Source organism: Sebastes umbrosus, chromosome 7 (genome assembly GCF_015220745.1).
Source record: "Sebastes umbrosus isolate fSebUmb1 chromosome 7, fSebUmb1.pri, whole genome shotgun sequence".
Taxonomy (NCBI): Eukaryota; Metazoa; Chordata; class Actinopteri; order Perciformes; family Sebastidae; genus Sebastes; species Sebastes umbrosus.
Window position 1 is genome coordinate 14,792,842 of NC_051275.1, and position 238,237 is coordinate 15,031,078.

General features: G+C 40.9%; 11 protein-coding genes, 1 long non-coding RNA gene and 1 pseudogene across 16 annotated transcripts; 10 read left to right on the top strand and 3 right to left on the bottom strand.

The window, feature by feature from the left end:
- Positions 1-4,500: 4,500 nt before the first annotated feature.
- On the top strand, positions 4,501-9,443 carry LOC119491676 (extracellular calcium-sensing receptor-like). The gene is made up of 6 exons (XM_037775856.1): positions 4,501-4,547; positions 4,721-5,018; positions 5,158-5,952; positions 6,105-6,332; positions 7,022-7,145; positions 8,517-9,443. Exons 1-6 carry the CDS (start codon positions 4,516-4,518, stop codon positions 9,422-9,424), a joined length of 2,385 nt encoding a protein of 794 aa, XP_037631784.1. The 5' UTR covers positions 4,501-4,515; the 3' UTR covers positions 9,425-9,443.
- Positions 9,444-11,427: 1,984 nt separating this feature from the next.
- On the top strand, positions 11,428-16,161 carry LOC119490852 (extracellular calcium-sensing receptor-like). The gene is made up of 6 exons (XM_037774363.1): positions 11,428-11,627; positions 11,720-12,008; positions 12,256-13,059; positions 13,147-13,374; positions 13,581-13,704; positions 15,254-16,161. The coding sequence occupies exons 1-6, from the start codon at positions 11,428-11,430 to the stop codon at positions 16,159-16,161; spliced, it is 2,553 nt and encodes an 850-aa protein (XP_037630291.1).
- Positions 16,162-18,233: 2,072 nt separating this feature from the next.
- Positions 18,234-22,996, top strand: LOC119491600 (extracellular calcium-sensing receptor-like). Its single transcript, XM_037775744.1, has 6 exons — positions 18,234-18,454; positions 18,549-18,837; positions 19,084-19,887; positions 19,975-20,202; positions 20,412-20,535; positions 22,089-22,996. Exons 1-6 carry the CDS (start codon positions 18,234-18,236, stop codon positions 22,994-22,996), a joined length of 2,574 nt encoding a protein of 857 aa, XP_037631672.1.
- A 2,108-nt stretch (positions 22,997-25,104) lies between these two features.
- On the top strand, positions 25,105-29,890 carry LOC119490851 (extracellular calcium-sensing receptor-like). The gene is made up of 6 exons (XM_037774362.1): positions 25,105-25,350; positions 25,443-25,731; positions 25,978-26,781; positions 26,869-27,096; positions 27,306-27,429; positions 28,983-29,890. The coding sequence occupies exons 1-6, from the start codon at positions 25,130-25,132 to the stop codon at positions 29,888-29,890; spliced, it is 2,574 nt and encodes an 857-aa protein (XP_037630290.1). The 5' UTR covers positions 25,105-25,129.
- A 1,650-nt stretch (positions 29,891-31,540) lies between these two features.
- LOC119491756 (extracellular calcium-sensing receptor-like) lies at positions 31,541-36,375 on the top strand. Its single transcript, XM_037775965.1, has 6 exons — positions 31,541-31,707; positions 31,800-32,088; positions 32,342-33,145; positions 33,233-33,460; positions 33,663-33,786; positions 35,162-36,375. The coding sequence occupies exons 1-6, from the start codon at positions 31,556-31,558 to the stop codon at positions 36,082-36,084; spliced, it is 2,520 nt and encodes an 839-aa protein (XP_037631893.1). The 5' UTR covers positions 31,541-31,555; the 3' UTR covers positions 36,085-36,375.
- A 1,156-nt stretch (positions 36,376-37,531) lies between these two features.
- Positions 37,532-40,716, top strand: LOC119491601 (extracellular calcium-sensing receptor-like). The gene is made up of 6 exons (XM_037775746.1): positions 37,532-37,740; positions 37,867-38,152; positions 38,300-39,115; positions 39,202-39,432; positions 39,547-39,670; positions 39,803-40,716. Exons 1-6 carry the CDS (start codon positions 37,532-37,534, stop codon positions 40,714-40,716), a joined length of 2,580 nt encoding a protein of 859 aa, XP_037631674.1.
- An 11,354-nt stretch (positions 40,717-52,070) lies between these two features.
- On the top strand, positions 52,071-60,269 carry LOC119491602 (extracellular calcium-sensing receptor-like). Its single transcript, XM_037775747.1, has 12 exons — positions 52,071-52,096; positions 52,412-52,488; positions 55,169-55,328; positions 55,519-55,825; positions 56,001-56,087; positions 56,205-56,312; positions 56,446-56,612; positions 56,777-57,254; positions 57,370-57,600; positions 57,708-57,831; positions 57,922-58,394; positions 58,486-60,269. The coding sequence occupies exons 1-12, from the start codon at positions 52,071-52,073 to the stop codon at positions 58,924-58,926; spliced, it is 2,679 nt and encodes an 892-aa protein (XP_037631675.1). The 3' UTR covers positions 58,927-60,269.
- Positions 60,270-62,454: 2,185 nt separating this feature from the next.
- LOC119491973 lies at positions 62,455-64,699 on the bottom strand. Its single transcript, XR_005207693.1, has 3 exons — positions 64,545-64,699; positions 63,969-64,219; positions 62,455-63,289 (listed from the first exon to the last, which is right to left on the bottom strand). It is a non-coding gene; the product is annotated as an uncharacterized LOC119491973 (long non-coding RNA).
- A 14,439-nt stretch (positions 64,700-79,138) lies between these two features.
- LOC119491243 (neprilysin-like) lies at positions 79,139-132,606 on the bottom strand. Of its 3 annotated transcripts, none has more exons than XM_037775042.1 (23): positions 132,534-132,606; positions 112,129-112,305; positions 110,109-110,144; positions 108,257-108,418; positions 96,708-96,788; positions 96,180-96,275; positions 95,965-96,083; positions 95,136-95,204; positions 94,494-94,628; positions 93,033-93,134; positions 92,803-92,939; positions 92,546-92,639; positions 90,556-90,684; positions 86,443-86,541; positions 86,256-86,333; positions 85,937-86,040; positions 85,544-85,602; positions 85,329-85,448; positions 83,930-84,063; positions 83,448-83,513; positions 82,434-82,529; positions 81,748-81,824; positions 79,139-81,584 (listed from the first exon to the last, which is right to left on the bottom strand). In XM_037775042.1, exons 2-23 carry the CDS (start codon positions 112,262-112,264, stop codon positions 81,485-81,487), a joined length of 2,229 nt encoding a protein of 742 aa, XP_037630970.1. In that variant the 5' UTR covers positions 112,265-112,305; positions 132,534-132,606; the 3' UTR covers positions 79,139-81,484. The 3 variants fall into 3 exon arrangements, with proteins under 3 accessions (XP_037630970.1, XP_037630968.1, XP_037630969.1); XM_037775040.1 differs by lacking the exon at positions 132,534-132,606 and adding an exon at positions 123,424-123,596; XM_037775041.1 differs by lacking the exon at positions 132,534-132,606 and adding an exon at positions 117,246-117,775.
- An 8,501-nt stretch (positions 132,607-141,107) lies between these two features.
- LOC119491242 (probable G-protein coupled receptor 149) lies at positions 141,108-155,538 on the top strand. Of its 2 annotated transcripts, XR_005207567.1 has the most exons (6): positions 141,108-142,573; positions 144,270-144,450; positions 144,563-145,062; positions 150,949-151,092; positions 152,294-153,926; positions 153,957-155,538. XR_005207567.1 is itself a non-coding variant. In XM_037775039.1 (5 exons), exons 1-5 carry the CDS (start codon positions 141,554-141,556, stop codon positions 152,795-152,797), a joined length of 2,349 nt encoding a protein of 782 aa, XP_037630967.1. In that variant the 5' UTR covers positions 141,108-141,553; the 3' UTR covers positions 152,798-155,538. The 2 variants fall into 2 exon arrangements, 1 of the variants encoding a protein (XP_037630967.1); XM_037775039.1 differs by having other exon boundaries at positions 152,294-155,538.
- Positions 155,539-159,816: 4,278 nt separating this feature from the next.
- LOC119491603 lies at positions 159,817-162,579 on the top strand (annotated as a pseudogene).
- A 901-nt stretch (positions 162,580-163,480) lies between these two features.
- On the top strand, positions 163,481-192,675 carry dhx36 (DEAH (Asp-Glu-Ala-His) box polypeptide 36). The gene is made up of 26 exons (XM_037774916.1): positions 163,481-164,099; positions 165,927-166,084; positions 166,200-166,313; positions 166,458-166,692; positions 167,165-167,203; positions 167,353-167,523; positions 167,706-167,785; positions 172,919-172,993; positions 174,131-174,297; positions 174,391-174,472; positions 174,576-174,716; positions 176,023-176,128; positions 180,609-180,696; positions 181,774-181,829; positions 181,968-182,032; positions 182,581-182,724; positions 183,123-183,240; positions 184,498-184,596; positions 185,819-185,992; positions 186,122-186,208; positions 186,298-186,381; positions 187,822-187,921; positions 188,080-188,170; positions 189,394-189,514; positions 190,906-191,058; positions 192,101-192,675. The coding sequence occupies exons 1-26, from the start codon at positions 163,824-163,826 to the stop codon at positions 192,323-192,325; spliced, it is 3,249 nt and encodes a 1,082-aa protein (XP_037630844.1). The 5' UTR covers positions 163,481-163,823; the 3' UTR covers positions 192,326-192,675.
- Positions 192,676-193,047: 372 nt separating this feature from the next.
- Positions 193,048-222,362, bottom strand: LOC119491189 (rho guanine nucleotide exchange factor 26-like). 2 transcript variants are annotated; one of them, XM_037774918.1, is made up of 16 exons: positions 222,092-222,362; positions 220,109-221,646; positions 219,968-220,060; positions 218,729-218,780; positions 218,442-218,584; positions 216,495-216,551; positions 215,812-215,972; positions 213,025-213,177; positions 212,757-212,886; positions 212,147-212,221; positions 211,731-211,820; positions 210,230-210,384; positions 203,886-204,095; positions 195,439-195,509; positions 195,134-195,238; positions 193,048-194,760 (listed from the first exon to the last, which is right to left on the bottom strand). In XM_037774918.1, the coding sequence occupies exons 2-16, from the start codon at positions 221,543-221,545 to the stop codon at positions 194,618-194,620; spliced, it is 3,075 nt and encodes a 1,024-aa protein (XP_037630846.1). In that variant the 5' UTR covers positions 221,546-221,646; positions 222,092-222,362; the 3' UTR covers positions 193,048-194,617. The 2 variants fall into 2 exon arrangements, with proteins under 2 accessions (XP_037630846.1, XP_037630845.1); XM_037774917.1 differs by having other exon boundaries at positions 219,968-221,646.
- Between the last annotated feature and the right edge of the window lie 15,875 nt (positions 222,363-238,237).

The following is a 238,237-nucleotide window of genomic DNA, read 5'->3' on the forward strand; positions in this document are numbered from 1 at the left end:
ATAATACAGGACATGATTTTTAAACATTTTTTTTATATATATGAAATGCAAATTAACATGTGGGGACGCAAACAAAGGCTTTGTGGAGGTATGCCCAAACCCAAAAGGATGTCAGCCATTTTTAATTCAATGTACCATTTTCGCCAATTTTTAGCATTTTATATGCCCTGTAACAAACTCCTCCTACAGATGAATTAATTTATTAATTAATCAGATTTGAAATTTGGTCAGGACCATCTAAAGACCTTAAGGATGAAAAGTTATTAAAACCCTGAGTTTTCATTGAACGACCCGCCTTGGTGTGGCGGCCATTTTGGTCCATTCACCATGAAACAGGAAGTTGCTCTAACTCCACTGTCCAATCTGCTCCAAATGTCTCAGCCATAATAACGGTCCTCTCCTGACCTCATTCACATGCCAATACAAACTCAGAGCCCCGCCCCTACACGTAAGTTCCGCCCTATTCCATAACTCATAAACTGTCATAGACTCTTGTGGGAGGTATTATTGCTCGCAGCAGATAGTTCCTGTTTCATTGATATGGTTATTCCTGCCCCCTACACATCGATGTCCCGCCAGTAATCCAGACGCGCAAGCTGGTGCGAGGGCCCAGTCATCATTGCTTGCGGCTTTAATTATTATTATTTTAACGCAAGTATTTTTTAACTGTCTATTGAAGCACCCAACAGGCAGGATTCCCTATATCATGGAATTATCTAAAATCATAATGTGAGTTTAACTGCCAGTCAACAATGTTGAGTTGACTTTGAAAAGAATATATAGTTGCTTTGTAGCTTTTATTTAGATTTTGATACAGAGAAAAAAGAAAGATATATATTATGCATTTTTAAGTGAATAATATTCTGGGGTCACTTCCGTGAGACGTATTTTCATTTCGATTTCAGGTATGAGAACAATTATAAAGCACTTTGGTGCAGATACAGTATACAGAGAAATAACCCATAACTGGAGGCCAGAATGGGAAATATCTCCACAGCCAAAGTGAACTTCCTAGGAGAGCTGACATACGTTGGGATGAATGTGATCCAGACTGCACAGAAGTGTGGCCCTGAAGGCCATTAACACCACTATCTTTATCCACAGACCACAAGAGATGCAGAGGACAAAGGTGATGCTGAACGCTGTGTGTCGCAGCATGCAGGACCACTCAGAGGGCCTGCCGATGAAGGTCAGAGAACACAGGAAACACAGAGTCAAGGAGAAGAGCAGCAGGAAGCTCAGCTCAGACTTCAGTGAAGTAGAGGAACTCAACATGTTTCAGTACACATACATCTCTGTTATGATTGGACCAATACTCTTCAGGACACCTTTTGCAGTCATAAGAATCTGTAATAGAAATATTGTCACGGTTATTGTAATTTTATCAGTTTACAACCTAAAAACGTAAATAAGAGACTGTACCATAGCGAGCTTTAACATATAACACAGAGTGTGTAAAGTAAACAATGTATGCAAATTGGCTCATCTCAGGTCTGTGGAGCATATACCTCTGCATATGGTATAGAGTCATAGCAGCAGGCCGGCTTTCCTTTCTGCAGGACTTTATAAGTTCCTGGACGACAGCTCTCACTGCACATTGACACAGGTGACTTTGAATCAAAGAAAATGTTTTTCATTGTCAAATTGTATGTCAAACCCTTGAATTACATAAATGTACATGTTACTGTCAATTATGATATTTGCCTCTATCATTCCTCCAGGCCTCATTATGGCTTCAGTTTTGAGGACAAACATTCATAATAGCCAACAGGTTTAAACTGGACTGAGTCATCTGATCCGCGCTGCCAGTTCACTACTTCGTAACGAGCCACAGCTGCTCCGGTGCTGTTTCTATTATTTTACCCTACATGTCACATCATTTTTAGGGAATTCTGCATTTGGATGATGGAATTAAAGTTACACTTTTGGCAACTGATCAAAATAAACAATTTAACACACACCTGATTTTGCGAGGCATTGGGCCATGTGATATTTAATTTGGTGTTATTGTTATTTTCCAGTCAAAGGGATGTTTAATAGTTAGCTGATATGCCTCATAGGCCTTCTTTAATTAAAATGAAATTGTTGTTTGTGTGTTTGCAGAGATGCCTGTTAGTTTATGGAACACTTTGGACCTCTCCAGAGGTTATGTCCTTTGGGGGTTGATTGGAGCACATGTGGTGAAGTGCATGTGCCTCAGGCCTGACCATGACTTACACCTCAGGCTCTTCCAGCTCACAAGCATTCTAACGAACTAACAATCTCCCTCAAGAGTTCAAAGTGTCTCCAGCCTACATCCACTCCATACCTGTCCTCAAGGCTTACACTGGAAACTTCCCGTCAGGGCTGTTTCATCATGATCCCCTTAAGATTGCTACTGGAGAACTTTTGAGGCCTTTGTACAAGACAGTGCCCTTTGACCATGATATTGCCTGTTGAACTCACCAAACTTCAATAATGAATAAAATTAATAAAGACATACATTTAAGTTTATATGCTTTTTTTAAAATATTGAAAGGGTATTCAAAACTTATTGTGGTGTGCTAAATGGTTTACAGAAAACATCCAGATGTCAATTCCTAAAGTAAACAGTTTAGATTTGACAGTAACTTCACAACGAAAAGCACATGACAAAGATATGTTATTAAATATTTTACAATATTTTTATTGTGAGAAAATGTGACTATTGATATGTAATAAGATATATTTCCTGGATCTACAAAATTATATTTCCATTCTGAAAGAAAAAACATTTTATTCCATTTTGGGGCAAAAAGATGTGCAAACAGGAATGACTAGTTCTACTGAATACTTACAATTTAAAAGCACTATTATCACGTCGATTGGCATAATGGCTGAGTGGTTAGCTCACATTAAGACAATCAAAACAAGAACAAATTGAAGAAAGGACCCAACCATGCATTGACTGTTCGCCACATGTTCCTGTTTTACATATAACATTGTATTAGCACATTATAACTGTTGAACATATTGCACTAAAATTATGGGTATTAATATGCAGCTCTACGACACTCTTCTTTGAAGACTGTCCACAGCATTTCTAAACTTGGCTGCTGAAATTTCCTCCCACTCAACCACAAGTGTCTTAGAATTAGGAATAAATTAAGTTAGGCACTGATGTCGGGTGATAAAGCCTGGATCACAGTCTGTGTTTCAGTTTAACCCAAAGGATTTTTGATGGGGTTAAGACCAGGGCTCTGTGGAGGCCAGTCCGATTCTTCCATACCAAACTCCCATTTTCATGGACCTGGCCGTATGCAGGACAACATTGTCATGTTGAAGGGCACGGAAGAGCTAACTAGTGCCACAAAGTTGGAAGTATACTATTGTCTAAAACAGTGATTCCCAGTACCTCGTGGTTAACTACTGCAGTTGCCAGGGGGTAGGCTACATGGAGAGATTGTGGCTTAGGTCCATGGAGATAGCATTGTCCATACCTTCTTTTAGGGACCCCCGAAAATGGCAAGGTGAGACCCAATGAGAGATGGCTGCCGTAAAACAGGGTGGCTCCTCAACAGGTCCATTAATGGCTCATAGTGTTCAGGACATTCAGGATCAGGACATACAGGATCAGGGCAGACAGGCTGTTTTTCTTTGCTGCGCAGCTACTTGGTGCCTCGGTTGCCCAGCACCACAGAGCCTGCGCTGCCCTGTGCCATAGACCACCTGCCACGAATCTCTGTCATCCAATTGGCCATCACCACTGACGCCGAGCCAGATCTTCAGTTCGCTGTCTCCGCCGATGCCCTGCCAGATCTTCAGGCAGGCCAGATTGCAGGCTGGAGGTTAGCTAAGTGAGTTGCAGAAGAGGCTGGAGTGATGGGTTCAGGAGAAACCGGATCTGAAATTGTGCTTGCAAAAAAATGGCACCTGAAGAATGTTACTTCATGGATAAATTCAGGGTCCCATTTCCAGAAGCAGGGGGGGATTTCAAGAAGCCTTTGTATTCATTTGGTAAGGGTTCGTTGGTAATTCCATAATCATACCAAGAAAATGGCAGGCAAGGCTGGTGACTGCTTGGTGTCAATCATAGAGAGCACACAAGGACCAACAGAGCCCATGACATTTGGTGGTGGAAGCTTTCATACTTGCCATTCTTGCTAAGGCCCCAGACCCTTTTTCTGTTTGGGCACCTCCCTCCTCTTGCCCAACCTTGTAACTCCACAGACATAAAACCTTACTTTCTATTATTATTGTCCATGCTGCTCCAACATGTATAAATACCAGTGCAAGCTTTGAATTTGAATTAAGGTACATGTGATGCCACCCAGTGGTTTAGCTCTCTCAGACGGTATGCCATCCACACAGAGGTGGCCAGAGCAGGGATGGGCACTCTTACAGCTGTTGCTGGTGGCATCTTTCTCTCAGGCCGAGGAGCCTGTGTGCAGGCAGAGAGGGAATCCTGAGAACCCCCAGCTATCTAAGGATGGGGATATTATGTTGGGGGGAATCTTCTCTTTACACAGCAGCTGGAAAAACAGAGAGGATACCTACATGCACAAACCACAGCCACTGCAATGCACCAGGTAAATTATAAATCTGTTTAGATTCAAAATATTTAAGAGGAAGTCAAACTGAGTATATAAAATGATAAATATTCCCTGTTGTGTGTATTAATACCATCAAATATTTCCATTTACTATGCTATTGTTTCTATTTCACAAACAGATACCAAATATTTATAACTGTATGCATCTAGTTTGAATTTCAGAGAATTCCAGTTTACCCAGGCGATGCTCTTTTCCATAGAGGAGATTAATAACAGCACAGACCTACTGCCTGGCATCTCTCTGGGCTATAAGATCTACGATACCTGTGGCTCCGTGGCCAAAAGTGTGAGGGTAGCACTGGCCTTGGCTAATGGTAATGAAGTGGCATCTGCACCCTCCGAGGCACCATGTACAAAACTTGCCCAAGTGCAGGCCATTATGGGAGAGACCTCTTCCTCTCCTTGCATGGCTATAGCTACTGTCATCGGACCTTTTCATATCCCAATGGTGGGTATTATTAATCTTTACTTCTTCCAGCTGGTCATAGCAAAATGGGTTTTAAATAATTGGAGTTGGCTGTATGAATGTTTTATATTTCACATCTTTATCTTGAAATTTAGGTTATTTTTTTTTTTTTTTCTTTTAGATCAGCCACTTTGCTACGTGTGCTTGTCTCAGTGATGAAACCAAGTACCCATCCTTCCTCAGAACAATACCCAGTGACTACTACCAGAGCAGAGCCCTGGCCCAGTTGGTCAAGCACTTTGGTTGGACTTGGGTTGGAGCTATTAGATCAAATGCTGATTACGGCAATAATGGCATGGCCACATTCATAGAAACCGCCCATCAGCTGGGCATCTGTCTGGAGTACTCAGTATCTTTCTTTAGAACAGATCCACCAGACAAAATACAAAAGATAATTGATATTATCAAGGCTTCCACTGCCAAGGTGATTTTCACTTTCCTCTCCCACATGGATATGGATGTGTTACTACATGAGTTGTCTCACCACAACTTGACTGGGTACCAGTGGGTAGGCAGTGAGGCCTGGATCTTTGATCCCCAAATTGCAGCCATGGATAGGCATCACATTTTGGATGGTGCCATAGGCCTGTCCATCCCCAAAGCACATGTCAGTGGCATGAGAGAGTTCATGTTGGATGTGAAGCCACTCAGTTCATCTAGTAATGACATGTTCACAGAGTTTTGGGAGACATTGTTCAGCTGTAAATTCAACCAGTCAAAGTCTTCAGAAGGGAATCAGAGAAAATGTACTGGCGATGAAGATCTGACTGGAGTGCAAAACAGCTTCACAGATATGTCGTTCATGCCTATCTTTAACAATATCTATAAAGGAGTGTATGCTGTGGCCCACGCACTTCATAACATTCTGAGCTGTAACAAAACATGTGACAACAAGGTGCAGCTAGATCCATTTACGGTGAGTTTTTTGAGTCACATTAACAAGGAAAATTGTTTGAATTTTGAAAAATAAACTGTTGCAGTCTGTTGAACCAATAGGCCTATAAAATGTTTGTTTGATAATGATTTACATTGATTTACAATGTATTAATTCAATTTATATTGACTTAGATTTTACAGCACATAAAAAAGATTCAGTTCAAAACAAAGGAAGGAGACGAGGTCTACTTTAATGAGAATGGAGACCCAGCAGCAAAGTATGAAATTATAAACTGGCAGCCAACAGAAAATGGCATTGTGGACTTTGTCACAGTTGGTCTTTATGATGCATCTTTACCTGCAGACAAACAGCTAAATCTGCAAAATAAGTCTTTCATTTGGGCACAGAACTCAAAACAGGTAAGATGCAATGTGGTCACTTTAACTGATAATTAGCATCTATGTTATAATAAGAAGTGGAAGAAGTACTGCAGTAAAAAAAAAAAATAATAACATAGTGTGGAAATATTCTATAAGTCCAGAATCTTACCTCAGTAAAAGTAGAAATATATTAGCATTAAAATATAAAGTACCAAAGGTAAAAGTAATCATAATGCTGAATAATATATACTATTATATTATATATAAGCTCACCTTTAATTACTTTAATTATATACTGCTGGGTAATTTGTGAATTTACCTCAGAGATCAATAAAGATTTATCTTGATCTATTATTACAACATAATTTATATGTTGATTATATTTAATATTATCAATCTGCAAAGTAACTAATATTGTCAAATAAATGTAGTGGAGTAAAAAGTACAATACTTTCCTCTGAGATGTAGTGGAGTAGAAGTATAAAGTAGCAGAAAATGGTATACTCAAGTAAAGTACAAATACCTAAAAATTGTACTTAAGTACAGTACTTGAGTAAATGTGCTTAGTTACTTTCCATCACTGGTTATAAGCATATATGTGATTAGTTAATGTGACATAATACTGTTTGGTTTTGTTGCATCAAATGTACGATAGAGGCTTGCAAAGACAAGGCCTTGTCAAAGTGAATGCCCATACATTTCTTCTCATAGTTGTTTTGTTCATGCAGGTGCCTTTGTCAGTTTGCAGCAAGAAGTGTCCTCCAGGAACTCGCAAGGTTCTCCAGAAAGGAAAGCCTGTCTGCTGCTATGACTGTTTAAGATGTGCAGAGGGAGAAATAAGCAACATTACAGGTGTAGCAATATTATATTGGTAAAAAAGTTAATTTAAAAAAGTGGTCATTAAAGGGTCAGCTCGCTCATATTACAAACAAGTCTACAGTATTTTCTCAACTCCTAGTGGTATCTGAGCATGCAGATAGTTTTGGTCTCATGTGACATCTCTCTCTCTCTCTCTCTCTGAAATGAATGCATTAAGTGTGAATTTTGTGGTGTTTGTACAGCAGCATTGAAAATTGACATTTAAAATTGTATATAACCCTTCAATGTCATCACTTAGAAAAAAATAATGGGACAAAATATATCTTTGCATTTTTTATGTCCTTGGAGCAACAATAAAAATAATCAACGTTTTTTTTTTTTTTTAAATGTAGGCCCTTACCAAATGATTCAGATGTTGCTTCATGGTAAAATAAAAATACAAACTATGTGCTGTTATTATGCTAGTAATAGGTTAGTATAGCAACATATGTCTGTTTGTTGCCATATAATTAGTTGTATTACCATTACTAATATTATTCCATATATTTATTCTAGATATTTAACACAGGCCTTTTTACAGTAAGCTACTTAGAGAACATGTCAGAAATGATGAAAAAACATGCAGATATAATTATAATAAAAATAATAATAATAATAATTATTATTATTATTAGTAGTAGTAGTAGTATTATTAATAATAATAATAATAATCATAATAATACAATATTTCAGAATACAAAATAATGGAATAGCCTTAAAAGTATCATATTATTTAGCAATGATCACCTGTTTTTTTTTTATTTTGTAGAAAATGGTAAATTTGAATTACATCATCAGCTTTACTACCTTTACCATGAAAGGACAACTGAACTGTTTGTTAAAGCATGTTCTTATAGTTTTTTTTGCACCTTTTTTGTATCAAGTTATATGATTCTGTTCATTAAGGCCTCTGAAACTATGATATGTTGAAGAAAATATGCCTGCCTTTGGCAATTAGACCAAACAGAGTCCTCATGTCTGGCATGACTTTTTTTGTTGCTAACTTCCTGTAAGAATGCGGACTGAAAAGGCATGCTATTTAAAGACACAGTGACAAATAGTGCATTTTTCTTAGCATAACATACCTAAACTGAATGGTGTAGATGGCTTAGAGTTAATTGAGTTAAGTTCAACCCATTAAACTTGAAATGTTCTCTACCAGTCGAGAAGAACATTAAAGAAATTAAACAAGACAAAGAAAAATGTGTAAATAATAGCTCTTTATACTGTATCTTGTACTTACATACTATACGTTTACCATACAACTGTCATAAGGCTGTCAATTTATTATCTGGTACTCATGTAGTGTGTATGTATTGAAATGTACTGAACAAGAATATAACCTGCTTTAATATTATTTTTCAGATTCTATCACCTGTGTGCGATGCCACCCTGAGTTCTGGTCAAATGAGAGAAGAGATGCCTGTGTGAAGAAAGAGGCAGAGTTTCTATCATATGAAGAGATCATGGGAGCGCTGCTCACTGCAGCGTCCTTATTTGGAACATGCCTCACAGCTGTTGTGGCATTCATTTTCTTCAGATACAGAAAAACTCCTATTGTCAGGGCCAACAACTCTGAACTGAGCTTCCTGCTGCTCTTCTCTTTGACTCTGTGTTTCCTGTGCTCTCTGACCTTCATCGGCCGGCCCTCTGAGTGGTCCTGCATGCTGCGACACACAGCGTTCGGCATCACCTTTGTCCTTTGCATCTCTTGTGTTCTTGGGAAAACTATAGTGGTGTTAATGGCCTTTAGGTCCACATTTCCAGGTAGTAATATGATGAAATGGTTTGGGCCTGTACAGCAGAGGCTCAGTGTTCTGGCTTTCACTCTTATACAAGTTATCATATGTATCCTCTGGTTAACAATTTCTCCTCCTTTTCCCTTTAAGAATTTTAAGGAATTCAAGGACAAAATAATCTTAGAGTGTGCTCTGGGCTCAGCTGTAGGCTTCTGGGCTGTACTTGGATACATAGGACTTCTGGCCATGTTATGTTTCATTCTTGCTTTTCTAGCCCGGAAACTGCCTGATAATTTCAATGAAGCCAAATTTATCACTTTCAGCATGTTGATATTCTCTGCAGTCTGGATCACTTTCATCCCAGCGTATGTCAGCTCTCCTGGGAAGTTCAGTGTTGCTGTGGAGATATTTGCTATTCTGGCCTCCAGTTTTGGACTGCTCATTTGTATTTTTATTCCAAAATGTTATATTATTCTACTGAAACCTGAGAAGAATACAAAAAAGAATATGATGGGGAAGGGGGCACCAAAATAATTCTGTGAAAGGCATTTTAGTACCATAATAATGGTTACATAATCATTTGTTAATCAGACTGTCAATTAGTCTATCGTCATTTATTATTGCCATTATTTTATACATATATATATTTATATATATACTGTATATTCATTCAGCCACTAGATGTTGCATTCTCATATTATCCCTCCTTCATCCCATTGCATTCACTTCACAACAAATGGTTGCCAGTTTGTTGCACAACCTGCATATTGTATGGATGTGTCTAAAAGGTAACTCACAAATTGCTAAATCTGATCTGAAATCTGCAAAAAATTGCAAAAACTCTCGCAAGACTCGCAGCCAGATGACCTTTACTAACCATAAGCATTCAAGATCAGTGCCTAACCTTAACCAACTTGCAAGAGTTTCCCAACGCGTGTGTTACCTTCCAGACATGACCATATTTATGGTTGAGTGGAATGACTCAGACAGACAGACATGTAACTTGATGAATCTTTCGTGGTAGAGAAGTCATTTTTCAACATGTAGCTATAGGCCTACATCAGGTGTCTGTGTGTGTGTGTGTGTGTGTGTGTGTGTGTGTGTGCGTGTGTGCGTGCGTGTGCGTGTGTGTGTGTGTGTGTGTGTGTGTGTGTGTGTGTGTGTGTGTGTGTGTGTGTGTGTGTGTGTGTTTGTGTGTGTGTGTGTGTGTGCGTGTGTATGCGTGTGTGTGTGTGTGTGTGTGTGTGTGTGTGTGTGTGTGTGTGTGTGTGTGTGTGTGTGTGTGTGTGTGCGTGTGTCTGCGTGTGTGTGCGTGTGTGTGTGTGTGTGTGCATGTGCGTGTGTTTGTGTGTGTGAGTGAGTGTGTGTGCTTGTACAGCTATCTTTGTGGGGACCAATATGAGTTTTAGACCTTCAGAGTGAGGACATTTTTGAAAAATGAGGATATTTTGCCAGGTCCTCACCTTCAAGCAGACCTTCAAAGGCCTGTTTGAGGGTTAAGACTTGGTTTTAAGGTTTAGGTTAGAGTTTCTAAATCCCCCTGATATGTACCTTCATTTTATATTGTTTGAGGGAATTACTGTGCAAACTGCTGGGGCTCCTTGCTTACCCAGTGGCATGGATTTAGACAGGCACCGATCTGCATGTTCTGCCAGCACTATGATGCAGAGGAGCCGGTTGGCCAAGTTTCCCTTTGGGAGCATTACATGACCAGGCATTCCCTTACCAAAAAGAAGTTTATTCAAGTGTGCTATTAGTATACTTCATTCAAACTTAAAATAAGAGAGTTAACTTTAAGTTTACTTGTTATATACTTATCAGAAATATACTTTACAAAAGTATACATAAGTATACTTGGCTCATCCTGACAAATATATATATGCTTGGCTTAAAGGCCTAATTGTACTTAATCTTTTGACCGGGATATTGTTTAGAAAAGTATAGTTAAGCATTCTTACCTTATAGGCCTACAGAAAGGTTTACTTGTCTTGTATTTGTGCTTACTTTCTGATAGAGTAGCTTATTCAAGCGTGTCGGTTGTAACTAAAGAATTATTTTAAAAATGATTCAAATATTTGTTCACCATATTTGTCTGAATAACAATTATTCTATAGTGATTCTCAAAATCCTCTCCTGATTATTGAGTTTGATTCCCAGCTTTTATTTATTTATTTTTTTCCCTTTTCATTGTTGTAGATTTGACAAATAAAAAAAATCTTCAGCTTCAAAACAAAGTTCTTGATATCCTCAGTTTGCAGCTAAAATATGTTTAAATGCTGCGTTCCCATCATCACTCCCCCCTACAATTTAACTTACAGTAATAATGACAAAATGGTCTTAAAACAGAATCATCTGAAAGAACAACAAAGCAATATGACATCATTATACAGTGATTCGATAAGAGGACCATCTGCAGAAGTATAAAGCTCTGCCCATGACAGGAGGCGCACCTGTTGGTCAGCAGTAGACCAACTCATCACAGCGTATACAGGTTAGTGTGTGCCTGTTTGTACCAGATGTGTGACTGTGCCTATGTCATGTTACTGTTTGTGCTTTTTGTGGGAGCCTTTGGAGCAGAGGAAGACACGGCGCTCTGTGAGATGCTGGGTAGCCCAGAGTTTCCTCTGTTATCTAAGGAAGGAGATATCACTATTGGAGGAGTTTTCACCATCCACGATCCAATACTGCAGCCTCCGTCCTCCTTCACAGATGCTCCAGAACCTCTAATATGCTCCGGGTACTGTTTGTTGTCTCCTTCTCATTTGTTTTGTTACTTCACAGAAGAAAAGTCGAAAAGATGTTAGTTAAAACTGTTCTCACTCTTTTCAGGATAAGTATGGAATCATTTCAATATGCCCAAACAATGATTTTTGCCATCCAGGAGATCAATAATAGCAGCTCTCTGCTGCCTAATATCTCAATTGGTTATAAGGTATTTGACAAATGTGGTTCAACACAGTCTTCAACGAGTGTGGTGATGGGTCTAATAAATGGGCAGGAAAGGACTTTAGGTCAAAGCTGCTCCGGCCAGTCATCTGTTCATACCATAATCGGACCCTCTGATTCCTCCTCAACCATTGCGATGCTACGAATTGCAGGGCTTTTCCAAATACCAATGGTAAATATTTGTCTGTATGTGTTTCTGTTCATTTTTTTGACTGATTTCACCATGTTCCTTTTTATAACTTAGCATGAAGGGACCACCAACAAAGACTTAATTCTGGTAGTAGTATGGTTCATTTCAGGGCTATAAGGTCAGGATTAAGGTTTCCAGGGTTTGCACAGATAGAGCAAATTGAGTCAAAAGTCTATACTCTAATGTTATAAATGTGTTTTTTTGTATTCCTCCTTTTCTTTTTCATTAGATCAGTCACTTTGCCACTTGTGCTTGTTTGAGTAACAGAAAGGAGTACCCCTCCTTCTTCAGAACCATCCCTAGTGACTACTATCAGAGCAGAGCCTTGGCAAAACTGGTAAAACACTTTGGATGGACATGGGTTGGGGCAATTAGAAGTGACAATGACTATGGTAACAACGGCATGGAAACATTTATCATTGCTGCAAGGCAGGAGGGGGTCTGCATCGAGTACTCAGAGGCTATCTCAAGCACTGACTCCAGTGGGCATATTGCCAGGGTGGTCAGAGTGATCCAAAGCGGCAGTGCAAAGGTTTTAGTTGCCTTCCTCTCCCAGGGGCCGGAAATGCTGCTGGAGGAAGCTCTGAAGAAGAACTTAACTGGGCTGCAGTGGGTGGGCAGCGAGTCCTGGATTACGGCAAGTTATCTGGCCAACAAGAGGTACTCTGGAATCCTGACAGGATCTCTGGGCTTCACCATCAGAAAAGCAAAGATCCCGGGCCTGAGAAAGTTTCTTTTGCAGGTTAACCCAAATCAAGACCCTCAAAATAATCTGCTGAGGAAGTTCTGGGAAGCCACGTTTGGTTGCAGTTTCCAACCCAGCCTGCATGGTCAGACCCAGTGCTCTGGTTCTGAGAGACTAGAGGACATCAACAATCCTTTCACAGATGTGTCAGAGCTAAGGATATCCAACAATGTGTATAAGGCTGTGTATTCTGCGGCTCACGCCATACATAACATGTTGAAATGTGGACCAAGTGGTGAAGCGGTGAATCAGTCCTGCATCTGGAAAGATTTTTTAGAGCCAAAACAGGTTAAAGGTCGCCTTCAAGAATTAAGTAAATAATTTGAACTCATAACCCTGTACTTTAAGTTATTCACCATTGTTCTCCTTTGGTAGGTTGTGAAACACCTCCAAGATGTGAATTTCACCCTTCAGTCAGGAGAAACTGTGGGTTTTGATGAAAACGGAGACCCTGCAGCAACTTATGAGCTAGTGAACTGGCAGAGAAACCAAGCAGGAGATACTGTGTTAGTGGCTGTAGGGAGCTACGATGCCTCACTACCAAATGGAAAGCAGTTTATTATGAACAGAATAAACACAACATGGGCTGCCGGATCCCCAAAGGTATCAAACAAAAATTAAATACTTATATAATACTTATATAATTCAATAACAATTGTGAGGGTTGATTTTAAAAGTGATAACTGTTCCCTGAGCCATTTCCATCATTAAAAATTGGTCAATTCCGCATTGTTTTGGAGGTAAATTAAATTTTTGGATTACAGGGGCAACAAACTATGAACAACTGATGAGTTGTGGTGTTGTTACAGAGGCCACAGTCTGTCTGCAGTGAGAATTGTCTGCCAGGTTTCCGGCAGGCTGTGATTAAAGGCAAACCCATCTGCTGTTTCTCCTGCATCGCCTGTGCAGATGGAGAGATCAGCAACTCCAGCAGTGAGTAGAAACTTTACTGTCAGTAATTTATCATGTCATATTTGTACAAAATATATTCTATCCAGTATCTCTATCAGTCTCTAAATACAGGTCAACACTGACTGCCCATTTTTTGAACAGCTCCGTTTCGGGAAGTGAATTTCCCGTTCATTCACTCCATTGACATTTCAGAAAGAGTTTTAAGAGTTTTAAGAATAGAACCAATGCAACCAGCTACAAGATGAATCGCAACCATAAAATATTTGATTCAGAACAAAAATAATATTTGAAAATTGAAAAAAGGCATAGGTACAAGACTGTGTACTAGGGCTGTCATAGTTAACGTGCTAATAATGCTTTCACGCAAATTCATTTCAATGCAACTAATTTCTTTAATGCATTAACACAACTTGCAATTTTCAGGTTGTAGCAGACTCAGTTTTAAAGCTAGACTGAAGATACTGGTATCATATGAAACTAGAAAATTGTAATGCCATCCTAGCTTGTCGTGAAGGAGGCTTATTAATGCTCCAAACTTCCGCAAAATTTTGGCGAGAAAAAACTGTTATGGCCATTTTCAAAGGGGTCCCTTGTCTCTGACCTCAAGATATGTGAATCAAAATGGCTTCTATGGGTACCCAGGAGTCTCTCCTTTATAGAAATGCCCACTTTATGATAATCACATGCAGTTTTTGGCAAGTCATAGTCAAGTCAGCACACTGACTCATAGTTAACCTATTTGTTATGTTAAATGCAGTACCTGTGAGGGTTTCTGGATTATATTTGTCATCGTTTTGTGTTGTTATTTGATTTCCAAAAATAAATATTCACATACATTTGCATAAAGGAAGTGTAACTGCCCACTGACCATGTTGATAAGAGTATTAAATACTTGACAAATCTCTCTTTAATGTACATTTTTGAACAAATAAAAATGTGCGATTAATTTGCGATTAATCGCGATTAACTACGGACAATCATGCGATTAATCATGATTAAATGTTTTAATTGATTCACAGCCCTAGTTTGTCATATGGACTTGTAGCTTCTACAGGAGCATATAGCCTACCATCATTCACAATCTCTTATTACACAGCTTGATTCTGATTGGTCAATCATTCTATGGTCTGTTATTTCTTTATAGCAGAGCGTTGCTATGTTTAACAGACCATTGTTATGGACGCAGTTCTGATGTCGGACTCCGGCGGACTGTTTTTGTGTCAAATTATTAATTTCTTAATTAAGTAGCTGTGAAATAAACAGGATAATGTACAGCTAGCAGGTCATTGTTGTGAAATAAACCCCAATGCCAAGCAGGGCGATGCAAGACCCCTCTGCTTCGCCCTGTCGGAGTTATACCGGCTCCCTGTACATTATCCGTTACGTAGCTCGTGGTAAGTCTACCTTGGATGATTACAACATTGTGGTTAATAATAAAATCCTTGATTTAGAATATGAATGGGATTTTCACTTCTGGAAACCTTATGTTGAGCTCTGTACAGCCATGGCTTATTTTAATATGATCTCTGCTCTCATAGCACATTTCAGCGTTCCATATTTTTCCATTCAGATTCTGCCGAGTGTTTGCGGTGTCCACTGGAGTACTGGTCAAATGAAGATCACAGCCAGTGTGTTCCAAAGGTGATTGAGTTCCTATCTTATGGAGAAACCATGAGCGCCCTCCTCGCTGCTTTCTCATTGTTCGGAGCAGGTTTAACACTGGTGGTGTCATGTGTCTTCTTTCACTTTCGTCACACACCTCTCGTCAAAGCCAGCAACTCTGAGCTGAGCTTTCTGCTGCTCTTCTCCTTGACTCTGTGTTTCCTGTGCTCTCTGACCTTCATCGGTCAGCCCTCTGAGTGGTCCTGCATGCTGCGACACACAGCTTTTGGCATCACCTTTGTCCTTTGCATCTCTTGTGTTCTGGGGAAAACTATAGTGGTGTTAATGGCCTTTAGGTCCACACTTCCAGGTAGTAATATGATGAAATGGTTTGGGCCTGCACAGCAGAGGCTCAGTGTTCTGGCTTTCACTCTCATACAAGTTATCATATGTATCCTCTGGTTAACAATTTCTCCTCCTTTTCCATTTAAGAATTTTAAGCAATTCAAGGACAAAATAATCTTAGAGTGTGCTCTGGGCTCAGTTGTAGGCTTTTGGGCTGTACTTGGATACATAGGACTTCTGGCCATGTTATGTTTCATTCTTGCTTTTCTGGCCCGGAAACTGCCTGATAATTTCAATGAAGCCAAATTCATCACCTTCAGCATGTTGATATTCTCTGCAGTCTGGATCACTTTCATCCCAGCATATGTCAGCTCTCCTGGGAAGTTCAGTGTTGCTGTGGAAATATTTGCTATTCTGGCCTCTAGTTTTGGACTGCTCATTTGTATTTTTATTCCAAAATGTTATATTATTTTACTGAAACCTGAGAAGAATACAAAAATTAATATAATGGGGAAGGGGGCACCAAAATAATTCTACAAAAGGCATTCTAGTACCATAATAATTTTTACATAATCATTTGTTAATCAGTCTATGAATTAGTCTATCGTCATTTATTATTGCCATTATTATATATATATATATATATATATATATATATATACTGAATATATATAAATAGTATATTCTTTTGGCCACTATATGTTGCATTCTCCCTCCCCCATCCCATTGCATTCACTTCGCACAGGTTGCCAGTTTGTTGCACAACATGCATATTGTATGGTTGTGTCTAGAAGGTAACTCACAAATTGCTAAATCTGATCTGAAATCCGCAAAAATTTGCAAAAACTCAAGCAAGACTCACAGCCAGACGACCTATACTAACCATAAGCATTCAAGATCAGTGCCTAACCTTAACCAACTTGCAAGAGTTTCCCAACGCGTTTGTTACCTTCTAGACATGACCATATTTATGGTTGAGTGGAATGACTCAGACAGACAGACATGTAACGTGATGAATCTTTCGTGGTAGAGAAGTCATTTTGCAACATGTAGCTATAGACATACATCAGGTGTGTCTGTGTGTGTCTGTGTGTGTGTGTGTGTGTGTGTGTGTGTGTGTGCTTGTACAGCTATCTTTGTGGGGACCAATTTGAGTTTTAGACCTTCAGAGTGAGGACATTTTTGAAAAATGAGGACATTTTGCCAGGTCCTCACCTTAAAACAGACCATCAAAGACCTGTTTGAGGGTTCAGACTTGGTTTTAAGGTTTAGGTTAGAGTTATGTTTAGGTTAGGGTAAGAGTAAAGGTTGGGGTCAGGCATTTACTTGTGATGGTTAAGGTCAGGGTAAGTTGCTTGGGAATGCATTATGTCCATCAGTGTCCTCAAAAAGATAGAAGTACACAACTGTGTGTGTGTGTATGTTTGTGTGTGTGTGTTTGTGTGTGTGTCTATGGTGCGGCGCACACACCCCGTCTCCCGCTGCCGTAGTTTCAGCTGGTGGATAAGCTGTTCCAAACTCAACAGAAACAAATAAAAGTCACTAAAACCGTCTTGGTTAGTCTTTTCAACAATTGCCAACTCTGTTTCAGTCTGCCACCCATTTCTAAATCCCCTCTGATATGTACCTTCATTTTATATTGTTTGAGGGAATTACTGTGCAAACTGCTGGGGCTCCTTCCTTACCCGGAGGCATGGATTCAGACAGGCACCGATCTGCATGTTCTGCCAGCACTATGATGCTGAAGAGCCGGTTGGCCAAGTTTCCCTTTGGGAGCATTACATGACCAGGCATTCCCTTACCAAAAAGAAGTTTATTCAAGTGTGCTATTAGTATACTTCATTCAAACTTAAAATAAGAGAGTTAACTTTAAGTTTACCTGTTATATACTTATCAGAAATATACTTTACAAAAGTATACATAAGTATACTTGGTTCATCCTGACAAATATACAGAAAAGTCTAAGTATGCTTGGCTTAAAGGCCTAATTGTACTTAATCTTTTGATCGGGATATTGTTTAGAAAAGTATAGTTAAGTATTCTTGCCTTATAGGCCTACAGAAAGGTTTACTTGTCTTGTATTTGTGCTTACTTTCTGATAGAGTAGCTTATTCAAGTGTGTCGGTTGTAACTAAAGAATTATTTTAAAAATGATTCAAATATTTGTTCACCATATTTGTCTGAATAACAATTATTCTATAGTGATTCTCAAAATCCTCTCCTGATTATTGAGTTTGATTCCCAGCTTTTATTTTTTTATTTCTTTCCCTTTTCATTGTTGTAGATTTGGCAAATAAAAAAAATCTTCAGCTTCAAAACAAACTTCTTGATATCCTCAGTTTGCAGCTAAAATATGTTTAAATGCTGCGTTCCCATCATCACTCCCCCCTACAATTTAACACAGTAATAATGACAAAATGGTCTTAGAAACAGAATCATCTGAAAGAATAACAAAGCAATATTACATCATTATACAGTGATTCGATAAGAGGACCATCTGCAGAAGTATAAAGCTCTGCCCATGACAGGAGGCGGACCTGTTGGTCAGCGGTAGAAGAGCTCATCACAGCGTACAGGTTAGTGTGTGTGCCTGTTTGTACCAGATGTGTGACTGTGCCTATGTCATGTTACTGTTTGTGCTTTTTGTGGGAGCCTTTGGAGCAGAGGAAGACACGGTGCTCTGTGAGATGCTGGGAAGCCCAGAGTTTCCTCTGTTATCTAAGGAAGGAGATATCACTATTGGAGGAGTTTTCACCATCCGCAATCCAATACTGCAGCCTCCGTCCTCCTTTACAGATACTCCAGAACCTCTCATATGCTCTGGGTACTATTTGTTGTCTCCTTTCTCATTTGTTTTTTTTTTTTAACAGAAGAAAAGTCGAAAAGCTGTTAGTTAAAACTGTTCTCACTCTTTTCAGGATGAGTATGGAATCATTTAGATATGCCCAAACAATGATTTTTGCCATCCAGGAGATCAATAATAGCAGCTCTCTGCTGCCTAATATCTCAATTGGTTATAAAGTATTTGACAACTGTGAATCAACACAGTCTTCAACGAGTGTGGTAATGGGTCTAATAAATGGGCAGGAAAGGACTTTAGGTCAAAGCTGCTCCGGCCAGTCATCTGTTCATACCATAATCGGACCCGCTGATTCCTCCTCAACCATTGCGATGCTACGAATTGCAGGGCTTTTCCAAATACCAATGGTAAATATTTGTCTGTATGTGTTTCTGTTCATTTTTTGACTGATTTCACCATGTTCCTTTTTATAACTTAGCATGAAGGGACCACCAACAAAGACTTAATTCTGGTAGTAGTATGTTTCATTTCAGGGCTATAAGGTCAGGATTAAGGTTGCCAGGGTTTGCACAGATAGAGCAAATTGAGTCAAAAGTCTATACTCTAATGTTATAAATGTGTTTTTTTGTATCGCACCTTTTCTTTTCTATTAGATCAGTCACTTTGCCACTTGTGCTTGTTTGAGTAACAGAAAGGAGTACCCCTCCTTCTTCAGAACCATCCCTAGTGACTATTATCAGAGCAGAGCCTTGGCAAAACTGGTAAAGCACTTTGGCTGGACATGGGTTGGGGCAGTTAGAAGTGACAATGACTATGGTAACAACGGCATGGAAACATTTATCATTGCTGCAAGGCAGGAGGGGGTCTGCATCGAGTACTCAGAGGTCATCTCAAGCACTGACTCCAGTGGGAATATTGCCAGGGTGGTCAGAGTGATCCAAAGCGGCAGTGCAAAGGTTTTAGTTGCCTTCCTCTCCCGGGGGCCGGAAATGCTGCTTAAGGAAGCTCTGAAGCAGAACTTAACTGGGCTGCAGTGGGTGGGCAGCGAGTCCTGGATTACATCAAGCTATCTGGCCACCAAGGGGTACTCTGGAATCCTCACAGGGTCTCTGGGCTTCACCATCAGAAAAGCAAAGATCCCGGGCCTGAGAAAGTTTCTTTTGCAGGTTAACCCAAATCAAGACCCTCATAGTAATCTGCTGAGGAAGTTCTGGGAAGCCACATTTGGTTGCAGTTTCCAACCCAGCCTGCATGGTCAGACCCAGTGCTCTGGTTCTGAGAGACTAGAGGACATCAACAATCCTTTCACAGATGTGTCAGAGCTAAGGATTTCCAACAATGTGTATAAGGCTGTGTATTCTGCGGCTCACGCCATACATAACATGTTGAAATGTGGACAAAGTGGTGAAGCGGTGAATCAGTCCTGTATCTGGAAAGATTTTTTAGAGCCAAAGCAGGTTAAAGGTCGCCTTCAAGAATTAAGTAAATCATTTGAACTCATAACCCTGTACTTTAAGTTATTCACCATTGATCTCCTTTGGTAGGTTGTGAAACACCTCCAAGATGTGAATTTCACCCTTCAGTCAGGAGAAACTGTGGGTTTTGATGAAAACGGAGACCCTGCAGCAACTTATGAGCTGGTGAACTGGCAGAGAAACCAAGCAGGAGATACTGTGTTAGTGGCTGTAGGGAGCTACGATGCCTCACTACCGAATGGAAAGCAGTTTATTATGAACGGAATAAACACAACATGGGCTGCCGGATCCCCAAAGGTATCAAACAAAAATTAAATACTTATATAATAATACTTATGTAATTCAATAACAATTGTGAGGGTTGATTTTAAAAGTGATAACTGTTCCCTGAGTCATTTCCATCATTAAAAATTGGTCAATTCCGTATTGTTTTGGAGGTAAATTAAATTTTTGGATTACAGGGGCAACAAACTATGAACAACTGATGAGTTGTGGTGTTGTTACAGAGGCCACAGTCTGTCTGCAGTGAGAATTGTCTGCCAGGTTTCCGGCAGGCTGTGATTAAAGGCAAACCCATCTGCTGTTTCTCCTGCATCGCCTGTGCAGATGGAGAGATCAGCAACTCCAGCAGTGAGTAGAAACTTTCCTGTCTGTAATTTATCATGTCATATTTGTACAAAATATATTCTGTGCAGTATTTCTATCAGTCACTAAATACAGGTCAACACTGACTGCCCATTTTTTGAACAGCTCCGTTTCGGGAAGTGAATTTCCCGTTCATTCACTCCATTGACATTTCAGAAATTCCTCATATAAAGAGTTTTAAGAATGGAACCAATGCAACCAGCTACGAGATGAATCGCGACCATAAAATATTTGATTCAGAACAAAAATAATATTTGAAAATTGAAAAAAGGCATAGGTACAAGACTGTGTACTAGGGCTGTCATAGTTAACGTGCTAATAATGCTTTCACGCAAATTCATTTCAACGCAACTAATTTCTTTAATGCATTAACACAACTTGCAATTTTCAGGTTGTAGCGGACTCAGTTTTAAAGCTAGACTGAAGATACTGGTATCATATGAAACTAGAAAATCGTAATGCCATCCTAGCTTGTCGTGAAGGAGGCTTATTAATGCTCCAAACTTCTGCAAAATTTTGGCGAGAAAATATTGTCATGGCCATTTTCAAAGGGGTCCCTTGTCTCTGACCTCAAGATATGTGAATCAAAATGGCTTCTATGGTTACCCACGAGTCTCTCCTTTATAGAAATGCCCACTTTATGATAATCACATGCAGTTTTGGGCAAGTCATAGTCAAGTCAGCACACTGACTCATAGTTAACCTATTTGTTATGTTAGATACAGTACCTGTGAGGGTTTCTGGATTATATTTGTCATCGTTTTGTGTTGTTATTTGATTTTCAATAATAAATATTCACATACATTTACATAAAGTAAGTGTATCTGCCCACTGACCATGTTGATAAGAATATTAAATACTTGACAAATCTCCCTTTAATGTACATTTTTGAACAAATAAAAATGTGCGATTAATTTGCGATTAATTGCGATTAACTACGGACAATCATGCGATTAATCATGATTAAATGTTTTAATCGATTCACAGCCCTAGTTTGTCATATGGACTTGTAGCTTCTACAGGAGCATATAGCCTACCATCATTCACAATCTCTTATTACACAGCTCGATTCTGATTGGTCAATCATTCTATGGTCTGTTATTTCTTTATAGCAGTGCGTTGCTATGTTTAACAGACCATTGTTATGGACGCAGTTCTGATGTCGGACTCCGGCGGACTGTTTTTGTGTCAAATTATTAATTTCTTAATTAAGTAGCTGTGTAATAAACAGGATAATGTACAGCTAGCAGGTCATTGTTGTGAAATAAACCCCAATGCCAAGCAGGGCGATGCAAGACCCCTCTGCTTCGCCCTGTCGGAGTCATACCGGCTCCCTGTACATTATCCGTTACGTAGCTCGTGGTAAGTCTACATTGGATGATTACAACATTGTGGTTAATAATAAAATCCTTGATTCAGAATATGAATGGGATTTTCACTTCTGGAAATCTCATGTTGAGCTCTGTACAGCCATGGCTTATTTTAATATGATCTCTGCTCTCATAGCACATTTCAGCGTTCCATATTTTTCCATTCAGATTCTGCCGAGTGTTTGCGGTGTCCACTGGAGTACTGGTCAAATGAAGATCACAGCCAGTGTGTTCCAAAGGTGATTGAGTTCCTATCTTATGGAGAAACCATGGGCGCCCTCCTCGCTGCTTTCTCATTGTTCGGAGCAAGTTTAACACTGGTGGTGTCATGTGTCTTCTTTCGCTTTCGTCACACACCTCTCGTCAAAGCCAGCAACTCTGAGCTGAGCTTTCTGCTGCTCTTCTCCTTGACTCTGTGTTTCCTGTGCTCTCTGACCTTCATCGGTCAGCCCTCTAAGTGGTCCTGCATGCTGCGACACACAGCGTTCGGCATCACCTTTGTCCTTTGCATCTCTTGTGTTCTGGGGAAAACTATAGTGGTGTTAATGGCCTTCAGGGCCACACTTCCAGGTAGTAATATGATGAAATGGTTTGGGCCTGTACAGCAGAGGCTCAGTGTTCTGGCTTTCACTCTCATACAAGTTATCATATGTATCCTCTGGTTAACAATTTCTCCTCCTTTTCCATTTAAGAATTTTAAGCAATTCAAGGACAAAATAATCTTAGAGTGTGCTCTGGGCTCAGATGTAGGCTTTTGGGCTGTACTTGGATACATAGGACTTCTGGCCATGTTATGTTTCATTCTTGCTTTTCTGGCCCGGAAACTGCCTGATAATTTCAATGAAGCCAAATTCATCACCTTCAGCATGTTGATATTCTCTGCAGTCTGGATCACTTTCATCCCAGCATATGTCAGCTCTCCTGGGAAGTTCAGTGTTGCTGTGGAAATATTTGCTATTCTGGCCTCCAGTTTTGGACTGCTCATTTGTATTTTTATTCCAAAATGTTATATTATTTTACTGAAACCTGAGAAGAATACAAAAACTAATATAATGGGGAAGGGGGCACCAAAATAATTCTACAAAAAGCATTCTAGTACCATAATAATTTTTACATAATCATTTGTTAATCAGTCTATGAATTAGTCTATCGTCATTTATTATTTCCATTATTATATATATATATATGTATATATATATATATATACTGAATATATATAAATAGTATATTCTTTCAGCCACTAGATGTTGCATTCTCACATTCTCCCTCCCCCATCCCATTGCATTCACTTCGCACTGGTTGCCAGTTTGTTGCACAACATGCATATTGTATGGTTGTGTCTAGAAGGTAACTCACAAATTGCTAAATCTGATCTGAAATCCGCAAAAATTTGCAAAACCTCTCCCAAGACTCGCAGCCAGATGACCTATACTAACCATAAGCATTCAAGATCAGTGCCTAACCTTAACCAACTCGCAAGAGTTTCCCAACGCGTTTGTTACCTTCTAGACATGACCATATTTATGGTTGAGTGGAATGACTCAGACAGACAGACATGTAACGTGATGAATCTTTCGTGGTAGAGAAGTCATTTTGCAACATGTAGCTATCGACATACATCAGGTGTGTCTGTGTGTGTGTGTGTGTGTGTGTGTGTGTGTGTGTGTGTGTGCTTGTACAGCTATCTTTGTGGGGACCAATTTGAGTTTTAGACCTTCAGAGTGAGGACATTTTTGAAAAATGAGGACATTTTGCCAGGTCCTCACCTTCAAACAGACCTTCAAAGACCTGTTTGAGGGTTCAGACTTGGTTTTAAGGTTTAGGTTAGAGTTATGTTTAGGTTAGGGTAAGAGTAAAGGTTGGGGTCAGGCATTTACTTGTGATGGTTAAGGTCAGGGTAAGTGGCTTGGGAATGCATTATGTCCATCAGTGTCCTCAAAAAGATAGAAGTACACAACTGTGTGTGTGTATGTTTGTGTGTGTGTATTTGTGTGTGTGTGTTTGTGTGTGTGTCTATGGTGCGGCGCACACACCCCGTCTCCCGCTGCCATAGTTTCAGCTGGTGGATAAGCTGTTCCAAACTCAACAGAAACAAATAAAAGTCACTAAAACCGTCTTGGTTAGTCTTTTCAACAATTGCCAACTCTGTTTCAGTCTGCTACCCATTTCTAAATCCCCTCTGATATGTACCTTCATTTTATATTGTTTGAGGGAATTACTGTTCAAACTGCTGGGGCTCCTTCCTTACCCGGAGGCATGGATTCAGACAGGCACCGATCTGCATGTTCTGCCAGCACTATGATGCTGAGGAGCCGGTTGGCCAAGTTTCCCTTTGGGAGCATTACATGACCAGGCATTCCCTTACCAAAAAGAAGTTTATTCAAGTGTGCTATTAGTATACTTCATTCAAACTTAAAATAAGAGAGTTAACTTTAAGTTTACTTGTTATATACTTATCGGAAATATACTTTACAAAAGTATACATAAGTATACTTGGCTCATTCTGACAAGTATACAGAAAAGTCTAAGTATACTTGGCTCATACTGACAAGTATATAGAAAAGACTAAGTATGCTTGGCTTAAAGGCCTAATTGTACTTAATCTTTTTGATCGGGATATTGTTTAGAAAAGTATAGTTAAGCATTCTTGCCTTATAGGCCTACAGAAAGGTTTACTTGGCTTGTATTTGTTCTTACTTTCTGATAGAGTAGCTTATTCAAGCGTGTCGGTTGTAACTAAAGAATTATTTTAAAAATGATTCAAATATTTGTTTACCATATTTGTCTGAATAACAATTATTCTATAGTGATTCTCAAAATCCTCTCCTGATTATTGAGTTTGATTCCCAGCTTTTATTTTTTATTTTTTTCCCTTTTCATTGTTGTAGATTTGGCAAATAAAAAAAATCTTCAGCTTCAAAACAAAGTTCTTGATATCCTCAGTTTGCAGCTAAAATATGTTTAAATGCTGCGTTCCCATCATCACTCCCCCCTACAATTTAACTTACAGTAATAATGACAAAATGGTCTTAGAAACAGAATCATCTGAAAGAACAACAAAGCAATATGACATCATTATACAGTGATTCGATAAGAGGACCATCTGCAGAAGTATAAAGCTCTGCCCATGACAGGAGGCGCACCTGTTGGTCAGCGGTAGAAGAACTCATCACAGCGTATACAGGTTAGTGTGTGCCTGTTTGTACCAGATGTGTGACTGTGCCTATGTCATGTTACTGTTTGTGCTTTTTGTGGGAGCCTTTGGAGCAGAGGAAGACACGGCGCTCTGTGAGATGCTGGGAAGCCCAGAGTTTCCTCTGTTATCTAAGGAAGGAGATATCACTATTGGAGGAGTTTTCACCATCCACGATTCAATACTGCAGCCTCCGCCCTCCTTCACAAATGCTCCAGAACCTCTAATATGCTCCGGGTACTGTTTGTTGTCTCCTTCTCATTTGTTTTCTTACTTCACAGAAGAAAAGTCGAAAAGATGTTAGTTAAAACTGTTCTCACTCTTTTCAGGATAAGTATGGAATCATTTCAAGATGCCCAAACAATGATTTTTGCCATCCAGGAGATCAATAATAGCAGCTCTCTGCTGCCTAATATCTCAATTGGTTATAAGGTATTTGACAAATGTGGTTCAACACAGTCTTCAACGAGTGTGGTGATGGGTCTAATAAATGGGCAGGAAAGGACTTTAGGTCAAAGCTGCTCCGGCCAGTCATCTGTTCATACCATAATCGGACCCTCTGATTCCTCCTCAACCATTGCGATGCTACGAATTGCAGGGCTTTTCCAAATACCAATGGTAAATATTTGTCTGTATGTGTTTCTGTTCATTTTTTGACTGATTTCACCATGTTCCTTTTTATAACTTAGCATGAAGGGACCACCAACAAAGACTTAATTCTGGTAGTAGTATGGTTCATTTCAGGGCTATAAGGTCAGGATTAAGGTTGCCAGGGTTTGCACAGATAGAGCAAATTGAGTCAAAAGTCTATACTCTAATGTTATAAATGTGTTTTTTTGTATTCCTCCTTTTCTTTTTCATTAGATCAGTCACTTTGCCACTTGTGCTTGTTTGAGTAACAGAAAGGAGTACCCCTCCTTCTTCAGAACCATCCCTAGTGACTACTATCAGAGCAGAGCCTTGGCAAAACTGGTAAAACACTTTGGATGGACATGGGTTGGGGCAATTAGAAGTGACAATGACTATGGTAACAACGGCATGGAAACATTTATCATTGCTGCAAGGCAGGAGGGGGTCTGCATCGAGTACTCAGAGGCTATCTCAAGCACTGACTCCAGTGGGCATATTGCCAGGGTGGTCAGAGTGATCCAAAGCGGCAGTGCAAAGGTTTTAGTTGCCTTCCTCTCCCAGGGGCCGGAAATGCTGCTAGAGGAAGCTCTGAAGAAGAACTTAACTGGGCTGCAGTGGGTGGGCAGCGAGTCCTGGATTACGGCAAGTTATCTGGCCAACAAGAGGTACTCTGGAATCCTGACAGGGTCTCTGGGCTTCACCATCAGAAAAGCAAAGATCCCGGGCTTGAGAAAGTTTCTTTTGCAGGTTAACCCAAATCAAGACCCTCAAAATAATCTGCTGAGAGAGTTCTGGGAAGCCATATTTGGTTGCAGTTTCCAACCCAGCCCGCATGGTCAGACCCAGTGCTCTGGTTCTGAGAGACTAGAGGACATCAACAATCCTTTCACAGATGTGTCAGAGCTAAGGATTTCCAACAATGTGTATAAGGCTGTGTATTCTGTGGCTCACGCCATACATAACATGTTGAAATGTGGACAAAGTGGTGAAGCGGTGAATCAGTCCTGTATCTGGAAAGATTTTTTAGAGCAAAAGCAGGTTAAAGGTCGCCTTCAAGAATTAAGTAAATCATTTGAACTCATAACCCTGTACTTTAAGTTATTCACCATTGTTCTCCTTTGGTAGGTTGTGAAACACCTCCAAGATGTGAATTTCACCCTTCAGTCAGGAGAAACTGTGGGTTTTGATGAAAACGGAGACCCTGCAGCAACTTATGAGCTGGTGAACTGGCAGAGAAACCAAGCAGGAGATACTGTGTTAGTGGCTGTAGGGAGCTACGATGCCTCACTACCAAATGGAAAGCAGTTTATTATGAACGGAATAAACACAACATGGGCTGCCGGATCCCCAAAGGTATCAAACAAAAATTAAATACTTATATAATAATACTTATATAATTCAATAACAATTGTGAGGGTTGATTTTAAAAGTGATAACTGTTCCCTTAGCCATTTCCATCATTAAAAATTGGTCAATTCCGCATTGTTTTGGAGGTAAATTAAATTTTTGGATTACAGGGGCAACAAACTATTACCAACTGATGAGTTGTGGTGTTGTTACAGAGGCCACAGTCTGTCTGCAGTGAGAGTTGTCTGCCAGGTTTCCGGCAGGCTGTGATTAAAGCCAAACCCATCTGCTGTTTCTCCTGCATCGCCTGTGCAGATGGAGAGATCAGCAACTCCAGCAGTGAGTAGAAACTTTCCTGTCTGTAATTTATCATGTCATATTTGTACAAAATATATTCTATCCAGTATCTCTATCAGTCTCTAAATACAGGTCAACACTGACTGCCCATTTTTTGAACAGCTCCGTTTCGGGAAGTGAATTTCCCGTTCATTCACTCCATTGACATTTCAGAAATTCCTCATATAAAGAGTTTTAAGAATGGAACCAATGCAACCAGCTACGAGATGAATCGCAACCATAAAATATTTGATTCAGAACAAAAATAATATTTGAAAATTGAAAAAAGGCATAGGTACAAGACTGTGTACTAGGGCTGTCATAGTTAACGTGCTAATAATGCTTTCACGCAAATTCATTTCAACGCAACTAATTTCTTTAATGCATTAACACAACTTGCAATTTTCAGGTTGTAGCGGACTCAGTTTTAAAGCTAGAGTGAATATACTGGTATCATATGAAACTAGAAAATTGTAATGCCATCCTAGCTTGTCGTGAAGGAGGCTTATTAATGCTCCAAACTTCCGCAAAATTTTGGCGAGAAAAAACTGTTATGGCCATTTTCAAAGGGGTCCCTTGTCTCTGACCTCAAGATATGTGAATCAAAATGGCTTCTATGGGTACCCAGGAGTCTCTCCTTTATAGAAATGCCCACTTTATGATAATCACATGCAGTTTTGGGCAAGTCATAATCAAGTCAGCACACTGACTCATAGTTAACCTATTTGTTATGTTAAATACAGTACCTGTGAGGGTTTCTGGATTATATTGGTCATTGTTTTGTGTTGTTATTTAATTTCCAATAATAAATATTCACATACATTTACATAAAGTAAGTGTATCTGCCCACTGACCATGTTGATAAGAGTATTAAATACTTGACAAATCTCCCTTTAATGTACATTTTTGAACAAATAAAAATGTGCGATTAATTTGCGATTAATCGCGATTAACTACGGACAATCATGCGATTAATCATGATTAAATGTTTTAATTGATTCACAGCCCTAGTTTGTCATATGGACTTGTGGCTTCTACAGGAGCATATAGCCTACCATCATTCACAATCTCTTATTACACAGCTTGATTCTGATTGGTCAATCATTCTATGGTCTGTTATTTCTTTATAGCAGAGCGTTGCTATGTTTAACAGACCATTGTTATGGACGCAGTTCTGATGTCGGACTCCGGCGGACTGTTTTTGTGTCAGATTATTAATTTCTTAATTAAGTAGCTGTGTAATAAACAGGATAATGTACAGCTAGCAGGTCATTGTTGTGAAATAAACCCCAATGCCAAGCAGGGCGATGCAAGACCCCTCTGCTTCGCCTTGTAGGAGTCATACCGGCTCCCTGTACATTATCCGTTACGTAGCTCATGGTAAGTCTACATTGGATGATTACAACATTGTGGTTAATAATAAAATCCTTGATTCAGAATATGAATGGGATTTTCACTTCTGGAAATCTCATGTTGAGCTCTGTACAGCCATGGCTTATTTTAATATGATCTCTGCTCTCATAGCACATTTCAGCGTTCCATATTTTTCCATTCAGATTCTGCCGAGTGTTTGCGGTGTCCACTGGAGTACTGGTCAAATGAAGATCACAGCCAGTGTGTTCCAAAGGTGATTGAGTTCCTATCTTATGGAGAAACCATGGGCGCCCTCCTCGCTGCTTTCTCATTGTTCGGAGCAAGTTTAACACTGGTGGTGTCATGTGTCTTCTTTCACTTTCGTCACACACCTCTCGTCAAAGCCAGCAACTCTGAGCTGAGCTTTCTGCTGCTCTTCTCCTTGACTCTGTGTTTCCTGTGCTCTCTGACCTTCATCGGTCAGCCCTCTGAGTGGTCCTGCATGCTGCGACACACAGCTTTTGGCATCACCTTTGTCCTTTGCATCTCTTGTGTTCTGGGGAAAACTATAGTGGTGTTAATGGCCTTTAGGTCCACACTTCCAGGTAGTAATATGATGAAATGGTTTGGGCCTGTACAGCAGAGGCTCAGTGTTCTGGCTTTCACTCTCATACAAGTTATCATATGTATCCTCTGGTTAACAATTTCTCCTCCTTTTCCATTTAAGAATTTTAAGCAATTCAAGGACAAAATAATCTTAGAGTGTGCTCTGGGCTCAGATGTAGGCTTTTGGGCTGTACTTGGGTACATAGGACTTCTGGCCATGTTATGTTTCATTCTTGCTTTTCTGGCCCGGAATCTGCCTGATAATTTCAATGAAGCCAAATTCATCACCTTCAGCATGTTGATATTCTCTGCAGTCTGGATCACTTTCATCCCAGCATATGTCAGCTCTCCTGGGAAGTTCAGTGTTGCTGTGGAAATATTTGCTATTCTGGCCTCCAGTTTTGGACTGCTCATTTGTATTTTTATTCCAAAATGTTATATTATTTTACTGAAACCTGAGAAGAATACAAAAACGAATATAATGGGGAAGGGGGCACCAAAATAATTCTACAAAAGGCATTCTAGTACCATAATAATATTTACATAATCATTTGTTAATCAGTCTATGAATTAGTCTATCGTCATTTATTATTGCCATTATTTTATATATATATATATATATATATATATATACTGAATATATATAAATAGTATATTCTTTCGGCCACTATATGTTGCATTCTCCCTCCCCCATCCCGTTGCATTCACTTCGCACTGGTTGCCAGTTTGTTGCACAACATGCATATTGTATGGTTGTGTCTAGAAGGTAACTCACAAATTGCTAAATCTGATCTGAAATCTGCAAAAATTTGCAAAAACTCAAGCAAGACTCACAGCCAGATGACCTTTACTAACCATAAGCATTCAAGATCAGTGCCTAACCTTAACCAACTTGCAAGAGTTTCCCAACGCGTTTGTTACCTTCTAGACATGACCATATTTATGGTTGAGTGGAATGACTCAGACAGACAGACATGTAACGTGATGAATCTTTCGTGGTAGAGAAGTCATTTTGCAACATGTAGCTATCGACATACATCAGGTGTGTCTGTGTGTGTGTGTGTGTGTGTTTGTACAGCTATCTTTGTGGGGACCAATATGAGTTTTAGACCTTCAGAGTGAGGACATTTTTGAAAAATGAGGACATTTTGCCAGGTCCTCACCTTCAAACAGACCATCAAAGACCTGTTTGAGGGTTCAGACTTGGTTTTAAGATTTAGGTTACAGTTAGGTTTAGGTTAGGGTAAGAGTAAAGGTTGGGGTCAGGCATTTACTTGTGATAGTTAAGGTCAGGGTTTAGTGGCTTGGGAATGCATTATGTCCATCAGTGTCCTCAAAAAGATAGAAGTACACAACTTTGTTTGTGTGTGTGTGTGTGTGTGTGTGTGTGTGTGTGTGTCTACGGTGCAGTGCACACACCCCATCCCCCGCTGCCGTAGTTTCTGCTGGAGGATAAGCTGTTCAAAACTCAACAGAAACAAATAAAAGTCACTAAAACCGTCTTGGTTAGTCTTTTCAACAATCACCAACTCTGTTTCAGTCTGCCACCCATCTCTAAATCTGCTCTGCTTACCCGGTGGCATGGATTCAGATGGGCACCGATCTGCATGTGCTGCCGGCATTACGGTGCCGAGGAGCCGGCTGGACAAGTTTCAAATTTTTGTTCACCATATTTGTCTGAATAACAATTATTCTATAGTGATTCTCCAAATACTCTCCTGATTATTGAGTTTGATTCCCAGCTTTTCTTTTTTCTATTTTTCCCTTTTCATTGTTGAAGATTTGTCAAATAAAAAAAATCTTTAGCTTCAAAACAAACTTCTTGATATCCTCAGTTTGCAGCTAAAATATGTTTAAATTCTGTGTTTCCATCATCACTCCCCCCTACATTTTAACTTAGAGTAATAATGACATAATGGTCTTAGAAACAGAATCATCTAAAAGAACAACAAAGCGATATGACATCATTATACAATGATTCGATAAGAGGACCATCTGCAGAAGTATAAAGCTCTGCCCATGACAAGAGGCGCACCTGTTGGTCAGCGGTAGAAGAACTCATCACAGCGTATACAGGTTAGTGTGTGCCTGTTTGTACCAGATGTGTGACTGTGCCTATGTCATGTTACTGTTTGTGCTTTTTGTGGGAGCCTTTGGAGCAGAGGAAGACATGGTGCTCTGTGAGATGCTGGGGAGGCCAGAGTTTCCTCTGTTATCTAAGGAAGGAGATATCACTATTGGAGGAGTTTTCTACATCCACAATTCAATACTGCAGCCTCCGCCCTCCTTCACAAATGCTCCAGAACCTATAGTATGCTCCGGGTACTGTTTGTTGTCTCCTTCTCATTTGTTTTCTTACTTCACAGAAGAAAAGTCGAAAAGATGTTAGTTAAAACTGTTCTCACTCTTTTCAGGATAAGTATGGGATCATTTCAATTCGCCCAAACAATGATTTTTGCCATCCAGGAGATCAATAATAGCAGCTCTCTGCTGCCTAATATCTCAATTGGTTATAAGGTGTTTGACAAATGTGGTTCAACACAGTCTTCAACGAGTGTGATGATGGGTCTAATGAATGGGCAGGAAAGGACTTTGGGTCAAAGCTGCTCTGGCCAGTCATCTGTTCATGCCATCATCGGACCATCTGACTCCTCTTCAACCATTGCAATGCTACGAATTGCAGGGCTTTTCCAAATACCAATGGTAAATATGTGTCATATTTCTATTTATTTTTTGACTGATTTTACCATATTCCTTTTTATAACTTAGCATGAAGGGACCACCAACAAAGACTGAATTCTGGTAGTATTATGGTTCATTTCAGGGCTTTAAGGTCAGGATTAAGGTTGACAGGGTTTGCACAGATGCAGCAGATTAAGTCAAAAGTCTACCTTTTGTCAGTTATTACTTATCCTCCAATGTTATACATTTTTTCCCTCCTTTTCTTTTCTATTAGATCAGTCACTTTGCCACTTGTGCTTGTCTGAGTAACAGAAAGGAGTACCCCTCCTTCTTCAGAACCATCCCTAGTGACTACTATCAGAGCAGAGCCTTGGCAAAACTGGTAAAGCACTTTGGCTGGACATGGGTTGGGGCAGTTAGAAGTGACAATGACTATGGTAACAATGGCATGGAAACATTTATCACAGCTGCAAGGCAGGAGGGGGTCTGTATTGAGTACTCAGAGGCCATCTCAAGCACTGACCCCAGTGGGCATATTGCCAGGGTGGTCAGAGTGATCCAAAGCGGCAGTGCAAAGGTTTTAGTTGCCTTCATCTCCCAGGGGCTGGAAATGCTGCTTAAGGAAGCTCTGAAGCAGAACTTAACTGGGCTGCAGTGGGTGGGCAGCGAGTCCTGGATTACATCAAGCTATCTGGCCACCAAGGGGTACTCTGGAATCCTCACAGGGTCTCTGGGCTTCACCATCAGAAAAGCAAAGATCCCGGGCCTGCGAGAGTTTCTTTTGCAGGTTAACCCAAGTCAAGACCCTCGTAATAATCTGCTGAGAGAGTTCTGGGAAGCCACATTTGGTTGCAGTTTCCAACCCAGTCTGCATGGTCAGGCCCAGTGCTCTGGTTCTGAGAGACTAGAGGACATCAACAATCTTTTCACAGATGTGTCAGAGCTAAGGATTTCCAACAACGTGTATAAGGCTGTGTATGCTGTGGCTCATGCCATGCACAACATGTTGAAATGTGGACAAAGTGGTGAAGCGGTGAATCAGTCCTGTATCTGGAAAGATTTTTTAGAGCCAAAACAGGTTAAAGGTCGCCTTCAAGAATTAAGTAAATAATTTGAACTCATAACCCTGTACTTTAAGTTATTCACCATTTTTCTCTGTTGGTAGATTGTGAAACACCTCCAAGATGTGAATTTTACTCTTCAGTCAGGAGAAACTGTGGGTTTTGATGAAAACGGAGACCCTGCAGCAACTTATGAGCTGGTGAACTGGCAGAGAAACCAAGCAGGAGATATTGTGTTTGTGGCTGTAGGGAGCTACGATGCCTCACTACCGAATGGAAAGCAGTTTATTATGAACGGAATAAACACAACATGGGCTGCCGGATCCCCAAAGGTACCAAACAAACATGAAATACTTATATAATAATACTTATATAATTCAATAACAATTGTGATTTTAAAAGTGATAACTGCTCCCTGAGTCATTTCCTTCATTAAAAATTGATAAATTCCGCATTGTTTTGGAGGTAAATTAAATTTTTGGATTACAGGGGCAACAAACTATGAACAACTGATGAGTTGTGGTGTTATTACAGAGGCCACAGTCTGTCTGCAGTGAGAGTTGTCTGCCAGGTTTCCGGCAGGCTGTGATTAAAGGCAAACCCATCTGCTGTTTCTCCTGCATCGCCTGTGCAGATGGAGAGATCAGCAACTCCAGCAGTGAGTAGAAACTTTCCTGTCTGTAATTTATCATGTGATATTTGTACAAAATATATTCTGTCCAGTATCTCTATCGGTCTCTAAATACAGTTCAACACTGACTGCCCATTTTTTGAACAGCTCCGTTTCGGGAAGTGAATTTCCCGTTCATTCACTCCATTGACATTTCAGAAATTCCTCATATAAAGAGTTTTAAGAATGGAACCAATGCAACCAGCTACGAAATGAATCGCGACCATAAAATATTTGATTCAGAACAAAAATAATATTTGAAAATTGAAAAAAGGCATAGGTACAAGACTGTGTACTAGGGCTGTCATAGTTAACGTGCTAATAATGCTTTCACGCAAATTCATTTCAACGCCACTAATTTCTTTAATGCATTAACACAGCTTGCAATTTTCAGGTTGTAGCGGACTCAGTTTTAAAGCTAGAGTGAAGATACTGGTATCATATGAAACTAGAAAATCATTTTGCCATCCTAGCTTGTCGTGAAGGAGGCTTATTAATGCTCCAAACTTCCGCAAAATTTTGGCGAGAAAATATTGTCTTGGCCATTTTCAAAGGGTTCCCTTGACCTTTGACCTCAAGATATGTGAATCAAAATGGCTTCTATGGTTACCCACGAGTCTCTCCTTTGCAGAAATGCCCATTTTATGATAATAACATGCAGTTTTGGGCAAGTCATAGTCAAGTCAGCGCACTGAGACAAAGTTAAACACTTGACAAATCTCCCTTTAAGGTACATTTATGAACAAATAAAAAATTGGGATTAATCACGATTAAATATTTTAATCAATTCACATCCCTATTTTTACATATGGACTTGTGGCTTCTACAGGAGGATATAGCCTACCATCATTGACAATCTCTTATTACACAGCTTTGTTGAATACTCAATTCTGATTGGTCAATCATGGCTTTCTACGGTCTGTTATTTCTTTATAGCAGAGCGTTGCAATGTTTAACAGACCATTGTTATGGACGCAGTTCTGATGTCGGACTCCAGTGGACTGTTTTTGTTTCAAATTATTGATTTTCTTAATTAAGTAGCTGTGTAATAAACAGGATAATGTACAGCTAGCAGGTCATTGTAGTGAAATTAACCAAAACGCGAAGCAGGGCGATGCAAGACCCCTCTGCTTCGCCCTGTCGGAGTTATACCGGCTCCCTGTACATTATCCGTTACGTAGCTCGTGGTAAGTCTACATTGGATGATTACAACATTGTGGTTAATAATAAAATCCTTGATTCAGAATATGAATGGGATTTTCACTTCTGGAAACCTCATGTTGAGCTCTGTACAGCCATGGCTTATTTTAATATGATCTCTGCTCTCATAGCACATTTCAGCGTTCCATATTTTTCCATTCAGATTCTGCCGAGTGTTTGCGGTGTCCACTGGAGTACTGGTCAAATGAAGATCACAGCCAGTGTGTTCCAAAGGTGATCGAGTTCCTATCTTATGGAGAAACCATGGGCGTCCTCCTCGCTGCTTTCTCGTTGTTCGGAGCAGGTTTAACACTGGTGGTGTCATGTGTATTCTTTCGCTTTCGTCACACACCTCTCGTCAAAGCCAGCAACTCTGAGCTGAGCTTTTTGCTGCTCTTCTCCTTGACTCTGTGTTTCCTGTGCTCTCTGACCTTCATCGGCCGGCCCTCTGAGTGGTCCTGCATGCTGCGACACACAGCTTTTGGCATCACCTTTGCCCTGTGCATGTCTTGTATCTTGGCTAAAACCATGGCGGTGGTGAACGCCTTTAAGGCCAAAAGGCCAGCGAACACAGTTCCTCGATGCTCTGCTCCACTTCAGAGAACAAGCGTTCTTAGCTGTACTTTACTGCAGGTGTTAGTTTGTGTTCTGTGGTTAACTCTTGCCCCGCCATTCCCCTACAAAAATACAGCTCATGCCACTGAAAGGATTATTCTAGAGTGTGATTTAGGTTCACCTATCGGGTTCTGGGCTGTGCTGGGGTATATAGGATTCCTGGCTGTGCTCTGCTTCGTCTTCGCTTTTCTGGCTCGAAAGCTGCCTGATAATTTCAATGAGGCTAAATTCATCACCTTCAGCATGCTGATATTCTGTGCTGTCTGGATCACATTTATCCCAGCGTATGTCAGCTCTCCTGGGAAGTTCACTGTGGCTGTGGAGATATTTGCTATTCTTGCCTCTAGCTTTGGGTTGCTCTTCTGTATATTTGCTCCAAAATGTTATATTTTACTGTTAAAACCGGAGAGAAACACTAAAAAACAAATGATGGGGAGAATCAGATTCACTTTTAGTGAGTATGCAGAATAGTAACACTAAAATGTATGAATGCTGTTTTAAGCTTAATTTATTAAAGACTATAGATCATGACCTTGCAGGCCATGAGCAGAGCACTTAGACTGGCCATATTTGCAGTTTTATTTTTTTAAATGCGATAAACAATTTCAGTGCATTTCCGTTCCTGAAGCTGAATTCTAAATTGAAAAATCTCAGCCATACTGAACTAAATACCTGAATAAATGCATACATTTATAATACGGGAAAGGGAAACACAGCAGCATGCATTAAAGCGGCAGAAGGCATAATATTTTTGGCATCATTGGGCAAAAATTCCATAATAATCTTTCAGCATTTTGTAATTCAAGTGTTTTGAGAGAAAAATAGACTTCTGCACCTCCTCATGGCTCTGTTTTCAGGTGACGATCCCGTGACAGGAGACTTTGGCAAAGAGAGAGCGTTCCTATTGGCTGTTCATTCAATGGAGGCAGCTGTCAATCACTCGCAAACTCCGATCAAACAGTCGATCTAGGCAGCGCTGATCAAATATAGCTGTAAAATGTTTAGCTGTAAAATGAGAAAGTTTGCTCCGGCTAGTGGGCGGTGCTTGTTATTTCCTCAACTGATCTTAACATGGCTGCCGGGTCACAAACTCTCTAATTTTACAGCTAAACAGTACACTACAAGATGTTTCTGAAAACATGAGGCAAGAAATAGGCATTACAGTAACAGAATATTGATTCATATTTTAATCAGCGCTGCCTAGTTTGACAGTTCGATCAGATTTTGCGAGTGATTGGCAGCTGCTCAGAGACGGCAAGTCTCCAGCTCGGCTCTGATTGGTCGTTTTCCTCCGGTCTGTGAAATCTTGCAGATGCCATTAGGAGCAGCGGAGGACACAGAGGCCCATGATTTATTTCAGATTACCTGACTCATGAACTAGTGTCAGGATATATTGACCGTTTTATAAAAATAATTTGTTTTAATATTTGCTCCAATTCTACCCACTCCAGCTTTAAAATGCACCGTTTCAGATTTGGTTTAACTTTGGCCATTTTACGCAGAATGATTTCTCAATGACAAATTGTATGTGTTGAATAGAGTTCAGCTCTTTAAAACCTAAAGTGTTATATTAATTAACACCTAGCTCAAAATAAAAAATAAAAAAAGGAAATATAATATCCAATACACAACAACAGCTCAGATATCCCCATGGACGCAGGTTTCTAAAAATTATTATTGCAAGGAATTAGTTATGCCAAAAACAAAGATGACATACATGTAGTAGGCCCTCTAATAGGCCCATTTACCTCTCCGTCACACCACAAGCGCTGCCATTGGTGGACAGAAACACAGTATTCACATAGGTTGCCCCTAGGTTCCTGTGGCTCTGTGATAGCTAGAAGAAAAAAGCCTATAAAATGGTCAGAGTTGAGGGGTTTTATCTTTGGGCCTTGGGTAGTAAATATTGAGGTGAGCTATGATGCTGCTGATAGCAGATCTGCTGCTTCTTTCTCTTCTGGCTGTCAGAGGAGGGAAGCCCATGTGTCAAACATATGGCACAAAAGAACGGTCTCAGTTTTCTAAGGAGGGAGACATCAACATTGGAGGCATTTTCTCCTTCCATCAGAACCCAGTCAGTGTCAATCCAGCTCACCAAGTCAACCCGGGAACAATCCAGTGTGAAGGGTAAGAGAGGGATGAAAAAATGAAAATCTTTTGACAATATGTATTGTTTAGTCATGTTTTACCGTACGTATAAATCCTGTATTTTTCACAAATTGTACAATTTGATCCCTCTCTTTTATTTGTAAGACTGGACCCAGGAGAGCTTCAGTACGCGTACACTATGATATTTGCCATAGAGGAGATCAACAACAGCTCAGAGATGCTGCCGGGAGTGACGCTGGGTTACAGGATCTTCGACTCCTGCCCCAGCATCCCTCTGTCCATCAGGGCGTCGCTAAACCTGATGAATAGGTATGACAGTGGGGAAGGCAGATGTAGCAAACTCACAAATGTGCACGCTGTCATAGGGGAAACCACATCTACCTCTACAATAGGTATTGCACGCACCATGGGACCCTTCCATATACCTGTGGTGAGTGTCGGGGGGCATGCACGCTCTCAGCACACAAACTGTCAAGTGAATTTGTGTTGTTGAATGAGTGAAAATGTTTTATTACATGTGTGGGCATTGAAGGCATCTACGAAAAATAGCAATTTCTCTGTTTTACTTGTATTTCAGATCAGTCATTCAGCCACTTGTGCATGTCTTAGCAACAGAAGAGACTATCCATCTTTCTTCAGAACCATACCTAGTGACATTTACCAGAGCAAAGCCCTAGCAAAGCTTGTGAAACACTTTGGCTGGACCTGGGTAGGCGCTATTAGAACTAATAGTGACTATGGGAACGGCGGCATGGCCACTTTCCTGGAAGCAGCAGAAAGGGAAGGCGTGTGTGTCGAGTACTCGGTGGCTATTTACAGAACTGATCCCAGGAAGTGGTTCCTAGAGGTGGTGGACATTATAAAGAAATCCACCTCTAAGGTGATAGTGGCGTTTGCTGACGGCACAGACCTCGACATACTTATTAAGGAGCTTCACGCTCAGAATGTGACAGGCCTGCAGTGGGTGGGCAGCGAGGGCTGGATCACCTATCGCTACATTGCCTCTCCGGTGAACTACGCCGTGGTGCAGGGGGCGGTGGGCTTTGCGGCGCTAAATGCTCACATCCCCGGGCTGCAGGAGTTCCTGGCTAACAGCCGGCCCTCCACCACGCCGGGGGACCAGGGACTGGTGGAGTTGTGGGAGACGGTGTTCGGCTGCACCCTGACTCCCCAAGCAGAGGGTTCAGTCGCAGCCCCGTGCACTGGGAAAGAGTCTTTGTGGGACACGAACACACGCTTCACAGATGTTTCAGATGCCAGTTTGCTGAATAATGTTTACAAGGCCACGTATGCTGTCGCTCAAGCGTTGCACATGTTGTTTACCTGCAAAGATGGAAAGGGGCCTTTTGAGAACAATACTTGTGCTGATAGGGAAAATGTTCAACCATGGCAGGTAAACATGAAAACAAAATTCTGAGCCTAAATCAAAACTACTGTAGGATTATGTAGTTAAATAACAGCATCTCTGTTTCCCTGCAGGTGCTGCACTACCTAACGCAGGTCAATTTCACCACTAAGATTGGTGAAAATGTGTTCTTTGATGAGTTCGGCGACCCTGTGGCACGTTACGCACTGGTAAACTGGCAGATGGATGAGACGGATTACATAGTCTTTGAAACCATTGGTTTCTACGATGCCTCCCAGCCTGAGGGTCAGCAGTTTGAGATGAAACTAGATGTGAGAGCTATCTGGGCAGGCGAGAATCTGGAAGTAAGTAACTCTAGACAGCCATGAGCTTTTTTAACGTAACATTCTTCCTTTTATCATGAGCGATAAACAATTCTTTGACAAAACACATTTTTTAATGCTGTCACTGTGATGCAGGTACCGAGGTCTGTTTGCAGTGAGAGCTGCTTGCCAGGGACCCGCCGGGCTTTCGTCAAGGGCAAGCCTATCTGCTGTTTCGATTGCATCGCCTGTGCTGATGGGGAGTTCAGCAACAGCACAAGTGAGACAGCGGGATTCCTAGCCTTTACTCTAGCGCTCGTAGGCTTTCTGTTGGGTAAAATCACCGCCAACACTTTACTGGTCTACCTGAAGATGTGCGCGCTGTACAGCCTAAACATATTTATGCTTTCAGATGCAGTGAAATGTGACAAATGCCTCCCCGAGTACAAGTCCAACGAAGAGAGGAATCACTGTGACTTGAAAGCTATTGAGTTCCTCACCTTCAGGGAACTGATGGGTATACTGTTGGTCACCTTTTCTGTCTTCGGCGCCTGCCTGGCGATGACTATAGCCCTGATATTTTTCCACTACAGGCACACTCCTATCGTAAGGGCCAACAATTCTGAGCTGAGCTTCCTGCTGCTCTTCTCCTTGACTCTATGTTTCCTGTGTTCTCTGACCTTCATCGGCCGGCCCTCTGAGTGGTCCTGCATGCTGCGACACACAGCGTTCGGCATTACCTTTGTCCTCTGCATCTCTTGTGTTCTAGGGAAAACTATAGTGGTGTTAATGGCCTTTAAAGCGACATTTCCAGGTAGTAATATGATGAAATGGTTTGGGCCTGCACAGCAGAGGCTCAGCGTCCTGGGTTTCACTCTCATACAGGTTTTAATTTGCATACTTTGGCTGACAATCAACCCTCCTTTTCCATTCAAAAATATGAACCACTATAACGAGAAGATTATACTAGAGTGTGCCCTGGGATCACCTGTAGGGTTCTGGGCTGTGTTAGGATACATAGGGCTCCTAGCTGTGTTGTGTTTTGTAATCGCTTTTTTGGCTCGAAAGCTGCCTGATAATTTCAATGAAGCTAAATTCATCACTTTCAGCATGCTGATATTCTGTGCAGTCTGGATCACATTTATCCCAGCTTATGCCAGCTCTCCTGGGAAGTTCACTGTGGCTGTGGAGATATTTGCTATTTTAGCCTCCAGTTATGGAATGCTGTTTTGTATTTTTTTGCCCAAGTGCTACATCATTTTATTAAAGCCTGAGAACAATACAAAGAAACATCTGTTGGGTAAAGTGACCCCAAGAGCCCTTTGATTTATTTGTTAAATCGCAGCACTATATTTGTTTGTATTTTTTTTTCTATGTCTGTAATTAGTTTATACATACATACTTAAAATATAGTAATTTCTGAGGAAATTCCAATTTTCAAGTCATACTGTAAGTACACAAAATAATTTAAAAAAAGGGTTGATTCACTAGCTTAAATGAAAAACAAGTTTTAGCTCTGCACTAAAATGTCCTTATGATGTCTGTATATCAACAACTCAGCTGACTTGAAAATAAATGTTGTTGTATTTAACTTATCACTGTAGATGTGTCCTTAAATCAAGAATGAACTTCAATGTTCAACTTGAACATAACAAAAATTATTTTATTTTATTTTATTTTATTTTATTTTATTTTATTTTATTTTATTTTATTTTATTTTATTTTATTTTAATTTTGTTTTATTTAATTAAACACACACATTGATTTGTTGAAATCTAATTGTTTTACTGTATGTATATCATTCATATATAAAACTTTTAATGTTGTGTTAATATTGATATAAATATTATTGTATACTTGTGTATTTTGATATTTTGGCAATATTGTTTTTTTAAACTTTCATGCCAATAAAAGCACTTTCAATTGAATTGAATTGAATTGAAAAACACATGTTTGCATTTAAACAATATGTATAAAGAAAACAGAAATAAAATTTAAATATTGCATGAAATGTGCAGTCTTTTTTGTGTTGTTATTCACAGCCATGAAAAAATATTCACCATAGTAGTTCACATCACAGTACAAAACTGCACATCCACAGTAAACTCTATTACACACAATTGCTGTGCAGTACACATTACAGAGACGTAATCATTTCAAAATGAATCATTGAGTCAGTGTATGAATCAACGTATCAGGAAGTCGTTCATTCTTAATTAAACATAATTAAAACACTTGGTGCCTAGTCTGTCACTCTCATTTATCTAGAACCTTAAACTGTATGTAAAATAAAGACAGCTTGTAATATTTTAACACAAGAGAGAGACTCATTCAGAAACTCTCAGTGAGCTAAACAAGTTTCTATATTCTGTTGACTCGTGCACAGCAGTCTTGCAGATACCAGTGCTAGTTAGAATCAGGCCAGTTGGGCCTCTGCGTATCAGTTATAGTATAAACTGTTTGTGTACGTACACACAGACTTGCATATCTCAAATTATAAATGAACTATCATTCAAACCTCCCTGCTATGAATATTCTCCACCAGAGAGTGTTTATAGAACTGTTCCATCTTACTTATGAACACTTTGATTCAGGCAATACGATGGTAAATAAATAATACATTTTTGTGGATTTTAATAGTGTCTACAACACCAGGCAACCACATCTGATGGTTGGAAAGCCTCTTGACCTTAGGTAAAAACATATTTAAACCACAGAGCCTAAGAAATCCAACTGAATACTCATCTGTCTACTGTAACCACACTGAAGCCTAACAACAGGGTGTAATGTAAGTTATCTTTAACCTGTATACAAATAACTAAAGGTTGATTAGTTAGGCCAGTCACACATTAAATATAGTATAGTGAGAAGTCTCTTTGAGGAGGAAAAAAGTATAAATTTCACGTCCATAATGTTAAAATGTGAATGTAAAAAACGGAAACTATTTGTACAGCACAACTGAATATTCTTATCGGTAACACTTAATTTTACAGATCCGCAAATGTAATGGTAATTAGGTGATAATTAGCAAGTAACCTATTTGAAATTTACCCCAATATTTACCTCAAAATCTATCGAAAATTACTTTATTATAAACAATATTTAATAAGCATATCTGCTATTTCCAAATAGCTTGTTATTTATTTAATACATTTCCAGAAAAAGAATACAAAGTTAATTGATATGCCTTATGTCCATGTCTGCTGATAAATAAATAAATATTTGCAAATAACTTATTTGAAATTTCTTAAAAAACTCCCTGAATCATTACATTAGCTACCAGGTTACATGTGTGTAGACAATAAGTCGCACAATGGTGAGATGTGTGCCTGATCAGAAGTGTCTTCTATTAATTTTGGTTTTCCACCTCCGATGAAAAGCAGCACACAGCCGCTTCTCAAGCCTATAGGGCCCTGTTTTAACGATTATATGCTAATTTAGCATATTATTATTAGATAATGTTTATAATAAATATCAAGGTAAATATGGGGGTAATTTGGCAGTAATTCCAAAGAAATTTCAAATAGGTTACTTGCTAATTATCACCTAATTACCATGAAATTTGTGGCCATATAAAATGAAGTGTTACCAAAAGAAGCATGAAGGCACTTTATTAATCCCCTGAGGGGAAACTACATTTTTTCACTCTGTTATTTTTTACACACAGTACACAGGCCTGAAATACACACGTGCACAAACAGGACCTATAGACATGTATTAATGGAGAGATGTCAGAGCTTGGTGCCTTGCTCAAGGGCAAAAGGCAAACTGGCATCTCTCCAGCTACCAGTTCACGCTCAATACTTGGTCCATGCGGGGACTTGAACCGGCGACCCTCCCCAAGCCAAGTCCCTGTGGACTGAGCTACTGCCGCCCCAAAAGTTATTTAAAAAAAAAAAGGATAATTCAAGAGCCAGGCCTACAGTATTTTCTCACTTCCTGTCAGTGGTGTCTGAGCATGCAGATAGTTTTGGTCTCATGTGACATTTCGCTCTCTGAAACTGCAATGAATGCATTGAGAGTGACTGAGATTGTGTTTGTGCTACAGCACTGAAAATTGATGTGCAAAAGATGCAACATCATTATACCTTTTCACAAACAATTTATATAATGCTTAGCTATTGAGACATAGAATACAACAAATGAGAACAAAATAATGAATAATACCCCTTTATACTGTATGTTTAAGATCCAAATCATTCATGATGACACTATTTAGTTGTCATATAGGATATCCAATTATTACTTGGTAATCATGCTGTCTGCATAGAAAAGATGCAACAAAGAGACAAAACAAGACAAATGTACTGAACAAGTCAAACCTTCTTTAATCTTTTTTCAGATTGTATCACCTGTGTGTGATGCCTGAGTACTGGGTTCTATAGTGCTGTTAATGGCCTTTAGGGCCTCAATTCCTGTTTGTAAAGTGATTAACGTGTTTGAGCCTCTACAGCAGAAATTCAGTGTCCTGGGTTTCACTCTCATACAAGTTATCATATGTATCCTCTAGTTAATTTCTCCTCCTTTTCCATCCATGAATCACTTTTGTCCCAGTGTATGTCTCCTAAGTTCAGTGTTGCAAAGAATATAATGGGGAAGGGGGCACTGCTGTCAGGATATAATTAACCGTTTTATGAAAATAACTTTTTGAATTATATTTGCTCCATTTCTACCTACAGCAGCATTAAAGAAGTAGTTCAATTTGAATACATTATCACAATTACAATATATTAAATGTCCAACAGGTGTCACTGAAGAACAGCCGAGATTTAACATGCAAAATGTAACAGCAGTGTGGTAGGGATCAATTGTTGTAAGTGTAAGCATGCTAACATAATGATAAAATAATAAAAGCTCAAAAGTACATCTAAGTCTAATGACGTACTCCTGCGGCTCATTGAAATACAGCTTAAACTACTGTAATTTTTAGGATAATTGACATTTGAAATAATGCAATCACAAAGACAAACAGTGATCAGACATCTTAATACTAATGTGGGCTGTTTTTGATTATTTGACCAAATAGACATGTCTAGATTTAACTGTTTATATAATATAATCCATCCATAATTTGTTTTAAATGATTTTGGCACATTTAAATTTAATTTTCTTTACCATGCATGTTACATCATTTTTAGGGAACTCTGCATTCAGATAAGGGAATTAAAGTTACACTTTTGACAACTGATCAAAATAAACAAATTAACACACCTGATTTAGCAAGGCATTGGGCCATGTGATATTTAATTTGGTGTTATTGTTATTTTTCAGTCAAAGGGATGTTTAATAGACAGCTGATATGCCTCTTATGCCCTCTTTAATTAAAAAAGAAATTGTTGTTTGTGTGTTTGTAGAGATGCCTGTTAGTTTATGAAACACTTTGGACCTCTCCAGAGGTTATGTCCTTTGGGGGCTGATTGGAGCATGTGGTGAAGTGCATGTGCCTCAGGCCTGACCATGACTTGCACCTCAGGCTCTTCCCGCTCACAAGCGCTCTAACGAACTAACAAACTCCCTCTGGAGTTCACAGTGTCTCCAGCCTACATCCACACACCGCACCTATCCTCTCAGCTTACACTGGAAACTCCCCGTCATGGCTGTTTCATCATGATCCCCTTACCCCAATGAGACCCGCGGGATTGCTGGCGATCCCGGCTGAGATTAGAGGCTGTAGCGGGCTCGGTTTCATCATATGAAACTAAAAGGCATCTATTGGAACCAACCATAGCATGCTAGGGTCCCCTTGACCTCTGACCTCAGGTTATGTGAATGAAAATGGGTTCTATGGGTAACCACGAGTCTCCCCTTTACAGACATAAATTGGGTATCACTGTTAAGCTGATACTCTTGTGGATCCAATGAGCCCAACTGTATTCATGTTTGATGATGTTAGTATCTATAGTGGCCATTTCATTGTAGTGAGACCATTTTTGAAACTTGACCTCACTGTATGAAATGACCTCTTGTGACCTCTAGGATAATCACAGCCTCATGAAACTTTACAACCACAAACTACAGACCTAGAATATTCAGAGGATGGATGGGGAGTTTCTGAGCAGTTTCCAGAACAGAAGTGCTCGCCATCCAATCACCGAAATATGCAATTCTTAAAGAAATCTCCAAATATCAAAAGTTTGATACCAAATCACAGCATGGCTTTTTCTATGGTGTTCCTCAAGGTCTAAGTGTCTTAATGTGGTATTGTAGAGGGATTATTGATCATTTTTATCAATTCTCGAATGGTACAAATGGTTAAATTTAGCACCAAAGCTGTATAACAAATGGTATCAAACCAAAAAAATTGCTGTTCAACTTATGAGACATAAGTGAGCATGGCGATGGCCATCATATACTTCCATCATAATGTTCTAAACCCTTGTACACTTTCACAATTCATCTTAATTCATTCATTCCTATATTCTGTCATTTATATATGAATAAATCTAATGGTCAACCTTGTGAAAACATTTTTGTCACCACAATGTCATAATACAAGTATGCACACACCATCACACATTAGTCTTTGCTTTGTAAACTATGAAGCATAGCCATAACATGGACAATGTTGCCATCTCCTGGAAATATTGTGCAACTGCAATAATGTTTGAAATGATGCTGCTATTGATGATGATGATGTTTATTACTAATAGTAGTGTTATATTTTCTTTATATTAATAATAATAATAAAATAATAATAATTGTTATTATTATTATTATTATTATTATTATTATTATTATTATTATTATTATTATCAAGAAGAAGAAAGTGTTTACAAAGTGCTCTTTTCAATACAATGAAAGCACAATACTCAAAAGTATAAAGTAAGGTAATAAAACAAACACACATTAAGAGACAAATATAAATGTAAATACAAATTAATACATAAATGCAAAATAAGAGATACAAGTATAAAGGTTGAAATGGACCAACATATAAGATAAGATATAAGAAACATCAAGAAATGTAAAATGATAAAAAGAAAAATATAAATCAAAATATAAAAAGATACGATTTTGGTAGACCAGAAAGAAAGCTTTTCCGTCAAAACACTTCAAATCAGCCAGAGATTTTTGTGCGCCTAGGTGGTGACACTTGGTGGTCCTTGACCAGCCTCCAACAAGCTCCAGGGTACTTATGTGTCTTAAAATAGGGTATAATTACTGTGGGACTCCAGGAATAACTGACCCCAATAAAGACATTGTGCTGTTAGCAAAACCTGCTCAAACTAGTTTTGTCGGTTCATGGTGGGTCATTATAGGAACTTTTCATTTAAGGTCTTTCATGGAGTTTTGTGAACGTTTTCTAAAACACTATTTCCTGATTTGTCAAAAATCTTGACTTTTTTTTAATAAGGTATAACTTTAATAAAGACAAATACAGGGATAATGTATTTAAATCCAGTAAAGCTGTGTCTAAATTCGGGGGCTGGATGCAGCCTACAAAGGCAGGTCATCCAGAGGACTTCTGAAATTCCTCTCCCGATGAGATGGTCAAGCCTTTAGATACCCAAACTACCCAACTATACAAGTGTGCCTCATTAACTTGCAAAATGAAAAAAGTGTATTAACAGGCAGTCAATATATATATAGAATACCCCTGACCTAGAGCATCTAAAATGTTAAACAATATTTTAACGGTGCTGTGCTGTTGGTGCAGGGGGCTTTCTGTGGAAAATACCACATAAAGGCCCCAAACAGTGGGCACAGCGTAGGCCAACTCTCAGGGGCCCACATGGGATTAGTATGGGTTTGCCTCTGCCCACGCTGCCCACGCTGCCCACTGTAAACCCACACCTACCCACAGTGGGCATGTTTGCTGGGACCTGGCTGTCTGATAATCATTTTGACACCTAGAGAGGCCCACAAGCCTGAGTGTCTCTTGACCAATATCACAATTGGCAGACGATTTCTAATGGTTTGGGGGTGCTGGTGCTGTTACCAGGTTGAATCCCCTCTCTGAAGGATATATGAATACAAAAACATGTGAAAGTGCTTGTGGAGAAAAACCTGTTCAGATCATGCCTCCCAATCCGGATGACCAGGTGTTACAGCAGGACAATATTAATTAAATAACATCCAAAGATGAAAAGTTGTTTGAATTATGTGCCAATGAGCCTAAGCCAATGAATTACAAGTTATATCATTTATTTTCTGGATATAGGCTTATACGTTACTACTTTGTGTTGACAATTAAGACATGCAGTACAAATTGAACATGTTTTTTTCAGTTATATTTATTTGGCTTCAAATAAAAATAGATGAATCAGATTCCGTTTTATTGCTATGTAGGTTGTCACATACAAGGAATTTGCTTTGGTGTATTGGTGCATAACATAAACATAAGAGAAACATAAATTGAAAATAAAAGGGAGTACAAAGATCAAGAAACATAAACTTAGAATAAAAGAAATGTACAAGTAAAATACAAACAAACAATACTGTAAAAACTATGTACAATATATCTGAATTAAAATTAAAATTTTAAAATGTGGAAAAAATGAGTGTGTTGTTTTAAAGCTACATGATAACTCTGGAGTGTTTTTAATTATCACTTAGGAAAACCATTTGTGTTTTCAATAAGCACCTTGTGATTGCACTGAGAATCATAGTGTTAGATTGTGTTGATTATAGACATTGAGAGATTTGTCACATTTAACCTAAAGATTTTATTCTATTCAATATCAAACTTCATAGTGTTGATGATATTGAATAATAACTCTAGAACTTTAGAAGTCTTGCTAATTAATGTGAGTGGCTTGTTTTGAAAGAGGTGAGATCGTCTTCCATTAAAATCTGAAAATTAATTAATTTCCAACACAACACCTGGTGAGCTCTCATTTCGTAGCCTCAGGCCCAGATGTCATCAGTCTTGTTGGAGACACTTGCTTGTCTTTGCTTGCCCAGCCGGCCCCTTGTTCCCTCTCAACCCCCCTGGGTAAAAGGTAAATTGGCAGGTTTAGGATGATGCCATGATGCCACCTCCGGAAAATACACAATAACAAGCTTAAGTGTTTCCCAAGTGTGTGTTACGCTTCAGTGAATGTTATCAACCCCCCCAACACACCACACAAACACACTCATGCATACCTCCTCTCCATATGGTGCACGTCCCAAACATTTAATCATGTCTTCTGTTGTTTTTGTTTCGTAGCTTGTCAAATAAAATATGGAAATCTAAAGGAAGGCCTAGATTATAACCAGCAGTTAATTTCTGGCAGATATCTATTTTATAATAAATCTGATCCTGAGTGATTGTTAGACTACCTGCCAGATTAGCCATGGAAGTCCACTTTTGCCATAGGGTTTTATGAACTGATATTTGTCGAAATTAGGACAGATTCCCTCTGGTTTCTCCTCTATTTTTTATATTTTTCCTCTTTGATTTCTCTACCTAAAACTAATTTCATACCGTTTTTTATAAATGCCAAGAGAAAAAAGTTTGAAATTCAAAACACACTGTTTTCAAATAACTACACATGGTCACATAATTCAAAACTAAAACCCTTTGTGTGTTGCCTGCTAAACACTGCCATTGAAATACCTACACTCAATTATCAATCACATGCACCTAGAATGCACCTGTGAAAACACCTGTAACAAATTAGATCATTTAGAAATAGGATTCAGGTTTGCTCTTTTTGTTGTGCACAACAATGGAGGCCAATTTTGAAGAGAGAGTTAGAGGACTCTAGGTGCAATATACTGTATTTTGTACAATACAGTAACTATGTTCACGTCACCTTCAGTTGAAGTCACTGTGTATGATACTGTTACGAGTATATGAGTATTGAGAATAAACAATTTGTTTGTTTCCCCATTGCATTTGTGTCCATAGCCTATATTTACAGCATGCTCCACATGAAAATGTCAAATACTCTAGATCAGAGGTCTTCAACAGGGGGTCCGTGACCCCTAGGGGGTCCGCAGAGGTACTGCATGGGGCTCACGAAATTTTCTTCTTATTTTTTTTTTTTAAAGGGACTGTTTGTAACTTTTTAAGCGTATAAATGTGCCGGGTCGGGACACATGCGCGCTCGCATATGCGCGTTCGCGTGTAGCCGCTGTCTCTCCTCCTCTGCCTGCTCGCCTTCACTCAGACAGCACGCGTTCTCGCTCAGCTCGCTCCACCTCTAGACGTGAACACGCGCTCAGTTAGTTAGTTTAGCTCTGAGAATATCTAGTGAATGTACAGTGGACGTTTGGGCAGAAATAAATGCTGCAGCTCCTCCAGACCAACAGAGGTTTCCCGTGTCTTGTGAAGTGACGGCGCTCTGCAACGATGCAGGAAAAGCCAACACTAGGATCAGATCTAAATCATGTTCATGGAGAGACCTTCGTCTGGTCAGCTAACATTACTGCCAAGCAGCTGAAATATAGAGTGATATTGTGGTTTTAGCTGACGTGTGTCGCCTCACTGTTTTGAGCGATGCTCGTTCAGGTATATGTAGAGCGAGCAAGCGCGAGCCCGATGCTGACTTTCGTTGATTTCACGGCCACAGGTGTCGCTGTTAACAAGCATTTCTGAAAGTTACAAATAGTCCCTTTAATTATTAGTATCCATTATTATTATTTTATATAGATTTTCGGTTGATTAGACAATTTTTTTATCCCCCCCCATTTTTTCTATCGATTCATACTACATGTATGTTTAAAATAACATGAATCTGTCAATTATTTTAATAGCTCAGTATTGTATGCAAGATAACAGGTATGTTTATGCATGGCAGTGGCACTAATAGGCCATCACTCATTTTCGATTCCGACATTTGTTTAAAAAAAAAATTTCAATTTGAATAGCTAAATATTTGACAGTGACAATAAGCTCAATTTGATAAAAGTTCTAAACTCTCAAATATAAAACATCTGTGGAAGTCCTGCAACTGCATTGGGAACGGTCACAGACATAAACACCTGGCAAAGTACTCAAAACTGATTATGTGGTAGTTCCTGCTACAGTAGGTATCTCCAGGACCACATTTTGCCATGATGACACACACACAGACTCACTAGGTGAAAACAATACCAGCCTCATGCTGTTGGGGTTGGCAAAAAAAAATCAACATTGTGAAACTCACACAATGCTGAAATGTGATGTAGGTTGTTTAAACCTGCTGTTTTAAAAACGTAATGTATTTTGAAATATTTGCATAAAAAATCCAGGTTTAGATTTAGGATTGCAACTTGAGTCCCCGAAGAAACTTGTGCCAAAGCGTTTTTGGGAACTGCTTTGTTCCATGGAGCACACAAACCATGAATGAATGCATAATTGAATTAATGAATGAAGCTAAATGTGCAACCCTTAAAGGTGCAATGTGTAATGCCTAGCCACCTGCTCCAAGAAATAGGGTGTAGCATTTCACCTCTACTTGGTCTGTACAATCTAAATTCACAGACATCTGTTATTTAAAAAGGCAACAACTAACTAACAGCAGGGCACGAATATGCAAAATTCAACCAAACTGCTGAAACTCTGAGCCTGTCAAAATAACACTGTTATCATATAATCTTCACAGGTGGTGTCAGCCTATTTACATTAGCCATCTGTGTGTTTGTGCCACTAACTGGGGTCTGTGTAAGCTTTGATAGTTTGTTTATTCGACCAGGAGACCACCCCTATCAGGAGGAGAGTTTTTGTCACTTGGCATTGAAGTATTTGGCATAACATCAAAACTGTTACATCTCTACACAGTGTTGATAATGTTAGTTCATGTTTTGAATGTTTTAAACTAAAATTATGGCCAGATCTTACATGTTACACCTTTAAGTGGCCAGAGAAGCTTTTTTTTTTTTTTTTCTAGATCACTTGATATGGTATGTAAGGTTCAGCATGTGCCATCTAGTCAACAGAGGAGGATAAAAGAAATCAAAGCTTCAACCTTTCATTTTTCAGTCAAATCTCCTCTCAGAAATCCTATTCAATTCTCAATTTCCATGGACTTCCCAAGCACTCCTTCAGTTGTGTGATAAAGAATGGCCTTTATGATTGAAGCACCAACATCTCCTTAAGGTATTTTAAGGCTATTGGCCATGCATGGAATAGCTCCACTGGGAGGAGGCATCGGAAATAGATGCCTGAACTGCCTCAACTGAGCAGTGGTTCCACTCAGAGTTCCTTCCAGATATCTAACTTCTGACCCTATCTCTAAGGGTGAGTCCAGATACCCCGCAACGGAAACTAATTTTGTGTCCATGATCTCGTTCTTTTGGTCATCACCTAATACTCATGGCGATACCTGAGGATTGGAATGTAGATCGACTGGTAAATCGAGAGCTTCAACTTCAGGTTTAGCATCTGCATCACTGCTGACAAAGCAATTATCCATCTGTAGATCTCACAGTCCATTTTACCCACACTTGTGAAAAAGACCCCAACATATTTGAACTCCTTCACTTGGGGTGGTGACTCACTCCCAACCCCAAGGGAGTATATAAATTTCACCATGGATTACCATCGAGTCAGATCGACCAGGCTGGAATCCATACTGTTCTTCCTGAATCTGATGTTCAACATTAAGGAGGAGTCTTCTTGTCCAGCACTCTGGCATGATTTTTTCCTGGGAAGGCTGAGCAATGTGATATCCTAGTTGAAGCCAATCACCAACCTGGGCTGCCAGTCTACAGGGACTGTTCCTAACCTCCAGTTGACAACGAAGTGGCAAGTCAACCAAAACAGCTCTACAATGTCCAGAGCCTTCAGCATCTCAGGGTGAATCTCCTCCATCCCCAGTGTCTTGCCACTGTGGAGCTTTTTGACCTCCTCAGTGAACTCTACCAAACAAAATAGACAAGGTTTTTCCTGTGCCTTCTCCATGTAGGACGCGTCATTCAGGCTTAGAAGTTCCTCAAAGTGTTCCTTCCACCATCCAACAATATCTGTTGTCTGATCATGATTTGCTAGAATCTCTTTGAGGGCAACTGAAAGTCCTTCTCCATAGCCTCCTCCCATACCCAAGTTTTGACATCAGCAACCACAGAAGCTGCAGCCCTTCTGGCCTCCTGATATACTCATCTTCTGCTTCAGGAGTCACCCGAGCCCACCAAGCCCTAAAGGTTTCGACCACAGGTGTGCACTAGTGGGTTCTTTGGTGGCCACAACAAGTACAGACGACCTTCTGTCCATAACTCCAAGAACTCAACTTTAAACAACGCTTCCATTTGTCCAGCCTCCCCCTGAGTGCAAGTGTGAAAATGTTTCATATTCAAAACACTGTTATAATTTCTTTATTGGGGACATTTTGGAATTTTTTTTTTTTTCATCAAAGCAGAACATGTGGGTTTTGACATTTGGTTCTGGCAGAAAAATCTTGTTACCTTTTGGGTTGTATACATTTTCCAAAACACTGACAACTAGAATGGCACTCGGAGAGCGCAGACTTCCGCCAAGGTGCCTGACTTTAAAAACAGATCACAGCTCACAGCTGGCGGTACCGTGAGGTGGTCGGCTTATTATTAACATAGTGTGTTTCATGCGTCATCAATGCGTCATCAGTTACACTGCGCATGTGTTAGACCCAGTGGTCTTAATGTTCTGGCTGATCGGAATCCTTAAAAAAATCCCTGAATTCGGATCAGTATCCGGATCGCCACCAAAATCTAATCGATTGTTAATTATGCCACAACCCACCCCTCCAAAAAAGTTCATTCAAATCCATCACGAACCTTTGGAGAAATCCTGCTAACAGACAGACAGACAAACAAACAAACAAACAAACAAACAAACAAACCAACGCTGGTGAAAACATAACCTGCCTTGGCCTTAGCGGAAGTAATGAGGAATCAAATTTATGCAGACTTGACAATCTTTCAAATATAACCCTTAGATATTTTAATACACAAAAATTACTCCTGATTGTTTCTTTGATCCCCTATATTTGTTTGCACCCATCCCCATTTCTCTTTCTCTTGTTCTTTCCTGCTCTAGTCTGTCTGTCCGACTGTCCGTCTTTATTTTCTCCACATCATTGTCTATCTCCCTGTGTATAGCTAATTAGCCTATGCTTTAACTCAGCATACTCGCCATATTTCGCTTCTTGACTGGCTCTCAACTGTTTGTATCTCTCTGTTAGAATCATTCTCACGGCTCTATCAATATGACTGTGTGTCAGCCTGGTTTTCTTTTTCTCTGTCTGTCTTTCTGTCTTTTTGAAATAACTAATACTCAGGGGCTTTAATTATCTTGAATCGCCCTGTGAGGACAACTGCGATACAATTGCAAAATCATTTTTGTTCACTTCTAATCAGCTTGTTTTCAGAAAAAAATAAGGCTGATCCTTTTCCCCTGAGTGCCTAGAACCCCTTGAGTAAGATCCAGTTAAAGGCATTCTTACAAGAACAGGAAACAACTGTATCATAATACTGAGCTTTCGCTCTTAGGGCACCTCTGTCCTTCCTCTTCTGAGCGTCACACAGGGACATATTAAATGAATAAGGAAACCTACACATGACCTGAGGCAGTACAACATACAGCACTTTGTTACACACGCTGTGGTGCTCTGTTTTGTAGCCTGCAGGGTTTGTTCTGATAATGATATGCACAACACCCTAATGACTCATTGATTTCACCTTATTAAACCTGTTCAACCCCCCTGAAGGATTTGTTACACAAGAATAAGAAAAAAGCCGTAAAAAGGACAGAATTTCTGAAAAATCGTTAAACAGTAAGTTAAAAAAAATATATTCTGATGAAGTTACCGTGATTTTGAAAGCAAACACTGTAACTACTTAAAAGTCACACTGTATGTCAGGTAATGTAATATGCTCACATTAAATGTACATTGAAAACAATACAATGGTGCATCGTACACTATGTAACTCTTTCTATCTGTCACAGTGAACAATCGATGGTTTTGATAAAACTTTGAAGTTTTCCTCTAACTCAGTTCGCTGTGTATCAAGTATGTGTTTATGTGTGTGTTTTGAAGGCCTTGTGACATGCAATTAACGCCTGCTCCGCATGCAATTAATGTAATTGGACTGTTGGATGGTACACTACATTTCTGAGGTGTTTATGGTCCACTTGACTTTCCATAGTTTAGCAGCCCCTTGTGACATGGGTCTGCTACCTGCCTCTTCACATCACTGAAGGATGAGTTCGGCCTAGCCAGGCATGACAGTGTGACATGACACAGCTCTTGTCTTTCTCCATTATGGTCAAGTGCTCGTTCTAGTTCCTTGTTGTTGTTTTACTTCCTTTGAAACTAGGGGCTCTTTTTCCATTGATTTGGGGCCCCGGGGAAATTAGGTCAATTTATTTGACAGTTGTGATAAGAGGCAGGTAGCATACAGTATATATATATATATGTAGGCCACAGGGCAGCATCACCCACTTGACACTTAAGACTGGATAGCTTGTCTGTGCAGTGATGTAGCACTGGAAGTATTTGCTGAAAGCCTTCAGATAAGATTTTTTTTTTACTACATGGTTTGAGTTAAAGATGATTTTCCTATCTGACTTTACTAGACATTTAACACCTCTAAATTTCTGTAGATAGTGTGTTGGTCTGAATGGGGTCGGAATGAATTATTTTCTGTGCACTAGCTCTCTCTTTTTACTGACCACTGACAAATTGTTTGGTGCTTTGTCAGCTTACAGGGTGTTCCACTGTTTGCATGGGTTATCCAAACATCTTGAACTGATATAGACATGGCTATCAAGGTTATATGGTGACTTGGCTTAAAGAAGGGATGAATACTTTTTTGATGAGATCATGGAGAAGGACAGAGTTTGTGATTTTGAGTCTCCTATGGTGTGTGTTTTTTCCCTACAACTCCCACCAAGACCAGAGCCAACAATGCAAACTAATCCCAGGGTCCATGTCCCTAACTGTGCTGGAGAAGAAGGGGGACATCATGTTGGGTGGACTCTTCTCCCTTCATGACATGGTGGTGGAGCCCAGACTGTCCTTCACCTCTATGCCTCCTCCTGCACAGTGCACCAGGTAAGCTGTTTTATTATCTAGACTTCATATTGCTGTAGCAGCATTTTTTTGTAGTCTCTGCTCACATGGCTACATATGGCAATCTTGCTTCCATAGTTCTGTGCGGCAAAGTTTTGTGAACTATGTTGAGTGAAATAAAGTTGAATTTAATTAATTGTGTTGAAAATGAACTTCTTCTCTTTTCTTCCAGATTTAACTTCCGGACGTTCCGTTGGATGCAAACTATGATTTTTGCCATCGAGGAGATCAACAGAGATGGCAAACTCCTTCCCAACATCACACTGGGCTATAAGATCTATGATTCATGCAGCACACCCCATCAGGCTCTGAAGGCTGCGACGGAATTAGTGGGGAGTGAGAAGGGTTCAGTTATTGAAGGAGAGACACAGGAGGGTAAAGGCACCTGTCGTGGGACCGTACCAGCAGTGATAGGAGACGGAGGTTCAACTCAGTCTCTCGTCGTGGCCCGTTTCCTGGGAGTCTTCCATGTGCCGCAAGTAAGTTAGTCATAGCTACTCAACAACTGTGTTTGCCAGATTAGTTTTTTTTTGGAGTTACTACTTCAGGGGATGGTCAACATCAACAGTCTAAATTCATAGTAGCTTTGAGTAATAATGTTTTAATGTTGGACATTGTAAAATTAAATTACCACGCGTGTTTTCTTACATTCAGGTTAGTTATTTCTCTAGCTGTGCCTGTCTCAGTGACAAAAAGGAGTTTCCTGCCTTTTTAAGGACCATGCCCAGTGACTTCTTCCAGGTTAGAGGCACTCAGATCACTCACAATGTGACATAACCTCCATACACAAACAAAATTGTGTCCACATTTATATTTTTGGAACTCTCTCTGTTTGTGTCTCTCTTCTTCTATCTCAAGGTAGATGCATTACTACAACTTGTAAAGCATTTTGGCTGGACTTGGGTGGGTGTGATTGCAGGGGATGATGCTTATGGCCGCAGCGGGGCAAACATCTTTGCCAATGAGGTGGGTCACACATCCATAAATAAAGAATTGAATAAGAATAAATTGCCATTTTGTTATTTTCAATGTTACTGAACATATTGTGAACTTAAGTAATTAAGTAATTTGTCATGTATCCCTTCTGTTGCTCTATTAGGTAAGAAAGTTAGGTGCTTGTATTGCCCTTCATGAGGTCATCCCAAAGAACCGAGCACAGAGCACCATCTCATCCATCGTTTCCAAGATCCGCTCCTCTGGGGCTCGGGTGATTCTCGTGTTTGCTGTGGAACAAGATGCAGCCGCATTGTTTGATGAAGCTCACAGGCATGACACATATGTTTGGAATCTTCCATAACGCTATAGTATTTATAAAACTCGCTATCAACTTTTGCTTTTTGTTGAGTTTTTGCAGATAAAGGATAACTGAGTTTGAATTTATGATATATTTATAATTGCAAAAATGCCATCTTCATATCTCTTTAATTCAGAAAGGGGCTCACTGGGATCCAGTGGCTGGCCAGTGAGGCTTGGAGCACTGCCGCCGTCCTCTCCACCCCCAAAAAGCACCACTACATCCTCCAGGGCTCTATGGGATTTGCTATTCGGCGAGCACACATCCCTGGATTGCAAGACTTCCTGCTTCGCTTGCATCCCTCGAGCCCAGACGCCCTTGCAGATCCCTTCCTGATACCCTTCTGGGAAGAGGTGTTTCAGTGCAGCCTGGGTGGGCAGGCTGAAGGTCAGGAACATAATGTCGAGGGTAAACCTCAATGCTCCGGAGCAGAAGAGCTGGGGAGTGTGACGAATATCTATTCAGATGTGTCACAGCTTAGGATTTCCTACAATGTCTATAAGGCTGTGTATGCCATTGTCCATGCACTCAAGGCTATGAGAAGCTGTGAGAAAGGAAAAGGGCCATTTCCTCTGCAGGCCTGTCCAGATGTAATCAATATACAGCCATGGCAGGTACCATCCCACATGTTCATAAATTCAGTCTAGATAGACAAAAGTTATAGTGATAGCCAAAACATTATTTATAGATCTTAATAATGTGGGAAAATGATGCACTTTCTTCCCTTAGCTACTTCATTATATAAAACATGTGGAATACTTGAACTCCTTTGGTGATGAAACCAAGTTTGATGAGAATGGCGACCCTGCAGCCATGTATGACCTGGTGAACTGGCAGCTGAGACTAAATGGAGAAATGGAGTTTGTCACTATCGGCAAATTTGACGAGACGGCCACAGTTGGAAAGCAAAAACTCCAGATCCAGGAGCATATAATTGTGTGGAATGGCAACCAAACCAAAGTAGGGTTGTCAAAAGAATAATTTTTGAATTTTATTTTGTGCAATAATATTTGTTATTATGTGACTGTGTTGTGACTAGTGTAGTATACGTTCCCCCTTTTGCTTAGATTCCCTTGTCAGTATGCAGCAGCATTTGTCCCCCAGGTACCCGGAAGGCAATCAGACCTAACTTCCCTATCTGCTGCCATGATTGTGTGGTTTGCACAGCTGGGGAGATTAGCAATCAGACTGGTGAGGAAAGGCCACTTTGAGAATTTGACCCCACAGTCGCGGTGGTAAAGCAACAGTACAGCAGCTAAAGCTTTCTTGTCATTCCTCCAGATGCCATAGAGTGTGTGCGCTGCCTGCCAGAGTTCTGGTCCAATGCTGACAGGACGGCCTGCATCCCAAAACAGGTGGAGTTCCTCTCCTTTAGCGGCACCATGGGCATCACCCTGACGGCCATTTCCCTCATTGGATCCTTCTGCACCTGCGCTGTGGCGTTCATATTGTCCTATCACAGAGCCACCCCAATTGTCAAGGCCAACAACTCTGAGCTGAGCTTCCTGCTGCTCTTCTCCTTGACTCTGTGTTTTCTGTGTTCTCTGACCTTCATCGGCCGGCCCTCTGAGTGGTCCTGCATGCTGCGACACACAGCATTCGGCATCACCTTTGTCCTCTGCATCTCATGTCTTCTCGGGAAAACGATAGTGGTGCTGATGGCCTTCAAAGCTACACTTCCAGGCAGTAATGTGATGAAATGGTTTGGGCCTGTACAGCAAAAGGCAATCATTACCTTGTGTACACTGGTCCAGGTAAAGACTTGTGACTCTTTACGTGCTTTGAATAGTTATTATAGGACCATTTATTCAAATGTTTGAATAAGATGTGTTTCTTTTTATGCAGGTAATAATTTGTACAGTGTGGCTGGTTGTCGCTCCCCCCACTCCGCGCCAACTGATGCCACGCAAGAGCGTCATTGTCATTCTCTTGTGCGACCAAGGTTCACCCGTAGCATTCTCTCTCGTCCTGGGTTACATCGGCCTGCTGGCCTGCCTCTGCCTCCTCCTGGCCTTCCTGGCAAGGAAACTCCCAGACAACTTCAACGAGGCCAGACTCATCACCTTCAGCATGCTCATTTTCTGCGCCGTGTGGATCGCCTTCGTTCCCGCCTACATCAGCTCTCCGGGGAAGTACTCCACGGCCACGGAGGTGTTTGCAATCTTGGCCTCCAGTTATGGACTGCTGGGCTGCATCTTTGCACCAAAGTGTTACATAATCCTTCTACGGCCAGAAAAGAACACATGGAAACATCTGATGTCGAAAGCTGCCACTGACAAATTTTAGGAGATCATGGACTTTTACTGATTTTTTCCAGATGACTACAATACATATACACTATGATACTTCAAAATGTGTGATTTTGTGGGGAAAAAAAGGAGTGGTGGCAGAGACAAAGTCTGTAAGCCTGCTGTCCTTGAACATTAACAATTACTTCTTACCACTAGATGGTAGGAGTGTTCTGTTATTGCTGCCTTCTGTCATTCATCATGGCCCATCACACACCTTTATCCTAACAAATAACTTTCCCTAATGTCTTTTGTAAATTTCCCTGTGTACCATTTTCTCTCCTATAATGTAAATTCTTACCAAAAATCTACTTTAACTTTATTAATTCATTTGTCAGTGGTGTAGGAATAAAAATAGGCAGTATATTAAGATCGGATATCTGGCCGATACTGACTCGGATTCCTGATGTTGCCTTAGACAGTGAGGATCGGTACTCGGTATCGGATGATACCCAAAGTCCAGGTATCGCTATCAGTATCGGGACTGAAAGAGTCGGATCAGTGCATCCCTATTTAAGACTTACAAAAAACATGAATAAACATACTCCTCTCGGATCAAATTGTTATATTTTTCCAGCCATATGATACTCCATTGACGTTGTCCATAGAAATGTGAAGGACAACTCATGAATGGGATTTGGCAGCAGTGTCCGTGCTGATCTGACCTGAGATAGAATGATGAGGCCCGGGGTCTCTGAGGTATGCTCTGTGGAAATCCCAGCTGTCATTGGTTAATTAAACCCTCATACTCCAGAGGCCTTTACATATAAACATCACGCCTGGCTGTTCCCTGCAATAACAAACTAAAACGTCAGACATTTTTCCGTCTCTCCACAGCTGCTCTCGGGCTAGCATTGATTATCCACCACTGATTGATCTGTTGTTCCTCCCCAAGGCAGAGGAATAAATTGGAAGATGGAGAGACATCGTGTCTCTGACGTCCATCAGGGGCAGAGAGGAGGAGAAGGTGTTGGTGGGGGGCAGATGGACACCAGTGTTTTATTGACTCTGTATTACTCGATTTACATTTATTTCCAACATTCACTCTTCTTATCCCTTGCATTTTTAACTCTTTCCTGTACTCTTCTGCATCATGCATTTCAATGGCTATATAAGACAGCAGTGCTTTATCCTCATAGTGGACTGTCTGTCTTTGTTACCAGCCAAGACAGCATGTGGCTGGTATTGTTTTCACCTTGGGAGTCTGTGTGTGTCCTTACGCCCCTGGTCCCATCGCAAGATTTCAAAGAGTAATCCTTCAGATCGTAGCACTATTTTCTTGATTTAATTAAGGAAACCAGAATAGATCATCTCCATCTGAGGGTTAGATCATTTGAAGGAGAAAAGACTGTGTGGTAATTTCTTCAATAAGACACACAGATGAAAAAAGAAGTTTGCATGGTATGTGGAAAATATTAAAAGATAGATTGAGTTCAGAGAAAACTTCCAGAATTCATAGAAATCCATTCCTTCAAATATTGAAAAAAGATAATTTGAGACGTGACGACATCGGTTTGCCGACAGCGTAGAGGTAAACACAGGAGGGAGACTGAAAGATGTAATAAGGGCATGACTTCAAGTACGCATACAGCTATTTACTCAATCTTGTCATCGGTGAGCTTTTGTAATGGGGCCAATGCTGACCAGATGTTTGGACACATGGGGGTTTACCTCATCAGAGATGGAGATTAGAGTAGTAATACAAAATACTGCGTTGTGAATATGAAGTTGTGATATTATATCTTGGGGTGAAAGGAAGTGTTAGCTGTGACCGGGCTAGAGATACAGGGATGGATTTGGTGCAGCCTAAGGCTGGCTTTGTTTTCAGGCTTTAAAAAATCTAGGAGACTTTGGCCAATCACAGGTCATTTCAGAGACAGAGCATTCCTATTGGCTGTTCATTCAATGGAGGCAGCTGTCAATCACTCGCAAACTTCGATCAAACGCTCAAACTAGGCAGCACTGATCAAATATAAATCAATATTCTGTACTGTAATGCCTATTTCTCAACTCAAATGTTTTCAGAAACATCTTGTAGTGTACTGTTTAGCTGTAAAATGAGAAAGTTTGTGACCCGACCACCATGTTGAGACAACATTGATAACAGTCAGCCACAAGATGTCATACTCTCCGTCCCCCGTTCCATTGCATTCACTTCACGACACGCGGTTGCCCGTTTGTTGCACAACCTGCATTTTTTATGGTCATCAAGTGGCAACTTGATCGCTGACAACACAGAGATACCAACGTTGTTATACTATTGGCTCACAAGTCTTGTCAGAAGTGAGAACCGAATGTCAGATGTCTTCCAAAGAGATAAACAAAACATTAATTTTGGACCTGTCAAAAAACATTTTAATGATTAATTCGCAGTCATAATATATATATAGGAAAAGCCATACTTTTATTCTGCACCTTTCTAAAAGCTCTATGGATGTGTTATTTTATTTGTCTACATAAAAATGTTATCAATAAGATCTTTAATATTCTGTTTTGAGGAAGTAGTTTGTAGCAAATATCCTCCGTTAAGTGCCTATTGACCACCCTCTGGACTTGTACGTGACAACCATACTACTTGAGACTTTTTTCCTCCCACCTAATTCTGAAGTGTTTGCAACTTAACACCAGCAATTCATGAGGCACATCACAAAGCAGCAATTAGCAGTATGTGTCAGTTTCAGTCTGACAAGCACCATTTTTGTGAGTTTTCAAGGCAACATAACTGGCAGCAGAGGTTTAGAGACGCAAGATATCTCTTTGCCTGGATTGCTGATGCCTCGGACATAAACACTGAAAAATGATGTATAACAAGGGGAAAGGTCTCGAAAATGATGACGAGATTTCCAAAATAAAGGGGACACAGATTAGCAAAAGGGAGAAAATATTCACAATGAGACCTATATCATCATTAGGCAAAATACAAATAATTCCTTTTGTGACTGCATAAAAGGACATGATGTAGCATGGCAGAAAAGGGTTTTAAAGGTCTAAGGTAAGTGCACGTATCAGTGGCTTCTTTGCATATAATCGTTATGTAAGGCTACAGAGTAGAGTGAGGGAATCATGTCTTGCACAGATTCACATCCATGACCTAAAATCTCTTTTGTGATGATGGCATTTCTTTCACCATAATCCTGGCTTTCTGTCATTTTTTTCCTTCTTGAAACTCACTCTTTTCAGGTAGCTTTTTCTCCAACTTTCTTTCACCTATTATGTAGTGAGAGCCAGCATCACAGAGGAGATGGACACCATAGAAACTGCAGCCGAAGACTAATGGTCTCTGCCACAATAGCACCATTCACCGAGGCCCATGTGGCTGTCTGCATTATATAGAGCAGCAAATGATCTGAAGGTCTCAAAAATCCCCCCGAAATTGAAGCAGCGGTACTGATGATGGCCAGTATGAGTCACTATGCTGATCTAATTAGGCGCCAGGTCCATGTCCGGGTGTTTCTAAAATGGGAGGACAGATAACGAATGTGTTGACAGAATGCAATTGAGAGAGAGCAATGCAGAGTTTCTCACACTGAATAATATCTGCGAGAGCAAACAATTATCACAGTGCGCCACACAAACACTCACACATCCACTGTCTGATGAGTGAATGCTTATGATGGGCTGTCAGAGTGGCACCACACCAACTCATGAGCTGATAATATGATGAAATGTTCATTTTCGTTGCAGAAATACATATGCAGATATTTGTGTTACAGTACATTCAGCAGCAACGTTTAATAGCTTATTTTAAATTACGTACACTGCAGATAAAATGAGCGCAGACGAAAAGTGACGATATTTGAATACAAATAACATTGAACATTTATTTATTCATTGCTTCTTTCTTTCTTTTGTTGCTGTTGTCATGATAGACACCATACAGTTTTCAAAAGTCGATACTTGGGCAAATTCTGTTTTTATTTTCATTTGAAGTCTTTTATGCCCTCATCTATTGACCATGAAGTTTTCCCAATATATTGCCATCAGGTGTTTTTTTAGTGTTTCTCTGAGGCCTCAGAAGAATAATAAAACAAAGATACAGAACAGAAGACCATAACTTGAGGCCAGGATGGCAAAAATCTTCACTGCAACAGTGTATTTCCCAGGAGAGCTAATGTAGCTAATGTAGGGCACAAAGGCCACCCAGACAGTACAGAAGATCAGCCTGCTGAATAGTGAACAGTTTGGATTCATTAAATTTGTCAGGGAGACAGCTGAGACAGGCCAACAGACCAACCATGTGAGAAGTCCCCCACAGAGCCCATCACAGATTCAAGAATCTTCTTGGGTCCCCAGTGGTACAGGATGTCTCTTTCTGCAGGCTGAGGAGGAGCCAGGGTCAGCCACAGCACACACATCGGCACCTGGGAAAATAAGGTTGGGTCAGGAAATGGAGTGGGAGATTTGTTTAGAATACAAAGAAAATGAAAACTGAAGTAGATATCTTGTAGGAAACAGAAAGCAGTAACCCGCAGGACCTTGCACAAGACATAAAATCTCTATTTCTATGATCTCTATACAGTAAACGCAACAGGACAAGATTTTGGTATCGGAAGCGTTTTTGTTTCTGTTTGTAGTCCAAGTAGTATTGACCAATCACGTTTGAGCATGCTTTGGTTGAATGCAGGTAAACAGTCCATATGGAGAGCAAAAAAGACGGAACACATCGGCCGAAATGCAATCTCGGAACCCATCGGCTATCGTCTGACAATGATTTCGATTTTTATTGGTTTACAATTTGTAAACTGGGTCATTGTGAAACAATCCGGTCGTACACGAACCCCGGTCTCTCAACTCCAACTTGCATCTGAAGTTGCTAATCGGACTGTAAACAATGAGCGCATGGAACAGGAGGTCTATGCCCGGATATCCGCTGGCTGCATCGGAACCCCAAAAATATCGTCCCCTGCCCCCAGAGGCTTATCTGTCATCAGACCAATAGCCGATGGATTCCAAGATTGTTTTAAATGACCCTGTCCTCATATGGAGGGAAGTGTGAAAATAGATTCCCTAAAGTAATAAATAACAGAAACACAGAATCACCTGTACCAGGGTGCAGACAGAGATGCCAAACCACTGCTGAGCAGGACCCACATAACGCATCAGGTTCTCCCCCGGCAGCATGGAACGCTCAGCAGACAGGAGAAACACAACACAAAGCTGAGTCCAAACAGCATATGTCTCAGCATACAGGATCAAGCCTCTGGCTGTCCAAAGAAAGCCAGCGCACATAGGAAGCACAACTTGAGCGACAGCAGGAGCGCGAAGCTCACCTCTGAGTTGTTGGCTCGCACCTAAAGGTGAGGGATTTTGAAGCAAGGAGAAACAGGGATAAGTTACAGCATGGGGTTGGATATGGGCTTTTTTTCAATTTTGATATTAATGGATCAGAACACTGCAATATCATTCCACCATTATTCTCTCAGCATGATGAAACTGCATTGTAATACTCTCCAAAATGTAATTTGTTATCATTTGGGATGGTGCTACACTTTACCAAAGGTGTGTGTCGGTAGTAAAGGAGTGTGGCAAAATGTGGAAGCTGTCAGTGCTGCACAAAACAGCTGAGACAATGAAGAGGAAGGTTCCCACGGTGTCATTGTAAGAAAAGAAATCCACCTGCTGGGGACGCACACTGTTTGGTCTGAGTTGAACCAGAACCGCTCAGGACACCGAATACACTCCAGCGATGCTACAGAGAGACTGAGAAAGCAGATGGGTTATTATTGTTTTCAATATCTGAAGGTGTTGCTTTTCTCTTTTATGAATGTTAAACAGTACACTAGAGTTGAGAGCCTAAAGTCACAGCTTTTTATTTACCTAAACCTCACTCACTCCAGAGTGAACATAGTCAAAGGCACCTAGGATCACATAATCAGTAATATCATAGAAATATTTCATCACAATTCTGAGAATTCAGAGACAGAGATGATGGAAAAAAAGCGATAAAATCACACACCTAATGGCCTCTGCCGGCCGAAGTGTAGACCTACTAGGGTAGCTTCTTCCTGAGGCAGCAGTGTAATACTGTGCAATGCAAATCACAAACGTGCAAGAGCAGAATAGGGATATGGTACTGTAATACAGTATTTGAAATATTTTGCAACAAGCATATGAATCATCATTATGTTTGCAACACATCCGTTATCCATGCCATATCAAACACCCTAAGGGTGTTTGCCACAACAATGGAGGCTGTAGTGCGGGCACCGCCAGCAATAAATGGCACCGTAGGCACAGATCCACATTCTGAGTTTGCCAAAAGGACTTCCTGTCCAGTTACCGTAGCCATTGCTGCTGATAGAGTGGTTCTCTCTGCTAGGCGAGTATCAGCTGCCAGATAGCAGAGGGTGAAGCTTGTCAATTTCCTCCACTGCAAAGATCATATGGCCTGAAGCCAGCGATAAGCTCACTGGTTAAAACTGCAGCAGTAAGATAATAGAAAAAAGGATGAACATCAGCAAACAAGACATATGATGGCAGAGTGTATTAAAAATAGACTTTGTTCAGCTAAACAAGAACAGAAAATACAGTATATAACTCTTCAAAAATCTTACATTTCAAAGGAAGCATTAACCGTCTCAGTCGGAAAATCCAACTCATGTCCAACAGGGAACGGACCCCCCAATCTGTACACCTCCTGCCTGATAAACGCTACCTGGAATAGACTTCTCCATCAGCTGGCAGGGCTCCCCTCAATAAACCCCCTGGATAATCCAAGGGAGGCAGCAGAGGAGCAGAGCACAGATAATGCATCACTTGGAAGATAGCAGCGCAGCAAGGGAAATCCAAATGAAGGACAAAGTATAAACAGCATTCATTAGTTAGCACGTGAGACACGGCACGGTAGTACAGCCAGATAAAAGTGATGAATGTAACATGAGCCAAGAAAAACACAATATCCTTGTGACCTTTATATCAAACACTCTTTCTGTTTTTTGTTGATGAAACAGAGGGCAATATATAATATAGTGTTATATTATATATGCTGCTTGTTAACAGATATGGATGCTTACTTTGAGCAACAGTGGTTGAGGGTTATTTCTTGTCACACCAAAGAGAGGAAAAGGAGGGCGATGCACTTGATACAAATAAAATCACTGCCACATGGGAGAGGAGGAGAAAATTAGTTTGTTATTGAAGGGAGAGTGAGAGTAATTTGGAACAAACACAGTAATGGAGCAAAACCCAGGTGTGTTCATTCAGATCGCCGGGATGGCAGTTTCAAAATTGTGTATTCAATTGTGCACACTTCTAAAAGCTTCGGCTTTTCTCCCATTATTATTTGGGTGGCGGCTGTGGCTCAGGAGGTAGTGGTTCGTCCTTTAACCACAAGGTTGGCGGTTTCATCCCCAGCTCCTCCTGTCCGCATGTCCAAGTGTCTATGAGCGAGACACTGAACCCACTGACACTGTAAAAAAAAATGTTTTTTTTTACATTTTTTTTCAAGAAATTTTACATTTTTTGTCTGTATTTCAAAATGACAGAACATTTTTTTAAAAATACATGTTTAATTTGTGATTTATATGTAAATGGTCTTAAATTTACAGTATTTTTTTGTAATCACAATCGTAATTATCTGTATTTAAGCTTTTCTTGATCATTTTTAAAGATAATTATTCTGTTTTTTAAATGTTTATGACTCTTTTTTAACAATTAATTTATGTTAGAAGAAAAAGATTTCATGGAATTCTAAAAATATTTTTTGTAAAAATACAGATTTTTTTTGCAAAACTTCTGAGAGTTAATGTAAATTTGGGCTTTTGCAACGTAAAATTACATGTTTCTTTTGTAATTTATATGTAAATGGTCTTAGATTTACGGTGTATGACTATTCTAACAATAAATATATGTTAAAAGTAAAATATTTCTTGTAATATCACAGTAATAAAGGCTAATTATATAAAGATAATTACTGTGTTTTTTTTTAATGCAGTTTATTTATGTTAATTAACGGACAGTATTTTTCCGTTTTTTAACAGACATTTTCTGGTGCCCCTGCTGCCGGAATATTTCCGTTATTTTACACTTCTTTTTTTTTTACAGTGTATATATAAATGCAGTCCATTTACCCTTTTGAAAGATCCAGCAAAAACACCTGAGTACATTTTGGATATTTGATGGTCATCAACAACCACACTTGTCAGTGATAGCAGGGGTTTTGTAATTCCATGCAATCATGCAATCAATTTGACCCCATACCTCTCGAATCTCACCATGCTAATGACGGGTTATATGCAGGCATGCTGAGATGTACAATTAGCAGGAGGGATGGATTGGAGTGGCCCATAAAAGATGAGCTGTGTTAGAGGGAGGAAGAGAGAGCTGTCATTTTCAGGAGCAGGCACTGTCACTGACAAGTGTTCATCCAATTACACCATGAGTGCCCTCTCCTCTGCGCTCTCTCTTTCTTCCTGTGCTCTCCACTTTCTAGACCACCTGATCTCTCTCTTCCTCTGCTCTCCCACTTCAGCCTTTGTTGGTTCTTAAAGAGTCTCCAGTAATTACTGCTGCTCTGCTCTCCTCTCATCTCTTCTCTCCCCTGCCCTCTTCCTAGCCTTGAAAAGAATAGTTTGATATTTTGCGAAATATGAAGCTGTGAGCTGGTTAGCTTATCATATCTCATCTTAGCAAAAAGACTGAAAACCGGGGGAAACACAGCTATAGCCTGTCTCTGTCCGAATGTAACAAAATACTGCTCCCAGCACCTCTAAATCTCCTTAATTAACATATCATATCTCATTTACTTAAAGCAGCAGTAGGTAGAATTGGAGCAAATATGGTTAAAAAATTAAGTTATTTTTATAAAATGGTCACTATATCGTAGCAGTAGTGCATGAGACAGGTAATCTGAAAAGAATAATGTGCCTCTGGTGCTCCTAATGGCAACTGCAAGATTACACAGACCGGAGGAAAACAACCAATCAGAGCCGAGCTGGAGCCTTGCCGCGTCTGAGCAGATGTCAATCACTCACAAAGTCCGATCAAGCGGTCAAACTAGGCAGCACTGATCAAATATGAATCTATATTCTGTTACTGTAATGCCTATTTCTCGCTTCAAATGTTTTCAGAAATATCTTGTATTGTACTGTTTAGCTGTAAAATTAGAAAGTTTGTGACCCGGCAGGCTTGTTGAGACCAGTTGAGGAAATATCAAGCACCGCCCACCATCCAGAGCAAACTTTCTCGTTCTCCAGTGATTGACAACTGCCTCTGTTGAATGAACAGCCAATAGGAACGCCCTCTCTCTGAAATGACCTGTGATTGGATTTTTCAAAGCCTGAAAACAGAGTCATGAGGAGGTGCAGAAGTTTAGATTTCTCTCAGAACACTTGAATTACAATATGCTGAAAGGTTATTATGGAATTTTTGCCCAATGATGCCAAAAATATCCTGCCTACTGCAGGTTTAATCTGCAAAAAAATCAAAGTGTACGGTCACACATGCTGGAATGCAGGCGAGTGATCTTCGCCTGCTGAGGCGATATTAGTCTGAAAGTTCACCAAAGTGAACTCCATGCAAATTCAAAGATGGATTCGAACCACCGGAAGCAAATGTTTTTCTGCCCCTTTGCTCACATACTGTATATGGAAAAGAGCAGGAGATGAATGTTAGTTTTGCACATTTGTGACTGTGCCTTTAAAGCCACAAGCTAAAGCTTTATTCCAGGTTGCCATGCAACCAGCTGAGACTACAAGAAGTCACAGCTACCGGCCAAGAAAGAGTTCTGCGAATAACCCCTTGACGTTTCTACACATTCCCAGGTTTTTGTACAGATTAGACAAACAAGATATAACAATTTAGAGGTGGTTGTTGGCGAACTTTGTTATCTTCGGACAGAGCCAGGCTATATGTTTCCCCCTGCTTTCTTCTTATCTTTATGTTATCTGGAAGTAGTTTCATATTTATCCTACAGACATGAAAGTGGTAGCGATCTTATCTAACTCGAACGCGAAGAATAAACAAATTGCTCAAAAAATGTCAAACTTTTCCTTAAGACGAGTTGTATTTGTTTTCCTGTGACTCTGATTTTGACCCATAGTATTGACCTAACTGAAGAAGATCCTCTAGAGAGGAAGTTGCCAGCCCCAGCTGCAACAGCTCCTCCAGGGAAATACAGGAAGAGGATCACAGGGCCTAGCACAGCTGGGACCAGGTCCACAGAGAAAATGATGTGACGGGAATGGCCTCACCTCCAAAAGATGAGGGGGAAAAAAGTCAGTTTCTCTCAGTAAAGTAATGCTTTTTATGAATGTTAAAGAGAAGGGAACAGGCTAGAGTTAGATGGGACCGCTGAAGGGCTAAGGATGGATTTAAATCCAAGTCCCCCAGATTTGTTCCACCCTTCCCTGCCGGATGCCAGCGTCAACTCTTCACAGCACGGAGCCTGGCATTGCACCCATTACGACAAAAAGATTAGAGCAGAGAGAGGTAAGAAACCCGCATTCCACAAATGGAGGAAAAAGAAATGATCCAGAGTTTAGTTCAATACATTGTTCCCACACTCTGCCAACACTTTGTCATTGTTTCTATATTTGTCTCTCAGCATCGTCCCGCAAACTCTTCCCGGTTCTGCTGATGGTGGGATGGATTGCTGGCTGCACAGCAGTTATCTACTTTGTCTTCATTTTTGCTTGGGTACATGATTCCGTCTTTAAAGTATACAATATGTTTGTATATACATGTATCAGTGTATGAACAACACGGTAGATGGCAATGTCGGTCGGTCAGAGTGTCCACCACTTTGATCCAGAATGAAAATATCTCAATAACTATTGAATTGATGTGAAACTTTAAATAGACATCCATGTTCCTCAGAGTATTAATTCTTGATATTTGTGGTTTTGAGTGAAATATTTGACAGCTGGATGGAAATCTGATTCACATATTCATGTCTCCCTCAGGCTGAATAGTAATAACTTTGGCGATCCTTCAGTTTGTTATCTAGAGCCATCACCAAGTCAAAATAACATTCCCATCAGCCTCAGATGTGCTTTGTATTTCGTGCAAATCAGCAAATGTCAGCAAATGTCAGCATGCTAACTAACGAAACTACACCTTGTGGCATGTTTTTTTTTTTTTTATGCGCTTAATTTACACGTCAGTATTTTTTCAAACTGTTTTTGTCATGAATACTTTCAACCAGAATGCAAATATTACGCGAAAGAGGTAGATTTTTCTGAGCTTTCATGCCGCAAATAAACCAATCACGTTGTGCGGAACGGGTTGAGTTGTGCCTACTGTATATGTGAAACAACACATAGGCTCCATAGTCCGAAGACACAACTTTATTACTCCTTTCAATCTTGACAAAGGCAGCACACACCAGATCCACTTCTTCCGCCCTTACCTTTCACAATAAAGGCACGGTCACATATGCGTGAAATTATCAATTGCCTTTCGTTCACTTCCATCCTATGCAAGCAAAAGGGTGAAAAAACATTTGCTTCTAGTGGCGAAGCAAATTCACATCTTCGCATTCGTGTGGATTTCATATTTGGTGAACTTTCAGCGCGAATATCACCTTGGCAGGCGATAATCACTCTACTACATTTGTGCATTTGTGACTATGCCTTAAAAGCCATAGATATATAATATTTGTGTAGTTTATTTATCACACCCCAGTGTAATGTAGTGGTGAAAAGTTGGTGAGCATGTTAGCATGCTGAAACTGCTCAATTTTTAAAACTTACCAGCCAGACTGCAGCTTCAGCCTGCGTGTTTGTTCTACTAATGGATTTTTGATTCTCTTTCTTTGGCAGAAAAGAGGTGCAGGGGGGAGAAATTGAATTCATCACAGAAATGAAGTTCTCCAACCAGGGAACACGGGACAAAAAGATCATCTCTGTGTTTTCATGTTCACTTTCTGTCAGATGCATACTGTCACATATTTTGGCACATTTGGAAATGCTGGTATAAAAGTGAGCAATGGATATCTGCCATGGTCCAGTGGTAATGATGATTTGCAGTGAAGGAACATGAATAATTGTCTGTCGTGTTATGAATTAATCAAATCAACCTATTTTTCTGTGGTTTTCTCCCCTTCGATTTAATACTTCATATAATCTTTTAGAATTCTGTTAGATTGAAATCCATTAACTCAAACCCTCAAATAGATGTCCCTAATGAGAACACCCACCGTTTTCTATGAACAGTGTCAGATGTGATGCATTTCAGTTTCTGTGTATTCAGGCTGCTGCACTTCACTCAGCGGAGCCTTTCATAGATGAACTAGAAAAAAGCAGTGTTTTGTAACCAAGGGGTAGCAAAATGAGGAATGGATACCTGAGTGTGTGTGTCTGTGTGTGTGTGTTTGCATTGCTGTGTCCTCTGTGTATTCATGTCACACTGCTGGGCGTCAAAACTATTGGGTGTTAGTGTTGGCAGCGTCGTTGCCATGGCTACCACAAGTCCTTATTTTGAGTAGTCCCGCACTCTCATAGGATGTTGAGAGAAAAACAATGGAAAGAAAATTGGGTGGGGAGCTGCACTTAAACACTTTTAATTTTAATGTGCAGAGACGGCCTGGGGGGACTTTTTGCTCATAATTTGTTTTATCAATTGTAAGCACTTGATGAACTGTTTTACTTCTGGCACATTGCAGAACTCAAGATTAAAGCTGCTGAATTAAGCTCAAAGATTTCAGCATTTGGATTCCAGCTCGAAGCAATCAAACAGCTAATGTTTGCTTGACATGTCAGCTCATAACTTGCCATTACAACTGAGCCTTCCAAATCCGTAATAGCAGCGTGGTCAGCTTTTAAAGAGCATTTTCGAGGGTGCGTTTAATAACAGGGAATTAGATCGTCTGGTTGTTACTGCAGGTTGTGTCACACATCCACTTTCCAGTAAGCAGGAGGTGTGTATAAGCCTTATAAACCTGCACAGGGCTAAAATCTGTGCACTTGGTGTCACGTTGAACATGTGCGCCGGATGCAAACAGCCTGACCGTGTAACGAGGTTGATATGGAAACTTTCTGTACCACAGCAATGCAAAAGGGTTAGGAAAAAACACATGTGGTCCAGCAAACACTTGCACACACATGTTCACGCAGGCAAACACATTAAAATATACAATCACTCTCACACATGCCCACAGAAGCTTATATTAAACACACACACACACACACACACACAATTCTTCATAGTAAGTGAGCTGAAGCATCTCAGCATCAGGTTATTTGTAAGTGGATAGACTTGTTTAGGCTGTTACCATGCCAAATCTGTTCACGTCAACAACAGCAAAACAGCACCTCCCACTGCCACACACCCCTCCCAACTCTCCCACTCCCAGCCCCAATTTAGCATTACTGTCCTCAGAATAGATCATTATGCACCACATGGTGCTGCGTGACAAGATGTCTTCCAGGTGGGGCACATTCATGCTGTGTGTCTACTATTAAGATTCCGTGTTAATTGCCGTACTACTTTCACGATGGAATGGTGTAATGGAAACCGTGGTTAGCAACCAGAGGTGACAGATGTTCCATCCTAAGATTAGGCTACTTTTAAAGGTGCTAAATTCGATACCCGGAGCATTAATGTAGCAGCAAACAACTGTTTGCTATGTAAAGATATAGAGGAGTAATGGCTACCTGAGCAGAGAATGAAGTCGCTCTCCCTCTGTATGTGTTGTAAACCGAGTTTTTCTGTGCTTTGTTGACATCGCCGGGCCGGCAACGCGTGCTTTTAGTGCATGTTCATGCACGTGATTGGCCCCGCTGGCTGCTCCGCACTGCTCTCATGCGGCAGTTACAGCTGATAACATCGCAGAAGCGTAGCACCCACCCTCCGGTTCCCCGTCAGGTAAACACTGTTATCTCTGTCAGCCCTTCGCCGTTGTTTGCACTGTTAAACGCTGTTAGCATCGTTAGCTATGAGCCGCCGGCTTGCTGTCGCAATGCTGAGAGCCATTTAGAGGCAATAGAAATGCTCCCAATCCCGTATTTAGCACCTTTAAAGGAACAGTGTGTAACATTTAGGGCGATGTATTGGCAGAAATGGAATGTAGTATTAGTATGTTTTCTTAAGTGTATAATCACCTGAAAATAAGAATTGTTGTGCTTTCGTAGCCTTAGTATGAGCCGTTTATATCTACATAGGGAGTGGGTCCCGTCTCCGCGGAGTCCGCCATGTAGCACCGCCATGGAACTACAGTAGCCCAGAAAGGACAAAACCAAACACTATTAACTTTTCCTGCTTGGGCCGGAGATGATTACGTTACTCACTCCCATCGCCGCCACTCTCTCTCTCATGTTTCACCACTCCCTTCTCACGTACACACACACTCTTCCCACTCTACTCTTAGAACAACTGGCTCTAGAGAGGGCCATTTGTGTTTTGGCGTCGAACACCGTAGCAAACCTACACGCTTGAGTTGCAGTTAAGTTGTAATCTGCAACCTCACTGCTAGATACCATCCAGATCTTACACACTGTTCCTTTAAACACTACTAAATAACAACACAATTGATGGTAGTAATTATTATAAATGGATTTTTTGCACAATTACAGCTTGTTAAACTGTTTTAATCATGAACTTTTATTAAAATATGTGCTATAAAAACATTCTATTGGTTTGTTTTTTTCATATTTTAATAGTTGTAGCAATATTAGTAACAGCCGTAGTATTAGCAGTACCAGTAGTGGTGTTTGTAGACACGGCCTTGCAACAACCTGGCCTACGGCAGGTGGATTCAAAGCCCAGGGGGAGTTGAGGGAGAAGCCAAGTCTCCTTTGGTCTTAAACGTGTTGAGAATGCAAAAAAGGCCTTGCATGTGAACGTGATGCTCTTGCCTGACTCACAGGGGACTCTCAAGTTGGTTATAACAGTAGCTTTAGGCCAGATCCGACTGCGCTTTAAAAGAAATCAATAAAACCTTAAAATAAATCCAGATGCCAAAAGCCACCATTTGAGTAATGTGATTTTGTTGTGCAACTACAAGGCAGCCACATTTTGATGTAAGCATTACAGCCAGATGCCCAGATGCTTTTGATGTGAGGAGATTCATGTACAAAAGGCTTTCTTTAGGAACTGGAAAGGAAAGATTGCATGTCTCTCTTTTAAAAGCCACATTTTTTCCAAACATCTGGCAGTTTATGCCTTCCTTTGATATCCTTATAGCGTGACTTGTCAGCTGTACAGTATCTACGTATCAACCGTGTGTAACGATGCAAGATGAACTACTGTGTTTATGGATTATTTGGCATAACAAGAGCATCGAAACGGAAAGCAAAATGAAAACTGTGGCCTTAAGTGGCCCCACGGAGTGCCGCATGTCAAAGAAGAAGTGGCATTTCCCATTGTGACAGAAAAAGTGTTATATCCGCTGAACCAATTAAGTGCTGTGACCTTCATGCCAGTCCCGAACTTGAAGCAGTTAATTAGAATTGCATAGTCTACAGTGTCACTGACTGCACTAAGATGTAAAAGTAATGAAACGGATCTTTCACCTGTCTGCAGCCAACAGAGGATCAATGGTTACTATAATGACGGGAGTTTCTGTAACTGTACCCGATTGTATTTCTCAACAAATGTTGTTTTGTTTCATTAGAGCTGTTTGCTGGTTTGGAACAACGTCTAACATTCTTAGATAGAAGCTTTACTTATTGGGATTAGAGGGATTAGTGCTCCTTTTTGTGGGGATGAGAGGTTGGAAAGGAGAATGTAAGCGTGCTGCTGTAGCTTGGTCAAAACGTGAGGAGAAAAAAAAGCACGAATGGCTTATGCCAGATTGCTAAATTATGAATGGCGTCAGTGAGCTGTCAGTACGTGCGTCTTGAAGTGAGTTAGAAAAAAGCTGTCATGCGGCTTAACCTGTGAGGAAGAAATTAAATTAAATGCAGAAATCAACATGATGTTTATATTTTCTGTTTGAAGGAACAAAATAATGTGTAATATTTGAAGAACATTGTGTTTTGATGTAACCTTTGTGCTACTTAGTCAGCCACCACATGGCTCGGCACAGATATGTTGAACAACCACAGGATGTCACTGTTTTACATTAATTATGGAGGGAGCACATATACATTTGTGACAGCTCAAACAGGAGTGTATTCTGGGATGGATCAATTGCAGTTTCTAGATTTCCACTGTCAAATGATAGAGACAAGCTGGCCATTAATGGAAAAAACATTTTGAAAGGGGTTCATCATTAGTCATGACTCTAATAATTATATTTAAAATAGGCATTTGTTTCTGTCTGTCTTTGGATGTTCACAGTTAAACTTCATATTTTTTTGTGTAAATATTGATTCTTTGAGGCTCGCTGTGTTGCTTGTGGTGATATCAACATTTGTAATGCACAGTATGTCATATCTGACAGGCAAACCACTGGGTGCACAGTGTCCCACTTATTTCAAAAACATAAATCCTTGACACGAGTAAAAAAACACACATTAAAAGGTATGCTGTTTTCTTTGGCTCCCTGTGCACTTACTGAGTAAAAGCAACATGTTTTTAAATGCTGGAACTCATTTAAGCGTTAAATCAAAAGCACCTAAAAAACAGTGAGACTTTCAAACGGGCATGGGACAGAATTATTATTTTTCTTTATACTAGTGCCTGAGAGAGTATTAAAGCAATGGCAATTAAAACCTTTTACGGTAAATCCAGCCTCTTTAGAATCAGAATGGATGGTTATCAGGGGCCTTTAACACTGAGAGCACAGCGAGAGTGCACTTCACAATAAGAGCTCCTTTTGAATAAAGTGTACAATAGCACGGTGTCCACTCTCATTATCTGAAACGCCGTCTCACTTATTATCCTCATACATAATTTGCACGTGTATACGCGTGTACATGTACCTTTTGTGGTGTGTGCGCACATATGCTTATAATTGTGTCGTTCTCCCCTTTCCTAAACCTCAGACACCACACACTGCCACACACACACACACACTCTGACAAGCATTCCAAAGGCTGCATGCCCGCCCGCCCGCCCGCCCGCCCGCCCGCCCCCTCACACACATACATACCACTGGACCCACTGTTAGGGTCGCCCAAAGGGCAGAGAGTCGTTTTATGACCAGAGGGCAACAGAGGGGAGCAGAACTCTGTGTTCAAAAAGAAAAGGAGGTCTAACACGGGTGACTTTCTTAAAACTGCCTTCAAGATCGGCAGATTTTAAGTGCAACGGTGTTAATTATGATTTTATTTCACTGACACCTTTATTTTCAGTCAAGTCATGCTCTTATTATCATTCTCATTAAGTTTCAAAGTTCCAAACATCCTCCAGGCTCCGTGTTACTTCAGGATAAAACCTCAGCCGTCTATTGATGTACAAAGTGCAAAACACTCTGTTCTGCCTCCCAGGAACATGCTGAGGTGTTGTAATGTTAGCTGTGATGTTAGCAAGCCTTGCTGCTAATGACACGGTGGGTGAGAGCACGAGGAAAGTGGGTGGTGTGAACCTTCAGTTATCTAAGTTCTGTAAGCCACCAAGAGCAAAAGGGGAAGCCAGGAAGTAAATAAGCAACTGACACTGAAGCTGAAATCAATACTTGAAGAGCCTCAGAGAGTCACACAATCACACAGCCTTGTTTTCATACCTACCATATAAATAAAGTATAAAGAATAAGTAACCATTTGGAAAAGGTCAAAGAAATGTTGTCTGTAGTTTATTTTTAAAGTCAACCTATATGTAACTAAGCCAAATTGGTCATTTTGGTCATAATGACATGTTGTATAATGTGGAGTAAAACCCAAAATATGACATTTCTATATTGTTGTAAGAATGTTTTAAGAATGAATACATAAATAAAATAAAGGTCATGAACTTCCCAACTTTACTTATGTGTATTTTCACAAGTGTGTTGGTTCTGGCCCTGGCTGTACTCCCCCATTCCTAGATATTTTTGACACATGGCTTCAAAGTTTGGCCATACTTCTGGTGCTCCTACTTGGCACCATTGCCCAATACTGTGCATTGCATATATTGTAATTCTCTTTGGCTCTCTCTTTTTACATCTGAAACATTTTTTCTAGACGTCCCTGCCTCTCCAGTTTCAGCCTGGGTACAAGCCTTCCCCCATGCCAGGATATGTGCTCGCTGGTTCATTGCAGCATTGGGTACATTTACCAGTAGGCAGCTTGGGAGCAGCCATAATGATATTGCACATTAATTTGTTTGCATCGTGCCTTGGACTAACTTCACACATTAGCCCGTGCTCCTCCAATGCTTAAAGGTCCAATTAGTGAGGAAAGAGTTTGGGCTAATGCTGCATTAAAATCAATTTGTTTTTTTTCCTGTCTCTGTGGAAATTACAAAATGAAACCCCCATATTCCTAATACTCCCCTCAAGTCAGTTCATGCTGTGAGTGAAACAGAATGTAGGAATATCTCTCTATAGCTGAACCTTTTTTTATGAACATCACAGACAGCACAAAAGTAGAGCAAAAGGAAAATGCTGCAGAATTTCTGCTCTGATGTAGAAGATTTCTACAAAAGTTCTATACGTAAAGTCTCTGAAGTCCAGAAAAAGAAAAAAATGTCAGCAGCACTGAGATATTCTGTACACTCACATTGTTATGAAGTATATAATTTAAGTCTGACATTAAAGGAATGTTTATCATTTTGAAGCTCTCTGCCAAAAATAATCACCAACTCTCAAATTTAAGAGCTTGCATTTATATGTAAGCCTGATTCTGATGCTAAAACAACCAATGTATCCTCATTCTCGTGAGGTTTCCTACGAATGTAGGTCTTTTCAAAACAAACTTTTTCTTCCTTCTTCACAAGAAACAAAATGGTTAGGTTGAGGCAACAAATCTACCTAGTTAAGTTTAGGAAAAGATCGACTTGGTTAGGTTTAGGCAACAAAACTACTTAATTAGGTTTAGGAAAAGATAAAGTTGGTTACGTTTAGGCAACAAAACTACTTAGCTAGGTTTAGGCAACAAATATATTTAGTCAGGTTTAAGAAAATATCGACTTGTGGCAGCTGCCAATTCTCTGGTGTTTGCTGTTGTTTCCCTTTTCCCTGGTGTTTTTTGGTTGAGTTGCTGAGTGATTAGAGGGTTATTCAGTTCACCTGTTGCGCAGGGTGTGGGGACTGGCTCTTAAATGATAGTTGAGAGCAGCTTGGTGCATTCCCCTCTTGGCCAATCAGGGTGTAACGACGCCCTTTCTGTAGGGCTTAAAAGAGGAGGGAAACTGCACACCCAGTGTCATTCTGATCTCTCCTTCACTCAATGCAACATGTGTTATCAGCTTTACCAGAAACTCTGGTCTGTTTTGGGCCCTTTTGGGATTCTGTGATCTTTGTGTTTTGTTTGTTGAGAGTGTTGACTCCTAGTTGGGGAAACAAGTTAAGTGCCAACCAATTAGGTTACCTGCACTGGGACGTTTAGGTGCTATTTGTGCAACAGCTGGCTTGCCTTACAATAGCCTAACGCCTGCAGGCTGTATTTTTGTATTCTATTCATTTGTTGATTTTCAATGAAACCCTTTATACCCATTTCTTTTAGTGTATTTTATTTGGGAAAACTTTAAAGGAGGGTAAAAGGAAAAACACAAACCAATATTTCAGTTTCCTTAATTGTTTGTTAATATAGAGGCATTTGTTCATTATTGAAGAGGCATTTGTTCATTATTATTATTAAGAAGGCATTTTATTTTATATTATTATGTGGATGGGAACTGTTTTTCAGTTCTGACTGAACAACTAAAGTCTGGGGAACTCAGTACCGCCACAGACTTGGTTAGGTTTAGGCAACAAAACTACTTAATTAGGTTTAGGAAAAGGTAAACTTGGTTACGTTTAGGCAACACAACTACTTAGCTAGGTTTAGGCAACAAATATATTTAGTCAGGTTTAAGAAAATATCAACTTGGTTAGGTTTAGGCAACAAATATATTTAGTCAGGTTTAGGAAAATATTGACTAGGTTAGGTTGAGGCAACAAAACTACTTAGTTAGATTTAGGCAACAAATCGATTTAGTTAGGTTTACGAAAATATCGACTTGGTTAGGTTTAAGCAACAAAACTACTAAGATAGGGTTAGGAAAAGATTGTGGTGTGGGAACACCGGAAGCAGTGTAACTTAAGTACTGAAGTTACGTGACAAATAATTGAATGTTGACTTCTGGTTACACATGGGATACTAACACCAGTCTCCTCGGCGAAGGTCTGGTGTTTTTTGACCCACCCATCCACCTCCTCCCTTACAAACACACATAAGTACATAGACAAACCTTCGCCCGCAGGCTCAGCATGTTATTTAAATATTTATTTTGAGAGAAAGAAAAAAATGCTCCTCAAGATGATTATCTGTCATTATTATAAAGTATCTAAATACAGGCAACTGAGGTATATCTGTCTTTCTACAGGTGGAGTGTGAGAGAGAGAGGCAGAAAGAAAGAAAGAAAGTCTGAGGGAGTGAGCGGCAGTGACAGAGACAGAAAGCTTGCACAAACAATGAAAAGAACGAAACAAGGGGGAAACAACAGTGTTTAAAGGCTGGACATGGATGGTGTTGTATACTGTCTGAAAAAGTGGTCTACATGATCATGGCGCATCATTCATTGCACTAAATTTTATATATAAAAGGCAAAGGCTAAAATGTCCACAATTAACGACCTTGTGTTAAAGCCTCAGTAACACTTTGACGTAGAAAATAAAGCCATACAAAACCATGAATACTAAACTCCACCGACCTTCTGCCTTCAGAAAAATGCCTGCGCTATTAAAAAGTTCATTAGGTTCCAGCAAAGACTCAGCCCGCAGTTTAAAATAGATAAATCCTTCGAAAATCTAATTATATCACCGTCTGTCAATTGACTTTTGCTTCAATGTTAAAAAGAATCATTAAAAAAGATGGTTCTCTTCATGTGATTAAAGAAACTGAAAAATTGCTACACCTTTCTTAAATAGTTCAACATTTTGTGAAATACACTTGCTCACTTTCTTGCCAAGAGTTAGTTGAGAATAATGATACCACTCACATCACTCTGTTAAATATAAAGCTACAGCACAGGAGATGGTTAGCTTAGCTTAGCATAAAGACTGGAAACAAGGGGAAACAGCTAGCCTGGCTCTGTCCAAAGGTGAGACCAAATCTGCTTACCTGCACATTTAAAGCTTATTAACACTTTATGTGTTGTTAGTTTCATCCGTAGAAAAATGGAAGACTCCAAGTCCTGAAGTCCTCTCCATTAGGTTGCCAGGCGAGTGTCGGAGACTCCAGGAAGTCACTGCCTTCGGCCAACAAATAGTCCCGCACATAATGCCCTACAAAACCACTACTGACTGTTTTTGCACTTTGTTTTTGTACCGATCAAACAAACGAGAAGTAACGTGGTTATTGGAGAGCTTTTGAGATTCTGGCAGGCTTTTTATTTACCGTTGGTCAGAGCCGGGCTAGTTGTTTCCAGTCTTTATGCTAAGCTAAGCTAACCGGCTGCTGGCTGTACCCTATTGTGGAAAGACATGAGAGTGGTATCAATCTTCTCATCTAACTCTTGGCAGGAAAAAAGGAAAGTAATTGCGAAAAAGTCAAACTATTGCTTTATTGATACATTTTCTTATCCTTTGTTCTCCGGCAAATACCCACACTCACAGCAGCACAACAGATCATGTAAGGCATACCAAATTTGCTTGACAAACAGTAGGCAGCAATCAAAATGACTTAAAAAAGACTGGAAAACGCATGGAGACACACATCAGGAGGCTCAATGAGCGTATAAAAAGGGGTCTGGTGACTGTCGATTGTCTGCTCAATGATTCATGACCAGCTGTCATCTTTAAAGGCAAAAATTTAATTTTGGTTTATTTGACATACTGCTAATGGACAGCAGTCGCCTGTCAGTTAAATCATCATCATTAAATATAGAACAGTATTGTGTAATATGTGATTACGGTTATACAATGATTGGTCTATTCAGCAAATTGCAAATTTTCTCTTATAATCTAGCTCTACGTACTAACAAGGAGTACATTATGAATACATTGTAGAGTTCATCAGTGTGTAGATGGAGGCTGAAACCAGCTGAGGTCTTGCTGAGAAGCATACAGCTCAGTCCCACATACAGTACAGTGGTTCAGCCTTGTTACATGGGTATGAGTGTGAGTGGGTGGGTGGTGTATTCATATGCTAGTGGATTAGAGCACATTTGTCCATCTGCCCCTCTCTTGACAACTACAGTATTTTGACTGACACACTCTCTCACACACACACTCACACACACACTCACACGCACACTGGCAGACGCACAAATGATGAGTAAAACAAGATGAAAATGGAGAGAAAAAACAACAACAAAAGGAGTGATTGTATCCAGTGAGTAGCAGAATAATCAGGCTGATTGAATGAACTACAGTATCAAAGTCGCAGAGACAGTGCTCCGTCTGTCCGCAAGGGTACATCCCACTGCTTTCCTTCGGAGGAGGTGCATACTGCAGTGTCAGTCCATCAGCCCTGGTCCATCCAGTAAAGAGCTAAGGGGAGCTTCCACTTCCCTGTAGCCCCCCCACGAGTGCTCCAACAGTCAGAGGAGAGAGAGGTACTGCAGGGACAGGGGTGACCCACGTCAGAAAAGTCCCCATCCCGGAGGTCTGTGGATCACCACACACGGCAGATGTTGTCGGAGACCATGGCGCTGCTCTTGTTGCAGCTGAACGCTCTGGCAAATTCTGGGAAATTCTGAATGGTGCCCAGTACTCTGTAACACATACAGGGGAGATGGGGTTTAAGTTGCTGTATTAGAAGGTTACTTGAAATTGAAATTTACACAGCATGTCATTTTTCAAGGTTTTAAAATGTTAGCTACTACTGTAATTTCATACCCTTTGCCTCACATGGCTGATTGATGTAAAATAATTTACCTGAATTTCCCTGGACTGTGTACGTCTGATTTAATGGAATTAACAGCTTGCTCTGATCGGTACGTTCCACACCACACCTGAAAAAGACAGAGATTAGGACACACTGCATTAGACCGGTATCATTTGCAATAGACTGCCCTTTTTCCAATTTATTCGTCCATCCATTCATCCATCAACTACATCTTCCATCTGTTTCATTCTATCCATCATTCCACCAAATTCTCCATCCATCCATCCATCCATCCACGTACAGTATATATCCAACATCCATCAATTACTGTAGTCTATTAATCTACCATCCATCCATCCATCCATCCATCCATATATCCATCAGCCAATCAATCAATAAATCAACCAATAATTCCATTTATCTTTCCATCATCCATCAATTACTACCACACATCCATTCATCCATCAACTAAATCAGCCATCTGTTTCCTTCCATCCATTCATCATTCCTCCAAATTATCCATCCGTCCATGTATTTATCCATCATCTATCAATAACTGTAATCCATTAATCTATACATTTATCATCCATCCATCCATCTATCCACCAGCTAATCAATCAATTCATCCATCCCTTCATTTACCATCCATTTATCTATCCATCATCCATTGATTACTGTAATCAATCAATTAATCAATGAATCAATCCAACAATCCAACCATACATCCATCAACTACCTGAGCGAAGTTTAAGAAGAAGAGTTGATCGTGGGAAAGGTCGATGCCAGGTAGTGAAGGCTCCTCTCCGTTCGCCGCCTCATGGTTCTTATAGGCCTGCAGTATTAATACGAGACAAATGTTCTCATCTTATGTCACCGCTGTTTAGAAAAATACCAAAAAATTACCTAATTGTTACTGATTATCTGTCAAAAAATCTAATTTCCGAAGATACTTCCTGTAACTCCTTCACATGCTGGGCTGTTTGGTGAATAATGCATGTTTGTTCTAATGCTGCATTCCAGATAACTCTGAGGTTGGAATTTTCCCTGTTGAAATTTCCAACTTCTGACCTCCAAGAGTTCCAGATGCACAACACAAAATGTAAACAAAAATCATGGCTGAGTGTGTACACACAATTGAACTCTCAGCACTGCAGCCACCACATTTTTTCCCAGGATTTTTAACGTTTTACGGAATAACTATTGTGCAGAGAAGATAACTTTCAGAGATTGTTTACCGTTACCAGCTACCTAATAACATGGCAACATATTTTGATACCAATTTATGTGCAGAACAGGTTTTACTATATGATAGATGGATTTACCATGAGTTTACAAGTGGGAACTCCGAGTTTGAGTGGCGATTCATTTTAGGCTCCTATTTCTAGTATTAGGTCGTACATTTTCGAGTTCTGAGTTTTCTTGAACGCAGCATGAAAATACAACTGTGTTGTTTTGGATATGTTTCATCATGGTTGGCCTAAAGAAAATGATCTCGTATTGAATTCAAATCTGTGAATACCCTTTCTCTATTCACCTCTGGTAAAAACTGATGAAATCAGCAGCAACATCATGCCCTTCATTGTTGTGTTTACAATAGCTAATGAGCCTATCAGCGACCTGGCAAAATGACACATCTATTAACATTAGCAGGCAGACGACGATAACAAACCACACGCTGAATCCCATCCTCTGTCATCTTTAAACCAGGGCTCATAAACCGAGTTCCCTCCTTTGTGTTCAGGCTCATTACCTGATATGCCTGCCGTATCCCTCCATTGTCAGCAATGTTCTCCCCGAGGGTGTTGTTACCATTTAACTAGAGAGGGGACATAAAGGAGAGAAAACACAAAGATTGGCAGGGGAGGAAAAAAAAGAACAGAGGGAGATGTATTTCTGTATTTCTCTGTATTTCAGCAAATCACTTTTTCTTTTTGAAAACAAGAAATCATTTTCCCAGGGGATAAAAGAAGCATTGTTCAAAGCAACAGGACAGAGGAGGAGAAACAAAGAGAGGGATGGATATGTCAACACGAAATACTAAAGGCACCTGAAGCAGCTATAGAGAAGAGATGAGCCTGCAAAACTGTGAGAAAGATGGAAAAGGATAGGCTGGCAAAGGTAACAGGAAAGCAAATAAATGAGGCAATGAGCAAGTTTGGGATAATATTTGAGTAAATTATATAAAAACTATAAAAAAGAAGAAGGAGAGAGAGATTGTCTACCAGGACATACATGGAGTCCATTGGCCAGGTCCCAGGAAAAGTTACCATACTGATTGACGATGCACTTGGAGAGGTCCAGAAATTTTTGAGTGGAGGCTGGTGTCCACCAGTCCTTCAGGTCACCATCCTTATCATAGTTACGACCTAAAGAAAAGATGCCAAATGAATGAAAATTTGGTTGGTTGGATTTAATTAACCCTCTGAGACCCGCGGGATTGCGGGCCATCCCAGCTGACTTTGCTGTTTTTCAAAGGCTGTCGCAGGTTCAGTTGTAGAGGTAGAGTGAAGCGACAGATATTATATGAAACTAAAAAACCTAAAGAATCCATTATCATTACATAAATTGGGTATCACTGTAAAGCCGAGACTCGTGTGGATCCAATGAGCCCAATTGTACTCATGTGCAATGATGTTAGTCTCCAAAGTGGCCATTTCATTGTAGTGAGACCATTTTTTGAAACTTGACTTCACTGTATAAAATGACCTGTGGTGACCTCTAGGATAATCACAGCCTCATGAAACTTTACAACCACAAACTACAGACCTACAGCATTCAGAGGATGGATGGCTTTCCTAGGTAGATTGAGAATAAGGGGATTTCTGAGCAGTTTCTAGAACGGAAGCGCTGGCCATCCAATCACGCAATCCAATGCAATTCTTGCAGAAATTTCCAAATGTCAAAGGTTTTTGATACCAAATCACAGCATGACTTGTTCTATGGTGTTCCTCAAGGTCTTGGTGTCTTAATGTAGTATTTTGGAGGGATTATTGATCATTTTTATTAATTCTCGAGTGTTAAAAAATGGTTAAATTTAGCACCAAATCTGTGTAACAAACGGTATCAACACCAAAAATTCCTGCAACAACTTATGATATATAAGTGAGCATGGGACTGCCCATCATATACTTGTATCATAATGTTCTCAGCCCTTATACACTTTCACAATTTACTTTAATAAATTAATTCATTAATTCAAGTTTATTTCCGATTTATGACCAGAACAACAGTGACACACAGTGTTGACCTGCTAACTCCCCATAAAGATCACGTCTACCCCACTAAAAAAAAAGACAAAAACGGGTCTATTGTGTATTAGGTCTCAGAGGGTTAAAAAAAAAAAGAAAAAAAAAGATTGTGACCTTTCTCTGTGCCCACACACCCATTATCTTGTTAGCTGCACTGAAATGCTGAAAGTGATGTCAATTACATGTTTTCATTGCCTTTCATCCATTTCCATTGTGTTTCTGGGTGGCATTTTAAAAGAATCCTGACATTGAACATAATAACTTCACATAACCCAGTTGAAACGCAGTGGAAAATGATCTGAGGCGGCATTTTAAAAGGCTTGTTTTCTGTGGTACAAGTTTCAGTAAAAAATTCTACCCAAAGGCTTGTTGGAAAATTATACCGTTGTCATCAAAGCCATGTGTGATCTCATGACCGATCACCATGCCGATGCCGCCGTAGTTGAGAGACTTAGACTGGCCTTTGCTGAAGAAAGGCGGCTGGAGGATACCTGCAGGGAAAACTAACACCGGAGAAAAGCATAAAAAGGTTACAAAACTTTACAAAATGTTGAATAATTATACACACGTATGTATGCATGTGCACATGTGGAGATACCTATTTGGTTTTTGCTGGCTGAGTAGAAGGCGTTGACGACAGCGGCTCCAGTTACCCACCTGCAAGGAGGGTGGAAATACAGTGAAGCGGCACTATAGAGCAGCACGATTCAGATTTGATGAAAGATATTAAAATTAACTTGCGATCAAAAGCAGCGGAGCTAATATTAGCATTCCTGCTGTGCTCAGTGGAAGGCTGAACTGTATGTGTGAGTAGGAGTTTGTGTGGGAGAATGTGAATGCACTGTGCTGAATGCAAGTTGGTGTGTCACACCACGAGCACCATAAGTCATTTATTATTAGGGTTTTAATAATACTTTAACAATGTCACTTTAAATTACTACACAGATAGAATAAGTATGTTTGCAGAGCAATGATTTAATCCTGCCCTTACTCCTCTTTGTTGACTTTGACCCTGAGTTTCCGCAGGCGTTTCTTCTGCGCATGCTCCGTGTTCTGCAGGATGTTTTCAAAGTACTCCTCTGCACTGTAGCGCAGCTAACACCAACACACACAGCCAGAGAAACAGGAGGATTAGTCCTGACGAGAGCTATCAACACTTGGTCATATATTCTCTAGCACAACTCATAAAAGCCAAAGAATTCAGCAAGATGTTATCATAGAACTTGATATGCAGCTACGGTGAACCCGCTCTTGCACTAATTCGATGAAAGAAGAAAAACATGCGCGATCGCATCTTTTCAGACACTCACAGCTTTGTACTCGTTGTTAAGATACTTGTCATCCATGATGTGCTCGGAGTAGCCGATTCGTTCCCGAATGGCTCGGGCCTGCAGAAGAGTAGAGGAGACAATTTGACAAACAAACGTCTTAGTCATCGTATATCCTAAAGAACAACAGTACAATGCAATACAATAGACAGTTCATTATAAGCAATACCTTCTCCTCAGCTAGTTTCTTGGTCTCTGCATCCATCCAGGTCTGGCCTTCAAGGTCACTAATAAACACTGCCCGAATGTCTTTAATCATCTCCTCCATCTGATGCCCACACACACACACACACACACACACAAAGAGAGAACGAAAAAACTGATATTTGACAATCAAATGTAGGCCCATATCATGAAAAAAAAACTAAGTGTCAGTCAGTAGAGAGTGTGGGAGTTTTTCTCATAAGGTCTGCAGATAGGACCCAGTGGAAAGCAAACACACACAAAAATCTTGCAACATATTGTGCAACACAGTCATAAAAATAAACTTCTCTGAACCAGGCCTCATCATCGCATTAACACATATCAATATACAGGACAAGCACTCTGGGTCACACTCCCTCTGGGTAGAAGTGTTGTGGCCCTGGGTAATATTACCGGCAGTGTAATAATGTTTTGTGTGATTAATGTGACAGATGGAATAAAAATAAAAACATAAACTATTTTTTAGGGCTGACAAAGTTAACGCAAATTTGTTTTAACGCCACTAACTTCTTTAACGCATTAATGCAACTTGCCCTTATTAATTAACCTCTTAAAAATCCGATTTTTCAGAGGTTCTAGTGGGCTCATTTTTAATCCATTTGAATCCATTGGTACCAACCATGTCATTCTAGCTTGTTGCTAAGAAGGCTAAATGACGCTCCAAACTTACACAAAATTTTGGCGAGGAAAAACTGGCATAGCCATTTTCAAAGGGGTCCCTTGACCTCTGACCTCAAGATATGTACAGTAAATGGGAATGGGTTCTATGGGTACCCACGAGTCTCCCCTTTACAGACATGCCCACTTTATGATAATCACATGCACTTTGGGGCAAGTCATAGTCAAGTCAGCACACTGACACACTGCCAGCTGTTGTTGCCTGTTGGGCTTCAGTTTACCATGTTATGATTTGAGCATATTTTCTATGCTTAATGCAGTACCTGTGAGGGTTTCTGGACAATATTTGTCATTGTTTTGTGTTGTTAATTTATTTCCAATAATACATATATACATACATTTGCGTAAAGCAAACATATTTGCACACTCCCATGTTGATAACAGTATTAAATACCTGACAAATCTCCCTTTAAGGTACATTTTGAACAGATAACAACTGCGATTAATCGTGATTAACTATTTTAATCGATTGACAGCCCTACTATTTTAATGTATGAGGTGAGTCTCTCATCTTGCGTTTTAAAATGTGCTACAGTCTGCTGTACTGAAACTTTGCAGATGCATTATTGATAATGCTACCGATTTACATTTAAATATTTAAAAGTACTTATACAGTGTAGCTGCATCCAGCAGTTTAGGGTTGTGTTACTGGAATAATCCAAAGCTTTACAACTCTAAACTATTGAAGAGGTACAACTGAACAAATATTTCTACGTCAGCATACTTGTCTTCGCATAACATATTGGTCGATAATGAGATTTTCTATTTTCATATGCAAATTCACACAGTAAGGTGCTCCAAAGTCCACATCCAAAGCCCAGTTTGGGCAGGAAGCTGTGGTGCAAGTTTAATGTATTGCTCTTGAGTTACAGTATTTACAAGAACGCGCCTGCACACGGAGAGACAGACTGCCTGACGCCAGCGTGATGGCATAACGCTGTGCAAACCACGTGCTGTACCATGGTGGTCATCGGGCAGTAAAAAAGTCAGATCTTGTCCACAAACAAAATAGATTTAGAATAATTTACAATACCTGAACCAAGAATGAAAGCAAAATAGGAAGGGGGAAGAATAAAAAGTGCAGTGACTGCGAAGGTCACCCCTCAAGAAGTTGTTTTCTGAGACCGCAGCGAGCTGACAGAGACATTCCAGCGTCTCATCACATTAGCAGGCCGCTCGCTAACACACTCCATGACCACTCGGACAACACGCTGCGGTACACCACAAACAGCCAGGGACCATACTGATGAGGCTTCTCTGAAAACCTTTTAGTATGCAGCATGTGTGTGTGTTGTATGCACGTATAGATGTTTGTGGTCACATGCATGCCTGTCTGTTTCCATGTGAAATGCAAAAAAAATATGATTTACATGGGTCAAATGCAGGGTTTATATACAGTGGTAAGCCTACTAAAGCTGTATGTATTATGATGGATTGAAATGTAATGATTTCTCATTATGGGCACTAATCCACTGCTATTAATTGGGATTGAATTCACTCTGTCTCTAATGAACAAGTACACGTCTTGCATTCAAAATCCTTGAGTAAAGAGATAAATAGCATAATCATAATATACTCTAAGACTCAGAAAGTACTCGACAGTGTTGTAGTATTCGAGATCGATCTTGGTCTCAAGACCACTTTCTGAAGGTCTCGGTCACGTCTCGGAATCAATCACATTTTTACTCGGTCTTGTCTCAGACAAAGAGGACATTGGATTTTATTACAAGACCACAACTGGGGGATATCACTCAATTGCCTGTGTATTGTCTGATTTATTTGTTAACATGACGGTGATTGGATGTAAAACATTCTGCTTCAAGTGCAACCGATAACTTTACTCATTTCCCGCCCCCCTTTACACGCACGCTAAGGTAAAGGGAAAGGTAAGCTGAGTGTAAGTGACGCTAGCAAAGCTAGCTAGTTAGCAATCATAGTTTTATTAAAGGGGAACTACACCCATTTTCAAAGTTCTTACATGTTATTCCTATGGTCTACGACAGTCAAATAATATTAGTTAGCATGAACAACTCTCTCCTAAATCCAAAAACTAGATTGCTAAAACTCAAACTTGTGATGTCATAGGGTATAAAGTGTGGAGCTGCTCCATAGACAATGAATGGGGAGAGATGTTCTAGATGATGCTGAGAGCACCCATGAATGTTCTGAGTATATGGGAACATTTTCTGTTTCACAACAGAAAACACTACAGTAGAATAAAGCTCATTTGGGTATAATAAAAGAAAACAAACATTCTGTGGGTCCATAAAATCAGTCTCCCATTCATTTTCTATGGAGCAGCTCTAGACTTTATACCCTATGACATCACAAGTGAGACTTACTTCTCTGTTTTCTGTCTTTGAGAAAGAGTAGCTCATGTTCACAAACATCGATTGAACTTTACGATGCCATGGAAATAACATATTGGATTTCTTAATTTAGGTGGTGTTCCCCTTTAATGTGTACATAAATGAGTAGTTTGCTTTTGTAGTCGGTCATAGTCTGTAAGAGAACATCATGTTGTAAAAGCTGATGACATTTGTTTGTGAAATCTTTATCAGAAAAGTAAGTAGCTGTCAAATAAAGGTCATGGATTAAAACATGCAATGTTTGCTTCTGAATCATAGTAAGGTATAAGTATTAAGTAGCATAAGCTCAAGTAACATAAGTAACTTTACAATCTATTCAAGTGCAGTACTTGTGTAAAGGTACTTAGTCACATTCCACTGACGATCACATCTGAAATAAATCTCCGTGGCTGAGAGAAGGTTGGTAAGTGAGGAGGGTTGCATGTGTGCCAGCTGCAGGTCAACTCAGCACACGTACACACGTATAAAGTACTGCCATGTATTTGGGGCAAGGGGTGTTGATACGTACTTGGAGATTCGTGCGTCACTTTTCACACACACACAAAGGGTGCAAAATGAAATCCACATGGTAGAGTGGGTAAAGGTCCAGAGGATTTACGACGTGCGAGACACTCAGTGTTACGGCAGATGTACATGGTCGCACGCACAAGCTGACACGCATACACACACACGTGCACCCCAGAGTTGAGATTTACAGTGTGGGTGTGTGGATAACAAGGACACCATGTTCAGCCGCTTCCAACGGATTCAAGCAGAAAATACAACACACAAGATGCAAAGAGTGAGACACAAAAACCCACTTAACAACTGAAACATATGTTCTCATACTGTATGCATGAATAACTGAATACATTAACACTCAAACTGTTTTGTTTTGGCTTTTTTTGCGATAATACCCTGCAGATTCATTTCTAAGATTCAGTAGCAGTTCCAAGTGTCAACAAACAAGAAAACATTCAATTATGTATTTCACAGAATCCTGCATTAAATCTAATCAAATCATATAAAGTCTCATCCATCCCCCTACTGACCAGCTCTTTGCTCTTTTCAGAGAAGGCCTCCTGCACATACAGCCGTCCCACAGCGTTGTCCAAGTTGTTGTTGACGTAAACTGCACAGTGTCGCCACACCGCTAACTCTGACGTCGTACCATACAGGGCCTGCAGGGAGAGTAACGAGGCACCAATCAATTAGAGCTGCAGGACAAACCACTCAGCATGTTGGTTTAAGAGGCTCGGGATAATTCTTTATTTGCACCTCCATTATGCATTGCCATTATCACCATTACACTTAGGACTATAAGAAATAGGACAGAAGGGAAATGATTAGATTATGAAGAGGGTTAGGATTGTAAATGTGGAGGATAAATATGAATGGAGCTGAGTGTGGACATTTAGTGTTTATTAGAGAGCCCGACTGATACTTCAGTATCTGCGTACATGTCAGCTGACACTGAAAGTAGCAAGAAACTGCAGTATAGAATAATTAAAAAACAGTTTTACATCGTTTTTTTTTCACCAAGGCACCAACAAGTTTATGTTAGGCACAGCGACGTCGGTACAACTTTGATCCATATTAAAATATCTCGACAACTGGATGGGCTGCCATGGAGTTTAGTGCGACATCCGTTGTCCCTAAAATCCCGCTAATTTTGGTGATACCTTGACTTTCCATTCGGCGCCACAACGATGTTGACATTTTTGTTTTTGAGTGAAATGTCTTGAAACTATTGAACGGATTACCACAAAATTCGGTACAGACCATAAATTCACCCCCTCAAATTAACTGTAATACTTTCGGTGATCCCGTAACTTGCCCAAACATCCGCATGTTTGATTTTGATTTTATTTGATGGATTGAAAATACTGTACACAAAATTGCATGCAGTACTTAAATTCATCAGGATATCGCAATAAAGTCGCATGACTTATTTTCATTGCAGTCCTGTAGTAAGGCTGGTATGGAGGACGGAACTTGTCAAAATCCTAAATACATAAATGCATATAAAAATACTTACAATTTAATAATGAATACATACATTTAAAAAACGTAAGATATACATTTTAAAGTTAATTTAAATAAATAAATAAAAGGGAAAATTAAATTGACAAGTAGATGGATAAGGAAGGTAAAGAAGCAAATTAAAACAGAAATATCAATTTCTGTCACATTTAATCAATGAATTAATGCATACATTTATTTTAATATTATTTTTGGTACATTTAATGGCGTATCTATTTTTTTTTTTTAAATTAATTAATTAATTAATTTATTTTTGATATTGGCAGGTTCCTTCCTCCATAGGCTAGAAGGCAGGCAGGAAAAGGGGATGACATGTATATGCTACTAATATCCCATTTTTACACTAATACACTTCACTTCAATCATCAATGTTATACAGTCATAAAAATAATCTAAGAAACACACAAATTCAGAAACCAGACCAAAGCTTTCAACTGTCATGGAAAGGATGCTTCACTACTCAGCATCCAGTTTTAAGCTGTGTTTTTAAAACTACTCAGAGAACGGGCAGATTTAATTTTGTTTGGGATTTTATTTCACTCCTCCGCACCTGTTTTGAGAAATGTGCTTCACCCTACTTTACTTCTTAGACTGGGTTGTTTCAGGTCAGATAGTATTCAGGCATGAACATACTAAAAATACCTAGTAAAATAATTTGTACATACACCTTGTAAAATCTCGAAGAACATAATAAAGTTTTAATTGTTGAATTCTATCGTCAATATGGAGCCAATTCAACTTGTTTAAATGGTTTGGGTTTATTTTCATTCTTGGACTGAGATTACGGACGACCCTTGTTAGTTTGTTCCAAGCAGTTTGAAGCTAATCTTTTGTTATTTTAGTTGTGCCACAGCGCAACACTTGTAAAAACACAATGTTGGCATTTTCATTGCATGTGTGCTGCATTTAGTAGTATATTTTCTTTTTAACACTCAAATTTCGATGTTGTCATCCACCTCTAAAATTCAGTATTAGGTTCAGGGTCTTGGCTTTGTTTACCTTGCGGAAGGCCTTTCTGGTGTCCTTGTAAGTTCTGCTCAGGCCCACCACCATGTTCATAGCAAAACGCCACACCATGTAGTTCTGCAGATCCCTGTGAGGAAAGGAAGGACATTAGAAGAAACTCACTTATTCACACAAAGCTAGAATGGGTCAGTAATGGTTGAGCAGCTGTTTTCATTGCAGTGCTCTCCCGCCCCCACAAACAGGCAATCATACAAAAACACAACCACACAGACTCATACAACCACAAACACCTCTTGTTGTATTTGGCCAAGATAAGGTTCAGTCTTCGGAAATAGTTGGGGGAGTAGTTTATGACCTTCTCCGTGTCAGGAACAGTGATGTTGACTGTATCCATTATCTTAGCTGTGAAGTAACTCCAGTCAAACACCTTCAAGACAAAAGAGAAAAACAGTATTAGAAAGGAGGAAGGAAGGTGAAACAGAAACAGCAAATTCTGACAGCAAGAGGAGTCTATTTTTACCTGCGATTCAACCTCGAGGGTGAAATTGGCGTTCAGATCGCCCAGTTCCATCTTGTTGTAAAGCAACACTGGGTTGTTACGGTCCTCTGGAGTATCAGTAGCCTTGGAGTGAGTAAGACAGAGAGGTAGAAAATCAAGAATGCTGTCACAACATAACCCTCCTGTTTCCTGACACGTGTACAATTGCGGTGCAGGTCCAGCAGCAACAAACATATCTGGAGTCCCGGGAGGCTTCAGGTCTGTAAATGTCAGAGCTCGGACGGTGTGACTGCCTTGTAAAAGCCAGCAGGCGAGTGGAGGGGGGAAGTGAAGCGTGGCAGTGAGCGGAGCACAGAATGACAAACGTAGACTGTGGAAACCTGTTGATGTCTGAGAAAAGTTGTTGTGCGGGGATCAAGCTGGTTAACGGCTGCTTTTACGCAGCAGCTGCTCCAGACTGGAGCCACAAACACACGCAGAGGAGAGAGGATCGGGCTACAAATGGAGGAGTGGAGGGTCATTCGCTAACAAAATTCTCCATTTGTTGTGTGAAGCTGAAGAAGATATGGTTTAAAGTGCCTGGCGCAAGTGCATTTTGGACGTGTCCAACTCCACTTTTGCTAGTTAAGCGGCGCATAATCTGGGCGCGAAGTAAGGCACAAGGGGCAAAGGGGTTGCATTTCATGTCTTTATTAATCATAGGAGTGTTTTTGGTGTGACCAATCAGAGCGCCATCTCCCATTCCTTTTAAAAGCCAGGTGAGCCTGCATATTGGTGCATTGCTATTCAAAAGACGCATTCGGCAAGTAAGGTATAATGTACAGCGAGCCGGTCATTGTTGTGAAATAAACCCTGATAGCTGAAGGGGTTTATTTCACAACAATGACCCGCTAGCTGTACATTATCCCGCTTATTACATGGCTACTTACTTAAGAAATCAATATTTTGACACAAAAATGGTCCGCCAAAGTCCGACATTAGAACTGTGCCCATAGCAACGGCCTGTTATACATAGAAACGGTCTGCTATAAAGAAATAACAGACCGTAGAATGCCGTGATTAACCAATCAGAATCAGATACTCAACAAAGCCATGTAATAAATGATGAGGAATGAATTTTGCATTTTCCTTAAGATAAGCCTCAAGATAGCGATGCACCAATAAAGCGCCTGACCGCCTGACCACACCTAACTTTAAGACCAACACGCCCATGGGTGCACAGATGGGTGCAAGTACATTTGCTACTTACACGACGTGGACGTGAAAATGACAACTGTGTCAGTCTGAAACTAGCAATGAAAGTTGCGTTGCGCTGTGTGCCGCTTTGCACCGGGTGTAAGGTAGGGCCCATTGCTGCTGGAAAACATGACCAACTTCTCTCAGTTTCTCAAAGAACAAAAAAAGTGTTCTTTTAGAGGAAGTTGTCTAACCAGACCACTTATTTAAGCTTCTGCTGGGGAAAAAGAGTGAATGCACGCTTACGTTGGCGATGTCCCTCTCCAGGTCCATAACTCGTGTCACCTCCTCTCTGATGCTGGTCTCATTGATGTCCAACTTCCGGTCAGTGCGGATCAGCTTAACCAGGTCAATCATGAACTTCTCGTAGGCCCGACATGGCTGTCAAACACACACACACACACACACACACTCATTCATGATATTCATGTCTTCAATTTACTTAAACAGGAAGGACAGGGGGTCACTAGTTTGAATTTACGTAATGACCAAAAAACATGTAACTGTAAAGTAAAACCAGAGCAGAGGATGTTTGCTCCGATCACACACATCTGGTCCGGATTGAGACACAACCAAATCGGTTGTTTTGCCTCTTTGACTTTAATCATCACTTACTGCCTCAGAGCGCATTTTTTTTTATCGCATAAACACATGCTCGTAAATGCATGTAAGCGTGCAAATAAACAAAGTAATTTCAAGTGCTGATGTTTCAACTGATGCCCTCCTCATTTTGTGGGGGGCATAAACTCCTGGGGACATAGAACCCTGACTCAGTGGCTCTGGCCCAAGTGAACACATGGAGCTGTTTTCATCATGCAACAGTTGAAATCCTCAATTATATTATATAAAGTATGCGTGCATGTGAATGTGTGTAGACCTTTAACCTACCTCTGCGTAGGGTCCGGTGCAAGTGTAGTAATCTCGGGACAAGAGGCCGAGGTTTGACTGCTGGTCGAACTGCCAAAGAGGAATACAAAAAAGGATACATGTTTATTCATTAGGGCTGTCAGTCGATTCAAATATTTTATCGCATTTTTTTATCTGTTCAAAGTTTTAAAGGGAGATTTCTCAAGTATTTAATACTCTTATCAACATGAGAGTGGGCAAATATTCAGCTTTATGCAAATGTATGTATATATGTATTATTGGAAATCAATTAACAACACAAGACAGTGGCAAATATTATCCAGAAACCCTCACAGGTACTGCATTTAGCATTAGGAAATATGCTCAAATCATAACATGGCAAACTCAAGCCCAACAGTCTGTAAAGGGGAGACCCGTGGGTACCCATAGAACCCATTTTCATTCACATATCTTGGGATCAGAGGTCAAGGGATCCCTTTGAAAATGACCATGACGCGCCAAAGTTTTGCACAAGTTTGGAGCGTTATTTAACCTCCTTCACAACAAGCTAGTATGACATGGTTGGTACCAATGGATTCCTTAGGTTTTTTAGTTTCCAGTATGCCAGTATCACTCTAGCTTTAAAACTGAGCCCACTACAACCTCATAAAAGATCAATTGTGTTAAAGAAATTAGTGACGTTAAAACAAATTTGCGTTAACAACCCTATTATTTATATAAGCCAAAAAAATCAGATTTGAAGAAATTGGTGGGTGTTTATTTTCCAGCTGGATGGATATGATGTGTGAGTTTATATGGATGTAACAGAGAGAGAGAGATGAGCGCTTTCTGGCTACAGTTGCACACCTACATGAATGATGTGCGAATTGGAGTCCCTGTCATCGGTGCTGACGAAAAAGTTAACCAAGAGTAGAGTCCCGTATTTCCGATTCAGCCTGGCGATGACGTCCTCCAACCTCCATGCTATACCTGATTAACGGAGATGGAAGGAAAAGTGAGAAAAAAAAAAAAAATTGCCTGTATGTGACATCTGCTGTGCATGACAGTGGAAAAAGATTACTCTACCATAGGTGCTCTCCCAGTCGTCCATAGCTATGGGCCACTCAAACACATCATGCAGCATGCTGAGCAAAGGACCCCCTCCTCTGAGCTCAATTAAACCTTAAATGAAACGGAGATACAAACAAGCAGAAATATGTTTCTAATGATGGATACATTTATTTTATGCCAATCAAAATTCAGAAAAAAAAAAGAAAAGAAACCTTTTTATTATTCATATATTGGGCTTGTTATCAAATATAATTAATCTATGCAAATTCAGGGTTATTTGAGGAGTTTAATGATGCAACTTCGGAGCCAAAATGCTTTTGAAGAAAGCATTTATTTGCATCACATAATCCTGTAAAGCTGAAATATTCTTAATTTTAAAACTAATTATTGATAATGATTGTCATTACAGTTTTTAATGACAGTTTGACAATAAGATAAACTGAACGAGAGACACATAACCTTTGATGTCTAAGAAAAAAAATTAATTTTAGGACAATAGATGATACATAAATGAATAGTGTGTGTTGACATCTGCTGACTCACTCTCATTGGTACAGGACTTATAAAGGGTCTTAGCCTTGGTGAGAGCGGCGGCTTCCCCCTCCACTGTTTTTTCAAGGACACCTACAAACAGAGCAGAGAAACAGAGCAAGCATGAAGGAAAGCAATAAAGACAAAGACAGAATGATAAAGGAGGAATGCGCGTATGAACACAGGGAAGGGGGAAAGATAGAGGGGTGTAATAACATAAAGTATAACGTATACAAATATAATGTAAAGTTTTTTCATGTTTGTTGATTCAAAATAGAATCCAGCTGTTGTCCAGATGCATTTAATCATTTTAATTAAGGCATGTTGTCTCTCCCTGTGTCAGAAAGCGCCGACAAAAATAAAGTGATGACTTCAAACCACGTCAATGCATGGCAATCAGTGACAAAACAGACAAAGACAAACATGTTATGAATTAATTTAAAGGGGAAAATAATCGCAAATCCAATTCAAAGCTGCCATGCACAAAGAAATGCTATGAAACTGATGGAAAACAAGCACTTCTATTTTTACCTAATATGTACAGTAGCTACCTGAAAATCTTGACCTATAAATGAAGACACTTTTTCAGATGACATCTGTTGTGAAGTTAATGACAAAACTAGCTTTAAAAGGTGCACTGTGCAATGTCTAGCCACCTGCTCCAAAGAAATAGGGGGCAGCATTTCACTTCTACCACTGGGGCCATTGAATCTCTATTAACAGTGTAGTACTTTTTTACTGAACAAAGGAAGAGACTGATTTCTTTGAGTTCCTTGTCTGTTTATTGAGAAATGAGGGACTCAGTCTGCAGAGTGAGAAAAAAACCTGACACTTGCATACTGCATGCTCTTTTTATACACTTTTGACATCGTCTTATCTATTCTTTCACTTCCTTAACCTTGAACCAACAAAGACCCATTCACTGTCTCCTCTGTTCACACAGGAAACAGTGAACATGTTTTTGCAAAAGCTTTGGCCTTTTACACAGAAGTAAATAAAATATACTGTATATTATAACAGTAAAAAGGCTGATTATACACTACAACATCAGTTTAAAAAAAAAAAGAAGCCAACTTCTAATTAACAGCAGTGCAAGAATATGCAACATTCGACCAAACTGCTGAAACGCTGAGAGCCGGTCAAAATAACAATGGCCGGGGCTAGCTGGTTAGCATGCTCATTTCAGTAAATATCTCTGCAACACAACACATAGACCTCTTCACACTCTTTTGATAATGTTAGTTAATTTTTTTTAAATGTTTTAAACTAAAATTCTGTCCAGATCCTACACATTGCACCTTTAAAGCTGACTTTCCCTCACTGAACAGACATAAATCAGTGTTCACTATTTTGTCAATTCTGCAACATCATATTATCAAGTCCACTTGACAACTTTGGAAATATTTTATCAACATTTTATCTAACACTGAACGCACTGGAATGTTGGAATAATTCACTGATAGGCCAGGAATGCATAACAATAGCTCGTACACAAGTACACGATCATAAAATGTTCCATACTGTGCATGGCCAATCTGCTTTGAAGCATTGAATAAATGATTAAACATGAACTATTTATTAGTTGCAGTGCAATTAATCTTTTCATTAGAGTGGTTAAGACTGTTTGGGTCATTTGTTGTAGAGGTCAACACTGTCATATAGACCACAAATTGCAATATGAAATGCATATTTTAATCTCTGGTTGCTATAAAGTGATTTCTCAGAATGCCAGTGGCCTCAGAGCGTCGACGTCACAGCAAAAAAAAAAAAGGTGAAAAGGTGAAACGAAATCAAGGAGCAGCAAAGCTGAAGGTGAGGAAGTAAAAGGCCATTTGAAAACAAGAGTGAACTCCATTGCTTGCTTTATTGCCTATGTTCAACACCTGTTGAGGGCATGGACACCAGTTAGCTCAGCTTCAGGCTAGATAGCGTTTCCAGGTAGACATACAGCTAATCAAAATGAGTGATAAGTGTTGGTGTGTAAACTTGCTCAACTGAGGGGGAGGAGAGTGGGACACTTTTCTTTCACTACCTCAAGGCAGAAAGTTGCATATTGTAGTTTTTAAAGTGTAACCATTCCTTCAGGATGCGCTGTCGCAGCATCCAACATGAGAGGGAGCAATCATCAAGATTTAACCGAACACCCACATGGTAATTTTGGTGTTTACTAAAAAAACACCGTGGTGAATGCAAGTGTTTTGTTGTGTTAGAAACTCTGTGCCCTCTAAAACAAGAAAACCTCACACCTACTCAACGAGTATCTCAAACTTTAGCTCAACTTAAGCTTAAACTATCTGATGATTTGTCATTCTGTACCACACATAACAAAACATACTTCAACTAGTATGTCGAGCCTCATGGGTTGCACGGGGCTCTTTTTAAAGACAATTTTAGAAAAGGATTGTCCTGCCAGGGATTAGAAGCTCAAATCCTGACTGAGTCACTTCAGCAAGTTAGTTCCAGCTTTTATGATTTACAGCACATAGTTGTTTAAAGGCACAGTATGTAATTTCTGCTGCTATGGGGTCTCTCAATCAAAACAATAATAAAAGACGGACTTTGACGTCATGAAGTAACATGGAATCACGAGTGATCAATGAATAACATTGCTCCATCACGAGTGAGCAATACAAACAATAGTAAACAACAGAATGGATCGCTGACTTCTTTCCCCCCACTCTAAGTCGTCGGTCATGGTCTTATCTAGAAGGGAACCCATGATTTGGGTAATTTTGCGAGATGATTAAGGTTAGGCATTGACCTCGAAAAGTTAAGGTCAGAATAGGTCGTCGGTCGTCTCACGAGAGTTTTTGCAAGTTTTTGCCAGATTTCACAATTTGCGGGTTACCTTCTAGACACGACCCCCTCGGACTTATCATCTGATATTTCCTGTGTTTCCCTGGAAGTTAGAGTAACTAGAGGGGGTAAAGAGGATATGACGCCATTGACAGGTATTCAAATGAAACGCGCCATTACCTTGAATAAAATCACAGATTTTGCTCTGTTTGAACATTGTTGGAGACATTTGGAATAATCTAAGTACATAATTCAACAAAACAACATTTGCCTAGTTGTTTTTCGACATTTTAATGCGGAAATGTTACATACTATAAGTACAGAGAGATTTGGGAGGGTTTTGATGTGATCCCTTGAAATCCATAACACCTGGTTATGGCTCAGTGGCACAGCACTACACTGAACTGACATATAAATCACTATGTAGCTACAACAAGAGAACATAATCATATATTTTTATGTTTCACTGTAGGACTGCGTCGTGAATAATGGATGATGTAAATTTCTTTAAAGTCTAAGCGCATGTGGTAAACATCCTGTACATGCAAAATGCAAATGGTAGACCTCATAACTGCTGTTGCTTATGGTAATTTAGAGGCAGTTAAAGCAGTCAGAAGCCTTTGTGAATTCCACATGTAAAAATGATTAAAATCCATGTACATTAATATCGCATTTGTATGTATGTGCAAGGTCATGCATTCCTTATATGTTTTCTGCTACTATTTCAGAATTATGCATTTGGGTGGTTGATGATTGAGAGCTCTAACATTACTGTTTGATGTCTGTAGTCACATTTGCATGTACTCCATCCCTCAGCTTTTTGAAGTTTGAAAGTGCTATGAATCATGGGTATCTGATAGCTTAGCATAAGAATCTGCTTCTATTGTGAAATCCCAACGCTGTTGTTGACATCCACCAAGTTAGCTCTCCGAGTTAAGCTATATGCAAACAGTGTGTGCTTCAGTACAATGCGTGTATCAGTCATCGTGACTATCTATTGCTCAAGCTCCCTCGTTCTATAAAGAATGCACAAACTTGGATTAAGGTTAAATTTGCATGTGGCTTTCAGCTCGCCAGACAAACCATGAAGCAAACACAAGTAGGCTATACGTACCTGCCTGAAACTAATCCTGCCTCTTTTGCAACACAATGATCGAAAATAAGTTATGCCGCAGCTCACGTCATCGAAACTAAATCTCTAAATGAAAGTAATCCAACTAGGATTGAGGCTTAGTTTTAGGACTCATGTGCTCATTGGCTTTCTTGATAAGAGTTAGATGAGAAGATTGATAGCGTTCTACATCCAGCTGCTTCCACAGTTACCCTGGCTCCGTCCAAAAATAACAAAATCCAGCTGCCAGAACCTCTAAAGCTCACTCATTAAAAACAATTTGCCGTTTTACGGAGGGTTATGTGCTGGACTATTTCGTGCCAGGCAACTATAGCAGAGACTCCAGGAAGTCAAGAAATAGTCCGGCACATAACCCCTTTTAAAATGGTGATCAGATCATACTGTTCAGATTAAACAAACAAGATAAAACATGTTAATTAGAGATCTTTAGAAGTGCTTGTAGGCAGGTTTTTTGTATCATTAATCTAGGGAGTGAACAGAGTGTTTCTGAAAACGATGAACTTTAAATGTCATTACCGATTAAAAGGAAACCTGCTAAAAGTGTAAAGTGGGACAAGCTTTTGGCTTTGATAAACCATCAACTCACGGCTTCAGTATTGTCTGTCACTTATAAAGTTATCTCTTATAAATGTTGCATCGGGATCAACAGATACACCATACTGCAGATCTCAATGCAACGCCAAGATCAATACAGGAAAGAGGATGGATCTTGAATTACACAGCCAGCTGACAGGAGACTCTCCCCCGAGTCCATCACTCATGTCACAGAGAGTTGGGATCAAAGAATAAAGATGAGGAAAATTAGATTTTTTTTTCTTTCTTTTGTAATTCTCAGGATTTACTGACAGGGCCAATCACAATAAAGACAGTTAGATAAAGCGTATTTAAAACAAGGTTTATCCCTTTAATCTCCAATTTCATTTAATGCCACGTCAGATCATCGTGTCTTAAAAACACCTTTTCTGTTATTGCATAATTCATGGACTATCCACGCTCATTCAGTTTAGCGGCCCCAAAATATTCTAAATTTAATTCAATATTAAATCATGATCTTTTTCATTTATTTTCATTTGCTCAGAGTCAGTTCTATCCCTTCTTTCTGCTTGCATGACTGCCTTTCACTTCAGGCTCTTTCTACCCTTTCATTTTTCTAATCCTCCCATTTTCTCATTACCATGTGTGCACTATTGATGTGCTCATTTAATCTTAATGAAGTCCTGAGATAGGGACCCTTCACGGGGCGCTTCCTGCAAAAGGGCACAGATCATGTGTGTATGATTGGATTACTGACTGCCTGGTGCTAATGTTTAACCACAGCAACGGCTTAACCTCTCTCTCTCTCTCTCTCTCTCCCTCTCTCTCGCCCCATGTGTGTGCATGTCTGGATTTATTTGAGAATGGATTTTGTGCCACCTGATGTTTGTTTGAGACATCACGTCAACTGAGCCAAACCGCACGGCATGATACAGAATCCGAATTTCGAGTTTCGTCTCTCTGCATTGCCATTTTATCCTCGACCGCCTCTCGTCACACATGGCATTTCACTTGCTGTGTTTTCAGTTCAAGTTGTGCTTCCAATTCATCATTATGAAGCATGTGTTTAAGGTATATTACACGCAGAAGCCGTAAATGAAGTTTTTAAGTGAAATGAGTTGACACTTTGTGAGAATGATTAGTCTCAATCAGCTACAATAGAACTGATTACTGGTCTGTGTGTGGTATAAAAACATAAAAAGAAAAATGTTTTTGCATTGACAATAAGCCAAAATAACAAAGAAACAACAAACAAAAGGATTGCATTTAAAATTCTGGTGCCGCTAAAAGGTAACCAAAAGCAATGGTTTATTTTTTGAATAAACAAAATAATATTATTTACTGTACAGTGCAAGATTATGAGTAAAATTTGGGGACACATTTGGCAACTGTGTCATGGAGTTTTGTTCCCAATGGCGATGTCAGAGCAGTCTGAAGTTGCCACAGCACTTATCCGCATCTCTGACTGGCTTCTGCTCCATAGCATTGGCGGCTAAAGACCAAGAGTGCCTTAGGCTACGTTCACACTGCAAGCCCCAGTGCTCAATTTCGGATTTATTGCTCAGATAACTGAGTAGAAGCGCTGCTGGGTCTTTGTGGTAATCACATACAGGTGCTCTTTGGATCCTTCAGGTGCACTGTGCTTATTCATCTTGTGAAGGGCTCAATGCATGGGAGGAATATGATCTCAAAAAAGTACAAAATGCAAGTCTCCTTAAAAAATAATAGGCACACTGTAGAGTTTGAACAAAATTAAAATGCCTTTCTTTTACAACATTTTTTTTAAATGACCAACGCATTGCGGCCGACATGTCTTCGCCAGGGTCATTGTCCCGGACCCACGCAATGAGCCCTTCACAAGATTAAAACAATGACAAATATGTCACATGCAGCATGCTGTCGTAGTAAGTAAGTGAGTAAGTAAACATGGAGTTAACTTGAGTCAGCATTTATGGTTTCATTTATGAGCTGATGTGCAGTGGAAGCCAGCAAATTTGTGAGCACGACAAGAATGATCGCTTGGCGTACATCGCCGGTTGGTTGTTTTGGGGCGATTTTTGTCATTTTATTTTGCTAATTTAATGGTTTAACGGTCTTAAAGAACGAGAAAACAAGAGAGAAATGAGAGACAGCGGGGGGAAACAGCATGTTGAGCCTGGCTCATTTTCTATATAACTTGGTGAATTAAGGCTTTATATAGAACAAACCAGAATCGGTGATTGTTGGAGTGGATAAAGACTAACCAAGACGGTTTTGGTGTTTTTACTTGAATGATGTGTGTTTTATGGTGCCCTGCTGCTCAAACTCAAAACGTATGCCTTTTTTGGAGCAATAGCTGCTACTTCTGCACGGAAATGTGTGCGAATGACGTAAAAGTCGCACGACTTCTGATATGATTGTTCAATCTGAGGTCGCATTGCAAAAAAATCTGACCTGTATCTGATTTAGAAACGGCCCAAATCAGAAATGAAAAGATCAGATTATGTGATTTGTGCTGTTCACACTGTTGTGAAAATAAAAACTGATCTGAGTCACATATGCACCAAAAAGAAAATTGGATTTGGGCCACTTTTGCCGTCAGTCTGAACATAGCCTCAGAGCCATCTGCCATGTCGAACTGCCAGACAAAAAAAACATGATTTCTCAGATTTCTTAGAAACAAATGCTGTTGAGGAACATTATGGAAAATGTAAAAAAATAAATTTAAATGGGAACAGTGGGGGAAAGTACGTCCAGAACCAGACGGCTCATCCCACTTTGCAACTATGGTGTCAGCTAAAATCATTACAGTTGTCAAGCAAAACAGTAAACTCTTAGCAAGAATCAAACCATTGACTTTGGTGAGTTCCTGACTTTTCCACTAGCTTTGGCCATCTACACCATATACCAATTCTGTCATTGACTCAGTACCATGTTGTCAGTCAAAGTAATGCCCCTCGGCTAGTGTTACAGCTAATAAAAGTTATGCCCTGTACCCAGCACAGAGAAACAGCTAACAGGGCAGATTTTCACCTTGGTGGAGGTCTAAACTCTTTCCTGTTATTCATAAGCATCCTTGCTGGCAAAAAAAACATATTCAATTCAGGGTCTTTTTCTTCAATATGTTTTTGTTGGCCAAGAATTACCGCATTAATATTCATATTATTTTCCTTGGCCACACTGCTATCTTTATTTGATATGTTTATGGGACATGTTTATGGCATTGTGCAACAGTTCGGACTGGAATTTTGAAGGTCATGTGAACAAACCATTTATCTCAAAACACTCATTGTAGTTGCCAGTATTGTTTGACATGAGTTCTGTTTCAGTTATTGTTATCGCAGGAAAAAAACACAGTCCGAGAGACTGAATGTCTGACAAACAACTCTCATCTGAACACTATATTCTGACATCACGACGCTCTTTGGTGAGGCCAAATTATATAAGAAACATAAGCTGGTTCCTGTATCGCACGCCTCTGGGTTTAATTTTCTCTGTACAATGAGATTTAGACTTGGAGTTGTGCAAGAAGCACCTCGTGTATTACTGAAGAGCTCAAGCAGATGGATGTATGCACATAGAGCTTTGCTTGGAGATGACTGCCACATGCTGTGTCACATTTCCTCAAAGCTTTTCTCAATGTACCATCATCCTCTGGCTAAAGAGCTCTTCCTCACTTCACCCCAAAGCCCCCTGGTTATGTTTACTTCTATAGCTCTCCTGTTTGTTCTCCCCCTTCGTCTTCCTGGCGCAAACTAGCTAGTAATTAAAACGCTCACGGTCAATTGGGCAAATCACTACAGAGAACGCCACACCTGAGTATAGGGTGAGGTGGAAAAAGCACAAAGCTGTGGTCCCAATCAGAGTCCTCATTATGAATCATTTATGGCCTTTTTTACAGCAGCGGAGAACAATTCCGAGGCATTTACAAGCGCCCACAAATCTACACAGCTATTCACACACACACGCAGCCTGGAGCGCCGCAGTGTCCAGGTGTTTCCAGGCCCCTGCAGCTGTTGACAGGAAGAAAGATCCCTCCGTCAGCGGGCGGTGGTTATCCAAGCAGGTGGCAGCAGCCAGTCCCGAGATCGGAGGTCGCATGTTTGATGTCACCTCCGCAGTAGAGGTCGCGGCTCTGAAGCTGAGGCGCTCCCACTGCCGGGGCATAAATTCTGACAGCTCTTAGGTCTTAATTGCTACTGCACGTGTTCAAGAAAACAGAAGGCACACATACCTCGGTTTGGGATATCAAAGTATGATCTTAAATACACAGCATTCTCTTATTATTTCTCACCCCGCACGCACAACGTAGACCTGAACATGTGTGTGTACAGTACAGTCAGAGACATTCCAACCGTGACTGGTGAGCGAGACACCCTGAAGGAATGAGCACAACAACATCGGTTGGTGAGGCTTTAAGCTGCTGAATGATTGAGACCAGTTCTTTGGCTCTTTCCACTCCTCCTTTCTGCAGTAAATGCAGCACTTAAATTAACCTAAAACATCAACCTTTGCACTTTTTGCCCAATATCTATCATCGTTAGTTTGCAGGAGTGTATTTTTTTCCTCCATCCCCGCTTTCAGACAGGCCGCAAATACCAGCGCGAGGTCGCTGATAAATCTACCCGGCCGCTGTAAAAATAGTGTGAAGTGACGCCACGCACTTACACGGAGACGTGCCATGTGCGTAAATGCACATGCAGTAACAAAATGCCAAAAATGAGCCCTTGTTGAGCAATGTTTATTTTCCCCCCTCTATGTTAGTTTTATGGTTCTTAAGCCATGGAGGAAGAGAGCAGAGCGGAACAGAACAGAACAGATGGGCTTGAAGTTGTTAGCGATGTTACGACAAAAAGTAGTACATGCATTATTTTTCGGACAATTCCCATACACGCTTTTTTTCCCACAATTCTATACCAGCACGTCCTGATGGTATGAAATCCAATTAGAGAGCTCTGAATCGCACAGAATCTCATGTTCAAGCAAAGCATTGTGAGCCAGAATTTCAATAACCCACTTTTATAATTATGCTACGCAAAGTGAATGAAAATGCAGTTTTTCCACTACAAGCACCCTCGAAAGAAATGGTGTTGGATACCGACTACATTACATGCAATCTCTAAAAAAGTAATGAATGTTCTATCGATCTGTAAAAAGGTGGTTATCAAGAAGTAGAAGGAAAGCAGGAAAGGAAAAGTGAGGACAGTGAGAGCTGTCAGTGCACAAAGAAAAATCTAAGCTGTAAGGAAAAAGTTAAGACTTAAACCTGCAGTAGAGAGAACATTTTTGTCATCATTGGGCAAAAATTCCATAACAACCTTTCAGCATATTGTAATTCAAGTGTTGAGAGAAAACTAGACTTCTGCACCTCCTCATGGCTCTGTTTTCAGACTTTAAAAAATCTAGCACGAGACGGGAGACTTTGGCCAATCACAGGTTATTTCAGAGAGAGAGCGTTTCTATTGGCTGTTCATTCAATGGAGGCAGCTGTCAATCAATCTCGAACTCCGACCAAACGGTCAAACTAGGCAGCGCTGATCAAATATGAATTAATATTCTGTTACTTTAATGTCTATTTCTCACCTCAAATGTTTTCAGAAACATCTTGTAGTGTACTGTTTAGCTGTAAAATGAGAAAGGTGGGCAGTGCTTGGTATTTCCTCAACTGATCTCAACATGGCTGCCGGGTCACAAACTTTCTCATTTTACAGATAAACAGTACACTACAAGATGTTTCTGAAAACATTTGAGGCGAGAAATAGGCATTACAGTAACAGAATATTGATTCATATTTGATCAGTGCTGCCTAGTTTGACCGTTTGATCAGAGTTCGAGAGACAGCTGCTCAGAGACGGCAGACTCCAGCTCGACTCTGATTGGTTGTTTTCCCCCAGTCGGTGGAATCTTGCAGATGCCATTAGGAGCACCGGAGGACACCGAGGAACATGATTTATTTTTTTCAGATTACCTGTCTCATGTACTACTGTCAGGACATAGTTACTGTTTTATAAAAATAACTTTTTTAATCATATTTGCTCCATTTCTACCCACTGCTGCTTTAAGATATGATCATTATCCTTTCAAACAATAATGTATTTGAAAGGATAGCGATCATATTAAATATTTATAATTTTGGAACTACATCTAGCCACCACCACCCACGTTCAGGTTTATCTTTAGGAAAAATAATCTGCCTGTCATCACAAGGGCAAATGGCAAAAGAAAAAAAAAATAATAAGGTGTCCCAAGACACGAGTGTGTTTTTCAATCAAGATCGAACAGATAAAGTGCTTGAGGCTGCTGCAAATTATCTGAGTCCACGAGACAGGTCGCACTTTAAACCCAAGTTTTCCTTTCCCACTAAGAATCAATCTCTCTCACACGTCCAAATCACTCTGTTTCTCCTGCAGCCAATCTGCACTCGTCGTTAGGCATAGGCCTATATATTGTAAATTTATGGTGGACGAAGAGTTTCAGTTGTCCGTGGAAAGTTTGTGCCCCCTTGAAGATTTAGCACCCGCTGCTCAGGAATCGACTGGCCTTCTCACCCGACAACTTGAGGTGAAGTATGGACCCTCACACAAATCCACAAGCGCTCACACATGCGCAGTGTGACTCGACCCTCTCTGTATCAACCATGCCACTAACAAGACTAATGTTTGCTAAAAGCTGGCAGAACACCTGAGACACACACTTGCAATTAAGATATGTGCCACTACCGCGTTGACGTCTTTAGAAGACAGCTTGAAAGCGATGTCTGCACACACACACACACACGCCGATAATGCCAGCTCTGATGACAAACTCTCCGCTCACATGGTGTTACTGAAGTCAAACTCCCATGGCATCTGTGATATCTATAGAGCTGCACTCCCTGAAGGACAGTCCTCTTTTGCTTGTGTTCTCGAGCAACTGAGTCAAGCTGTTTTCCGTACTCTTACAAAGCAGGAAAGGGCTCGCTATTCTAGGTTGCTTTACAACTCTTAATCACCGACTAAATGCAGCATCATTGCTCTAATAAAAACAGGCACCACAGGTCTCCAACTTTCACAAATTAGCACCCCTGCCCGTCTGTGTTACGGCCTTTCGGTATATGTGTGTGCTTGCATGGGTGTCTGACCTTTGAGAATGACCTCCATTTCGTCTCGCAAGATGTCAAAGGTGCCGTATCGAGGGCTGGTCTCGGGGATGATGTTCTTTTTCAGCCAGCCTCCACAGGCGTACTGGTAGAAGTTGTCGCAAGGGTCCACGTTTGCGTCCATGTTCTCGATGAGGCGAGACGCTGCATGGACAGAGAAGAGATGCTTACCTAAAGAAACTATGATATACTGCGGGATATAGGATGTGAAATCAACCAACACAAATTATATCAAAAAGCCTCGCTAGTATGATATACAGCATGTGTAGTGATGTTCTTCCTGAGAGTTAGATGAGAATGTCAACACCACTCGCACTATTCAATGTACGGCTACAGGAACACAGGGAAACAGCTAACAGACTCTCACCTCTATCACAGAGCTTTCCTTAACGGAGATTCCAGGAGGGCCCATAAAACCAAAATGTGTCAGTTTCACAACTACGCTTTTAAACGTATTAAACCAACTACGTATAATGTGTTAATTTGGGAACTTAAGAGGTGTGGAATTTGTTACCTTCAGACTGAGTCAGGATAGCGTTTTCCATCTGTTTTTGATCTTTGTGGTATAAACTAAGCTAACCAGCTGCTGGCTGAAGCCTTACAGTGAATGGCCGAAGATTGAGCTTCTCATTTAGCACAGTTGAGATTATGGATTACTTTAGAGGCCTTGGATGCTTGCCATATTGATTAATATTCTTCTAGTAGCGAGGGATAACAAAAAAACATAAAAAAATAAATAAATAATGAACTTAAAGCGGCAGAAGGCAGAATGTTTTTGGCATCATTGGGCAAAAAGTCCATAATAACCTTTCAGCATATTGTAATTCAAGTGTTCTGAGAGAAAACTAGACTTCTGCACCTCCTCATGGCTCTGTTTTCAGGCTTTAAAAAATCTAGAACCCTGACAGGAGACTTTGGCCAATCACTGCCTAGTTTGATCGGAGTTTGCAAGTGATTGACAGCTGCTCAGAGACGGCAAGGCTTCAGCTCGGCTCTGATTGGTTGTTTTCCATCTGTGGAATCTTGCAGATGCACCGCAGAACACCGGAGGACACTGAGGCACATGATTTTTTTTCCAGATTACCTGTCTCATGCACTTCTGTCAGGATATAATGAAAGTTTTATAAAAATAACTTCTTTTAATCATGTTTGCTCCATTTCTACCTACTGCTCTTTTCAAAAGTAAAACAGTATTGTGGCACTAATTGGGTTAAGTTCGTCACCAGTCCTCGAGATGTGTGACCTTTTTTGAGCTGCAATTAAATTACAGGAAGCAGCTGACAGATCTCTAGTGACAAGGCTGTCTGTCAAATCTGACTGAACTGGGACATCGGTTTCCCAAAAACGAATGAATGGCCCATCTGTTGCTGGAAACTCAAGGAAGAGTTAGATCTTTAATTTAGTAAGGCAGTGTTTTTCATGGGAAATGAACTGTTCTGACTGCAGTCATGTGGTCAATGAGTGCTTGTCAACAAAGTTGTAAAAGCTGAAAACTTGTGAAACACTTCAGTTTTGGACACACGTTGCACATACTGTATATCCTAATAGATTTGCCTAAGCTATATATACACAAGCTTCTCAAGTTCTCTTGATGCGAGAACAATAACCCTTTGCAACATGTTTCTGCTGATCGGGACCAGTTCTGTTTGATCACTGTTTTGACTTAGAGGCAACATATTCACAGTTGAAGTGCCTATTTTCTCTAAGTATGTCTGAAATCCCCCGGGGCTCCTGCAGCCGTCTCAATTTTCGCAATCCGTCCCCCTCTGAGAAAAATCAAAGCCTTCAGAATGAGACAATAAAGAGGACGCACAAACAAACACGCGATGCTTACCTGACTGCGTGCAGTCAGCTGTGGTGCAGATTTCATCTATGGGAAAAAGTGAAACAAATCATTATGTAGTGGGATTTTTGCAGTCATCAGTCATCATGTCAGATCTTCATATTGTCCTTCATCTTTCCCTTTCCCTTTATTTTATCGCTATCTCATCTTTCTCACGCATACTACCCCAAGAAGTGTTGCTTTCACTCTGTCAGGAATAATTTAGGTGCTAAACTGTTAATCAAATCCAGTGTGACATGTACCGACACACACACACCAGCGAGCTGTCATTTGACCATAAATACACTGTTCCATGCATTACGTGAGAATGCACATGATGTGCACACAGTTGAGCGCTCACATACAGGTACAAACATGGTCATTAAACTTTCTCGTTTTGCTGACATGGCAGCTTACACATTTATCAAGCACAAGTTTTGCAGAAGATAATAATAGCGCAACACACACACACATATGCCAACCCAGACAGTTTTTATGCATCATTAGAGTTCATTATATTGGCTTTTTTGACAGGTTTTTCTGCTTTTTTGACCTGCTGAACTTCAGAGTTGCTCCGTTAGTCAATAATTAATTTGCAGATCTATAAATAAGCTGATTATTGTCCATGTTAACGTCATACCACATCACAGTGACCTGTCATCCTTGGACTTTGTAGATTAATAAATCATCATGTTGCGTAACAAAGACTTTGTGTCAGTACCTGTTAAATAGATCTGATACCTAAGTGCAGAAAGCGAGCAAAGCCGGGATATTAATGATTAAAAAACCCTCATATTGTGAGATTGATCTGAATGAAGCAGATTCGATTGGTTTCCCATGGCGAGGGAAGGCGAGTGGGGGTGTCTGTTCAATCCATTTTAAATCATCCATTTCTCATACTGTGAACTGATGACATTTGCAGCAAGATATTAGATACACTATTCTTCATCATTTACAGAAAAGTCTGAAATGTGAGATAGCACAATGTTTTGAGGTTGTTGTTGTAAAAATGCTTGAGACCTCTAAAAAAGGACCTTTGCACACTGCATTCCTCTTTCTGGCTCAGTGGTTGTACTTTTGCACTATATGCTTTAAAAGCTAGAGTGTCTTCTGTTCACCTGAACAAAACGCAGCACGCTCCTTCATGCTCGCCATTAACCACGAACTCAGCTGGAAGTGACAGTCAGTGCATGACATGTGCACAGCTTCAAAAGTTCTGAAAGGTTTGCTGAATATTAGGGTGACAACAAGAAACAGATGCTGAACGGCTCCTCAAATATATATATATATTTTTTTACATGCCACACTTTTTTTGATCACTCTGTTTTTTCTCAGACTTACTCATAGACTGTATAAGTGGACGTAGTCACAGTGATGTCACCCATTGCTTTGTGGACTGACATTTTGAAGCCTTGAGTTCGGCATTTTGGCCGTCGCCATTTTTATTTTTTGCAAACAGAAGTGACACGAGATGGTGGAGCTAAGAACAACCAAACGCTGAATAAAACATTTTTAGGCACCCAAAATGTTACAATTAACTTTCATGAAATTAAGTTGTAAGACAAAACAACGGACAACTCCCAAACCGGACAACGCGTGGTAGCGACTTTTCAATCACAAGGTAGCCACGCCCTTAAGCATACCCTGCTTTATGGTCTATTTGAGTCTAAATGGGACCATAATTTACAAAAATGAACCTCATGCTGTATTGAAGAAGACTTGACACTAGCGATTGAGACCATAAACTCATGTTTACAATGTTCACTGAGGTAATAAATCAAGTGAGAAGTAGGCTAATTTTCTCATAGATTTCTATACAATCTGACTTCTTTTTGCAACCAGAGGAGTCGCCCCCTGCTGGCTGTTAGAAAGAATGCAAGTTTAAGGCACTTCCACATTGGCTTCACTTTTCAGACCCAGAGGTAGCCCACTGGGTTTACCAAATTGTGAAGTTTTTTTTTTCAACGAGCCACTCAGGTTTTCATATATTTCTCAGTCTCACTCTGTCCTCTATCCTCTCTTTGGCACTCACCCGTCTTAGTTGTGGCAAAGAGGATGATGAGGGCGACGATGACGATGAAGAGCAAGGAAACGATAGTAATGAGGCCGACCTCCAGGGAGGTCCAGCGGAGCTTCTTGGCCGAATTGGGGGGGCTGGTTTCTGTCATTCTCAGGACTCCTCCTACAACTGTCGGCTCTATCAACTCACCTGAGGAGAGAGGGAGAAGCTCAGAGGTCATTTATCAAGCTAACATGCAAAACATTTGCTGGTTGCAGCTTCATAAATATGAGAATATGCTGCTTTTCTCTGGTTTATATAAATGTAAACTGAGTCAATTTTGGTTTTGGACTCTGGGTCGGACAAAACAGGCAATCTTAAGATTAAGATTACATTTTTTTACTATTTTCTGACATTTTACTAATTGATTAATGGATTCATTGAAATTGACAATGAAAATAATCACTAGTTGCCGCCCTAAACAGAAGAAAAGAAGCACACTTACATAGATAACAGATGTTTGGTAAAAAAAAAGGTATAATTCATATGTGAACCAAACATGAACTAATGAATCAAAAGGATTCATCTTGATCACATGTGTTTTCATCGTGTCAGCATCATTTAAAAATCCAACTCTAAAAATCCATTCATCTTTGACGTCATCAACCAAAAACCAAACACAAATGTTAGGATTTTGGTACTCTGGTAACATACTATTTATATTCCATCAAAACATATTAATCTTGACATTAATAAAGCAAACATTCTGTTAGATCTTGACACTTTTTAGGCACAAACTCAAAAGAGAAAACACAAAGAGTTAAAGCGAGATAAAAGACACCTGGAAGCGATAAGAAAGCAAATGAGGAAAAAAAAAGACAAAGAGTATGTTTTTTTTTTTTTAAACCAGTGTTGGAGCAAAAGGTGAGAACAATGGAAGTTCTTACCCTCTAGTGGCTGTACACTCCAGACAAAAACAAGAAACACACACTTCTGAAGAACGGAAAACAAGAGAGACCTTTCCTCTGCTCCTCTCTGTTGTTTTCCTCTCTGGGGCCAAGTGAGAACTTTACGAAGTTCATGTAACAAGCAGTTAAGTCTATCTCTGAAGGCAATTAATCCTTAATCCCTTACCGAAAGGCACACACGCACACTCTTGCAATTACGACACACACACACACACACACACACAGCCATGCACTCACACTTTTACAAGCTGGTGCCATGAGGCAGATGGGTGGGTCTCTCTAGCGTGCTGCTGGGCTGTGATGAGAGAGCCGCCTGACCAAAGGACATAGTCGCTTAGCTTCCTTTGAACGAGTAGACAGACACACACAACATCACCTGCTACAATAACCACAGTCCTGCTGAATGCCAAACCCCCTATCATTCTTCTTCACGGCTAAACAACAGCCCGATGTAAAGTAAACTCCCCCCCGGTTACAGTCATTATCCAGTCTGCTAATTGGCCATCACTGTATACACTGACCACATCTCCCAACAGGCTGATTTCGCAACTCCACACCAGCACTATACAGCAAGCATGACCTCACTCTGGGTCAAACGATTTACTAAAGGACAGCGATGGCGCCCGGCGTGTAATGGATATCTCTCCTTTTGCAGTGTTTGAAGGGTGTGATTCTACAACAGGCTTACAGTAAAGCAAACTGTGGGCATAAACAGAGTGATTGAAGGCCTGAAACGAGAAGAGGAGACAAGTAGAATGACACAAGCTGATGTGTTAATCAAAACTTCCTGTCAACCCGCCTCTGGGTGGCTGCAGGAGGGGGCAGAAACTTTGCGTCAACTTTTTTTTCTTCTTCGTGCAAGCAAACACATCACTGTGACAGCAGTCCCACAGCTCTAATAAAACCATGTGTGCATGTCAGCGTCGGAGGGGCTTTGTATTAGATCCATTTGCTCTAATGAAATGAAAACATGTGAAATTTATTGGAAAGGAAACGGGACGTAAAGGCGGAGTGAAAGAATGTGCAAAAAATGAGCGAGAGTGAAAAACAGAGAGGACACTGAAATCAGAGAGGACACTGAGAGGCCCTAAATCATGTTTTTAAGTGAGCCGAGGCATGTTAGGTATTAACCTTAAGGAGCACTTACTGTACATGCACTTATGTATCACTCATAAGGCTTACTGGTATGCTTCTTCAGATGACTCAGGAGGAAATAGGAATTACATGTGCACGTTTAAAGTCAGGTAATGCTCAATCCCTCTCAACATTGCTTCTGGGCGGATTAGGGCAGTGATTCTCAAAGTGGGGTCCGGGGATCCCCAGGGGTCCGTGGCACTCTGTCAGGGGGGATCTGTGAAATAGTTTTGCTATGAATTATAAAATTCTGCTATATCATTAAAAAGTACAGATCTATAGATGGGGAACATTACCACAAAATAGAGTGCTCCAGGGATAACGTATATTTTTGTAGGCCAACCAAGGCCTATTGAAGGAGGCTTGGACACGGGTGGACATGGGTCTTGGGGTATGGGGTAGGAAACATGTACAGTGTAACTGAAGCTGCGGTCGTGCGTTGCGATTGGCTCAATTTCGGCGAGTGCAGACCAGATTTTACTGCGCATGTGTTATACCCCAAAGATATGACACGTTGTTGACACGTGACTCAGCCTCTTTCAATAGTTCCTTGTGGCCAACCAGGAAGTTGGCATCGCCCTGGTTCTCTTGACAAAAAGCCAATGGGATTTTTCCATTGGGTTTTGGATTATTGCAGAAAATAAGCTCTGTACATGGCAAACAAACGTTTATGATACTTACAGTAGTATATTAGTACACAGAAAAGTCTAGTATACTTGGCTTATACTGACAATTATAAAGAAAAGTCTAAGTATACTTGGCTTACAGTATACTGACAAGTATACAGAAAGGTCTAAGTATGCTTGGCTTATACTGACAAGTATACAGAAAGGTCTAAGTATGCTTGGCTTATACTGACAAGTATACAGAAAGGTCTAAGTATACTTGGCTTATTGGCCTACTTACTTAATCTTCTGATCAAGATATACTCAAGAAAAGTATAATTAAGTATCCTTGCCTTGTAGGCCTACAAAAAAGAATACTTGGCTTAAAGTTGTGCGTACTTTTTGATAGAGTAGCCTATTAAAGTGTGTGATAGTTTGTAAAAGGATGTTTGGATATGAATTTACTTCAATTCATCAAATTTTTGGATTATCCGTTCACCGTAGAGGCATGCGACAACAACACATTTTAGTTAATTTTTTTTAATCTCATCACAAATCGTCAAGTCATATAGCAAAAGGAGCAAGTATCTTTATGTATTGCATAAATCATTGGATAAGTTAAAGTATACAAAGTATACTTTCACGAACTAAAAAGCAGAGATGCTCACTAGTAATTTTTTGAAAGTCCAAGTCAAGTTTCAAGTCTATAGCCAAGCTTAAGCGACATCTGATTACAAAGCACCCGGAATATCAGGGCAAAACAATGTGGTATTAACATGATTCAAACTGAAATGTGTTTCTGTTTATGATTATCAAACAGGTCTTAAGGTATTTCAGATGAAAAGTTTTAGAATAGTTCCAATGGCATCTAAGAGTACAAATGGTAGTAAGGATTATGCTTAAAACTGTGTTACGTTCACGAGGGGGTCCTTGGAAAATGTTTCCCTGTGTAAGGGGTCCCTTGCCCCATAAAGTTTGAGAAGCGAACCTGTTAGCGTATAGCGTATATAGTGTGTGCATGGCACTGATGCCTTTAAGGATGTTTGCTCTGTGAGTGGAAGACAGCCTATAATGTGTGTGAATTATTTGTAAGGTTATATCTGCTGCTAGTGTGACTACTCCCGTTGCAAGACACAAGTCATCGGTTTAACTTTTTGTGATGTCGCTCTGATGAATTGTCCCGAGTGTTTTTTGGAAGGTATTGAACCAAAACTCTCTTTCCCTGTTTTTTTTTTGTGTTTTTTTTTCTTTCTTGTCTGTCTCTCATGATATATCTGAAACATAAACAGTCGCCGTGTCTTGCGAGACCTCGCAAACCCCCTTCAAAATTAAACCCATCATTCACTGAGACGCCTCAACGTACCCATGCTCCTTCACACACACACACACACACACACACACACACACACACACACACACACAGGAGTAAACACAAGACTACTTGCACAGTCACTTTTTTTTTTACAACCCTACATCCGTGAGAGCCATGAACATGTCATGTACCTAATTGAGTTTGAATAAAAACAGGAATGTGGCCTACTTTAACTTAAAATAACACCTTCTCTGGGACTTGATGTTCAGCGCTGCATGGGCCTGTAGCTGCACACTGAAGACGGAAATCATTTACTTTTTTTCTTTTTTTTGAGGAGGAGGTGACTTGGTGCCCAAAGGTGCTGTGATCCAGCTGAAATGAAGTCCACCTCTTCATAAATTGCTTTCCTAATGGCTTTTCTGATAGCAGTATGAATGGGAAATAGGGAAAAAATAACTTTTAAAGGGATATAACACCAAACTTAAAACACATCACCAGAGCCCTTTTTGCAGCTGGTAAGATAAGATAAGATAAGATAAGATGAACCTGTGAAACACAGGAGAGGTATAAAGGTATACAAAAATTATATAAAAAAAAACCAATAGAGATATAAAAGATACAGAGTGAATGGGTGAACATAATGTGTCAATAAATAAATAAACGTAGTATGTGCAATAAATAAATGTAATATGTACATATGTGCAGTCTATAAAGTTGCATATAGGATGTATAGTGTAAAGTAAGTGTAAAGTGCACCAGTGAACCAAAAAGCACAGGCTTATAGCTGTAGGTCTATGACAGTAGATTAAAGTGCTTTCTGATAGGACCAAATGCAAAACTCGAGAGTGATAAAAATATGCATCTGCAGCTTCGCGCACACACACGGTGAGCAAGAAGAGACGCAGTTAAATGCCAGATCCACATCTCCTGTTGCACGTCGGGAATTCCAATGGGGGGGTGCAGTTGCATGATCAACTGGTGCACGCTGCTGCCCCGCGTGTCACCCAGCCGGTACACGCGCGCACACGCAAAAATAATGCACTCACACACACACACACACACAGAGAGACAGACGGAGACTCACACACAGATGGCACCGCGTAATGAGAAAGGTGCGTGAGAGCGACTTACCAGATGTGTCGGGAAATTTTCGGTCGATGATATATATGGGCATCACATCCACTGATCCATCAGATCCACCAAAAGGAGAGCTCGAAGTGCTGATCGATCTGTTCTGTTCCACACACTTGCTTCAGCCTCAACACACCGATCCTTGCCTCTGTCTCCTTCTCCTTAATCTTCTTCTCTTCTCTTTCTTTGGGCTTTATATTCCAGGAGCGCACATTCACACACTCACTCACGCACTACAACTACCTATACTATAGGCTTATACTGTACCACATCCAGCCTATCTATATCCACCACCCACAGAGGATCACAGCCGAATTCAAAATGACCCATCGGACTCTTGCGCGGCGCAATTGGTCAAGTGTGAGATCCACAGGAGGGGAGATCCCATATTTATACTATACAGCCCTGTGATGACATATAGTGAAGTGAGGAGGCAGTGAAGTGAAGTGAAGCAGCTCCTCTCTCTGAAGTTCCCCCTCGTCCTTCCTCCGAGCAGAGCCCGTTGCCTCCTCCGTCAGGGCGGCGTTTAGAAGTGACCCTGTTTAGCAGCACTTGCTGTCAGTGACACCCTAAATAGCTCCAGGGCGCATGCAGGTTCAGGTGAGGAGTGTGATGCTGCTGCTATACTCACAGAGCTGCCAATAGCTTTTAAATGCAAAGCACTTTATGGTTAGAAAGTATAGAGTCCCTGCTTTTAGTGCAAATATTGACTACAGTCATTAAAATGTAGAATAACAAATTATTAGTTAATAAAAAAAAAACATTTATGAATATGACCAGTTAGGGGTGGAACTAAAAACATTTTTCATTGTGGATTAATCTCTCAATTATTTTTTTGATTAGTTGTTTAGTAGATATTCCGTTTACTGTCGTCGAGGAATAAAGAAATCAGATAATATTTCCCTTTTTTAGAAGCTGCAATCAGAGAATTTCTATGATGACTCGAACCAATTAATCAATTATCACAATAGTTGGCAGTTAATTTAAAGGGACTGTTTGTAAGAATCAGAAATGCTTGTTAACAGCGACACCTGTGGCCGTTAAGTCAACTAATGTCAGCGTCGGGCTCACACTTGTGCTTGCTCTAAATAGACATGAACGAGCATCGCTCAAAACAGTGAGGCGACACACGTCAGCTAAAACCACAATATAACTCTATATTTCACCTGCTTGGCAGTAATGTTAGCTGACCAGACGAAGGTCTGAATCACTGCTGGTCCTAGTGTTGGCTTTTCCTGCTTCAACCTCCCGACCGCGGCCAGAGGGAGACACCGGCACCCGGTCGGAGACGATAACATTTCTCTCTGCGGAGCCCCGTCACTTCACAAGACACGGGAAACCTCTGTTGGTCTGGAGGAGCTGCAGCAGTTATTTCTGCACAAACGTCCACTGTACATTCACTAGATATTCTCAGAGCTACGAGGTCTTCTGCAGTGTGTAGTGTGCGCGCATGCACGTGAGGTGGAGTTTTGAAGTCTTGAGTTCCGCATTTTGGCCATCTTGGTTTTTGGCCGTCACCATGTTATTTTTTTGCAACGAGAAGTGACACGAGAGGGTGGAGCTAAGTACAACCGAACCCTGAATAAGAATTTTCATGAGACCATAAAGGTTATAATTAATTTAAATGAACTGAAAACACATTGTGAAAGGGTTAAAGTTGTAAGACGGAAATACCGACAACACCCTTGAGCAGACAACGCTGTGGTAGCGACCTGTCAATTACAAGGTAGCCACGCCCTAAAGCATCCTCTGCTTTACTGTCTATTCTACTTTAAATGGGAGCATAATTTCCTAAATGAACATCATGCTGTATAGAAGAATACTTGAAACTAGTGATTGAGACCATAAACTCATGTTTACAATGTTTACTGAGGTAATAAATCAAGTGAGAAGTAGGGTCATTTTCTCATAGATTTCTATACAATCAGACTTCTTTTTGCAACCAGAAGAGTCGCCCCCTGCTGGCTATTAGAAAGAATGCACGTTTAAAGCACTTCCGCATTGGCTTCACTTCTCAGACCCCGGAGTTTGCCCACATGGTGAAAATGTGAATGGCCCTATGGAGCTATGTGTTTGGTTTGTCCATTCTGGGCTACTGTAGAAACATGGCAGACTCTGTGAAGAGGATCCGCTCCATATGTATATATAAACGGCTCATTCTAAGGCAACAAAAACACAACGATTCTCCTAAATGTCACACACTGCTCCTTTAAATCCCCATCCCAATGTAACCACGACTGGAAAAGTTACACAAGGTTATACAACATATGAACTTGATTATAGGCTTCTACATTAACTAGACATCAAAAAAGCTTTTAACCTACAGATACCTAAACATGCACTCCTTTGACATGCAAATCACCGTACTTATGGGTTCCTTTACTGCAGGTTGCAACTGCCCTCAATCAATCACCGAAGCAGCTAACTGCACCATATATGGAGGCGTTGTTTAAATGATAAACGTTTACTGATTGGTGTCACATATAACAGGGGTTTAACCGAGGCGATTGCAACTGCGCTTCCATGCTGAGAGATTAAGGCCGTCACCAGCACTGTATAATGTGTTTGATTCTACTTCAGTAAAAAGCCTGCTTGCTCTGCGATGCTTCGTTACTCTAAACCACAAGTGGTTCAAGAGCCTACATCCATTATTACAGTACCGTGACATGGCTCGCTATCTAGCCCCATAAAAAAAGAAAACTTTTACTTTGATCCATTTACTCTGTTTTGTTGCTAAAGTTCATCAGAGGGTCGATTCCGTGAGAGCAATTAACTCTGCAAACACACGAGGATGTCGGGTCTAAAAGTCAAAGTTAGCATTAAAGCGAGAAGAAAGCAAAGACTACATCCCGCTGCACCCAATTCAACTGGTATCAGGCCATTAAATGGGCGTGCAGAGAATGACCTTCTTTTAGAGGAAGCGAGGGAGTTTACAGGATGAGAACTTGTTTTTGTCATCAGTGACTGATCATAGTCATGCGATCTATGTTAAGCTAGGGTTGCTGATGTGCATTTATATATTTATGTAGGGAATTTTACCACAAAGTTCTACTGTAAGTGAGGGGGAGTATTTATCTGCTGATATAGACATATAAGTAATGAGTATACAGTAATGTTATTGTGAAACTGCACCCAAACCATGTCATGTGGCCCTTAAACTTCATCTCTGCATATGCTCTCACTACAGCTCCATTGTCAATTTGCCTATTTTAGTGTCACCTTATCACACTATCCATGTTTCATTGCTTCTGATAAATAATGCCATAATTCCCCACTGAGGTATTTCCATATGTGTGAATGCCTTTTTGAATATCTGTGAAGCTGAACTGACAGCAGTTTTTTCGCAGCAGCTGCCTGTCAGTGCATCCGAAAGATGTTCACATTTGCCGGCAGTGCAACCTCTGTGATCACATTTTCCATCATTTTGTTGCTGTGCTCTTCAAATAAAAACCCCTCGCCCCCTTCTCTGTTGGCCATTTGAGCTCAGTTCGCTGTCAGTAAACCCAGCATGTTATGGACTCCTGGAGAGCATTGGATTTTAATTGCGCTGTGCCCGGGGTGACACAGGTATTAAACAGTCTTTTGCTACAAAAAGAAATAATAAAAAATAGGTGCATGTGTGCAAACACAGATACACAGACCTGAATGCACTCTGTGTTAGATCGGATAGTATTTCTCAATGAAACCAACCAGTGCCAAATAAATCCGATACATGCATGTGTCAAGTAGCAACATGCACAGTGCGTCAGTAACGTTGATGTGAACCATACCTCTCTAAGGTGGATGATTTAATGGTGTCTTTCTTAAGAAAACAAACATCTACGCATTTACTCTGTATCTGGCGCATCATCACAGTTTTGAGTGACAGCCTTGTGGTTTTGCAATCAATAAGCTCAATTGTTCAGTTTCCATATAAATGATATGTACTGGAGAACCGGACTTGCAGGAAGCAAAAAACCATGACTAATAAGCAGTTCTGCATTTGGTCCACATATGCTTGTGAATCACACAGACGAGCAATTGTGTCACAATTCCAAGAAGTTATTTTTCATCAGGTTCTTTGGTTGGATCAAGGTCACTCAGACAGCTTGTTCTATCAGCACCTCCCCCATCAGGAACTGTCAGGGGAGTAACTGTCCTATCAGCAACAGACGGGCTGTCCAGTTCTGCTCAAAGTCTGCTGTCAGTGCACATACACACACACACATACTGTACACGCACGCACCATCTAGCACCAAAGTACAGAACCACACAAACACACCCACAGGCGAGGACTCACATATGCTACACACACATTAATAAGCTCAGTGCTGTCACTCAGAGAGAAAGAGGGGCTTTCAGACGGAGGTTTGTGCCGGTCATGAGGCAGCAAGAAGAGGAACAGAGAAGATGGACTGAGAGATAAGAAGTGGAAAATAGCTAAAAGTGCCAACTTGCCCAATATTTCCAGAGTGGCACAAACAGTTTGGGAGTTTTTTTTTCATTTGCTTTTTTTATCGAAGAGGAATTGGATGGTTGGAAATAATGTCTTGAGTACGTCCAAGAAAAGAGTTCCACTGTAATAACAACACTTCAGTGACTTATGTGGTGCAGTTTGAAATACAATGTGTGATAAACATTAGCTGTGTACACATGGGAATTAGTCACAAAATTGAAGCAAGGCTGGATGATCAAATGTTCCAGACACACACACACAAGCTTGGTTTTGTCACTTGTATATTTACTTCATTCTCTGAAGATTTACAATAACCAGTGTACGTCTAATCAGAACCATTACCCAGACCAAGAAACTCTAAGATCTAATAGCAGAAATATACACAACAACATTTTATGGTAAGGGTACATAAATCATCATGAATTCAGGCATGACTTGATGCATGAAAAAGCATTAATTAATCCATGTCGCTCTTCATGAACCATCAGGGATGTACAAGAATTAAGAGAATGTCATGCATGAGTTTATGCAAGAACAATACGTTCATTATTGCAATAACTAAGGTTTCTCAATCATCATGATTTCTGAGGTATTAATGATGTCCATGTCTTCTTCATTACGGAGGATGGAACCTGCCAAAATCAAAAATAAATGAAAATAATAAATAATAAATGTTGCAAAAATAATATAAAAATATAATGTTTTAATTTAATCCGCTTCTTTGTTTATTTATATTTTTATTAATTTCCTTATTTATTTATTCTTTTGTTTATTTTTTTATTTATTTTATTCATTTTTAATTTTATTTATTTATTTTTGCATTTATTTTTTTATTAATTTATGTGTTTTTGCATTTATTTTATATTTATTTTTAAATGTATGTATTTATTTATCTTTTTATGAATTTAGTCTTCATTCCCGCCTCCATAGGGGAAAATGAAACAGAAGAGAATACAAAGATGAATAAATAAAGAAGCAAATCAAAACAGAAATATCAAGTTATGTCACATTTCATTTAATTTAATTAATGGCTACATTTATTTTTAATATTATTTTTGCTACATTTAATGGCATATTTATTTATTTATCGAGTCATTTATTTATTTATTCATTACTTTTTTTATTTTGGCAGGTTCTGTCCTCCATACTTCCTTGGTAAGTCTGCAGTTAAAGTGACTGACCAGTCACAGCAGTGCACATGTTTAACTCCAAGTGTTGTAATCATGATTAACTAAGCTTAATTTTTCATGACTTCATCATGTTGTGGGCCTTCAAATAAAGTGGTGACCTGGTCCCTTTTTAATAGCCTACTGATAAGAAGCATATGATTAATGGTGGTGTATTATGTGTCTTTTCGACCCCTCAAAAAAGGTTATCCCTTCTGTGTATTTAGGCATGCATTTAGAAAAATTACAAAGTCAAATTAGATCATAATTTTGGATTCCATTTCAATTATCGATGCTAGTTAGGAAAAGAGAAGTTGTATGTATCACATATTAGCTTAAAGCTCACAAACCATTTAATAATAATTACAAACTTTAAATGATAATTCAAAGCCAACTGAGTCAAATGTTCACATACCATGTCACACAAGGAAGCAATGACATTGTCTTTGCAAAGACACAAGATAGCAGAACATACATGTAAATTGCACATAGGCTACAATGTCCTTTCATACCATCATGACTTTTTTTCTACAATTAGTCACCATACGCCATCAAGTTGCAACATACAGGTACTCACATTTGTCAATCTTCATGTTTGATTTTCTTCGTAGCTTGCCCGGAACTCCGAAAAGCTCAAAGACATTCATAAATAAAACAAGTGAAATTGAATCAAAGAAAGAGCAGAACTCAAATCAAATGATTGTCTCTAAAACTTCTTTCTTCAGGCCTACATTTGTCTCTTGTACTTCTTTGCTGCATTTGCTTTCTGAGGAAAACTATTGCCTGATTGCTCCTTGCAGATACCGGTTGCACCTGTTTCTATATATGGACAGGGCGGAGCAAGCTATTTCCTCCTTTATTCCTTTTGCCAACATTAAACGCATCGTTGGCATTCATTTCTTAAATCAAAACAAAACAGGCTCTAACAAACACCATCTAAGTCATCTGTCAGAGGGGCAACAAATGGTTAATACACCGTCATTAATCATATGTTATTTATCTATATTAAAGAGGGACCACTTTATTTGAAAGGCCACAAACATGATGAAGTCATGAAAAAGTAAAGCTTAGTTAATGCTTAATGTTGTGACTGGTCAGTCACTTTAACCGCAGACTTCCCTTTGAAGAAGACATGGATGTCATTAATCACTCAGAAGTCATGATGATTGAGATACCTTAGTTGTTGCATTATTTAATATATTGTTTTTGTATTAAGTCATTCATGCTTAATTCTTACATTTTTCGATAGTTTATGAAGTACTACATTAATTAATTCATGTTTTTTCATGCATTAAGTCACGCAGGAGTTCATGATGATTAATATACCCTTACCGTAAAGTATTACCATATTGATAACTATGTTTAAACTATGTCTAACACTTCTTTATTTAGGCCTACATTTGTCTCTTTTACTTCTTTGCCGCATTTGTTTTCTGTTGAGAACTATTGCCTGATGGCATTTTGCAGATACCGGTTGTACCTGTTTTTATTCATTGGACACGGCTGAGCAAGACATTTCCTCCTTTATTCCTTTTGGAAACATTAAACCCATAGGTGGTATTCATATCTTAAAACAAAACAAAACAGGCTCTAACACACACCATGTAAGTCATCTGTCAGAGGGGCAACAAATGGTTAATACATCGTCATTAATCATATGTTATTTATCTATATTAAAGAGGGACCAGGTTACCACTTTATTTGACATGATGAAGTCATGAAAAAGTAAATGCTTAATGCTGTGACTGGTCAGTCACTTTAACTGCAGACTTCCCTATGAAGAAGATATGGACATCATTAATCACTCAGAAATCATGATGATTGAGATACTTTAGTTGTTGCATTAATTAACGTATTGTTCTTGCATTAAGTCATGTATGCTTAATTCTTACATTTTCGAATAAATTCATGTTTTTTCATGCATTAAGTCACGCATGAGTTCATGATGATTAATGTACCCTTACCATAACGTATTACCATATTCATAACTATGTTTTCATTACTGTATAATCACCTGAAACTCTGAAACATTGTGTTTTCTTTAGCTTAGAATGAGCTTTTCACGGAGTCCGCCTATGTTGCTCTGCCATGTTTCTGCAGTAGCACAGAACGGACAAATCAAACGTTGGCTCTAGCAAGAGCCTTTCGAGTTTTTATGTTACCCGTAGGCCACCGTAGTTCTTCGACGCGCTTGTGAAACTGCGATAACGTGAGTCGCAGAGTGCAAAATCGTGGTGCCGCCAGCCACTGGCTAACTTCCGTTCAGCGTCGGCATTAGGGGCGGGCCATGGGGGTCCAGGCCCGTCCAAAAAGGTCACTGTGCCCCCTCAGCTGAATTCTCTCCTGACAAAAAACTAAACTGAAATAACAGCTAGGCTATAAGTAAAATTAAGTCATTCAGTTTGGTAATGGAAGGCCTTAAAGCACAATTAGGACCAAGAGAGTAAAAAGCATCCTGTGCTTCTCTCACATCTTACTTTTTTCTACCTGTTTGGATTATTCTGTTCAGTATCATGGAATAAAACAATGGACTAATGTTACACTACAGCAGGCTGAGCAGGGACAACAACTGGTGAGTGAAACATCCACATTTAGTCTTTATTAACTTAAATTATAGTTATGAAGAAATCAGTCAGACTGTTAGATTAATGTGTTGTTGAACTCCCTGTTAACTGTATCTCGGCACCCGTGTGTGTGCACATCTTGACCCTGGCACTAGCAAGACGCAAGGCGTGCCTGCGGAGTTATCTGTAGCCTCAAGTACCTCCTCATTTCACTACAAAAAACAAAATAAGGTGTCAGTTGGCTGGAGAAGATCACTAGATAACAACCTACTTGCTCTTGGCTATATGGTATGTTATTTCCAGTAAATATCGCGAATAAACAAGTACTACCAGCCCATCTTTGAGGTGGTTACGTCTTCAGCTCCAGTCTGATCTGGAGCTCACAGCTGATATGTTCCTGGTTTGTTTACATGATGTAACAGAAGTGCAGATTTAACGTATTCAGTGGACAGAGAGCGTCAGATGCGCGATGCAGCGCGATAGTCGGACGCTCGCATCCAGTTAGGACATGTGTTAGTTTATAACCTGTTTTTGTGGACATAACAGCACGTGTAAGAGTGCGTGCGCAGAAGTGCGCATAAGTGGCAGTATGTATACACCTCTCTGTCAGTTTATTTCTTTCATGAAACATGATAATGTTAAAGATACACTTAATAAAGGCTATATGAGGTGAAAAAAAATGCCCCTCCTGTCAAAGCTGATTGCCCGTCCGCCCCTAACACTCTGGCGCCGGCCCTGCTTCCGTTGCTCCTAAAGTTGTGTTATTATGCTTCTGAGTGAGGCGAACGGCGTTACCCTGGTTTCGCAGTCGAGGGCTCACGATACCGCAGTCTTGGAAATGGAGTGAACAGAGGGCTACTTAACTGGTTGAAATCTACAACTACACCACTAGATGCCGCCAAACACTGTACCTGCAACCATATACAAGCTTGTGTCCCCACATGGGAGGTGAGTCCCTATATTGTTACTGTGTAGCCTTTGGTCCCCACAACGTGATTAAGACACACACACACATACACACACACTCCCAAGTAAATATATATTTTTTTTGTGCAGAGATAGTTTTTGTGATGACGTTCTCAAGGTTTTTCCAATTTCATTTGAAATGCATAAGTGGGACAATTATCCATTTTCTCTCTTTCGTTTCTGCAACTCCCTGTTTGTTCTCATCTGCGTCATTGCTTTTATGATTATTAGTTTAGTAGTTGTCATGAACAAAACCACAATTGTAGAGACATGTCCTTTCATCAGTTACTATCCTTTTCACATGCCTACACTTGCTTTGCCACAGGGAGTTGGTATCTGTAGGAATCTGATGCTGTGGAAAGGAATGACAAGTGACTTACGCCTGTTTCAAGAACCCCCCGTGTGGATCAGATAAACATACTAAAATACCCGTAGTTCTACTTTGAGTACATTTCTGAGACTCACTTAACACACTAATGAGTGGTAGTGCTAAACCCTCGTCATGCTTATTGTGCTGTCACATGCTTATCCATTCTCTTGAGACGTCTCTTTGTTTCTCCTAACAATCCTCTCCACGCCCTCCCTTCGTTTATCTAATTGCCAGTACATGTTGAATTCATTCAGATGCCAAAGACAGCATAAAGTTTTCATGTCATGTGTGTCCACCCAGAAAATACACGTATACACTCTGTAGTTGAACCCAGAATATGAATATTTTATTCCATCATCCATCTATCAAGTCTATTTAAAACTGCACTAATGGATGTTTTTAACAATGGATCTAATGACTATGAGCAATGTGAAAGGGGTCACCTGTAGTGATGAACGCACAGAGAATCATCACCCACTCGACTCAGAGTGTTTTAGCATCTTTCAGTTTATTGTTTTAGATCTAGGGCCATTAGTCTTTTAGTTCACTTTTTCAGCACTCTCTTCAAACTGATTTCCAGCCTCAGCTTGCAGCTGTTTTAAACTTCTGATAAGTACATTGCTACCTGTCCATGCAGCACCAAACAGCAAATAGATGAGGTTAAAATGTGCTGCTTTAGCAACACATACTGCATCCATTTTCACCAGGATTGTCTAAATATTCTAAAAAAGAAAAAAGGTATCCCATCACAATAATTTCAAAGATACAATAATCACATAACAATTCTAATCTCTTTCGTCTTTAGATGAGAAGCATCTCACGGACCTGGCTTGTAACTAACTCACAAACTCACACCTGAGGTTGCTGCAGAGCTGCTGCTTTTACTTTTCTTGGCAGTATAGGTGGGTGGGTGCAGGTTGGACCGGAATTACAGGTCCAAAACGGCAACTCTGAAATTGCCACTCTGTACTTGGATGATATCTTGTAGGCAGGTGCTTCACATCAATGACAGTGTGCATCCTTGTTTACTCCATTTCTCACACACACACTTACACACAGACAGTCAGATGCTGACAGCTGGAGGTCAAGCCGGTCAAGTCGGTTTTTCTGATCTTTGATTACAGACTTAGAGTGATAATTTGTCCTGGACTAAGTCCCACAAGTTGTCAGAGTCTAGTACAGTATGTGTTGTTGGGTTCCATACTGTACCAGGGATAAGACTGCTCTGCTTAGGAAGAATTTCCCAGTCTGAGTGTAATCTGTCCCAATATGGCCCTTCCATACATGTGCTGAGCCCTGAATAGCTCTCTTGCTCTTAATTGCTTCCTATAGGACACTTTAAACAACTAAATATGCATTAATTCACAAATTTGTGTTTATTTGATTGTCTATTTGTTCATGTATGTCCGTCGTCTTGTGTGCTATTGTATTCGTGCATGTGTGTGCTGTTCTGAAATGGTCTGAACTATGAACGCTCTCTGATAGCTCTCTTCTGTCAAGGCCACTTAGCATGCCTCCTCCTGAGTGTGTTCTCTTACCCCCTGGCATCTTTGTGCCAGTCTGATAAGCCATTGTGTCCCACTACTGTACATTCTGTCTTAGTACATAAATGACTTGACAACGGTTGGTGTATGTGTGTGAGTGACTTTCCTTTCATCTCAGTGTCTGCCATTTATAACTAATGTATTCATCAATGGTTAATAAATCACTTGATGGTACTTTATAGAACACTCATAAGGCATTAAAAAGACATCCTGACTGTAACCATTTCCTTATGAATTTACACCCGAAGTCTTTCCAATTCAGCAATGCCAGCACCAGCCGATTAGACTGTTATCAGGCCATTAAATAGCCGTTATCTATTACTATAAGCATCATAAATGTGGGTGATTAGCGGCAACAAAAACAATTAGGTTTAGGGAAAAAAATTGTGTTTTGGCTTAAAATAACTAAGTTTCAAAAGTGAAACTTAACACTTGTGAACACAAGGACAACTACATTCTGCTTCTGCCTCTGCTCTGTCATAATTATTACGGTCTCTAGAGGTCGCTGTCATGTTCTTGTATACTTTTTTTCTGTGATCTGCCATGTGAATAGATGATAAAACCTTCTAGTGGGTCTAGTAGGCCCCTACTGACCCACATCTATGGTGCTTAAAGCGACAGGTGATGGCTATACAGTGTAATGGCCTGATACAAATCTAATCATCTGGCATTGATGTTGAACGTGAATACTGTGTTTTCCTTGTAAGAAACTTTTTTCACCTTCAAGGAAAGACGATGGAAGCAAGCGGACATTCAAAAACTTCCTGATTGCGACCTAACTGCATAAGGTACACTATAATTTTTGAAAAGATCTATTCAGTTACAGCAATGAGAATACTTATTTCACCTGTCACTTCTCTGCATGCACAGGGTGTTCTGATAGCAATGAATTGATTTCCACACAGATTCTGTTCTTTTGTACCTTTTTAGATTTGATCTGTCATCGCGCCACATGTTTCAGCAGGAATCTGGGCACGACATCATGTGGGCGCGTAACAATGCAGATGCAACGGTGTGATACATGTCTAATCCTGATACTGAGGATGGATTTGACTGAAAGCAGCCACTGATCAAAATATAAGGCATGTTTAGACGGATTTCCAAAACAAGTTTCTTTGTCCACAGAGAACCGCCACGATTCTTTGAGTTGATGCTGTGGTATTTGGGGTCTGGGCTGTGTGACTATACTTGCTTTGTGACAAACATCCTTGTGAATGCCAGTGGTCACCTTTGTGTGGTGTTCTGTTTTCTGTGAGTGGACATCACACTGTTTCAAGCAATATTTGTCTTAACACTCCAACACGATTTGTCGTCCACCGCTGACATTCCTACACCACTATTTGGGTTTACACACTCCGTTTCCTCCCCCTATCTTGTCTTCCCCTCTGTTCTAAATTTTCTAACAGGAAATGTTTTACTCAACTTGACTTTGAACAGTCAGCACAGACAATGTGTCTATCTTTATTTTTCACTCTCAATGCACCAGAAGACTACTTAACTGCTATTTTCCATCCTCCTCAAAGTTTTAGCAGCATACATGTACAGTATGTTAAGTGAGCATATGTTGCGTAGCGGAAATTATGCAGCAAGAAAAGGGCATGAAGGTGAAACACACAGCAGGCTGCACAGACAGACTTGTTAACACTAACTACTGAGTGCTCTCCAATATATTTAAAGGGTTCTGGTTGATCTTGAAGCAGCTGTGGTGCTTTATGTAAAGCCACTGCCCTCTAATGTTCCGCAATGAAAGCACAGTAACATCCACTCAGTGTAAACCTCCTGTGGTGAAACATGCTTGTTATTTTTAGTGATGTTCAAGAAGACAGATTTTTTACGCCAGCCAAATTTTTCAAACTGCTCATCTCTGTCGGGGATGCGCACTGGATTGGAAAGGACCAAGATTGAAAACATATAGTTCCCCAAGATAAAAATCTGCTGCCAGTTGACTTGCTGGGGAGTTGCAACACTTCCACAGTGTTTTGAAGAGTGTTCAAGTTTGATTGCATGTCTGCTTGAAAGGTTTTTAAAAGTTTGCCCAGCCGTGCCTGTCAGCAGGGTGTGGATGATGGCCAAGCTAGAAAACCGTTAGACCAAGGCTCAGTCCCGTATCTGTTTGTTTTAGATAAGTCAGTCAAACGCCTAAAGCACAAATTGTTTATTAAAGGTGTGTAACATTTCGGGGGATCTATTAGCAGGAACGTAATATAATGTTCATAGCAATATTTTCATTAGTATATAATCACCTGAAACTAAGAATTGTGTTTTCGTTAGCTCAGAATGAGCCCTTCATGTCTACATAGGGAGCAGGTCTTCTTCATGGTGTCCGCCATATTGCTCCTCATGTTTCTACATTATCCCAGAACGGACAAACCAAACACTGGCTCTAGAGAGAGCCTTTCACTTTTTTACGTCACCTGAAGGCCACCGTAGTTCTACGACGGCTTGTGAAACTGCGGTAACGTGAGCCACAGAGTGCAAAAGCGTGGTGCCGCCAGCCGCCATCTGACTTCCGTTGCTGCTAAAGTGATGTTATTATGGTAAAGATGGCCTCTGAGTGAGGTGAACGGCTTACCACGGTTTTGCAGTCGGTGGCTCACGTTACCACAGTTTTATAAAAGGGAGGAGTGAGGGGAGCGGTTCCCAGTTGGTTTCAATCTGCAACCACACCAGTAGATGTCACGAAACCCTACAAGCTGTACCTTTAAAGGGAATGTACTGTATGTACGTTTTTACATATATAAACATGTTTTAATTGTTTTTATTGTCAGTGTGTGAACAGGTTGTAACCTAACCTAAAAAAACGAGACCTTTCACAACTTTTTGGGTTTCCTCTATCAGCCTGTAGACTGCTTTATTGTTAATAATAACGGCCGGTTTTTCCGTGAAAGTCCAACGGATGTGACGTCATCCGCGCTCGCGATCGCCTTTACTATCTTTAGCTCCGTTACAGGGCTAACAGTGTGCAACCATAGCTAACGTTTGGTTAGAAATGGAGCAACAAACAACCAGCCCCCACCACATCTTAGACTCCAACACAAACTCCACGGAAGCACAAAAAAAAAGTTATATCCAGTTAAGCCTGTCTTGCAAAACAGGAATGTGACCGACGTCGGGGGAAAATTAGGATCAACATTGGCCGGGCCTTCGGTTCATGGAGGGATCTTCGTCTGGTTTTTGGTATCAAAACAGACCCTGAGCTGCCAAAATCCCTATTGGACAGATAAGCTAACATTACTGCCAAGCATGTGAAATATATAGTGATACTGTAGTTTTAGCTGTCAATCACGTCCAGGCTCGTCTGTGTCGCCTCACTGTTTCGACCGATGCTCGCTCACGTCTACGTAATGCAAGCACAAGCGCGATCAACAGGACGCTGACTGTCGTTGACTTACGGTGTCACTGTTAACAAGCAATTCCTGATTCTTACATAGCGCCCCTTTAAAGAAACAATCATATTTCATAATTTACCTCTCATCACTCTGCCTTTCGGCCTCATTCCAAGCTGATGTCTTTTTCTGAAAACCCCCATTTGATGTTTGAGTTCAAAAGAGTTTATTTCTCAAAGCAATGCCAGATATATTGAAGTTTACCAAATTCCTGTAACAGTGAGCCATGTCTGCTGCCACTCTCTGTCTGCCTCTTTATGGTTATTGCATCAGAGGAATGAATGAGAGCGCAGTAGTTATGGGGCCCAGAGGGGAAAACAGAGGTACTAATGGGACCTTAATGAAAATCTCCAGTCTGCTCATTAATGTAGAAATATACACACATCATGCACACGGTCAAGGGAGGGGAAACAAGACTCAACGCTTGCACTCACACAGAGAGAAAAACAGATGTGTTTGTCATATCACCTCCTTAATACGCCCTCCTTTTATGTCCTCGCTCTCCCTTCACTTACTGCTGTCTTTCACTCCAAAAACAAATGATGATGAGTCTATCACCGTCAGTTTAAATACTCAGACAAGCTACGTTGGTTTGCCTTAATGTTCTCTCTGTAGCCATCCAGGTAAATTACTCTGGGCCGGTTGTTTTCTTGCCAGATGTTTTCTTCCTCTGCAAGTAATTGATTCCATTAAGCCAGGCATGCTGGATGAATTCATTATGCCGATTAGCGCGGTGCAGGTTGTTGGGATGGGGGGTTTGGAGATGGTCAGAAAAACAGAGAGCTAATTTGGCACATTTCTTCACAGTCAGATACCTTGATAATTTCCGTCCCTGAAGGACTGGAGCTGTGACCCACCTGAAGCAGCACTGGATCCTCTACAGTCAGGACACTAGTGTCCTCACATAACACCAGCAGGGTTGCAAACCTGCAGGATAGCAGATATGAGTTCAGAAGACAAATCTGGCTCTGGTTTCGTTCAGCTTATACTGGCTTTAGGCAACACTTGACATTGACCATACTACTCCGGTCCATCACAAAGGCCAGCTTTTCCACAGTGCAATAGGTCCATCTGGTGGACAAATCAGGACTATTTGTGACCTGGTAATACTTAAAGGATACGTTCACATATTTGAATCCTGCTTAGATCACTAGTCAGGTAAAGCCCATATGTGCACTCATTTCTCCTCTTCATACAAGCCCCAAAGAGATCCCTCCCTAGAACGATGTAAGTGATGGTGGACAAAATACACAGTCCATGTTAAAATATGTTCGAAAAATCCGAGTCATTTCATACCCGGCAGTCGAGCCATTTTGGCTTCAACTGAAACTATTATCTGTCTGTTTGGTACCAGCGGGTACCTGTAACAGAAGCATATTAGGAAATGATCTTTTAATGGGTAGTGTGAAAAACAACGGCATGAGTATTGTCTTATTAAAGCAGACTTGAATTGTTTGTTTGTTTCTTGCTTACTGAAGCGTAGTCTCAACAGACAACTGTTTATGTTCGGGATTTGTTACAGTAATGGTATCTGTAATGACTGATTAAGGCTCCCAGTGTCACTATGAGCTTTCTGCTTTCACTGTAGACAGATTACCACTGCTCATTAATGTGAATTCCCAGTAAGCTATTGCAATGCCCCTCCCGAGATGGGCCTCCATACAAATAGCACCATATCATTCATGACTGATCCCTCTTTAAAACTGTTTCAATGTGAGTTTAAAATGATCCCATTCATGATCCATTTCGAGTTATGGGGGTGCGAAGTTCTACATATTGAACAGAAAATAAAAGATGCTTATCCAAAAGGAGGATTTGCGAAAAGGGCACCCTATAACTCCCCATAGACTGGATGGGTGACAAATTAAAGGCAAAGCTAACTTCACAGCTGCATGACAGTTATCCCAGCTCAACGATGAGGCGAAGGCTTTTGCAAAATGCAAATGAGCCTAACTCTGCACTAAAACTAAATCTCCTTGAAAAACTTTGAAAAACTTGATGTTGTTCACCTCGATTAAATTTGAATAAATTTGTTCAAGTATTTGTGGTAAGTAGGCAGAGAATGTTCGTTTCCATGGGTACTGCTACTGTTTCACCTAAAAGTCTGATACAGTTTGGCTCACTGATGAGGATATCACCTTCTCTTAACCCTTTCATAGCACACCATTAGTCACTTCTGCGACTCTCTTGGAAAAGGAAGAAAATTAATATTCAAACTCAGTCAATTAGTGGCGATGCAAACTGAACATTATTGTGCGTGAGAAAGAAAGAGAGCCGAGGGCAAAAGGTGTTTGTGTATGACCATAAACTCTAGACATTGTTTCCGTGGAAACAGATGCTGTGTATGTGGTCTAACATTACTCTCTGACGGTCTTGGCTTGGAATGGCACACACACACACACAGACACATACATAAACAAATGCAAAGAAACACATTCTTACACTCAACATCATTTTCTTAACTTTTTATGCTCCCGCTGTTTTTTTAATATTTATGTAATAAATACATCAACATGTAATGGAAACATGCTCAAAGGTTTGGTCTTCAAACACACTGCATGTATTATAGATAACAGCTCTTAATGTGCACAGATGTGTGCTTTTCACAGTCGTCATCAGTACAGGTGCACGCACAAGTGTTTACGTCCAAATGTACGATGTAAGAATTGCCAAAATTATGCTCTGAATTTGAATTACGCCATCAGAATTTGTCTGTGCATCTGTGAAATGAATCGTTTTGATTTATGTCTGAATTTTAGAAATTTGGATATCTATTAACTTTTTTGTAATTTAGATGCTGTAACATGAGGGCGTCCTGGTGGCTCAGTTGGTTACGATGCAAACTTCCTGTTTCAAATTCATCTACAAATATTTCAAACACTATAGTTCAGAATCATAATTAGCTTTTCTGGCCAAGTATGTGAACACATACAAGGAATTTGACTTTCACAGTTAATTTAGTGGGCACAACTCATTTCACTCACAACTCAGTTTCATTTATATTTCAAATTCACTTTAAGAAGTGTACGTGTTTTGTTTTTTTTGTTTTTTCATAATTTGAAAGTGGTCTTCAAGAGTCTTTAAGAAATACATTTGCCCATGAATAATTTAAGTCTCCTGTTTATGTTTCCAATAGTGGCACACATTATGCTGCATAGCCTAAGGTGTACTCAGCAGACCAAATATACAATACAATATGCAGTCTCTGTCCCGGAGAGACATCAGTAGCAAATTGAAGCTGCATTAATCAACGTTTGGCCACTAGGGGGCAGAACACATCCAAACAAGCTGTCAGACACACAGCCACCATAACCATGGCTTATAGACTAAAGTTGTTGTGGCTGCGCTTTTGCAAACAGTTGATTACTTTCATATCCAGCAGACCCAGAGGCACATTAGCATTCATTCTGATGTTTATATTCACTGTATTAATTTAAAGAGGATCTATTATGCTTTTGTGCTTTTTCCCTTTCCTTTAGTGTGTTATATAGATTTTTGTGTATGTAAAAGGTCTGCAAAGTTATAAAGTCCACACCAAAGGGAGTTACTCTCCACCACAGAAACACTGCTCCTGAACTGCTTGAAATGATTTGCTTGAAGTCCCGCCTTTTCTTCCGTAAAGTGGTGATGTCACCAAGTAACCTATTTGCATAATGACTAGTTTGGCATGCCCTCAAACAAAGCTAGTTAGAGCGGAGCTGGAGCAGAGTCCAAAGAGTTTAGTTCGGTTGTGCAGCCGGTATGAGAAAAATAAAGTGTTTCATTTAACATTAAAGCATGTAAACATGTTTTAGTAGAAACCCAAAGTACAAGTATGCACCTGAAAATAAGTATGATAGGTCATCTTTAAGTCCAACAATCACTCTCCTTTAAGCTCTGTTTTGGTCTCCACCAACTCTCAGAAAATATGCCTTGTTCTACCTAGATTTGGCTAGATTCTCACTTTCAACCACGATCTAGCAATGTTTGGTGTTGGGCTGATGGTGTACATAGGATTTATCAGAGCCATAAAGAGTTAAGTGATGCTTTTCTGTGATTTCAGCACTGCGAGAGATACCTTTCTCACAGCACAGTCATCTGATTCAGAGCCATGCCCTGTTTTCCCCTTCTACATCAAGTATATTTTGGTTCTCAAAGTCAATCTCATTCTAAAAAAACAGCATTTAAATAACCCTTACATGAACTGTCTGTATTTTACATGCTGCACCCTGAAGAACACCTCAGCAGAGAGTCATTATGAATTCATGGCACTAACTGTTCATCCTCCAGTCCTCATTCAGTTTTACTTCTATCTTTTATGCAAATACAATCTTCCATTCTGTTTCTGTCTCTGCATCTCTGTGTCAAGTGCTGCTTCATTAATATTTGATTCGGCTTAGGATAATGATGCACTTAGACTGTGTGTGTGTGCATGCAGGTGTGGGTGGATTTGTGTTTGGTGGCAGAGAGGGAGGAGGAGACACGCCAGTAGTTTAAAGTTACAAACTGCTGGATTTAGGATGCACCACCAGAGGCCAGTAAGCAACAGAGTAAAGGCAGTGTGATTTGTGCAAACATGTATGCACATATATGAGCATATTATATGTACAACTCAGTACATTATTAATGATATTTGAAGGGTATTCATACAACATATCGCCATCATCTATCATTGATTAGGAGCTTCCATTTCATGGTCCAGATGAATCGTTGCAGAGACACAATGAGGTTTTTACGTCAGAACATTCCCATGGTTTCATTTTTATTTCCAAGCCAATATTACGAATGAATGATTTATTAGATGTCGTAAGAAGGCTGTTATTCTCAAATCAAAGTCTCGCTTCATTTAGTTGTAATGTAATTTCGTTTGATTTCACGAGACGTCCATTAAACGTTTATTGAAGTAGACACACAGCAATGAAAGTAGACGCCGTCATAATAAACGTCAGGTTTTAGTAAACACCTTTTTTTGGTGTTAACACAAGAACAATGAACAGTGAAATGAGGCCTGTCATAGCAGGCCTCATTTCACAGATTTTATTTATCATAACTCTACAAAAGGACTCCGCTGAGTCTGAAAGGAATGGAACATTCTGTTAGTGTTTACCAAACAGGATTGCACAGGATTGACGCTGTTTATCGTTAGACAGGAACATCTGGATGTGTGTCAGGCTGCAGATGGAGAAATATATTTCTTTGATCTAATTTTATTCGGTAGAATGTGGATATTATAGCTAGAAAACATTGTGCTGCAGTGTTTCTGTTCACTGTTGTCAGGCCATTAAATAGGCGTTATTGGTCGCTATAAGCACCATAGATGTGGGTCAATAGGGGCCTACTACACCCACTAGTAGGTTTTATCATCTATTCACATGGTAGATCACTGAAAGAAGTCATAAAAGAACACGACAGCAACCTCTAGCAACCGTAGTAATTATGACAGAAGCAGAAGTAAGGCGCTGTAGTATAGACCAGTGGTTTTTCAAAGTGAAGTCTGGGGACCCCCAGGGGTCCCTTTAAGGGTTCGATGGGGGGTCCCCAGCAAAAGTAAGAATAATTTAATTTCACTATAACTCTATCCATAAAACAATGACAGAATGTATGACTATTTTGGCATGGGTTTCATACACTCTCTGTAATAAAACATTTTAAAGCAAAAATCCTATCAGACGGGGGGACCCTAGGACAAAATCTTATCAAAAGGGGGTCCATGGTCTAAGTTGTGTCATTTTAGGGGTCCTTGACATGAATAAGTTCGGGAACCACAGGTACAGACAGCATTAAACTCCATATGGGTTGGAGGTCGAAGGCGATGGATTGGACACAAAACATGTTTTTTTTCACCTAGGAGACTGGGGTTTGCATCCTGTTTGAAACCAACAACATGTAGCGTAAGTTTCACTTTCACTTTTTAAGTATGGTTATTTTAAGCCACAATGTTTTTCCCTAAGTCTAACCAAGCGGTTTTGTTGCCTAAACCTAAAGAACCTTTTTTGCTTGTTCAAAACGTGACGTTTCATTCAGTTTTACAACATGTTACTTTTAAGTTTCGCTTTCACTTGAACAACGTAGTAGGCGTAGTAGGCCCCTAATGACCCACATCTATGGTGCTTATAGTGACCAATAATGCACATTTAATGGCCTGGTAACAGTGGAATCAGTTGAAATGTGATCAATGTCTGGAATTTTACCATTTAAATAGGACAAGTCTGATGACTGCCTAGAGGACTCTGATCTGATTTTCATTTTTTGCATGAGGAAAACAGCTATGGCTAACCATTTAATAATTTCATTAAAACAGGTAATTGCCAAATCTGCTACACTGTTTATACTATAGGAAATATATATAATAGGTAATATGATAGCATCTTATCCAGCGTTAGCTCATAATGCATCCATAATGCGTGTAAGATGTATTATTTTGATTTGACAGTGCAGATCTACACTGACACGTTATGCATGAATCAGGACTTCAGTTAAAACTGCACATTTTTCATATTCTCATATGGAAAATGTTTCAGTGATTTTATGTCGCTTCCTTCCCATCTCATCATCTAACTACCTTGATATAAAATGTATTTTCAGTCTCCCCTCCTATGAATAGACGATGGGATGTGTTTTGACAGAATGTAAGCTTTTCATATTTTCCAACAAGATTCAGTGTCATTTCACTTATTACTCCTCACCACCAATGCACTTGTCTATGAAAACCTTTACAGAGTTGCACCCTCACCTTGTGCCTTTTCATGCACACATTGCATGCAGTATACACAAACACACACACAAAGTAGGTCACTTTGCTGTGTGACGCTGAGCTCAGCTGGTGTATTTCTATCTCTGTGTGTGTGTGCCTGTGTGTGTTTTGTGTTATGTTCCTCTTGTGTTCCTCTCTGTGTCCTCCTCTGTGGCCCCAGAGAGAGTGTAGTCATTAGACTGGCTGTAAGTCCCTTAGCCCCAACTCTAATTCCATTACAAGACCTGAAGTCAGATGCACTTACAGCAATGTTTGCATTCACATCGATACATGTTGCTCAAGGCTGAAAGAGCTGAACAACCAGTAGTGGTTTAATGATTGTGAAAATGATGGAGGGGTGTATATAAATATGCATTGGGCTGTCATCATGCATGTCCATGTTTGCATTCACATGGAAAAAAAAAATCTATCACCATAATAAACAGAGCACTTACTACACATGGAGTATTATCTCTTTATCTGACCGCTGTGAGGATAAATGAACACCCATGACCCATGTAAACAAACTGAGGAGTCCTTCAGCCTGAAAATCCTTGAACACTACGGGGAAGTATGAGACAAGGCCAACACACCGGGGTACAGCATTCACACACACACACACAAAGACACATAGACCAATCTGCCTCTGTCCAGCCACAGGGAGATGTTTGTCCCTCTGACCTGCTTTAATGTTGTATCTAATAAAACTATCCGGCTTATTTTAATTACAACTTAATCATCCATTAAATTATCGTTTAAAACACACGTGTCATGTGAGGAGTGTGAATTTACCATGGAACCCAAACGCAGAGTTTACAAGCAGAAAAGTAGTTTAAATAAAAGCGAGCTTTAATAATATTAAGCTGAATATCTAAACAACAACCAAAATGCAGGGAGGGGAACAAAGTACAAAAGAACAAATAGAAACATACAACAAAAACCAAACAGAAGACAAAACCAAAAAATCACAAACCAGGGAACACGAGGATCAGGGTAGGAGGTAACAGGCAAACCAGAGGGCTGGAGAGACAACAAACCGACAAAGACCGAGGGGAAAACACAGGCTTAAATACAGGACATTGATTAAACACAGGTGAAACAAATCAGGGCGGGGCAGACAATTAACAAAGGCGGGAAAACAAACAAAGGTAGGAAGTAAAACCAGACAAGACACAGGAGGAGTGAATTACAAAATAAAACAGGAAACACTGGAATGAGAATATAAAAGAAACCAAACACAAACCAAAATCACATAAACATAACTAATAACAAAAGACTGGCAAAGCCAGAACATGACACCACGCTTCTGGTGACAAACAAGGTGAATATACTGTTCCTAGTGTCCATTTGGATGAGTCAAGCAAGGATAACTTGCTTTACTTCATTGCCTTGAACGTGTCCTTTGCCCTCCCGCCTCATGAGGGCTGCGCTACTCGACGGTAGTATAACATAAAGCAGCAGTAGGTAGAATTGGAGCAAATATGATTAAATAAAGTATTTTTTTTATAAAAAGGTCACTTTTTCCTGAGCATGAGACAGGTAATCTGAAAAAAAAATAATGTGCCTCAGTGCTCCTAATGGCATCTGCAAGATTTCACAGACCGGAAGAAAACAACCAATCAGAGCCGGAGCTTCAGTCTGCCTACTGAAGCTTTAAATATAAACAGACACACATGCACTTCCAGTAAACTGGCCTCACTTTGTTTTCAATTCTGACTCAGAGAGCATCCACCGTCAACTCATCTCGGATTCAAATCTTATCTAATTTATGTTTCCATTATTAGTTCAGCCCTAGCATTTAGTCCCCTGACTACATTAGGCCCAAAAAAAGGTATTGAAAATAGAACAATGCAAGCCAATCTCTAAACTGCCTTGTCTGTGTAAAGATTATCAGGAATTAACCATAATGTGTGATGGGCTCCTTACACACACAAACAGAGAATAGAATAGAATAAAAAGCTTTATTGTCATTGTATTAAATACAACGAGATTCACAGTTGCCACTTCTGGTCAGTGCTTTAAAACAAATACTTGACAAGACTAAACGAGGCAGATAAAACATATAACAGGTAAAACACACACACACACAGTTATAAAGCAAATAAAACAGGTAAAGTAGATGTTATAAATAAATAAATATAAACAGAAGTGTTACACTAGAAGTATAAAATATAGATATAATGTGAACAGAGGTAATTGCACTAGTAAACAGGTAGGGTAGATGTAATAGAGCTGCATTATGGGAAGAAACAAAATCCTTTAAATGGTTCTTTTTTTTCTCATTTGTATTCAACTGTGGATGAATGTCCCTGGGGGGGCAGTGGGGGAAGGATGGGGGTGTTAGTTTTTGGCATGACCTGAGGAAGAGGGTCGACCCCCCCCTATCTCTCTCTCTCTCTCTCTCTCTCACACACACACACACACAAACACTGCCCCGCCGACACTGACTCTCCCCCTCTCTCATACACTCTCAATACCACCCCCCTCCTACTGTATCCCTCTCTCTCCCTCTGATACCTGATTGTTTGCACTATCTGTTTATATCATGTTTATTTTTGTTTATAGCTTATTTTTGTATATTGTATATTGGTAGAAATTTAATTTTTGTATTCTTATTTTATTCTAACGTTTTTATCTATTCTTTTGTTATTATACTGTTAAGCAAATCCCTAGTGTATACCTCTTGCACCTGGCAATAAACACCATTCTGATTCTGATTCTGATTCTGATTCTGATTCTGATTCTGAATCTCAAATGAAAACGCAGCCTGATGCTATAGGACTGATTCTACACAGAGAGTGTAGTAGTATAGTAGGATACGCAGCGTTTTGGCCCAACCCCAAACGACTACAGTGGAGAGGAAACGATGATGATGACGACAGCGCGTAAAATCAGCAGCTGGAGACGAAAAGGTGCTCTGGTTGCGCGGTTTGAAACGGTGGACACTAAATGCCTGCCAGCACTGTACCCGGAGGCTCATCCAAGCATCTGAGACGGATATAAAAACCCAAATGTCTCTATCATCATCATCTCCACTGTGTGATTTTTATTTTTTTAAGAGATGCTGTGCCATCCCTCCTCACATCTTTTTTCCAGCTCGGTAAACTTTTACCAGATAATGAGTCCGATTTGACCAACTAAAAAAAGTTAATTCACTGGAAAAAAATGTCCACGACGCACCTCCTCCTCAGCAGCTCGCCTGCGCCCAACCAGAGCTACCTCTCCACGGCCACTTACGAGAAGAAGACAGACTCGGAGATGGAGGAGAGGCAGATCCGCCTGCTGCTCTTCGGCTTGTGCGTAATCCTCGCCGCGGCTACGTTCATCGGAGGTGTGTACTCGCTGCTCTCTCTCATCCGGATGAGGAGAAAAAAAACCTCCCTGTGTCTTATCGTTGCTTCCATGTCGGTGGACGACCTGCTCAGTGTTGTCCCACTCTCCTTGTTCATGCTCCTGCAGTGGGAGACAGATGTTGGAGGTGGAGGTGGAGGTGGAGGCATCCTGTGCGCTTTATCCGGACTTCTCTACGTGTTCCAGGGGGTTTCCAGCAACATGAAGGCTTGTCTCATAGCAGCATACACTTTTTATGTCACCAAAAGGTTCGGAGTGCTCCAGTCTGTCCGCAGGCCTCTCAGAGTGATGTGGTTCATCGGCGGTGTGTGGACGCTCAGCCTGGCCGTCAGTGTGCTACCTTTTTGCGGATGGGGCAGCTTTACGCAGGCCTCTCTCGGCTGTTTCCCAGAGAGTGACAGCTTTTACGCATTGCTGCTTCTCTCTTTATACTCCCTGTGCTTCTCCGGCTTGTTGTTCTTCTTCATCTCCCTCACCTACCAGCTGCTGTGCTCCAGGGAGCCCCAGAGGACTTTGCTGTACACCCCATGCAGCTATGTGGAGATGGCGAGAGGACTGAGCGGTGGTGGTGATGGTGGTGATCTTCTCCCTTCCTCCTCTTTTTCCCGGGACAGCCTGAACAAAAGTTTCGGTGCCTACAACGAGCTGAGTCCAAGCTCCTGCGGGACGACGGAGCTCAGGGACAAAGAGGACAGCTGTCTGTCTCCGGTGTCCGTCAGCGGACAGCAGAGGAGGACAGCTGCTGCTGTAGGGGACACACCGGTGGTGTTTGCGCAAAAGCGCTTCTCCATGATCCTGGCGTTGGTCCGAGTTGTTTTATGGATGCCAATGATGGTAAGCAGCAGCAGAGTGATTAAAAAGCAAAATGCTGCAGTGGTTTGAAGCCAAAAGTGATAACTTTCAGCAGATTCCCCGCCAAAACCATAATCTAATAGGCTTCAAATTATTATTATTATCAGAATCAGAATCGTGTTTATTGCCAGGTGTAAGAGGTATACACTAGGAATTTGCTTTGGTTTTGTTGGTGCAAGTTAAACAGTATAATAACAAAAGAATAGATAAAAATGTTAGAATAAAAAAATTGAATACCAGTTGTTTATACCAGTTGAGTTATGTTTGTACTTATTTCCAACTTGTTTCCATATTTTAAGTGTTATATTTGGAATGGTATGCCCTATTTTTTGTACTGACAGAAAATTCATGAAGTGGAACTGCCTCATTATATTAGAACAACCTCTCACCTCCTATTCGCTCCAGTGAAGCTCACCCAACGTTTTATGTTACTTATAGGTGATTTAAGTTCTTAATGTGGAAGGTGAGCAGAACTATAGGTCCCGAGGGTCAAAAAATGATATACCTTCTACCCAAAAGAAGATAGAAGGAGTAAATTGTTTCCCTTATAGGGGCAACAGATGTCAGAGAAGTGCTCAACAGCCAACTAGAAACTCATGGCTGCCAAACATGTCAATGCCATACATCCCCAAATCAAATCACCATTTTTTTGTTTGTTTTCTGCATAGGCTATGAGCTGTAAGAGTTTATAATGTGGACACAAGTGACACAATATAATATTAAGTCAGAATAGTCAGAATTTCCTGTGATGAAAAAAGACATTAAACTGTGCTTTTTTATTGTTGGAGACCCATTACAGTACGAAACCCTGAATGTCCCCTCGAAGTAACTTTCTTTGGGAAACTGAGTATTTTTTTATTGAGTTCATTGATAATCTGTTAAATTTTGGATGACATCTCATCATGGTTCGTGGTCTCGTTAAAATTCTTAAACACTGACATTTAAAAAAACAAGCAGCAATTATTTAGTTATAATCAATTTCCCATTAAATTAACACCCCGACGGCCTTGAGAACACTATTTCGCAGCTTTCAGTCAACACCTAAAGGGCAGCATTCATTGGGTTGCATTGTGAAACAACTTCCATGATTTCCACACAGTGAGTGGTGCTGTTTCAACATTTGTCTTTGCCCAAAAAAAAAAGAAAGAAAGAATTTTAGGTGATAAATGTTGTGCAGCCAACTAGCAGACAATGATCGACAAACAGAATTGGCAAACTTGCAACACTGAAAATGAGCAAAAAGCCCTGGAAATGATTGACACAGAAAATGCCAAAAAATTCCACTGATCAGAAATACAATAAATTCAACTTACTTAGATATCCACTCTTTGTATCTGTGTTTGCATTTACAGATATATAATTTTCTCGAAAAAATGTAAAGGTCAATAGGAGCACAATGCTGAACCTGTTGCAAGGCCACAATGGCTGAGTCATAGAAACACTGCAGGCCTTTCATTCTCTAATAAGCAATATAAATGTATACATTCATTTTCAATTTAGTACACCCATACACAGTACACCTCTCTTATATTGTCATATACATATTTTAATAAAAAACAAAGGAGAATGAAAAGTAAAAAATCCCATTATGGGCTTTATTTCCATGTGTCTCCCTCATGCATATTGAATCACGGACTCCTCAGTGAATTAATTTCCCCTTCCCCCCTTTCTTTCACAGACTTTGGTGCTGGTGCGCCACATCGTGAGCGCACGCAGCTCGTCCCTTGAGGCGCTGAGCTTCTTTCTCACTCTGCTTGCCCCCGCGGTCACTCCATTATTCGTGCTGTCTGAGCGCTGGATCCACATGCCATGTGGCTGTTTCATTAACTGCAAACGGGATCCAACGGAGGAACCCTCAGGTAAACCATGAGGCTTTAGTAATTCACCAACAAGTGTGTTTCTACATAATTAGGTTGTGATGTAGAGGGAAAGGGCACTAAAGGTGTAATGAATTTATCTTTTTTTGCACAGCAATGAAAAGAAGATTTGAGTTCAACCTTTCTCTCCAGCAAGGCTATGGAGTTTACAAGTTGTCCCACGCCACCACGTCTCATGACAGTCCACCCCTTGAGAAGCCGGCTTATCACAGCCTCTTTAACTGTGATTTCCCTAACGCCAGGCTTGATGCACTGGAAAGTGGTGGGCTCTCCGGCCTGGGGCCTGATTTTGATTTCAGCACCCCCTGTCCCGTGGACAGCTCCTCTCAAGCTGACCTTCCATTGGAGGCCGGTGGAGGAGAGGCGAGGGCCGATTGCCCTCCACTCCCTCACAAGGACCACGGAGATGACGACAACTTCCGCTGCGTCCCTTCGCTTTCCTCTCATCTCCAGGATCATGATCATCTCAATCTCACTGACACGTCATCTGTGTTCGAGGGCCCAGAGAGGAGGCTGTCGCACGAGGACTGTCGGAAAATCGAGCTGACAGACTGGGAGTGGTGCAGGAGCAAATCAGAGAGAACCCCCAGACAGGTACGCCGCTTGTCCAGAGTTTAATGTCTGATGTTGAAACATTAAATTAAGCCATTTATACCTGTCATTCTAGTGGTTTATGGCTGGCATTAATTGATTTTCCACACTCACACTCTATTGCTTTACCAAACAACTGCAACATATGGTGATGCACTCTAGAGATGGAGTGATTAGCATATCAGGACCATAACACAAATGGATTTTCAATCTCCCTTTCTGTGTTTACATTTTGTTCAAAGGGAAATTAGATGCTGTCTTATTGCAGCGCACCTGTGCAGAGAAACAGAGACACACAGCTGTTGGACTAGTCTTTATATAACCAGGATTTAGAGAAATGGGTGCCTATTTGTGCATTTTTGTCCATCTGAATGCCTGTCTGACTTCCTGTTTGTTGGTCTATTGGGCTTTTTTTTCCGCATCTGTGAATATGCCTCTTTATGATCAAGCTGACAGACTGGGAGCTGAGCGTGTGATTTAGATAAAATGGTTAAAAATCTCCTCTCCTCTCTCTGCACATCTTGTGTTTGTGCTAAGCATCAATGGGTTCTGACTAATAGAGCAATTGATCAAGATACTATCCGTAACAAATGTCAGCCTGTCCTTCAAAACAAAATATTCATTCATCGCTGCTCCACACTCTAAAATCATCAGACCGACTCTCAAGGCTCAGCTCAGGTTCATTGCTTGAGTCGTGTGGTTTTTATGAGGGATTCAAAGGCGGCGTTTACAGTTTGAAGATCAGTATTAATGAGATTTAGCTACTGAAGGTTAGCGCCCTTATGTGCTTGTGAATGTTTTTGTGCATAGCTGTGATTTGGTATGAAAACTGAATGGGGAAATTCAACACAAAGACATTTTTTAATCATGTTTCAGTTGAATTAAAGTAGAACTGTCAAAGCGGTAATAAACGTGTTAACGCAAATTTCTTTTAACGGCACTAATTTCTTTAACGCGTTAACGCAGCTTATGATTTTTATGTTTTAGCGGGCTCAGCTTTAAAGCTGGAGTGAAGATCTGGGATCATATGATAATCGTCATAAATAGCGCTCAAAACTGTTGGGTGAGGAAAAACTGGCATGGCCATTTTCAAAGGAGTCCCTTGACCTCTGACCTCAAGATATGTGAATGAAAATGGGTTCTATGGGTACCCACGAGTCTCCCCTTTACAGACATGCCCACTTTATGATAATCACATGCAGTTTGGGGCAAGTTATAGTCAAGTCAGCACACTGACACACTGACAGCTGTTGTTGCCATGTTTTTTATGCTAAATGCAGTAGCTGTGAGGGTTCCTGGACAATATTTGTTTTGTGTTGTTAATTGATTTCCAATAATAAAGATATACATACATTTGCATAAAGCAGCATATTTGCCCACTCCCATGTTGAAGATTATTAAATACTTGACAAATCTCCCTTAAAGGTACATTTTGAACAGATAAAAAATTTGATTAATCGTGATTAACTATAGACAATCATGTGATTAATTACAATTAAATATTTTAATCGATTGACAGCCCTAAATTAAAAACATGCTGTCTATATATATGTATCTATAGTGCAGCATTATCTGTCTGCCAAAGTTGTGCTCAAAAAATGTTGCTCAGTCACTCAATATTGCTCTAGAATCGTACTAAATGTAAACAACGCAGCTCAAGACAGCTTGCCACTTGCACATGGATCACTATCCACTAATCCGTTTTTAATCCATTTCTTTCTTTGTTGTTGACATCCTGTTCTCTTGTACCAGAAGCTTAATTCTCTCTGTGCTTTGTTGGACCCAATTGAATTGTTAAAGCGAGGTATATCCTGGAATTGTAGACACCAGACACGGTTGAGAAAGCAGCCTCACTCTGTTCCAGAGAAACAGCAAAGCAGCCACAGGCATTAGCTACCTTTTAAACTGCATGTCAGCATAGTAATTGTGACTGTTAGAGCAATGACACCATGAGCTCGTTTCCAAAACTAACTGGGACATGAACAGGCGCGGAAACATGCGTGCATGCATGTGCACACGCACCGACACACTCTCTTCATCTACGTCCCTGCTCTACTTATAAGTCTGAAATGTTTCGGGTTGAAAATCACCAGAGGGTGCGAAATCCATGGAGCATGCATTTACGGCTCAGCCCTGGCACTCACTTTGCATCATGTATAAGTCTGAGATGCTCACTGCCAGCTTGTGTATATATTTGTGTGTGTGTGTCCTACATCTCAGTTTCTTAGTAGCAAACTGTGTATATTGTGCTCCCTTAGGCTTTTATCATTGATTGGGGTCAGTATATACAAGTACAGTATACGGTGTGTACGTGCAGCCACATATAATGGAACAAACAAACAAACAGCAAAGACAAAAAAAAGAACAAAATGAAGCTACACGGATCCAGCAAGCTTCCCCATTGCCAAACACAGTCATAAAAGACATAAAGCTGTATATACACACACAAACCCAAACGCCAGATGAAAGCAGAGCCTAAATAGTTTGGGATTTATAGCACTTCCTGTCTGTGTTTTGGTCCTCGTTAGCAGGCCAGATGTCATTACCCAGCGTCTATCCTCCTTACTGTCAGCCCCTCTGGCCTTCGGGGGAGGGAGGAGTGGAATTAGAGCTTAAAGACATCTTTACCCTCTCTGTGACTTTATGCTCTCTGCTAGCGAGCACAGAGCTTGGGGGCGCGTTCATAAGCCCTCTCTCCCAGAGGGGAAACAGAGATGTAATGTGCATTCAGATGTAGGGAACTGGAACCTGTTTACCCTTCTGATAACACATCCCAAACAGTAAATGGATGTTGTTCTCACCAATAGGCTACAAGGTGGAGGATGAAAAAGAACTATTGATTTGGAATGGACAGGGAAAATAGGAAAAATAACACAACAAGAATCAATAACATGCCAGGATCTGTATGCATCAATAACAGACACCTGACAGTGTTGCTTGTATAAAATAGGTGGTAAATGTTTATACTTCATTCAAGTGTTATAAGTACAAAAAGACTCCACAGCCATGCAAGAACTATGCCAACATGCTGATGTTTTGCAGTTATTCTGTGCGTTCCAATACCCATACTACCATACAATTTAGTATGCCAAAAAAAAGATATAGTATATCAAATGCAATATGCCAAAAATACCAGGATGTACTACATCCGGTCGCATTTTGCAGTATGCAAGCCAGCATGCTTTTCTAGCTATTCTGACCCAAAATCCTCCTGCACAGCGAATATATGAGCAAGAGAGTCAAAGGCACCATGTTATGACAAAGTAGTACGTTCCAATTGGATGCATACTGCATGCAACAGTACATACTTTGTAAGGGCATCTGCAGTATGGACTAAAAGTAACAAACAAACAAAAATGTCAACCTCATGGTAGTTCTAGAGGAAAAGTCAGGGGATCAACAAAATCAGTAGGATTCTTCCTTTGGGGAACATGAACGTCTTTACAAGATTTCATGGCAATCCCAGCGGGCAACCTCTGGGTCCGAGAAGTGAAGCCAATGCTGGAAGTGCCTTAAACTTGCACTCTTTCCAATAGCCAGCAAGGGATGCAAAAACAGGTCTGATTGTACAGAAGTCTAATGTCCCTACTTCTCACTTGATTTATTACCTCAGTAAACATTGTAAACATGAGTTTATGGTCTCAATCCCTAGTTTCAAGTCTTCAGTACAGCATGATGTTCATTTAGTAAATTATGGTCCCATTTAGAGTCAAATAGACCATAAAGCAGGGTATGCTTTAGGGCGTGGCTACCTTGTGACTGACAGGTCGCTACCATGGCGTTGTCTGGTCTGAAAGTTGTCTGTTTTCGTTTTACAACTTTAACCCATTCACAGTGTGTTTTCAGTTCATGAAAGTTAATTGCAATATTTTGGTCGCCTAAAAATATCTTATTCCGCGTTCAGTTGTTCTTAGCTCCAACCTGTCGTGTCTCTTCCGGTTGCAATAAAAACAAGACGGTGACGAACAAAATGCTGAACTCGAGGCTTCAAAACGGCAGTCCACAAACCAATGGGTGACATTACGGTCACTACGTCCACTTCTGACATACAGTCCATATGGCAATCCAATTCAAAAGTTGTTGAGATATTTCTGTCTTGACCGAAGATTACAACCGGTTCATTGCCATCTATAGCGCCATGCTGCAAAAGCAATACAGTAAAAGTAATGCAAAATGGAAATGTTTGCATTCATGTCATGCAGGTTTTTATATATAGTGAACTGATTTAGAGACTGGTAACATTACATGTTATAAAAACAAGTACGTGTTGTGAATATACCCAGAACACACACACATCCATCAATGCACTTCCCACATTGATGACTTCTGTATTTGATTTACTTGACAATGTGTTTTCAGCTCAACAGCTCTCTCTCTCTCTCTCTCTCTCTCTCTCTCTCTCTCTCTCTCTCTCTCTCTCTCTCTCTCTCTCTCTCTCTCTCTCTCTCTCTCTCTCTCTCTCTCTCTCTCTCTCTCTCTCTCTCTCTCTCTCTCTCTCTCTCATATATGATGCAAAATGATGCAAAGACAATGACAGGAAAACAGACAGAGTCAGGGAGGACAAGAGATTGACATCCTCTTTGTGTCTATTGTGCGTCATAGTCACAATCAGATCATTACATTAAACTAATCTAAATAATTTAGAGGGCTTAATGGGACCTGCCGCAGTCTCCCCACTGTCTAACCGCAGGACGCTTCCCCTTTCCCTCTGCCAGCAATATCTCAAATGTTGACAGAGGCTCACTTTGATGACTTCTGTATTTGATTTACTTGACAATGTGTTTTCAGCTCAACAGCTCTCTCTCTCTCTCTCTCTCTCTCTCTCTCTCTCTTCTCTCTCTCTCTCTCTCTCTCTCTCTCTCTCTCTCTCTCTCTCTCTCTCTCTCTCTCTCTCTCTCTCTCTCTCTCTCTCTCTCTCTCTCTCTCTCTCTCTCTCTCTCTCTCTCTCTCTCTCTCTCTCTCTCTCTCTCTCTCTCTCTCTCTCTCTCTCTCTCTCTCTCTCTCTCTCTCATATATGATGCAAAATGATGCAAAGACAATGACAGGAAAACAGACAGAGTCAGGGAGGACAAGAGATTGACATCCTCTTTGTGTCTATTGTGCGTCATAGTCACAATCAGATCATTACATTAAACTAATCTAAATAATTTAGAGGGCTTAATGGGACCTGCCGCAGTCTCCCCACTGTCTAACCGCAGGACGCTTCCCCTTTCCCTCTGCCAGCAATATCTCAAATGTTGACAGAGGCTCACTTTGATGTACTGCGTGGTGAATTAATCTCTATGAAAACAATATGAACATATGACTGAAAAATCTGAAATATGATTAAAAATGTGAGTGATATAAATGAGCCCTCTAATTTAAAAATGATGGCGAAGTGATAAGAAACCCAGAATACATCTGATTGATGCTTTATACACTGAAATTGTATTATCCAGATTAAATTATTAAAAATTCTGATAAGGGCTAAATAGCTTATAGATCACATAGATCTTTTTGCTGTGTGCCTAAAAGGACTCTGGCAGCTTGTAAGCATATAGAGCCCTATTCTCATTTTACCGGCAGAGTGCTGTTGACAGGCCTCTCACGTGTAAGCCTCATTAACTCTTGGTATAGAAATGGTCAGTCAACACATTCATCTCCCTGCCCTTGACAACACAGACACGATCTCAGCTCAATTAGTTTGAACAAAGGAGACTGGACGCAAAAGGGCCATTACGCTTTGAACTCCCTGTCAATAACATGATGAGCAGCAAGAGGAAATTTAGTAATACGCATCGTAATAGTCTCAAGTAATGAGACCTGCCAGGTTAATGCATAAATAAAGATTTTGTGCTGGATGTTGACTGAACTTTATGTTGCTCTTGTCATTGGTTTTCCTATATGCAGCGGTCAGCAGGTGGTCTGTCAATCCCCCTGTGTGCCTTTCAGGGCACCGTGTCTCTGCATTCCCCCACGGGGAAGACCCTCTCTCTCTCCACCTACGAGGTCAGCAGCGATGGACTCAAGATCTCCCCCAACTATGCCAAGAAGGTAAATGGCCCCTCGGCGCAGACTCTTCTAAAATGTTTAGGGTTTCATTCCTATTAATTAGAAGCAATTTATCAAAGGATTTGGAAAAGAAGTTGTGGTTTTACAGTAGAGATGCTGGTAGGTGGATTTTTGAGCTTTGGAGAGAGTCAGACCAGTGAGCAACCTCCGGGTCTGAAAAGTGAAGCCAATGCAGAAGTGCATTCTTTCTAATCCAATTCTTTCTGGTTGCAAAAGGAAGTCTGATTGTATAGAAGTCTATGAGAAAATGAGCCTACTTCTCACTTGATTTATTACCTCAGTCAACATTGTAAACATGAGTTTATGGTCTCAATGGGTAGTTTCAAATCTTCTTCAATACAGCATGATGTTTATTTAGTAAATTATGGTCCCATGTAGAGTCAAATAGACCATAAAGCAGGGGATGCTTTAGGGTTACCGCATTTTCCTCTTACAACTGTACCTTTCAGTGTGTTTTCAGTTTCTGAAAGTTTATTATAACATTTTGGTCACCTGAAAATATCTTATTCAGCGTTCGGTTGTACTTAGCTACACACTCTCGTGTCACTTCTGGTTGCAAAAAAACAAGTTGGCGACAGCCAAAATGCTGAACTCGAGGCCTCAAAACGGCAGTCCACAAACCAATGGGTGACGTCACTGTGACTACGTCCACTTCTTATATACAGTCTATGAGTCCGACCAGCTGTTTCCCTCTGCCTTCAGTCTTTATGCTAAACTAAGTGAATCTCCTCCTGGTTGCATACTTAACAACACACAGATATGTCATATCAATCATGTAAAATCTCTGCAAAAAAAAGCAAATGAGTGTAATTCCCAAAATGTCGAACTATTCCTTTAACAATTTAATTTTATTACTATCAATTACTGTCAAAAACATCTAGTTTAAATAGGCTTTGTAAATGTCCCTTTGGCATCTGGGGATAATACTATATAGTTGGAATGATTTTGGAGTAGCGATAAATTGAATAGCCCTAAAACAAATCTGTTGGATGACCTGATATGGGACATAAAGTGAAATAAGACACAGTATACACTGTGTGCCAAGATAAAATATGATAAGCCCTGAGTGATACCTGTGGTGACATTGGCTTAACAGAATTAAGCAAATATTGTAGTTGAATTAAATTGTAACCTCATACGGTTTATGAATAACTTGAATCATAAATCTGCCTCTTCTTGAAAGGTGGAAGTGTATCGTTCCAAATCAGTCGGCCACGAGCCCAGCGCAGACGACCCAGCGTCAGGAGGCCATGCTGGAGATGTGACCGTCGGCGGCGTGGGGATGGGCATGGAGATCGGCGTGGGGATGGCCGGCATTGGGGACACCAATGTCAAGATCCACCTCGAGGTTTTGGAGATCTGCGACAACGAGGAGGCCATGGACAGCGTCTCCATCATCTCCAACATCAGCCAGTCGTCCACCCACACCCGCTCGCCATCGCTGCGCTACTCTCGAAGGGAAAACCGCTTTGTCTCCTGCGACTTGGGCGAGACGGCCTCCTACTCTCTGCTCATCCCCAGCGCCGGCAACCCAGAGGCGGAGACCATCAATATCACTATACCTGACACTGTGGAGGCCCACCGACGGAACAGCCGACGGCAGACGCAGGAGAGCTCGGGGTACCGCGAGGAAATACAGCTGCTCAATGAGGCTTACAGAAAGCAAACTGGGGAGAGGGAAGACTGACATAGCCTTCATACAGGATGACAAAAACGTGTCTCTCAGGAGGAGGAAGAGGAGGAGGTTGAAAGAGCCCAACTGACAGCAAAGGATTACAGACAAATTTCCTAATCATTCCATATTTACTTCTTTCTGATCACCACTCTAGGTCAGAGATTCTCAATCTTTTTTCAGCAAAGGACCCCTTACAAGATAGAGAAAATACCGGGGACCCCCTCCTGTATGTATCTTGGAATAGTTTGACACAGCCTGTTTTTCACACTTCTATAGTCTTAGTTATGGGAAAGAACAACACGAGTAATGTATTAAAAAGGTATTAGACATGTATTAAACATATATTTGCAGATTCTAAGAGGTACAGATTTGTTAGATTAGAACGTAATCTATGAACTATTATACCAACCCAGTCGCCAGAAAAAATGTTGATGCGATTGTGCGTTTCTGCAAACCACAGGTTACGTTGATTGTCAACGTTTTGTGAACCCAAAAAACGTTTCATTATTACGTTTCATATAAGCCTCATATCTCGCTTGCAGAAATGCAAAATGAAATGATAGGTGGTTAATGTCGTGAAATGATTGGTTAGGTTTAAGCAACAAAATTACTTCGTTATGGTTTGTGGTAAAATAAGAACCTAACAACCGTAATAACCATAACAACGTAACTACATAAATAAATAACAAAGCCCTTACAACGATGCGTAGACGGTATGTTAAACAACGGTACGTAAAACAACGGTACGTAAAACAGCGATACGTAAAACAACGGTACGTAAAACAGCGGTACGTAACAAGTGCAACGTCGACGTTTACTTTTGGATTCACACGGGACATTAACAGCGGCCTCCTGGGTGAACGTGTAGATTCAAAAATTATAATATTATTCGTTGAACTATAAAGCCTTTTGTAAGAAAAAAAAAGAAAAAAAGAAAAAAAGATATAATCATTTAAATTAATGAATCTGAAAACTTTTCACGGACCTCCTGGCAGAGTGCCACAGACCACTTGGGGTCCCCGGACCCCACGCTCTAGGTGACCCAAATAGAGACTTAGCTCAAGACTGTTATAGCAGTCTGTTGTGCTTCCTCCTCAGATAGCATCACGAAAGCACATACTGTACATCACCTGTGTGTAGAGTACAGAGACAGATTAGCAGTGAAAGGAAGAGAAGTGGTTGTGAATTGGGGTAAACAAGAGTGTGAGAGAAAGGAAGGAAAAGGTAGGAGAGAGAAACAGTATTCCAGCAGAGCATCTGTATCCCTGGCACCATATGGCATCCTTTCACGGATCTAAAATAGATACAGATTCACTTCGACGTGGAAAAGGAGGGGCCAAGGTCTGTAGTCACACGTCTGATATGAAGCCGTTCCCGTAGACTACGTCACCGGTGACTCAGCGGTGAGGGGAGGGGTCACCTGACCCATGTGTCTGACTCATCCCGGTGTGTGTTGTTGTGCATTTTTTGGTGTGTGAGAGGTAGCCTCGCCGGTAAGGATGAGGGTATGAGAGTAACGGTTTGTGACGTCAGCTACCAAAAGTATTCACATGTTTCCTTTATATGAATGTGTTTATTCTGTATAATATTTCTTGGTGTGTTTTCCTTTGCGTCCAGGTGCTATGTCCATCATGTATTCACACAATTAACGTTACTACTATCAAATGAAAGAGACAGACAGGGAGAGCACTATAAAAAGGAAAGGAGAGGAGGAAGAGTGCAAGTGATTATTGAAGAAGAGGTCGAGGGGGATACTTATGCAGAGCAGTTTTCTAGCCTCATGCACATTTAGTGCAATTTAACTGAGTGACAGTGTGAATATTTTACTACAGTAGGCAGCATATGAATGTACATTTCAGTGCCACTCTGGGGGATCATCTCTCTGCTGGCTCAGTTCACTACCCATCCAATCAGCGAGCCACTGGGGCCTCTCACTTTCTGTTGAATACATGCATACATTAAGGACTGGGATAAAATGCTCAGATATGTAGGCCTATTTCAGTACTGTTTTTGAATGGTGACATGGACTGTCAGAAGCATATAAATCGTTATTCTTTTTCACAGATAATACCCATTACTTATGTACATTTACATGTACATGTGTGTGTATATAATTGCAGTAAAATAGGCTATTTAATATATATATATATATATATTTATTTAAGTTTGTTTCATGATGGTGTCTTTTAAATGTCAGCCGTTTGGTTACTTGAACACAACACTTTGTGGACTTCATTTGCATTTGCTTTTTGAATTGTCCTTCAGCGAGTCATGTTCCATCCTCCTGAAGAATGTCGCCATTAAAGATTCATACCATAAAATTGCCTCTAACTGGATTGCAATGTCTCCCGCGGGCGAAAAAAAAGAAAAAAATAATGTACAGGTGTATGAATCATAAGGTATGTATAGTTGTGTTCAATGTCAATCATTTTCAGCTGTTAATGGTGCCAAAGGTTTTCAGCTTGAGAGCGCAGCTTCATCTTCGCAGCCTAACAGAGTGGAAGTGACTCGATCATCTGCTCATTCTCACTTTCAAACAGTTCAGCTTCTGGTCAAGCGTTCTCATAAATCCATGTGATCAATAAAACTGTCATTTGCTTTGTTTGTGAGAAATTGAGAGTTGTATATTATAGCTGTACAAGAGCTTGTTTGCTCAGTCGTGCCAACCATCTGGACTGATTCTGCAACACAAACTACTCAAAATGGGATTCTTCATTGCAGATTAAATAAATAGAGTGCAATAATGAACTGTACTTAAAGAGACTGACCGATAGTTAGTCATTGGTTGTTGTGCCCCGAGGATGACAGTAATATGACTAATCCACAACAGCTGTAAGGGTCTTTTTATAATGCACTTATCTGTGTTTGAGCTGGCATAAAGCCAGTAGTAAAGACATGACATGTTCTTGTTTTTTAAGGAACAAATTATATTTCATCTTTGTGTTTGTGCAGACATTTAGAGATGTGTCTTTGTGGAAGGTGAGTAGACTGTAAATCAAGTAGTAGGAAAGCAGGAGAGAATTTGAGAAAAGGGTATAAAGCAGCAAAAACAAAAAGTGAAATTATATAAAAACTGTAGTTATCAAAGGCCTTGGCCAGCAGCTAGTCCTAAAGTTTTATCATTTCTCTCTGATCCAAGGACTTTCTCCTCCCACTCTTCCAACCTCTGATTGTGCCGAAGCCTTAAGGTGGAGGTAAGCCTGCATCAAAATGTAGCATCAATGGCACTGCTCGAGACCTCCGGTTCAACACATGCACCATCAATGAATGGCATTTATTATTGAGAAGTCTAAGCCAGAGGAGGAAAAAAAAAAAAAACACCAAATGTTAAAACATGATGCTTTTCATCTGAGGTTTTTCATCTTGGTTAAATGATTCATTACGGTCAGAGGTCATTTGTATGCATCGGAGGTGTAGCCCTGAGGGTATGACAACAAGGTGTGCAGAAGAATCTGTGCGGAGAGGGGGAGGGGGGTTTAGAGCATACCGAGCAGTCCTTTTCCTCTGATAGCCTTTTATCCCCCTCCTCACGAATCTCAGCTTCATTCTCAGCATGTTCCTCTATACTTTCATCCCCTAGTTTCTCACTATTTTCCTGCCTTGCTTACTCTCTTAGCTCATTTTTAATCCTGTTCCCGTCAGTGTCACCAGCTGAGATATTGATTGTGCTTCACACATTTCAAAAGAATGAAACCGTGAGAGTCGCTGCTAATTCAAACAAAGTTTAGCTGATGACAGTTGATTTATTTTTATTTTTCAACTGCTCAAAGACAAGACTGAATATATTTCTGTCAAACAGAGCCAGATATGGATTTAATGTGAGACAGCGGATGAAAACAAACTCCTCAAGATGCAGATTGGAACACAAATTTCACATAAACTAGGCGTATATCTTTCACACAAAAATGACAATAAAGTAATTAATATCACCCGGAAATGATCGGCTTCCACTGTATCTGTGTGGGCAGCTGCATTTCCCTAATTACAAAAAATGGTTCATGACACCGTGAATGTGGACATGCTGCACAATTTTTCATTTCACAGGTTAAAAAATCGATCGTTTCACAACCTCGAATGTATCGTTGCTGTGTGTGAAGGAGAGAAGTTGATTTAAAAGTGGTGATGCGTGATATTTCATGACAGCGACGTTGAGCTCGAGGGCGGGATGTACTCTGCAACCTCTCATGGGCGTCATGTATAAAAACCCCATGAATGACACTCACATCTTTCATTCCTCTCTCTATTCTCTTGTCTCTGCCACATGCTGCATGGCACTAATTGGGCATATATTGCTTTTATTTAACAAGACAAACGCAGAAGGAAAGGGAGAGAGAGGGGAACGAACACATCTTTCACTCATTCCAGCTAATTTAAAACCAGATAATGTTGAGTACAATCCAATTTGTTATTGGCTATAAGTGTGAATATTCAAAAACAAACAGAGTCAGTGAAGGGTGAAGAGCAGAAATGAGAAAATAGCGTAATTACTAGCCACCATAAAATTCAGAAACAAGAACAATGCAGAACCAATTATTGACTGAAAAGGAGCCTGTTACCTGCTGATTGTATTGCTATATTGTTTTCAGACTAAGAGATGGTTTATTAAAGACATTCAGCCTGAAGCAAGTCATGTAGAGAGGCAGTGTTTTACTAATTGTTGTTATTGTTATTGTTGCCAGTGCATTTTCAGTTAGAGGGTGATAGATTGCTATTGTTTATTAAACGCATAATTTGAGTAGATAAATTACCATCCTATTTTAGAACAGATTACAGTTTAACTGAAAAGCTGCAGACTTTTTAAATGTGAGGTAATGCTTTGAATCTGCTGATGATATTCACCACAATGCCAACAATACACAACAGAGCCAGAGCCCTAAGGTGATACAGTCTAGCAGTCATGGTAGATCTTTTTCATCTGGCTGTAACCTTTAAGGCCCAGACAAGAGGTCATTCCCTGATGTTCCGATGAGCTGGGAGCAGGATGAGCCGCTTATACAGCAGTTACAGCTCTGACCGTCTCTGTCTGGGCATATATACTGTATACCCTGGTGTGGATTTTTAGAGCTGTGGGACGTTTTTTAATAAATACATTTTTCCAATCCAGTAATCCTAAATAGCCAGAGGTCTCTTTTTTTTGTCTGATGGTCTATAGAAACCAAACAGATATGGTGTCATAATAAAATGAAACATGCCTGACAGAAAATCCCTGTTAAATGAAGAGAAAATAAAATATGAAAATACCATATAATAAACAGAGTATACTGGGAACTAATCAAAGTATGTTTCTAAGAAAATTAGTTTTCAATCACTTTAAATGCAGGAGATGACTTATAAAGTGCATTTTTTAGTAAACAATATTTTGAGAGCAACGCTTTATTGTTTACAAGATATTCCACCTTTCTGTCCTGCATAAATAATAAAGATTGATGTGATACTACCAAGAATTTGAACATTTGTTACATTGACTATGTGTTATACAATGTGAAAAATACAACAACAAAAAACAACTGAACCTAGCCAAAAATGTTTCAAGATAATGATCCCTATCAATAAAAGATATATGTGATCAATGACAAACCTCTAATTAAGAGAGTCAGTACATAATTAGTGTCATTGGAGATCCTTTCTTTTTGAAGGAAAAGACAATGCTAAACATTTGGCTCTAATTTTAATAATGCCAACTTAAAAGTAGACTATATTGCATCAACTACCGTCTTCTAACAGAGCGAGCCCACAATCACAGCAGCACTAATGATCTTGTTATTAAATTATCTGTCATCAAGGTTATAGTTAAGATATGATAAGATATTCCTTTATTAGTCCTGCAGTGGGGACATTTGCAGTGTACAGCAGCAAAGGGGATAGTGCAAAAAACAAGATGCATCAGCTAACACAGTAAAACAAAGAGCTAAACAAAGTGTAACAAAATATGAACCATTTAAATAGAGGGAAGTATAAAAATAGGAGCAGTATATACAGTATTGACAATAAACAGACTATTAACAAAATTGCAAAAGTTTTACTTTTATATTGTAGTGACCCTGCAGGACTAACATAAGAGAGACACTTGGGGAGTTCATGGGGGGGAGATGTCGCCCTAGTTAAGCTGGATAGGTCAGGTTCATTAAGAGGGGAGGGGGCTGTTAAGGCCAGTTTAGCTGATTAGCTAGTTTCGGCTACCAGCCTTTTGTTGTTTTGGGCACTCTTCCAACCCCGGGGTTGGCCTGTATCACAGGGTAATAAAACCCGGTTCTCCGGTTAAACTTCAGCCACCTTGTCCTCATCATTTAGCTAGCTAGCCAGCCGTGCTACGGAGCCGCGAGCGCTACACTGGTGTCAGAAGTGGGATTCCCCACGCCCGCACTCCCCGCACGAGAGCTGGCTACCACCGCTAGCCACCACCGGAGGAACGAGATGGCTGAACAGATTGAAAAGTCGGACTTCTATGCCGCATACACCCCCCCAGAAACACCAATGAGAGAGCCAACAGATGATGGCCCGGTTGTAAGGAGAAAAGTGGTGAAAATAACTCACTCACCGCTCGCTACACTGCTGACTGACGTCCCTGCTGTGATGGAAAACCGGAAGTCCGTTCCAGTTGGCCGCAAACGCCGGACCATGCTCTGGAGGAGCAGATGTAAACAATGCAGCCGCGCGCAGACCGCGCATCGGCCAATCAGAAAGCGATGACGTCACCACTCTAACAGCTCCCGAAGGTAAAAGGAGTGGCCAACCAAAGTCTATCCCAGAGTTAGAGAAAGACATTACAGCTACAATTGAGGATGGCTTTATGCAGAGAATGAGCATTGCAATGGAGCGTGCTTTTGGACATTTCCTGAATAATTCTAGAGGCAGCTTTATGTCCAGGATGGGAGGAGAACCAAAGAGTTGTGTGACTAGTCCTCTTGAGTCAGAGAGCCATGCTAACCCGGCTAACACAAATAATGCATATGTGGGCACCAACCAAGCCCGTACCAAAACTGTCAGAGCTAAGGATGAGTATGCTACTGTTGCTAACATCCGTGACGCTAATGTTCCTGTTGACGTTCCGGGTTCAAAAACTACCCCCGGATGTGACTGCGGCCGACCTGGAGAACCCTCAAGCTATATCTAGGGCCCTGGAGAGACGCTTTGGGAACACCACCCCCGCAGTTGTGATGCGGCAGAGGTTCAACGAACGAGTGCGGGCACCTGGAGAAAAGCTGGGAGTGTTTGCGGCAGAGCTGCGCTACCTCGCCCAAAGAGGATTCCCTGATTTTGATGATGCAACACACTTGGTGCTAACCAAGGAGGCATTCATTCGTGGCCTTCTACCCCTCCCATTACGGCAACAGGTCCGGCTGGCTGACCCTCAGACCCTGGAAGCAGCTCTAGAGAAAGCACTGGCAGTGGAAGACATCCTCATAGAGGGTTTCGAGCCTCACCCCAGACAGGTGTCGACAATACTGGGGATGCACAGCCAATCCGCCAGCGGCCTAGGCGACTTCCCTATGCCCGCCAAGCTGCAGCGAACCAGATGCTACAAGAGATGAAGGATGCTGGCATTATCGAGCCATCAGAAAGTCCGTGGGTGTCACCAGTCGTTATGGCCCCTAGGAAGGATGGGAAATTGAGGTTTTGTGTCGACTTCCGACCCCTGAATGACAAAACAGTGAAGGACTCCTATCCACTGCCGCGGATAGATGAGTCTCTGGACTATGTGGCTGGCTCAGCATGGTTTTCGTCGTTGGACCTCCGGAGTGGATATTGGCAGGTGGCCATGGCTCCAGAGGACAAGGCCAAGACCGCCTTTACCATGGGACGTGGCCTGTGGCAGTTCACCACCATGCCGTTCGGGCTGTGCAACGCCCCAGCAACATTCGAGAGGCTGATGGAAAAGGTCCTTGTTGGTGTGCCCCCCGAGCGCTGCCTCGTCTACCTTGATGATCTCCTTGTCCATGGGCCCAGTTTTGATTCTGCACTCAAGAGCCTAGGAGAGGTACTGGAGCGGATCAAGTGTGCGGGCCTGAAGCTTCATCCCGGGAAGTGCAGCTTTCTGCAGCGGGAGGTCTCCTTTCTGGGTCACAGAGTCAGTGGAGCTGGCATTATGACAGAGCCTGACAAGGTGGCGGCTGTCCGAGACTGGCCTACCCCCACTGATGTCCACCGGCTGAGATCCTTCTTAGGATTAGCGTCCTACTACAGGCGGTTTGTGGCTGGATTCTCTACTGTGGCTGCGCCCATGTTCAACTTACTGCGCAAGGACACACCCTACAAGTGGGGACCAGATCAAGATGCGGCCTTCCACCAGCTGAAGCAGGCCTTATGCAAAGACCCGCTGCTGGTTGCACCCGACCCAGAGCTGCCATTTATCCTTGACACGGACGCCAGCGACACAGGCCTTGGCGCTGTACTCTCGCAGCTGACCCCGGAGGGCGAGCGTGTTGTTGCTTACCATAGTCGCACCCTCGATAAGCCAGAGAAGAACTACTGTGTCACTCGCAGAGAACTCTTAGCGGTGGTTGACGCAGTGAACCATTTCAAACACATCCTCTGTGGTCTTCCGTTCACCATCCGTACGGACCACGCTGCCTTGAAGTGGCTCATGTCATTCAAAGAGCCGGAAGGGCAAGTAGCCAGATAGATCGAACAACTCCAGGCCTTTCAGTTCACCATACAGCACAGAGCTGGTGAAAGCCACACAAATGCAGACAGTCTCTCCCGTCAACCGTGTGCCCCGGGCTGTCACCACTGGAACCAGGCCGAAGAACGTGAAGCGGCAAACCTACACACTGGAAAGGTGATCTGTCGGGCTCTGTTACCCGACAATGAGAGAGGGTGGAGAGAACTGCAGCTCGAGGACCCTGATCTTGAAATGGTCATAACGTGGCTGGAAAAAGACATCCGGCCACCCTGGGATGATGTGGTTGCCCAGTCTGCCACTGTCAGAGGACTCTGGTCTCAATGGCCTGGAGTGGAACTGCAGGAAGGAGTCCTGAAGAGGTGCTGGCGTGAGCCCGCCACCGGAGAGCCACGATGGCAAGTGGTTGTACCCAAAAATCTCCACAAGGGAGTTCTTGAGATGCATCATGGATCCCCTGGAGTTGGTCACTTTGGAGTGACAAAGACATTGAGACGGCTGAGACAGACATTCTATTGGGGCCAGAGCAGGAGGGATGTTGAGGACTACTGCCGCCGCTGCGATGCCTGTACTGCCCATAAAGGCCCCCAAGGTCTTTCGATGTGTTGGGACCACTACCCCGTACCAGTAGAGGGAACCGGTACGTGCTAGTCGCCATTGACTACTTTACAAAGTGGCCCGAAGCCTACCCCCTTCCTGACCAAGAGGCGGCGACCGTGGCTAAGGCCTTGGCGCAAGGAATGTTCAGCCGCTTTGTAACGCCCTCACAGCTCCACTCAGACCAAGGGCGGAACTTTGAATCACAGGTGTTCACTGCGATGTGTAGCCAGCTCGGCATCCAGAAGACAAGGACCACCCCGCTTCACCCACAAAGCGACGGATTAGTGGAACGGTTCATGCGGACCTTGAGTGCCCAGCTGGTCCTCACCACTGCCCCAGACCAGGGTGATTGGGACCTGCAGATACCCCTCATCCTCAATCCACCGGCTGTACTCCTGCATTGTTGATGTTGGGCAGGGAGCTAAGAACGCCACCCGAGCTGGCCTATGGTCGACCGCCCGATGCACCGGACGCCATGGCTGGGCCAGAATATGCCAGCCAGTTACAGGACCGATTGGAAACGGCCCACAGCTTTGCCCGGCATCAATCACATCGAGCCTGGACTCATCACTGAACATGACATTCCCACACATGTTCAGGTTCCATTGTCTGTGTTGTCGACACCAGCGCTAACGGGCCTGATGGTGAAGGGCAGTCGTTGCAGGCTTCCTGGTAGCCTTATAAGAATACACTGTTTACCATTGACAGAGCATTTTGGCAAATTTTTCTTGGGCGCTACCCACATAATCAGCTGTGCTGCTCATCCCACAAATGCATGATCCTTACAAGTTGGACATCATTGCGAAGGTAAATAAACAGGCTTTCCAACGATGTAAAATACAATGCCAATTAGCATTGTAACAACAGAGAAATAATTGACCAAACACAAGTTTCCGAACTTTGTTTTTCCAGTTTATATATATATATATATATATGTATATATATATAATATATTGGAATATTGTGTCTTTGATGTTAAATATCTCCTCAATCCACAAACAAAATGTTGCTATACCTCCTTAATATATATATAAATATATATATAAAATATATATATATAAAATATTATATTATATATATATAAATATATATATTTTATATATTATATATATATATATTTATATATATAATATCATTTTATATATTATATATATATAATATCATTTTATATATTATATATATATAATATATAACATATATATATATTTATATATATAATATAATTGATATAATTATATATAGTATATATAATATATAAAATATATATATATAATTTTATATATTATATATATATATATATAATATATAAAATATATATATTTATATATATAATATAAATATATATATTTATATATATATTAAGGAGTTATAGCAACGTTTTGTTTGTGGATTGAGGAGATATTTAACATCAGAGACACGAGTCTGAGTAAAAAACCACCACATCTACACATGAACTCGAACAACCAATCACAGACACGGAGCGCTGCTGAATAAACTCTGACATCATTTCTGTGCGACATGCCGGATGGAAACCAGAAAGCATCTGCATGTTGTTGATGTTTTATATGAGTTAAAACTAGTGATTCAACACTTTAAATGTACATGTAGCGTTAGCTATCAAGGAATTAGCTGTCGGTAGCAACGTAGGTGCAGCCTCGCATGTTTAACTTCAGTCTTTGTTCCATAAATCCACCACAATACATATACATGTGCAACGTTTAGCTACGTTACCATTAGCGACTAGACAGCGTTGCTTAGCTACTGGTTACTGGTTATTCTGACCAACGCTGGTCTCTGACGCGGGTTAAAGGTGACGTTATGAGTTATGGATATGGAGGTCGAGGAGGAAGAGGAGGCAGAAGAGGAGGAGGTCGAGGAGGAGGTGGAGGCTACAGAGATGGAAGCAGAGAGAGATGGGACAGAGGAGGAGGAGGAGGATCGAGAGGACACAGAGAGGACTCTGACCAGGACCGAGGAGGAGGAGGAGGAGGAGGACAACGGGACCGTCCTCCTCCTCACCTGAAGGGTCGTGAGATCGGTCTGTGGTATGCAAGATATGGAGCCGTGAGGAAGAAGCAGAATGACCGCAGATCGGTATGGATGTTGTTTTGTTTGCATGCTTGTTGCACATGTAATAGTGTTGAGCAGTCTGTTAGAAACAGAGATCAGGACCTTCAGCACATACGAGTCTGAAAGGTGACAGTGCCTTCCTCACTTAGTTATTAACACCTGCCCTCAGGTGTCAACTGCAAAGTGTGAGGAGATTTAATTGGAAAATGGTTCATTCCAAAGTCTTGTAGATAAGTGGCCACTCAGATCCTGACACATCTTGTCTCCTGATCAGTTTAGTGGGTAGACGATGACCTAAACCAGGGGTCAGCAACCTTTACTATCAAAAGAGACATTTTAGGCAAAAAAGAAAAAGAAATTCTGTCTGGAGCCGCAAAACATTTGATCATTGTGATGAAGGTAACACAGTTTATAGTCTAAGTATATAGTATATAAGTCTAATGCAGTGAGGGTCAAAATGCAAATGTACTATGGAGTATTAGGGCCACATTGAGGGTAAAAAAATCTAAGATATCCAGAATAAAGTCTTAATATTACGAGAAAAAAAGTCGTAATATTACGAGAATAAAGTCATAATATTACGAGAATAAAGTCATAACTTTACGAGAAAAAAAGTCGTAATATTACGAGAATAAAGTCACAACTTTACGAGAAAAAAAGTCGTAATATTACGAGAATAAAGTCATAACTTTACGAGAAAAAAGTCGTAATATTACGAGAATAAAGTCACAACTTTACGAGAAAAAAAGTCGTAATATTACGAGAATAAAGTCATAACTTTACGAGTAAAAAGTCGTAATATTATGAGAATAAAGTCATAACTTTATGAGAAAAAAGTCGTAATATTACAAGAATAAAGTCATAACTTTACGAGAAAAAAAAGTTGTAATATTATGAGAAGAAAGTCATAACTTTACGAGAAAAAAAGAAAATAACACGTAAAATTACTACTTTATAATATTATTACTTTATTCTCAAAATACTACATCTTTTTTTCTCTTAAACGTATGACTTCATTCTCATATTATTACTTTTTTTTCTCGTAAACCTATGATTCTATTTTCATAATATTACGTATTTTATCTCGTAAACCTATGACTTTATTCTCGAAATCTCAGATTTTTTTTTTTTCCTCAATGTGGCCCTAATACTCCGTCGTACCATAGACCTACAACAATGATAAAAAAAAATTAAAATGTAAACAAAAAACAGTTATTCATTTCCATTTCTAAAAATCCACAGGGGAGCCACTGCAGAGGGGCTAAAGAGCTGGATGTGGCTCCGGAGCCGCAGGTTGCTGACCCCTGGTCTAAACAATAGACACTTTACCTGAATGTTTTTCAGCTTTGAGTCATAAAACTGAATTCATTTTTTCTGATGATCTAATACTAAATAGTATGAGAGAAAAAAGGATTTAGTATGTCCCAATACATGGTATGTCAAAAGCAGTATGCCAAAAATACCAGGGTGTCCCTACTGTATTTTGCAGTATGCAAGCCAGCATGCTTTTCTGGCTATTCTGACCCACAATCCTCTGTCTAGTGAGGGTCAAAGTTCAAGATGCAATGTTAAGACAATGTAGTATGTGTGCGTGCACTGCATGCAACAGCACATACTTTTTAAGGGCAGCTTAAAAGTAAAAAGAAAAAGTATGCGATTTGGAAAGCAACCTTGGTTTCAACCTCTGAAGCAAACAAACTTTATTTATATAGCACAGAATCTGCAACAGAAGTTTTGTAGCATTGAAATGCAAAAATAACTAAACAATTTGTATCGTTGTTACATGGATTTCATCGTTTTTAACTGCAAGGTTACAGCTGAACTTTCCCCTTTTCATGTGTGTGTGCGCAGCGGGCGGTGGTCGGGATGGATGAGGCCAGAGAGCAGCACATCACCAAGCTGCTTAACTCTGTCCAAAATGATCAGCCCGGTCCATGGAGGGAAGGCAGGGATGCAAGAGCCTCTACGTCTGACAGCAGGCGGACAGCTGCCAGTAGCAGTGGTCATTGGTAAGAACAGCTTGCGTAGCTATTCCGTTTGTCACTTGTACAGTGTAATTTCGACCTTACCATCAAGAAAATGGGAAAGCTAGATACAATCCAGACTCTTAATTTGTGCATGCAGTTTCTTTGATGGGGATGCGCCTGAAGAAGATAAACTGAAGATGGAGTTGAAATCTGACGAAGAGGAGGAAGAAGTTACTCCAGGCCAGAAGAAAGCAACTCACAAATCACAACGGTAATTTTTTGCAAAACAAATCAGACCCCCTACTCCAAAAATATAGTTTAATATGTGATGGTGCTCCGCTCCACAATCACAGAACAACCAATATAGTCTGGTGGTATATTATGGATATTTACACACTATGATGTCTTTGTTTAGTTACTTTTCTGCAGCAGTCGTTAAAGATGAGACTCCGGACGCGTGGGATGAAGACGAACAGCAGCAGCAGCAGCAGGACGAGGAGGAGGAGAAGGAGGAGAAAGAGAAACTGAGAAGGAAAGACAAGGACCTGGAGTACTTATATCAGGAAGTAGTCAGAGACGAATCACTGGATGACCGCTTAAAGAGAGATCTGCAGAGCAAGAAATCCGATTATAAGTACAAAGAAATGCTGGTGAGCATCACGCTTTATATACACAGCGGTAAAAGCTAAGGTGATGTCCAACCTAATTGATTCTTTTTAGATAAGATGCATATCATTTTTAAAAAAAAAAGTTGCATGATGATTTCTGTGGGGGAGAATAAGGAATAACAGAATAAGGCTGGGCAATATGGTGAATTAATATCTCAGTAATAACAGGAATACTATCATAATATCCCTTAGATATGCAAAATAATGTTAAGTTTTCAAAATGACTTTGCATGGCAGATTAGTCACAGTGTCACAATATTGTCATGTCATATTATTCCACTGAGTGAATTTCGAGGAATTACTGAATTGTTGCCAAACCGCTACACAGAATCTGTGATTATAAGAATTAACTAAGAGATGTTTTGATATGTAGACTGCACCCATTATCAAGTTATAAAGATAGAATATCTGCACTTAATTTCATTAATATGTTTGCTCATTTTTTTGTTTTCAGAAATTCAGGGAAAAACTACCATCTTATGGCAAAAGAGAGGTATGTTTTTTGATTTCACACACTCTGAAAGCAAACACTCATCATTGTTTATTCTGCAGAATTAAATTGTATCCTCTATCATCACCCTGTTTCTCTTCCTCATCTCATTATGCTTCCTCTCTCACTTGCTTCTATCTTTCTGCCCTCAGGAGCTGGTTGAGCTGATCAACTCAAACCGTGTCCTGGTGGTGAGTGGGGAAACGGGGTGTGGAAAGACCACCCAGGTCACCCAGTTCATCCTAGACGACTACATCAACAGAGGCGTGGGCTCATTGTGTCGCGTGGTCTGCACGCAGCCTCGACGCATCAGTGCCATCTCGGTATGTACTCTGTTGGGCTTTCAGGTCTGACCGGATTGTGCGTTGCTTTGTGCGTACAGTGGATAGATGTGGATGCATTGCATATGTCATTTCCTGCACGTCATGTCAATTAGATGGCTATTCTTTCACAATGCTGATTGTGTTCTTAAATGTTTTTGTGCGTGCGTGCTTCCTCTTCTCAGGTAGCAGAACGTGTAGCAGCAGAGAGGGCAGAAAGTGTCGGGAATGGAAATTCTTGTGGTTACCAAATCCGCCTGCAGAGGTAAGGAAGTCTCTTCAAACATAGTATGTTGCATTAAATGAAATGCTCTGAAGAGTAGAGTCACTATTGTTTGGGTTGCTGATAAACTCTTTTTGTTTAACTGCTGTTCTTAAAACGTTTATGCTCATGATAAAATGGCTAAACCCCATGTAATCATAGATAAATACTGAGGATAAAGAGCCCTGATGTTCCATAGGTGCGATGAATTTCCATTGCAAAAGCGTTAATGGTCTTTTTCATTCCATTGATGCCATTCATTTATATTTGATATGAACTGCATCTGCAATGATCCCTGTATCGAGAACATATCCCTCTGTTTCGTTCTCTTTGGTGGCATCTATGGCGATAAGCGGTAATTGCAGGTGTGCTTTTGGATTTGACTTCCCAGAGATCCAAACAGTGTCGCCTGTGTGGCGGCAGTTAGTTGACAGTCCTTTGGATTTGCACTTGTTTTTGAAGTTTCTTCGTCCGTAGTCATCGGTCTTTTCTGTGTTTGTTTGTACATTGTAACCGTTTACTCTCAACACGGGCAAATAGGGAGGTCATGATACCAGAAATGTAGTAGTCAATACGAAATGCCAGTGAAATTCCACGATTCTCAATACCAATTTGATACCACAGTAAGAAAATAAATACCATGTACTTCAACATGCACTCCTTTATTACCGTTTGCATACTGGTTCTTGTTAAGAAGTTAGACAGCTCATAATTCCCTCTCTATTATCCGTTTTATATTGCTGTGAAAACACATCCTTGAATCAACTGTATTTATTCAAGTTTCTTGCCAAAAACTACATTTTACAAGATTACACTTGAACACATCATAACGTTAGAATTTACCTTTGCCCAATAATACTCATTTTTACTCATTCAATGGCACCTCCCGTGTTGAAATCGGCAGGATGGGAGCTAGTTAACGTAAGCGGTGAGCTCCGTGCAGGACTGTGCTGCTTACCAGCTGCTAACAGCTAACGTTAACTAGCTCTCATCCTGCAGATTTCAACACAGATTTGTCGTTCGCAATATATCATTATCAGGGAATAAATAGGGCGATAGTGAGTTCACTGCGTCCCAAACACATTTTCTATTGTCCCCTGGACGACGTTAGACTTGAACCCCGACGGTACTGAAAACCACATATCGTCAGAATTCAGAATTTATTCATCTACTTGGTACCAAAGTATTGGTTTTCGTGAAATCCCTACTCGCAGAGGCCAGAAAAAAACAGTACGCCACTTCACACACAAGTGAGTTGAAGAGCAAGTCTGTTGCGTTAGCTCCGCCCCCACCTTCTTTGGCGGACCAACCACTGCTGGGTGATGGAAAACGTGTCACTAACTGTGCGCAGCTTGTGATTTTCCCAGAAATGTCGCCACAGAAACCCAGTTTGTAATACTGCAAATGCAAGGGCTTTCATCAGCGAGCCATTGGCCCAGTCACCATTGTGTTACCTCATTCAGCGATAGTTACTTAAAGTGGCAGTAGGCAGTATATTTTTGGCATCATTGGGCAAAAATTCCATAATAACCTTTCAGCATATTGTAATTCAAGTGTTCTGAGAGATAACTAGACTTCTGCCCCTCCTCATGACTCTGTTTTCAGGCTTTAAAAAATCTAGCCCGTGACGGGAGACTTTGACCAATCACAGGTCATTTCATTGAGAGAGCGTTGCTATTGGCTGTGCTCCGGTCATATGACCGGAACTTGGCGTTCTTTCACCAGATTTCACAATGGTGGCAGCGTCACAAACTTTCTCACTTTACAGCTAAACCGTACACTACGAGATGATTCTGAAAACATTTGAGCCGAGAAATAGGCATTAACGTAACAGAATATTGATCCATATTTGATTAGCGCTGCCTAGTTTGACCGTTTGGTCGGAGTTTGCGAGTGATTGACAGCCGGCTCTCATAGACGGCAGCTGGACAGCGGACCTCAGATCAGCTCTCACTGCTTGTTTTCCTTCGGTATGTGAAATCTTGCAGATGCCGTTAGGAGCACCGGAGGCACATGATTTTTTTCAGGTTACTTGTTTCATGTACTACTGTCACGATATAGCGATATAGCGATATAATCTCGCCTACTTACGCTTTAACAGACATTTATTTAAATGAAAACCTTCGACATTATTACTTGATGGATGGGCAACATTCAGATGGATAAGGAAACTGTATGGGATAAATGAATACCACAGGAAATGGATTTATTTTGAAGGACAGGAGATAAACAGTAGTAGATGGGAATGATCTGAGACCACGCGCTTGGAAAAAAAATGGACAAAGCTGGGGAGAGAGGCACTTGAGGTGTGCAGACTGAGTGAGCAGAGAGTGACAGGAGATGAGAGGGTGCAGCAATCTAAAGTGAATTATATACGATAGAGGATGGAGTCTGAGATGGATGCAGTAAGAGGAGAGGAAAAGAGGAAACGAGGCGACTCAGACGTGATATAAAGGAAGACTGATTCAAAGTAAAAAGATGAACTGATGATAACTGACGGTCTAACAAATGGGACAAATAACAAGGTGCTAGACTGTGAATTTTCCATATCTTTAAGTATTGACAGAAAGGCATCTCTTAAAGCTTGCTGCTTTGCTGTCACTGATGGAGACCATGGGTGTCTCTCAGCGGGTATATGCAAAAGCTGGCAATTTGTATCTCAATCTTTGTAAAACGTCTATTGATGTGCCAACTCCTCCACATAGCCACTAATTTTAAAAAGTACACACTTCCATCCACACTCTTTACTCTTCTTATGTTGGTCTCTCAGTGGGTAATCAACGTCTTTTTAAAAGCTGAATACAAATTGGCCAGAAGACATTAAATCTAGCCGTTGGGAACTTCAGTTGCATTTGCAGGGAAGCAGCGTATTAGTCTACACAACTCAGTAAGTGCAGGCAGTCACTGAATTAAATGTGTTATTTTTGGTGTAGTGCAGCAAATGATGATGGGTGGTTATGATAAACATAAAGAAGGAAACTGTTTAGAGTAAATAAGATTGATCTGATTCGTAATATTTTCTCTTACCTATGAGATTTCAAAACTGTCAAACTGTCACAGATAGCGGAGAACATCACCTTTATATATGACAGTAGCCCCTTTTTAGCTTCTCTACTCTGGTTGAAATTTAGAATTGATGTAGTTTTACTGATCACTACACATTTTAGCCTGAGATTCTCAACCACAATCCATTTAGTTGTTCCACTATCTACTTGAAAATAAAAGGTGATCGTACAATAAAAATGAAAAATGAAAGTACAATATGAGCTGACTAGATGAGAGCCTTAATGTTGGTGCCGTTTACCTGATACTGAGGCTGTGCCTCGAAGAGGATCCCCGTGAGAAAACGTAGTTGCAACTTTGCGCTTACATGTAGCTAGGTTCTGTCTCGATAACTACTTTTGTTAGACATATATTGTCCAAGAAATGATTGCGAACAATGATTAGGAATAGACAGGACTGTTATGTACACAAGTAGTGGAAAAATAGGTGTATATATATATATATATAAAACATAGACTCTTGGGCTCTGTTGGCTAAAATATTGGTGATGTTCTTATTAGATTAGATTGTTTATCAGCCACAGGACCAAGGCCGATGGATTTGTTTACAGTACATTATCTTGTTCTCTGCAGCACAAATGCATAAATGAACAACATCAGTATGTAAACAAACACATATTTAAACACAAAATCGATATCAGCAAAAATGCTCTTAAGGTCCTGTCCATGTATTATATGATAAGTCATAACGTAATTAACGTGACAGGCCTACATGCAGCATATTACTAAATTAATTTGTGATTAATCAAATCACCACACAGCAGACCTGCCGCCAGTATTGCAGTATTGAAAAACTGTACACATTGCACAGAGAGCATGATGAATTGAGGGTTTAATAGAAGCCCGGCAGCTCCTATTTGCCCCGAGGCCCCTCAGCAAGTTAATCAAGCCCCGGCGCCTGGCCCCTGGCAAGCTGCTCCTTCAGGAGTTTTATTATAAAGATGATTGATTGCTCTTACCACTCTATTTCACTGCCATTTATTATGTTTACTTGTATTTATTATCTATATTGCTATTGGTGATCTATAATCTTTTTATCAGTGAGGTATAATTAGGTTGACTGTTTATTTGCTTTGGTTGTTTCATTGTTTACATTGTGTGATGATGATGTGAAATACTTTGTATCCCTGTTTCAAAAAGTGCTTCATAAAAAAACAAAAACGTTATTGTTATTACTGTTATTTCTCCTGATGATACGCTGAATTCATACCAGGCAGCGGCGAAGTGCGGCTCACCGCAATGATTAAATTTTTCTGCAGCCTGGAGAATGTGTTTCAGGGGGTAAGAAATTCTTTGTAACATAGGTCAGCATGTCACAGGAGTTACAGGATCTGTGCACTGATTGGCTGCGGGTCCTCTCTGGCCGCACTTTGCTGCTACAAGTTAAACTTTTCACAACTTTTTGTTTGGCCGCACTTCACCACAGAATCAAACGGCCGCAGCTCGCTGAGCTCGGGAGCAGCCGCCGCAGCTTTTCATAGACATGGCAGCTCGCCGCAGGGCTGCACTTCGCCGCTGCTCTGGTGTGAATTCGGCATTAGTCTAAGTTTTTTTTGGGAAATTTCATGCTTACATCAATTATACAATAAAGCCTTTAACTTAATGTGGTTTAGATGTGTCACAAAAGAGGCCGTTTATTCTCTGTTTAGGATTAAAATAAATTTTTCATCACTAATACTTATGCAAAGTATGAAGATAGTGTGAACACAAGTGCCTATTACAAGCCATTACATTGTTTGTTAGAAAGCATTTTCTGTATCGACAACATTTCATAGCAACACCAATCTCAGCTTTGTGTGTGCTTCTGTGTACAGGCTGAGCATCAAGATACTGCTGCTATGAAATAATCTTTGAGCAACCAACTGAAAAATAAATAAAATAAAAGTGTGTGCAGAATCCTGAAATGGAAAAGGAGAGTGGAAATATAAGAAAGACAGAGTATTTTACAGACTCATACACAAATATAGAAAAATTAACAGAAAAAATTCTGCTAACCTTTGTCTTCACTTTATACTAGTCTTAATTTGTGTCATTTCAGAAATGTTAAGTCTTTTTTTCTCCTCTTATTCCTCAGCCGGTTACCACGGAGACAAGGCTCGGTCCTGTACTGTACGACAGGCATTATTCTTCAGTGGCTTCGCTCAGACCGGTAAGTCGCCCCCTCCCTCCATCCCTCCCTCCCTCTCCCCGCCCTGCTTCCTCATCCTCGTCACATCTTCTCCCAGCATTTATTTCTTCTTCTCCGCTTTTCCTCTGCGTGTCTCGGCTCCAGCTGTCCTTCCTCCGCTCTCTTATTCCATCTGTGTCACTCTGTGTTTTTTCATCCCCATTGATTTGTGGTTGTCTGTGGAAGGAGCATTAGTATGGGTCCCCATTCTCATAGGCAGAGAAATGAAGACACATACACACACACACACACACACACACACACACACACACACACACACAGCTTCTGTTGACTCATCCCTGCATGCTCATCCTTGCATTCTGAGTGTCTTCAGAAAAAACCCACAGAGACTAAGTGAGGGTGCCAGCTTTTTCTTGTTGTCTTGCTTCATGGTCTTTCAGAATTGGCACGACTTTAGTGAGTCATTTTAGTACTCCAGCCGTCTGACAAAATGCTGTGACTTTCTGGCAGTCTGTATGGACTGCAGCTATGTTGACACATGTCAGTTTTGGTGTGACTATTTGTCTCCAGCCATCACGTTAGCGATGCATTTCAGTCACACAGACCCTTTTGACTTATCATTAGACTGCTGCCGTACGGATAAGCACAGAAAACCAATTGTAGTTACAAAGATATCAAATATGTCTGACTGACTACAGGGAAATGTGTATGCAAAATGTATAATGTGTAAACAAAGTTGTGTACACATTTTTTTTACTGGACCTATTTAAATATTAATAAATCTAAAATATCAACTTTTAGATAGCGAAAGATTAGATGACATCTTTTGAAAAATGAGGAAAAATGGCATCTAATTATAGCTAGTGACTGGAACCAAAGAAGAATAAAAAATAATAGGAATAGTATTAATAGTAATAAGAAGAATACAAATAAAAGAAATTGCATCTGCTTCATGGTTCAAGAATTATGCTTCAAAATCTAGAAAAAAAGAGAAACAATTTGACAAACAGAACTAAAAACATTGGTCATCTTGGCAGATGTGTCAAATATTGACATAATGGACACAGAATTGCCATTTTTCAGGCCTAATGAGGACGTACAGATGCCTAAAATCAACCACGGACTTAAAACCATTTCCCCTGTTTTTGTGTGCGTCAGATTGCTGTCCAGTATCAGCCACCTGGTGTTGGACGAGATCCACGAGAGGAACCTGCAATCTGACGTTTTGCTCGTCATCGTGAAGGACATACTCAAGCATCGAGACGACCTCACGATCATCCTCATGAGTGCCACGCTCAACGCAGAGAAGTTTTCCAAATATTTTGGTATGCGGTCCCAAGTGTTCAGCATTAATCTTGCAGGTTCATTGTTGTAGATTCGTCCTCCTTCTCATCTACTTCCATGTGTCAAACCTTTAGACAACTGTCCAATGATCCACATCCCTGGTATGACGTTCCCAGTGGAGGAGTTCCTACTTGAGGACGTTGTGGAGATGACCAGGTAGAACAACACACACACATACAAAGACACAAATACAAAAAGTGGAAATGGAACCCCTTTGTTTTTATGTGGTCTTATATAAACTGGTTTGTACGTATGCCAGTTATCGCTCCCAGAATCAGGACCGTCGCCCCTCATGGAAGAGAGGCTTTATGCAGGGGCGCAACTCCAGACCTGAGAAGGAGGAGAAAGAGGCTGAATACAAGGAGAGCTGGCCTTGTTACGCACGCACACTGCAGGGCAGGTGAGTTGTTGAGAACAGCAGCAGGGTAGTTAAATTGTCAGAGCAGCTGCCAGGGTGATAGATGTGTTGTTTCGGTGGGGAACAGGAGGATTTGGCTTTGTGACATTCACAATTTAAAACAAATAACTTGTTTTATTTGTGAATTTGAACTTCGAGTTTAGCTAAATGTGTAAAAAGCTGAATACAGAGCAGGGTGAGTGCTTTGGAACACTTGATAGATTGTTACGTAAAAAACTAAATTTATACATCTGCATTGAAGTGTACCCACGCCTCAGGTGGCTGAAGTGTCTCCTGAAGTACGAAATGTGTTTTGCAATGTTGTAGCTTATTTGCGCCTCTTCAAAAATACAACTGATTGGAACACGGGCTACACAAACACTGTAATAACTATAATGTACTACTGAATCTCTGTGGTGCCGTTTTCCCTCCAGCGACTGCCTCAACATTTTTGAGGAGACCACTTAAGGTGTCATCCTCTTAATAACACTCAACAAACATTCTTCTTCATTTAGTGCAGCTATTCGCAGTGCAGTCCCTTTTCTTTGCCACGATTATTGCTGCTCTGTGTCACAAAGTGAATGCGAGAGAATGTAAACATGATTACTTCTAGTGTACTTGTGCTTGTAGAATGTGTATACAAACACAACAATGCATTCATGTTATGACAGTGAGTGGGCAGAGCTCTAGGCAAAGCTGTATGTCTCTTCCTACACTATATGCAGGTACAGTAAGTCCCTGATGCCCAAGTATAATTCAGGCTCAAGTGGCAAATCAAGGTTATATTGCCCATTTCATGGCTGTAACTTAAAAAAATTAAAACATTCCTCCTGTTCATGCTGAGTTTTCATCAGTTTTATCTAGACAGATCAAGTGGGTATCTTCCAAAGTTAGTGTTTTTAGTACAAAGCTTCCACTTTGTGCTTCCTTGCTGAGCTGCAGTGGAGGGATTAGAGTTGTTCCGATATCGATACCAGTATCGGAAATGCGTCCGACATTGCTCAAAATTCAGGATCGGGTATCGGTGAGTACGCCAGTCTATGCACCGCTCCAAAACAGTAGCCTTTACTGGGCTGTTACACCTGGATGTATCATGACTGCCACTGGCAACTACTGTTTTAGAGCAACAAAGAAGAACTGAAGCAGCTATATTTTTTTATCACGCTGGGATCGGATCAGTACTCGGTATCAGAAACGGTATATCGGGAAGGGAAAAATGGTATCGGAACATCTCTTGGGGGGGATTGTAGCAAGCACGGAAGATGGTGTATTATTTATTTATTTGTTGTCTGTGTCCCATGTTTTGCAGATACTCTGACAACACCATTGAGACACTGGAGATGTTGGACAACGATGAGAAGATTGACCTGGAGCTGATCCTGGCACTGATTCGCCATATCGTGCTCAAGCAGGAGGTGAGTTTATCTTTGTGTGTCCGGTTTCAGGGCAGCCGTCTGTAAGTGGCTAAATTCTGGTGTCTTAAATAAGATTTTTAATGAAGTACATTGGTACTCCATTTAGTTCTTGTTCCACGGAAACTTGTAACATTTGTGTTCTCGGACTTGAAAAGCTCCCGACATTTTGATCATAGACAGGCCGACAGAGCGGCGGTCCATTAGGAAGATGGTTTTTAGATCAAATAAAAGTGAATATTTGACACAGACACAGACACTGACTAAAGGAGAGGAGTACAGTGCATTCCTAGGTAGAGCAGATGGAAGGAACAGGAGGGCGAGTGACATTAGATCAGAGGAAATAACACAGATCCTGGCAGCAGATCTGTGCTAATGAGTGATTGAACAGATGCTCTCCCAACGCACATCCATCCCCCTTTTTTCTTTCCAGTTCTTGTTAAAGGAAGAGTGTGTAACATTTCGGGGATCTATTAGCAGAAATGAAACTAAGAATTGTCGTGTTTTTGATAGCTTAGAATGAGACGTTTATATCTATGTATGGAGTGGGTCTGCCATGTTGCTCCGCCAATGTTTCTACAGTAGCCCAGAACGGACAAACCAAACACTAGCTTTAGCGAGAGCTTTTCTCATTTTTCCGTTACCTGAATGCCACCGTAGTTCTCAGACATGCTTGTGAAATTGCGGTAACGTGAGCCTCAGAGTGCAAACCTGTGGTACCGCCAGCTGCCGTCTGAGTTCTATTGCTCTTAAAGCTGTGTTATTATGGTAAAGATGGCCTCTGAGTGTGGCCAAACGGTGTTACCGCGGTTTTGAACTCAGCGGCTCACGTTACCGCGGTCTTGGAAAGGGAGAAGTGAACAGAGGAGTATTCAGTTGGTTGCAATCTGCAACCACATCACTAGCCAAACCCTACACACTGTCCCTTTAAATTTCCTTGTTTTTATGTTATTTAAGTGTTCAATTCAGACTTTGGTAATGTGGAGTATAACGTGAACTAAGTCAGATCAAACATCTCTTTTCTTTGGTGAATATTTTTCAGTAGACACAGTAACACGTAGCCTAACTACACTCACATCAGGAGTTGTTTGTGCAGAAGAAATGAAGGCAGAGCAAAAAGTTTGAAAATTGGTTGTTATTTCAGTAAATTCCCTGTACAAATTTCTATTTGCAGCATGTTTCTTATGTTTTTCAACAATTGTGAAAACAGAGCTTCACAGCGGAATAGATTATCACAATCAATACCATTCGGTGAAGCCTATTGTCGCTGTTACAAAGGAGAATAACAAGAAAGTGCTAGAATCGAAGAAAGTAAAACAATGACTCGGTCCGCTCTCACTTTCTCCTCTATTTTTCCAAGTGAAGTGGAACTAGTTTCACTTATTTGTTTGGCGTATACGAGAGAGGAACAGAAAAAAAAGAGACGGGGCCAAGAATGAGGAGTGACTAACGCAGACAGACAGAATAATTATCCCTTCCCGTATGAAGCTGTATCTCTATCAGTCACGGCCACCCTGAGCCAGTCGAACAGCTGATTCGCCGTGGCATTGTCAAACGGCCGAGAGGGAGCCGGGCTGATTCTCTGTGACGGCGTTCTGAACCGAGGATACGGGCCGTCTGCCAGGCTTTCGACTGTGATGATTGGTTAATTATGTTGCAGGAGTCTGTGATTAGGCACCTAGGGGGCTGACATACAGGCATTAATGAACGCCTGCTGGGTGCAGCTATGTGTGTGTGTGTGTATGTGGGTGGCGTGGTGTGTGTGCTAAATAGTAGGCCAACACTACGGAGCTTACTGTGTTTCTTGATTATTTAGTTGGAATTAATCAAAGCCTCTTTCTGTTCTGCATGTGCGTGAACATGTGTTTCCGTCAGGTTGTAACCAGGCACAGTGCCTGCATCTCTCTTCTCCTCCTCCTCCTCCTCTGTTTCACAAACACATGCACAGACATTAACACACGCATATGCAGTCCCATGAGGGTGCCAGTGGTTGAGCACTGGTAATAATAATTAGCTTTAATTAAAAGGAAGGGGTGCTAAGGGGCCCAGAGGTTACTTTTCTAATGTCTGTTCTTCATCTTCCCCTTCCTCTCAGGAAATGAAAAGTCCTTTTTAAAGCGTGGGTTGTTTTGTACCAGCTTAATATTATCCTGAGTATAATTGTTGTTTAAATTTAGGTCTTTGATGTGGTGAAATACCATTTCCAGAAACATATCCCCACTGGTGATAACATAAAAGTTGGATTTTGCTCAGGTTTCCGAAGTTTAAAGCTTTTTTACATTATTAGTCTTTAGTTGATATCTGTGCCTTTGTGCAATCTGATCTGCATGTTGTGAATATCATAAATTGCATATTTGTGTGTCATACTTCTAAACACCTTTCAAGACACCCGGCTGTTTTGGTTTATAACTCTTGATTATGTGATTAGTTAATGATTCCAGAGGCGGAATCAAACCTCACCAACTGAAATGTGTTTGTAGCAACTGACATCAAAAGTCTTGGTTAGGTTCTGTTTACTTATTCTTTGATCAGATATTTTCTGCCCTAATTCAGGAAATGAGGAAACTTTGTTAGTTTTAGCCATTAAAAAGGACCTGTTATTCAGTTTCAAGCACATGCTTGTATTTTGGGTTTCTACTAGAACATGTTCACATGCTTTAATGTTAAAAAAAACACTTTATTTTTCTCATAACGGATGTGCTGCAGCACCTCTTTTCAAACCTACGTTTTGTTTGAGCTCCTGCCCCGCCCCCTCCCAAAAGCCCAGTCTGCTCTGATTGGTCAGCTGGTTCACTCTGTTGTGATTGGTCAACCAAACCAAGCTCTTCAGACTCCGCTCCAGCTTCGCTCTAACTAGCTTTGTTTGTCAAACTAGCCGTTATGCTGGTCTTGTGCAAATGTGTTACTTGGTGACATCACCATGTTACAGAAGAAAAGGCGGGACTTCAAGCAAGACGTTTCAGACAGTTTAGGAGCAGTGTTTCTGTGGGGGAGAGTAACTCCCTTTGGCGTGGACTTTGGGCTTGCAGACATTTTACATGCACAAAAAAACGATATAACACATTAAAGGAAAGAGAAAAAGCACAACAGCATAATAGGGCCTGACTGATGCATTGAGAAGTTTGGCATTTTATTAAAGGGACAGTGTGTAGGATTTGGCGGCATCTAGTGATGTGGTTGCAGATTGCAACCGACTGAGTACCCCTCCCTCTCCAGGACTGCGGCAGCACGAGACACCGAGTGCAAAACTGTGGTAATGCCGTGATATCTTTCAGGACCTTTGCCTCGCCTCTTTTAGGAGCAACGCAATTCAGAGGGCGGCTGGCGTTACCACAGTTTGGAAGAAGCGTGTCACAGAACTACGGTGGCCTTTAGCTAACGCGAAAACGCAAAAAGCTTTCTCTAGAGCCAGCGTTTGGTTTATCCGTTCTGGGCTACTGTAGAAACATGGCGGAGCAACATGGCAGGACTCTCTGAAGAGGACCGGCTCCCTATGTAGATATGAAGGACTCATTCTTAGGTAATAAAAACACAACGATTCTTAGTTTCGGGTGCTTCTACACTAAAGAAAACAAAGTTATTAATTTTTTATTCCATTTCTGCTAATAGATCCCCCGAAATGTTACACACTGGATCTTCAAGTGAAAAAAGGTTTATAGAAAAACATGTTTATATTTCTCAAAGGTCAAATCTGAGGTATTGTATTGGCACCAGTATCGGAAACTTTCAAACAGTACCTGGCCCCAAATTATATCCATTTGTACATCTTTTCCGTATATCTGATAATATGGATGTCTGCTCTAGTAGTTGACTATAATTTAAATTCTCTGTGTACTGTTCTTTGCTGCTACAATAATAGAGTTGCTCCTCATCAATCATTAAAGTTATATTTATCCATTGTACCATTATGCGATGTTGTTTTTTTTATGTTTGAGGGCTGACACCTACTTTACGTTAAGTGCTCATCCGTTGCATTGTCAAGACAGCTGAATGTGCAAAGATCTGTTCGCACTGGAATACCTCCAACTCTATTAGCCACCATCATCTGTTATCCTGCTGATGTTTTCTCAGCTTGCATTTGTGTGCCTCTATATTTTCCAGGTGACTAATTGGTTTTCTTTTTTTTTTTTTTTACTGCTGCTTTGAGTGAGTCTATCTCGGTGGTAATGTGAAGTAGCAGAGGCTGCCCATGCCTTGCAGTGGGAAGATGTTGTTGTCATAATGATGTTGGCAGCCAATGTCAGGGCCTATTGTGCGGCTGAATGTGGAGGTTTGGAGCTCAGGGCAAGTCTTCTCCATCTGCCTCGGCTCAGCTCCTTCCGAGGACACGGGCACCTTGTTCGCTTGGCTCAGTTGTTGTTGAGGCTCCTGCGGCTAATGACTGTTTGTTCCTTGTTGTGTTTTCTCTTCTGAAACCCCCGCCGTTTTTTTTTTTGTGAGTCTTTCAGCTGTTAAGTGTTGATGTCATATCTTTGTCTGACAGGAAGGAGCAATCTTGGTCTTCCTTCCTGGCTGGGACAACATCAGCGGCCTCAATGACCTGCTCACGGCTCAACAGATGTTCCGATCAGGTACACGCAATCATGGCAACACACAAATATATGACATAGAAGTGCATACTAGTGACTTACAGGTTAATATACTGTAGAAGATATCATTATTCTCTTATGGTTGTGCTGTTTTGCGATTTTTAAAGTCCTCCGCCACTCAAAAATGTATTTTCCCTATTGTTACTTCACTCGGATGTTTGACCTTCAATGTGCAGGCGGATGTTTTTGCAGAGTTTGACACTAGAAGGCTGTTTTCACATTCAGCTGCTGAATGGAGAAAGTTTCTCTGTGCTCACTTTATAAGAACTTTATAGTACGTGTAAATATGAAGAGAATGACTTTTTTTACTAGTTTGGAAGCCAATTCTGGTCCAATATCCAACTTACAGAAGTGTGTAGAGCTGAAACTATTAATCAATTAGAAATTAATTGGGTTTTGGAAAATTCTGAATGGCAATGTCACTATTGTCTGATATTTTATAGACCAAGCGTAACTCGATAAATCAAGAACATATTCTGCAGATTGATCGATAATGGAAATAGTTGTTAGTTGCAGCCCTAGTGTGATGTGAAAACTTAAGAAACCTCCAGTGTGCATATATGTATTCTGTATGAAATGAACAATATTTGCACATTCATACATAGTGAGACAAAGTCACTCCTTTTTTCCTGTGGACCATCTTGGAACCCTATTTCAGAAAAAATGTGAACGGTAGTCAACGGCGAGAGACAAATATTTAGCAATTTTGCAACTCAAGAAAGTGCTGTGAAAATACGTAATTAGAAAGACTACACACCCAAAAGTTGCCTACGTTTTTTTGTGAAAAAAATAGAAATTATTAATATGTCATAAAACATGACTGAAGGGGATCTTGAAATATATTTGATTTTTTAATTAATTAATCGTAAGTGTTTTTCTGTCCATTTTTTTTTTTTTTTTTTTTGCCAAAGATGAACAAATAACAATATTTACCAGGATATTCAAGGTTGTATTTTTAGACATAGAATAATTGTTCAGCCTCACACACCAGCAGTTTAATCTTATGCTGGCAAATGGTGCTTTGTTTGAGTTTTTCTTGTATGTCCTGTTGTGTTTCAGACCGGTTCGTTATCATCCCTTTGCACTCCCTCATGCCTACCGTTAATCAGACGCAGGTCAGCATTCTTCTGTCTCTCTCTGTGCCTGTCTCTCTGACTGTGTCTGTCTCTCTGTCTGTCTGCCGATTGTCCTGCCTTACTCCCTCTTCAATATCAGAAAAGTCCAATCTCATCTTTCTCCCTCACTCTTCTCAGGTGTTCAAACGGCCTCCTCCTGGAGTCAGAAAGATTGTGATTGCTACCAATATAGCTGAGACCAGGTATGTGAATGTGTGTTTGTTTGGGTTGTCCAGCTTTTGTATTTACTCCCTTTTGAAAATGTATTTTTGACTGTTACTTTCTGGTAAGTTTGAGAATAATAAATATAAAAGTCAGTCGTGTAGGCGTCTGTGTTTGTGTGTACAAGTGTAATGCAATGGGTCCCAGTCATTAACAGGAACAGCTGATTTTTGGCTAATTAGCATCCATTTCTTGGATTGATTACTGTAATATTGGCATGGATGGAGCACACTGAGTCTCCGTCAGGCAATTTGTTAACATATTCACAAACTGGGCAAATTAAGAAGCTGCTTGCACTCCCCTCACATCACTCCACTAAATATAAACTCTAAACCTACCAGAGGGCGACAATTTATTTTTACTTCTGAATGATTGTGTGTGTGTGTGTGTGTGTGTATGTGTGTGTGAGAGCGTTTTAGCTAAGCATTCTTGACAGACTGCTTTGAAGTAGTTTTTTTTTTTTGGTCTTTATTCCATCCCCTTTTTTTCTTTCTCCCCCCTCTTCGTCTCTCTCCACTCTTCCTCGCAGCATCACCATAGACGACGTTGTTTACGTGATCGATGGAGGCAAGATCAAGGAGACCAACTTTGACACCAACAACAACATCAGCACCATGACAGCAGAGTGGGTCAGCCTGGCCAACGCCAAACAGAGGAGAGGACGTGCTGGCAGGTATGTATGTATGTGTGTGGATATCTTTATAACGAGGTCACGCTGTGTATTAGTGCCTCTGGGGATGCAATGCTAATCTGGAAGGATTATTTTTTTCCTTCTATTCGTCATCTCAGCTCTCGCTTGTCAGTCTTCCCCTGTCAGCCCACTCCTTCCTGCCTTCACCATCTGTAAACACTGAGAACAGCAAAGCGTAGTCAATCCCAGGTCGTTTCCAGACGTCTGTTCCGTTAGCTAGCTCTGACATCAAAGTGGAGGCAAGGCCCAATTAGCAGGAGATGCTCACTGAGTGACGTTTCATCCAATTGATTTCAAATCAAGTTCTTGTCACAGGGCCGATGTAACACGTCTCCCCTCTCTGTCCCACTTTCTTCTTCTTCTTCTGTGCATATATCCAGAGTGTGTCCCGGGAAGTGCTATCATCTGTACAACGGTCTCAGGGCCAGCCTGCTGGATGCCTATCAATTACCCGAAATCATGAGGACACCGCTGGAGGAGCTGTGCCTGCAAATCAAGGTTGTGTTTATGGAGAGAAAGAGGGAGACGGTCTGACAGAGAGAGAGAGAGAGAGAGAAATAGGTGTTGGCTGGGGAGTTGAGATGAGGACAAGATTGCTGTGAATGAGAGTTGTGAGTGCAGCGGGGGCGGGATGGGTTTGGGGGACGAGGACAATGCTGCTGTTTTTGGTCTTGGCGTTGAATTACAGCCTCTCCTGCTTAACGAGAACTGGGGATGAACATACTGGGCTGACTCACGCCCTTCGCTCTCCAGCTCTCTTTCTCTCTCTGTTTTTGCCGACAACATAATCATCGTTCTCTCTCACGCTTTCTTCTTCCTATTTTTTTTTTCCCCTCCTCTTTTTAAAACCCTCACACTCCACTCAGACATATTTCAACCCATGCTAATGGAACATTAAGCCAAAGTTCACTCAGATCTAGTGTTTGCAATGATTGTTCTTTTCACCAGTGGTTTTATTGGATATGCATTTGAGTGTGTGTGTGTCTTCCACTACTTCAGTTGTGATGTATTGGAGTGTGTGTTTGTGTGTAAATGTGTTTTTTTGAAGCTGGTGGGTGAGAGGAGGACTAATGCATCAGTCTGTCCTTTAAAGTGAGAGAAACACTGACAACATGCTAACCCTGAGCGAGCAGACTCTCTAATGCACAAGCACTCCAACACCAAGCTATTAGTCAGACACAGAAATGTGGCCATACTCTTCAGTTTGTCACAGGTAGATGTTTGGTGTATTTAAAAATCTCTATTTGATATGGAAGTGGATACATATTTAGAGAATTTGGTTTTTCATAATATAATAGAAGCATGTTAAAATGGTTAACCCTACACAGTGTTGGTTGTTTTGTCACGTACATCTTGTAAACAGCAATATAAAGTAGGGCTGTCCTCGACCAAAGAAATTATTAGTCGACTAATCGATTAGGTGATTTGACAATTGACTTTTACAAATTATTTTATTTATTTATTTATTATTACACAATAAGAGTTTTGATGATTAATTATCAGTAATGTGGATATAATGACAAATAATGCCATTTTCCGATATCCAAAATCTATGTCAATATCTAGTCTCATATCGCTGATTTCGATATTATATTGATATATTGCCCAGCCCTACTATATTGCCCACAATTCAGTGTTTGCCACCAAATGACAAGCACTTAGACAAAGAGAGGGGAATTTAATGTAAAAAATAATGACATGCATTGCTGATAAATGTATATTGTAATGTAATGTAATGTGATTTGTGCTGCCTAGATACTGAAGCTTGGGTCGATAGCTCGGTTCCTGGAGAAAGCCCTGGACCCTCCCACTGAAAAGGCCGTCAACCTCGCCATCAAGAACCTCTCAGACCTGGTAAGAAGAAGTAAAGATCATTCAAAACGTTTTTAAAGATATGTTAAGAACAAACCAGGAACAACACTTAACTTTAGGGCTGCGACTAATGATTAGTTTCATTATCGATTAATCTGATGATTTTCTTGATTGCTCTATAAAATGTAAAAAAATGGTTAAAAAAAACAAAAACCTGCAGTTTCTTAAAGGTCTTATTGATAACATTTTTATGTAGACAAATATTTTGTTTTAAATAATTCATCCACAGAGCTTTTAGAAAGGTGACGAATACAATTTTGACGGGTCCAAAATGAATGTTTTGTTTATCTCTGTGGAAGACAGCTGACGTTTAGTTCCCACTACTAACAAGGCTTGTGAGCCAATAGTAAAACGACGCTGGTATCACGTGGTATCTCTGGGTCGTTAGTTAGTGTGGAAAAAAAACTTATAAACGGCTGAGATTGACGGTAAGTGCCTGGCAACGACTTGTTGTGATGTAAATGCGACGGAACGGGGGAGGGAGAGAGTTATAAATGTTATCAATAGCACCTTTAAAATCAAAGTTAATGTCTTCAAATAGCTTGCTTTGTCCAATCAACAGTCTTAAGTAATAGTAAATTGATATTTTTTAGGTTTAAGACTAAATACAACAAATCCTAACAACTTGGAAGCTGAAATTTGGGAATGTTTGGTCCTTTTGCTTGAAAAATTACTGAAAAAAAAATAAATTTTCTGTCAATTACCTAATTAATTAGTTGACTTATTGTTTCAGCTTTAATCAACAGTTGTTGTTTTTTTATCAAAATCTATAGTGCCGGCAAAGAAAAGTACAATAGTCATTTGGGAAACAGTAGCATTTTAGCAGAGACTCTCTATTAAACTGAGCATGTGGTTTCGAGGTCTCCTGTCTGGAAGCATTATCTACAAATGTGCTAGTTCCAAGGATGCCTATCCTCTAGTGGAGGAGGAAGGTTGGAAAAAAAAACAACTGAGGACTAAATGAGAAATCAGTACTCATTAAACTGATTAAGAGGATAAAGCATGACAATTATTTCATGCTAACAAGGTTAAAACACAATGAAAATCAGTGGAGGAAGGTGAGACGTTACTGTCACAAAACTTTAAAAAGAGAGCTTTAAAAAGCCTTAATTAATATGCTATGTTAGCTTAACAAAGGCTTTTTTCCCACTTTATATTTTGGGATGTTTATTTGTGTAAATTCCGTGTGATTTTCTTCTGCTAGAACGCCCTGGACCGTTCAGAGAACCTGACAGCGCTGGGTTTCCACCTGGCTCGTCTGCCCGTGGAGCCTCACATCGGCAAACTCATCCTGTTTGGAGCTCTGCTGGGCTGCCTCGACCCCGTGCTCACCATCGCCGCGTCACTCAGCTTCAAAGACCCTTTCTTCATACCCTTGGTAGGGCACTGAGATGAAAGCTTGTGTCGGCAGCGACACACAGGCGCACTTCAACCCGTTGCCGCTCTCAACCTCCTTCTTCTTCTTCTTCTTTCATCGTAAAGTATTTAATGCATCTGTCTCTCTCAGGGTAAAGAGAAGATGGCAGACATGAGAAGGAGGACCCTGTCAAGAAACTCCAAGAGTGACCACCTCACTATTGTCAACGCTTTCCAGGTAAGACGGCCCCCATCTTTCACATCTGACTTTCATCTCTGTCTGCTGCATAAATTGATCCTGTCTTAATTTACCCATTGATTGACCAGGGCTGGCAGGAAGCCAAACAGCGCGGTGCCAGGTATGAGAGGGAGTACTGCTGGGACAACTTCCTCTCTGCCAATACACTCCAGGTGAGCTCAATACTGATGTGAAAATAAAACCACATTACATGTTTAAGTTGACTTCTGCCTGGACAGATAAGGACTACGGCCAGGGTCTGCCAAATGCGGGTAAATTGTTGGCACTGGTGGGTAAAATCGTCAGGCGATGCGCCACTTTGGCAGACAGGGAAAACGCTGGGGATGGGAACAGAGAACTGGTTCTCAGTTGTCCGATTCCTTGGCATCTCATGCCTCTGTGTCTACCGATTCCTCTTCGATACTTTCCAACTTTTACGCATGCACAATGACACATACACAAGCTGTGTCATGTTTCAGTTTGTTTGGGACTGGAGCAACGGCAGAAAGAGGGAAAAGTGCCCAAAAGCATGGCGCTACTACTACTAAAACTGAGGGGATGTACCTCTTTTTTTTCCCTGATAATGCTACACTGTGAACAACAAATCTGTGTTGAAATTAACAGGAGGAGATCTGGTGACGCTACCTGTTAGAAGTTGGTGGGCAGCACAGTCCTGCTTGGCTAAATAACGGAGCTACTATCGTTAACTGAGGTTCCATGAGTGACATTATGAGGTGTTCAAGCTCTATTCATTAAAAATGACTATTGGGTTAAGGTAAATTACAACGTTATCATGAAGTGTTCAAGTGTAATCCTGTAAAAATTAGGTTTTTGGCAAGAAACTTGAATAAATCCACTTGTTTGTAGGAGATGTTTTCACAACAATATAGAATAGATAAGAGAGGGAATTATGACCTGTTTAACTTCCTTAAACTAACTCTAAGCAGCTTATAATACATTATTAAAACTACTAATTAGTTTAACTAACTACTACTTTTTTAATCAAAGCAAATATTTAAATAATCATAATCATTTGAATTGTGTTTTTATGCAAATAACCACTATAGATGACAATAAAAAAGTACAGTGCTGTGTACAGTGCCCTCCCACCCCCCGAAAAATAGGGCCCCCGGAAGCTACGGTGTAATTCCAACACTGTAATTTACCATGCATACAATGTTTTTCATGTAAAATATATCAAACATTGAATGGCGTCAGATCTAAAATGTTATTTTATCATTTAGCGCAAAGATTTAAAAAGTGGCAGATATAATTTCAGAGTGGCAGACAAAAAAATACTTGCCTGCCACAGTGGCAGCCCTGACAAGGGCCGTGTATTAGCAAGAATCTAGCGATACGATACGTACTGTATCATAATAGAAGTGCTATGATTCAATATATTGTGATACTGGTGCTACTTTTTGTGCAATCTGAGCCATTGTCTGCTACAAATCTTTGCATGTAAACTATTAATTAAAAACGATAGTGTTTCTGAGAATCGATACAATATCACAAAACATAATATCGCGATACTCAAGGGTATCAATATTTCCTTACATCCCTAATAAGGACATGCAGCCTTTTCAGTAATAATTTCTCTTTTTGTCATTCAGATGCTGCACAACATGAAGGGCCAGTTTGCTGAGCATCTAATGAACACAGGCTTTGTCAGCAGCAGGGACCCCAAAGACCCCAAATCCAATGTCAACTCTGGTAAGTTAGGGGAGAGTTTTGGTTGCGATTCAACTGTCAGAAAAACGCTCTCTTAGGAATGTTAAAACCAGGCTGTGGAGCAGTAATGAAATCATACAAGACATGTAAATGTAGCAGCGCTCATTTGTTCTTTCTCCAACTCCCACTTCCTTCCTCAGATAATGAAAAGTTGATCAAGGCGGTGATTGTAGCCGGTCTGTACCCGAAGGTGGCCACGATCAGACCGTCTGGCAGCAAGAAGAGGCCCGGGTGAGTCAAAGACAGACAGGAAAGGGACTGCAAAAGCACAAGATAGAGAAGTGCACAATCATTCTTACTGAACTTTAGACAGAAAAGTGGACTTCACACTGCAAAATCTCATCAGAGCTCTCAGGTAAGAGTTCTGTAAGAGTCCCTCCTGTGACAATCACCTGAGGCTATGCAGAGACCACGTTAGGAAAATTGTCAAAAACAGAGGCACTTTCGCAGCTGAAGATCAATGCACTCATCATAAAACTGCCCTCAGGCAGCTGCCATGGGCAACGGCAGTGACCCGCGTGCAAAAGTCAGACGCACGCAACAGGGAGACAGACACATCACAGTAGGGCTGTCACTTTTGTTTGTCCGTCTCAGTGACAGCTTTAGACCCAGCTGCGCAGTGAAATTGCCGGGATCGTTTCCCCCTGCATAGATAATTCTCAACTCGTGATGCCAAGCCAGTTAAAGTTTTGTCCGCACCACATCTCTGCAGAATTTAGTGGATTCATTGCTCCATGAAGCACTTTTTGTTTGTTGTTGCTGCTGCTAAATCAGACTGCTGTCTGGTACAGGCAGCTTTGTTCCCAGCAGTCGAGCAGTCGTTTTTTTGTCTGGCTGACACATACAGAGTTTGAAACGCGATGTTACTTTCATGTTAGAGATGATTTGCCGACTGCATCACAACTCGTCTTTGGTACATGCCATGCTCAAATGGCAGGAGGCATTCTTTGTGCTTCGTATTAACAAAGCAAAAGCACCTGAAGGGTTGTTTCTGGAACGACTTTTTGATTCATTTGAACAAAATGTATTCTGGCGATGAGGAATTTTCACACAATTTGGGGCGACAACATATGCATACAAACACACATGTATTAATGTAGTAATATAACGTGTAAATACGAAATTTGTACAATTATTTTGTTCAAAATTGTAGAAAAAATATATGTTACTACTGAAATAAGATGAAAATGCCTGTACATCATTGCAACACACTAAAAGAGTACTAAAATTGTCGGACTCACAATGGACAGTTAAAAGAAAGTATCAAAATCGATGCAGCAGAAACAGAGTTATTGTCATTTTCTGGTGCCCACCTTACATCCAGTGGTTTGGATTACAATGACGGTGATAAAAACTATTAAGTGATCAAGTGTTGGAGATGTGACTTTTACCAGCATACCTAACCCTAACACCCAGACAGTCACACACACACTCTAACATCTTTCCTCTCTCAGGGTGAAGGCGTACACCCAGGCTGATGGAAAGGTGTGCATCCACCCGAAATCAGTCAACGCCGAAGAGACTCAGTTCAACTACACATGGCTCATCTACCACCTCAAGATGAGAACGAGCAGTGTGAGTAGGCGACGCCGCTGTGTGTGTTTTTACACTCGAGTGTGTGTGTGTTGATTTTGTTCGTGTCCGTCTGGAAAGAGGGAACCGGTGGTTAAAGGTTGGCGGTGGTGTCACGCCAGCTTTACACTGGATGAATATTTGATTAAAACGCCGCCTTTCAACTCTCTCTCAAAGGCTCTTATGCTTCAAAGCATCCAGACACAATGTAAGAGGTGTTGGTGGTGGTGGTGGGGGAAAACGGTCAATGCTGCTCCCTGACTGCCGCCTCCACTCCTCTTCCTCTTTCTACCTTTGCCCCTCTTCAAACTCCTATTTCCCCCTCTCTTCCATCTCTGTCTGTCTTTGTTCTTACCGCGCCGTCTCTCTTTGTGAATGTTACCATTCGGCAGAAAAAAAAACACCTTTCATGTCCTCTCTGATTGCTGCCTGTGTCTTTTTGTCTCTCACTTTGCTGCCTTGGTCTTTATGAAGAAAAGTGTTTTGCTGGATGTCATCATTATCATTATTATTGCCACTGTTACTTTTTTTTTCTTGTGCACAATGCTATGCATTTGTGTCTATTATAAAAGTAAGGTTCTCTGAGAGTGCAAGATTGTCAAGGTCATTTGTTTACTGCGAGAGAAAGAGAGAGAGAGAGAAGGAAGCAGAAGACCAGAGGAAGCAAAGTGAGGGATGACGTTAAACTTTATCTCCTCTGACGCACTTGCCCCTGGTGGTCCATTGCATTACACATTCATGGGGCAAAAGCAGTTGTCCCTGCTCTCTCCTTGCTTCTTTTTTCTCTTCATCTGCCACCCACTCCCTCCACATTTCTCTTCCTCTCTCTGATGCTAATTTTCAACATTTCTGTCTGTTGCCTTCAAAGCTGAAAGAGGTTTTGTTTGACCTCGGTCTGCTGCTTATGTAGTGTCTGTGGCTTTTAACCTTAGAGCTAAGCACTTTTTGAGAGTGTGTGCATACAGATCAGTGCATTACCTACAGAGTATTACTTCTCTGAATATTCTGAATTTTCAATAATTCGTGAAACATATTTACTTTTGTCATTTGTTTAAGAAAACTGTTTTCATTTTGGGTATCAATAGCCAATCTCCTCTGCAAAAGCAGCTGTCAGTTGAGCACAGGGAGGAAAATGGATGGAAAAGAGTGCAACACATTTGGGAGACTCACAGACAGGGCAAGATGACATTTCTCTTAACACTGGAGGCACTTAAACACATTTCAAACTGGCACAGCCTCTCTCCACTAATGGGACACTTTCAGCCCACACCACAGAATAGCTGCCGGGCACGGTGTGTCATAATGATCCCGCTCACTGTCGCTGACTGTTTGCTGTAAAGCTCCTGTCGTTGTGCGTTAGCGACATCTCTCTCTCTCTGTCCGCGTGTCCTCAGATCTTCCTGTATGACTGCACCGAGGTGTCCCCGTTCTCGCTGCTGTTCTTCGGGGGAGACATCACGATCCAGAAAGACGAAGACCAGGAAACCATCGCCGTGGACGAGTGGATCGTCTTCAGGTCCCCGGCGCGCATCGCTCACCTCGTCAAGGTAAGCGAAGGACGCGACAAAAGCGAAGATTAATCTCTAGGGCTGTCCTCGACCAAAGAAATTCTTAGTCAACCAACACTCATACATTTTGTCAACTAATTGATTTGATCGACATATCTGTAAAACTGAGTTTCTCCACAAAGATTCACACAAAAACACCACTTTAAATCTTGTGTTTACCAAAGATGTGCTCATAAGTTTCTTGGAAATAAGTCATTCAGCATGAAAAAAAGCACAAAAAAACGACTAATCGACTAAAAATTTTAGTCGACTAAGACCAAAATGACAGGTTACTCGACTAATCGACTAAGGGCCGGGCCACACAGGGAACGCCAGCAGCGCATGGCAGCTGCAGATCCTCTTAGCTTAGAGCAGTCACACTGCCCACGTGAGCAGCGCAGCTCAGCTGCATGCCAGCTGTGCTTCTTCTAGAGATCCGAGGTCTCGCATATTTTTTCCGTGTGCCGTTCATGGCAACAGTGAAAGTGATCTTTTGACAGTATATTACATCATACCAGCAACATTACTACAGTTTCATTGTCTGTATCTGTAGAATACAGTATGTCACAGACATGAAAAAAAGTAAAGTAAATTTATTTTTAACTCAACACTACCTGCTTCTGTTTCAAAATAAAAGCCCTCAAGCGTTTTTTTTCTGTGGACGGAATTCCTTCATTGTTAACATGAGGTTTTTATTCTGACATATTTGCAGGACAGTGTTGTAGAAAATGCAGTGACTTGCAGGGCTCCATGAACAAACAAAGTACCGGGTTTTAATTGTGAATTATTACTGTTATTTACAAATGAGCACAAGTTCTTAACCTTTTTCTGTCTAAAATAAATATAAATTACATTTACAATGAAGTGAAATGGCCATTATGAAAGGAAAACTCAATGTAGAAAGAAAGGGCTGGCAGCAGCAGCGCTGCAGCACAAACGCCGGTGTGGACGCAGCAGTTCAGCGAGGCAGCCGCCACATGCTGCTGGCATGCCCAGTCTGGGCCAGTCAGTTACTGACCTCCCTTTCCTGTCTTTTCTACAGAGTTTAAAGAAAGAGCTGGATTCTCTGCTGGAGGAGAAAATCCGTAACCCCGCTCCCGTGGACTGGCAGAACCGTCAGTCCAAAGACTGCGCGGTCATCACAGCCATCATCGACCTCATCACCACCCAGGAGAAGCCCACAGGCAGCGCTCAAGGCTATGACAGAACGTGGGCCCCAAGAGGACAACGCATTCAGTTCAATGACGACGAGGACGACGAGGATTAGAAGTGGCCAAATTTCGAGCTGAAGAGAAGAGCCTTGGAAAACGACTGGTTGCATCCTTGGACACAGAGGTCAGTTGGGATATTTATGATAACCAGCTGGCCTCCTTGATGGTGCTCCTGAATGCCAAACCAAGCACGCAAGAGCACTGGAAAATGTTATGCACTTGAATGACTCCCATTATTCTTTTTTTTTGTGCCTATTCTGTCGTTATTTTGCAAGGACCAATCCATGTTCGAATACACTCGGCAGCGGTTTTGTTTACTGTTTTCATTTGTATAAATGTTGCTCGTTTTTAAGCAATGTCACTTAAAAGTCTGCGCAATAAAGAAAGGATGTTAAAAAAAAAAAAACGCCTGGTTTAGCTTCACCTGCCTTACTAGGCTGAAATTTAGAAATTAAAAAATAACCATTACCCTGAAATATTGCAGGCTTTATGGTGGGAAACTGTAATTGGTTCTGTGATGGGAGAGCACCATTTGTTTCTGAGCTTTGAGAGAGCACTCACTGAAGTCACCTGGGTAATATTTGGTTGGAATGAACACCTGCATAGCTCATAAATATCTGAAAAGGTGCTGCTGGTCGGAGGATTTATGCACATTTCTGATTAATCTGCACAGAGTACACACGGCTAATTTATTGCTACTGGAGGAATAACAGTAGTATTTTTCTTTTGCTCTATCTAGCAGTGGTCCTCATGGGAAGTATTGATCATTGAGAGTACATACCAAGCAATTGAGATTTTATTTATAGTGACTGGTTGAAATATACAAGGTTGACTAAACAAGTTTCTGCAATATAAATCTGTATTTTGGAAAAACATATGTTACAATTCAGGCTGTTTTACATATTTACATGTTCACAGGTTATTCACAATAGTTACAAAGTACAGGAAGTGATTGAAATGAAGATCAATTCATGCTTAGATGTGTAGTTTTCCCTGAGTGCAAATGCAAAGCTTCTTCCGGGGTTCTCGTGTCCTTCCCCGCTGAGCGCTCTGCCCGCTAACCGTCACACCTCGCTTCGTGTAGCTCAACAGTTTGTGGTTGTCATTTGGGCCGGGGCCAGAGCATTGGGCTTGATATATGGTGTTATCATCTCACGTTGACCAAAGCCATCCATTTAGTTCGGCTTGGCAACACAAAAAAAAAAAAGATGACTCACGTCGGACAATCACATTAAAAGCAGGGGTGCTCTCTTCTTCCGGTCGCACCATCAGCAGCAGCAGCACAAATTAATTCAGCTTGCCTCTGGAACATCACAGATATAAATCCTGAGGGGGATATTTTTAAATACACCCCCCCCCCTGGCTGGCATCGAGTGTGCGTGATATTTCAGGCTGTCCAAACTCATTGAGTGGATAGGGGAGAAAAAAAAAAAAACGGCGTTTGTGACACAAATGTAGAGTCTGATTCACGGCGGTGACATTAACCGGTGACAAACGGCAAGGCGGAGAACAGATACTGGCCCTTGTGCTTAACCTGTGGATGAAACATGAGATTATACCTCCCAGAGGACTGTAATTCTTATCATCCAATTCATTAGGACTATTATTTACACAAAAGCGTCAAGACAATTCATGTTTTTTTCTTCTGCGACTCAAACGTACACCCTATTGTATTTAACTTGTCATCAGATGCTAATGAAACAGGATTTCTACACTAACCCACACACTTTAAAGAAGCTGCCAATCCCCACCGTCCTGCCTTATTAGCACTTTCATAATCAACATCTTCACAGTTGCAGAAAGCTTCTAATTACATGGCGTGATCCTCATTATCAGGCTGCTGTCATTTTCACACTATTTTGCTCTACCTTGCCTCCTATAGCGGATACCGTGGTCTCCGTTATTACACCGCACATCACCTTACACTCAATATGTTTGGGAAAAAAAATAACAAAAATTACAAATTTCACACAAACAGTTGTTATGTAGCGGAGTGTTGAAAGCAGTGACTCCGGCAGTGGGTGTGAATTAATGAATGTGACAGATCCCACCCACACAGGGGCCGATCGGTGATTAAAGAAGATCTCTGTTCGTCTGCTGTGTTTGTTCCCGGCTTTGCTTTGAAACTAAGATATTTCATGGACGCTGAGCAAGAAGTCTTAAAGAGTTATGGCTTCATCTTTAACCCGCTGTAAACAGTCCACCAGCCCCCTCAGAGTCCCTGAAGGCAGGTCACTGATGTTGTAACTCATTCACTTCTTAAAAAAAGGGAAGGTCACCGGTGAGTCAACGGATCTCTACCAGCTGAGAAAAGCCCTCTGTGGTTGAAGCGGCGCTCTCATCCGCTCTCACACGTTCGTCTCCAACCCCTGCAGGCGGTCCATCCTCTGCATGTTGCGCTCGATGGTGGCCTGGCACGTGATTGGCTGGGCGCACTCGGCGAGGAACCACCCCCGTTCTCCGTCGCGCAGCCGCTCGCCTTCATACCAGCCTAAAGAGGAGAAATTGCACTGATGACGTGAAAACTGAAGCATTTCCTCACTCCCTGCTTTTGATGCTCAATACCGTCTGTTCTTTAACATGAAAGTCGGTTGCTATGGTCACCGAAAGGGAAATGACCTCAGGCCACTGTGTGTTTTTGTTTAGGTTTAAAAAAACACATCTTCAAACAGGTGTAAGGTCCATTATGTGTGTGTGAGACAGACTGGTATTGAAAAGGAGAGAGCATAAAAGTGCATGATGAAAGGACGCAGTTGAAACAGGAAGGTGGGAAATGAGGGGAATACTAAAGAGGGTGAGTGAAGCTATAGAGAGAGCTACAGAGACAGAGCGATAACGGAGAGAGAGAGAGAGAGATAATGTACCGTCTTCTACAGTCTGCGAGACCAGCACCACATCAGCCACCTGCAGGGACAACTCATCCGGCTGCTTGGCTGTGTAAGTTCTGATCACCTCCACCTGCATGACATCTACAAAAACACACAAACACAAATCCATGAATTACTTCAGATAGGTTATTTGAATATATCTGAATTAACAAACCAATTGTATTGAAATTAATCTGAGAAAAAAAAACAGTTCATCGAATGACCACAAGGTGGTGCAATAGGCTAAAAATAGAGGTCAGTTAAGTGTGTGTGTGTGTGTGTGTGTGTGAGAAACAACTTACTGGTTCTGTCCTGACTCTTGTTGTTGTTGACATTCTGGCCCAGAGCGCTGATCCACCGAGCACGCTCGTTCCTAAAAGCACAAATAACCACGTTATTTAACCCTCTGAGACTCACAGTAGACAGTTTTTGTCTTTTTTAGGGGGATACAACAGGGGGTCTTTAGGGGGAGATAGCAGGTCAACAGTAGATGTCACATAGAAGTGGTGTACATCATCTGAAAGCTGAGAACCTGAAGATTAATTTGAGATGCAGCTCAACACTGTGTGTCAAGTTGTTCTAGTCATAAATCAGAAATAAACATGAATTAAATAAATTGTAAAAGTATATAAGGGCTAAGAACATTATGATATAAGTATATGATGGCCATTCCCGTCCTCTATTATGTTTTATAAGTTGCTGCAGCAATTTTTGGGTTGATACAGTTTGTTACACAGATTTGGAGCTAAATTTAACCATTTTTTTATCACTCGATTTGATACAAAATTATCAAAAATCCCTCCAAAATACCACATTAAGACACCAAGACCTTGAGGAACACCATAGAAAAAGTCATGCTGTGATTTGATAACACAAACTTTTGACTTGGAGATTTCGGCGATTAGATGGCAAACACTTCTGTTCTGCAAACTGCTCAGAAACCCCCTTATTGTCAGTATACCTAATCCTCTGAATGCTCTAGGTCTCTAGTTTGTGGCTGTAAAGTTTCATGAGGCTGTGAGAACATTCGCAGCTATAAAGGACAGTCCACTTAAACTAAGCAACATCTTGCTTGCATGCCGACAGGCTATTGGGGCAAATAAATAATTAAGTTGGCTGGCAAGTTATGCCTTCCTTCCCTCCCTCCTCTCTGTCCCCCGTCTGAGAGAGAGAACAGAGGTGTGTTTTCAGTCGCAGAGAACTGAGAAGCACAAGGCCGATTCCCAGGAGGGAACAGACCTGCTTTTGCTTTCCCTTCCTCTCTTGTGGGTTTCATGGGAAAGAAACAGTGGGTGGAGTCGCACAGGTCAGATTCCACGAAACTCTCTAATTTCACCTGTTCTCATCGGCTACTGACGGAGGGGGGTGGGAGGATTTAGACAGAGATAAAGGGGGTTCAGGAAATGAACCAGAGGGGGTCGTTGAGGCCCCCTGTGACTCAGCACCACCGGCTTGAATCATGCAGATAGCTGCAACATGCAGACAATCACAGACGGAGCGGCATTTTTGTGGACTCTTCTTCACAACGGCCACAAATGGACCTCGAACAGGCGAGACCCATGAGTCAGACCTCATTATTGTGTTCCCATTGTACACAAGCTGTTTTGATCCTTTCCAGGACACACAAGCTGTAAAACACGGGGTCACGCCATCCTTCCACCACTAATTGGACCGTATGAAATCACCATAACTCTTTTATAACTATTACTATCAATAAAATGATTAACTTAGAGGCCATCAATGTGCACGCACAATGCAATATTACAAGTCTGATAAAGTGTGACCTTTGGAGTAGAACGATACATTTTACACTCTAGTGTAACTGCCATGTCCACTGCCATTTTATGTAGTCCATAGTCCAGGTGGGAAATAATCGCTCACTAGTAAAGTGACGTCATTTTCCATGTTGATTATTTCATATTCATAGTTGGTGTGTTTCAAGCTCTCCCGCTCTGCCACTGATTTTGGAGGTTAGCTAAACTAACATTTTGGCGGTCATATTCCTCTGATACTAATATTTTTCCTACCTGTTTTTAAGTTATTCCTTTTGTGAGCCATTGCACTCAATAATGAAGCAACACTTGTTTATATCCAAGTAAAAGAAAATATCAAGTCTCAAACAAGGTTATAATAGTTTTTGAATTTTCAATTATTTTTTTATTTTATTTTTTGACTCAAAGTCATTTTAGTTTTAGTTGGTTTTCAGAGTGTGTTTGCTAGTTTTAGTTTATCTTCAGTTTTTCAGAAATGTTTAGTTTTTTATATATTTGATTTAATATTAAAGTAGTTTTAGTTTGTTTTTGTCAGGGCCAGCTATAATGTCTCAGAAGTAAACAAAATCAAGTCCATTCAATTTCTGTGATTCAGTGTCACAAGAGTTGATGGAAATTCATGCCGTCTCTTTTTTTAGGTTGTGATATACTGTAGCTAAAAAACTAAAAAATTTAAATTAATTAATTTATTTTTATTTTATTTGTAATAGTTTTCACACAGGCAATATTGTTTCAGTTTAGTTTTAGTTTGTTTTACTTAAAGGATATAGTTTTTAATTAGTTTCAGTTTACTAAAAATATTTTTCATTGATTATTGTCATTTTAGTTTCAGTTTTAGTTTATTATAATAACCCTGGACTTAAGAGGCTACAGCCACGCTAGCAGCTCTGTGAGGTAGAAAGTTTTTGGCATCATTGGGCAAAAATACCATAATAACCTTTCAGCATATTGTAATTCAAGTGCTCTGAGAGAAAACCAGACTTCTGCATACAGTAGCAGGTATTTCAGTTGCAATACATCCCGACTGGAACATGGACGTCTGTACCAAATTTCATATGCAATCCGTCTAATAGCTAATACCACAAGTGTGAAACTGCTGGTGGCGCCAGAGGAAAAGGGGCTCCGTACTGAATGTGCAAGTTCTTCTAACATCCGAGCTGCTCTGTGGGAACAGCATCTGTTAGCTGTTGCTTCAGACAGCTGGACACACATGCCGACAGATTCATGTGCACATACGTAACACGCCGTCATGACGGGTCGCTTTCTCATGCTTAAACAGCTGAAATACTTTATCCAAACTATGAATGTATTCCATATATTTCACGAGCAGCACAGGGCGGGCAAACAGGCAACCGCTTGTGTTTGAGAGGCACTTAATGGTTATCTGTGGAATGTGAGGCACATACCAAAAGAGGTTCAGGTGAAAAAATAAAAAACGCTTTCGAACTGTAGAGCGGGTGTGTATGTGTTTACACACAGGCATGTGAATACTGCATTAAGGCACAAACAGCAGGTGCTTGCCCTCTTCCCCTTCTAGATGACTGCAAGCCTGTGCAGGATCAGTCTATTCAAGAAGTAGAGGGCGTAAAGCTCCCTCTGCTTTTAACCATTCATGATCCCAACGTGCAAGAGAATACCGAGAATCATAAATCCATTGTCGGAGGTTCTGGTTTCACCTCTGAAAGGAAGAGGAGAGGCCTCGCGTGCTGCACTGTAAAACCTCTTTCTCACAAGCAGATAAAGAGCGATGACAGCCTCTTTCTAACCTCTGCCAACTTCAAATCACCACCAGACCACTGTTTTATAAACTCTCCCCTCTCCCCCTAACCCTTTCTGCTCTCTTCTATCAACGTGTTTACTCTCAACTAAGGCCCTCCCTTGTTTTCCACTTAACCACAGGTCAGAACGGTATTCGGGTGCTCCTCCGACAAAAAACATGACATCTCTCTGACCGGAGCCGACCGGGCCGGGGGAAACTCCCAGACCGAAGGGAATGATTCTCATCAGCAATTTTCTCGTTATCTCATAAGCAAAAGCAGACATAGTAAGATTATCAAAAACAATAACACAAACGAAAGCAGACGGAGTAAAAAAGAAAAAACAAAAACAATGCCAAAATGTGCATAAGACTCCCTCCTCCGGGTTACGTAACCGATGCTGCTTTGTGTTACAGCTGCATAACAGAACTGTTTTGCTGCAGACTTCTGAAGCTGCTCTGTTCCACTAATAGAGAAGCACTATTCACTGACTCTGGACAGGACACAGCATCAGGGTCACGGGGAAGACGCGCAGCGAACAAAAAGGATACAGACAGAGAAAAGGAAGAGGACACAGACAGAAAAGACAAGCGTCCTCCTTGTGCCATCTCCGATTCCAGCTGTCTCGTCTGGATTCCTGATGTGTTACGTCACAGCTGTGGTCAAGGATCAAGTCTATTGTATGCATGCTTCTTAGACCTCACACAGTGATGCACAGACACAGGTATGGCATAAGATAGCGAGTAGAGAACAAATGGAACTGAATGCGAAAAATGCCCATGCTGACCAGCATGAGAAGAAGGCCATTGCTACTGTTTCATTTCCACAAAAAAAAACAACACAGACACCGCCTTCAGTCAGAATGTGTGGAATTTCACATTGTAACCCGACTTCAGCTGCACTTCAATTCAGTGGTGAAGTGAACAATATGGGGAAGTGTATGCAATACAGTCACTTTTTATTCCAGTAGAGAATACTTATTTTTTCCCAAGCAAAATAATGCATATACCTGCAGAGAAATCATGCACAAAGTAGACCTGCATTGTTGTGGTCTTCCACTTTTGAAATGTGACAACAAGAACAGATCAGCTGGCTGTCCTGTCCTTTTATATTATTGCAAATTGAATATGTTTGGATTTTTGGACTGTTAGTTTTGGTGCTCTTAGTCGAACAACACAATTTCAATTCAACACCTACAGTTCTGAACTTAGTTTTCATAATTTCCTGGCATTTTATTGACTAAACAATCCATTTATTGAAAAAAAAAAAAATAATCAACCGATTCATATATAATGAAAATAATAGTTAGTTGTAGTCCTGCCAATAGACCGTATAGTGGACGTAGTCACTGTGACGTCACCCATTGGTTTTTGGACTGCCGTTTGGAAGCCTCGAGTTTGGCATTTTGGCCGTCGCCTTTTTGTTTTTTTGCAACCCAAAGTGACACGAGAGGATGGAGCTAAGTACAACCAAATGCTGAATAAGTCATTTTTAGGCGACTGAAAAGGTTATAATTGACTTTCCTGAACTGAAAACACGTTGTGAAAGGGTTAAAGTTGTAAGATTAAAAACATGGACAACGCCCAGACCGCACAACTCCCAGACCGGGCAACGGCGTGCTATTGACCTGTCAATCACAAGGTAGCCACGCCCTAAAGCACACCCTGCTTTATGGTCTATTTGACTCTAAATGGGACCATCATTTACTAAATGAACATCATGCTGTATTGAATAAGACTGAAACTAGCGATTGAGAACATAAACTCATGTTTACAATGTTTACTGAGGTAATAAATCAAGTGAGAAGTAGGCTCATTTTCTCATAGACTTCTGTACAATCAGACTTCTTTTTGCAACCAGAGGAGTCGCCCCCTGTTGGCTATTAGAAAGAATGCACGTTTAAGGCCCTTCAGCACTGGCTTCACTTTTCAGACCCCGCAGTTGCCCCACTGGTCCTGCCTGATTGTTATTCCATCAAAATAAGCAATTTTAACATGTCATCCTAGGCTCTTGGAACTTGTGATAGGCATGCTTTCTGACATTTTATAGACTTAATGAGTAATCAAAATAATAAGTAGTTTCATCTATAATGAAAATAATCATTAGCTTGCAGCCCGACTCTCCACTCTTACAGCCTCAACACTCCTTATTGTCCTCTCTCCCTCATTTAACTCTGCCAGAAGCCCAAAATAGGCTGGCTAATGTAACACCACTTCCATGTGTCATGTCGCGTTAGATCACTAAATTGGGGATGAATGGCCGAAAGAAGAGGAAGTTATCTGGTCATCAAAAACAAAGAGCAGACACTGGCTGCTGTCTAAAAGATGAGACACGGGGCCGTGAAGAAGAGGACGGGAGAGTGAGGAAATAGGCGAGGAGGAGGGATAGTCGTGGGAAACTGCCCACAATGTGCCGCTGCTAGGCAACAGCTTAAACAATGCCTAGCAACCGCTGTAACAATGGACGGTTGCCAGGGTCTCCTCTCCTCGGTTCATTCAGGATTACAGTGAGTGGAGCGCTGCACCCCTCACATCATCACATCCTAGACAAGGGCCCCAAACTCAAGCTATCACAGGAGGGAGTCTAGGGGCTTTCCACAATGACACACACACACACACACTAGACAGAGTGGGCCGTTAAGACCAGGAGACCCCCCCATGTATACACGGGCAATACATAAGGCTCAGCAGGCAACACGTTTAAGTCATGTCAGAAAGATTCCCTCCTACACAGGCTCATAGCGGTCACACTTAACACGATTACTGCAGTTGCTTTGTCAGGTTTCACTTAGTAGCAGCACGGGGGCCGAACATCAGCGGTTCACACACTGCTGTTCAACTAGAAAACAGGGTTTCATTTCCAATAGCAACAGGGAACCAACACTAAACTGTGCGGTGGATATTTACAGTAGTGGTTCCACATAAAATTACAAATATCTGACTTTTCTTTCAGCTTTGATTCCTTTTTCTTTTTTCAGGCTTCTCAATGAAACAATGGGCCTCGTGCAGGAAGCGACATACAAACAAATGTTCTGTTATTTTTGTTCGTATCCACGATTTGTTCTTATTTTGTTAGTAACCATTGATTTCTGGGACTGACTGATGTTTTTACTTTCGCTCTTCTCTTAGGTAAGAGGAAATGATACGAGTGGTCGAGAGCACTCTTACCAAAATAAGAAAAAGACATCTTGTTTTCACAGTCCTCAAATTTGTTTGTCCAACGCAAGGAAACATACATTTTAAATGTGAGGAATATATATAAAAAAAAAATGCATGAATAAGATACAGATTATTAAATGTTTTAGAGTAATTATAAGGATTGCATCATTAGATTTGTGGGCTAAAGAAATACTGTTGATTCATTGATATCAATTAAGATTTGGATGAAATTGTGTCTATCCATCCATCTGTCCATGTATGTTCTTCTCATAGCTTTTTTTGGCGGTATCTGTCCAATTCTTAGGCATGTGTCGGAGTATTTGCACATAGCACAACACCTGCATTTATAGTAGTATAGTATAGTATAGGATAGTATTTAGGGGGCGTTACCAGATCTAATAATAACAATCAGCCACAGGCCTCCAATTTATGATCAAGTGGGATTCATCATTCAGCACACCTAAAGCAGATTTGGATTGTTACGAATGTTTGGTGCATCTGGAGTTGACTTCTCTTATTTTTTATCCAAACAGAAAATTAAAAGAAAATATAAGAGACATTTAAGAGAAATGTTGCTGCGTGAGACCCAGTGACACACAAGCTTTTATGAGGAGTAACAAGAGGACATAGCATGGCTGAACGGATCACAGGCTGCAGTAGGTGATGTTGAAGGGTGAAACGCAGTTGCATTTTAAAGTTATCACATTAAAAGGGGTTTCTTCAAAATGCTTCTGTCTACCGTCACTTTGACATGTTTCTGTTCAGCTGTTGCACCTGCACCAAGTACTGAGCTGTTGTTAGGAAGGCTTACTTTATGTTCTGCCTTTGGAAATAAAAAGGTTAACATGTTTAATTATATAATTATATAATTGACTGAATCCCTTCTATTACCTTTAACAACTTACATCTGAAAGTTGTAGTAAAATTCAAACTCTTATAGATAAAAACACTGTAGTCACAAAATAACACAATATGTACCTGTGGAACCTTTGGCTGAAAAAGCCTTTATAAGAGAGCTAAGAGACATTTTAAAAAGGCAGTGTTTTGTACAGTGGAGCTGAAAAACACACCTGTATAATGAGAATACAGGAGGCGGCTCTCTAACTACCACAGGAATGAGGAGGAACAGGCCCCCGTGCATATGAAAACACTCTTCAACAAAGCCTTCAACCACAGAAAATAATTACAGTGAAAGCCGAGTGTGTGCACATTTTGTGTACGTGCGTGCACATGGCCTATCGCTAACTAGAACAAATAAAACCTGCATGAAGCCCAATATATGACAGATCCCCTTTGTTTGTGCGGGTTGTATAATCTATCTAAACAACCTTGTGTTTCACTCTATTTGCTGTACGAAGAGAGATGTGTGGGGGGGGGCACAGCTACAGGCATGAATGTGAAGGAAGCTCAAAACCAGCTGACTGTGTTTCTAAGTCAGGTCTGTGAGTAATCATTTACGCTGCACATGCAAAACATGTCAGCCGGCAGACGGTAAACAAAGAGAGCTGCTTTTCCTCAGAATAGATGGTTGGGTTAGCAGACGCTCAGTCAACAAAACAATGATCTGGTACAGCCGGTCTGCGTTACAGGACGACTGCAGACAGTACGACTGTATAGCAGACCAATAAACTTCCCTTTCCTCGGCCACATAAACAACAAGCAGGAAGGCTCAGGTTGTAGCTTGAGAATAGATGTAACAAAATATCCCTGTGACCTCTAATGGACCAAAAAGAGACTAAGAGCTGAGGAGAGAGGGATAAAGGGATTTTCTTACTTCCAAGTTCATATTAGAGCTCATCAAGGAAAAATAAGGGAGTAGGAGTAGTGTTTTATGGATGAAGAGAAGGACCTGAGCTGGGGAAACACTCTGCTTTCTTGACTGAAAACCCAAAATATCAAACCTTATGAGTAAAAGATGCAGGGCTAATATTATGTCACAGGAAAAAAAATGATTCATCACATCAGCTTAACATGCAGAGCTCGTAAATCTGTAATCGAAACGCAAGTGAAACAAAAAAAGACAATTAAGAGGGTCAAAGTTTACAAAATAAAAGTCACTCACAGCAGCTCCGTCCCCAGGATCATGGGCACCTTTTCACCGGAGTGGTTGCTGCGGAAGCGCAAACAGAAAAGGTGGTTGGCGCCGGCTTGCCGTGAGCTCAGCATGCTGGCGGTGCTCCTGACCGGCGACAGGGCGAGGTCCTCTGGCTGGCAGGAACCCACCCAGATCTGGTCCCTCAGAGCGTAGTCGATCACGGCGTAGCTGTCCTCGCTGAAAGAGATGGAAAGATTTAATAACATTTCACTTACTGGACTTAATTCACCCAGTTCAGTCGAGTAAAGATTTATTTGAGTGTGACAGAAGTTTTAGTGATGGAGGCCTTGATGTATGAGACAACATTTATCACATTAAGTGCTCTTGGACAAGGTAGTTAACAAACTGCAAGAGGATTCAGTTATATACAGAGAGATAAAACAACAGCTCTACTACATGGAAATGCAATACCAACACTTACAAACGGAGCTGTAGTTATGTGTAAATGGTAAATGGACTTGCATTTATACAGGACATTTTTAGTCTTTCGACCACTCAAAGTGCTTTACACTACATGCCAACATTTACCCCATTCGAGAGCTGTCCTCGACCAAAGAAATTCTTAGTCGACTAACACTCAGCTAACACTTTTTTCGACTGATCCATTAGTTGATTTAATCGATAGATCTGTAAAACCGGGTTTCTCCACGAAGAATCACACAAAAGCACCACTTTAAATATTGTGTTTATCAGAGATATGCTTATAAGTTTCATAGGAATGAAGTCATTCAGCATGAAAAAAGCAGAAAAAACGACTAATGAAATCTTAGTCGACTAAGAGTGGGCAGCCCTATCCCATTCACACACACACACATATTCATACACTGGTGGCAGAGGCTGCCATGCAAGGTGCCAAACGGCTCATCAGGATCTAATCTCATGCTCATTCACACACCCACACACCGATGGCACAGCCTTCGGGAGCGATTTGGGGTTCAGTATCTTGCCCAGGGACAATTTGACATGCGAAAATCGAACCGCCGGTCTTCCGTTAAGAGGGCGACCCCGCTTTACCTCCTGAGAGCCACACCCGCCTAGTAACTGTATGCATTAAAAAGCAGACTAATGTTATCTTACACACAAACACATACTCACACACACACACACACGTTTCAGTGGCAAACTGATGTAAACCGAATTTGACAAAATGTTAAATTAACTCCAAAACATTTTTTTCTTGGAACTGTATCCCGCCAGCCAATGCAGTTAGATACAGATACAAAAAAACATAAAAAACACAAATTAGACCAGTGCATTTTTTCATTTTAGAAGTTCAAGATGAAACGGGTTTACTTTGAGTATCATGAAGGCAGATCTTCAGATACTCTTTTGGCAGGTTGGTATTCAAAAATAAAAGTGGATTCAGCTGCTTTTCTCCCCTTTTTTTTCAACTTCTCTAAACATGTATACAACAACCATACAACCATGTCATTTAACAGAAGGTTGTTCTTTATTTAGAATTTTTGGAATTACTTATTTGTGGTTTGGTAATTTGTATAAAGACCCAATCCACAATTGCTGTAATGCGGCCTCCAGCCCCCAAATGTTTGCATTCCTGTTTCTGCCCCAACATGGACCTGATACACCAGTCACCAACTGGAGCTTTAATAAAAATATACTATGTTGTTGTTACTTTGTTTTTCCAGTATTATATTAAATCATAATGTTTATATACAGATTAAAGTGTTTAAAGAATTAATGTCTGACATGGCAACATTATTATTTTTTTCTTATTGTCTAATTAATTTAGAGCAAATACAATACATATAATCATAATATAAAACCAAGGCAAATAAACCAAAGAGCACAAAATCACATTTGAAATACATAATATTTGCTGCTTATTGTGAACCCAATACACCATCCACCCGCTCCCTCTTCCACATCACATTGAAGCTCATTGTTTTCAGTAGAGATTTAGTTTCACGGTGCCTCGGCTATCCAACCCCTGAGAGGATAAAGACTGGGTGGTTAATCGCGTTCACCTGGACGATTAATAAATCACCTGTCACATTATGTGCCAGTCAAAAGTCCAAGCATTCAGCCGTCTGCATACCCTTACACTAAATCAGCTGCCCCCTGGTTTCTTTAGTACATGCCTACATTTCCCATGAGTACCTTTACCGTGACCCTGTGTCTAGCCGTACACAGAGTCAGTTCGAAACATCTGGAGCTGATTGTGAAACATAGTACCTCTAATGCGCCACTGAACCTGGAGAAAAAAGTATGTTTTCATAGTGCTCTGAAGCCCAGCCCACCACGTTTCATCAACCTGAGACTGAAACAGCAGCCGAGATGAGAAGCTACCGGACAGACAGAAACTAGCCTCTTGTGAGCCAGCATGTCCATTAGTGTGCTGAATACACAAACACAGGAATGGACAAAGGTAGCTGTTAAACAAGCTGTAGTGAACAGTGTATCTGTCCATGTCTTACTGTCTCGCTCTTTCACACACAAACACACACTCTCTCTCTCTGGGGTCATGACTGGTTGGAGAATCCAGTCACGGTCGGGAGGTTCTCAACAAGGTTCAACTGTTACCCATCAGCCCCTATTGTCCACCAGTCAATCAAGTTAAAGCCTGTTGCCCACAACCAATTAGACTTCTAGGAAGAGGAGATAGAAAGAGTTCAGGGAGAGACAGATCAGATAAAAGCACAGGGAGTGGACGGGAAAGAGAGTATTTGCGGTAAAGCTGCATCCAACTGTAACCACAAGCTGCTTTCTGCTTCGGGGCTAACCACACTGACCCGGAGCTTCACGGGGGAAGAGTTTTCTTTCTTGAGGAAGAGTTCGATGAGAAGATTCATACCGCTCTCATATTTGTCTGTTAAACATGATTTTATTTTACTAACCTTTTATTAACCTTTAGGTATATCGCAGCATATTTCTGTCAAAAGTTTACATGGTAGTGACAATTGTTAAATTCCTCTGTACATGATCATCTGTAATACAGAATCCCTTCATTTTTATCTTAAAATTCAATCAAATAAAATTCAAATTAATTTATACTTTAATAATAATAATGATAAAGGTATTTCTAATGGGATTTGAAAGGGATTTATATTACGTTATTTTGAATGGGTTATATGCAAAGTTTATGTGATTTTTTTAAGAGTAAAAACTAAGGCTGTCAAATTGACGCATTGAAGCAAAATTTGTTTCAACCCCATTAATTTCTTTAACGCAACTTGCGAGTTTAGGTTGTAATTTTTTTTTTTTACCAATTAAATACACCTTAAATATTAAAATCAATTAATTTATCTCCATGTTTGGCATCAGAAAACATTTTGCGTAAACCAAAATCCAAGTCAAGGCAAGTCAGTTTTATTTGTATAGTCCAGTATCACAAATTTGACTCAAGGGGCTTCTGTACAATCTGTACAGGATACGAAACCCTCTGTCCTTTACAGTATGACCTTCTCATTTAAAAACTCATTTGGGATCCTAGTGATCCCAAATGAGTTCCTAAAATAAAACATTGAATAATTCCAGATGGTAACATAAGAATCTCTCCGTTAGCTGTATTTTAGGGTTGTCAGCATTTCGGCTCCTGACAGGCCTCCAGGTGAAATGCCTGGAATGCCATTCACATGACGCAAGGGAATGGGATGATGGGTGGGGAATCTGCATGTTTGTGGGGTGAGGTTTCTCATGTGTGCGGCTGGGTGTGCATGCGGTGTTGGATTATTGCTGAACAGAGGAATGAAGGTGGGAAATAGTTTAAATATCCTATGTCGAAATGTGGGAGCGAGGTGTTTAGAGAATATTATAGGCGAAAGAAAGTATCCACCGTCTGGCCTCCTCACGAGCTACTTACACAGAAACAAACACACAAACTTACTGGAATGAATATCAGTCTAGAGATAAGAGATAGCGCAGGCATCTACAAACACGTCATGACAACTGTGCCAGCTACCATCTTACTGGTGTACAATCAGTTCCTCAACATAAGCCCTCTGAGAGATGCTGAGATAGGACTCCAAGTCAAGCATGCAGGCGGACACACACACATACACACACACTGTATGAGCATAATGTCCTGGTGCAAAGTACAGTAGGAGTGTTGAGACTATGGCACAGTCAAACAAACAGAGGGCGAAAAACAGAACGTGTTGGGATTACAGGCTTGCACACACAAACACACACACATACACAAAGACAAACCACAAGGTCATGACTAGCAAAAAGAGAGGGAAAGAACTAAGAGAGAGATGAAAACCTCAATAATAGTGACTGTTTAGACGATGCCTGGCATCACACAGGAAAAAGGGGGGAAGTGGAGATGAGAGAGGAGCCAGCTGGTGTGGACTCAGCGTTATGTAAGTGTTCCTGTGAGCCAGAGAGCAGAAGATCAAAACTTTCCCCCGCTGCGTGACAATAGCCTCGTCTGACACGGGCTCGGTTTCCAATAGCCAGTTTCATTGTGGATCCAGTTCCTGATAAATAAGCTGAGAGGGTATAACGAAACTTATCTTCTAGAAAACAATAGTAAAAGTAAGTAAAGTAAGTAAACAAACCCCGAGATTCAGATCTTTCAATGTCAAACTTTGTTTTTATTATTGTTGATTACACAATTATTATCTTGAGTAATCAATTGTTTGGTTTAATAAACATCAGATAAAAATGAAAAAAAGAAAATAATCACTGTTTCCCAGAGTCTAAGGTGAAGTCCTCAAATGTCTTATTTTATCTGATAAACACTCCAAAACCCAAACACACTTGATTTGCAGCAATATGAAAATAGAGAATAGCAGCAAATCCCCACACTGGAGAACTGGAACTAGATTAGATTAGAACTTGTTTGGCATTTGTGCTTAAAAAAATGACTCCAACGATTAACCGATTATCAAAATAGCTGCTGATTAAATTTATTGATTGTCTAATTGTTTCAGCTCCAACCCTCAGGCTGTTCTCATGCACCGTTCGTAGCTATACACGAAAAGTGATGCACTGTAATTTGTATATAAAAAAATGATATAGAGGAATAACTTGATGTAAGATATCATACAAACCGTTGTATGAGGATATGTCGAAACCTTATAACCATTATTACTTAAAATTGTTGACTCAATACAGATTTGATGAGAGATTTGGAAGAATTTAGATTTGATAAGCGGACACGATACTAAATTAATGGTTGGTTAGATGCTGTTGAACCCCGACCAAAGACGGCATACCAACCTTTAAGATTCCCAATCAGCTAACACAGGCTACCACACTTCTCTGTGCTCTCTTTCTTCTGAGTATTAAGATATATAGTCCTATAAAAGTGAAACCATTCTCAGGTCATAGGTATGTTTTCTCTCTACTGTGTAAGTGCTTTGACCTCAACCCCCCCTTCATTCCTTCTGGTGTTCATGGCATTTCTTGAAATGAAAGAAAAATGAGACAAGAAGAAGCCGAAAGGATTCAAGCACACAACATTATTGCATTTGGCAACAAGGTTGGGTTAGCTGCTTGGACACACCAAGTCCTAATGACTAAGAGCTATTACACCATTATGTCTCTGACCTGGCTGTGCCTGGCTAGCCTCGTGTACCCCTGGAGTGTTTTTGTTTGGATTACTGCAGATGGAGTGCAGTAGAGTAGCGTGCCACAGCAGGGCTCCAGCGCTCACCCACAGCACAAACCAATATTATAACAGCGTCTCCCATTCAAACGCACACACGCACAAACACACACCGCGATTCCGGAGCACTCCCCTTTTCCCAAATCTCTCTTTCCAAACACAGGCCTGACACCACACACTGTTGGAGTCTGCCGTTCCTGGATCAGATTCCCAGAAAAATATCACATGGAATGTTTCTTTTCCCTTTTTTTTTTTTTTTTTTCGTTTTAATGATTCTGAGGAATTCTTCATTTTTGCGAGTGGCGGGACAATCAGTTCCAGACGCAGAGGGAGATGGACGGGAAGGGATTTTTTGTTTTTTGGCAAAAATAGAGCGCGCACACCCACGCTACACACACAAATGAAAACCACATCATTTCGAGGAAGTCCTCCGTATGGCTTGTTTCATGGTGCTGCACTGAAACTAGAGGAAACAGGGGAGACTCACAGACGAGGCTGACAATAAGCAGGTCTACTACCTCCAGATGATTCACGTCACCGGGACATGTTGAAACCTCTGCGACATTTAGAAAAACAGGCTCAGGTTCAAGGTGCCAAGTCGCGGCAGGTTCAGGTGACTGCACCTGTTCCGCTAAATAAACACACCCATAAAGCTGGGGGGCATCTGTGGGCGTCGATTCCTTTCAACTTAATAACAAAAATGTTACTGATCAACCCGGCTGATAATGAGCAGACTCACCTCTTCTTCCTGGTGACAATGAAGACGTCGTTGAAGAGGAAGAAATAGACCTGTTGTCGCGCCGTCCGCTTGAGGAAGATGCCGTTATCCTCCACAAACGCGGTCAGCTCTCCTCTTTTTACCATCCACCTGGAGGACGAGACCAGGGGGAACGGCTGGAGGAAGAGGGGAAAAAAGAGAACCTGATAAACAAGAAATGGCAATGCATCTAACAACCAAATAAAATGTCTGAAATGTTGGCGCATGTCAGCACTTCCTGAATCACAATGTGTATGTGCACGTGTGAACAGCTGGCTATGCAGAATGAGAATATGTTCGCGAGACATCTGTGAGTCCCAAATGTGCCAGCAGCTATTTTCCCACACTACTTAGACACACAGAGCCTGCCAAGTCTTGTGTCTGCATTGTGTGTATAGATACTCGCCAAGCGAGTGACGGTGGTGTGTCTGCGTGTCAGTGCATGCCTGCATGAGCTCATGTTTTACATACTTAATAAACTTCAAAAGAAATAGTGTGACAGTTTGGGAAATACACGTGTTTGTTTTTTCTTGCTGAGAGTAAGATGAGAACATCAATACCACCTGGTAAATATGAAGCTACAGCCAGTAGCCGGTTAGCTTAACTTAGCATAAAGATTGGAAAAATGGCCAGTGGGCAACCTCCGGATCTGAAAAGTGAAGCTAATGTGGAAGTGCCATAAACTTGCATTCTTTCTAATATCCAGCAGGGGGCGACTCCTCTGGTTGCAAAAAGAAGTCTGATTGTATAGAAGTCTATGAGAAAATGACCCTACTTCTCACTTGATTTATTACCTCAGTAAACATTGTAAACATGAGTTTATGGTCTCAATCGCTAGTTTCAAGTCTTCTTCAATACAGCATGATGTTCATTTAGTCAATTATGGTCCCATTTAGAGTCATATACACCATAAAGCAGAGAATGCTTTAGGGCGTGGCTACATGTGATTGACAGGTCGCTACTACGGCGTTGCCCGGTCTGGGAGTTGTCCGTGTTGATCGTCTTAGAACTTTAACCCTTTCACAGTGTGTTTTCAGTTCATCGAAGTTAATTGTAACATTTTGGTCACCTAAAAATGTTTTATTCAGCGTTTGGTTGTACTTAGCTCCACCCTCTCGTATCACTTGTGGTTGCAAAAAACCAAGATGGTGACGGGCAAAATGACGAACTCAAGGCTTCAAAACAGCAGTCCACAAACCAATGGGTGAGGTAATGGTGAATGTGTCCACTTATTATATACAGTCTATGGTCGGTGGGCAGATTTTTTTCTTACCTTTCTACACTAAGCTAAGCTAAACTAACTTGCTGCTGCTTCATATTTAAAAGGACACACATGAGAGCGGTATTAATCTTCTCATCAAAAGTGAATAAGCGCATTTCCAAAAATGGCAAACTACTGTTCATGTCAGTTGATAACTAGAATTATGTTGTTTTCAAAAAAATACTAAACAAGATGCAAGTGTGTAACAATATGTGTCAGTACCTTGATCTTGAACTCCAGCTGAGAGTTGATGGTGTACATCATCTCTGTTCTCTCCATTCTGCGAGCTCCTTCATTACACTTTCTCACCACCTGCTCACACAAACAGTCTCTATTAACCATAAAGTACAGTTCCCTGATGACAGTTAAAGCATTCCTTGATTGACGTGCTCATATTTATCAAGTACAAGAAGTGCTGGAAAGTACTTTTATTGTGTTTTTGCAGAAAATTATTTACCAAAATACAACATTAAATAGGAAGTGATTGCCTCCCAAGCTAATCCTAATCTCCTACTGTATGTCCAAGGCAAGTCTCCTAAGACATAGCATAACTATAGCGACATAATACATATAGATATGCAGGTAAAAATGTATGAATATATGAAAACATTTGTGGTCGACTCCTTAAACCCACGCACCTTGCTGACTGCTTGTAAAGCCCTCTTGCACTCTTCATATTGTGCCGAGTCTTTAGGTGTCTTCTGACAAATTGTCTGCAACACAGATAGTCATCGGTTACACTAAATTTGTAATGTAAAAAAAACACATTCATGCACAAAAACACACAACAATTCATTGCACCCATGCACACCACACTCTAACAGAAGCCTGATAAAATATTGATGCTTAAAGAAAGCTGTGGGAAGCAATGAATTGAAAACCAAACTTTCTCAGGATCCAAAAGCCACTGAGTGTACAAGCATAAACCCCGGAGTCCCTAGAGAGACACTGACGGAGGAGGAGGACGGGGGGAGAGGGGGTGGATGGAAGTAGAGCAAAGGGAGAGGAAGAGAGGGAGGACAGAATAATGTGGTGCCAAAGGAAGCATTAAACTGAAGAAGGACAAACATTAAAGGAAAGACGAGAGGGTAAATCAGTTAAGAATTATCAAGGAGGAGTGATGTAAGGTCACATAAACATCTTTGAGGTTAGGACACATCCTATGTATAATTAGTCAGGGTAGTATGAATAAACAAACTGTTGTGTAAGAGTTTTGTAATTCCAAAATTATGTCCTCCGTGCACTCACATCCATGAGCAGAGGCAGGCGAGTGATCCTCTGCATGGGTAGGATAAGGAAGGAGATCATGGGGAGGTTCCTGCAGTCTGGGTGGCTCTCTATCCGGGTCAGCACCTCCTTAAAAACGGGATTCTTGGAGCTGTAAGAGAGGACGGAGTGAGATTCAGAAAGAGGAGTCACTGGTACAAATAGAGAAAGAGGAAAAAAACTGAGTCATGTTGGATCAAATCCATGCGAGATATGATAAGAACATCTGTTTGTCCACTCGGTCACTCACACCAGCCTCTGCAGGGTCCTCTGCTGGTAGACCTCGTTGGAGCAGTACGTCACGAAGGGATCGAAGTTGGACTGAGAGTGCTTGTCCATGATGTCGCTGATGTCGTCGATCACGATGTTCTGCTGGTGCCTTTCCTCCAGTTCCTTAAAGAACCTGAGTGCATAGAGGAGGAATACGGGTCAGTGTGTCAGGGATTCATATACCGAACATAGGCGGCAGCTCGAGTCAGAAGCATTAAATCATGAGTCATCCCACACTGGGGGAAAATATAGGATACAAAGTCAGGGAGGGCAGGAAGCACCGCCAACACCTTTCTTCTTCTAAACCAGCTGTAGGATCACAAAAGAGGAACTCCCCGCCTCTTTAAATAGACATAGCCTACCATTAACCATAACACAGAGGCTTTTCCTCTTCCTGAGCTCCACCAGATGGCCGATTTAACGGCACGCCACATGGCCCAACTTCAAGAGAAGAAGTTGTTTTTGCGTGCACGATCCAAGGTGACAAACAGGAAGCTGCCGCACAGACAGGACGCTGACTTTGACCACTTGGACCGAGTTTGAGCTCATCTGCAAAAGCGCTCCTACCCATCCCTACCGACTCCACCCACACTATGCTATATGACTATCTATGGAAAACTTCTTGTCACCGTGTAGCCTTGTGTCTGTGCCTGACCCCACAGTCTTTGAACTTTGAGGGCACAGGATAAGAGAAAACACACACATGTTGTCCTGACCTCTGACCACGTGTCCTAAAGGTGTATAGGGCTTTAACAGGTCAAGGCTGCTCAAGTTCAGGTTGCGCTCCCTCCTGGGGCAAAAATCACCGACCGAAATAACAGTGTGTTGTCACGAGGGAAGAGGTCAAGGGAGGGGAGTTAAATCAGGGTGAGGAGGAGTAAAAAGGAAATGCCCAAAATTAGGCTGCTGACCAAGAATTATAAATGAAAATCAAAGAGTTCTACCAGCACATACTGAAGAATAATTTAAATTAAGTATGTTAGTGGAATGAATGAGTCATATCCCAAGGTTGCAAGAGAATTGCAATCAGTGACATACCATTTAAAATACTCAACAGCCCCCCCACTCACTATCCCACACAGTCTACACAGGAGCTTGCAGGTGGAGTGGTGTTACTACTATTTTCTTTGAGAGGCTAAACTCAAAGCCAAAGACTATCTGTTCCAAGTAAAACATCTCGTTTAACCAGTGCCACAGGCCACATTTATATCTTTAGAGTTGCTGCCCCTTCCGTCTCCATGCCCTCCACTCTCCACCCTGGAGGCTATGCTGGTCTAAGTATTTAGGTGGGGAGTATCGCATTAATGTGTGTGTGTGTGGTCTCCTGTGCATAGGAATTAGATAAGGGAGTGAGATGTGCTGCAGCACGTCTGAGGAATTTACAGATACCACCATTCATGCAAAGTGGGAATGAGGCGTATATAAATGAACAAATAATGTCCTTGTAAGTCCACATAAGCTGCAGAAAGTGAGGAGTATTGTTTGTTTTTTTCCTTCATGATAACAGAGAAAAAAGACAAATGTACATGCAGGTGGTGTACTGTATGCAATGAGGAAATCTTTAACCCTGAGGACGGGGCTGCAATGCCGACATGGAATCCTGAGCAAATGTCATGAACAGTTGCACGGCTTGGGGAGTCAGTGAATGCTCTGGGTAAATTTACAACCAAGGCAACAGAAAGACTAAGGCTAGCTTAACCTCATTTCATGCTCAGATTTATTAACCCATATTATTATTATCACTGGGTTTTTGAGAATAACCCCGGAAACTTGGTAACAACTTGTTGGCAGAGTAGGTTCGGTAAACTTGTGGCTAAGGGAGGAAGAGTGTGAAAAAGACTGTAAACCTACCAATTGTGGAGTCTTTAGTCCCAATAGCAGGCTTGTGAGAACAGATATATCCCATTATCATACTGAATAGTAATCTCATTAAAAAGAAACATGAGAAATGATACCATAGTTACAAGCAGAGACACATATGAGCCTAACAAAGAACACATGGGCTCAGAAATCCTCCTGTCAATCATTTGTAGAAATAATGGAGCAACACAGTAATTGCTGAGGCAGCACAGTTTTTCATCAGTCTCAACTTTCATGGCCTCTCATGCATGTGAGTGTTTGGGTTTATGGGATCCTTGGAAGTGCATGGTTACCTGGCCACGAATGCCATTAAACAGTCCCAACACACGCATGCTCTATAAATCACGATGGACGGGGAAACTCAGAGGGCTCATAGCAGCACATTTTGGCCATTGCATTTTTCATACACTCACCTATAAAAAGAGGCAAAAAAACAGTCTGCTGTTGAGCTCTCTCAAACAGCGAGGAATGTTGATAATTAAAATATAAGCTAAATTTGTTCTTTTATCCTTTCACTAAGCATGTGACCACACATAGACACAGAGAACAGTTCGTTCAGTGCTGCCTACCCACAATCCCTCACACAAAAAATGAAAACAACTCTGATTGAAGCTAGACAATCATGCTGAAAGAATGGTGTCAAGTGTTTACAGACACACCCCCACATGGAATGAGTGCGGTCTACCAACTTTTATGTGCTGTTAAATAAGAAAATGATCCAGCTCATTAACCAAAACCACAAACCGCAAACACGGATAGACGTTTAGGGAACATGGAAGAGCAGCCGAAATATACCAACCAGCATGGAAGAACCAATACTTGCAAGTTCTCGACAAGAAAGCACACAGCGAGTACCAAACATGACAACACACAGCGAGTACCAAACATGACAACACAACCTACTTACTTTTTGCTAGCCTCGCAGACGTCGGTGATGTTGGAGAAGAGGTGGTGGTGTTCGGTCTTGGTAATGGACTCTCTGAGCTCTGCAGAGTTCTTGAACATGCGGATCAGGATCTCCAGACTGTGGAGGTAGGAGTGCTCTGATGAGATCACCTCAAAAATGGCCTATTGGGAGGGCAGGAGAGAGAGAAACAGGAAGGAAACAGTGAGACGGGAGAGACTGAAAAGACAATAGTCAGTTTATTACATCCACTAGTGACTTTGCGTGCTCCGGTTACCCCACTAGGTCCTGACTCACTCACTGCTCTATGAAATGGGCTTCGTCATGAACGTGCTCGACATACCTGTGCTCTACAATCATGTTTGGAATGCTATTGAACAATGTAATGTATGTCGGTCTTGTCATCCCTCTTACGACAGCGGTTCAGATAATTACTTATTGGAACATCTCACCTTCTCCTCCCCTTACAAAGCATCTGCTTTAATGATATAATAGTCCATGATGCATGTGTCCTGCTGTGCTCCTTTAATGGCTTTTTTATTGGTCTAGTAGAGTTTACAGAGACCAAATGGACAGCCATACTCCCCCCAGTGTTTGGTAACTCTTAACTTAGCATGCATGTAACGCCAAATAGGATTTTTCCTCACTCTGAACCAAACGTCAAAGTGTAAAAATATGATTCCTACCTCTTGTCTTTTGCGTTCCTCCTGACTCATCCGCTCAGAAAGACCACTTTTCTTGACCTAAAACAGAAAACAAAATCAGAAGAAAGAAGGATTTTACAATCATGAAAAGATTTCGAATACAAAGTCACACTTGTTTGACTTCTCTCAGGTTTTTTTCAGGTCAGAAGCCTTTTTGTATTTGTAGCACTCGGGTGTGTGCATGTGCGTGTTTGTGTGCCACTGTTGTCCTCACACACAAAGAAAGGAGCACTTTGCATACCACACTGAATAGAGAGGCAATAAAGTTGCTGCAGGAAACGGGAACAGAAAGATCTTCACTGACTAAAGAGGCACAGGGCGAGCGTAGAAATGGGAAATTTGTTGGAAGGTAAAAAATTTAATTTTGCCGAAAGCATACGGTTAAAAGGAAAGTGCATGACGGTATGTGGCTGGTGAGATCTGCTCCAGACTCCAGGGATATATTTGAATAAGACTGAAACAAAGCTATCTTGTGGAATTAACTGGGTGTGGAGGGCTATTGAGTTAAATCATCCATGTGGCTGAAGGTGAGGTTGAATAAAAAGCGTGCCTCCGTCTCCTGTTCTACAAATATGACCCTCGGCACATTCACATTATACTTTACCAGATCACACACGAGGGCAGAAATCCAGAGAGGCTATCTTTCCTTACTTCCAATAGCTTCTTTTCCCTTATACCAAACACCATATCAGCAAAATCAGCAATCAATACAAGGCTGTAAGGTTTTACTGAGCAATCCTGTCATCATGCCAACTGAACTTCACCCTGTTATGCAGTTTCACTGGGCGTGACTGAAACTCAATTAATTAGGTCGCAATATTCAATAGCTAATTATATTATTGTTATTCCATGTTTCCTAGCTCCAGGGAAGCTCCATCTCTTGAAAATACAGGTGGGGATTCTTGTTAATGTGAAAATTCTGGGAATGTGACGTGATTTCATCGAACCCTGAATTGCGCGAGGTGCCGGGGGACAGGAAGAGATGGGAGGAGACTTGTTGGGAAGGCACCCGATGACGACTTGCATGTCTGGTTCTTGCCTTCATTGGATCTTAACTTATTTCCTAACACACCGGGAAAATAAAAGTATCATGCCAGCGTTTCCTACGAAAAGCAGAGGAAGAATCCTGTGGCGTTACATCATGTATTGTCTGGCCAGAGACATTCGCAGTAACAGATCTACAACAGCTGTAAAGCAGCTGTGACAGAAGAAGAGAATCAGCATGGTGATGTCGGACTCTGCCCCATTCACCTCTGCTGGTATACACAAGAAGAAAAACAACCCAAGACATTTTCCGAATGTTCTCTTCTTTGAATCCAATTTCCCATTTATTGGAGTCTGAGTGCAAATCATTCTTCTCTCAGCAATTTCAGAACTAATCCTAATTGCCTCCATCTACGCCCTCGCCTGTTTTCGCTCCCGCACTTTCCCTCCTCAACAAGTAAACAAACAGATGGGAATGCCTAAGTAGAAAACTAAATTAGCCTCCTCTGTATTCTTCTCTCCGTCCATTCCAATCCCTAACTATATTATGTAATGCCACCGCACTTCTCTGTAGAGGCAACATTTTAAGCATATTTGCAGTCTGACGAATGTGTAGAGTATGCCAAAAGACTGGCATTAGGCCCACCAGTCGGTGCTTGCAAGACTTCCTGTGGGTCTGGCTGGCTGGCTGTCTGCCTCCCTGCCCACCCGAGTCCTAGAAGAAATGCTCCTGTACTCCCTGATAAACAGAGTGAGGGGCAGAAGGAGGCTGAAACAGTTGGAGGATGGGTATGGACTGTTGCCAAACTGGATATGACGGCATTCTTCAGAGCACTAGCATTCCAAGACTCCACAGACACAGCATTGAGAGCGCATACTGTATGCTTACCGGATGTCGAGAAAGAGTGAGAGAGATAAGAGAAGAATGGAAGCTGTACTACTAACCACACTGAGCTGGCTCCAGGAGGTGCGTATGGGTCTATACTGCACCACGATGCCGCTATCGGGTTTGGGTTCTTTGGAATCGGCATCCTCATCCGAGTCATTATGCAACGCCTTCTCCTGGTAGTTCTGGTACAGCTCCTCCTCTGAAAAACACACATTTGAAATATCCATCATGTTGAAGTTTTAAAAAAAAGGAAGTTTGGTTGAGAGAGACAGATGAACAGACACTAAAGGAGTAAAATGAGAGGGAAAGTGTGGTGGAAACAAGATGAACGGGTGTGACTCACCCTCGCTGTCAAATGTCCGCTGACTGGTCAAAACTTTCCTCTTATCTGGAATCTGAAAGAAAAAAGGAACTAAATTGTCATAACTATTTGGACAAACTCAGGGACACACACACACACAAGCTTGAAATGAAATAAGCTTCTGTATTTGGGTCACCTGTCCATGACCTGCCTGTGTCCTTTCTGGTGACCTCCTCCATTGACCCAAGTCTAATTACAGAGCCATTGTGTGTATAAGTGTGTATGCTTGGGCATGGTGTCACATTACGTCACGTCTCCTAACAACCACATTAATTGTTTCCTTGTAAGGCCCTGTCTGACCTGCTGCTGCTGCTGCTAAATTTGCCCCACAATGCTCAGCCTGTGTTGTCATTTTACAATGTGGACTTTAACCCCCCCCCCCAATACTGAAAAAACCATATAAAAGCAATCTTTGTGCACAATCAAATATAAACTCATCAGATGGAATAACTGAGTCAAGAAATCTGTTTTAATGAAAGGGAAAAAATGCTAATGGTCATACGGTATTTACAGGGCTGTGTGTGTTCATTGATTGCTCAGCAACAGGCATTTGTTTGCAACTGAATGCTATAATTGATTTCTTTCTGCATCTAAAACTTGTTGTATAGAGCCGGTCAGGTATGTTAGTAACATATTCTATATGAGCAACAGAAAGTCAACCCAAACACGTACATAATAGCAAACTTCACACCTTAATATGGCTGCTGCTAATGATTATTTTCATTGTTGATTAATCTGTTGTTTATTTTCCCAATTAATCGATTAGTTGTTTGGTCTATTAATGTCAATCAGTGTTTTCCAAAGCCCAAGATGATGTCATCAAATGTCTTGTTATGTCCACAACTCAAAAGATATTCAGTTTACGGTCATAGAGGAGTGAGAAACCAGAAAATATTCACATTTAAGAAGCTGGAATCAGAGAATTTAGACTCTAGACTGTTACTCAAACCGATTGGTCAATTATCAAATTTGTTGGCGATTAATTTAATAGGTGACAATTAATCGATTAATCATTGCAGCTCTTGACCTAGAATCACATTAAGGTTAAAACTATTTTAGTTTTTAACTGTTTCATGAAAGATCTGTGAAACTAATTATTACTAATTTATGGTAACTTCCAAATAGCTCCTGCTCCCATAAGTTGTTTTTTTTGTATATTGTGTGAGATTTCAACCCTTTTTTCTTCAAGACCAATAGTGTTTGTTTCTTGAGTGCACCCACCTTGTTCTTCCCAGTGCTGGTAGGCTTTTCTTTCCCAGGGCTAGCAGGCTTTGAAATCCTGGGGCTGGCAAGTTTGGGTAACACAGGGCTGGTGAGTTTGGCGAACACAGGGCTGGCATGTTTTGGTGTCCCAGGGCTGGTAAGTTTTGGTGTCCCAGGGCTGGCGAGTTTGGGTGTCCCAGGGCTGGCAAGTTTTGGTGTCCCAGGGCTGGCGAGTTTGGGTGTCCCAGGGCTGGCAGGCTTGACAGTTCCAGGGCTGGTAAGACTTACAGTACCAGGACTTGCAGGGCCGACTGGTGAAGCTAGTTTTTCCTCATCTAGCCATCTGATGACCGGCTGGGACAAACGATGGGCCTTGGGATCTACCGATGGGACCTCCAAGTCTACTCCACTAACAACTGCCCTCCTGTAGGACGTACTCCTCAAGCCTCTCGTTAGTGTCCCAGGGCTCTCACTTTCCCCATCCGTCGCCTCACCGCGGCTCCCTCCTGTAGAAAAGAAGGCCCCCGTTTCTACCATGCTGAGGGTTTTCAACGCTCGCTTGGAATGATCCAACCCCAGCAGCCCTGCCAAACCTTGTCCTTGCGGCTCAGAAGGAGGCGCCGCTTTGCTCTGTCGGATGTCGGACGCTAAGCCCTTGGGGATGAGCTGCTGGGTGCCCATCTTCAGGGCAGCGGGGCTGTGGGTGCTGAGTAGGATGGAGGGAGAGATGGATGGGGAAAGCGAGGGAGAGGGGGAGGTGGAGGACATGGAAGAACAGGAAGAGGCATGCCTGGCGTCCTGTGAGGAGGCGGGCGAGAATGAAGATGGTCTAAGGGGCGCTTGTCCTCTGTCTGCTGGTGACATGGAACGTGGGGTTGGGGGGTCTGAGGAGGTGAGGGAAGAGAGGGAGGGGATGCTGGAGGTGGAGCTGTGGGAGGGAGTGGGGGTACGCCGGGCTGGAGGAGAGGGGCTGGATGCGGACGAATGGGAGGACAGTTCATGGTGATTGTTGTTGTTGTTGTTGGGGGTGTGTGGAGACAGGACAGGAGAAGAGTTAAGAGCTTCAGTTGAGGGTGAACTCCTCCCAAATGCTATCTGCTCTTTCCGCGAGCCGAACGGGCTGGACATGCGTTTCTGAGGGTCCTGGAGACGCCTTTCCTGCCATACCGCCATACCATTACCGTTTTTCCCATTGTCTCCATTACGCACTCTATTGTCCAGCGAGGCGGATCTGTTGTCCTCAGACCTAAATTTGGACAGCGAGAAGAGTCCGTTGGAGAGGTGTCCGATGCTGATACTCCGGACAACTCGGGACTTCTTGGAGGGTTTGTGCAGAATGTGCTTCAACACCACGGTGTTCTTGCCCCAACTCGGGGGCGCAACCACCAGCCTCTCAGCGGGCTGGCTCAAGGTGAAGGAGCACCTTTTGTCTTCCGCGACGGGGAAGTCCGTCGTCATGACCCCGTTGGTGTGGTAACTGAAGGGTCGCGGTTTGGGTTTGCTCGAGTCCTGGGCTTTTTTACAACCGTCCGTGCGGCGTTTCCACAACGGGGTGATGTTTTTATTGGACAGATCCACATCGTTGCCGATATCCATGGCGCTAAATGATTTGTCTGTGACCTCTTCGCTACCTCTGTCCAAGCCTTTTCAGGTCACACAGTGCAAACACTGCAGCCCTGTTGAAACTGATCCCTCCCCTATAGGGTAAACAAAAAAAGAGGAGCTCAGTGCAGTGTCCAAATTCCCACAGTTTACTCATTAACAGGGGATACAGTGCTGCCAAACTTGAACACATGAGTGGAAATGTTGTGGAGTTGTGCAACACAGAAGCCAAGCCAGTGAGAGAGACAGCTGATAATACTTTTTGTATATGTTCACTGGGGTGAAATGGCCTTATTACAAGCACAAAGCTGACAGGGTATTGTTAGCTGTGAGCAATCACTGTTATTCCAAAAGGGAAACAATGGTCTGCGGCTACAGTGAGTTTAGTATTATTTTTATCTCCTTTATCACTTTTTCTCTTCAGTTAGTGTACAAACATCACTACATAAACAGGCATTTTACAGTTATTTACTGCACAACAGAAGAGAGATTTTGATTCAGATGTATAGGCTGATTGTGCCAAGTGTTGGTTCAACTTACCTCTAATCAGTGGATCTGCTGCAGAGTGCGCTCATTGTAGTCAAACAAATCCGTTTTTGGTCGAATAACAACCATTAATGGGCTTAATCCAGCATGGTATCGAAACCAGGTGAAGTTTGTGAAACCAAAGTTGGAGCCGCAGAGTTACTGTGAAGTGTGGGACCGACTGGTAACTGGTGTGAGCGCGTCTGACGCGCTGCTGGCTGAAGCTGCACAGTTTCTATGGACAGGAGGAGGAGGAAGAGGAGGAGGAGGAGGGGAGCTGAACAGAAGTGAAAATTCGCAGGAACTCACCTCCGGTACTACTTGAGGGCGTGGTTATGGTTTAAGTGGGTGACCTATTTATATTAAACACATTAAAGTGCTTAATAAAGCTGCACAATGAGATGACAAACAAGAATAATAAAGTATAATAATAATAAAGTTAAAGGGGAACCTCACCTAGATCAAGAATTCCAATATGTTATTTTCATGGTCTAGGAAAGTTCAGTCAATATTTGTGAACATGAGCTACTCTCTCTCAAAGCCAAGAAAAAACAGAAGAAACCACATACCAGAGAAGTAGCCTGAGTCTTGAACTTGTGATGTCATCAAGTATAAAGTCTGGAGCAAGATAAATAGTTTTGAATTTATTTTTATTTTTAGTTAGTTTGAGTGTGTTTCCTAGTTTTGGTTTCAGTTTTTCAGCAAGGTTTAGTTTTAGTTTTTATTCAGTTTTAGTTTGTTTTTGTTAGGGCCAGATTTAATGCCTCAGAAGTATGTAGCTACGTATTCAAACAAAATACATGGTTTAGTCTTCATGCTACTTTGGTGAAGCAATCGCAGCAGAGCGTCATCTCCTCGGAGGTAAAGTTTGTTCAGTTTTTGTTGTTCAATGTCACAAGAGTCAACAGAAATTCCTGCTATCTCCTTTTTCGTCTAGCTATAAAAACTAAAACTGAAATAAAAATGACGTTCATTTTTATTTATTTTTTTAAAGTTGTTTTATATTGTTTTTTTAACCAGGCAATATCGTTTTAGTTTAAAATACATTTATTTAGTTCCAGTTTACTAAAAATATTTCACTGCTTATTTTTTGGGGGGGATTTAGTTTTTGCTTACTATAATAACCTCCATAAGCAATGAATGGGAGACTGATTTGGACCCATAGAATGTTTTTTTTTTTTTGTTTTTTTACCCAAACGAGCTTTATTCTATTGTAGTGTTTTGATTTTCAGTTGTGATTTAGAAAATGTCCCCATATACTCAGAACATCTCCCAGGGTGCTCTCAGTGTCATCTAGAACATTTCTACCAATTCATCGAGCAGCTCCACATCACACCCTATGACATCACAAGTTTGAGTTTTAGCCCTCTATTCTTTTGGATTTGGTAGAGAGTTGTTCATGTTTACTTATATTTCAGGACTGTCTTCGACCATAGGAATAACATGTATGGATTTTGAAAATGAGCATAGTTAGCATTTAATATTGTGATATAGGCTTAATGTTATCCTATGTAGCTCCCCCAGGAAGTCTACACACTGTCCAGGTATAGGTTTTAAAAAAAGTTAATTTCAAAACAGTCTTTCAATTTTTTAACACACCTGCACAACTGCATTAATACTAAATTGACCCGTTGCTGTTGGGCGCCATCATGTGTTTTGTGGCGTAATTGCAACAGACCTACAGTGATAGAAATAGTGATTAAAAAAAAAAAAAAAAAATGTATTTACTGATTATCACAAGAATGTCCCAAAGTAGCCAACTTCTGAGTGCACTGATAGTCAGCAGGAGTGAAAGCAGAGGCAGGAAATCATAGCAGTCCTCATGTTTTTTTGGATCCTAATGACAAACCACCCAGTGCTGTACTATTCCCAAAATATGCCATTACAGATTGATGGTTTGTCTATAATAGTGATGTCTTTATAATAACCTCACCCTCCCTGATCACTTAATCACCTCTCATATAGCAAAGCATCCATACAACATCCCTTTTTGTCTGTTTGTTTTGCAGTGACATTTGCAGTTGCTAAAAAGTAAACAGATGATCTGGAAAGATTTATAGTTTTTAATTCCCTCTCCAATAATAATAATAACAAATCCCAGTTGTGCAACATGAGGCTGTGGTTAATTCATGCATCAAAAAAAAGTTGAGATTGTGAAATACTTTGTGTGTGTGACAAAAGTATTTTCTCATTAAATCCAAACACATAGCCTATAAATAACAACCCTCTTTCATAATGACACAGATGAAACACTCACACAGACACTCCAAAGTCAACTTTTAAACTCTGTTTAACTGGTACTAAGTGTAAATAACTGATCAGGCTGTATGTTGTATGAGTGGTGCCACCGCGTGGCTCTTGTGCGCCAGTATTTCACCTATTTGACTGCTAGAGGGAGCCATTGTCATGTTTATTAACCTACTTCTTCTCATATGAAAGCACAGAGACCATTAGGAGTTGAACATCATTCTACAAATGAGTTCATATGTTTAATTTAGGTGCAAATTAGTTATACACTGGTCACAAGTTTTGCTCTCTTTGATTGCAGTGCAATGAGAGAGGAAGGAATATTATTCTCTATTTCCATCTGTGAAGTATCAAGGTGTTTTAGGCAAACATCAGGCAGACAATGTATCGAAGTGATAAGATCAAACAAATGTCAGCTGCATCACAAACATACAGACACAGTTACATAAAGCAAGAAAGAGATCACACAACTCTTCACACAGCTTGTCAGATGACATCATAGTGGACATTTTTTTACAAGATGTAGAGGGGAGGGACACTTTAATTGAGAATAAAGCATCATTTAATGTGTGTCATTGTTGCTTTATTCTGTGAATAATAATAATTAAATGAAACTTACATACATAATTATTTTAAACATGGATTTCTTCCATCTTGACGTTTATCAATTGTGCATGCAACATTTCCAAATGACTCCCACATGAATCCACAGCAACATTAATGTCATTGGCAGAAATATTACCCTCGCTGCATTTATGAGGGAAAAATTCTAATTAACATTGCTATCATAATTATCATCATCAATTACCACAACTATATTCTCATGCATTCGTCATATAAAGACCCCACGTGCCGTGACAATCCTCATTATGTTCTATAGAGGAAGTGCAGCAGTCTATCCTGTTGTATTGTTTAACAGAGCTATATGTTTCCTCATGTTGTTTTGGTTCCTCTGCCACCAGATGAGACACTCACCTCCGACTGGAAGGCCCAAACGCTCGTAAGCTCCCCTGAGCCAGCGAACATCCGCCCCGATGAAGAGGTCTCAGGCGAGACGGTGAATCTATCACCAAGCTGTCGTGTAACTGACCCTGAACCCCGACTCTTTGTCAGGGGGGCAAAAAAACAAACTTTGTGGATCAGTGGAGTGGAACAATGAAAAAAGGATGAAAATGGTAGAAAAGCTAAGGAGTAATCATTGGTGTCTTCTCCACTGAACCATTAAAACAGGGACAACTTTGAAGTCCATGCTACAGAGCAGACTGAGCTTACACCTCCAGCTTCACCTCCAGATCTTTATACTTCCACACATCAAAGATTGATACGGGCAGGAACATTAGCTTTGTCTGCCTGTGTGGGCTTTTGCTTGTCTGAACAAAAGTCTGCTTCAAGACAATTTGGAGCAGCAAAGTTAAGTTGAATAAGGCGAAAGTCTTGAGAGTGTCAATGTGATCAATAGATCCTATAAAAGAAGCCACTTCTATCCTCCAAATGGAGTGGAGGACTATGGAGGAGTTTGCAGCTCATCAACAAGAAATAAAAAAGTCAATTTCTGACAAATAGATCGCACTTAAGAATCAAAATGTCTTGTTGAACAGGTGAGTAACTGAGGTGCTGTTGTTTGTGGAGCACGGTGGTGAGATGTATTGACATAATGGGCTCTAATGGCATCATTTTCTACACAGTCGTGGATTAGATTTTTAGGTGTTGGAGGGGTGAGCTGCTCTGAAAGCGGTTAAAGTTAAACCTCAGTGGTCAGGGCAGATGAACCAGTTTTTCTGGTGGAGTTATGTTTCTGGGGAAAAAGACAAAGAGCAGTGAACCTTTGCATCCTCCCACTTTTAGTCACACAAAGGTATCTGGTCTACATATCTAAGTGGTCTAGTTTATCTTCAAATGAGTCATCTCTACTATCTGCAGGTATAAACTATCCATCCTGCTGACCTTCTATGAATAGATCTTAAATGAAAATGCGGTCCAGTGTTCCCTGCAGGTTTCCAGCTCTGCTCCGACTGATAACACTCACTCTGTTCATTAAGTTCATTCTAAAGAGAATGCTAAGAAAAGATATGAATTGTTAGCAATGCATTTCTTAAAGAACCTTTAGGGGGGATCTATTGGCAGAAATTTAATATAATATTAATAAGTATGTTTTCTTTAGTGTATAATCAACTGATGATAAGAATCTGTGTGTTTTTATTACCTCAGAATGAGCCGTTTATATCTACATAGGGAGTCCGCCTTGTTTCTACAGTAGCCCAGAATGGACAAACCAAACTCTGTTAACTTTTCCTGCTTGGGCCGGAGTCGATAACGTTACTCGCTGCCGTCGTCGCCGCCGCCGCTCTCTCTGTCTCTTGCTTCACCACTCACTTCGGCACACGGGAGACGCCGCTACATACTGCCTGATCCTACACACTGCACCTTTAAACAGTGCAAACATTAAAATCTAAAAAGATTCTGATCCTTGTTAAATTAAAAATAAATAAGTAAATGCTTTAAAAAAAAATTTCTGCTGTTGTGCATTTGCATTAAACTGAGTCAGACCCCACTGGAAAGACATCTCTGCAGCATTTTGAAATTGTATTAAGTTGTGAAATGTTATTTTAGATACATGATCCATTGTTACTTTAGGTTAAGATTCTTGTTTCCTTAAAAACTTGTTTCCTACACACGGTCCTCTGAATTCATTTACAGGAACTGTAATGTGAACAGGTGCGTACGTGTCAGTCCGAGAGGGAAGTCTTTCACCTGTTTTAGGACCGTTAAAGAGTCGTTTCACCCAGATTACAAAAACAAACAAACTAAAACACTAGCCTCTGGTTTTCAGGGAGGCTTTCAAGATATTTGTTTCTGGTATTTCGGCTTCTGCCCGAGTACAAAGAGGCTGGATGGAATTACACCTGGAGTGCTCGCAGCAGTGGAACAAACAGATTTAACAGCAAGGCCAGTAACAGTTTCCTCAGGACGATCTAAAGAACACACCGTCAGCCGTTTTTATAGGGGCTATTTCTTTGGGTAAAACAATGCCCCAATGAAAATTGTCCACAACAAGGCCTGTGGATTAACAGGCTGCGGTCAGAGAAACAGGGACACTGTCTCTGAAAAGACAGGTTGCTGTTGAATTTTTAAATGTAATTCTCCAATGCCGTGAGCACCACCCATTCATCTCCACTGTATTGGTCTGGAGGCAGAAATCTCAGAGTTGGTTATCTAAAAAAAAAACACAACTATCTGCATGGTTACATAACTTAATACTTAACCATGTATTCCTGCCAGGCTATTAAATAGCCATTATCAGTCGCTATAAGCCCCATTAGTAGGTTTTATCATCTATTCGATCACCAAAAGAAGGTATAAATGAACATGATAGCAACCTCTAGCGACCGTAGTAATTACGACAGGAGCAGAAGTGGAAGTCAGGTGCTGTAGTATAAACATGTGAAACTCCATAACGGGTGGAGTTTGGGGATGATGGATGGGACATAAAACTTAACAAAAAAGAAAACAATTAAAAGTGTTTTCTTTTTTGCCTAGACCTAAAGAAACCTTTTTGTTTGTGTTGAAAACATAACATTCAGCATTACAATGTGTTAGAACGTGTAGCTTTTAAGTTTCACATTCATTTTTACAACCGAGTAGGTGCAATAGGCCCCTATTGACCCACAACTATGGTCCCTATAGCAACTGATAACGCCTATTTATTGGCCTGATAACAATCGAATCGGGTGCAGCAACAACCGCAATTAAACAATTAAAAGAGCAGTGTGTAACATTTTGGGGGGGGTCTATCTATCTAACTATGTTTTCATTCATTTATAATCACCTGAAACTAAGAAGCATTGTGTTCTAACTCACACAGGCTTCTCCCTCTACTGGACTCTATGGGTAATACTCTCCTCCAATCACACGCATGCCCACTGAGATGTGCATACACATTGCTGGCCAATCATGACGTGCCAACCTAATACGTGTGTTACTACAGTATATAAGGCGAAGGCCACCTTAGTTCTCCGACACGCTTGTGAAACAGCCGCCGTCTGACTCCCGTTGCTCTTAAAGTAGTGTTATTATGGTAAGGATGGCCTCTGAGCGAGGTGAACAGCGTTACCACAGTTTTGCACTCGGCGGCTCACGTTATAGCAGTCTAGGAAAGGGAGGAGTGAGCAGAGGGGTACTCAGTTGGTTGCAATCTGCAACCACACAACTAGATGTCGCCAAATCCTACACACTGTACCTTTAATGCAAATACTGTACATCAGTAATGTTCTTGACAAAGGCAGATGTTTGGTACTCTCTAATCAAGATAGACTGTGGTCAGCTCTGGTATTGGAGAATTTGCTCATCTGATAGACCGAACCGAATCTGTGTCAGATGACATGTGAGATGAGAGCGAATCACACAGAAGATGGGAAAGATGTCAAAGTCCGAGCTGCGTATATGAATAGCTTGGATGACTGTGGTGTGTGTTTTCCTGCTGGGTGTGCAAAGCGGTGTAGCATATAATTTAGTCACACAGACAATGGGGATAACAACAGTGTCTTGGGAGTCAGGAATGCAGGGGTCAGATGATTCTTCATCGTGATGATGGTGTGGCAAAAAACAAATCAGTGAATGGGGAGGCAGGAGAGACGAGAAGTCAAGAAACACTCGCACCTGCCAAACTATATGAATGTGTTCTGGATTCATAGTTGGGTTTCGTTTAATACATTTTCATGTTAGGCCTCGGTTGAGTCGCGCCCCCACTCTCTCTCTCCTCTGTGCATCGTGAGTCACCTGCTCAGCCAGATATTAGCATTAAAGCCATGAAACAGAGAGATAGTACGAACACAACATTCCTGAGCTTTCTCGTCTTCTGGCATTTAAAAAAAAAAGAAAAAAGCCCTCCACACTGACCTTTTCTCAGCCTACCTATCTCGTTCTCTCTTCTCTTTCCTCTGACTCACAGCTCATTGTACTTCTCCTACTCAGCAGTGCTGTTTGCTCGCCGTCCTTGCCTCCCCTCCCCTCACCCTTCACTGCCACCCACACGTCTCCTCATCCATCCTCTCGGAGAACAATGCAGAGGAGAGCTAACGACCACAATTACCACTGCTATAAGTTACTGAGAAACAGAGTGTGGAACAAACAGGAAGCTGGAGAAGAAGCATGTCCAATACATGGACGATGGATCACATTATGAATGCATAAGCCATATGTTACCAAAGTAGGACAGCAGCTCATTATTGTGTGTGAGTTCATCTCAGTGTCCGGTGATAACAGCTCCTTCATGCACCCACAGCATAGTGTCTACCGTCTATGTACACAAATGCATAAGGAACCAACACAGGGGGGGGGCGTCTGCCACACGTACACATAATTTGAACCCGTGCTAATCACCATGGTTACGGGGCCTTTTAGCTCATGCCTATTGGCCAGCGTTATTGTGGTGACCCGAGATTGACTCCCCCCCTGTGGGTTCTCATTGGCGGTTTGCCCCGGGATGATGATGTCATCATGTGTGGCATGTTGCAGTAGATGTGGCATTGAGACATGCACTGCTGGGCATGGGTGGAGAGAACTGAATTAGATCAAAGCTGGAGGTGATGGCTGTATTTATGTGATTTACAGGAGTTTTAGCTTCCTGACCTTCCTAGAAGAAGAAGAAGAAGAAGAAGAAGAAGAAGAAGAAGAAGAAATGAAGAAGAAATAAATAAATAAATAATATTAATAATAAATATAAATAATAAATAAATATATATAATAAATACCTGTTAAAGGTGTATTTTTGTTTGAATCCGATTTCTTGATAGATTGAATGAAATAATGACAACTATAACCAGTAGAGGGCATGTTTAGAGAGATTTAAATAAAGAAGATAGCAAGACAGTAGTGAGAGAAACACATGCAGATGCTTTAATTTACACTTTTTATGATGTTTCATAAGATGCCATTTTTCACTTTTGATTGAGTCATTTCCCTAAAGCCCAAATATTCCTGTCAGAGTGGATAAAATCAAGTAAATTGTCACGAATTATAGATATTTTTGATGCATTCTTCAGCCCATCTGGTCCTCAAATAATGACTGTATTCATCGGTGTAGTGGTTGTTGATAAAGTGGGTGTACTACTAGGTTACAGAGAAGGAAGTGTATACTCTCCTATATATTCCAATGGCTTTTTGGCTGATAGGTGGGTATACTGTAAACCGCCAGAAAAAGAGGTGGGTATATATACCGTATACCTGCGTATACCCTCAACTACACCACTGACTGAGTTTGCTTAAAGACAAACAAGGTGCCATGCCTTTGGTACACACAGTGATCTACGCTGTGGATCTTCACCGGTCTTCCAGAGTCAATAAAGTGCACTCATTGATCAGGTCTGTTCCTGTGATCAACAAACAAAAACAAGCATCTTGCTCTAAAGCTACAAAACAGAGATATAAATGAAGTACAGCTCATTGACTGAATGACAGTCTGAAGGTGGTATTGCTATGAGCCCCTGTGGAGCTTATTATGTTGCCATGGATTTTGGAATTTGAAGTACAGTAGGTTTTGACAATAAATGTGATAATGGGACTCTACGGGATCTGAAGCAAACATCTCAATAACTCAAGAGGCACGCATAAAGATCACTACACACAAAAAAAGTTAAGAAAAAAATATTGTTGTGCAATTAAATGGGCAGAAATCACATGCAATTAAACACAGTCATATTTCTGAACAATGAAAATACAATTTTGAATGTTCGTCTCTTATAAAAGCACAGATGTGCTATTTTCATACTAGGAATAAGGAGCTTAAGTATAAAAATAATGTAATATGCATTATAAGTAATAATTAGCATAGACTTATGAAACAACAACAAATAATTTCATGGCAATCTTATGTGTTTTGTGCTTCTCGATTCTCTTCATGTTTTATTTAATTCATTTTCAAATCGGTTTTATATGTTTTGTTACCTCTATGTTTTTTCTATGTGGTGCTGCTATTTTGTCTGGGATATTTCTGTAAAATGTTTCATCTCAGACGAGGCTCTATCCTGGTTACATAAAGTTATAAATACTGAGTTTATACATTTGTGGGTTAAGAGAAGAAATTAAAGAGGACCTATGCTTTTGTGCTTTTTCCTTTTCCTTTAGTGTTATATATTTTTGTTCATGTAAAAGGTCTGTTACAAAGCCCAAAGGGAGTTACTCTCCCTCACAGAAACACTGCTCCTGAACTGCCTGAAAACACCTCGCTTAAAGTCCTGCCTTTTCTTCTGTAACGGTGTGATGTCACCAAGTAACACATTTGCATAATGCCTTCCTAGTAGTTAGTTTGGCATGCCCTCAAACAAAGCTAGTTAGAGTGGAGCTGGAGCAGAGTCCGAAGAGTTTGGTTCGGTTAACCAATCAGGCCAGCTGACCAATCAGAGCGGACTGGGCTTTTCGTAAGGTGGGTGGGGGGCAGAGGGTGAAAAGAGATACCGCCGCACAGCCGGTATGAGAAAAGTAAAGCGTTTTTATTAAAGCATGTAAACATGTTTTAGTAGAGACCCAAAATACAAAGTATGCAACTGAATATGAGCATCAATCCTAATGTATTCCTCTCTGTTGATGAATTGAATGAATGAATTCCATACTGAGTTATACCCATAAGCATACATGTATACTCTACATATACACACCAGGAGAACCAACAACTCCAACAGGAAGAGGGGATAGCATCACTTCCTCCCTGATAACTGTGGAATGGAGTCTGCAGTTGAGTGTGTGACAGTGGGAAAGAAATTGTGAATGTGTGTGTGTGAGTGTGTGAGTGACAACCCCATTCACTTCCCACACGCAGTTCCTTCACACTGCTGGAGGGTGAAACTGCAAAGTGAATATTCTTTTATTGGCTCAGTGTGAAAACGGATTACTGATGAATCCTGATACATCTCTCCCTGCAGCTAACGATTCATCATTGCATTTTTAGGTAAACAGCTGTAACAACTGAGAGCCATTAGCAATATGTTGGCTGTAATTAGGGCTAATTGCTCACCTTTGGGATTTCCTACAAGACACAAGTCCCGAGGTTCGCACCTCTCTCGTGTCTTTCCACTCACAAACACACACATAATAATGCAACAGCAGGCTTACCACTCACCCTGCAGCTTCAGTGTGAGTCATCTGGTGGCAGAGAGGCTCATGTAGGAACAGAGGCGAAGCAAAAAGGACAGATTCTGAGATGGAAGGAAGGAGGAGAAGAAGAAGAAGCTATCTTGCACTTTTTATTTGTGGAAGTGTGAAAGGAGACAAGAGGAGGCAGGAACGTAGGTGTGTTGTAAAGTGATTGTGTTTGGACGGGAGGTCGCCAAACAAGCGGCAGCAATTTACACTCAGAGGATATGAACAAAAAAAAATCATTGTTTGGTTTTCTCGCACAGTGCAAACATACACTGACAGGTGAATCAGGGAAGACGCAGTCATGAAACTAATTTTCTCCAAACTGCATTATAAGCGATATCTTTGTATGGAAGATAAACAAGGAAACGGCTACACGTCGCACACAAGCAAACACACACACAATAGAGGGCCACATCTCTGTCCCTCTGCAATTAAAGTCTTAGTCATACTGCGCCAGAGGCTATTTCAGTCCTCTTCCAGCCCAGTTTCCTCAGCCATCTTCATAGCGTGTTTTTCCCCTCTTCCATATTTCCCTCTTTCTGTCTCTTTTGCTTGGTGACAAGGCTGTGAGTCAAAGTCTATTGATGCTGATCATTATAGACGCATGCTACAAGGCCAATCTGAAGTCTGTATCACCAGACTGGTTATTGTAATGTTTTGCTATCAGGCCTGCCTCGTTCTAACTTGACCATATTACGCCAGTTTTAGCTTCATTACAATGGCTCCCGATCCATGTCAGAACAGACTTTAAGGTGCGTCTGATGACCTTTAAAATTGTAAACTGGCACGCTCCTTTCTACTTGTCAGATACCTTATACTCAAATCAAGACTCTCCGGTCTCAGAATACGGGGCTCTTGTCTGTCCCCAGAGTGAAAAAGAAGTCAGCAGGCCAAAGGGCCTTTTCTTATCGTGCCCCCTTCCTCTGGAATAACCTCCCTATGGACATCAGACAGTCTGTTTCTGTGGAGGCCTTTAAATCCAAACTCAAAACCCATCTTTTTGCCCTAACTTTCAATTAGTTAGCTAGTTATTCTTTTATTATTCGGCTGGCAGCTCGGTCTCAGTCGCAATGTATAATTTAAGCCTCGTAGTCCTGCCGATGAGAATAATATTAACTTTAGGTTCCATGGAGGAGAGGAGGTTGAGGTGCTCTGGCTCTATCAGTTTGTTGTGAAGAGGAGGTTGTGTTGCTCTGGCTCTATCAGTTTGTTGTGGAGAGGAGGTTGTGTTGCTCTGGCTCTATCTGTTTGGTGTGGAGAGGAGGTTGTGTTGCTCTGGCTCTATCTGTTTGGTGTGGAGAGGAGGTTGTGTTGCTCTGGCTCTATCTGTTTGGTGTGGAGAGGAGGTTGTGTTGCTCTTGCTCTATCAGTTTGGTGTGGAGAGGAGGTTGTGTTGCTCTGGCTCTATCTGTTTGGTGTGGAGAGGAGGTTGTGTTGCTCTGGCTCTATCAGTTTGGTGTGGAGAGGAGGTCGTGTTGCTCTGGCTCTTTTTATTTGGCGTGGAGAGGAGGTCGTGTTGCTCTGGTTCTATTTATTTGGCGTGGAGAGGAGGTCGTGTTGCTCTGGCTCTATCTGTTTGGTGTGGAGAGGAGGTTGTGTTGCTCTGGCTCTATCAGTTTGGTGTGGAGAGGAGGTCGTGTTGCTCTGGCTCTTTTTATTTGGCGTGGAGAGGAGGTCGTGTTGCTCTGGTTCTATTTATTTGGCGTGGAGAGGAGGTCGTGTTGCTCTGGCTCTATCAGTTTGGTGTGGAGAGGAGGTCGTGTTGCTCTGGCTCTATCAGTTTGGTGTGGAGAGGAGGTCGTGTTGCTCTGGCTCTATCAGTTTGGTGTGGAGAGGAGGTTGTGTTGCTCTGGCTCTATCAGTTTGGTGTGGAGAGGAGGACGTATTTCTCTGGCTCTATCAGTTTGGTGTGGAGAGGAGGTCGTGTTGCTCAGGCTCTATCAGTTTGGTGTGGAGAGGAGGTCGTGTTGCTCAGGCTCTATCTGTTTGGCGTGGAGAGGAGGTCGTGCTGCTCAGGCTGTTTGGCGACGCCTGGAAGCTGCTTGATATCCTCCTGGATCCATCTTCTCATATACTGTATGTTCACATTATATGTATAATTTGTTGTCATATGGGTTGTCTATGTTGTGTTTTCATTATGTTGTTACTCTGTACACACGTCTATTGCAGGATAGGGATCCCTCCTCTGTTGCTCTTCCTGAGGTTTCCCTGAGGATAATTTGGGATTTGGGATTTTGGGCTACACAAATAAAATTGACTTGCCATGACTTAACTCACAAAACTGGATGGAGTTGAAGAGTGTATTTTGAGGGACAAGCAAAACCGCTCTTTTCACTCCCGCCACAGACACACGCATTCTCATTGAGAAGCATCCAGTTTGACATCTCTCATCTGCCTGACATGAGCACACAACATGTTCAACACTAAAGTCCTTCTAAATCACTTGAACACACACAGCCATCTCACACACCTCACTGTCCTGTCACTCAGTCCTAATACAAAGAAGCTCTCTGAATAGATCCCTCCTCTCCGTCTCTTGTCAGGCTTCCCTCCCACACTTCTCAGCTCGCCGTAGATCCACTGTTCCTGAGCAGCCCAGAATATACCGCTGAATGACAGCTCTGTCCAACATGCCACGTCTGCTGCCGCTGACAAATTTGGCAGCATCCCCTTTCTCTCTCATCTGTTCACATCGTTTTCCTCTCAGGCTAAATTCCTATGTGTTTTTCAGCTGGTGTTCATTCCTCAGACCGCTTTCTAAACACTGACATTGTTATCACTTTATCATTTTTTTTCTGTGGGATCTATAATTTAGAGATGTAAATCGTTTAAAATATTTATTCGCGATTGATCGCATGATTGTCCATAGTTAATCGTGATTAATCGCAAATTAATTGCACATTTTTTATCTGTTCAAAATGTACCTTAAAGGGAGATTTGTCAAGTATTTAATACTCTTGTCAACATGGGAGTGGGCAAATATGCTGCTTTATGCAAATACAGTATACTGTATGTATATATTTATTATTGAAAATCAATTAACAACACAAATCAATGACTCATATTGTGCAGAAACCCTCACAGGTACTGCATTTAGCATAAAAAATATGCTCAAATCATAACATGGTAAACTCAAGCCCAACAGGCAACAACAGCTGTCAGTGTGTCAGCGGGCTGACTTGCCTAAAACTGCATGTGATTATCATAAAATGGGCATTCACATATATTGAGGTCAGAGGTCAAGGGACCCCTTTGAAAATGGCCATGCCAGTTTTTCCTCAACGAAATTCAGCGTAACTTTGGAGCATTATAGTTTCATACGGTGCCAGTATCTTCACTCTAGCTTTAAAACTGAGCTCACAACAACCTAAAAATGGCAAGTTATATTAATGCGTTAAAGAAATTAGTGGCGTTAAAACAAATTTGAGTTAACGCGTCATTATTGCATTCACTTTGACAGCCCTACTATAATTGCAAAGTTGTAAACGTGCACATATTTTTTTTAACCCTGTGACAAAAAGCCAAACAGCTGGAGGAGAGACATGACACTCGCCACCACCGTGTCAATGCTTCCCAGCACTCGTGACACATTATGAAAGCAGCGCGACGGAAATTTTCTTCTGTCCTTCTCCAAAATGTGATTTTCTGGAAATACCCAGTGGGATGTATCGACGCGCAGCATATACACTCTAAGACTGAGGCGGTGGTATGAAGTCACTGTCACATAATCAAAGTCTGCAGGGTGCTGAAGACGTCAACAATAAATGATTTAAGATGGCTTGCCTCCACAAAAACAATGATATCATCAGGGTATACAGACTGACATCACGCCCTCCACTGCAGTGTGACTAAAGCGATAGAGGGGAATTTTAATTTTAATTCACCATGGTGAGGAACAGGTAGAGGTTTTTTTTTTTTTAAAGAAGCAATCTTGGCCAAGAGTGAACAAAGACACTGCAGCATGAGCTCACCAGTGAAAGAAGTGAGCTCATGTCTTAACCGTTAAAGCGGTACGCCATGAGACTGTGATTTGGTTTTTGCAACATGATCAAAAATAGAGCGTTGCCCAAAATCACTCTCTTGTTCACTCACTCATTCATTAATAAACCGTTTAAAGTTAAATAGTGAGCAATAAATGGAAATTTTGCAGTGTCTGTATTTTTTACATCTATCAAAGCTAGATCATTGCAATGGGATATATTCATGCCTCTCAAGGACTCGCAAGACTGTTGAACACTCCTTTGTCTTGTCAGTGTTCAAATCAATTTTTTTTACTGCTCTGTACCTGACAATGAGCAAATTTGGGCATGAAATTTTGTACTTTTCCTCATGCAATAAGATATAAATTTGAAAGGGAGCTTTCAACAGTGTTTCAAGTCCTTGAGAGGTAGAACTCAAAGTTTTTCGGTTGACCAGAAAGATGAAATATTTCGCTAAAAGTAGTGCCTAAGGTATGGACAATAGGCATTTTAGAGGACACTATATAGTTCATAAAATTCACAGGGAGAATTTGGTTACATATTTGAAATGGTGGAATGACAATACCCTGAACTATAGCATACAGAAGGTGATTTTTGGAGACATTGCTATAGTGTTTTTTAGCGCTGCATCAGCCTTGTATTCCTCTTGTTCTGTTCAGCCCAAGTGGCTGTCACCTTGCTACCTACTTCATTCTTCCAGCATTTTTTCCAAACAAAGGGTAGTCTATTGCCAGAAATGTAATGAAATGAAATGTGGTGTTAAAATATCCATCCATCCATAACTGCTTAACTGTAAGACAGATTAAAGGGATGCTACCAACTTCAAGCATAAAGATGAGTTTAGTTAACATGGAGATTATTAGCATACTAAATGTGTGAAGACGGTTGTATAACATCCTCTGTGGCTCTGGAGGAGTTTTGCCAAGTCTGAATAATAATTCTAGTGATGTTATCAGGGTTATCATCGCCATCAGGCTTGAAACTTGCAATAGTTGACAGAAAACCTGCGTTATCAACTCGGGGCATGAAGTTTGAAAGACGAGGGCATGTAACTGGCAATGAAAGACACTATTGAGTAACACACCAGAGAATAAAATCTATATCTAGTACCTCAGATATCTCAGTATCTGCTGGACCAATAATCTGTCACTCACAAGTATTCTAACTTTATGTAAATGCAATAATATTGTTAAAAACAGGTTAAAATTGATGCAGCAGAGGCCAAAATATCCAGATTTTTAGTCATTAGCATGGGTTAAACTAAAAAAAAGATGGATTGTAGCCTACAACTCCCATAATGCAAATTTGTAGCGCCACTAATTAGACCCTTTCTGCATGGTTAGTGCCCCTGTCTTTCAAACTCCATATTCAGGCTGTTCTCACCGTTCGTAGCTATACCTATGAAAAGTTAATGCACTGTAATTTGTATATATCCTATGAAATCAATTTGTATGTAATCCACTTAATTGTAAACCAGGAAGTATAAAGAGTAATCTAACTAAGTAGCTTTGTTGCCTAAACCTAACTCAAGTTATTTCCTAAGAAAACGGTAGTTTATTTTGAAAAGACTGTATGAGCGGAAACCGACATGCGTTGCTGGACATTCTTCGGAAAACGCACAAAGAATGAGAAATAACTTTTCGATATTGACATCACACGAACCGTTATTTAAGGATACGTTACCATTATTTCCAGCTTGCAACACAGACTTTTTAATAAAAACTTGACACGCTTTACCTGAGACAACCTCTTGACATCACCAGGTTATTTTTTTTCTTAAACTCTCTCCTCAAAGTACCTC

Excerpts from the sequence above, each read along its gene's own strand:
- LOC119491676 (XM_037775856.1), top strand. The coding sequence starts at position 4,516 with ATGCACAAACCACAGCCACTGCAATGCACCAG. Across the intron at positions 5,019-5,157 it reads GACCTTTTCATATCCCAATG|ATCAGCCACTTTGCTACGTG; the intron begins GTGGGTATTATT and ends TTTTTCTTTTAG. Across the intron at positions 7,146-8,516 it reads AGAAATAAGCAACATTACAG|ATTCTATCACCTGTGTGCGA; the intron begins GTGTAGCAATAT and ends ATTATTTTTCAG.
- LOC119490852 (XM_037774363.1), top strand. The coding sequence starts at position 11,428 with ATGTTACTGTTTGTGCTTTTTGTGGGAGCCTTTGGAGCAGAGGAAGAC. Across the intron at positions 11,628-11,719 it reads GAACCTCTAATATGCTCCGG|GATAAGTATGGAATCATTTC; the intron begins GTACTGTTTGTT and ends CACTCTTTTCAG. Across the intron at positions 13,705-15,253 it reads AGAGATCAGCAACTCCAGCA|ATTCTGCCGAGTGTTTGCGG; the intron begins GTGAGTAGAAAC and ends TTTTCCATTCAG.
- LOC119491600 (XM_037775744.1), top strand. The coding sequence starts at position 18,234 with ATGTGTGACTGTGCCTATGTCATGTTACTGTTTGTGCTTTTTGTGGGA. Across the intron at positions 18,455-18,548 it reads GAACCTCTCATATGCTCTGG|GATGAGTATGGAATCATTTA; the intron begins GTACTATTTGTT and ends CACTCTTTTCAG. Across the intron at positions 18,838-19,083 it reads GGCTTTTCCAAATACCAATG|ATCAGTCACTTTGCCACTTG; the intron begins GTAAATATTTGT and ends CTTTTCTATTAG.
- LOC119490851 (XM_037774362.1), top strand. The coding sequence starts at position 25,130 with ATGTGTGACTGTGCCTATGTCATGTTACTGTTTGTGCTTTTTGTGGGA. Across the intron at positions 25,351-25,442 it reads GAACCTCTAATATGCTCCGG|GATAAGTATGGAATCATTTC; the intron begins GTACTGTTTGTT and ends CACTCTTTTCAG. Across the intron at positions 27,430-28,982 it reads AGAGATCAGCAACTCCAGCA|ATTCTGCCGAGTGTTTGCGG; the intron begins GTGAGTAGAAAC and ends TTTTCCATTCAG.
- LOC119491756 (XM_037775965.1), top strand. The coding sequence starts at position 31,556 with ATGGTGCTCTGTGAGATGCTGGGGAGGCCAGAGTTTCCTCTGTTATCT. Across the intron at positions 32,089-32,341 it reads GGCTTTTCCAAATACCAATG|ATCAGTCACTTTGCCACTTG; the intron begins GTAAATATGTGT and ends CTTTTCTATTAG. Across the intron at positions 33,146-33,232 it reads ATTTTTTAGAGCCAAAACAG|ATTGTGAAACACCTCCAAGA; the intron begins GTTAAAGGTCGC and ends CTCTGTTGGTAG.
- LOC119491601 (XM_037775746.1), top strand. The coding sequence starts at position 37,532 with ATGATGCTGCTGATAGCAGATCTGCTGCTTCTTTCTCTTCTGGCTGTC. Across the intron at positions 37,741-37,866 it reads GGAACAATCCAGTGTGAAGG|ACTGGACCCAGGAGAGCTTC; the intron begins GTAAGAGAGGGA and ends TTTATTTGTAAG. Across the intron at positions 39,433-39,546 it reads GGGCAGGCGAGAATCTGGAA|GTACCGAGGTCTGTTTGCAG; the intron begins GTAAGTAACTCT and ends ACTGTGATGCAG.
- LOC119491602 (XM_037775747.1), top strand. The coding sequence starts at position 52,071 with ATGTCCAGAGCCTTCAGCATCTCAGG. Across the intron at positions 55,826-56,000 it reads GAGTCTTCCATGTGCCGCAA|GTTAGTTATTTCTCTAGCTG; the intron begins GTAAGTTAGTCA and ends TCTTACATTCAG. Across the intron at positions 57,601-57,707 it reads GGAATGGCAACCAAACCAAA|ATTCCCTTGTCAGTATGCAG; the intron begins GTAGGGTTGTCA and ends CCTTTTGCTTAG.
- LOC119491243 (XM_037775040.1), bottom strand. The coding sequence starts at position 123,493 with ATGAATGTCTTTGAGCTTTTCGGAGTTCCGGGCAAGCTACGAAGAAAA. Across the intron at positions 110,145-112,128 it reads CTTTGCCACAACTAAGACGG|ATGAAATCTGCACCACAGCT; the intron begins GTGAGTGCCAAA and ends TTTTTCCCATAG. Across the intron at positions 85,603-85,936 it reads GTCAAAGTCAACAAAGAGGA|GTGGGTAACTGGAGCCGCTG; the intron begins GTAAGGGCAGGA and ends CCCTCCTTGCAG.
- LOC119491242 (XM_037775039.1), top strand. The coding sequence starts at position 141,554 with ATGTCCACGACGCACCTCCTCCTCAGCAGCTCGCCTGCGCCCAACCAG. Across the intron at positions 144,451-144,562 it reads TCCAACGGAGGAACCCTCAG|CAATGAAAAGAAGATTTGAG; the intron begins GTAAACCATGAG and ends TTTTTTGCACAG. Across the intron at positions 151,093-152,293 it reads CCCCCAACTATGCCAAGAAG|GTGGAAGTGTATCGTTCCAA; the intron begins GTAAATGGCCCC and ends TCTTCTTGAAAG.
- dhx36 (XM_037774916.1), top strand. The coding sequence starts at position 163,824 with ATGAGTTATGGATATGGAGGTCGAGGAGGAAGAGGAGGCAGAAGAGGA. Across the intron at positions 182,033-182,580 it reads ACCAATATAGCTGAGACCAG|CATCACCATAGACGACGTTG; the intron begins GTATGTGAATGT and ends TCTTCCTCGCAG. Across the intron at positions 187,922-188,079 it reads CAAATCCAATGTCAACTCTG|ATAATGAAAAGTTGATCAAG; the intron begins GTAAGTTAGGGG and ends TTCCTTCCTCAG.
- LOC119491189 (XM_037774917.1), bottom strand. The coding sequence starts at position 221,545 with ATGGATATCGGCAACGATGTGGATCTGTCCAATAAAAACATCACCCCG. Across the intron at positions 216,552-218,441 it reads CCTGGAGCCAGCTCAGTGTG|GTCAAGAAAAGTGGTCTTTC; the intron begins GTTAGTAGTACA and ends TTTCTGTTTTAG. Across the intron at positions 195,510-203,885 it reads ATCCTGGGGACGGAGCTGCT|GAACGAGCGTGCTCGGTGGA; the intron begins GTGAGTGACTTT and ends TTGTGCTTTTAG.